Below are 288,358 nucleotides of genomic sequence, written 5' to 3' on the forward strand. Positions count from 1 at the left end.
TAAACTAATTGTTCTGTATTCTTCACATTTATCTGCCCCTGCTTTCTTTGGTATCATAACTATAACACTTTTTTTGAAGTCTGATGGAAATTCCCCATTTTCATAAATATTACACACCAGTTTGTATAATCTATCAATCGCTTCCTCACCTGCACTGCGCAGTAATTCTACAGGTATTCCGTCTATTCCAGGAGCCTTTCTGCCATTTAAATCTTTTAATGCTCTCTTAAATTCAGATCTCAGTATTGTTTCTCCCATTTCATCCTCCTCAACTTCCTCTTCTTCCTCTATAACACCATTTTCTAATTCATTTCCTCCGTATAACTCTTCAATATATTCCACCCATCTATCGACTTTACCTTTTGTATTATATATTGGTGTACCATCTTTGTTTAACACATTATTAGATTTTAATTTATGTACCCCAAAGTTTTCCTTAACTTTCCTGTATGCTCCGTCTATTTTACCAATGTTCATTTCTCTTTCCACTTCTGAACACTTTTCTTTAATCCACTCTTCTTTCACCAGTTTGCACTTCCTGTTTATAGCATTTCTTAATTGCCGATAGTTCCTTTTACTTTCTTCATCACTAGCATTCTTATATTTTCTACGTTCATCCATCAGCTGCAATATATCGTCTGAAACCCAAGGTTTTCTACCGGTTCTCTTTATTCCGCCTAAGTTTGCTTCTGCTGATTTAAGAATTTCCTTTTTAACATTCTCCCATTCTTCTTCTACATTTTCTACCTTATCTTTTTTACTCAGACCTCTTGCGATGTCCTCCTCAAAAATCTTCTTTACCTCCTCTTCCTCAAGCTTCTCTAAATTCCACCGATTCATCTGACACCTTTTCTTCAGGTTTTTAAACCCCAATCTACATTTCATTATCACCAAATTATGGTCGCTATCAATGTCTGCTCCAGGGTAAGTTTTGCAGTCCACGAGTTGATTTCTAAATCTTTGCTTAACCATGATATAATCTATCTGATACCTTGCAGTATCGTCTGGCTTTTTCCAAGTGTATATTCTTCTATTATGATTTTTAAATTGGGTGTTGGCAATTACTAAATTATACTTCGTGCAAAACTCTATAAGTCGGTCCCCTCTTTCATTCCTTTTGCCCAGCCCGTATTCACCCACTATATTTCCTTCCTTGCCTTTTCCAATGCTTGCATTCCAATCTCCAACTATTATTAAATTTTCATCTCCTTTTACGTGTTTAATTGCTTCATCAATCTCTTCGTATACACACTCTACCTCATCATCATCATGGGCGCTTGTAGGCATATAAACGTTAACAATCGTTGTCGGTTTAGGTTTTGATTTTATCCTTATTACAATGATTCTATCGCTATGCGTTTTGAAATACTCCACTCTCCTCCCTATCTTCTTGTTCATCACGAAACCTACTCCTGCCTGCCCATTATTTGACGCTGAGTTAATTACTCTAAAATCACCTGACCAAAAGTCGCCTTCCTCTTCCCACCGAACCTCACTAATTCCTACTATATCCACATTCACCCTATCCATTTCCCTTTTTAAATTTTCTAGCCTACCAACCTTTTTTAAGCTTCTAACATTCCACGCTCCGACTCGTAGAATGTTATTTTTTAATTTTCTGGTGACCCCTTCCTTAGTAGTCCCCACCCGGAGATCCGAACGGGGGACTATTTTACCTCCGGAATATTTTACCAAGGAAGGCGCCTCCATTATTGTTATGTGAAAATGCAGAGCCACATTTTCTTGGAAAAAAAAAAGCAGCTGTAGTTTTCCATTGCTTTCAGCTGCGCAGTACTCAGAGGACTGAGTGATGTTGATACGGCCGTTTAAGTCGTCCTGACTCACGCCCCTAACAACTACTGAAAGAGCTGCTGCCCTCTTTCAGGAATCATTCCTTAGTCTGGCTCTCAACAGATACCTCTCCGATATGGTTGCACCTTCGGTCCAGCTACTCTGTATCCCTGAGCACTCAAGCCCCCTCACCAACGGCAAGGTCTCATGATTCATAGAGGAGGCAAAGAAGGAGGCAAGAAAAATTATGCATATAAATAAGAGAAAAAACTTACTAACTCTACCACTGGTATGGTATTGTACATTATGTGTCACCTTATGGAAACACTATAGAAATTGTTACATTTTATGGTATACTTGATATTTGAGCATAAAATAAGTAATTATATATATAACAACAATATAACTGAATAATATATAAAAATTTGTCCAATAATCATTATGTAACATATCAAATTCTTTTAATAATTTTTTTGGTGAAATAAAATGGCAGTAATCTATAGAACATGAAAGTCGTGGACGATTATAACCATAGAGAGCTTCCATAACACCTTCTAAACCATGTTTCAAAAAACTTATATGAAATATCCAATGAAACCATGGTGCTGCATCACTTAAATGCAAAAAGAACCCAGAAAAAATTACCCATGGTGCAATAAACAGCGCTCCAAATACCATGCCATGCTGGAAAATTAAAAACAACATTAGGAAAAAATCTATACCTTTAAAAACAAACAAAAAACTGATGATTTATTTAGCTAAACAATAACTTAAATTTTGTCTGATTACTTCAAAAGCTTCCAAATTCTTTCCTTATACTTTATGGAATTCTAAAGAAGTCTAAAAGTACAACATAACACAGGATCATCTCAAAATTAAGTCATAGCACTAATTTTATACCGAATATGAATACAATTTGATATAAAATTATTTACTATAATTACATCTACCTAATGACTTACATAAGATGACAAGATACAACCAACAATGTAGCTGATTACTTCCTGGATAACTTTTTTATTATCAGAAACAAATAGCTTTCTCATCTGCAAAGATAATCTAATGTAATTATTTTAATATATTGTAACAAGACCAGTATAATGGACCTGAGTAACAGACTCCTGCCAATTAAGAAGAAAGTAGTAGCAAATGTAATAATGGGAGGAATCCAGAAAGGGGCTAAATGAAGTCTTTTTAGTAAAGCAAACAGGTCCGTTTAACAATAGTCTTTTGTAATACTGCCCACTGACACACAATAAACAGATGTTCTTCCATGAGAAGAGTTATCGGACTCAGGTTAGGAACGTATGGGAATAAAATGGCTCGGTTGATCATCTCACACTTCGAGTTGGGTCCAGTCCGGCAGATAAAGAGGATAGGGGTATAAATACTCTGGGGAAGCCCAGTTACAGATCAATTCTGCAAATCAGTCTAAGCGAAACGTTATGATGTGATCTACATGAGGTGAGTTCTCCGAGATGTCAGTCAGCAAGAGTACTCCGTGAGGAGGTCAGTAAAGGAGCAAATTTCAATTTTTGGTTTGAAACAATTATGGTGACATTAGAAGTAATTCCAGTATATGAAAACAAGAAATGGTTCTTTAAGTTATTGTAAGACTATAATTGAAAGAGATAATGTACTAAATTTCATTCATAAACTGTTAGGGTCGTTTTATTTGTGAACAGCAAAGAACTTTACACAGTGAATTTACAGTGAAAGAACTTTATGCTTGTCTTATGTATTGTACTACTGCTGTTAATACAAGACTAATGGTTAAAAGTGTTAAGACTAGCAATCATGCTAATGTGTTTTGTCAATGCGTCTGAATACTGCTTTTCCATTCTCTTATATACCTATGAATAATTCCTGACGATTAGTTTAAATTCTGTTTTGTATGTAATCTCTGTTTATTATTATTATCATGGCTGAGATGACCATGATTATTTGTTATTGATATTTAATATTATTATTGTTTACTGTTGCCATTATTGTCATTATTCTAATTATTATTGTGGTTGTGATTACTATACTTTTTTATTATTTGTTTTATTATTATCGTTTACTATTATTATTACACCATTGTCACTATTACTATTATTATTAATGGTTTGTGTTGTTTTTGCATGTACATTTTACATGATAGTTTAAAATAATTATTAGAAATTATCTATTGTGTGAACCAATACTAACAGAATAACAAATATTAGATAACGATTAATTTGTTTTAGTAAATAATAAAGAATTATAAATTTAAATTAAGAAAAGACTCACCTCTATTCTCATTGAAGCACCAACAAAGAGACCAATCCCTTGTGAAACTAATGACGCTAAAATATACATTAAAGTAAATAAAATAAATCTTTGCATATCTCTAGGTTGTGATGTAATCATGTAAACCAATGAACAATAAGTAGTTGTGCAAATTATCTGTAAATAACACCAATAAAATAAATAAATCAGTGATTTCACCACTTTAACTTTTATGGAATTTATATACATGTAAAATTAAGGCCATAAGCACTACTCAATTGCAATGTAATTTCAAATATTATATCAGAATGATCAGTATTTTCATAGTAAAATCAGATAATAATATCACACTATTTCAAGTACAATTCTTTAGTTACAAAGTACAATATTTTAAATATTGATGAATGCTGCAATTCAAGGACTTATTTGCTGATAACAAAGTTAGTAGACAACCCTTACTTTTTCCAAAGTATTGCACAAATAAAAGAGCTGAGCAAATCAATTTTTTTTCATTAAAATCAATCGGTTTTAATGAAATTTGCAGAAAAGAAATAACCTTATTTTAACTTATCAAAAACTTATGCAAAGGGTTAATTAATCTCATTTTTTTATTAATCTTCTGTCACTATCCGTCTTTTCTAGATGTCCATACCATCTTATACTGACTTAATCTCTTTTTTCACTATGGCTTTCCTAGCCCAATTCTTGCCTTATTTCTGCATTTCTGATTCTATCTGAAGTGCAGATCTGTATTTTTGATAAAAAAACTTCTTGTTTTTTCTCTTAACTATACTCAACAACTTGATTTTAGATATATCTTATGTTAACAAATAACGTGACTTCACTGACAGCAGACATATGGAAACTTTTACAACCTCAGGATTAATTCTAAGAAGAGTTCAGCATTTTTTCACTAATGATTTTATACAACTCATCATCTCATTACTGGAAGATTCCTCATTAATGGGTTACTGATATTTGGTTTACCATATGCTGGTAACCTGTAATGCTGTAATACACCAGCAAATTTATTTATTTAATGTGGTTGTAGCTGGTGACATTTTACAAAGGACGATCAGAGAGTAAGTTACACCCCCTCTATGAAACAAACACATATTTATAACACAATTTTTTTTTATTGAACAAAAGCTACGTATTTTTACCTATTTTTTGACAAAATTACCAAGTTTTTCTAAATACTATTGACAACTTGTGACAACTTTTTTAATTCCAATCTCATATAAAAATTTCGTCCAATTTCCTTCAACCATTGGACTGCTTCCTTCATTTCATCATCATTAGCGAAACGGTCCCCTGCCAGGTCTTGCTTGAGAGGACCAAACAGATAGTAGTCACAGGGTGCTAAGTCAGGGCTGTAAGGCGAATGACACCACACTTCCCACTTGAATTTTTGCAGTAACTCCTTTATCACATGAGCTGAATGAGGAGTTACTTCATGTCATGAAGAAAAATGACACCATCACTCAATCTTCCAGGTCTGTAGCCATTAAAGATGGCTTTACGCAATTTTTTTAAAGTTACAGTATAAGATTAGGCATTGGTTGTTATTCTTTGGGACATAAATTCACTCTAAACAACTCCCTCAAAATCAAAAAGACTGTCAGCATAACCTTTCGAAGATGTGGAGATGTTTTCACTTTTTTTAGCTGTGGCGAAGTTTTATATCACTATTCATGTTATGCTCGTTTAGTCTCAGGAGTGTAATGAAGCACCCAGCTCTAATCCCCTGTGGTTATTTGTTACAAAACTGTGGACCAGTCCTGTTATAACACTGAAGAAAAGAAAGAGCAGATGCAAAACGTTGATGTTTGTGGCTGTCTTGTCAACAGATGTGGCACCCATCATGTATACATCTTACAGTAACCAAGCTGATCGTCAATAATAGCAACAAACACATTACCATAACTGATGCTAAGTTCACTTGCAATCTCTCTAATTTTGCGCTGATTACTAGAGATAATTTCATTCACGCGTTCTGCGTTACCCATCTGTTTGCAGTTGAAGGACGCCCAGAATGCAGTTCATCACTCACATTTCTTCTTTCGTTACTGAACATTTGGCGCCATTTTGTGATCATGGGGCATGACATTACATTCTTATTGTATACCTTAACAATTTGACGATGAATTTCACAACTGCAATTTTTCCCCCACAAAAATCAGACTACTGAGCACACATCTATGCTGGATGAAACCTCTAGAGGACTTGCCATATTGACAATGACACTACACATGTAATGAATGTTGTACAATATTGCTGCTGGGGGAGCATGAAGACAACACAATCAGTGCTGCCACCACAAGACATAAAATATTCCTTTCAGTTACTAGTATCACTAGTAAGATAATACCAGAAAGAAAAAAAAGAAGCCATTAAAAAAAAGATAAATAATGACAATGGAAATATGAATTATTAATCATTATAAAGTAAGAAATATGAATTAGTGTAATCGCATTGGAAAAAAACTACATTTAACAAAAAAGATTACCTGAAAGATAATATCTGCCATGACAACTGAAAAGTAATATGACTTTAGGGAATACCAACAATTAAAATATTCCCTTATAACAATCGTAAGCTCAGAAGGAACTGAAACAAAGAAAAACATGTGTAACTTACATAGAACAATAAATATTTAATATATTACATCTGCCAATCTCTGTGGTGGAGTGGTAGCACCTCTGTAGACACTTCATCTGAAGGTCTCGAATTCAAATCCCAGTCAGACATGGCATTTTTCATATGTTATAAATTTCCATCATATTCCCACATAAAAGCTTCTTTGTAAGCTTCTGTGGTGAATTAACTAATTCATTATCACAATGGTAATATTACACAAAAATAGATTAATTTTTTTTAACTGCTTGTTAAAAAGAAAGCATTTCTTAAATTAAAATGAAAAAATGTTTACATTAATTAAAAACAAGATACTTGTATAATCATTATTTATTTTTAAAGATTAAAGGACAGTTTTATTTCTCGCCAATTTTAGTCAAGCATAGAATCTTGTTCAGATAAAACTACAGCTCAATCAGAACTGACTATTCAGTCAGTTTTGAGACAATGCCATAAGAGAAGTTCCATGATAAATAGAACAATAAATTGATTTATAAAACAATTTTAATAAATTAAAATTGTTTTAATTGTGTCTTGGCTGTTTTTGATAAAATCAATGTTTTTCTTAGATTTTCACTTAAAATACTTTTAATATATTTTCTTAAATTTTTACTATAAAGGTAAGTTAAGTACTTTTGAAAATGTTTAGAAAAGAAATCATACATCAGAATTTTTTCATATTCGCATTAACTTTTTTTTATGTATTTTCCTAATTAATAATAATAAAAAATTGTAAAACAAAGTAAAATATAATAATACATATACTTACAAGCCATAATCATAGCAGAAAATGAAGTAAACATAAGAAACATAAGACAAAAGAAAATAAAACTGAAGTTATCAAATACAAATGCAGCATCACTTCCAATACCATGGTATAATAACCCAATTAGAAATCCAATTACTATATGAAATATTAGATGAGCTCGTATTAAAGTCTGCAATAAAATCATAAGAAACATTAAAATCCACTAAGAATAAATTTAATTTAACTAAGTTATACACAGAACCAGTTTAAGACTACTACATATTTGGATAATGTTCACCTTGAAATTACACAACACAACTGTGACATTAATAAACTCCTGGATCACAGTAAGCACTTGTTAAAATTACATTGACTCCAAAGATTATTGATATTATCCTGGTTACCACTGGATTTAGAAGTTTAACTTAAACTTCTTATACTTGCAACACAAGTTTAAGTTTAACTTAAATTTATACTCTCACTTTTTATAAACTTTGAATTATGACCGTACATTTTCAAAAATCATAACTACATTATTGAGTTTGTACTATGAAAAAATGCAAAAACATAAGTAAATGCGAATGCAGCAAAATTTTCTCTATACAAGATACTTTTCTTAACAAAAGATTTCCTTATAATGAAAGAACTAGCTAGTCGCTTCATAACTATATCAATCAATGTATTTTAGGCTCTTTTGAACAAATGAAAAAGCCAAATTTTCCTGTAATGGACAAAAAATATATATCCACAACTACTTTTGAATCAATGGAGTGGTGTTTCTCAAGTGTTAATGACAAAAGCATTTGAACTCTGAATAAAAAAATTAGATCGTAACTGCTGGTTTATTCCTTTCTATTAATTTTATAAATGAGTTCCTTTACTTGCTACAAAACAAGGGGAAGTTGAAACTCAGAAGCACATTACACCTCCCATTTCTTCACACATGCCATAAATGTTGAATTACTTAATTTAATGACATTGTCATTGAAAGCCTTCTTGCCTATGATTAAAAGGAGGTATAAAAGAAGAAATGTTCAGAAACTGAACCACCAACCTCCAAACCTTTACGTGCTATTAGTTAAATGGAATTTTTTAACATGTTTAATAACTTCACAGATAATCTACAACTGAAAATTCTCACCAGTGAAGTAATTTTTCATCATTGTATTGTGACAAGTGAACTAAGTCTCTGTGATATACAGTAGTGGGCAGTACACCAGAGTACAATCTGACTTTCACTGTTACTTTTATCGTTATCATTACTATTGTACTACGATTCAGATACTGTTTTTACTGTATTTTTGCATTGTAAAAATAGAACAGTAAATTCAGCATTTACAGCACATATACTTTACATTATCTTATTGAGATTATGACTAATAATGTGAAATTTTTCTACTATAGAAAATTTGTTAATTATTTATGCATTCAAAAAGGAAAATAAACAAGTTGATGTATGATGATTTTTAATTTGTTTTCTTCCATGGTAGAAACAGTGTGGTGCAGTAGAACAAATTACTGAAAGTGCGCCACAACACAATGGAAACTATAATTAAAAAAGAAAATTAATACCAGTTTACGATCATCTAAATGAGGCGGTTTTTCAGTAGTTTCAGAAGTAATTAAATTCACACTTTCTGGTTAATAGCTCGCTTCTAAAAACAAAAATAAAATTTTACACTACAAAATCATATAGAAACTTTTAAAGATTCAGACTGCTGCACAGATTTGAACATCACAACCTCACACTCGGCAAAATTAATGGTAAAACAAATGATGTTGATGTTAATGTCACCTGTGCATTACCTAGAAAAATATGTGTGAGATATAAGGAAGTAGACATTTTTATGCTGATGAAACATAAACTTTTTGCAGACTTTTCTAAGAAAACTATGGTATTGCTTTTGGTCGCATGTTGTTTAAGGGGGGGGGGGGGTGAAAACGGATTTTCTTTATATTTTGAGCTACGAGAATTACAAAAATGCAATTCACTTAAATTGTGGGTTTTCTTTTATATTTATTTATAGGCCTTTGTATAAAATTTTCAAAAATCTCCAAAACTAAATCTATTTTTACTGAAATTTAGGTATGTTGCAGTAGTTTATCTGAAGTGAAAATTGATGATTGGTTGGCTTCAGATATTAAAATTTAAAGGTGAAAAGGAGTACAAGTGGAAAACTGTTAAAGCATAACATTGCTGTTCTATTTAGTGATAATATGATGGGAACTGAGAAATAGTAATTATTAGCAATAGGAAAATATGGGGAGCTTAAATATTAGGTCATTACCTGTGAAATACTAACTATAAATCTACTTGGATGACAGCCCCAATTTTAAAGAAGAAATTCAAGAATGGGATAGTGAATATAAAAAATTAAAAAAAAACAAAAGTCTTTTTATTGTTGGGTAATTCTGCAGCATTTCTAGGCACCCAAGGATTCATACAAATTAAAATTGTCTTTTTACCTGCCAACACTACAAGTATATGGTAAATGATGAACCAAAGTGTTACCAAATGTCTTAAAGGCTATTACAGAAGAAAAATGTTGCAAGTGTCTGAGAAGCAAGGGAAGATGATAAAATAACATTTAACCTGAATCAAACGATATACATTCTTCAAAAGCCCTGGAACTGTTTGCAGTTATAACAATAAAACACTCGTTTCGAAATGCCGATTTTATTAACATAAAACAGTTTCTGAAGAAAATGATAATGTGATATTATATATTGCTCAGGATTAAACAACTTAATATGCCACAATATCTTTAATACATTTATGTGATATTGATGATGAATATCCAAAATCTGAAGACAAGATGGTAACAAGCTGAATTTAGTGATGTTAATATCACTAAAAAACATTCTTATCTATGATAAAAATGACAGAAAGAAGATGAAACTTTCCTGAAATTGAACCACCAAATTCCCAATTAAGCATTATATGCAATTATGCTTGATTTGATGTATTTTAGATGCTAAGTTATAAAACTTCACATGTAATTATAAAAAATTGTGATATTAGTTTAAAACATAACAGCTGGTCATCATATGTTATAAAATTATGTCAATATCTTGTCAATTTGGTGGTTTCAACTGTCAATGACAGGCTATCAACGAATTGACAGGACATTTACGTTGACATAATTTTATAGGTGATTTTCTATAAATATCCTGATAACTTTACTGTTTTTTTTACTTGTATTTTTATTTACCTAATTTTATTTATTTTTATTTTGACTAGCCTTTCAGGAGTAACAACAGAATTTAAATTAAAAAAAAAAAATTACAGTTCAATGCTAAAAACAAAACATAGTGCACTGTAACTACCTTTAACTAAATTAATCATGTCAAATACATTAGTAAGAGAGCTTATATATGTATTATTAAAAGTTAACATACATTTTTTGGTTATAGAGAAGGCCAAGGAATAAAAAAATTAACAGAATTTATTTTATTTTGTATGAGAAATTTACAAATGAAGGGAAATAGAAAGAATTGAGGTTTCATGTCAGAGAAATTTAATTTTTATACAATTCGTGGTATTTTATTTGGATACAAAACAAAACAATATGACATCTTATTTTAAATCTTTAAGGGAAGTAATCATCCAATTATTGGTAGTTATTGATATTAAAGCGTGGTGGTGCACTATCATCCATATAATTTATTAAGAAGTTCTCTAGGAAATATCAACTTCTTCACATAACACAATTCTTTTTGCATTGCCCACTGGATTTTCTTAAATATATTACAAAACCTGAAATCTGTACATCCAACTCCAGCATTCTTGTGCTTCCTAAATCATGAATTCTAGGAGAAAAGTTTCCATTTTAACTACACTTTTCATGCAGATTAAAAACCTTAGATTAAAAAACACACTATGTATTACAAGCAGCACACTTTAGTAAGATTGTAGTCAGCTATTTCAATTTGAGAATAAATCTCCATTTTCAAAAATTTGAGCACAGTGATAGACCATTCTCCTTACATAAGTATTACTACCTTTTCAAAGCATCGTGGTAATACAATGGGGGTAGAAAAAACCCAATAATTAACAGGGTATTCCATTTTAATTCAAAAACTTTTTATTGCATCACTATTTTTGATTTTGATGATATTTGGTATATGATAACTACCCACCTTGTAGTGGCCAAAAAATATTTTTTTATGTTTATAACAATTTTTTTCCTTGAATAATAACTACTTTCTAACTTGCCAACACATAAAAACAGACATTTTTATCACTTTTTCCACGAGCTGTAGCATTCTTAATTTACATCATAGAGGTCAAAAAGGGCTTTTGGGAAAGATTAAAATAGAACTTCATCTTAGTGTACTCAAAATTCATTTTGTTACATAACCAAATCTTGTAATTTTTACTGAATTTATGTTTACAAATTTTTTTTTCAAATTTTGGGCCCAAAATAAATAGTGATGGCTATCACTAAAAAAAAATGGCTGCCAACTTGTAAGATTTTGAAAATGTCTCATTTTTAGGCCCCAAAATCCACATGTGGACAGGTGACAAAAATCTGAAATGTTTACAGAAATAAGTACTTTTTATGTACTTTAAAACCATATAAAATTTATTTTGTTAACTCAAAGAGGTTGACAAATAATGAAGCCATCAAAACCACTAAAAACACTGTTCCTTCTAACCATGAACAATGTATCCAAAAAAATTAACAGCTTGTATTTTTTCAGGTAATAATGTAGACCTACTATACAAGATATTGTGATATGTCTATAATGAGATAGGTTATATTCTGGATAGTTTGTTACTTAAAGTATGACTTTAAGTAACATAACTCAAGTTAAACACGAAAGTGAATAGACATGCATGGACATGAATCTTTGCATAACCCTGAATGTAAACATTTTAGAAGGCTCAGTTACTGTTTTCATTTTAATGTATTTGTTGTATTTTTGCTAGTGTTAATACTGTGGTTAGGTAATGTAGAATTGTTTATAAAGTGATTTTATTAGCAGTGAACTTCTCTTTTATGTGATATCTTTTATTTATAATTTTATTAATTAGAGAAATTTTTATTTTAGCTGTAGACAAACTGGGATAAGACAAAGTGAGGTGCAGTAGGTAGTTTTATAATTCATGCTAACTGTATTGTTATTGTAAGAAATCTTGCATTTTATAAAAATGGATTATTGAATGTTCAATTGGCATTCACACTGAAACAGTATGTCACAAATTGACCTACAATAGAACTTCAGTATTGTATGATATTTTAGAGTTTACTGAACAGCAAATAACATTGATATCTTTTAAGGAGTGGATGTACTGAAACAAAAAAGTATCTGTACTTTTCATAAAACCAAATATTTAAATATTTTCATATTAATGGGAAAAGTTGCTCTGACTCATTTAGCTGTCACACTAAACCGGTTAAGAAATCTCTTTGACACTTCCAACAAGCAATCCAAATTTAACATTAATTCCAGGCAGAGTACTGAGTACAAAATACAAAAACCACAAGATGATACAGAAACCAAACTGGAATGTCAAGATATATTTGAGCCTCAATGTGTTATAGTCGAGTCAGTGAATAAAGCTTGTTCAGCACTTGGCATTTCTCCAATTAAGGTTAAAATATTATTGAGCAGTGCAATGGAACAGATTTAAAAAAATAAAGTTAAAAAAATAGCCAAGTAGATTACCAGTAAATTAAATCATTCCTCTGATTTAAATATTTTTACAGAAGAAACCAGTTTAGTACCACAAAAACATGCAGATTTAGGTAGAGAATATGAAGGATTAATCATTAAAATAAAGGATAAAATGAAAACAGTTACGTCAACCCTGGGAAAAATTAATATTTTAAGTTTATTACCAAGTAGCTGGAGCATTCAAAAAATTCACATTGAGTTTAGTGTTAGTCAGTATTTAACCTGTCAATCCAAACAATTAGTTAAAAAAAGTTGAATTTTGCCACAAATCGGCAAAAAGAAACCCAGTCACGCAACTGATGAAAATGTTATTAAATGATTTTTACTAGAATGATGAGCACAGCCGAATAATGACAGGCAAGAAGGATTGTGTCTCTGTAAGACAAGCTGATGGGAAGAAAATTAATATTCAAAAAAGGCTTATCTTATGTAACTTAAAGAACTGTACATAGCCTCTAATGAAAAACATAATTTAAAAACTGGTTTTTCAAAATTTGCTGATTTAAGATGTAAATTTTGTGTTCTGACTGGTGGGTGAGGTACTCACTCTGTGTGTGTGTGTGTGTGCCACCCACTAAAATGTAAAACTCATGTTATCTGCTCTAAAAATGAAATTTGATTATAAAATTCTCCTTTTAACCATGGTATGTGATATAGAAAATGAAACGTGCATGTTGTCACAGTATGAAAATTGTCCAGGCACTAATGAAGTGCTCAGATTGCTGCCAGAGAGCTGGAATGATTTTGATTTTGAAATTATCTTCAAACAGTGGGTTTCTGTTGACCGTTGTGAACGAGTACTTAAACTTACTGAAAATTTAAATAATCTAAACGGCATCATTTTTTTTACAAAGAAACAAGCTAATTTCCTCAACATTAAAAAGGAAAACTTGTTGGAGGGTAAATGTATTGTAACTAGAGACTTCTCTCAAAATTTTCCTTTTGTGATACAGAATGAAGTCCAGTTATATTACTGGTTAAAAACTAATGCCATAGTACATCCATTTCTCATACATTTTGAAAAAAAGAAGGAAAATTACAAAGCCAAAGCTACTGTGTGATCAGTGAGTACTTGAAGCAAGCACAATACTACATCGTTCTTCTCCTTCCAAAAGCAAGTTGTAAATAAAGTAAAAATACTGTTACAAGTTAAACAATTTTTTTATTTTTCTGATGACTCCTCAGACCAGTATAAAAAAAAAAAATCATAAATTTGCGCTATCAAGATTTTGAAATCACAGCTGAATGGAATTTTTTTGCCTTATACCATGAAAAAGGACCGTATGATGGTATTGGTAGAACTGTAAAAAGGACTGTGACTATTGGTGTAATAGTCACCTATTGGTGTATAGGTGTAACAATTTCAAATCAACAATCAAATTGTTACACCTTCTGAAATGTACAATTATTGCAGACAATATTAGAGATACAACATATATTTTCTGCTCTAATAAAGATGACTGAAGAATACCTCAGTTCTCGTTATCAGGTAATCACAACAATCCCAGAAACAAGAACCTTTCAGTTATGTTCCAGCAAGTCAGAAACATTTACGTTAGTACACAAGGACATTAGTGTATCTGATTGCTTTATAGGTTTACCAAAGTCAAAATGTAAAAATTATGTATGCTGTGTAAACAATGACAAGTGGTGGTTAGGCGAAGTCATTGAAGTCAAAATACATGAAAATGAAGAGGAATGTCGAATACAGACTCTTTCCATCCGCAGGGTCCTGGTACTTCATTCAAGAAATTACTGAGGGATAATGGGTTCAACTGAAAAATATTTTAAAGGTTCTCAGGTCTTCAGAGCTTTTTCTATCAACTAGGAAGAGGACACAACATTACACCAAAGATGAATGAAGATTTATCAGTTCTACTCAATACAAAAATGGCAGGAGCACTAAGTTATATTATAAAGTTTCTTATCAAAAATTGCAAGATTTATTCATAGCTTCCATCAGCAGGAGTAAAATAAGATAAAAGTGAATTGAACAACTTGTTAATGTGTTTGAATTGTTTATCATTTTGTAGTTATTTATCATTCAGTAATTGACTCTTTATTAATTATCAATATATTCATTCTAATGAGTTTAATTGTAATTTTTGTATTTTGAAAAAAATACACATCAGTATTTTTGGATACATTGTTTACGGTTATAAAGAACGGTGTTGATGGCTTTATTATTCGTCAAGCTCTTTGAGTAACAAAATAAATTTTATAATGATTTAAAGTACATAAAAAGTAGTTACTGCTGTAAAAATTTCAGATTTTTGCCACCTGTCTCACATATGGTTTTTTTTAGACCCCAAAAATGAGACATTTTCAAAATCTTACGATTTGGTTGCCATTTTTTAATGAAGGACACTCAATAATAGTCCAATTATTTTTTATAAGTACTACTAGTACCAAAGAATTAAAAGGAAAAAACAGGCTTATTACCCTAAGCCCTTCATTATTTATTTTGGGCCCAAAATTTGAAAAAATACAGTATGTAAATGTAACTTCAGTAAACATTATAAGATTTAGTTATGTAATAAAATGAATTTTGAGTACACTAAGATGTACTTTCATCTTTACTCTTTCCAAAAGGCCTTTTTGACCCTCTTTAAGATGTAAAATAAGCATCTTACAGCTCATGGAAGAAGTGACAAAATGGCTGTTTTTACCTATTGGCAAGTTAGAAAGCCTACTAATCAAGAAATTTTTTTTTTTATAGTTATCATATTTATAATATTTTTTTGTAGTTATCATATACCAAATATCATCAAAATCAAAAATAGTGATGCACTGATCATTTGTTGAATTAAAATAGAATAACAAAGAGAGCCTATTATTATACTAAAGAAAAGTTTAATAACAAAACAATAAAAAACAAAATATACCTTTTCTCTGTATAGTCGAATTGCATTTCTATGAAGTAAAATAAAAGATTGTTTAAATATATTTGTACAACACTGTTTACGATGAATAACACCAAAAGATTTTATACCATTCATAGAATCATTTATCTCGAACTCTTCTTTATAAACAGAAGCTGAACATGTACCTAAATTCTGACCTAAAAATAACAATAAAACATGTTAAAAATTAATAAAACCATAACATGCAAATCTATAAAAAATATATATTATGTTAAATTTTTTGAAATGAGTATTAGACATACATAACAAACTGATAATAAATTTTTAGGTCTGTTCTTCCATTAATAAAACTATTCTTAAAGATTTTATTTTCCGTGTTATAACAACTGAAGTGTTTTAATTACTGGAAAATTTGGATAATGTAAATTGTAATATTATTTTACCCTTTAACATGAACTCAAAATCCATGAATATTCAAATCTCTGTAATATTTGAACCATTTCCTGGACAAAACTTATAAATTAAACACTGTTTATAAGAATATAACTTAGGAAGATATAAAAAATTACTACATACATTCTTTTTAGCTGATTTTTTAGAAATCATTAGAAATAAAAACAGCTACCTATTACTGATAGCTTGCCTACTAATGTAGTGTATCTAAAAATAATTATTGCCAAGATTGACAGTACAGATATTAAAAGCTACTTATGGCAAAACAATCAGTGGCACGATACTTTGATACAAGACAATGAAGTACTAAGAATAAAACAGAATTTAGTAATATTCTTTAAGGTGTCTGCATCTGTTGGGCTCATTTCTCCTATATCTATCATCAGGAATTTGTAAATTAACCTTTTATCTCATTAATATCATTGCTCACATATCATTTATTTTAATTACATCAATTCAATATTATTTTTTTGGTTTGCCAAACTGAATTTATAAAAGACGTAGTTAAATAAAACAACAAAAATGAGTTTTGCTGATAATCAAGTTGTTTGATTAAGTTGATTATTATTTTAGTAACAATAATCACCAAATATGACAATTTGTTGCCATTTATTGAAAATTTAAGATTAATAAAATTTTATAAAACATCCCTGGTTATACAGATTAATACATATTAAAAAAAAAAAAGAAAGAAATCTATCAACCAATATGTCCAATGTTTGGGATAGAGCTATCACGAACCATCCCAGTTTATAACTACTTTAACTTTTTTTTGATTGGATTTTTTCTCTAATCTACAAGGTTTGATAAAAAAAATACAAGGAATTTTTTAATTTCCCAGACTAAGTCTACCCACCGGGTTGGTCTAGTGGTGAATACGTCTTCCCAAATCAGCTGATTTGGAAGTCAAGAATTCCAGCGTTTAAGTCCTAGTAAAGTCATTTATTTTTACACGGATTTGAATACTAGATCGTGGATATGTGTTCTTTGGTGGTTGGGTTTCAATTAGCCACACATATCAGGAATGGTTGAACTGAGGCTGTACAAGACTATACTTCATTTACACTCACACATATCATCTTCATTCACCCTCTGAAGTATTATCTGAAAGGTAACTATGGAGGCTAATCAGGAAAAAGAAAGACTGTTTGTCCAATTGTGACAATTTTTTTGTTGTTGTTGTATTGGTACACTTGTCCCTAATGTATGTTCACATTGGTAGCTATATTGGATGCTTAATCTATTATTGGCTGTTGAAAAGGTTCACATATTTTGGTATGATTGGTGATTTTTAACTAGTGGGAAAAATAGAACAAAGTATTTGCATTAAATTTTGCTTTAAGAAAGGAATAAACTGCAATACTGTAGAAATGAAAATGTTGAATGTTGCTTTTGGCATTTCTTCCATGAATAAAACATGCATTTACAAGTGGTACAAACACTTCCAAGAGCGCCATGGAAATGTTGAAGACGATGAGCACCTTGGATGTCCCAGCACATCAACATCTGATGACAATGCAGAAAAAGTGAAGAAAATGATTATGGATAATCAGCAAATCACTATCACAGTCAATAAGGATTAGTAGCTGGAAGTTCTATACTGTTTGCATGAAGCAATCCAAAGAAAATGCCCGGATTTGTGGCAAAACAATTTATGGCAATTGCACCATGATAATGCACCTGTTCGCACTTCACTGCTTGTTTGTGAATTTTTAGCCAAAAACAACACTGTTATGATGCCTCAGCCTCTGTTTTCATATGACTTCATCCTATTCTCCAAGCTGAAAAGAACCATGAAAGATGATGTACATTGAAGAGATAAAGGTTTGCCAACATTGAACAGAATCACCAAAGGAGCTAAACGCCATACCAGAAACTCCATTTCCAGAGGATCTTCAAAGATTGGAAAAAGTGCAGCCCAAATGTATTATATCTGAAAAGGAGTACTTTGAAGGCGATAAAATCAATATTGAGAATAAATAAAAATTGTAAAAACTAAAATTTTGCATATATTTTTATCAAACTTCATATCTACAAACTTCAAAATTTATTTTATTTTGCTTTTAATTTTTGATTAGTATCTATCTACCCTATTCAGGCATAAGAGGAATTTATTTTTTTTTTTTTCAATAATTCAAACAACAATTAAATATTCTTCCATTTTAAACAAAGTCATTCACATTGAATAGTTCTGTTGATGAATCGTATTTTCCCTGGTAAATCCAAAATCTTATTTTAAATATAAAAAGTAAAATTATTCATTGGGTATTGAATTCCCTAATAATATTTTAGAAGTAATAAATGCTATTGTTATCCTTCTTTCTTATAAATTTAATTAATCTTTCAGCATTGGTGTAGTCCCTAGTTGTCTTAAGTCGTTTAAGTTGCCTTAAACATTTCCTAAAACCTTACTGAACAAACTTTCAGCATGGCTTTAGGAAACAATTGCCTACAGACACAGCAATTTTCTAGTTTTGGAAAATATTTTATACTCCTTAGATAACAAAAAGATTCCATTTTCAACCCTTCTCTGTAAACTCAGTAAAGAAATTGATTTTATTCTACATTTTTTATTGGAGAAACAACTCAGTAACCATGGTACCCAGAAGAACTGCTTACAATTGATTAATCATATCTTACAAACTGTAAACACGTAGTTGACATTTCCATCTTTTGATAAGAATACAAGTAAAATTTAGGTCCTTGCTTCAGACCCACCGGGTTGGTCTAGTGGTGAACGCGTCTTCCCAAATCAGCTGATTTGGAAGTCGAGAGTTCCAGCGTTCAAGTCCTAGTAAAGCCAGTTATTTTTACACGGATTTGAATACTAGATCGTGGATACCGGTGTTCTTTGGTGGTTGGGTTTCAATTAACCACATATCTCAGGAATGGTCAAACTGAGAATGTACAAGACTATATTTCATTTACACTCATACATATCATCCTCTGAAGAATTATCTAAACGGTAGTTACCGGAGGCTAAACAGTAAAGAAAGAAAGAAAGGTCCTTGCTTCAAGATTTAGAATGCAGAATGCCTGAGGGAAATGATCTTAGTTTTTACTCTTTATTAGTTTTTATTGTTTATACTTGCCCCAAAATCTTGAGGTATTTATTTTTGCAGATGGCAACTGTATCTATGCCTGAAGATAATTATTAAAAAGAAATTGAAAATTCTTTGACAGCAAATCAAAAAATTATTCACCAGATAGAATGTAATCATCAAATTTTAAACATGGACAAAACTGTTACAGTGTGTTTCATTACCTCATTACAGTGTGTATTCAATATTCTCACCTCAATTATAATGTTATCTCTTAAGGCTCTTTCAAATCTTTCAAATGCAACACATCGCATTTGTGTCCAGGATTTATTTCTTCTCGTTAAAGATCTAATAATGTTCCAAATTTTTGAACATATAGTGAATGAAACAAACAAATATTACACCCAAACCTCTGAACAAACTGATCTTGCTCATTCAAATTTACAATGATGGAAACCAACCAACTCAGATGTTTACATTTTTGAGTTTGACCATGCTTATACCAGGAAATTAGAAAAATTCTATAGAGTACTGATCAACAGACAGGCTATTACATTCCCCAATATTTTCCAAAACAATGCCTAGAGACAGTTATTTGAAAAATCATAGTGTGCTTCATTTTGCTAATAATAAAGATCAACCCCCCACCAAACTTTCGTCTTTTCAAGATTCAAGAATTATGAGATAAATTGAAAAAAATTCCTCGAATGTGTTTTATCCTTTTCCAAACACAGTAATTGACGGTCATCAGTTCAAGAAAAACTTAAATTTTGTTTATATTTATAATAATTGTGTTTTAAAATTTGTTTACACAAAAAAGTTTTAAATTTTACATGAATTAAAATAATATTCATTCCTAGTCATTGTGATGTGATAAATCACACAGATAATTACTAAATAATGATAAGTAACTTTAATAAAATAACCTAGTCTGAGCATGAACTAGGATCTACCATATGTTGGTCTAAAAAAGTTAAAAAATAAATAATATACCAAACCAGACAACAAAACTGTTTTGATATAACTCTTTTAGAATATTTCACTTTCAATAAATATCCTTCCATAGCCATTTTTAATTAACTGCCAAAATATTTGAAAAATCCTCCCACCAATTTAATTAAAATATTACAATTAAAAGTTTTTCTTTTATGGAAAGAATATTACTCGGTCAATAAATTTCTATATAATAATTAAAATAATCCAGATTTTTCTGCGTCCTGTTCAGCATATACATAAATATATGCTTAAAACAATCTTCAATAGTGCCTATTGAATTGTGAATTATTTTGTAATCATTTTTTTATATTTAATTTACTTAACATTATTCTATGAGTTTATATTTAAATAATTAATATGGACTTTAATCACATCTATTTTTTATCTTATTAATCTTTTTATTTTTATAATTTATCTTAAAATTACATGATCTATATAAAGTTTTAGGTACCAATCAGAGTAAAAGTTTTATTTTATATATTACTTACATATTGAAAAAAATTGGGCTGAAAATTTATTTTCAGTCTGTGTGGACATTCTACTGGACAGATCACACTGATATTTTTTTATTAAGCTCAGAATGACCCACAGGTATGTCATCAAGCATCAATGGACCCCAAACTTGAGAAATCACCAAAAAATTCTCATTTATTCCTTAATTGAGGCACTTTCCAAGATTATTAATCACAGAAAAATCACTTCGAAGATGCGTCAATGCTTGACAACATATCTGCGGGCCGTTCTGAGCAGAATAAAAAAAAATCAGCCCAATCCTTCTAATTGAGCGTGTGGACGGATTGGAGATAGATTTGAGCATGCATTTATCTGAGGTAGGAAATGAAAGAAAAAAGCAACATGTCTCATCCCCAGGTGAGAAATAGGTTTTTAGCCGATTTTTAAAATATCTAACATTAGTTTGTAATATTTGCTGCTAAGCAGTAAGGGACTACTAGTACATACATAATTTATTCCACTTCTATAAACTTTTCTTGTGCTGATTTTACTTGCATACTGTTCAATTCAGTATACACCAGAGATCTTTTTCTTCTTCTTTATAAAATGTTAGACCCTGTATTACATAACACTGTTGGGCTTAGTGGATAAGCACTGATATACCCTTTTTTTAGTTTGCTTGTGTTTTCATAAAATTTATACTGAATCCCATAATATTCAGAGAAAGTATCAAAAAAGTATAACTAAAGCGGTTAGTTGTAATTATTCATGTGTAGCTTAAGATATCAATATAAGTATATTGTGTTTATCAACCAGTATTAATGCTTTGTCAAGGAAATGGAACTCTCTTTTTTCTATTTTAGCCTCTGGAACCACTGTAAAGTATTACTTCAGAGGATGAGTGAGGATGATATGTATGAATGTAAACAAAGTGTAGTCTTGTGCAGTCTCAGATCCACCATTCCTGAGATGTGTGGTTAATTGATACCCAACCACCAAAGAACACCAGTATCCACAATTTAGTATTCAAATAAAAATAACTGCCTTTACTAGGATTTGAACCTTAGAACTCTAGACTTCGAAATCAGCTTATTTGCAATGACAAGTTTAACCACTAGACCAACCCAGTGCGTTATGGGAATGGAACTGGCCTATACATTGTAATTATTGACTTAATGAACCTCTCTAGTGCTATGTTTTATGTATCAGCTGAAATTCTGAGGTCAAATCAGTCTTTAGGTCAACATTATAAATAAAAAACTGAAATATAAAATAGTTTATAATAAATATTCAATTTGATGCTTAATAATTGATAATTCATGCAACGAATGATTACTGTTGTAGCTGAGAAGTCAGATAAATTGAAACAGAAATGATAATTTTTTCGGTCTACCTCAAAAGATTTAAAAATTAAAATAGATCATCACTTTTACAACTTTTTGAAAATTACTACCTTAATTTAAGAAAACAATTGCCTAATCTGCTACCTAAAACCAGCTAATAAATTAATAATAAGAACAATAAAATGACTAGATGTCTTACTAGAGATCCGTTTCTGTCTCCAATCACGACCAAGTACCATTACCAGATGCTCTAACAAGTTCATTATGACATTCCTGTCTTTCTAAAAGCGATATTTCAAGAACTATAAAAACAAAAAGATGCAACATAATATAATGCCTAAAACAACATCGTATACCAAATATATAATAGATACTTAACCATAACTTGATAGTTTCAGTTTACTTAAATATCTTACTTAAAAAATTACAATTTAACTTGAAAACCATAGTTTAAATTTTGTTCTGTCTATAAAAATACTTTATATATCCATTATAATGATAACACATATACATGCAATCAAGGTGAAACTCTAAATTATAATTGAATAAATCCATGAGTAAATACTAGTTATTCATAAATGCTTTGTGTGCCTTAATTTTTTTGTTTTTATTATTCTTAATAGAAAATAGGACATACCTTCTCGTATCTTAAGTTTTTAATTTATTTTCAACGGCTTAGAGCTTTTCAATCAATCTACAGTATAGGAAAAGCAAGCTTGAGAATTTGCATTGAAATTATGAGGTGTGTTTTTAAGTAAGGGCCATTTTCAATTTGCCATCATTAGATGCGGTGGAAAGTGATGGCACAAGTGTATTATGTTTATTTACATCAACGACCATCTGTTTACAATAGGTTAACATTATTTATGTAAGTTGTGTGTATAGCCTGGATGAAATGAGTGTTACGATAAATAATCCCGTAAGCTGTGAAATGTGATCAGTAATTCATTATCTGTTGGCTAAAAACAAATCTGCTACTGATATTTATAGAGAAATTATCAATGTTTATGGATCCAGTGTTATGTGTGAAGGTAAAATTCACCAATGGCGTCATTTGTTTCATGGAGGAAGAACAAATATTCACGACGTAGAACATAGTGGTCACCTGACTGTCATCCCAGATGAATTGACTGAAAATGCGAATGCAAAAACTTATGAAAACAAAAGGCTTACTGTTTCTCAATTATTGATTGAATTTCCGTTTGTTGTGTGATCCATAATTTACAACATTTAACTGAAAAACTGGGTTACAGAAATTTGTGTTCCAGATGGGTACCAAAGATTTTGACAGAAACACAAAGAGGAAAACTTCTTACTACAGCTCAAACGTTTTTGACATGCTACGAAAATGAAGGTGATGATATATGGAAGCATGTTGTGACTGGTGATGACAATCAATGCAATGGCAGCATTCATCGTTCTTGAAGTCCAAAAAGTCAAGATCGCCTTACAGTCAAAGATCTTGCATGAGTGATTATTACCTTTTCCTCAATTTAAAATAATGGCCTTGCATCACAGAAGTTTGAAAATGGTGAGGAAATGCAAAACAGATTAATTACTTGATTTAAATCACAGACATGAGAATTCTTCAGTAATGAAATAATGAAGCTGGTAAGCCGATATTAAAAATGTATTGCAGTCAATGGCGAATAAGTAGAAAAGAGTATATATATATATATATATATATATATATATATATATGTATGTAAGTTTATTTTATTATAAAGTTTTTTCTATTTCCCTTATTCAATTTTTATATTAAAATGACCCTTAGTTTAAAAATCATGCCTCGTACATACCATATGAAAGAATAGTGACAAAAAAAATTCAGTGCATCATACAAACACACACATAGATATTTTTTTAACTCTTCACAGTTTTTAATATCTTATGTATTATAAATATCAACATTATTGAATTAATCAAATTCAGTAAAAAATACAAATACAGTTCACAATGACTATCATTATAATAATAAAATATACAAAAATAAACACTAATTTTCAGAACTTTCTTGGTATCACTAATATGCACACTGTATGTGCATGTAGTTTGCAGTGAACCTTTATATTTTTTAAAAATCTTTTTATATTTTTGTTAATGTTGAAATGACATCAGTGGAATGATGTCACTGATACACCTGAAGATGGAACATATTTCTGCAATTTATCACTATAACATGTCTATTAAAATGCCTATATAATATATTATTGTGTATATAATATACACAATATAACAATGTCTATTAATGCAAAAGTAATAATCCCTTTTAAAAAACAAAAAAAAAAAAAATTAATAATTACTTCTGTATCTGATCATGTTTTGAATTTATATGTTGAACTCTACAAGTACAATACTTTAGAATTTATAAATTAAATCTGAGGATGTAAAAATCAGTATAGCCAACATAACAGCTTGAATTTCCTCTTAATAATGTACCAATTTAAATAAACTGTCTATAAAATAATTAATAATCATAATTGCGTGTTCGAATTTAAACAAAATATTTTTTGAAATCATTATTTCAGTTAACTATCTCGTATACTATTAAATGATTTTTTATTATTATTTGTTCTTTTCTGATTAATAAAAATGAGATATTCTAGTAAATTAAATTAATTTTCAATTTACATGTGCTCATATATGTTTAGGGAAATATATATATAATGATAAGCAATTGATTTTATTAATATTTACACTTGTAATGTCTAATGTCTTTATATTTTATGTTCTCTGTTTATATTATACGTATTCATTTATTGTTTCTTATTTTAGATATATCTTATATTTCTTTTATTTGGTTTTCAGACAGCAACAAAATATAACTATTACATTGGTAACATTGAAAATAGATGTTATGTAAACCATGAAAATAGATGTTAAGTCATAGATGTCGAGGTGATCAGCAGTGGTAACTGAAGCAGGCTCTCTCTTTTTCTGTTTAGCCTCCGGAACCACCGTAAGGTATTACTTCAGAGGATGAATGAGGATGACTGAGGCAGGCTGGCTTCCAATTCAACAGGTTGGCTCAGATAGTTCAAAAACTGTTTGGGTCAAGAGCTTCCAGAACTGATACAAATAACAGCTAGGCCAGCCTATACATCTAAACAAGATTGGCTCTGAAAAGAACAGTTCTGGCTTACCAGCAGGTGGATGGAGTTAGGATCTTTTCAAGGATTTTAACTTATCAGGATGTCTCTGTTAATAGTTCTTCTTTGTCCTGGACTTGGAAGCATGCTCTTTATATAGCTGCCATGCTACAAGGAGTGGTTCAAAACTAAAGGCCAATTGGTAAAAAATTGAGAACAGTTGAAAAAATAAAAAATTTATTTATGATTTCAAATACTTTTTCAAATAATTATTTGTCTATATAATCATCATTTTGTTCCAAATGCTTGTGAAAATATGAAGTAAGCTTCTTCAAACCCACAACATAAAATTCCACTCTCACTTTTGTATTCACACATTCAATAAGATCGTTAGTCCGGACCCTAGGCCTGCTACTTCTTTGTTTATCATGAACGTTTGAACAGCCTTCCTTAAACTCATCATTGTCTAACTTTTACTTCACTCATTGGGGTAGATCCATATGTTTCACACAATTGACAGTGAATTTCAGCATTTTGTCCTCTTGGGTTTAGAAATCTAATTACAAATTGAACTTCACAACTGGCAGGATTTGTTATTACCGCACTCACTTTAAGTTCACTGTCTCAAAAAGGCAAAAAACAATGAACTGATGGCAATGTGGTAGTTACATGCCCAACAGACAACTTAAAGCTACTACACATGCGCAAACCATTTAGTGTTGACAATCACTATTTATAACTCAATGGCCCTTACTTTTGAACTCTGCCTTGTATAGAGAAGGGAGGCTCCAAAATTGGCTGAGCTGGTACGTAGTATAAGTCAGAATAATGGTGCATCATTCTACCTGGTAGCCATGGCCAATTCCTGCATATCATTGGTAAAAATAAAAAGTCTCTCTTCACCAGACTGGTGGCGCAGTAAATTAATTTTGACCGTTTTGACAGTTTTATCTCAGCTATTCTGTGCTCTTTCTCATTATGTAAATTAGAATAATATAACTAACTATTATGGTAGCTATAACAATTTACAAACTCAGACTTGTGTTTTAATGTTTCAATCCATGATCAGGAATTTCAATCCATGATCATGTACAGAAGTGATCAGTTACATTTTTTGTTTTTTTTTATTTACAAAAAAAAATAATAATAATGATTACTGCATTTATAAAGCATAAATTAAAAATAAAATTGATGACTGAAGATCTGGCAACCAGATCTTTTTATATCTACTCTACCCATTTCTTACATCTAATTCAAAACTTTTAACTGAACAAGCAATTTCCCATGCAAGATTAGCCAAGCAAGCAATCTACTATGCACATCTGACTTCCACTATTTCTGATTATTACCAAAGCTGAAAATGTTCCCAATAGAACTGCAATTTAACAGCAAAATGCCATTCTAAAATAAGACTTTCAGAAAAATTATGGACAGATGAAAAAGCTAGCCTAAATGAATGGAATCACAACTTTGAAGGAAATAAGAACAAGAACCAAAATTAGAAGTACACTGTAATGTTGGATGCTTTTTAAATAAATCTCATACTTAGCAGGTAATTAATACATGCTACGGATATAAGAATCTGAAAATACAAACTAACCCACCAATGTACTTCAAAAGAATTCAACAAATATTTTAAAATTGGTAAAAAGAAATGTAATCTGTAAGAAAATATTTTTAAAAGCTTTAACAGCGCTGATCGATCTTAGAGTAATAATATAATACTAATTCATACAAGAGATACATTTTAAAAAAAAATTATATGAGAGGCTAATAACAGATAAAACTAACTGATGCTACAAGATACAACTCTATTATTTTATGGAAAGTATCATTATTTCTAGACAATGCTGTAATGAAAGTAAATCTACATTAACCAAAATTTCTGAAAACATTAATTGGCTTTTCATCTAGGTGCCTTGAGATGTATTATTTTTATGAACCAACAGCAAGGGATTTCTATTTATGTTATTTTTTTTACGGCTGTGCTATCATCTGAATGCCTGATGCTTGAATCTTATTTCAAACTCCAAAAAACTCTGGCAGAAATCATTAAAATGTAAACTAGGCTTTTGATGATAAACCTTTATACCATGCAAGAACATTTGAGCAGTCTAATTGCGGAAAAACAAATGTCCTATTCAACTTGCTGTTTTCGCCGGACGGTTTACGATTCAGAAATATTTACGTGTTTTCTAACTCGCTGTACCAACCGAAATATAAGTTTCTAGAACAAGTCATGATTGGTGTCCCGGAGATCGGCTTTTTTGCATACTCAGAAAACGATCATGAGATGGCACCCGACGAAGCGGAACCGAACTCGATAATGATTTTCGACGATGTAGCTTGCGAAAAGCAACATAATATTCGCAAGTACTTTGCGATTGGACGACACAACAACATCGACAGCTTTTATTTGACTCAGACAAATTCCAGTGCCGGGAAGCACCTTGTACGGGACAACGCAAATCTCCTTCTTATATTCAAACAAGACGATCTCAACTTACGTCACATATATCAAGATCATGTAAATACCGATATGAAATTCGATCGGTTTAAAAGTCTGTGTGGTGTTGCATGGAGAAAACCTCATGGATTTTTGGTTGTGGATAAGGAGAGCGATATCGACGGTGGACGATATAGAGTAGGCTTCGACGTTTTTGTAAAAGAGATCAGTTGATAGTCGGTAACAATGGCAACCATACACACCTACGAGGACGGAACATCGTACGCTAACGCCATACGTTTTAGGCAAAAAACGCAAAACAACTTGTGTTCCAAATATTTTAGCGACCGTCAGAAGTTTTGCGGTAACTACGTCTGTCATAAAGTGAACTACTGTGAAAATAAAGACCAATGATGCTGGCGACATGTAAAAAGAATGAATCGTGACTATCCGTTGGTCGTTCTGTTGATGTTTACTAGCGAAGGTAAGATTTTCAATAAGCGTATATGGTTTACATTTTTAGAAGAATGTGACAAGTACGAGATGCCAATCGAACTGGTGATTACGATAAAAACATGTTCAACACCACAATTCGACACGGATGGAACTTCATTTCAAGATTTAGACCCTCTCTGCTCGTGTACAAAAAGCCTTTATTGGAACTTCGAAACCGTCATGCATCTATGGACTACACAAACGTTTACATGCACATGTTGGAATACGGTAGTCGTCTAGAAGGAGCGAGATGCTGTATAGTGATCACGGAACAAACTATTCCGATCAGGTCGCCAAAAACGTTGTACCGCTTAGCGTTATCATACGGTAGAAAATGTTTTGTGGACACGGCTTACGGAGTGCAATTTACCGACGACGTACCAGAAACATTACCGATAAGACGAGGAGGATTACCGTTCGACATCGTGAACAACAGGGCGCAGGCGCTCTTTTCTGGCGAGTTTCTAAACGAAGCGCTACCTACGTTGCAATTATACGCCGATTCGTTCGGATTGAGGTACAACGAACGACGCTAACTGTAGAAATCCAAAACGAAGATCTGCTGCGAAAATGGTGCGAATATGCAGGCGCGAAACCGGACGGATTTTGGTTGTTGATTAGCTATCTGTTGTATTTACATTCGGAAGGTGACCGTCATCCGATCAGACGACTTTCCAAACGGTACTTGACAAAGGTCCCACAACGCGATCACTCAACGGTTGTGGATATCCCGCTGTGGGTTGGAAATGTAAAAAGGGCTGTTGTCTTTAAAGACACAAGCAGAAAACTGAATTTCCGTCTATCGATCAGGGTGTGACGCAATGTTACCGCGAATTGTGCAATACCAATCACCGTCCGGTGAGAATGAATGCTTCGTTAATCGATGTTATACTTTTCCTACGCAGAACCAAAAAACATGCAGTGTTCTTTAGATCGGTGGAACTAGGATGGTGATGTGTCGACTGTTTTCCGATCATTCGTAACCACGATGTCGAACAAGAATGAGATCGATATGCCATCGTCGTCTGCGAAGTTGGTAATGGGAATCGATAGAATACGAGATTCGATTAAACGAAAACATCGCGCTATTACGCAAGGAATAACGGAATCGGAACAAGTTATTGAAAAGCAATTTAAGCCTATTGTCGAACCGCTCCGAGAACTTAATCAATCGTTTAAACAAAAGTAAGATATTAAAAAAGAACAAGAAGAGAATGCAAAGGGAGTGGGTGAAAAGGAGGAGGTGGTGGAAGAGACACCGACGGTTATGAGAAGACTCTTTAAACACCGACACCGAAAACGATGGGTTTTCGTGCAAAACATTTCTTGGATCTTGCCGTAACGGATAAAGATAAAAAAATAGACAACGTCTTCGGAGTTAAAAACATTGACGATCAATGGATGATCGGAACAAAACTACTCCAGTTCAAAGGAAATAAAATAGTTATCGACAACAAGACGTATAGCGGCTCCAAAGGTTTATATCAATTGATTATTTTGAATGAACCTGTAGATTATACAACCAAAGATTTAAATAATTATAAGAAAATATTAGAAACTACTGAGGTGCATAAAAGTCAAAATACTGGTCGCATAATTTCCAGTCGATCGTTAAAGTACAAGAATATTATCAAAAGACTGTTTCCTCGTACGCATCTTTCGTCGGAAAGCGGTCATGACGACGAAAGTCCAATAACCGGATCGGGTCTGTTGATGAGAGCGAAGAAAACGGTTAGACTGGATTACGTTTACTGGGACGATCCGAATGAACTGTGCGATAGACTGCGACTTTTATTGGCTTCGAAGCGTGCGGGTCATACCGGTCATAATAACGAAATATTTTCGATCATAGAAGAACTGCAAGAAGGCGGATACATAAAGGAGGGTAGTACAGGGAACTTTTTATTTTAAACAGTCTGAAGATGAGTATCGACAAGTTCGGACGTTCTCGCGTTGGGAGTGCAACTGCCCAACCACCACCAACTCGGATTGTCGAAACGTTTGAAAAAACCGCCGATGGAGATTTCGATATCAAAAAAAGACGTTTGTGCAACGTCGGATCGCCTGTTGAAGATGATGATGGTACAACAATCGGTCACGTTAAGAAAATGTTCGTAATGCAAAGCGAATTGAATAATAAATACTTACCGACGGTTTCACTGATGGACAACAACGCACTCTCCTTTTCAAAGAGGCGATTGGGCGATATCGCACAATCGCCGATCCAATCAAAAAAACAGACGTCGTAACTGTCGACTATTGGCGGAAAACCTTTTCAGTAAAAATGAGACAATTAACGCGAGAGGGTGCGTTATCGCAAATGCTGGTGCACAAATTAATAGCACGGATCTCACAACAAAGTCATACGTAGACAAAGTGACAAATGGGATTTTAACGAGTAAAAACGGTATTGTGGATATCCAAAAAAGTGTTATAACAAACGCCAGGCCACCTCAACAGTTGACCGACCTCGCGACCAAAGGATATGTCGATATAATGAGGGATGAATTGAAGGAAGAGTTGGTGGAAGAGTACGCAATGCATAGCGATCTAAATCATGTATTCTTAGCGAAGATTTTTGAAGATGATGACAGCGCAGTCAATTATCAAAATAAGCGAATATGTAGAGTCGGTGATCCTGTCGAAAAGACGGACGTCGTTACTGTCAACTTTTTACGAAAAAAACTTTTCGATGAAAAGCAAATAGTCGACGCTAGAGAATCTGCTATCACTAAAGCTGGCATGCCTAAAAATAGCACCGATCTCGCTACAAAGTCCTACGTGAACGATATGGAATTACATATACAAAAATTACTTAGTACGACTAAGGGTTATATCGATGACACACTATTTAAGTTTTACAAATTTCTATTAAACATTAACGACGACGCTAACAGAAACTTAAATCCAAAATCGCTTATGCGTATATTAACCGCTGACAATCATCACCAAAGCGATTCTGCAAACACAGATCTTAATAATAAAGATACAAAGGAGAACGAGGATGTGTCAAAAAATATGGTGCGACCTCCGATCGCTGATAAGTCAATGAAGAATGAGGATGTGAATAAAAATATGATACGTCCCCCGGTGTCGGAGGACGAGGATGTGACAAAAAATGTGGTGCCTCCTCCGATCACTGATAAGAGATTGAAGAATGAGGATGTGAATAAAAATATGGTACGATTGCCGAACACGGATCCAATGTAAGATGGTGGAATGTCGTAAACAAGTTCATTGTCTATCCGACATGGCAAGAATGAGAAGGTCAAAATGTTCTCCCGTTCGAAAGGGTAAGGTGAGAAGATCTAAACGAATAGCCAGTCTTAAACGAGGCGGTGGACTGTTAACAACTCTAACAGCAGGAGCTGCAGGAGCGTTAGGATTTTATATCGGCGATAAAGCATTAAAAGGTGTCAAAAAGGTGGTGGGTACGGTCGTAAACAAAGGGATCGATTTATTACCGATAGAGTTACATATTCCGGGATATCAGTACTGCGGACCGGGAACGAATTTAAAAAAGCGATTAAAGAGAGGCGATCCCGGTGTAAACAAGTTGGACGCTGCTTGTAAAGAACACGATATTGCATACGCAACGTACAGCGATAACGAAAGAAGAGCGGCAGCAGATCGTAAATTAGACGATAGCGCTAGGGAAAGAGTTAAAGCTAAGGACTCGAGTATCGCGGAAAAGGCTACGGCATTGGCGGTTACAAACGCGATGAAATTAAAAGCAAAGTTCGGCGGTGGAAGAGTACGAAGACGAAGAAGACGATCAAAAAGGAATAATATAAAACGCCTTGTCGAAATGATGAAACGAAAAGCGGGCGCTGCAGGGCAGGGATTATAGCTTAAACCCTACCCTTTGACCGAATCGGGGATGTGCGGTAAAAAAAAACGTCGTCGTCGTCGTCTCCAATAAAGGGAATACCAGTGCGACCGCTATCGAACATAGAACTAATGTGGTACGCGAGAACACTAAATATAGCCGATTTTCGAGGGGTCTTCATGTTGGATGCATTACCCAAACAACCGAAGACTAACGAAACTGCGATAGTTAATCTTGACCGCAGTACCGGTCATGGAACACACTGGGTATGTTATAGAAAACGTGGACGGACGGTGGACTATTTCGATAGTTTTGGTAATCTGCGTCCACCTAACGAATTGATGCGTTATTTTCCACTCGATTCGATTATAAATTTCAATTATAACGCCAGACAGTATATAAACACGGTTATCTGCGGTCATTTATGTCTTGAATTTCTCAGTCGTGATTCGTCAGCCTACAGGTAAACATGTTCTGCATAAGTGGAAATACGTCGTTCTTACTCGCTACATTCTTTCCGCCATTGGATTTGTCTGATGGCGATTGGGAAATGGCGTTGATAAACTTAACCACATACAACTCGATTCCAAATGTCGAATAGGGAATCAACAACACATTTACTGTTGTACCAAAGAAACCTCAAAAACCGATTAAGCTGACACTAGCGACCGGATCGTACGAAGTGGATGATATCGCTAAACGCTTGAGCGATGAACTCAAAGACAAAACCAAAATAGATTTACTTATGCGTCCGAATAATAATACGTTAAAATGCGAACTTAAATACAGTGCCGCGATCGATTTGACATCAACGGATAGTTTGGCACCGCTGTTGGGGTTCGAGAAAACTAATCTGACGGCGAATATATGGCACGATTCATCGAAGCCAGTCGCCATTAACAACGTGAACACCGTACGGGTCGAATGCAACCTTATACGAGGCTCCTATACGAACGGATCAGAGGGACACGTGTTGCACGAATTCACGCTAAGCGGACCGCCTGTTTTCAAAATAATCGACTCGCCGAAGAATATAATCTATCTACCGGTGAATACGAAGAGCTTAGACAAGATCGCCATAAAGTTTACCGATCAAGACGGAAACCGATAAACTTTCGCTGTGAAACCGTTACGGTGAGATTGCATTTACAAAAGAAAACAAAGTAAAAGGAAAGCCAATAGATGGGGTTAATATACAATAGCGCTGGTACTAGTAGCGAAACGACGCGCAAACCGATCAGTCTAGTGCAAACACCAAATCGTTAACATCGCGTAACGTGTTGTTTCTTCGAAAACTTGGTTTTACAGTTTTGGTGAACCGTAATGACAGCGATAGGAGCGAATATGTTGGACGTCGGTGAAAGTGTTTCGTTCGAAAACACGATCACACAGTACGAATATCATACCCATCTACCGTACGCTTCGTCGACTTACAACAACAACGATGAAATCCGGATTCCGATACACCAACAAGATGTGTACACATTACCGCATAAAAGCTATTTGATGGTTGAAGGTGCGTTAACTACTAAAACAGGCGATAAAAAGGCAACGGAATCGTGGTTAACAAACAACGCGATACCGTTTCTCTTCGAGGAGATACGATACGAGATAAACGGCAAGGAAATGTGTCGCGTACAAAAGTTAGGAATAACGACAACTATAAAGAATATTCTTTCGTTGCGTAAAAGCGAAGAAAATATTTTGGAAAATTTCGGGTGGAAGTTCAAAGCGTCGGATAAATTCGATTTGGATGAAACCACTGGAAAATTTTGCTTCTACGTACCGCTGCGTATGCTGATGGGTTTTGCCGAAGACTACAAACACATAATATTGAACGTCAAACAAGAATTGGTTTTGCTTAGATCTTCCAGCGACGTGAACGCATTAGTGTCTTCCAAAGAGGCGCCTGATTCCAAGTTGAAAGTGACTAAGATAGCGTGGAAAATTCCGTATGTTCACGTTGCCGATACGATGCGATTGCAATTGTTGAAGGTAGTAGAACGATATAGACCGTTAGCGATTGCTTTTCGTACATGGCAGATCCACGAATATCCGGCTCTACCACAAACAAACATACATTCATGGACGGTAAAAACATGTGCGCAAACGGAGAAACCGAGATACGTGATATTCGGTTTACAGACGGCCAGAAAGGATAAAGCTACAAAATCATTGACGCTCCTCGATATGTGCGAATTGGTAAACGTTCGTCTGTATTTGAATTCGCAGTACTATCCGTACGACAATCTACAGGGAGATGTGAATATGATGTATGAAATGTTCGCCAGCTTTCGGTCCGGTTATTATAACAAACCAGAGGACGAATGTCCCGCTTACAGTTTGGCGGATTTCAAGCCCAGTGTACGTTAATAGTTATCGACTGTTCCCGTCAAAACGAATCGCTTAAAACAGGAACAGTAGATGTACGTATCGATTTCGATACCAAAAACAATATACCGACCAACACGACTGCCTACTGTCTCATTATACATGATAGCATCGTCACATACACTCCGCTCACTGGAATAGTGAAAAAACTTATGTAATGCGGGAGGTATTTGAGATCGATCAATTAGGTGGTGGACGGGAAGAGGAACGTAAAAAGCAAATATTGTCAACGTGGCGACAGTTTACGAAATGGCTGATAACATTTAGTGTATTTAAAACGGGTATTGCAGTTGGAATAATCGTAACACTGTAACTGGGTGACTTTTCGCATGAATCTTGTATAACGATGAAACCGATACGGTGTAGAGTGACTTTTTCTGCACAATCGCCGGTTAACATACCGTTAGTATGGTGTAATTCATCGTCTGTGGAGGTGTTGTCCATTTTTTACAACGCTACAGTATCACCATCATATTCAAAAAAACATGTCTGCTGGCGTAGTTAGCAACATCACTACATCGTCACCTTCAGAAAAAGCAATAGTGTTACCAAAGGTAAACATCGACAAAACCGCATTGAAGAGGAAAACCATAGTGAATGTAAAATCATCATTACCTTCAGCGAAGACAACATTGTTACCAAAGGTAAACGCTACCAATATCTCATTACCTAACATAACGTTACATGCACATGATGATGCTGACTATGATGGTCCTCTGAACGAGGAAGAAGAAGAAGAGGTGGAGGGGGTAACCCCCACCACTTCTACTTTGAAAGTATAAAAAGGCTTAATCCGACTGCGTACACAAATCAGTAGTTGTTGAGCATCCGTCATGGAAGGAAGTGGTGTTTATTCGCCAGACGACGTTCAATCGTTTCTATTCATGAAAGATTCTTTGCATAACATCGATCACCATCCTGAAGTTACGAAACCAACTGAGAAGGAGGTTAAATCGAAACCAACGAAGATCCGCAAAAGGAGAAATCCGCGTAAAAAATCTTATGATAAACCTTCTTCAGTTGAACAGACGATCACAAAGACCAAGACTAATAAAAAGCAGAAGAAAAAGGACAAAAAGAAGGCGGATAAGGGGGAGGAGAACGAAGGGATATCCCCCACCAACATTGTGATTTCATAGACATCGTCGGTGGTTACATATCGCCATCCTCATACACGGATGAGCGATCGTCATGGAAGGAGTTATCCAGTATCACTGCTTTCTCGGCAAACGAGGTGAGTTTATAGTTAAAGAACTTGCTGTTGTCGGTGATGGAAACTATATGATTCTTCACTTTCGATCACCGTACCCAAAGTCCGAGATGACATCTAAATACAAACGGATGGCCGGATTGTTGGAGAGGAATTTTCAAAAAACCGATTGGAATTACGGCGAAGTCGAATACAACGACGATATCATGAAGGCGTTATGTTCGCAGTATGCCACAATACACACCAAAGGGCTGGAGAAAGTGGAATTTTTGCGACGGTTTCATAACGATGTTCGTCAGATACCGGACGGCGCACCGAAACCGAATTCAAATTATATCGTAAATTGTCCGTACCACACGCACAAGGAGAGTGGAAAATGTGCGTTACAAACCGGTTGTTTCTACATGGAGTGGTTCAAGATGTGTAAAAAGCCGTTGGATCTGATGAGGGAAGCCGATCGATTGCGATCGTTTGCGAACACAAAAGAACACAAAACAAAGAAGAATTGGCAAAAAACGGTTATTACTATTCCTTCAACGAATTGTGTGTAAAATGTTGTTGGTGTAACGAAAGGATGGATGTGCATCACCACTCAACTCGTTGTCAAAACTGCATCAAGGAAAACGTACCGCTTTCGTTTGAACATGTTGTTCCACGTCGAGTACCGCTGTAGAGCTCAGTCTGCTGCAAGATGTTGATGAATCAACATCTTTGGTTAGAGATCTCAATTATAGTTATTGCCTTCCATCTTGGTTTTATGCCAGGAATATTATTTATGCTTGCACTGAATCACTTGCAAACATTTACAAAAAAAAATAAATAAATAAAAATATAAAAAAAGATTCGAGTGTTTTACAGTAGGCCTATTGGGGAGAGATTTCACTCATGTAAAAAAAAAATCTCAACGCGCCACGGTTGCTACCTCGTGGGTGGTGTGAAAACGTAACCGTTTTTTTGAAATTTAAAATAGCAAGCGGGAAATAACAGGAAGTACAGTCCATAACAGTCGCACTGATAAGATATATATATTTGTCGCTCTACTCACTACAACATTCATTTCACAACACAGCTGCACATCAGACGAACATGGGTGAGAGAACATCGACATCATTCGAACTTGCTAAAGCAAGAGTGGTTACCAGTATTAGAAACTTGGTGCATAGTATCTCCAGTGTGAAGTGTGCAGATGTACCCTTTTTAGAATCGCTTAGTGAGGCATTAGGAAATGTGAAATGTGCAGTAGAACGAGGTGTTATACGGGATGAATATTTGACCAGTACACTGCGATGTAAAATATGTCTGATTGCACGTGTAGGAGCAACGATACTACCGTGTGGTCACACATTCTGCATAGATTGTGTTCGTTATTTAATACAACACAACCTTCCATGTGGGATGTGTAGACAAGCGGTGACTGGCAACATAAAAATTTATTTCAACTAGTCACCTCTCCGTCTTTCCCAAACTGTCCTTTTCAGGACAACAACACATTACACAAACAACACAAAATTACACGCGTAGACAAAACAAAAAACACTTTAAACCCCCATACAATAAATTGTAACTAATTATTGTTTTTTTAATTTAAAAAAACGATATTTATTTACATTTATTGAATGTAGTGGTTCCACGGCCCATGACACGACATGATATTTGGTTTATCCACTATCAATTGTGTTACAAATGGTGAGGAGAGTGTTTTATAGTAAACCTATTGCATTTTTTTCTCCTTAAAAGTCCTTCCGATGTGTAATTCCATCCGCAGTTTAGCGATGGACGTTGACATAGCCGCATTGGTGTGGACGATTAGATTTTTTTCGAATCACCGCGTAAGAACGTTGCGTCATCTTATGAAACTTACAATTGCTGCGTTTCCTCACGCAACAAGTATTACCGCAGACATACACCGTTTCAATACGGTTAGAGTGGTTTTCAATTACGACGCCACTTACGCTGAACTTCACGACGGTTTACAAGAATATTTAGACAGTTTAAAAATAAACTGTCTAAATAATGTCTACACAAGCTTGTGTAGACATTATATTCACTATAGTGACGACCCGATATAGTAGCGATGAAAACGTTTAGCGATTCGGTTAACGAATTGAGGTTTATTGCATCGCATATTTGCAAATATTGTTTTATGATGCTTGCCACCCACTCTGTTCACTACGATGATAATGATGAAACACATGCTTTCGATTGTAAGAAATTCGACTACTGCGGATGTGGTCTACCAGAATACTTATGTTCGTGCGAATTGATTATTGAAAACGTGAAAAGAATGCACGCTATGGTAAGTGTAAATAAATACGAAGTGTTATGGGAAAGTCCGTTCGCCTGTACAGTTATCGATCGTAACGAACTCTATCGGTTGTTTTGCAAAATTGTCGTGGAAAGAGGGTGTAGAAGGTAAATCATACTTGCAATTGCCATTCGGGTGTGAGCACTGTGAATGTTAAGATGGACACCGTAGCATTTATTAACATTTTCAACGATGAATATTGTTTTCTAAAGAAGATACCGTTCAGGAGGATGACCGATCTTGATATCGGTGTGAGCTACGTACTGTTGGAAATGAGAAAAATATTTACTCAATACGGCGAACTCCGTATTTGCGTAATATTGTTCGACAGCGAATCGGATGAACCGGACAGCTTTCAAACCTTATAACCAAAGACGTATACAAACAGATTTACCGACGATGAATTGAACGTTGTAAAAAATCATTCGATGAAATTAACTTATTATGGAAAGAAAAAACTCGCCAACGGTGACGTTGACGAGTTCAACGAGGATATAAAAATAAGTTTGTAAAATTTTGCACGAGTGTTTGTAGGCCTATTGGGGAGAGATATCACTCGCATAAAAAAAAATCTCAACGCGCTGCAGTTGCTACCTCTTGGGTGGTGTGAAAACGCAACTCGAACAAATGTATTTTTTGTGGTGGTGGTAAAGGTTTTTAAGAGACTTACAAAATTTCTCTCATCCGCTCACAACGCGAATGTACCTTTACCCGAGAGGCTTTAAATCAATTAAATTCTTAAATGTACATAATTATAATTTTGTGTTACAGTCTTTTTTACTTTATTCTTTTTTTTCTTTATAGGTCTTCGGTATTGATTATTATTATTGTTTGTTAAAGTTTGTAAATACTGATAAATCTCACCAATATTTGGATCGATATTTTCTTTATTATCGCCCTCTACGTCGTACACTATAAATTGCTAGTCGGTAGCAAGATCCATTGTGAATAGCGTTCAGGGGACCGTCTCTCAGTGAACGTGATAAAAATAATTTTTAATTGATACGACTGAACGCAAGTTGTAGATAAGCAATTTCAAACTTGTTCGTATGCGGTTAATTGGAAAAAAAATAATTGGCTCAACCGGATTCGGATAGTAGATAAGAAATTAAAATAAATACGATTCGTGGAATTATTTATCGTGTCGATAAGAATAAAAAATAATTGGCTTGTGGTTTGGAAAGAAAAACTTACTTATCGCGTTGATAAATTCGCTCGACCGGATGTGGGTAGTAGATAAGAAATTAAAAATAGATACAATTCGTGGAATTATTTATCGTGACGATAAGAATAAAAAATACTTGATCTCTTCGATAAGAAAAAAATAATTGGCTCGACCGGATGTGGATAGTAGATAAGAAATTAAAATAAATACAATTCGTGGAATTATTTATCGCTTTGATAAAAAATTAAAATTAATATTATTCGTCGATTCTTGGAATACCGAATGCGAATGTTGATAAGCAGATGTGTGGGTATAAATAGCCATTCGTAACCGTCCTAGTCTCATTCTAAGCTAACTTTTGAAGAAATAACAACACTATAATGACTGACGGTAGAAACGATTTTATTCACCAATTGAATAAGCGTCTGGTTGCAACCAACGTAGAGACGAAGAGCGTTGGTGATCTAACAATTGGGAAAAAAAAAAAAAAAAAAAAAAAAAAAAAAAAAAAAAAAAAAAAAAAAGTCGTTTTTTTTTTTTTTACGAGGTTGTATGGTTGAGAAAAGTTGCAACGCGGTATGGAAAAAGTATCGTGTGTCGTTTACGCGATGGTGAGGAAACGACGTTCAATGTGTACTTGCCGAAAAGGTTTGCGGAAACACTAAAAGAGGACGAATTTGACACGATACTAGAAATGAAACTTAAACTCATCTTCAAAGGACGCATCGGAAAAGCCTTCGATGTGGTATTCGAATAATACCAGGTAGCTATTCAAACTGTCCTTTTCAGGACAACAACACATTAAACAAACAACACAAAATTACACATACATACACAAAACAAAAAAACACTTTAAACCCCCATCAATAAATTTGTAACTAATTATTGTTTTTTTTAAACAAAAAAAAAACGATATTTTTTTACATTTATTGAATGTAGTGGTTCCAAGGCCCGCGACATGATGTGGTAATATATTTATTTACTATCTTCTAATCTTCTAAACTCATCTTCAAAGGACGCATCGGAAAAGCCTTCGATGTGGTATTCGAATAATACCAGGTAGCTATTCAAACTGTCCTTTTCAGGACAACAACACATTAAACAAACAACACAAAATTACACATACATACACAAAACAAAAAAACACTTTAAACCCCCATCAATAAATTTGTAACTAATTATTGTTTTTTTTAAACAAAAAAAAAACGATATTTTTTTACATTTATTGAATGTAGTGGTTCCAAGGCCCGCGACATGATGTGGTAATATATTTATTTACTATCAGATTATGTTGCAAATGGTGAGGAGAGTTTTTAAACAAAAACTATCTTAGTTCTTTGTTTTGTTTTTAAAACTTCTCGCAAGGGGCGTCTTAGTCGTCTGCTAACGACAATAAATTTATTCGTGCTTCTGCATTTGGTGTGAACGGTTGAACATCGGGAAAATGAATATTTTATTGTGTGTACAGATTTTATGTTACATTATAACTACTGTAGAGTGTCACCATTCGTTATTCTACGAAACGTATATGCAAACGTTAGCTTTTCAGTGTAAAATACCGCAACAAAAATCCGTACCGGTAATGAGTCTTTCGAAAGATTTAAATTCTCAAAGATTTACTTTCAGACCGGATTATGTCGTTCTACATCGTTGTGATATAGGTTCGGGTTGTTGTATCAGAGTCCTGAATTCGTAATTCCTGAATTAACCAGATGTTAATGGTATCGAAGACGTGATGTTAGAAATTAACATCACAGAACAGTTTATTAATAACACTTTGAAAATGTATCAGAAAAATTGGATCTTCAAATCATACAAAATGCACTTGTCAGGATATCAACATACCTATCAGAAGAATTTTTCGGAAATGTTGAGGGGGGGGGTTTGTGACACACTGATTCGTTGATAGCAGGGTGTGGTAGTTGTGGTGGTGGGGAGGAGCTTATAAATAACGTGTAACTGAGTGAAGCAGTTTATTCGTTGAGAAACGTTCGAGGTGTAAACATGAATCAGTTTAGTGAAGAAGATGTACGCGTGCGCGTCGGTGACCAACAACTGACGACTATGTGTTTTAAATTAAAACACAGTTACGTATATATTGTCGATATATCTGAACATGATTTTGATAAAAACGGTGATAACTTGACCGTAAGAGTGGTTTTCAATGATGATGATTTCGGATATGGACGAAAATATTATTGCGAATTTGAATGCGGTGAACAAGCTATCGCACTTATTCACAGCAAAGAAGTACTGCTTTCTGAATTCTACGGTGACGACGGTAACGTAAAGGCGTTCAAATTAAATCGTTCGTCGAATATGAAGTTGAATGCGTCCGTGTTAAAAAATCTCAATACGTCGCATCGAAAAAATAACGTACTCGCTGTAAACGTGTTTGCTGCAAACGAAAAAAGAAGAGTAACAGCTAATGTAGCGACGGACGGAGGACTTTTCTTCAGAGGTCGCGATGAGGTAGATTGTTCTAACAACCAGGGTGATGATGATACCCAACCACTGTTGGTGGCATACGTCACAAATGAAAATTCTGAATTCGATTACGTTAAAACCAATCGATATATGAAAGGACGTCACATCGCCTCTCTTTATTTTATTTTATACAAGAATATGAAACGCAAAGAAGAGGATAAAGAAAACCGTCAACAATCGTCTGTACGAATTTTTTAATTTCTACGACGTTTAAATAAGTCTTTTTAAGGACTACAACACATTACACAATCAACACAAAATTACACACATACACAAAACAAAAAACACTTTAAACCCCCGTACAATAAATTGTAACTAACTATTGTTTTTTTTTTAAAAACGATATTTATTTACGTTTACTGTATTCAATGGTTCCAAGGCCCGTGATATGATATGATATTGGATTTATCCACTATAAATTGTGTTACAAATGGTGAGGAGAGTGTTTAACAAATCTTTAGATATTTTCAAAATAGAAGGAAGTGGTGCGATAGACGTATGCTTGCAAGTTTGTAATGTTTGTACGTTTATGTATGCGAAACATTATTTCTTTACTTCTTTACAAGAGCGTGATGTTATAAACGACAAACGCAGATGATGAGTAGTGATAAACTTGCACAAGAAGGCAGGTTTCGCATACATAAATTAGAGAGTTGTCTTGGGATTTTTTTGTTTCACATAGATGTGCTTTCTTGTGCAAGTTTATCATTACTCATCATCTGCATTTGTCGTTCATAACATCCCGGTCTTGTAAAGAAGTATCATGAAGACGTTTCTTAAGATATATAGTCGAGTGTTTTGTAGGCCTACTAGGGAGAGATATCACTCTAAAAAAAAATCTCAATGCGCCGCGGTTGCTACCTCTTGGGTGGTGTGGAAATGAGACCATTTTTTTATACACAGAATACAAGTCTTTCTTTATTTTTATTCGGAGTAATTTTTATAGTATCCAACTTAATTTTTAGCTTATATTTTAAATCATTTGTACGAGTGTTTTGTAGGCCTATCGGGGAGAGATTTCACTGTAAAAAAAAATCTCAACGCACCACGGTTGCTACCTCTTGGGTGGTGTGGAAATGCAACAACACTCTAAACCCCCATACAGTAATGTAAAACTATTTTTTAGAAATAAAATTTAGTCGATCGGCATTACTGGATGAAGGTTCCAAGGGCTGCGCTGTAATCCGACGTCAGATTCACCATCTGACGTCGGATATCGGTGAGGAGAGTGTTCAACACATAAATGCATTTCATAACTTTTTTTTATTTTACAGATCCAGACACAACCGGATTTAACCGGTTACAACTCAAGACACTTTTGTATTAGTGACTCGATAATTATCAAAAAATTTCTTTATCGCATCCGCGCTTATTAGAAACGACGATCCAGTTCGCACGTACGCACTAACGGCTAGTGCGCATGCGCCAATTCGAATTCCAACGCTGCGATTGGTCAATCGGACAACTTTAGACCACGTCGGTCCCACATTTCTTCAGTCGAGCGCCGCTTCTCGCACGGTAAACACCTTGCTTCACTCCGCTGACGCACGCACGCAAACACACGCGCAGCAGACACCGCCGCCACCGCCTCCCGGTGCATGATCTATGACGAGAACCTCTCTCCTTCGCGGTAACGCCTCCCGACGCCATTGCCTGGTCGACCAGGGTCATCCTCGAGGTACGTCTAAATTTTTTTTTTTATTCACTTGTGTGTATATATATATGTATGTGTGTGTGTGTGTGTGCGCGCGCGCGCGCGCGCGTGTGTGTGTACAGACTGATGTGACGTTTAAATTCACAGCTTATGTAGAACATTTTTCACTCATTAAATCAGGGAGTCACCGCAGCCGATTGGTTTAAGGCGTCAGTCGGTCGCGTTCCGTCATGACCGGCTTCGAATCCTCTAGCCGACCGAATTTTTTTTCACTTTAAATATTATTTATTTATGTAATTCAAACCAACCGCCACACAACAATGCTACCAACCTTTGAAATATTACTTCAATATATAACAATGCCAACACAAAATAAATCAAGTTGGCAACACTGACGGGCTACGGTCGCCAATGACGTCACAATCCAAGATGGCCGACCACCGCCATCTTGAATTAGTGACGTCAGAAGTGACGTCATTTCCTGGCGACGTACCCCTATTTCCGTACTACTATCGGGGTTTGTCCAATGATGGTATGGGGGACCCTCAAGGGTGGAATGAGGGTGCAAGGCGATGGGTAAGCGCAATGCATGCCTGTAGCCAAGTAGGTTAGGTCCGGGATGGGCAGCTTCCCCGCCGAGTGGGTTTTTGGGCGTACTGAACAGGTGGTCAGATTGCTCTTATGACGCTGAGAGGACCCCGATGGGTTACGTCTTACGGGAATGTTTATAGGGGGAAGTCAACTGCCACGGCATCCTGGGGCCACTGATATGCCGCTTAACGGCGGTTCTGGTCGGCCCGAAGGTGCTTAAATAAATAAAGACAGGTAGAAGGAGATAATGGTATTGTAAAGACATATTTTCCATTTATGTTCTTTGTAATATTTTCTCAATTTTTAAGATCGGGGCCCTTTACACCCCATAAGTGTCGTTTGTTTATTGTTGTGAATTAATGTTTTGTGTACTTTGTGCTTTTAAATAAAAAAGGGCCCTTTACACCCTTACATATGACGACCCTGACGGTGATACTAACTTCTTTTTAAGAATGAGGAGGACAATGACCTTAGCAGTCGATGCCCGTAAAACAAACAAAAAAAAATTTTAATAATAATAATCAATCAATATATAAACAATCGTACAAAAAAAAATTGAAAGTTCTAAGTAATAAAAAATTCTTAATATTTTACAAAAAAAAATTGTACAATAATAATTGAACATCTAATTTAGTGTAATTATGTTGCTAGTACAACAGTCAAACACGCTGACATACAGTTCCTAGTATAACATTCAATGACAGCTAAATATCAAATATATTTGTATAGCTATTGTCTATATTAGGTTATTTATATATCTATATTAAACGGTTGGTCCTAACGCTGTGAAAAAATTTTCGTCCCCCGCAATAGCCCACATCCCATCTGATCTGATGTGATCACACACCATCAATCGATTAGCAACCGAGGTGCCCGTGGGGCGCTTATTTCGTGAGGAATTTCTCCACAACTGTTCGTCCGATATCACGATTCAAACGGCTTATGTGTTAGTAGATTGAAAGCTAACTTTTGAACGCATCAAGTACATTATTTTTTTACCGGATCTTGGTTAACCGGAAATTTGGTTATATTCTGGTATATCTCCGCAACCGTTCGTCCGATTTTCATGATTCAAACGGCGTATGTTTTAATAGGTTGAGGGCTAAGTGTTGTATTCATAAAGTTCACTCGATGAACTGAATCTCAGTTATCCGGAAATTTAATTGAATCTCGATAACCGGTCGTGCGATTTAACGGATTCAAATGACATTGTAATCCGTACAAGTTATTTTATATTGTTAAACGCATCAGGTACACTATTGATCAACCGGAACACGGTTACTCGGAAATTAAATTTTAATTTAATCATTTAGTTTTTTGTGCCTTTGGCAGTTTCCCTGCGGTTCTGTGGCGAGTTTGGACTTCGAACCTTTGTTAGTTGCACCGAACACCATGATCTAGAACAAGGTTAGTTTTCTTGCACCTTTGTTAGTTACATATCGACTTTTTAGTTGCTTTTTGTATATTATATCCCCTCCTCAGATTCAAAGATCAAACTTGCCGCAGAACCGTCCAAGCCCAAAAATGAATATGATTTTGTTATTACATTATATTGTTTTTTTTTTTGAACTTGTACAGCTGCACTGAACAGGCATAAAAGGTCAAGTTTACAACAGAACCGTCCATTATATACTACATTCAAACTACATAGATGTAATCTGATGATACTGAAAAAGAAATGAAAAGGTCATATCGAATTCCATAAACGTACTCATCAACAAATGAAATGTTTGCATTATCAAAAAATAGCCGATAAAAAGACAAGAATACCTTGTTTTCTGAGTGTTTTATAAACGATAGTTTTAATATTTATTGGTTTATCCGTGCATCATAATCCGTTCTATTATACAAAATACAATTATGCCAGTTATAGTTATTTATTAATAAGTCTATAAGAGGTATGTTTGGGTGATGTAAACTGTATTTTATGGACCAAGCCTTGATTGAAAGACCGCCTGGTGTGGGAATATAGGATGGGAGAGGAGTTAATGCATGAATTCGAGAGTGTTTGGGGATAGTGCGAGGCGTAGAGTTTCTGGATGCATCGTATAACATTTACTAACAGCCGAACCGCCCCGTTATCGACTGATGTGGAACGGCAGGGGGTGGCAGTCGGCTGATTATCAGTAATGGAATGCAGTAATGGCTGGTTCACGATACCTTATATATATATATATAAAACTCTCGTGAACGTCACACGCAACTACGACTGAGGAAAAACAAGGACTTAAGAGAAGAAAAAAGATAAGATATAGTGCAAAAGCGAGCAAATTTCCGCTTCCAGCGTGACTGCTGCAGCTTTAACAGCGTTTAAACCATTTAAATTGAAAACGATTATCCTTAAAACTACACTATGCTAATTTTTTTCTTATAAAAATTATAATGTACATTAAAATTGCATAAATAACAGAAATGTATCAAAAATGTTCACAACAAATTTTTCTTGACAGAAAATCTAAGCATGGTATGTGCTACAGATTCTCGTTCCGCCAACAATAGCTACTGCAGCTGCAGCTGCAGCTTCATCATATAAATTCTGTACTTCGCAAGTCATTGTATATTTTTACAGATTTTTTATCTATTTTATACTTAATTTTTTTTTTTTATCTTCACACATGTTTAATGTATTTATTTTTAAAATCCTAGTTTCAATAACATCTCGATGTTTAAACAATCTTTTGGCTTTTAGGAAATGACGTTTACCGATTATAGTTTCAAATATTTTGAAATACTATTTGTATTGACAAATACTTAGTCTATTCTTTTTAAATAAAAAAAAATTCTGTAATTTCTGATGTTTCTATATATTTGCCATCTTAATATTTTATTGCTCATTGTTTTCTTTAGTTTCATATTATTATCTTTGTTGTACTAATATTTATTCCAAATGTGAAATTTCTGGCTTAGCCATTTGATAGAAAGAAACAGTTTAAGTAATAAGATAAAAATTTATGTTTGGGGGCAATCTTTTATGCGGATGTAAGAAAAGGACACTTAGAAAAAGGGAAAAGAAAAACTGGAGTCATTTCAAATGCGGACATAGGAATATCGGAGAAAACTCAATAGGTAGATTAAGTGAAAAATGAAGAAGTGAACAAGAATAGAAGCTTTGTAAACTGTTAACGTGTTTTTTGGATACATGGTCCGAATGAACCAATCAAGACTAAACAAACAGGTTTTTTATAAACTCTGTAATCGTAAAGGTCAAGTTAGCTATGTTAAACAGATGAAAGAAGAGTTCAAAATGTTCAATATTACAGAAATGGCTGTTTAGATCGAAAAGAATATAGGAGATCAAGACTAAACAAACAGGTTTTTTATAAACTCTGTAATCGTAAAGGTCAAGTTAGCTATGTTAAACAGATGAAAGAAGAGTTCAAAATGTTCAATATTACAGAAATGGCTGTTTAGATCGAAAAGAATATAGGAGAAAATGTTTAAATTAAAGGTTTATGTAGGTGAAAAGAGAAAGCCAACAGGGAAGAACAGACTGAAGAAAGAAGAGCTAAACAGTCCGAAAGAACGAAGAACTTCTGGAAGAAAAAGAAAGAAACTACATGAAATGATATTTGCGTGGTCTTAAAAGGCCAATTCACGGAGAAAAAATTTTTTTTTAATAATATTAAGTATAAATTTGAATTTTTTTCCTCCTCTATGAATCATGAGACCTTGCCGTTGGTGAGGGGGCTTGAGTGCTCAGGGATACAGAGTAGCTGGACCGAAGGTGCAACCATATCGGAGAGGTATCTGTTGAGAGCCAGACTAAGGAATGATTCCTGAAAGAGGGCAGCAGCTCTTTCAGTAGTTGTTAGGGGCGTGAGTCACAATGACTTAAACGGCCGTATCAACATCACTCAGTCCTCTGAGTACTGCGCAGCTGAAAGCAATGGAAAACTACAGCTGCTTTTTTTCCAAGAAAATGTGGCTCTGCATTTTCACATAGCAATAATGGAGGCGCCTTCCTTGGTAAAATATTCCGGAGGTAAAATAGTCTCCCGTTCGGATCTCCGGGTGGGGACTACTAAGGAAGGGGTCACCAGAAAATTAAAAAATAACATTCTACGAGTCGGAGCATGGAATGTTAGAAGCTTAAAAAAGGTTGGTAGACTAGAAAATTTAAAAAGGGAAATGGGTAGGACAAATGTGGATATAGTAGGAATTAGTGAGGTTCGGTGGGAAGAGGAAGGCGACTTTTGGTCAGGTGATTTTAGAGTAATTAACTCAGCGTCAAATAATGGGCAGGCAGGAGTAGGTTTCATGATGAACAAGAAGATAGGGAGGAGAGTGGAGTATTTCAAAACGCATAGCGATAGAATCATTGTAATAAGGATAAAATCAAAACCTAAACCGACAACGATTGTTAACGTCTATATGCCTACAAGCGCCCACGATGATGATGAGGTAGAGTGTGTATACGAAGAGATTGATGAAGCAATTAAACACGTAAAAGGAGATGAAAATTTAATAATAGTTGGAGATTGGAATGCAAGCATTGGAAAAGGCAAGGAAGGAAATATAGTGGGTGAATACGGGCTGGGCAAAAGGAATGAAAGAGGGGACCGACTTATAGAGTTTTGCACGAAGTATAATTTAGTAATTGCCAACACCCAATTTAAAAATCATAATAGAAGAATATACACTTGGAAAAAGCCAGGCGATACTGCAAGGTATCAGGTAGATTATATCATGGTTAAGCAAAGACTTAGAAATCAACTCGTTGACTGCAAAACTTACCCTGGAGCAGACATTGATAGCGACCATAATTTGGTGATAATGAAATGTAGATTGGGGTTTAAAAACCTGAAGAAAGGGTGTCAGGTGAATCGGTGGAATTTAGAGAAGCTTGAGGAAGAGGAGGTAAAGAAGATTTTTGAGGAGGACATCGCAAGAGGTCTGAGTAAAAAAGATAAGGTAGAAAATGTAGAAGAAGAATGGGAGAATGTTAAAAAGGAAATTCTTAAATCAGCAGAAGCAAACTTAGGTGGAATAAAGAGAACTGGTAGAAAACCTTGGGTTTCAGACGATATATTGCAGCTGATGGATGAACGTAGAAAATATAAGAATGCTAGTGATGAAGAAAGTAAAAGGAACTATCGGCAATTAAGAAATGCTATAAACAGGAAGTGCAAACTGGTGAAAGAAGAGTGGATTAAAAAAAAGTGTTCAGAAGTGGAAAGAGAAATGAACATTGGTAAAATAGACGGAGCATACAGGAAAGTTAACGAAAATTTTGGGGTACATAAATTAAAATCTAATAATGTGTTAAACAAAGATGGTACACCAATATATAATACGAAAGGTAAAGTGGATAGATGGGTGGAATATATTGAAGAGTTATACGGGGGAAATGAATTAGAAAATGGTGTTATAGAGGAAGAAGAGGAAGGAGGAGGATGAAATGGGAGAAACAATACTGAGATCTGAATTTAGGAGAGCATTAAAAGATTTAAATGGCAGAAAGGCTCCTGGAATAGACGGAATACCTGTAGAATTATTGCGCAGTGCAGGTGAGGAAGCGATTGATAGATTATACAAACTGCTGTGTAACATTTATGAAAAAGGGGAATTTCCGTCAGACTTCAAAAAAAGTGTTATAGTTATGATACCAAAGAAAGCAGGGGCAGATAAATGTGAAGAATACAGAGCAATTAGTTTAACTAGTCATGCATCAAAAATCTTAACTAGAATTTTATACAGAAGAATTGAGAGGAGAGTGGAAGAAGTGTTAGGAGAAGACCAATTTGGTTTCAGGAAAAGTATAGGGACAAGGGAAGCAATTTTAGGCCTCAGATTAATAGTAGAAGGAAGATTAAAGAAAAACAAACCAACATACTTGGCGTTTATAGACCTAGAAAAGGCTTTCGATAATGTAGACTGGAATAAAATGTTCAGCATTTTAAAAAAATTAGGGTTCAAATACAGAGATAGAAGAACAATTGCTAACATGTACAGGAACCAAACAGCAACAATAACAATTGAAGAACATAAGAAAGAAGCCCTAATAAGAAAGGGAGTCCGACAAGGATGTTCCCTATCTCCGTTACTTTTTAATCTTTACATGGAACTAGCAGTTAATGATGTTAAAGAACAATTTAGATTCGGAGTAACAGTACAAGGTGAAAAGATAAAGATGCTACGATTTGCTGATGATATAGTAATTCTAGCCGAGAGTAAAAAGGATTTAGAAGAAACAATGAACGGCATAGATGAAGTCCTACGCAAGAACTATCGCATGAAAATAAACAAGAACAAAACAAAAGTAATGAAATGTAGTAGAAATAACAAAGATGGACCACTGAATGTGAAAATAGGACGAGAAAAGATTATGGAGGTAGAAGAATTTTGTTATTTGGGAAGTAAAATTACTAAAGATGGACGAAGCAGGAGCGATATAAAATGCCGAATAGCACAAGCTAAACGAGCCTTCAGTAAGAAATATAATTTGTTTACATCAAAAATTAATTTAAATGTCAGGAAAAGATTTTTGAAAGTGTATGTTTGGAGTGTCGCTTTATATGGAAGTGAAACTTGGACAATCGGAGTATCTGAGAAGAAAAGATTAGAAGCTTTTGAAATGTGGTGCTATAGGAGAATGTTAAAAATCAGATAGGTGGATAAAGTGACAAATGAAGAGGTATTGCGGCAAATAGATGAAGAAAGAAGCATTTGGAAAAATATAGTTAAAAGAAGAGACAGACTTATAGGCCACATACTAAGGCATCCTGGAATAGTCGCTTTAATATTGGAAGGACAGGTAGAAGGGAAAAATTGTGTAGGCAGGCCATGTTTGGAGTATGTAAAACAAATTGTTGGGGATGTAGGATGTAGAGGGTATACTGAAATGAAACGACTAGCACTAGATAGGGAATCTTGGAGAGCTCCATCAAACCAGTTAAATGACAAAATAAAAAAATAAAAAAAAAAAATTGAGTTTAAAATAAAAAATCTGAATTTTACTGTAAAAATCTATTTTAACTCGTTTTGACAGAAAATTCTAAAGATTATAAAATTTGAATGATAAAAATAAATTCAATATTTATTGAAATATTTAAGTTGAAGATTTGGAAAATTATAATAAAAATTAAATAAATTCTTTACTGTAATTAATAACATTCTGGACTGGAAAAACCTGGAATTTCTTAGGAAGGTTAAACGAACCATAATTTTTTTCTTTCTATCTTTTCCATTAAAAAATAAAATGAAAAAATAACAAAAAATTGGAAATTTTACTATATAATGGGCAAGTTTAAAGAGCTACTTTGAATTTTGAAAATCGATCCACGGGTTCAAGAATTATAAGTATTTAAAAATATTAATATACGTTTATGTGTTCTAAAATATAATTGAATAGACAGTTACACATTTAAATTGAGTTTTATATATTTTTCAAATAAAATCAGAATAGAAAAAAAATTATACAATATAAGTAAAAAATCTGATTGGGATACCACATGACTTCATTGTACGCCTATTAAATTACATATACACATTTTTAAAAGTACATAAAATTTTATTTCACTAATAACTTGAAATTTTTTTTATTCTTTTTATTTTTATTGTTATTATTGAATTTGTTATTATTGTAAACATTTTTACAATCAGAGGTTAATAATTATTAATAAATCAATATATTTAAACTAAAAAAAAAAAAGGTAAAAAAAAGGAAATGAAATCGGATTCAAAACCGATGTGCTTTCCCCTTGTAAGATCCAAATATTTAATTAATTAAAATTATGTTTGGCTATAACTCTGGAACCAATGAAAATAAGTACCACTTACGACATATCGTTGAAAAACTCTCAATGAGAGCTTATTACTGCGGTTAAGAAAAAGTCTAAAATCCACATTTTTAGGGATTTTGGGCTTTTTTGGACACTTTTGGTCTAGGTGATTGCAATCAAAAAGGGAGGTGCACAATTAGATGTTATAACAGTTCTAAATCCAAAATTTCAACATTCTACGGCTAATCGTTTTTGAGTTATACGAGATACATACGTATGTACGTACAGACGTCACGCTGAAACTAGTCAAAATGGATCCAGGGATGGTCAAAATGGATATTTCCGTTGATATCTGAAAACCGAAATTTTTCGCTATTACAATACTTCGTACAAGGAAGTAAAAATTAATGAAGGAAGTGTAGCTGAAATGAGAGCTGCAGTGTTACTAATAACATTTTTATCTTTATTTAATTTCTAACTAAATTTCTTTTCGAGCATTAATCAATGTCATTAACATCTTTATTTTCTCTATTTGCATTAATATTTCTCTTAAAGATTACCATTCAATTTCTGCAGTTTCTGCACACAAATTTAAAAATAACGGAGATAATATACGCTATAATTACTGTGCATAGGTACGAATTGGAACATGGAAATTTTGCGATCAGGCTGTAAACACAGCCGGAATGAGTGGGTCACTAGTCTAGATCTGTTTTAAAGCGGAACCGACAGGATTGTTATATAGTCTTTTTTGGGGATAGGTCGGTAACAAATGAAATATAATAAAGTAACTAATTATTTTATTAGAAAACTTGTTGTACGACAGTTTGAAAATTATTTCGGAATTTCGTTTCCGCAGTATACTAAATCGTTTTAATATTTTAATTCGACTAGAAATATGTGTACGAATATGTCAAACGGTATTAGAAAAAATAGTTTTTAATTTAATTTTTTCAATGACTAATAAGAAAGTATAATGTAGCTTTGCTAGGTAAAATTTCGACATTACAACAAATAAATTTTTAATATTTTTATTTTATTCAAGGTCAAAATATAATTTTCTATACGTAATTATCGAATTTAATAACCTGCTTATTTTATTTTGCGAGTTTCTCTTTTTTTCGTTACGGATATCTGTTAGTTCATATTTAGTAGGTGAGAAAAAGAAGGGCCACCAGTTGAAAAACATAAAACAAAGTTAACGATAATTATTTTTTATTACTGCGTTCTGGTTCGTGAATCGTTGGTAATCTTTTTATAAACTTATCGCTGAAATTATTTGTTTCACAAAATTTCCTAACTAATACTAAACCGTATTGAGCTGCACGTACGGAAATGATTGGATTCTCAGTCATCGCGTCATCTTCATTTTCGCTTTCAATTTCTCTGATTTGTCTGTGTTTACTTCATAAATTATTTGTTCATCTGCTGAACTTTAGATTATTAATATAGAGTCGTCAGCATGCACATAGTCATCCATATTACATCCGTTAAATACATTCTTGGAATCAGTGGTCCGAATCCGCTCGGAGAGTGTTAATTCGTCTTCTGGCTCGAATTTTCTTTAATTGCAACTGTAGAAAGACCGGATTTTTAAAAATTATTTTGAAATTGATAAAAAATTCATTATCCCATCCTCTATTGATTAATCTGATGGCGTACAAAACATGTGGATTAAATTTTTTTTTCCTTTTAAACAGTCAAGTAAATATAATACCAGTAAAAGTCTGAAGTGAACTTTAAAAGAGTGGATAATGCCTTAATCGATCGATTGTAACTTTGTAGAAGTATTTAGGAAAACATACAGTTTTAGGTAGATTTCAAAAGAAAGTTACCTATTGTAATGGGTACCATGATTGGACTTCCGGAATTTCGACATATCTTCGCGTTTCACATCCCCCAGATCCCAAAACCAACGTTAGTTCAACGTTTATATATACATTTATATATTTCACTTTCATGTAAACTCGATAATTGCCATAATTCTACGCCAATCACTTTCAAATTGATACATAAAATATAATGACCCAAAATCTCAGTCGTGTTCGTCAATGGGAAAAAATCGGACCGTGGAGGTGGAAATAGGGGCTTCCTCAAAAAAAAAAAAATCTCTATAACTTTCTTATTAAGTAAAATATCGAATTAGTTTAAAGTTTCTACTATTCTTTGGATAAGGGTCTAAAAGTAAAGTCTTTTGATACCACCAACGATTGGCCCAGGGGGTGGAAAAAGTGGGGTTTCAAAGCCAAAAAAATCTTACCTCTCTTAATAGGTATAGTATCGAATCGGTTTAAAGTGTTTGTTAGTCCTCTAAACATTATCTAAAAATTTTGACTGAAACAATTTTTGATATGACCAACTCTTACGGCAAGGGATGACCAAAATATTGCTGGAATTGTAAGATGGAATTTGTCATATGCTAAACACGTGAAACTTTTTTCACATGCAACCATTGTCGTATTGAGTAAATTTGAAGTTTTTCTTAATTTTAAGGTGAAAATCTTTTTTATCCTATACTTAGCACCGGTGAAATCTATCTCCGCCTTCCGGTTTGCCGAAAGGGATTTTTTATATTATTGAGGTTTTTCAGTACTGGGTATGCTCGACAGTGATCAATTAGCAGCAGAATTTTTCACTTTTTTTTCTTAATTCACAGTCTCAGTTACGTATTTCAGCTTCAAAAATTGTAGAAGTTATCTACGCATTTGCACTGACTAAGCACTAAACAGGAAGTTTTTTGAAGTTCTTAAAAGAACGCGTATTTCTTGGTTTTCCAATGACCAACAGTTTTCTTTTTTCAGTTCCAGTCATATCCGAACACAAAATAACAGTAAGCCTTACTTTTGAATGCATTCCGCTGACAAACTTTTCTCCTTTAAATCTAAATGTTTTGTCCGGAACTAATTTATAAAATAAGGCCATTTCATCAATATTTAATGTCTTCCCATTCATAACCTGATTTTATTGATGGCCATTCTTCACCCACCCGGTTGCTAACGGTAAAATTATCTGCGCTACCTTCTTCACCAGTAATTTTTGCAAAAACAATTTGATGTCTGCTTTTAAATCGGTTTGACCAACCATCACTATAAATAAACCATTTATATCCTAGCTAGTTAGCAAATTTTTTTGCCTGAATTTTTAAAATGGGTCAATTTATGGTAACGTTTTCATTCCTCTTCACTTTGAACCACCCTTAACTTATCACGGTTCTTCCAAATAGTTGAGGCAGTAGAAGTAGAAGACTCATGAGTTTTACACACGTCAGAATTAGATCGCCCATTTTCTAATTTCTCAATAGTTTTTAATTTGTCGCAAACGGAAATAATTTTTCTTTTAACGTTCGAAATTACTTCTGTACGTAAAAATGTATGAAAAACCATCACAACATACGCACAGAAAATACACTAACTTCAGCCCGAGTTAAACAGACAATGTAATGTATAAAGTAGCAACAAAGCCGTTTAAAAATCAACTACCTGAAATCGACTGAAAAATTACTCACCCTTTCCATCACCATACTTGCTGTATAAACTTCATAATAATGGATAAATGAAATTTCCCAGAATCCATAAATAGCCAGTAAAAAGCTGTACGTGGCTTACTACTGCATCTGGCTGTTTCTTATTATTACCCAATACACATATTGTAAAGAGGTCATTGCCTCCCTAGTCTAATTGAACTACATCGTTGTAACATTCAATATTCCAAAGATACAGCACTAATAATGTCAACATTTAATTTCTGTTCCTATATTTTAAAATAATTCACGTGTTTAATTACTCAGGGAACAAATTTATTATTTGAAAGAAAATAATTTACTTGTTTAACTGACTTCTGACTTCGTTATTAGCTCGTAAAAAACAACTTTACTATACTTTAATAATATAGTAAACCAATCAATTTTGTTAAATTTTTACTCGTTACAACCGTATTCTTGTAACAAATCCCTAGTTATAAGTAACTTCCATTGTATTATATTTTCAATATTTTGGGGTTATGAAGCTTCTTTGATTATAATATTATCTTGCAAAAATATTCCAACTTCTGTATCTCATACTTCGTTTTCTCTTTTTCTCTCTCTCTCTCTTTCTTTCTCCCCTCTCGATGTCTTTCTCCGGTTTACCAATTTACTTTTAAAAAAAAATTTAATTCTTATAATTAATGATAACCAAGATTAAAGGTTTTTTAAAATAAAAAAGGAAATGAATAAAAGGGATACCTTCAAAATTTCATTTCGCATAAATGGAATTAATAATATTTATTATTTTTAGAAATGTATAATTATGAAAAAAAGTTTTTTAAAAATGTAATAATTCATTTATGAATAATTCAAAAGAAAGTGAAAAATTACTAAAAGAAAATGTGACGTTTTAGCGGGGAAAAATTGGAATTACGTAAAACAGGAAACTTACATAAGTAACGACATAGTATATAGCCACCTCTCTCAAGAAATTTTAGAGTAAGGAAACATTATATCTTTTTCTAAAACATGATGTGCGAATTTCCAACATAAACTTGACAAACTTTAAATATCCATCAACGAGATTCTCTTTTTTTTACTAGTGGGTTAATAAAAAAAAAAAAAAAATCCAAATGAATAAGATATGCAAGGAAAGAGAAAGACATTGAGAGGGGAGAAAGAAAGAGAGAGAGAGAGAGAGAGAAAGAGAAAACGAAGTATGAGATACAGAAGTTGGAATATTTTTGCTAGAGTACTTTTCTCCTACCGCTCTTCACTTTACCAGCGGCCTAATCAGATTCAAAAAGGAAATGAACAAACTTTCGCCCCATTCTTAGTTAACTTTTTATTGTTATTTAACTGCACCGCAGTCCTTCGTTTTAAAATGAAAGTTTTCTTGTGAAAATGGAGACCGAGTAGGAACATACTTATATAATGTCTCGACTATCTAAGAATATTATTAACAAGAACGGTGATTCAAACAATAATGAATGCAAAATAGATTTAAGTATACAACAGTATTACAACTCTATTCATAAAAATAAACACACAAAATAATAATAATAATAATAATAATAATAATAATAATAATAATAATAATAATAATAATAATAATAATAATAATAACCAATACAATACAATACTAACCGATAAAATAAGAAACCGGTGGAATAATGATTGGAGAAAATTTAATACCAAACTAAACGAAGTTAAAATTTCTTCATATAAATGGAAGAGCGATGTGAAACTGGCTCGCCGAGAACAAGTGGCGGTGACCAAATTTAGAATCGGTCACACGCAAATAACAAATTCATATTTGTTAACCGGCAAAGAAAAACCATTGTACGGTGTTTGTGATAAAGCACTTACAGTCAAGCATCTAATGGAAGAGTGTACCATATTTGAGGACCTCAGAAAGTGGATCGGTCTAAGAAATAGTATTGTAGTTGATTGGGAAAATGGAAATGAAGAACAAATAATTGCTTATCTACACGCCATTGGACTACTAACAAGTCTATAAATGAATTCAAGCTGTGTTGAAGAATCTCTAAGTGAGTAATCTAATTCTATGTATAAAAGGGGAGTCTTGAAGCGTGGGACCTATAGGGCCGGGAGATAGCCTTCTTGCCTAGGACGCCCGGGCTCGCCTATATGCAAGAGCGGGGGAGTCGGGACGTATCCGAAGATGACATGGGGGACCCTCGAGGGTGGACTACATCCCTACATAAATTTAAGGGCCCTTTACAACCCTTACATATGACAAACCTGATGGTGATTGAAATCGTTTTTAAAGAATGTGACAAGAGCTAATGACCGACCATGCCCATATATATATAAAAAATTGATAATAAATAAATAAAAAATAATAATAATAAATCAAATAAAATATATTTTTGATTAAATCTAATGATAGATCTGTTAAACGTCCGAATAAGTCTGAATAAAGTCCGTAATAATACTGCTTTAAAGAAAAGTGGTGACATGACAACTTACGTAGCTACAGGTATTAATAAAATTGCTAAATAGAAAGATTTAAAATATTATCATATAACAATTCTAAAATTAAGTAAACAAAATTGATAAGAAATAATCGAATAGCAGCCGATCGATTGTGTTTCCTTTAATACAAAATACCATACACATCCATGACCAACGTGCACCCGTGTAAAACAACCACAATTCAAATCCGGTTTGGAAAATTGAAAAAAAGTAAAAAAAATCATATATTGTTAATTTTCCATTTCATTAACAAAATCATCAGGTACATTTTCGGTCAACCAGATTAAGACTATTGAAGTTGACTGCTTTTATATAAGCAGTCAACTTTGGCAGACTTTTGTCAAAGTCCTGGTTTGGATTTCATCACACAAGGATTTTCTTAAGAATGATAGGGGAAAACCAGTATGATAGAAGATAAAACTCGACGTGATCAATCAGGTTGGTCGGTTCATCAGATCGAAAAGGCGTTTAACTGTAATCTGACCACGTACTAATACAAGAACGATAACGAAGCGAAGACATCTGGCTTACATTCGATTAGGAGAGAAATCGGATCGTCGCTGACGGAATCGTTAGATTGTAATGGAGCCATAAAGTATAATATCTAATCGATTTTTCCTACGAAAAGCCACTAGTCAACTGTGTAGGGACGTTCGCTTTAAAACCTAAAGCTTCGAGATAATCAACGTGAACGATATCGAACGCTTCATAGAAGCGCGTTTGAGTCATTGCTTCGAGAAGCAATGACATCAACTTCGAAGGCAAGCAGAGCGTCTGGATGCTTCTGAGCAACGACGGTGTCTTGGTTTGCATAAACCGTTATCAATCTCTCAAAGTATCGATAAAAAATTCCAGCTTAGAAATTCGCTCCTCAAATTTGTTCCAGGAAAACACGCCATTATCAATGTGAATAATTACGACGATTATTGTTTCATATGGGTGATTCTATGCAAACACATGCAAGGTCCGTATCGAAAACGTATAAATGGGAGAAACAATGCCCTGGTAAACAAATATACTTTCGCTTCCCTAAGTTTTCCGGCGCCACTGAGCGACGTCTACAAATTCAAAAAGATTAACGATGACGTTTCGGTGAACTTTCTTCGATAGACGATAACGAGAAAATCGTCTCTATCAAGGTGTGTACTGCTGAAAAACATGATTATTTCGATCTCCTGCAGCTGATTCGATCCCAGTTAACAAAAATGCAATAAAAATGTGTAAGAGATGCTTCACCTATCATGGAAACTATATTGACTGGATGAGAAAGATGGTGGATCATCTGGAAAGGTGCAGCAGTAACCCTGCCGCAAAAGTCGTTCTTTCCGAACTTCAGGAAGTCGGCGCTCAACCCGTATTGGAATTCAAAAATTACTATCATATATTTCCAGTTACTGTAGTCTGTTACGCAGACTTCGAGTGTATTTTAAAACCGATCTCGACATGCTGCCTCAACCCTAAAAGTTCATGCTCAGTTTCCATGGAGCAGCACATCCGTATAAGCTATTGTGTCTATGTCATAGTCCATCCTTCCACGCCAGAGGCCGTCCAAAATATGATCCCCACGTGCCCTATAGTTTAAAAAGAAAAAGAAACACTCCGATCGTTCGTAGATCTCCTCAACATCGCCGCCCGAATCGGTGAAATCTTCAAACAGGAAACAATGATAAAATTCACCGACAAAGACAGTTGCGCATTTGAATCAGTCAGGAAGTGTCAGATAACAACGTGAGATTCACCCCGAAGGTCGACCGGTCAGAAACCATCACAGGAAGGTACCAGCCGGCGCTATGCTTCAAGTGCAATCTGAAAAGGGTTAATAGGACTTTCATCCCAGTTTTCATTCACAACAGTTCCAGCTAAGATTCTCATTTTATCGTTGGAGAACTGAGCTGTGACGAGAAAAGAATCACCACTGCGATCTCTAACTCTACAAAACATACATCTCCTTGTATTTGTAACTTGTAAAAATTACAATGTCGTTTGAATTTTTTAAAACTCACGCTCGGTTATTGAGATACAACTAAATCTCCGAATAACAGTGATCCAATTAATCGAGAGTGTACCTGATGCTGCAACAGTTAGCCCTCAACCTATTAACCCATACCACGTTTGAACTGTGAAAATCGGATGAACGATTGCGTGAATATTATAGGAGCCTCCAATTGAACTCCCTTCCAAACAAGCTTCCGCTGGAACACTCAATCCGGTTTAAAACAATGTACTATAATAAGCCATGTAAAGGTTCATACTCGATGAATATCATGATCATTCGATCATACTTGCGCCATCTCTGTGTCAGACAGAGAACTCTCCAAACGATCCTGATACTGCAACACATATGAGGCTCAGCTGATAAATTTTGCACTTATAAAGCGTGCATGGGAATGAAAAGAGATACTGAGATGAAATAAAAAGGGGATAAAAGTACAATACCTTAGCTACAAAATTCAGTATTTATTTTTCAGTATAATCTCCATTTACACTGATACAGTTTCCCAACGTGTGACAAGTTTTTGCATTCCGTCACTGAAAACTTCTGGCGGTCTTTTTCGGATCTAAGTGGCCACAGCTTCCTTCACCTCATCGTCGGTGGTGTAATGATTACCTTTAAGATCCCTCTTTAGATGAGGGAGGAAGTGGAAGTCACATGGAGCCAAATCCGGCAAGTATGGCGGATGCGGTATAGGTTCAAACTTCAGCTTGCAGAGAGCTGTCAGATTTTGCGTGGTACCACCGTGCGCAGATTTTGCTGTAACCCAGTTGCACAACAATATGGCCAACTTATTCATTAAATATGCCTAACTGAATAGCGATGCGTTGCTGGGCGATTCGGCGTTCACTTTGAAGCAAATCGTCCACCTCCTTTCGATGTTTCTGTCAGTCACAGAAACTGGTCGTCCGCTGTGAGAGCGCGTTAGAGTGCAAAACATCAGCGTTATCAACTTCGTATTATTTCACTTAGAATATTAAGATTTTTCAAACGCCTCAAATAAAAAGCGGGTATTAAATAAAGAAATGTTTTATTCTGATTGGAATTATATAAATCACATTAGGAAATATATGCTACTCCATGGATAAAAAAGAACTGCCAGAGCATTTGTGTAGTTGGATCAAGAAAAACCGTGGTAAAATCTTGATCGAAGCAGCAATGCAAAATACATAATTTATACAAACATTTAAAGGTATTTTATTAAAGATACTTCATTTTAAAAATAACAAAGTAAATAATAATTCAGAAGGCGTTAATGAAAATTACTTAATCACATACTTAGAAATTGCAGGGTTCTTAAATTTTTTAATTAGTTCGTTTAAAAATTCATAAATAAAACACTAAGCTTGTCATTGTTGTTAAATATTTATTATGCTTACATAAACTCCCGTCTAAGAATAATTTAATCTCTTAAGGTTCCCTCAAAAAGTCAGAATAAGTTTTCCAAATACAAAAATGGGCTTTTGGTCAATATTTATTGGCGTTACAATTTTTAATTATTTAAAAAATTAAAAATATTGAAATTAAATTAAAAATATTACTTATTCTTGAATTTAAAATGTTATGTATTAATAAATAGTCTGTTATTTTCAAAGAAAATAAAAATATTAAAGTTTATCAACCACACAAAAGAACTGTTTATCGAATAACTCAACACGTAAAATTCAGCTTACGAGAAATTACATTATACCTTTCCATTGATATTTTAATAAATTAACAAACCATTGAAACATTTGCTACCAACCTGCTTAAAATACAATTAAAATATTTTGCTCTACAGAAATAATACTCCCTATGGATGAATTTTAACATAATACCATTTAAAAATAAACACAAAATCCTGAATTTTCTGCATTGCTTTTAATAAATATTTCTCAAATAACTTTCATTAATGTCATCTGATTTTTCATTTATTTGGTTATTTTTTTATATTTATTATAGACTTTAATCACTACCACATAAATTTTTTATTCTATAATTAATTGTATATTTTGTGATGGTGCTTTGAAAAATGTACCACGAAGTTTTTGATCCATCCAAATAGATGGTGGAGTTTTTTTTAACCGTGGAGTATCGTGTCCACCAATGTGTGGTGTAATTTATAGAATGATTATGTTTTACCAGAATAAAAGATTTATTATTTATTTCTATATTTGTAATGTTATTTTTTCTAAGATATCTTAATATTCATATTTAAACATGAGCTCAAATAATTTTTGTTAACGTCTTCTGAATTATTTCATATTTTTTTTTATTATTAGTATCTCCATGTATTTAATATATTAATATTATTTCATTTTTTATATTTTAAATAATTATAGTCTTTATCATATTAATTTTTTATTTTATAATTAATTGTGAATTTTGTGATGCTACTCGGATCGAATTTTTACCAAGATTTCTCACGGATCCATCTAGAAAAATTCTGAGATAGTCGTTTGATTATTACTCATTCCTGATGTAATCTGTACAATTTCATTATTATTATTATTTGCATCTATCTGAATTAAAAGATTTCTTTATTTACTTGTTCAGATGTTAAATTGTATTATGTTTGCATAATAATAATATTTTGTTAATCACAATAAACAATCTTAGTACATTCTAAACCAAAAAATATTTTACTATGTTGGATATACCAGTGCAGTTTAGAGATTAGGTTGACCAAGAATGCAATCAACAAACGCCCACCAAGAGAAATTATTTGCCAATAATTTCCATACTGCATTTACAAATCGGCTATGTATTTGTATTACCATTACAGCGTGAAACCCGTTAATCATAGGATAATGGAAACGTCTCCGTTAAAGCATAACGTTATATGTTCTTTAAAGTATAACCAAATTTTACTACATTATAGCTCCCAAATGAGTGTTGATTTATCTATTTATACCGTCTATAACTAGTAAATGTAAACGTAATCGTAATAATATTTTTGTATATGCCTATCATTGTTTTGTTTAGGTCACTCTATAAATAATATATATATATATATAAATTAAAATTTTCCAAGCCATATCCAGTATAAAACATTTACAGAAAAATATCTACATAATTAATTATACATAATAAATTACGTGATAAATAATTAAAAATAATTGATCAAATAATGAAATTACTTAATAGTAATACCACGATTTGTTATCGTGTAAAATAAATTAATTATAAAGTTCAACGACAACAAATAATTTGTATGTATAAAAATAATATTCTGCAATATTTACAAAAAAATATAATATTTTTACAAAATGAAACATATAAGCAGAGAGTTACTCCTAAATTTGATGTTAAGTCGATTATGTACGCGTTTCTCATTCAAGATGTTATTAATGTTACTGTAAACTACGGTACTGCAATAACCTCTCTTCAATATAAATGTATAAAATCGATAATACACTTTATGTCAGTAACATCAAATACATTTCAGTTTTATGGAAAAATCCATAGGCTATATTTTTAGATTATGTACACATCTAGTCCTAATACTGCTATAAGAAATGTAATTTTAGTTTTATATATGTACTAGATTTATTACATAAATTTAGTAGGAAGTAAAAGATGAGTTGAAATCTAAAAGGCACTATACCGTACTAAATATTTTTTTGCAATTTTATAGAGTAATTATAGCTTAAGGGAATATATATTAAGCTACGAGGCGGAAGGACAAAATAGCGTACGAACGATTATAATAAAAAAAAAAATCTAAGCGATCACCCATATAAAATTTATTTTTGTTTTCTATTATTATTCTTTTTTTTAATTTTAACATTACTATTATTTTGGTTCTCTTGAATAAAACCTGCATGTAATAAAAAAATGTTAAAATAATTTAAAATCGTTGATAAATATTTCGTTCACCGGATATTTACCTAGAATTAAAGACATGTTATAACTAATATAATAACTGGCCAACTATAATTAGTTTCTTTACCATTAAATAATAAATACAAATTAAAAAAATAAAAATAAAACTATTAAAAAAGTATTAAAATCTGAGATATAATAATTTTTGGATTCTTCTGTTAATTTCAATGCTTTGAAGTCGGCGTTAAATTAAAAATGTCGATTTCAAAAAGTTAAAATTTACTGAAGAACTGAAAAAAAAATATTATTTTTGAATTGTGTTATATTATAAGGCGTCGCTTATAAGACAGAATATCACCTGAATATTAGTGAATTTGGTATGCAAAAGTGTATTTCAGTGAAAAAGGCAAAGAGAAATCATTTCATTCTTCAATTTTTTCAATTAAGCCAGGTGTTAGGTAAATTAAGCTTAATATGCTAATTTAATCTTAAATTTGATATTAGATTAATTAAAATATTAAATTGAGCTATTCATCAAATTAGACAAAAGTTAGTAATTATTTTTTTTGAAATCGATTCGCCTTTTTCAACAGTGATTGGTTTCTCATACAAAACCCCTTCCAAACAATTTTACGTTTTAAGTCATTAACAATTTTTTTATGAGTAAATTATTACTACAAAGAGTTCTATTCTAGAGTAGATAATTTTCTAGTGATTGATGAAATAATACAAATCTAAGAATCAAAGATCTAAATCTGAACAGTTTCAATAAAAAAATTTTTTTTCTATCGATTGAAATCAAAACGTCCAATTGTATGACTGATCTGTGTAACAATCACTCACTTTTTACGATATGACCCGATTCTTACCGATAAACCTTAAAGTTTAATACTTCCCAAGTGATGAAGTTAAACATTATTTTTATAATAAATAAGACAAAAATAATTTTTTTTTTACCTTTTAAAACTTTGTACCTAAGAACTCTGTTTTAAAGTTTTATCATAAAACTAACTGAAAAAATTTCAAATTAATTAGTATTTTAGTATTTAAAATACATATATTATGGAATGTTAGCAAAACGTTAAATTTTTAAAACACAATTAAAATTTGTTCTTTGTACCCGTAACAGATGTTGAAATTATTTCCGACCTTTTAACGTTTTATTTAGAAATAAATAATTTCAGTACTATAATTTTTAAATTGTAATGAATTAAAAACAAATCCGTTCGGCACGCCGGAAGGCTCAGGTAGATTTCACCGGTGCTAAACAGGGGATAAAAAAGATTTCCACCTTAAAGTTAAGAAAATCTTTAAATTTACTCAATACGACAATGGTTGCATGGGAAAAAAGGTTTCACATGTTTAGCATACGACAAGCCCCATCTTCTTACAATTCCAGAAATATTTTGGTCATTCCTTGCCGTAAGGGTTGGTCATATCAAAAATTGTTTCGACAAAAGATTTAGGTTTAGAGGATTAGCTTTAGAGGATTAACGAACACTTCAACCCGATTCGATGCTGTGCCTATTAAGGGAGGTCTGATTTTTTTTGTCTTCGAAACCTCATTTTTTCAACCCCCTGGGTCAATGGTTGGTGATATCAAAAAACTTTACTTAATTACGTTATAGGCTCTTATCCAAAGAATAGTAGGAACTTTAACCGAATTCGATATTTTACTTAATAAGAAAGTTATAGCAATATTTTGTTTTTTTTGAAAAAGCCCCCCATTTCCACCCTCATGGTCTAATTTTTCCAATTAACGAACTTGACGGATATTTTGGGTCGTTATATTTTATACATCAATTTGAAAGTGATTGGTGCAAAATTACGGTAGTTATCGTGTCCACAAGAAAGTGAAATATATATATAAATAAATGTATATATAAACTTTTGAACTCACGGTGGTTTTGGGGGTCGGCAGATGTGAAACTCGAAGATATGTCGAAATTTTCCGGAAGTCGAATCACGGTACCCATTGCAATACGTAGTGTTCTTATGAAATCTACCTAATATTATTTCGAATGGATGATTTATTTTATCAAATACTTGACTTTTATAATGCATTTTCTCAAATTAATAAGGAAACTTAAAAATAAAAATAAAAAGGGTGTAAAAACAAAATAAAGGGTCTAAATAAAAAAATAAAAACAAATTAATAAGGGTGTTTTTTATTGATTAAAGAACACATTTCAAAAATCTATTAAAAAAATAAAAAGTTCATGTTCTACGCTTAGTTAAAATTAGTATTTGGAATAGTTAATAACACTCCGATAATTAAACAAATTAAATTAACAGCGAGGAGAGAAGACAATACTAAGTAAACACAATAAATAATATTTTTTTAACGTTTTTTACATTCGTCTCTGATTGTAAAGCTTGCGGTTGTCAGTTACATAATTTAATCCATTAATTTGAAATAAACTAGTTACTTATTTTAAAATTTAAAACACGTTTTTTTGCCAAAGACATTACTCACAAAACGGTACAATTTTTTTTTTAAATTTTATAACAAATTCTGTTTAATATGTTTAACAACAGCTATTTTAATAGTTTAGAATTAGATTAAACAATAAATTTATTGTTTAGAAGACCACCACCAAAATGTGTGATTCTGTTTTTCATTACAAATCAAAGAAGGCATTAATTATTTTTATTGGTATTGCCGATTATATTTGTTCTTTTATAAGCCATCAAAAAATAGTAAATTTTTTATGAAGTCCATCAATACGAATTATACATGAAGAATCCATAAATATCTTTTCACTTCCTTATACAGATAAATTTATGGCAACTAAATTTAAAACCTTTGATTTAATTGAATCAAAATAGAGAGAGAAAATGGAGGAGGTTTATTTATTTTTTTTTTTACCGACGACTATACTTAATCGTTGATTTAGATCTAAACTGGAAACCTCATGTAATTAAATTAAGGAAACAGTTGCTTTAGTATGCCAATAAATTTCATAAATTGAGATAATATTTTAACTAATAAGTACTACATAAAATCTATAATGCTTTTATTCAATCATGAATCCGATTCGGAATAGTTTATCGGGCAAATACACATTAAAACTCGTACTTCTGGTTGCATAGAACTATCGCAGAGAAAGGTAATAAAAATCCTGGATTATAAAAGATTACATCCTATGGAATGTTTAAAATTTATTTATTATTCGTACCTATAAAAAAACTACATTTAATATAACTGTTATTCTTTAACAGTTATAATGAAAATAATGTAAGTAATTTATAAATATACGAGAATACAAGAATATCTCGTAATACAAGAAATATGAGTGCAGGTTTACTGGATATATTTGCAACAGATAGGGAGTTATTAAGAAATTTATAAGATTAAAAAGAAAAAAAATTAAAGAGATAACTGCTTAAAGAATTTATATTAGAGGTATAAGGAGATGAGTATCTGGAATTCATTATATCGATAGATTATTCGTTAATTAAAATGAAGACAGGTTAAATACAGTATACAGAACAAACGAGTATTAAAGTACGGAAACGGCTTTATAATTCAAAACTAAAGGATATTAAGAGTGCGGATCTACATAGTTACAAAATACTACTTTATGGTGTGTTTGAAATTCTTGTCCGCCATCTTGGATCCGTGAATCAAACTTTTTTTTGAAAGTAGGAAGGTGGGAATATGATACATGACTTTAATGTAAAATATTACGATAAAAAACGGTGGTAAAGACATTTTATCGATAATTGCCTTCGTTTTCGAGTTAAAAGCAATCAAATTTGCAAAAACAAAAAAATCACTACACTAATAAAACGAATTAAAACGCCCCGTAGTAACTTTTTTTATCACGTATTATCTTCAGAACAGTTTTGAAAAAAAGCATGTATGTAATTGACAAATCTGCACATATCACCAAACATGAAACAAATTATAAGTGGATTAACGTTAACGAACAGCAAAGCTGTAGAAGGGAAGCATTTTTGACATTTCTTGTACAATTATATGTTTTTAAAATGTATTATATTAAGTAATTTAGGATTGAAAACATTAAAAAATTTTTAAATTAAATATTGTAATTATTAAAGTAAATAATATCAGTTGACTAGCTATTTTATTTATTATTTATTAGTTATTTTCTATTTATTTTTGCATTTTATGGATATCGACTTCTAAGGTCAATAACACTCGTCACATTCTTTAAAAAAATAATTAAATCACCATCAGGATCGTCAAATGACCCTTACATTTTAATAAAACAAAAAAATAAACGTAACATGATGCATTTAAACAAAATGAACTCATCTAACAGTTACAGGGTGTAAAGAGCACTGAAATTTACATAAAACACAAAAATAAAACTAAAATATTAAATACACAAAAAATGTTATTCAATTTGATCCGATTTCAAATAGGATTGTATACATCAAAATCACTCATTTTTATGGGTGGAGGAAGCTGGATAATTAAACGCGTTATGTCATCCTCCTTCCAATAAAAATTCGGTAACAATAGGCTGCAAATGAAGATAATGGCGATTGATCTCGCCGATAAATATTGTATCTTCTTAAACTGAAATTTAAATCTTGGAGAAAATTGTTTCAGACATAACAAACATAACATAACATACATCATATACCAGACGTTGGAGTTCAATGATGTTTGACAAATAATATGTTCCATTGTTTAGGTTTAGTACACCGGTGGGAATGTCACACGTGACATTCGCATCGGTGGAAACTTGACTGAGGCCAAGACTGCAAAATATTTTGAGGCTTGTTGAAGACGGCCTCCGGTAAAGCCCCTAAGGGCTGGGTACGAAGGGAGTGGTGTAAGGACTGGATCCATCACGTGGTGGGTGTTTTTCCCTTCGGGGTCAAGATGAATTGAAAAAACGACTATTGAAAATACTACTCGTTTATAGTAGAAGGTTAATTTCTGGGTTTGCCTTTTTGCCATCCCTTTTTTCTCTTCTTTTCCATCCTCCAAATTACTTCCGTATTCTGGAAGTATGTCTTCGTCCACGTAGATCGCAGCCTCCGAGTCGGAAACCAAGGAACCGGCAGATGAGAACGGGGATGGGTCGGTGTTCGGTTTGGGCGCCAACTCAGAGCGGGGAGCAAGAAAGACACCCTCGACAATGGTCACACCAGCTGTAGTCTCGGAAAGGGGACCGCCTAATACCCTTGCGTGGTATTAGGCGGTCTCTGTAATTTAGGTGGTGAGATCACCAGAGAAGAACACGGCTTCAAAGACTCACAAGGGGTTCCTAAGCCTTCTTAGCTAGTTCATTTGCCAGACTATGTAACTGTACCTTAACTTCAATTCGTCTTCCTTTTTTTTCTGTTCTAATACGGTTTTTCTTCAACTTAAAAAATTTACTGTTGCCAGTAACTTGGATGGTATCGCAGCTTCCATTTGAGAGAGATTTCATTTTATTGTCAATTATTCTCTTTATCATAGTAGCCAAAGTTAGAGCAAAGTTACTGAGGAGCTGATCTGCATCTAAACATGCGCTGCCTGAACATATATTGGTGCTGCCCTTGGTTTGCGGCTGTTTATAATTTATTTGGCTTAGTAACTGATATTATGTACGGTTTTCACTTCTTAAATAGCTATTTCATTTTTGTAAACAGGACGGTTTCTTGATCGGCATGAATGCTGTCCTTTGCCATTAACACAAATGGAAGGGTCCTTACATTGTCCCCTTTCGTAGTCTCTTCACCCCACACACAGGTACTTGAGTTCTCTCGCATCGAACCGAGGTGTGACCAAATCGCTGGTATATGAAGCACTGTATAGTTTGCGGCACGAAAGTTCACACATTCAGATGGTGTATATCAGCGCGCAGTTTCTCCTACAGACATGAGAAGCAGAAAGTTGAACTCTGCCATTCCTTCTCATGGTCAACCTTCTGTACTCTATTTCTCTTCGCGTGAGCTACTCCTCGACAATTTATGTATATATATTGAACTTTTGTACAGTTGTTAGCGCCCTGGACGTGGAGCGTAGATGATATGTTCGGACGTGAAGATTATCTCTCTCAGGGCATTATTTATATCCCCTAGGGACGTCGCTCTGGCTATTCTAATTCGGTGATAAGAGCGCCCGGGTGGTTGCGCAAGGGCTGTGTACATACCGTGTGGATTAGGTCTGCCCTCTGCGTGGCTAGAGGCGGAGATTTTTTAGCGGGTGAGAGCTGCGCACTTGCCGTCAGAGTGGGCCTGGCGGCGACTGGCAGAGCTTTTTCCTTCTCCTACAGAAAAAAGGGCATTATTTATATTGTTATTTTTTTTAAGTTTACGGGCATCGGCTACTGTGGTTATTAGCCACTTTCCACATCAAAAAACAAAAATATCTTTCCTTCCATGACAAAAGCACTAGTGACATAATCAGAAGACTAAATGGTCTGTTGTCAAAACAGACCATCTAAAAATAAACTTGTCAAAGATATTTAAACCTCAAAGAAATACGAGATGACAAGAGAATAAAGGGCCCTTATCACTAAAAAATACTTTACCATTTTTAACGAAATATTTTCAAAACTTGCAAAAAACTTAACTGTCAAATAAAAAATTAAAATACACACTCATTAAAAATTATTAAACACAAGGTGACAAAATTCTAAAGGGCCTTGTCACTTAAGACACAGTCTAATAAAAACTCCTTTGAAAAAAGTAATCAAAACAACTTCAATTTCATAGAAAAACTAAAAAGTACATTCTTTCATTAGAATTCATCAATAAACACTAAAAGTAGGACAGAAGGAGAAGCTTTTACTTATATTCTATCGCCTATGTCATCCTTTCTTTCTTCATTTATCCATCTTTCTAAAGGCCTCAATGGCGAATCCCAAGGTATCTGAGGCTTCGGAGATGGAATCTTCAAAACCTCCGCAATAAATTACGGAGGATATCTTGCTGCTGGCATCAGATTATACCGGCTCTGATGGTGTAGTCAGTAGTGCACCAGTGAAAACTCGATGCACTCCCCGCTAAAATGTGTAGGGCAGCTTTAGTATTCGTCCTCTCACCTAAAGGTCTCCGTGTCTTCGGAGGTTCCATTGTCGGTCGTTAAATCTTTACTCCTCAACGACCTCTTCTTCTGTGCAGTTTAGAAGCTCCTCCTGTACACTACTCCCTTTGAGGTGCCATGCGGTACAATCTCAATGTCGATGAGTCCTATTATTTTCGTAGCTTTCAATAGCGGTGATGTAGGACGATGACGGTCTTCACAAACAAACCCATAGCGTTCTTTTTTATCTCTTTTACAGGTCTTACTGTGGCTTCCGTGATCCCAAGAGCAATCATGAAAGGACTAATTTTGGGTTTTTACGTAGATCCTAAGCTTCGGAAGATCTAGATGGCCAGATTTGGATGTTCATGTTTCAATAACCTATAGTTTCAACAGTCAATGTCACAAGATGCGGGCGGAGAGAAGGTTGGGCGTGTCCCGGATCAGCTGAGTTCTCCCAGTCAGCTGCCTCCCACAGATACAACCCGAGCCGGGGAATCAGGTACTGCCTGACCCACTATACCGACATCCCAGGGCTTGCACATAGTAGTAAGAGCTCCGACACCCTTACCTACCAACGTCAATCCCGATGTTATAGCAGGGACGTGGGGTTGGGGTTTATCCGGGGCATTATTAATTATTATCATTATAAATATTATTATCGTGTTAGTGTTATTTATTATTTTATTATTGTGAAGATTATTATTATCACTATTATTATTACTTTAATAGTGTTTGGGTCATTAATTCTAACTTTAACTGTTTTAAGTTTTTATTGCATATAATTCTGAAGGTAAAAAGTTACTACGGGGCGTTTTGCCTCGTTTTATAACTACCACATTTTTCTCTTTTTGTAAATTCGATTATTTGTAACAGAAAACAAAGGCATTTATCCAGAAAGTTTTTCACCATCGTTTCCTCCGTAAAACTTTATAATAAAATCATGTCAATCTCCTTCATTTATTCATAGTAATATGTTCATCTTTCTGTTAAAGAAAAATTTGATTAAATGGGACGAGTTCAAGGTGGCGGATAAAAATTTCAAACATACCATAAAGTAGTAATTTTGTAACTATGTAGATCCATCCTTGTTTCTACCTCCGAGTATCCTTCAGTTTTGAAAATATGAAGCCGTTTCCATACTTTAAGATCACTCTGTAATTATCTGTCCAAGTATGATTACGTCAGTACCAGCTAAAGACACATAAATACAAACTAAAATTCAAATTTAATAATAGTAGATTTTGTTATTGTTCTTTCTAATTTTTTATTTTATTAGTACTATTTATAATTAACAAATTAGTGTTTTTAATTTTTTTTCTTAACCTTGGAGCATAAATATTTGCTAAAGATAATTTAGGAAAAAAATTATATTACATAAATTTACATATATTTTAATTATTTGGAATAAATTTATTATTATTATTATTACTACTTATTGTAAAGTACGGTGTAGAAAAATGTCAACTGCAGCTTGTTGGAAAAATAAAAATTAACCACTGAGATGATTAACCCTTGCAAATTAAAAAAAAAAAATCAAAACTAACGCCACTCTTAAATTTAACATCGTATTAATAAATCGATAATGTGAAAAACTTATGTTACAGTATGTATTATATATATATACATTTTACATTCCTAAATATAATAAAACATAAAATTAGTATTACCAGAAATATTTAAAACTAATTATAAAAGTGGGAAAGAAATCTTATCCCTTTATTTAGAATTCGATTAAATTCGTATTAAGTTCGGAAACATTCGGTAAGGGTAGTTTGGGTAGAGGGGATTGAACTGAGAGTTCCACTGTGGCATTGAATCCCGCTCCGCAGTTATAAGCACGCGTTCAGGTATTTTACGTCTCTGTCAAAATCGCGATATTTTAAATATTAAGTATTTAATAATTTAAAATTATAATAAATATATATATTGTTAGATAATGATATATTATAATTAGATAAATGCGTAGATTTAAGTGGAAGTGAATTAATTATGTGATTATTAATTAATTTTGTTCTTCACGAAAAAAGCATTAAAGTAAAACTTTTCTAAGAGTTTTTTCTGGTAAGTAAAAGTTTTAAATTAAAATTTATTTTTTGGTATATCTAAACATTTTTTTTCTACATTCAATTTAATCGTGTTATTTTATTCTTTAATCAATAAATCTATAAATAAATATTATTATTACAATGAAACTTTTTAGAAGGATACAACATATAAACAAAGTTAATTTGTTTTTATTTTTTTAATTATTATTCTCTTTCTAATTGTATCATTCAATTTTATTTTAAGATTTTTTTAAAACTAAAAACAATTGATTGTTAAAATTTTTGCAAGTATAATTAATTCATAAATTTACTCAGAAATAATCTACAATATGTTGTATTTACAATCATAAAACTTAGTTTTTTATTTTTATTTAAATATAAAATTAAATCAGATAATTGAACAAATGTAATATAAATAAATAAAAAAATTATGAGCTTAATCACTATCCAGGAAGATTAAATTAGTGACAGATGAAACGAAATTTATCATAATATTTAACAGTTTACATAACTTCAATTTAAAATTCAGTTAATTTTTCTCACTCCTAAGAAACTTTTATGTATTTATTATAATTTTTTTTTTATAAAATAACAGTTTTTTTACACTACTAACGGTTTTAATTCTAATTTTAATTTAAATTATTTTTTGTATATCAAATAAAAAAAAAAAAAATTCCATATACACTAAAAGATAAGTAAAATGTTACAGACGTGCAGTTTGTTTTTTACATTTATCGTAAATTTTTTTTTTTAATTAGCATTGTACATTGCAAGTTATATATTTTATTATTGAAAATAATTGATATTCCTCAAAATAAAAGAATTAAGAAACAGAAGAAAAAATATTAAAATAAAGCATTTAAGGACAAGTGTAAAGATGCTACAAAAAAAAGTATATATATATATATATATATATATATATATATATATAAAGCATTTCCTTAATGCTGTGGATCAATAACAAAATTACGATATTCTTTAATTTATTTGATACTAATGTGTTTGCATGTTAACCAGATAACCTGATAATATTACATTAAACTATAAATTGTAAAAAATGTATGAAAATATTACTGCATCGTAATTGTAAATAGTAAATATCAAACAATAGCGTTCTGAAACAATAATACAAAATGTAAAAAAAAAAACCTACAGCGATAATATTTAATGCTTTTATTTTTCTTTTGATATTAAAATGCCTATAACAGGTGCTGTTAAATCTGGCTGTTGATCTTATCAAGTTGTTGTCTGAAATACTCTTATTAAAATAGTACCATTAATTTATCTTCCTCATAAAAAAAAATAATTATGAAGAAAACTGTATTATTTAAATACATTCAAAAGCAACCATTTCTTTAGAGTCCTGCACAACGACATAAAACCGGTTATGATGTCGATTTAGATGAAGTATCACAGAAGTAAACAAAAAAAAAAAAAAAAAACTTACCATAATAATTAATTAAACCATCAAATTTGTTAATTTAAAAATAAATAATTGAGACCATCATATAAGATTAAATTTTTAAATTTAAGTAAAAAAAATCTGGAAAAATAAATAAATTTACTTTTTACGTATGATAACTTACTTTAGTATAATTTTTAATTTATAGATGAAAAAAAAATTTTTTTTCTAAAACAATAGCCACAGTTATATCAATTTAGAATTACACACAATAAAAATATGGATATAAAGCTTTTTAAAACGTCCGGGATCACCGTTAGGTATTGCTTCAGATAATAAGATGAATGATTTGTACCGTGTGTGAAAAATGCCATGCTTGATCGGGATTCTAACCCGGGACCTCCGGATAAAAAACCGAGACGCTACCACTCGCGCCACGGAGGCCGGCATGGATATAAAGTTAGAACAAATAAAACTTACTGTAATAAATTTTATAAAATACAAACAAATAGTATAATAAAATTAAAATGTAGTCATTTGGTAGAGAAACTGATTGAGTTGGTTTTTTAAAAATAAAATAATAAAAATTTTAACTCCAGAAACTGGATGAAAACAGATAAGTTTGTCTTAAAAACAGAAATAGAATTTATCGAATACAAACAACGTACAAAATATACAAGTACGAAATCGATACAATGGAAATCAAATCTGAATGTAGATTGAAAAACATTTGGTGAAAATCAACAACGTGATAAGAATAATAGATCGGCTTATTATTTTAAATCTATAAAATATATGATGCATAATAGGTGTACAAAATCACAATTACATTATTCTTTTTCATCAGTGACTGTTTTAATGCATTTCTCCAATCCTTTCTATTCTGAACTAAATTCTTACCGTCCGCTTACTTCCTACTTTTTACGTATTTAAATATCTGTAAATAAATTTTAATATATATTTTTATTTAATATTTTTATTCACATCCTCTATAGAAAAAGATTAAATGGCTCTGAATGTGCAGCGTACCTATTACGAAATTCTCTTTCTTTCATTTTTAGTCTTTAAAGTTTTTCACTTTGTACTTTATTAAGCCCTCTTAATAATTTTGTTCATTCTTCCGAAATAACAAATATTGAAATAATTCTTTTTGTATTATACATAAGGCGCAATTTAATTTCAAAAATGTATTCTGCGTACCATAGGCTACAACAAAAATTACTTTGTCTTATCTGTCCTTTTTAATTAGTTATTATTCTACACTTATTTTTATTAATATTATTCATTATTTAAGGCTGAAATATCAGTAAAAATATAAATTCTAACTAAAAAAATAAAAATAAATAATTGATTAAACATAAACCAGTTAAACTCTACAATTTTATTCTTTGGGTCCAAAAAATAGATCGTTATCAGGTTTAGTAAAGATTTAAACATCCCCGTATTTGTTTTTTCCCCAATTAATATGAGGAGAAATCAGAAGAATACTATATCGCTGCAATTTTTTTAACTTTTCCGTCGCAATCGATTAAAAACCCTTATAAAAATTTTCGTCGTACGAATTTTGGGAAAGAAAATTTTTTTGATACCGAGAACAACAAATAAGTTTCACAAAATTCGTGTTCTATTCCCTCCTCTCTCAAGAACCTTAATCTCTGAACTCACTTTAATATATCTACGAGTATAACTAAACCATTCTTTATCGATAAAATCTGAAGTGGACACCACATGTCTTTCTTGAACGCCTATTAAATTACATATACACATTTTTTTAAAATGAAAAGTACATAAAATTTTATTTCATCAATAATTTCTGATATTTTTTCATATATATATAAATATATATATTTTTTATCGTTATTGTTGAAGTACTATTTATGTAAAACTTTTTTTTTCAATCAGAGGTTAATAATTATTAATAAATCTATTAATTTACTTAATCAATAGATTTATCAGAACTTTAAAGTACTTTACGTAATGATCAGTACTTTCAGTATATTTACTTAAATTAAATAAAAGTGAAAAAAAATAAAGGAGATGAAGTCGATGTGCCTTCCCTTTGTAAGATCCAAATATTTTTAATTAAAATTTTATTTGGGTAAAACTCTTTTTTTTCATCTGCTCCCCTGGATCGGATCGGCATTCAAGCAATACTCAACCCAGGGGGGCGGATATTTTATTCACATCATTCGCTTGCCTCAAATCACTGAGGCGGGGTAACCGGGCCCAGATATGCCGTTCCCGGGTCCTTCCACAGTAACAGGGACTCGGTATTGCCTCTTGCCTGCCTCAAGCGACCAGGAGAGAAACCAATGCCGTTCCCAGATCCCTCCTAGTAGCCGGAACTCGGTCTTTCTCTTCCTTTCTTATACTTGCTGTTCACTGCTCCAGTCACGAAACTCTATTTCGAAGAATTTCCGTGGCCAAACCGTCTGTAGCATTCCATTCCACCATCCCTTGTTTCAAGTAGCTTACAGTGTTTGTTTTGTAGCATACAGTGTGTTATCCATCCAAGGCCTGCTCTCTCTTTACGTCTGATCCATCTGTCACATTCATAAAATGTATGGTAAGGTGTATCTACCAGGCCACAATTTATACAGTTGGGAATCTCTCGCTTCCCAAATCGGTGCAAATATTAACCAAATTCTCCATGGCCGGAGAGAAGTTTTGCAACGTAATAACTCACATCACCATGACCTCTCCCCAGCCACGGCTCTAATCGCGGTATCATTCTTTGTGTCCATTTCCAGTTTGTGACTCATCTCAACCCCCCTGCCACTCTTGCCATAGGAAGGTTTTAGCTTTCTCTCTTATAATGCCTCGTATATTCTTTTCCTATACTGGGCTATAAGATGAATGGGAGGCACTCCTGCCAACACACTCGCTGCTGCTGCCGACACTGTTCTATACTGTCATTATCTTTAATATGGTTCCCTTTTGCAGTGAGGTCAGTCGCTTCACATTCCATTTCTTCTCTAATGCACTGCACCATATCGGTATAGCATATAACTCATAGTACAACAGTATCGGCTATAACTCTGGAACCACCTAAAATAAATACCACTTATGATATATCGTTGAAAATCTCTAAATGAGGGCTTATAACTGCAGTTAAGAAAAAATTAAAAATCCAATCAGTTTTGGATTTTGGGCTTTTTTGGATTCTTTTGGTTCAGTCGATTGCAATAAAAATGGGAGGTGTACTAGTAGCTGTTACAGCAGTCCTAAATATAAATTTCCAGCATCCTACGGCTAATAGTTTTTGATTTACGCGAGATTCATACGTACGTATCAGTTCATACATCATTGTACACACATCAGTTCGAATCAAAGCTCATCTTTTTTTTTTTTAACTTTTTTCATTATTTAAATTTATTGATTTATTAATAATTATTGACCTCTGATTGTAAAAAAAAAATTACTATCAATAATAATTCAATAATAACAATAAAGAAAAATATGAAAAAATATCAGAGGTTATTAATGAAATAAACTTTTATGTACTTTTAAAAATGTATATATGTACGAGTAATTTAACAGAATACAAGGAAATCATGTGGTGTCCACATCAGATTTTTGTTATAAAGAGTCATAAATAATGTATAAAATATTTTTTTTATTTTAATCAAAATGAAATAAAATATATTAACTTCTACGATATCACATCATATTTTATTAAACATGGCCATTAATATGTGGGATAATATTATCATAAAAATATTATTAACAATGAATAACGTTTTTTTTACGTATAAAGTAAAATAAAAAAAAAACCAACCTCTGTGGCTGAATAGGTAGCATCTGGGCATTTCTTGCGGCTCTTGGGTTCGAATCCCGGTTAGGCATGGCATCTTTTCATACGCTACCAATTTCCATCGCTATGCGCTAATCACATATCACCGTATCAGCTAATGACCTTAGCTGTTGATGCCCACTCTTTCATTAAAAAAAAACTCGTGATCATCTGGCTTACGAGTTTCTAGCTGGTTATGCTATCATCAAACGTAAATACGTATAAAATTAACGATAAATGTGTAATTGGAAGTTTATATCCATTATTGTACAAAACAGGCGTAAACCTTTACTATCAAATAATTATAATATTTATAATTAATACTATAATTAGTATAGATTATTAATTACAAAATATCTACCAGTTTTAATATGCAAGTTTTAAATTACATAATTTTTAATTTTAATGTTTATAATAAAATACAAAATTGAAACATATAATTAATTCTCATGGCTCATTGGTCGCGATTTGTCAAAGTTGTTATGAACTGTGATTGGCCAAAGTTTAGCGCTTCCGATCAATCAGAATCATTCACTCTTTTGATTGGGTTATAAAACAAAGAATTATGATCAGCTGGAATTTAATGCATTCTTATCGGTCAATTCCTTTCGTGCTATGACTGATGAAAATAAGAATTTTTCTGATTGGTCGAACGTATTAATATTAGTAATTGTTTAAGAAGATGTGACATTCCGATAGGTTGGAAATGAGAATAACCTGAATTTGTTGAACGAATCACGATTAGATTACTCGAATTTGGAAGAGTTGCGCGTTTGAACTCTTAAAATAACTTATAGAAAATTTGTGATACGTTAGAATAAATGTGTATTGCCATTGATTATTGTACTTATCCGTTTCTGTTTTGAAAAAAAACTCATATATCAATAGTAGTTCATTATCAGAAAATTTGATTTTTGTCAAAAAACTTACACGAAATAAGTCTAAAACGATTGATAAAAAATGATAAAAATCTATAAAAAGGCAATGCGATCATACTAGGTATGATGTAATTTATGTAATTAGAGGCAATGAATTTTATGTAATTACTTTTACATAAACTTTATGTAATTTTACAATAACTTTTATGTAATTAGAGGCAATGAATTTATAAAGAAATACCTATGATTTATTTTAATGAAAGTTTGTTAAAAAGTAAAAAAAATTAAATGATCCGTGTAAAAAGCAGTAAATTTTACTTATATATAAAATAATGGTTTCACAACACCTGGCACAGACTAGCGTTCAAGAAATTGGGGAGTATAATGAAAAGATAAAATACCAACAACTAGAGCCACTTTTAGTACACCGGTTCCTAAGTAATCACCTAAGTTAAATAACATTGTGTGCAGTTTTGCTGTAAGTAATAAAATATGTTATTTTCAAACTAATCAGAGCAGACAATGTCAATATTTAATGTAATAAATAAATAACATATTTTGAACATAGTGAATCACAATATTTGCGCGAATCGGAAGCTCATTTTTTTAAAAGATTTTATGTTTCTTCTATCAAGAAAGAAACGCCTTTGAAAATAAAACGCTTTATTTTTTATAAAGTCTTTTTATTTCTAAATAAAAAGGATTTCTTTTAAAAGTTTTTACTTTTTTCCATCATTAATTAAGAATAGGAAGCCTACATATGTATGTAGGAACATGATAAATGAAATTTTTTTAGGGTTTGGAAAATGCTGAAGTATCAATGGAATAGAATTTTCTATCAACTGGAATTTTTTTAACGAATATCAGGTTACCTTATTATATACTGTAATTTGTAATTTACATTCTAATTAAACATTAAAATTTGTAACTTCTGAAATTCAACAGCACGTAGCTTTTAAATGTACAAATTTTATTGTCTAATACAAGTTCGACATTAGATGATGTTCTGCATGACATTTTTTATCATAAAAATTTGTTTAAAACTTAATAAATTATTTTAATTCATGAGTAAGACTATTTGTTAGTTATTCCCTTAAGTTCATTTTAAAGTTTGAAGACGTATTTCATTTTTTAGTATTTTATTTTTTATTAACACTTACTAAATTAGTGAGGATTTATAAAATGAAGTACTGTTATTCGTCACGCAAAGCGATAATTTATCCTTGAAAATAAAGTAAGGAGTGCTACAACAACCGCTTTCCTATATTTCACAAACCTTTAAAAATTTCAACAAATCAAATTACTCGAGATTGGTAATATAATAATAATAAATAAAGATAATAGTAAGAAAGATAATAATAATAATAATAAAGGTAATAATTTCAGATAATAATAAAGGGTAAAAATAGAATAAAGGAGATTTACTATTGAATGAAATTACCAAAATACTAAAAAAAAATTGAAGTTAACAAGGGAAAAAGAAGAAAACAATACAATAAATTTTTTAGATTTGAAAATAAGAAGAAAGTCAGAAAAACTAAAATTTGGCTGTAGAAACTCCACGTACACAGATTACGATTACAAATGCAAAATTTAATCGCTCATGAGAACATAAATTAGCTGCGTTCAGTCATGTATTCAATAGAGATATCAGTTTACGGTTAATTAAAGTGGAATACAAAAAAAAAAACTAGATATTATTTTTCAAACAGCAACGAATAATGATTATGAAAAAGGAATAATAAGGAAACTGTTTTGAAAAATAAAAAACAAAAAAGGAACGATGAAATAGCCAAAAGAAGAAAAATGAAAATAGGTAAAATTTACGTTCACAAGAAAAGAAATATATAAAATAAAGGATTTTTTTAAAGAAATATAAATATTGAATTTAACACAAATAATACATCAGGAATAAATTTAGAAGTAGTATAGACGAAAAAGACAATTACAAAAAATATGAAGTATACAAAATAAAATGTTGTTATAATGCAACGTTTGTAGGACAAACAGAATTTAAAGAACATGTAAGATAAATACGATAAATAGGATTCAAATTATTTGCATAATTTGATAAAAAAAGGACATACTCCCAATGAAATGATAAAAATCCATAAAAATATTACTTTATGCAGAAAAAGTAAAACGTTTAAATATTCTACAAAACATGGAAATATTCATGCTAAAATTAAAAAGACAGTTAATAATAATTAATGAACAAATAAACACGCAATCCGATGTAATATCTAAAAATTTTAAATTTAGAAAGAGTGAAGAATCAGAGGGATTAGTTTCAAGAAATTGTATAACCGTTAGAGAAGAGAGGAAAGGATAAAGCAGAAGAGGCCATGACAGTAGGGATAGGAAGTTGGAGGAGCTTAACATCGTTATTTATTCGACGATCCCAACTTAGGATGACTCAATGCTAAAAGTAGTTTTGAGAATAGAGGTACTCCGAAACGTGTCAACTACGAAATATTAGTGACAATGCTAGGAAGTAAAATAAATAACACTCATATCAGTTTAGGAATATATCTATTATAAAATTATCCTCATAATTATTATTTGTTATTAATTTTATTAATAAAAGAAACGTTTTCAAAAAGAGAGAAACCAAGTTAGACAAAGAATGAAAGAGTACTTGCTGAAAAGAAAAGAAAAGCAAAGTTCTTTTTTATTTTAATGCGAACCAGATGGTCGAAATGGGGGAAAATTATAAATTGTAATTATAATTTTGTGGGGGTTTTATTTTTATAAAAGATATAATTGTGGGCTTTAGTAGCTTATTAAAAAACTTAAAATTTAAAAATGAAATCTAAAGATATTTTTCAAATATACCAATCGACTGAATAACATACTTATTTATTTCTATGTTACAATCCGGAATAAGTAAACGTTGGCAAATTAAATTTAATTGAATATTTTGAATAAAATAAGCATATTTCTTAATCACTCACAGATTCATTACAATATATTTTTCTTACCGAAAGTTTAATACACTAAAAGAGTACAACAAAATTTCATATTAAACACGTTATGTAAAATAAATGACGTTACAATAAATACATGAATGATACGAGTAGTTTTAACAATTTTTTTTAATTTTTTAATTCTATATTATTCAATAAAAAATTAAAAAAAGATCTCTAATGAAAAAATAAAGAAGGATTAATATATAAATAAATGAAATATAATTAATTATATTAAATAAAATAAAATAATTTATTAATTACTATTAATATAATTAAAATTAATTATAATTTATTTATTATTAAATAAATAAATTATCAAAAAAATTACAATGAAATTGTAAACCGTACGGTAAGAGTCTCGCAGATATCATTTCTTCCGCTCAAAAAACAAAAAATTCTGCAATATAAAGAAATCTGTCTTTAAAAAAACGACACTGATATCAAAAAAGGTGACGGCGTTGGACATTCATGGTTAATTTAAAATCGACTCGGAAATCATTCAGGAATGTAAAAAAAAAAAAAAAAAAACCGGTTGGTATTTCATTATGGAATATTTTAATCTTTGTAATTTAATTTTAAAATTGATCAAATCTTTTTATTACGAAAAAACGTAAAAAATTTGCTAATTATTTCTTTCACATTTAACTATCATCATTGCTTTTAATAATGGTTATAAAATCATATGGTTTCAATAAACACTTATTGTCATCTTTTATTAAACCGGTTTACCCCACAAGCACGAATTATTTTTGAATGTGTACAAACACTATTATAAAAAATTTTGTGACTGAATTTTTATACCTTTTAACGTACTTAAAAAATATACATAAATGGTACATATTTTTACTTCCTTGCACAAAGTAAAGAAGTATTGTGATCGTGAAAAATTCGGTTTTCAGATTTCAACAGAAATATCCATTTTGACCCTTCCTGAATTCATTTTAACTAATTTCGGTGTGACGTCTGTACGTACGTATGTACCTTGCATAAATCAAAAACGATTAGTCGTATGTTGAAATTTTGGATTTAGGACTGTTGTAACATTTAGTTGGGCACCTCCCCTTTTGATTGCAATCGACTGGATCAAAAGTGTCCAAAAAAACCCAAAATAAAAAAAATTGGATTTTGGACTTTTTCTTAACTGCAATAATAAACCCTCATTGACAGCTTTCAATGGTATATCATAAGTGGTACTTATTTTCATTGGTTCCAGAGTTATACTAAATAAATGTTTAATTAATGAAATATTTGAATCTTACAAGGGGATGGCACATCGGTTCAAATCCGACTTCATTTCCTGTTTTTTATTTAAATATATTTATTTATTAATAATTATTAACCTCCAATTCTAAAAATTAACCTCCGTTTTACGATAAAAAATAATTCAATAATAACAATAAAAAAAAAATTCAGAAGTTATTAATGAAATAAAATTGTATATATTTCCATTAAAAAAAAAAAAAAAAAATGTATATATGTAATTTAATAGGTATACAAGGAAGTCAGTCATATGGTGTTCATATCAGATTTTTTTCCCTTTATTTTAGCATCAGTCAAAATAATTTCACGAAATTAATGAAACATTATTGCAATCCTTTTATCAACATTAGTATGACAACATCAGTATCGCGGAGTTGTAGCAGCTGTCTTTCATTCGGAATATCCTGATTTCGAATTTCGGTTGGGGTTTAATATTTTTCATGTAGGGTACATAATTTTCATTTCATATTTCCATTTCCATGTATAAGATTCCAGCTGAATGAAGTGAATTAATTCTATTCAAAAACAATATATATATATATATATATAAATTGAGTGTGTATGTGAGTTGGGTGCACATACACACATAACATTCTTTAAACATATATTGCAGTGTGAATATTACATTTCTGCTGACAGTTTTATTATTTACATATTTTTTCATTATTATTATGCAATATTAATATTTTTCAATTGAAAAATACTTCGTTTGTACTATTTATATTAAAGAATATCTTGTATTTGTTCATGCTCTTGTATTTCATGTTCTCTTAACATACACGAACCGTGACTGTATATATATATATATATATATATATATATATATATACAAACAGTACCCTCACTTTTTTTTATTTTTGTGGTCTCTGAGTCATGAAACGTCGAGAGATGAAAAAACTCATACCTAATTTTTTGAATGATTACCATACTTTCCTTCTAGCAATACAGGTCAAAAGTTATGACGCTCGGAAAGTAAAATGAAAATAACTTTTAGTTATGAGTTAAAATAAATAAAATTTTAAACATTTTTTTTGGAAAATTAGCCAAAATGTTCTTTCTGGTTTTACAAAATAAAATTCTTCTGATTATAAAATATGTCACTAATGAGGTTTTCAGACAAAAGTAATTAAAAATTTATAGTATCTTATGATGTGCTTATGCAAATAAGTATAAGTTTATAGTTAAAATAAAAATTTTTTAAAATTAATGAAAAATTTTTTAGAGTAGGAATAAAGTGGAATTTTTATGTTTGATAAAAATAATAACAATAATAAAAAAAGCCTTTGAAAAATCAAAAACAAAATGGTAAAAAAAGATAGCTACGAAATAATAATAATATAGCTTATATTAAGGACTAAAGTTGAAAATAAAGATAAAATCACGAGATATACAGAAATAAAAAGACGATTTATTTATTTATTTTTTATTTTTTAAGGAAATAAACCGAAAATCAAGTAATTTAAATGCATTAAATCTTTTAGGTTCAATATTATATCTTCAATTATAAAATCATTTTATAATTCGTAACACCATGAACCGACAAAAAATAAAAAGCTTTATTTAATACATTATGCCACGCCATTAGTTTATACAGATCGCTTTACTTACGCGTATAAGCAGTATCACGAATCTAACAAATTTATAAATGAAGAAAAAGAAGAATTTCATTTAAAATTCAAATTATATCTTACAATAGTATATATAATATATATAATATATATATATATATATATATATATATATATATATATATATACGAACCATTACGCTGATAATCAAATTTAAGATTTTATTGCTGATTATTTTCCGGTTTATTAAATACAGTGCTGAAAACATATTGTAGTTTAAAGAAATCGATTTTAATAAAAGTTCTAATTAAATTGGGAAAATTTTAGTAATTATTATTAAATACGATTATGCGATTTCATCCCAATATTAGTACAGTTATTGTTCGTATAGAATTTAATTTAACACGCTTATTTTAATATTATCATACTTACTTTAAATTTTTTATATAATTTCTTTTTTGTCTTCAGTCATTTGACTGGTTTGATGCAGCTCTCCAAACAATTTATTTTACATATTCCAAACGTTACCCGCCACACAATTTTTCCCATTTACCTTTCCCTCCAATATCAAAGCGACTATGCCAGGATGCCTAATATATGGCTTATAAGTCTGTCTTCTTTTATCCATATTTTTCCAAATGCTTCTTTCTTCATCAATTTGCCGCATTATCTCCTCATTTATCACTTTATCTATCCATCTGATTTTTAACATTCTCCTACAGCACCACATTTCAAAAGTTTCTAATCTTTTCTTCTCAGGTACTCCGATCGTCCAAGTTTCACTTCCATATAAAGCTACGCTCCAAACATGTTTAAATTAATTTTTGATGTAAAATTATAGAAAATTAGATGTTAATTGTAGAAAATTATATTTGTGTCTGAAAGCTCGTTTCGCCTGTGCTATTCGGCATTATATATCGCTTCTGCTTCGTTCGTCTTTAGTAATTCTACTTCCCAAATAATAAAATTCTTCTACCTCCATAATCTTTACTCTTCCTATTTTTGTGTTCAGTGGTCCATCTACATTATTTCTACTAAATTTCATTACTTTCGTTTTGTTCTTGTTTATTTTCATGCGGTAGTTCTTGCGTAGGACTTCATCCATGACAATCATTGTTCCTTCTAAATCTTTTTTATTCTTGGCTAGAATAAAGTGTTTAAATGTTAGTAGCGATTTTTGTAATGTGCATTTTTCGGGAGGAACGATACAAAGTAAAATTTTACGTGAAACTGGGGAAAACATTAATAGAAACATTTTAACTTTTGCGTCCGGGTCGTACGCAATGTTACAAATTGTTATCACAATTTAAAAATGGTCGTACTTTCAGAAGAGGTTATCATCGCGACTGGATCATGCCATGATATTTTGACTGTAAAATTGAACGTGAATCGGGTTGCAGCAAAGTTCTTCGTTTGATGAACAGCAGAAAAAAACATCGAGTGGATGTAACTTCTTGAACAAGCCAATGTCCATGAAACATTCATGCAAAGGATCATAACGGAGACGAAAGCTGGATTTATGGACCTCCATGCTCCAAGATAGCTCGTCAGTCTTGATACAATGTCAAAGTGATGGTTTCTGTTTTTTCAATTTTAATGGAATTGTGCATTTTGAATTCTTGCCTCAAGGTGAAGCAGCAGATCGTGCGTACTATCAAGACGTTTTACAATGGTTACGTGAAAAAATTCGCAAGAAGAGATCAGAGTTGTGGCGAGAAAGCTCACGGTTCCTTCACCACGACAATACTGCCGCACACTACCTTTGTCAATTCATCAGTTTTGTGTCATAAGTTTTGATGACTGTTCCTAAGCCTCCATACTCACCAGACCTGGCTCCTTGCGATTTTTTCTTTTTCCGAAATTAAAATCAGTGATGAAAGCACGCCGTTTTGAGACTATTGATGACATTATAGCAAATTCGTCACGGACCTTAAAGATCATTTCAAATGAAACTATCCTTCGCGAAGTAGAAACACCAATCTGTAAAATGAATAATAAAAATTTAAAAAAAATATGTTCGGTAATTTTCTGAAGAGTCGTCGTATTGTTTCGAGGTAGAAAAATTTCTTATTTCTATTTTTACCTGTCAAAAATACATTTAAAGGTTGGCATACTTTATCGCATACCATATATCTTTTTTAATCCTTTATAATATTTAATGATAATGATATGGTAATATCAGTAATAGAAAATATTAATTAAGAATAAACTATTGAATAATAGTCTGTGAATATTGAGTGGCAACTAATTGAATAAGCAGCAAATTAGAAGCTCTGACGTCAAAGATATCGGTGTCTACAATGTATATGACAGCTGTAATGTCTCTTCTGTTAATCCAGTATGTTATATACTTACTACATACAACTTCAATTTCCTTAGAAATTAAGTTACAATTAATTAAATAAATATAATACCAGTTCTTATTCAGAAAAAAAATTTGTAAGTTTATGATTAAGTATGTTTATAAAAAATAAAGTTTAACTTCCGTAATTTTAAATATCAGTAGGATTTTTTTAATTTTTTTTATCGATCGGACCTCCTAAGGATCATTTATACATAGTCTCGACTTCTTTCTTTTTTTCTCTTAACTTTTCTCTTTCTTCTTCAGTCTATCCACTACATTTCCTTTCCAGTTTCTCTGGAAATTTAGATTCATCCACTAGTTTTTTAAAAAAATCTTTGCAAAAATTATTTCTTTAGATTAAAAATTTTTAATTTTTTTAAAATTTCTTTGAACCACTTTACTTCGGTTTTTCTTTTTTTTCGAAAAAGATAAATATCTGTTTTGTTAATCTCGTTTTATCCATTCTATTAGCAGATTGACTGTTACATCTAAAACAAGAATACTTGTGATTACAGTGCTACAAAAAAACTTTTTCCCCAATTGTTTTTCTTTTCAATCCATACAATTTTTATAAGAAATTTCATTCTGTCTTAAATTTTATGCAATCTTAATAAAAAATAATAATTGAGACATAAATTGGACTAAGTTTTTTTTTTTTTAAAAAAAAGGATAAATTCAACGAATGAGACATAAATAGGGGAGGGGCTATAATTACAATCACTGTTTTGTTAAAATTTTCAATTGTAATAATTGTTGTAAATGAAAATTTTTCAATTATTAAATAAGGAAATAACTTGTTTCAGTCATCTGAAATAATGGATTCCAAGAATGTAGGTTTGTGTGGTTGATAACGCATCTGGATTAACTTTACATTCAATTTTTTTAAATTACTCAATTTTTTATTTTATCGACCACTTTGTGTTGATAACATAGCTCAAAATAATATGAAAAAAAAATTTAACGAAAATAGTTTTAAAAAATATTTAAAATAATTTACGAGTTTTTTATCTGAATTTATTACCATCTAATAATGAATTTAAAAAAATAGTCCAGGCGTATATGCATTGCACATTCCTGACATTGGGACTTGTTTGCCAAGCTAAATAACAGAATTATTCTACGATTTAAATTTATTTTGTGAAAACCTTTTGTTATTTTATAACAATAATATACATTTTTTGGGTAATAGCTTATTAATTTTTAAATGAGACAGTGAACAAAGAAGCTAAGTATTCTGTTAAGAGTCGTTGCAATTTGCTCTATTATAGTATGCGTTTATGACGTGAAAAATGAGTCAAATAAATATTCTTAGCAGTTAGAAATCAGTATTACTCAGAGATATCAAACAAGTGTCACAGCTTAGCTACAAATAAAGTTAAGACCCATAATTGGGTCCATAGCAGTCAATTTGTTAAGCTACCATAAAATTTGTGGCTCATTCCTTGGTCTATTTTTTCAAGGTTTTGGTAAATTTGATTATCTTCTAGTTTTGGACCGTGAATCTTTCTTAGACGTGTTTTTTCAACTCTTAGATTTTTCCTGAGAAATTCTGTAGACCCTCCGCATTACACAAAGCATTCGGAAAACTATGGTTTAATAGTCTTAATTTCGCGTTTTTGGGAAAGAATGTTTTTTGTTAATATTTCTTGTACGATGATAAGCCACTTCTGTTTTTTGTACTGTGGGTTTTATTCCTTCTTTTTCTAAAACATTCGGGGTTATTACACATAATATTTACATTTTTGAACTTGTTTGTTTGATTCTTTTGAAATTTTCATTGTTTGGATTCTACTTTTATTGTTGGAAAACCAAAAACGTTTACATTTAAAGATTTTGACTTTTTTACGTTTTCGTTACTTAAGTATTTGGATTTTCCTATTCCATTTTCCAATTAGTATTTTCAGAGCGCAGTTGGACAACAATATCGATGAGATATTATCACTTATCTCATTCCAGTTATTATTTCAAACGTTTTGAAAATTCAGCCTAAAAATTTAACTCAGATAAACAAAAGTTTAACAAAACTTATTAATAATGTTATGGGAGATATCTGTAATGATTTGCAGAAAAATGCTACACTGTTAGTAGCTGATCTAATGCTTTTTAGCTTCAACTCCAGACATTATATATTCGCTACTAGTTTCATCATAATTAAAACTAAAATCTCGGTTTCCTATATAACAAAATGTTTTGTCAAATTCTCATTCATTTTCCAACCTAAAATAGAATTAAGTATCTTCCATCTAATCACATTTTTCGTGGCAAAAATTACCAGGATTACACGATTTAGTAACCACAATTAGAAAAAAAAATACCAGATAAAGAAATTAATTTAGCTTGATTAAAAATATTTTAATCAATATTTTAATATTGATATTAATATTTTAAAATGTAAAAACTACTTCGAAAAACGTTAAGTATAAGAAAATGTTACAAAGGAATTATGATAAAGAGACCATCGAGAAAAATATGAATTTTCTTGAATAATCAAGTAGATTTCGCTTGTAACTAAATTAAACAGTACTGTTTTGCTCTGAAGCGTCTTAATAGAATGCTAAGCGTGTCACTATTATTAAAAATATATATTAAATATAATAATAATAGTGATGATATTATGTACAATATCATCACTTGAGGTTTCCTTAAAAAATTCAGAACAAATTTTTAAGATAGAAAAATAGACTGTTAGACCTTTGTTTAGCTCCTAAAGTTTTAATTAAGTAAACCGATATTTATAAAACTAAAAAAAAAATTGATTTATGTTTTAGTTTATATTTATGAATGTTCTATTTTTATTAAAAAATCTGATGTGGACACTACATAACTTCCTTGTACGCCTATTAAATTACATATACACATTTTTTGTTGTATTTTATTTGAAAGTGAGATACGATCCTCCAATTCTTTAATAAAGTGGACAGTTACACAATTACATTGTGGTAGACACCACATAATCACATTTATTTGTGGGGCCCGTATCAGAATTTTCATCAATTAACATATTAATGTTGTTTCACGTAGCTGACGTAGTTATGTGGTGTAACTGAGAACGTGTCGGACTCGTAACCATGCACACGTCGGTTCGAATCTGAATTCATATATATATATATATATTTCTTGCGTGTGCATGAAAGTGAACTCCTCCTAAACGGCTGGACTGATTTTGATGAAATTTTGTGTGTGTGTTCAAGGGGATTCGAGAATGATTTAGATTCACAATTTGGTCCACTGGAAAATGTTTTTTTAATTAATTTTTTATTTTTAAGTAGTTGTTAATTTTGGAATGTTTTACATTGGATCCGGCAGACTGCACTACCATCTCAGTATCGAATATTCAATAATTTTCTATTTTAATTTTAGTTTGTCCCGACAGTTGGTGCTGCGATCAAATTGAGAAAATTATTTCGTAATTTTGTGTTATAAAAAATCGCGAGAAAACAGTTTTTTAATAAATAAGAGGCTAATAAATCAGATGGAAATGTAAACAAAGGAAAACCAATCAGATCAATGCAAGATGGCCGCTGTCAAACACAACGACCAATCACAAAGAGCCCGTATGGCCGTTGCCAATGTAAACAAAATCACAACTGATAAAGTAACAAGTAAGCAGCACTGCGATCGCGTTTAGAATTGTGCGCGTATTGAGAAATATTAAATTATTATTTATTGAAATAACGTTTTAAAGTGTAATTAAAAAATATACATTGTGCAAATTTGTAAGGTACAGTATTGAAGTGAAAATGTTTTTTTAATTTATTTATGTGTTGTTGATCTTGGGATGGTTAAGGTTCACAATTGGGTCTGGTAGGCAGAGCTGCGATCGCGTTTTAGAAGTTTTTTTTTTAATTTTTGGTTTATCAGTCAAACCCGGTAGTTGGTGCTGCGATCGGATTCTAGGAATTTTTTTAATTTTGTTGCTTTTTCGCATATCAGTTACTTGCTTGCGTCTTACATTAAAATTCGTATTTTTAACGGACTACTGTGTTTAGAGAATAGTTTAAATTAAATCCAATAGGTAGTTCTGTCTGACAATTGGATTTATTTACATTCTGAAATTTATAAAGTTAAAGGTGAAATTTTATAAGGTTCCGTAATGTTTTGTAAGTTTCTTAATGTTCAGTATTAATTGTAATGATTTTGCAGCCACAACACTTTTCGTTAAAAAATTATTTTCACCGAATACTGTGATTAGAGAGTGGTGTGAATTAAATCCGATAGGTAGTGCTGTTGTTTTGCCATTTGGATTTATTTACATTCTGACCTTTATAAAGTGAAAGGTTAAATTTTTTTTAAATTGCTAATGTTCAGTTTTTTAAGGTTTTATGAAACTTTCAATTGTTGTCATTTAATCTGTATGTATACTCAGATCCAGCAATAGCGAAGCATTGCCGAGTTTGCTAGAATTGCGCGCTTATTGAGAATATTATATTATTATTTATTGAAATAACGTTTTAAAGTTTAATTAAAAAATGTACATTGTGCAAATTTGTAAGGTGCAGTATTGAAGTGAGTATTTTACATGATTTTTCATGAATTTTAATGATGTATACACGTGCATTCAATAACAATCAACTTAACCTACAAATTTAAATTCTCAGTTCTCATTTGATTCTATGCAACTTATGAAGTACTGAACGGCTCTTTGAAAATAAAAATTTAAGTTTGTAAAATAAATTATAATATTTATAAAATTAAAATATATGTTACTTATAATATAGTTTAAAGTACATTTAAAAAATTGAATTTATAATGTTTTAGCTGATTAATTTTATAAAAAGTTTTCTAAAATTATTTTTAATTTACAATTATCTAAAATTTGGTAAAATAGATGTTAAAATAAAGAATGATAAAAATGATAAAAATTTCTACTAAAATTTTAACTACGTTGCTTTTTTACAGTACTTTAATTTTTTTTTATTAATTGATTAATTAAGCTGTTACATGGTTATTAAACATCAAAATTATTAAATAATAAAAAAATATGTAGGAGGTACTTTTTTAGAATGATAAGTGAAAATTAGTAGTAATGTGGATGAAAATTTATTAATTACAATAATTATTAATTTTACGACGTTTCGATTTTTTAATTCAATTTTCATCGGACATTTCAATATTTAGTGAAAATAAATATTAACCATACTACACATAATTAATCAATAAACCCATTACAATAATACAACAATCACAAACTGATAATATCATACTAATAGTCATTTTAATGAAATTTAGAACACATTCCTGCTAATTTTAACTTAATTAAGTTACTTATATTTATGTGTGTTCATTTATTACAGAATAATGCCGCGCCAGGACAACGTCTGTCGGGTCCGCTAGTATATACATATATTTTAACTTAAATATATTGATTTATTAATAATTATTAATCTCTGTAGAAATTTTTAAATTAAAATGAAAAGTACATAATATTTTATTTCACTAATAACTTCTGATTTTTTCATATTTCTTTTTTATTAATATTATTGAATTATTATTCATTGTAAAAGGTTTTTTCTAAAAGTAAGATTACGTTTTATTGTAAAAATATTTATTATTCATAAATCAATAAAAATGAGTTAAAAAAAATATATGTATATGAAGTCGGACTCGAACCGATGTGCTTTCCGCTTGTAAAATCCAAATACTTCATTAATTAAAATATAATTTGGCTATAACTTTAGAAACAATGAAAATAAATACCACTTAAGATAAAGCGTTGAAAAGCTCGAAATGAGGGCTTATTACTGCAGTTAAGAAAAAGTTCAAAATTCAAATTTTTTTGAATTTTGGTCTTTATTGGTTCAGTCTATTGCAATCAAAGGGGAGGTGCACAATCAAAGGGAGATGTTACAACAGTCCTAAAACCAAAATGTTAACATTCTACGACTAATCTTTTTTGAGTTATGCGAGATACATACGTACGAACGCACAGACGTTACGCTGAAACTAGTCAAAATGGATATTACCGTTGAAATCTGAAAACAGATATTTTTCGCGATCACAATACTTTACTTCGTACAAGGAAGTAAAAAGGTTAGTCTCTTATCCTTAAAAAATAGAAATATCTGCTGCTTCTACGAAACCAGACAACACAACTGATTTCGTGTACTAAACACAGTTCTTCGGTTTACGAGAAAGAGCATTAAAATAACGTAAATCTGTTTAAAATACAATTAAATGATTTTATTTTATAAAAACAATATTATTTTAAAAATACGTTTTTATGCAATACCATTTAAACATTTTTGTTAACTATGAATTTTTTGTATTGGGTTAAATAAACAACATTTCTTAAATAATTTTCATTAACGCTTTCTGAATTGTAGATTATTTTTTATATTTATTATCTTCATGTATTTACCTTTATATTATTTCATTACCTTTATATTTGTTTATGTTTTAAATAATTATATAACTTTTAATTACATCTGCATATTCTGAAAAGCAATCTTAAAAAATAAATTAAAAAAACAATATTTTGAGTAAATGTTGGTGTTGATATTTTAAAAGTTAATTTATCGTAATGGTTATTTGCATAAATAACTTGTCCGATTTGTTGCATTGTTATTCAATATGACTAAAAGAAAAAAAAAATGGTTTACTATAATATAACATGGATACCGTGACGCTCCTTGTCCGATGGAGTCCAAAATTAGGCTAATGCTGGGATATATATACATATATATATAAAAATTAAATATAATTTCTTAATGTTTTCAAATTAAAATTTAATTTTTACTTCCTTTACTTCGTAAAAGGAAGTATTTAAATAGATTTTAATCAACTTAGATTAAATTTTAATTTAATTCAGTTTAATCTAGTTTTATTTAATTTTGTTATTTTTACTTAGTAAATTTAGTAATTTTCAAAATCCAAAATTTACCTCACTGCCACTTTGGGTGCAGATATCGAACCAACCTTTTATTCATACAGTCTTTCTTATCTTAAAGAAACCTTTAAAATGATGTAGGTTAAGGTAATGGTAAGTCTATTACCATTTAAAATATTTCAGTTACAACTTCTTGGCCACCCAAGAAGGTGTTGAAATTTTATCTCTCTTCAAAAGGTAAAGTCGTTGACCAACACCTTACGCTGAACGTTATCTGGAAAGGTTTTAAAGATGTTGAGGGGTTTCCATTCTTTTGACTCACTTTGTATAATCAAATAATTGTACAAGATTTAACGTTTTTGGTTAACCCCTGTTCGAGATATGAGGATAAAACTATTTAGAAATGATCTTGAATATCCCGTTATCCCTAAGTTGAATCGAATTAAAATATTAGGATTTTAAGTAACTAAATAAGTAATAACAAATAATTAAACAATTTTTTAACCACCTTACCAGCAAAAAAGAACTATTTTCTCAAGATCTTTCGGTTTTTCAATTAATCATCAGGAGATGTAAAAAAATATTGTAATATGTCAAAAATTAAAACGATAATACAGGTATGACCGTTTTAATGTTAAAAGTATATTGCTGATAGACATTCAAACAGTCATGACTGAATTATCATTTTAATTTTTGACTTATAATATTATTTTAATCTGCTGATAATGGTTTCAAAAAACCGAAAGATCTTGAGAAAATACTTCTTTTTTGCTGGTAAGATGGTTAAATTTTTTTTATTATTATTAAAATATATCAGCGGAAACCATGTTTAAGAAATTTATTCTTACACAAAACTAATTAAGTATTTTCATAAATTTTTACGACCATAATAAAAACAAAATAAAACTAAAAATTACAAAAACTCCCACTTTTTTAATTTTGTCCAAAATATTAGAAATATTTTGAGTCAATTGTGAAGAATTTATGTTGAGCCAGTTCGAAGATATTAATCAAAATACAGGTCAACCCAACAAAACTTGTATACATCTTCCGGAAAATTCTATAATTTTTGTTTTTTTTTTGTTTTTTGGACTAAGTTGGTCTGGAACCTCAGTATTTTCAAAAACCCTGATATCCAAAATTCTGGCCGGTTGTTATACTTTCCCTTTATAGCTAGACCTTTGTAACAGTAATTGAGCGGTAGTCAGAAAAGTAAAGAGAGAAAATAATTCATTCGTTTTTACCCGGTATCGTACAAATCTAAAGCTAAATTTATTTATGTACTCAATTACTTATTTATTAAATAACTGCGTTATTAATAACTTCATGACATAACTAGTATTATTACATTAAAATTAGTTGCATTACTATTATTTTTGAAATACATTACGCGAAATCAATTTTACTCCTTCACGATTACAATGTTACATTAACACTAAAACTAATTATAGAATTACTAACGGTATAGTTTTGAGAATTATTGTTAACGATAATTTTCGAACGGTATGTACTGTATTATTATCTGTACGCTCTGTTACATTATGGTATTTAATATAGATGTTATAATTAAACATCCTTAAAGCATATCGATCGCATTTATACATAGTACAATGTATGCACTTCAACTCGGTCATTTATCGAAGATTTAATTAGTTAACTCGCTTTATAAAACATTTTATAATAATTTAATTAATTAATTATGGAATGAAATTATATTATTGACATTATATGTAAAATTCTAAAAATAAGTAACATTTGATAATACTGAAAAATAAGAGTTTAACACACACACAAGTACGGTACATGTTTTAACTACATATTTATATAACAAGTTATATAATATAGTTAAAAAACAAGCGATTTATTAAAATAAAGATTTATTGAGAGAGTAAAATAAAAACATTATAACGCAATTTAACTTTTTTATTAATTAAAATGTAAAAAAAAAAATACTGTCCTCTATCGTTTGTCGATTATTTTATAGAAATTGTAAGCAAGGGCGTATTTTAATTCTTTTTTCTAATTTATGAACAGAATTTTTTTGTAATACACTAAAAATTTTCATAAATTTTTAATTTTCTACAATTTGTAAAAGCTTTATTAAAACAATTATTACATCGATTTTCATTTTTAAATGTCTTACTTGTTCATATTGGGAATTTATGTTAAATAATATTCTAGTCTTTAATTAGATAAAAATAATTTATCTTTTCGTTTTATGAAAAAATAAAACACCTAAGTTTGTGTATTTACTTATAAAAAGTTTTTATTCATTTACGAGCAATAAATCCTGAAATTTATTCCGCATATCAATAATTGATTTAAAATTTTCTATTTTATTTTTTTATCAGTTAAATTACTTTACATTTCCATCTGATTTCATCTATCATCTATCATGTTTACGACCTGAAAATTAGTTTTTACGTAAATTCTTCTGAACGTTTTGGAATAGATCTGACGAACAAGTAAAGTAATTATACTATTTATGTTTTAAAAACGTAATGAAATGTACAAATTATATTTTAACGTGTTTATTTAAAAGAATAATAACAAAATTAGAAATATCTACCTAACGAACATTTTATAATAAAAAATATAAATAATCGCCAAAAAGGATTAACTTAAAATGAAAGTAATAATATCAATATAATTATAAAATAAAAGTAAAACATAATTGTCTAATCAATACTAACTGAAATTCAAATAATTTATGAAATAAATCTATTATAGATCTATTCTCTTTCAAAAATGATGAAAGTTCACGCAAATTTAAAATTCCACCACAAAAAAAAAGCCGGTTAAATGTAACTACGAACGAACTACACAGTAACAAAATAAAAACGTTTCTGATGCGCTAATATTCGATACCGAGTCAATAGTAACATGCAGATTCAAAATAAAATTTTAGAACAAAATATATAAAATTTTCAAATCGATTCAAAATCAATTACCCCATTCAATATTTTACGACTCTCTATTCCAACTATTCCGAATGTAAATCTAAAATAATCAATTTCACTAGCTTCTACTTCATATTTTATTAATTTTTAATTAAATCTTTCTGAGACGTGAATCAAAATGTTCGTCAAACTCATATTCAGAAGTTTAAATTTTTAAAATTTGACAGCTGTAACTCTTTATTACTACAATTTCTCCGTTATTTTCTATATATATTTAAAAATAAGAGAAAATCAGTGTATTTTTAAAAAAATATTAGCGACTTATCCTTTGTACTATTTACTTTTCTAAAAAAATATTGAGATCAAAGGATTATCAGCATGTTAAACCTCATTTATAACAAGCTTTTCTTATCTTTACCTTTATTTTTTGGGTTTCATTTCGTGTTTAAATGAAATTACTTTGTATTTGTAGATTGCTAATACTGAAAATACCTTTTAAATATCAATATGAAAAGAAGTGTGAACTAATAAGGTCATGGTATATCAGAATGTACATTCTGTAAAAATGATTTTTCTTCAACCATTCTTGTCATATTCACAAAAGATGGAGATGGTATCTGTGGAATCGAGTGTGTTGTTTACATTATCAAATCTGAACAATTTGCTTTGTTTTCTTTTATTATTGTTACGTTATAATTTCTGGAGAATTCCGTAAATATTTTCCATAATTCGTCTATTTATTGGTTTAAGTCTTTCAGGCAGTAATAAACTATTACAATTTATAATAATAATAAATAAGTTTCAGTTTTAGCTAATAATACTGTGAACAGAATTTTTTTGACTCTTTTTCAAATGTCGAGATAATACAGAGTTGACCGAAAAACTTTGAACTTCTTTAAAAACATTTTCACAAACACAATCTCTAAAATTTAATTTATAGGAGAAATAAGCGAACCTTTCCTAGTCAAAAAAGGGTTTAGACAAAATGATGGACTATCACCAATTCTATTCAACTTGGTTTTGAGCAAAATAATGAAAACCTTTTTGATAGATGAATGATACAGGTGCAAAGGTCGGATCCAAAAACTGAAACTGAAAGATTAGGTATCTTAGGTAAGATACCTAATCTTTGCTGGCTAGAAGGAAGATACCTCCTTTTGCTGAATCGAAGGAAGATACAGTAGCAAAAACAGAAGAATTAATAGGAATAGTCCAAAAAGGAGGTCTACAGGAATTCTTTACCAAGACGGATATCATGCCGGATATCAAATCATTCACACAAAAGAAAACAGGAACTAAAAACGAATAGTAAATGTCACCAATCACTTTAAGTAACTAGAAGAGATTATGAGCAGAACAGGAACAGATAAAGTGTCGATTGAGAATGAATTATTAAAACTGGATAAGCTTAAATTGGTCATCAAAAACAACTATAATACGAATCTTTCAAATATCGCGAAATTAAAACATTATACAACTGTGGGAAGATTAGTAATACGAGTATTATATGGCTCTGAAACATTACTTCGAAAAATTGCTCAAGATCGAAAAAGATTACTAAGGAAAATCCATAGTCCAAAGGTAACAGATGGAGGATAAAGATTGAAATCTAACAAGGAGATCTACCAAAACCAGGAAGACCTAGAAACAGCGATTAGGAAAAGAAGGTTAAATTTCTTGGAGCGTGTGATAAGGATGGATCCAGATAGATTAAATAAACAAATCCTTGATAAGCTATGGAACATGAAAAGCAAACCAAATTATCTGAAACAGATGGAAGAGGATCCCAAAAGGACAGGCTTGAAAAAAAGCAAAACACTGTTGCGATAGAGGTAACTTTAAAAGAATAATTTACAATATAAAAATTCTTAATGCAGAAAAAATAAGGACAGGAGTAAAATCGACAGACATGGAAAAACGAAGTCATGCCAAAAAAATGATAAATGCGTGGAAACAGAGAAAATACGCTTGAAAGAAGTGATGTTTATATAGCCTAAGTTGGCTTGTTCGTTTGAAGAAAAAGAATATCAAAAGAATATTAGAGCCAGTAGAAAGGTTACAACATCCTGTTGGAAAACATATTTACCACAACAAAATTAATTGGATAATATCTAGGTAAATTTTAGCATTCATGCGGTTTGTAACGTGAGGAGGGTGTCTGATATTCATCATTTTGAAATCGCATACCATACGTTTAATTTTTTTAGGTGTTTGATAAAAAGTTATTTAAAAATCCTTAAACTCTGTTCTACGTAAATAATATATATATATATATAATGTGTGTGTGTGAAGTTCTAATTGCTTTAAACACTATTTTTTATATAATTTACAAGCGAAGATAATAAAAAAGTGAAAAAGGACGTACTTAACACACGTAATTATTCATAACATACAATTGATAATTAAAATTCATACAATTTTTTAAAATGATCATTCAGTGGCGTTTAACTTATGAACGCAGACTAAATTCCCTTTTACTCATTCCAACTATGTTCTTTTTACCTATAAAATACACAATAAAACAGACGTAATAAAACTGGAATTAAGTATTTATTATTAAAGCAGCTACTTATTTCTAAGTTTTCTTCCCTTCCCAAAGAGATTATGAACTGTTTTATAATTATGAAGATATATATTTCAATAACAGAAGCTGGTCTCTGAGTTATAACTATATTCAAATAAGTAATGCGTTGTACGATGTGGAGGGAGCATAATACTGTTTTTTGAAACGGATTCAACAGAAATCACACATGCAATTGAGTCAGACCACAAAATCAAATAATGAATCTAGAGAAGTTCGTAGATTTAATGGAAGGTTGATAGACGAAGAAGAAAACCTATAAAAATTATTATTTTTTTTAATTATCTTTTTTAAAACTATTAAATTTACAGTCTTAAAACGTGAATTTATATATTTGAAAATAATTATTTGCCTTAAACTTCGATAGTACGTTACTACTACCTAGTTGAATGAATAAAGTGGTTGAGAACGAATGAATAAGTGAATAAATTATAAGTTCTAAATAAACTTACTAACTTAACTGAACCTTTATCAATTATTGTAAAGACTTGAAAGCAGAAGATCTAACAGTATACGCTCTGTCACTCTCTCTTTCCTTCCTCTCTCGCACACATATTCATTCTCTCGCTTTTCAACTTTGCATTGAATTTATTACCATAATAAATGCATCTGCTCATTGTATTTTATTTATTTAACCTAAGACATTATTATTAATGTTACCTTTCTTCATAAATTTTGTGCTTTATTATATTTTGTTGTAAAATATAAGTTTCTTCTTCAGCTGTTACCTAAAATTAAATTATTTCACTTAATATAATATACTACATATAGATTTTTACTTGGAGGTTTCTCTTTTAATGATATAGAGAATGTTGGAATATTACATTAATAATTGTAAAACGCCCTTACAATAATTGATGTTGCAGTCGATTTACGTACTGAATACATTAGTGTATCGATCTTTATTAAATAGGATGGCTTAAGAGATTATATTCAATTTTTATAAGAAGACTATATCTACATTTAATTACATTTATTTTTACTTTACGCGTATTTTTCTTCTTTGTTCTTTTTTTAGTATAAAAAAGATATTATTTATTAAAATAAAGTACCATACCATAGATTTCTACCATACAGGCTTCAGACATCGATGATTTAGAGGTCTTCTGGCCATCCCCTGATAAAGAATAACAGTAAAGTTATTCCATAATTATATAAAGTAAAAAGAGGTTTTTTCTGTTTATTTTTCTTTCTCATTTATCCTTTTTATTTTTAGAAAATATTTTTGGGATTACGTTTTAAACTAGTTTATCAATAGGTTGTTTATTAAATAAAAATATATTTTTAAAATTGTTTTTATCTAACGTATATATGAAAATAAACAATATCTATATTCATTTAAAATATAAATATAAAACAATACCAATTTGGGTAATGAATATTCAAGATCCGGTTAAAATTAGTATTCGATATACTAATTAAATGGACTGGTATTCATCGCACCACTAACTACGTTATGTCGATGTACTTCAACCAGAAAGAGCGTAAAATCATCGATAAAAATAAAAAATAAAACTCGCAGCAAAATATTTTTTTAAAATTCACATAACTTTTGATGAGAAAAAATTTTACGGTAATTTACTTTAATACGAGCATAATAAAACTGGAGATTTTTTTACCTTGTTTACAACAGCTTTAAAGATCATTTTTCATGTATGAAAATACAAGGTAACACACAATCAGGGAAAACGCATGTGCAAATAACGATGCGGGCCTCCCTAGATTTTCATTGTTAACATTCCATCTAGAATACAATCACGGTTGTTTTTAATGTAATATGAAAAAAGTACTACAAAATTTACAGTCATTTTACAATTTCTTTTTTTTATATAATTTGAAAGTTACCCTTCATTTATGTATATGGATAATGTATGCTAATTTAGAAAGGTCATGAATTCAAGTGATCTGAGTTCAGATCACGAATAGTGATGAATGAAACAAATTAGTTTAAATAGAAAAAAAAAACGTTAACGTATACTGACATCTGCTGAATACATAATTTAATGAGTCGAATGAAGTGCAACATCGCACAAACCAGCTATAATTTTCTTTCATTTATTTCAATAAAGTAATATTTAATTCTACGTTAGCGTGAACGTGTAACTATCTCGTGAATATAACTATATACAGCCTTCTCTCTTTATATATATATATATATAAAGACACTGATATATTAATTATGTAGTAAATTATACGATTCACTCACACACACTCTCAGAGGGAAAGAGAGGAAGAGAGAGAGATAACGGAAGTGTATCAGTTATTCATTTTTGGATTCTATACATCAAAATCGAACAAATACAGTTCCATGAAAACATGGTAATTTTCTCTTCATTTGTCTTTTTTCTGCCATTTAGTGTTTTTTTTTTTTTTTTTTAATATGTAAAGAAATGTCTATAAATCAAAAGTGATTGAGGAGTAATTATAGTATTTGGTACACATTTTTGAATTAACTTTTTCTAATAAATAAAAGATACGGCGTAAACACGTTTACAAATTTCGAAATTTTATAGCTCGGCATTTTATGTTTATAAATCATTCATTAAATTTAAGCTCATTTCATAAAGACTAATTCAACAAAATAAATCAAGAGTTATACTAAAAAATTTACTCCAAATTGCCGTATAAAAGGCAATTAGACTTTTATACAGATTTGAATACTAGATCGTGGATACCGGTGTTCCTTGGTGGTTGGGTTTCAATTATCCACTCATCTCAGGAATGGTCGACTTGAGACAGTAGAAGACTACACTTCGTTTACATTCATACATTTCACCTTTATTCATCCTTTGAAGAAATACCTTACGGTGATTCTGGAGGCTAAACAGAAAAAAGAAAGAAATTGCCGTTCTACAAGAGTCACCTGGTAGCTTTTTGTTAGCTATTTAATTTTATCAAACAAAGATTAAAAAGAAAATAGAGCCGGTTATCTTTTCTATTAAAATCTTAATATATTTATTTTATTTTCAATATTTTTGTTTTAATTTTACTATGTTAAAACAACATTAATGAATTTGTTCCTAAACAATTTCATGTTTATAATCATCAATTTTTATAGCATATTGTAGAGTTCTGTAATACAGTATTAAAGGTTATAAAACCTTGCTACAGATGATTTCAACCTCTGTAGTAATACCTTACAGTGGCTCCCTAAAACAGATAAAGAAACCTTGTTAACAGAAATAGAAAGAAAAAGGAAAGATGATGTCAACCATTTTTTTAAGTCTGTTTACCTCATACTTTAAAGCAGAATACCATTAATGTCAAATTTATTATAAAAAGAATTTATTAATGTCAAACTAAAATTGTTCGAAATTTTATTAAAATTAGATTATTTTACGAAAATATTTCTTTCGTTGTATTACTTACAGTGGTTTTCATTATTATTATTTCTTTTTAAATCCCAAGTTTTTTTTAGTCTTATGTTGTATGTCGTAATTATGAAAACTAAATCTAATATAAACTAGTATGTAAACACTAATGTTGCAATTGAAGAAAAAAATTGTTAACTATTACTGCTGCCTTCGGCAGCGAATAAAAGTTTTAATTTAATCATTACATTACAAAAACTTCATGAGAGTACACAACATTTTATATTATGTTAGTATAATTTTCATCAACTGTTTAAAATAAAAGAAACATGGTTTTCAATTCAACTAGAATTTATTTTTAAAAAACCGGTATTTACTTACAACAAATATACCACTTTCAATGATTTTTTTTTTTGTAATGGAAGTTATTCTAATGTAAAGTTTTGTAGTTATTCAGAAAATTTGATTGCTTTTTTATTAATATTACTGTAATTAGATTGTTATAGTGATTACACAGCTTGAAATAACGCCAACATCAAACTATTTTCATCCGAAATATCAAGAAACTTAGTAGAAAAACTTGATTTAATAACACACATATGTTAACATAGTTTATTGTAAATGCTTTTTTCCTGAACATTGTCTTCTTTTGTTGTTTTTTTTTTTTTTTGTTAGGGGGCAAAAAACGCCTGTGCGTTATCATCGCCCGGAATTTTCTTTGATAAAAAGGTAAAATAACTCTAAAATAATAAAACTTTTAAGGTTTAAAATTAATATAAATCATATAATAAAAATTTATTAAAACAAAACTCAAAAAGGTGAAATAAAACTCAAAACTAATATCGCAGACGGAGTCTTTAAAATATAAAAGTTATAATAGAAAAAAGAAACTATATAAAACTTACCTAATTCCGACAGGTTGTGCAAAAGGCTCCCTTCTCGGACAATAAAATTAAAGACATAGAACCAAAAAAATCAAAATCGAAAGTAAAGGAAATAAATTATCAAAAATTCTTCTAGCATAAAAATATATGTTGTACTCGTACCAATATTTTAAATAAAATTATAAGTTCAATTTAAAGACAATATGGGGAACTGGTAATTAAAAAAAGATTAAATAAGCTAATTGTTTAAAAAATAAAACGAAATTGAAAACCATACGGTTTCTCATGGAAAAGAAAATTATAAATATTTTCTGGCAGTGAGTATATATCTTAAATTCATATAGGGACGAATAATGTAAGGTTAACAATCTGAACTATTTCAAAAACTGAATCAGAAAGATAAGTATAGGCAACTGCCAGAAGTTAACAAAGTAAGGTAACACTTAAATAACTTTCAATAGTTAAATAAAAAAATTAATTTCAGCTAATTCACTACTTTGAAAAAAATCGATTTTTCGGTAGGGAGACCGCTCTACTCTAAGCACCTCCTAGAGAACCCCCAGGGAGGGGAAATAGAAACATTTAAATGGAAAGAGTAGGGTTATGATAAGTCATTTAAAGAGCATTTAAAAATAATTTTGACGTAAAACTTCAGGCAACAACAATCCTACCAAAACTGTGGACATTTAGTATTCGTCTCAAATAGTTTCATGTGGCCTTCAATACAGAAATAGTGATCTCATTCTAAAAAAACAGATCAGTTTGAGTTAGGAGCAGTTGTTAAATTTCATTTTATTAATATTATACTGCTGTGCAGTAATTTAAGAAATATTGTCTACCACTTTTGAAACTAATTGTGAAAAACATTAAACGGTTGCCATTTTGGTTACAGATGAAGAAGCTTCTAGTATTTTTATATTAGATTTTTTCAATATTCTTTAAAATAGTTTGTTACAATCCTACTCTTTCCATATACAATTTTTTTGTTATCTCAATGGGGCGGCTTAGGAGTATAATGATCTCTTATCGAAAATAAATCCCTTCGAGATATTAGCATTTAATAAATTATATTTTTCGATGTTCAACTGTAAAAAAAAAAAAAAATTTAACGGTTGTCATACTTGTTTAACACCCGGTATACATTTTTTTAAATAATAATAATTTAAAAAAAAAAAAAAAAATAATAATAATAATAGTAATAATATTTTTTAATTATAATTATTATATTATAACTAAATAAAAATATAATAATTATTATTATTATTATTTATTGAATATGAATGACTTTAAAACAACTCTTATGCGGAGTTAAATCGTTATAAATTTTCCCAGAATGTATTTCTATTTAAAGCCAAGCTTATTGTTTTAAATATTATGAAGATTAAATTTAAAAAATATTCTAATACGTTTTACATAAGATTATTAAACATAAAATTTAAATTAAATTAACAATAATATAATTTAGAATTAAATTAGCCAATATTTTACATCATTGTCTCTGAAATCGAATCAAACTAGCTTCATCAAACCATTAGTTATCCAGTTATACGTTAATTTGTATAATTAAAGAAAAACATTGATTAAAAATTCAATTTTAAATCGTGCATGCATCGAATTATCATTTTTATAATAAAGATTAAAATCCAATACCATACACTAAATTACTTATGGTTTAATTAGTGATTATACCGTTCTATTGTTCTCACACAAACACACATATAGATATCACGTGAAACGTAGTTGAAATAACTTAACTGGTTTAAGGAAACCATTGTTAACAAGGTAATAGTTACTCTCTTAGGTTGAAGGTCAGACTACAAATCAGTGTAGAAGGTAAAGGCTGTGAAGCTAATTCAGCAAAATAAATTCTACCCTGTCTCGCACAATGGACCTAAACTAATTTCAAGGATTGTGCTTGGTAAACATATATAAAGTCCCATAAAATTAAATCCTGAAATAAATGATATTGTTGTTTTATTACGGACTGAAAAAGACATCAAGGTTATATAGATAAAATATTGTAAGGTAAAAAGAAAGAAAATTGCATAGTTTATTAATAACAAAACAAAAACTGGTTAAGAGAGAAAAAAACATAATTACTGTATTTAATATTTTTTCATTATTTTAACAGTATTAAGCTAGGCCATAGTTTTTATTTTTAATCTTTCTAAACAAAACCCTAAAATTTTGGTTAGTAAAGAGACTAGTTAAATGTTTAGTAAAAAAAATCTGATGTGGACGCTACATGACTTCCTTTTACGGCTATTAAATTACAAATTCACATTTTTTTAAAATGAAAAGTACATAAAATTTTATTTCATTAATAACTTCTGATATTTTTTCATTTTTTTATTGTTATTATCGAATTATTATTTATCGTAGAATTTTTTTTTACAATCAGAGATTTATAATTATTAATAAATCAATATATTTAAATTAAAAGTCGAATTCTCGCCGAAGTGACTTTGTAAGATCCAAATATTTCATTAATTAAAATTTTATTTGTCTATAACTCTGAAACCAATGAAAATAAGTATCACTTGTGATATATCGTTGAAAAGCTCTCAAAAGCGGTCTTATTACTGCAGTTAAAAAAAATCCAAAATCCAAACCTTTTTTATTTTGGGTTTTTTTTTTTGGACACTTTTGGTCAGTCGATTGCAATCAAAGGCACCTCCCCTTTGACACAACTAGTTGTTACAATAGTCCTAAATCCAAAATTTCAACATTCTACGGCTAATCATTTTAGAGTTATGCGTGATATATATGTGTACAGATATCACGTCGAAACTAGTCAAAATGGATTCAGGGACGGTCAAAATGTATATTTCCATTGAAATCTGAAAACTGAGATTTTTCGCGATTACAATACTTTCTTTACTTCATTTTTACAAGGAAGTAAAAATGGATCAATCTGAAAAAAATAATTATAAGAAAATAATAATAATACAATTGATGAAAAAGTAACCCCTTTTTATAAAATTGATAATTTATCTCAGTAAGTATTAAGGTATAAAATTAAGGGTAAATGTCATCGAGGAGGTCCAATGAAGGTATGGGAAAACATTATTCAAAATATAGATTAATTTAAAAAACTATTTTCACAAATTAAATGCTGTAATTCATTATTACACTGGAATTTTCGTGTAATTAAACTTAAACGATAAATACATTTCCTTTTATCCAGTTACATGAAAGCTTTCATGTGCTTTTCTCGTACCAGAAGAGTTCAGATTTCTTTTAAATTTTAATAAGAAATCAGGAGAATGTCGATTAAACAATTCTGGCAAGTATTTTGGTCAAACTTTATAAATAAATAAATCTTTCATTCTGATCAATGTATAAAAATACATTAAACAGAGTACAGGTAAACAGTAATCGTCTAGGAGTGAATAAACTTTTTTTTATTTGTTTTTTCAAACAAATAAAAAAAATTAACTGCCTCAGCATCTTTCTAGATGGATCATTGGAATTGTAGTAAACTTTGATTTGAGCAGCAAAAATGAATGTGATTAATGTCCTTATAAATTATTTTAAATATAAACACATGAAATAATACCAAGGTAAATATGTGAACATACTAAAAAATGCTAATAAATAAGATGAAAATTCAGAACGCATTATTTAAAGTAAGTTGGTGGAAAGACCTTTAATTGTTCCACAATTAATTAAAAATTGCAACAGAAGCATTCATTCTTTAGTTATACAGAAATAGAGGTGCTTTCTTTTAAATAAAGGTTAGATATTCATTATTATAAATATATAAATAATTAACATTTAATTTTTTCAATATCGGTTAACATGATTAACACGTATGATCATCAATCGGCTGTCGATCTGACAGCTGATTTTATTGGATTTTGAAATGCGCTCTAACTTTTTGAGGGAGGGGTCAACAGGAGATGATATACTTCAAACGGGAATATATGCAAATATAATAAATATTTAATAATAATGACAAGGCTAGATTTCATTAAGTTGCTTTAATAATAATTCTTTTTTTTAAATTTCTAACTGCTTAATTTCTATCAATAGATGGCTGATGCTTAGCTAAAATGAACAATAAACAAACATATTTGTTTCATTCGAAAACAAGTTTTATAGATCGGAAATTACATCTCAATGATAACCTATCTGAAAAAGTGTATTAAATATAATAATTCTTGAATCGTTTTTACATAATTTTTATAAAACCTACAGTACTGGGATGAATTTATAGAAGAAAAGCTAGATACAGAAAACAGAGGAGCAGTAAATATTTTACGGGAATAGTATTCGATTATTTCACCCTACCATCGAATTTCGTACGTAATTGGAATATTCACATACTAACACAAATTCAATCATACTTCTAAGTTATAAAAGTATCATGTATTATTTACTCTAGTAAGATAATTCACATCTATTATTTACTTAAGACAACAATATTATCTTTCAGAGAACGTAAAGAAACGACATGCGATGAAACATGCGACACGAACATAAACTAATCTGTAATAAAAAAAGAAAGTTTATGGATTAAAAAAGAAATATAAAGGGTAATTTTCTGACATAAATACTGCGAAATTCTCTTTAAGCTTCGCAAACAGAATTATTAAAATAAAGGAATTAATTTACGATCTAAATGCCGCAACCTGTTTTACTATTTATTTAATATTAGTTTTACTACAAAACGAAATAAAACACGCTTAAACAAATAATTGTTATTTTGTATTCTACAGTCTGAAGTATGTGACCTAATTTCCTCTACAAATAAAAGTATAAATAACAACAGGACGGTGAACATAAAGTATAAAAAGTTGCTGTTATTAACATCCTAACATTTATAAAAACAAAATTAAACTCTGCCCGTTTAGAAGCATTACACTCAATTAAAATTTTATATCCAGTACGTTTGAAAAAAAAAAAAGTTCACTTTCAACAACTATTTTTAGTCTTGTACGCCTCTCTGACATACAGACAGATTCATTTTAAATAATGCGGAGGTAGTGAAAAGAGAGAGAGAGAGAGATAGAGAATAACAGAATGAGGAGATGAATATCAGATGATTTTTTTGTAAAATTTGTTGTCGTAAGAATATGTATAATTACTTTAGTTCCGACGTTCAACTGCTTTAGGCTACGCGGGATTCGGTTTTATCCACAAAACATTTCGAAGTTTCAAATTTTAGTAATACAGGAATTTTATTTCCAGGAAGCGAATTTATCATCATTTTAATCATTACTCTTTGTCTGTTTAACTTAAAGAAAAAGAATTACCTCAATAGATATCGAATATTATGACAATTCATAATTTTTTGCAAAATATAATGTTGTATATTTTTCAATCCCATCAATTTGTCGGGACCATACGTAACCTCATCCTTTGTTTATGAAAAGCGATGGTGTACATGTTAATGTATTACACGCAACGCCTCCAAGCAATTATTTTCTCGTTTATTCAGCCTTGGAGCCGGACCTGATTTAATATCACTCTGGATTTCGTCCACCATCATCATACGGATGATCTTGACCAACATTGTGAATACCTCATGCCACGCCCATTTGGTCTGCTACACAGTCAGAATGATCTAATCTAGGGAAAGAACGTCGAATTTATATGCTGCAGGAACCGATTACAAACGAATACCTTCGTGTGCGATCGAGAAATATCCTTCTCTGCAGTATTAGCATTCCACAAAGGATCAAAGCGCGACAAGTATGACTTTAAAAACATTCGTAATCGGTAAAGAACTGAGTCAAATCGTATCCCAGTTTCTCGTGTTTGCGATCCAGTCTTTCTGGGGTCAGGGATCAATCGATAGATCCATCTGCCCTTCCACGACTGATCCCATCTTCAGATCAATTAAAACTCGATAATAAACAGTCTTTAATAAATTATGAAGTATGTAATCTTTACAATGCTGTAAATACGATTTTTACAGTGTTGTAAAAATATGACAAAAAATGTACAGTTGTTAAAAATTTATCAGAATAATGAAATATTACGAAAATACAACTCCACTGAAACAACAGCCAATTAGTAAAATAATAATATTAAGTACTTACAAATCGGGTACATACTGCCGTCGAAAGGTACAACTGGAGGTATATCGGTTCCCAGTTACTGACCGGTTATAGTTGCCTTAAAACAGTGATCTCTACGCAAAGTGATACTTGGGGGTACGCCAAATAATTTGATTTTTTACCACACGCATGTGCGGGTACAGCATACACCCAAGCACACACTCACCCGCATACGCGCGCGCACACACGCACAAATATTATATAACACACACATATATATTATAACACACACATATTATATTATATGGGATACAACTTATAATTATTTTCGTCTGAGGGGTACGCGATCAAAAACGTTTAGAGGTCGCTGCTTTAAAGCATATTTTTGTGCACGGGCATTGAGACTCTGTGCGGAGTGTGAATAATGTGGAAAGGAGGATACCGCAGAACACATTGTTTTTGAATGCTTTTGGTCCTTGCAGCACAGGAAAGTATGCCGGAGAAAATTTAGCATAATGTCATGGGAATTATTCTGAAGACCGAATGAGCGTAGCACGTGGTATCGAAGATGTTGGTCAGAATTATCTCCACAAAGATGTCGGAGGAAGTACACGGGTGAATTTTTCCTTCGGGATGTATTCATATTAAAACCAAGTCCGGCCGCAAGGAGAAGTATTCGGCGAAAATAAGGTAAAACTGAAGGTGAGGTGTAGCTACTGAACGGATGCATTTAAGAGAAAATATACGAAAATAAAAATATTTTACAGTAACGTATTGTAATCGAAAGTGTTATAAAAAAAATCGGGAATTTATATTTTCTTAAAAATGCAGATGGTTGTCATACTAGAGAATTGCCAGAGATTTCAAACATTCCAATAGGGAATTATTAATGCACTCAAAAACCGAAGGTAAGTTCCCCGATTTAAAGTTTTTCGTAGCTTTAGTAGTTTTCCCTTCTGCCCCAGGCCGGATCCACAGTTAAGTATAACACAGCCCGGGGGAGTGTCCAATACTCTAACTTTACTAGTTTAAAAAAAACTCAATAGTTACATACTTAAGAGATTTCGTATTAGACTAAGAACTTTTGTATTTTTCATATTAACCGATGTATTTTAGATAAAATTTTCACGTAGGTCGATGCAAATTATATCTTAAGATGTTGTTAACATTGTTTGCAACCTGGATAATATTTCATTTATCAGTTTTAATGTAAAATGTTTTCAATTGTTTTCTTATTTGAAGCAGAGATTGTGTTCTTAAAAAATTCTAATTCGAACTATATAAGATAAAAAAAAAATGTTCATAGAACACTCTTTAATATTAGTACCGAAACGTAGTATTTTCACTCTCGGCGTAAACATCTTTTATCTCTGTTCGATTTCATTTCTTTAAAAATTACCATTTTTCTTTCAAATCCATTCATTTACTGCCAGAAAAAGAAGGAAAATTAATGAAAAGTTTCAATTTAAAAATTCATAAAAATAACAGAATAAAATTAGAATATTGCATAAAATAAGTAGGACAATAAAATATTTAATCAGTAAATTTTATTTATTCTAATGAAACTGTTCATAGTTTAATAACAAAATTAATTATTTATTTTTTTGTACGCCAGGGATAATGTAATTAATGTCAAAAGTTAATATCAGAAAATGAATTCTACGATTTTCTTGAAGGTAAATGTTACTGGATGTGGTGGTAAACCGCAAAATGTGTTTCTAAGCGAGAGACATCTAGAAGTTGTTTATAAACCATTAAGAACGAATTAACTACATCTAGCTAGTATAAATTATCCACCCATTACACTAACATACGCATAAACACCAAATCTATACAATTACACGTCACGACTAATTATATGTTATAAATTTAATTTGATATACGAAATTACATTTAAGGAAAAAAATTAAACAAAAAAACACTCTTTTATATTAAAAAATATGATTTTTAACTAATTACGCAGATATTTTACATAATTATTTATGACTGAAATTATTAAATCAATTATTAAATTGATTTCAATTGATTAAATCTATTAATTAATTCAATTGAAATCAGATCAAAAATCTAACTAGTTAATCTCACATAGCTAACCCACGCCAATCTATTTGGCTCTCCTCAGCAGAACTGTGAGGCATGCTTTGTAAAATGGTCCGTAAATCAAAGATTACCCAATGTTCGAGTCTGTTCGACAACAATTTACCTGGTTTCAGATGTGAAGTGCTTACTAAACCAGAAGGAATGCATAAAAAGACTGTTACGGTTTCTCTCTGATATTGTGATAAAGAACTTAATTTAGCGGTTTTGGTTAAGTGAGATTCCTTACGGAATGCTATATGCCAAGTGTAAATAAACTAGTGGTGATGTTTCAATATTTATTACCCATTTATTATTCTTGTTCTAATTTGTATTTACTGTTTCTTTTGTTTGGTGTTCATTGTTTATCATTTATGATCATGTAGTTATATTTAAGTCGCTAATGACTACAATCGTTGATGCGACTATAAATAAAGGATGGGAAAAAATCTAACTACACAGTATTTTTTTTTCAGGTTTCTGCAAAACTGTATTGATTCTATATAACTTATCAATTCTGGTTATATGTAAATTTAACCCCAATACAAATACAAATGTAAATCCAATATTTTCGGCCTATTTAGGCGTCACTCTAGAATATTAACTTGTTTAATAAAACTGGTAGGTTCACTTCGGTCTGATTTGGAAGTCGAGAGTTCCAGCGTTCAAATCCTAGTAAAGGCAGTTACTTTTATACGGATTTCAATACTAAATCGTCGATGTCGATGTTCTTTGGTGGTTGGGTTTCAATTAACCACAAATCTCAGGAATGGTCGAACTGAGACTGTACAAGACTACACTCATACATATCATTCTCATTCATTCTCTGAAGTAATATCTGAACGGTAATTCCCGGAGGCTAAACAGGAAAAAGAAAGGTTAATTCCAGTCTTTAAGTATTTTAGTATTTTTAAAAAATATACACTTAGGGTGAGTTTTATTTGGACAAAAAGGTTTTTTTCTTCATTTTCTGTTTTGAATTTTATTATTTAAAAAAATTACGTTATTATTTTCTATGACTTTTTTCTTAAATAAAATTTGAATGTTAAAACATATTTTTTCATTTTCTTTTTCTTTACGACAGAGGCGTACATTTTTTAATAAACGCTGTTGTCATAACATTGTAAAGCAAGGCCTGCCACATGATATTTTTAATCATTAGTTCGTCGTGTGGTAGTAAATTACATCAAAAAAATAATTAAAGAATTTAGAATATGCCTTAAAGATTATCACTGGAATAAAAACAAAAAACTGGAATAAAAGTTTTAATTTAAGTTATTAAGTGGTTTTAGATTATTAAGACTTTTTGTTTAAAAATTTGGAAGTGGATATCATAAAAAAAGGAATAAATTTTTATATATATCATAAATTTTATTTTTATTAGTACATAATAGTACATTACATAAATCACCTTAGAAATGGGTAAACGTAGTATTCTAGCCGATGTTCGTGACATAAAGGTAGCGTCTCGGCCTTCCATCCGGAGGTCCCGGGTTCAAATCCCGGTTAGGCATGGCATTTTCACATGCTAAAAAATTACTATTTCACCTCATCCTCTGAAGCAATACCTAACGGTGGTTCCGGAGGGTAAAAAAAATATATGTACTCTTCCACGGATATAAAAAAAGAAACTACCCTAGCATTTATCTGATTGGATCAAGGAAAAAATAGTTAAAATGTGATTACTGAAACTTCGCAAAATATACAATTAATTATAAGAAAAAAAAATAGGTTTTGTTAATATCCATATTAATAAATTAAAATATAACATGAAATGATACCGGATGATTCAAAAAGGACTTCAAAACTTTAAAAGAATATAAAACTTTATTTAGATAATTTACAGATTCGGTTGATGTAACATTTTATAGCAAAACACGAGCAATTTTGATTCGAAGTAATACATTAGTACCGAATTCGGCCACCAGCGCTGTCATCAATGTTGTTATAAATGATTTGTAGTGTATGTGAAAGTACCATGCCTGACCCGGATTCGAACCCGGGACTTCCGAATGAAAAGCCGAGACGCTACCACTCGCGCCACGGAGACCGGCCACCAGCGCTGTTACCAATGTTGTTAAAAATGGACACATTTAGTGGTGTGGAACATGCTCGCTGTGTGTTTTGGTTTCAAGATTTACAGTCAGAAACTCCAGTTCAACGTAATTTTCGTAGTGAGTACGGTAAGGAGCCTGCTAACAGGCGTATAATTTACTCTTGGGACTAAACCTTCGTTGAGATAGGTTGTTCTGTTATACATATAAAATCACCAGGACGCTCAACATATCCCTGAGACTGGTATGGAACAACTCAGAGAAAGGTTTGCACTAGTCCGAAGAAATCAACTCGACGTGCGTCTCGTGAGACTGGTATTCCACAAACCACTGTTTGGCGAGTATACGTAAACGATTGCACTTGAAACTATGCAAAATAACCAGGGTTCAACACATATTATATATGATGACAAAGTTTCTCAGCAGCAGTTTTGGATGATTTTTTTTGGGCGAAAAGCGCTTTTGCGTTATCATCGCCTGGGACAGAATAATAATAAGAGGCTTCGTCTCAGATAATAAAATATTATTAAAAAGGGTTAAAACTATGATGAAAACTAAGATAATAATAGGAATAAAATTAAAATAGTAAAAGAAACGTAACAATTAGGACAATACATGAAATATGAATAACAAAATAATATTAACATTTTGACTAATTAGATATTATTAAGTATATTAATTCTTTTTAAAATTAACCATACCCGGTTTAGTACATTCTTGCCATTTCCTATGCCTCTCGGCAATTTAAATTTGCGATATCAGGCCGTATAGCATGCGCAGTCCACATGGATGTGGTGCACAGTGAAGCGGCAGTCTTATCTGACGCATAATGTTGCGCTCTCCGCTGATATCAGGTGTTTATGAGTAGCTTTTGTATATCCTAATCGCAATCTATACAGGACCACTTTCTCTCGGCGAATTTTCCTGCATGAAAAGTTCCATGGAACACCGTGTCTTTTATGTGTCGGAGTTTATTATTCGCTGTAGCAGTCAAGTCATCTTGCCGCTTTCTTCAAAGTGTATGTTTAATATGGAAATGAGTTTTGGGTGGAAATAATAAAACTGCAGACAACGATACTTTTTTAGATAATGTAATTTTTAGTGATGAGTCAACGTTTCACATAACTGCTGAATATGAGGTAGTGAAAACCCTCAAAAAATTTTGCAGCACATTCGGAACAGCCCTAAGGCCAATGTTTTTTGAACCATAAGCAAACAAAGATTGTTCTTCTTCCAGGAGGCAACCGTAAATACTATCATTTATCTGGACACACATAAAAACCTTTCAATTCTTTAGTTAGACAATGATGACCAAGATGGCTGCCATTACTATCAGCAAGACGGATCACCACCTCATTACCACCTAGAAGTCCGAGATTTTCTTGATATTCGATTTCCAGGTCGGTGGATCGGTCATGAAGGTCCAACCGCATGGCCACCTCGCTCCCCCAGATTTGACCCCGCTAGAATTTTTCTTGAAGGGTTTCATTGAAGATCGGGTTTATGTACCATCCTTGCCTATTCAACTTGTTAAACTAAGACTTCCAATTAACGCCGCAGCTTCAGTGGTAACGCCTGACTTGTTGGCTGCAGTCTGGAATGAAATCGACTTAGGTGGGATGTATCTCGCATTACAAATGGAAGCCATATCGAACCGAAGTGAAGGTTGGGTGAAAAATGTTATGTTTTTTTCTGTAAAATGAGACCTCAACAAAATCTGAAAGTTATCTCAATAAATTTTTATATTCTTTTCAAATTGTGAAGGTCTTTATGAATTACCCGTTATTAAAGTAAATACATTAAGGTACTAAATATAAAAATCTCTTCAAAATAATCCACAATTAAGAAAGAGTAATGAATCAGTTATTTCGATCACATATTGAGGTACATGTTGAACTGTGGCACAGAAAATTCTGGTTTTTTAAAACAAATTTAATTACTATTATTTAAATATTCATAAAGAAAGAAAGGAAGTCAAGTTTTTTTCTTTAAAAGAAAACGTTTTAATTGTATTTTAAATGTGAGAATTTTTCTTTCCTGTTGTCATAGCTCTCTAGAACTGTGCTGAAAGAAGGAAAGTATAGTAATCAGTTAAAATATGGGGTATGGGGTCTTTTTCATATCTCGACGTTTTATGACCCGGGGACTCCAGAAAACAAAAAAAAAATCAAGTGGGATTCGTACGTACATAAATATGTACCGTGTGTTTGTGTGTTTGAAAAAATAATAACTTTTGAGTGAATAAACCGAGTTTGATAAAAATTTGCACGGATACTTGTGTATCTGAAGCAATTTGTTGGTAAAAGTTTGAGGTAGATATCTCTAGGAGGGTGAGGTAAATAGATTTTTTTGGGGTCAATATTCTCAAAATTTTGCAAACATAACTTCACTTTATATTAAGCTCAGTACAAGCGTACATGCTTATTTTACCATTATTTAAAAAAACCAGTTGCCCCCCGTTCTTTCCCTTAATCAAAAATCAAAAAGTTTTCGAACCGATGTGCCTGCCCCTAACATTCAAATATTTTAATTATTAAAATTTTATTTTACTATAACTCTGGAACCAATGAAAATAAGTACCATTTATGATATGACTGAAAAGCTCTCAATGAGAGCTTATTACGGCAGTTAAGCAAAAGTCCAATTTTTTTTTTAATTTTTGCCTTTTTTGGACACTTTTGGTTCAGTCGATTGCAATAAAAAGGGAAGGTGCACAACTAGATGTTATGGCAGTCCTAAATTCAAAATTTCAACATTTTACGGTTAATCGTTTTTGAGTTAAGCAAGATATATACGTATGTACGTACAGCCATCACGCCGAAACTAGTCAAAATGGATACAGGGATGGTTAAAATGGATATTTCCGTTGAAATCTGGAAACCGAAATTTTTCGCTATCACAGTTTTTACTTCGTACAAGGAAGTAAAAAGTGACAAAAACAAATATAATAAAATTCAATACGCTTCTTTCACAAACTTCTACTAAAGGAGTTTCCCTGTTGCTATTAATAAAAAAAAATAATTACTATAATTTATACAAGATCAGAATTTAAGGAGAATTTTCTTCACACAATCAATAAATTAAATAACAATATCCAGTATGCAGATTAGATCGAATACTAATCCACAAAACTTTTTTAATTAGTCTAGGGGATTGATTCCTGGAAAGGATTTTGAATTTTTCATCAGAAAAATACCAAAAAAGGCTAGAAAAACTAATATTTTAATTTAGATTAATATCAATAAAAATTACATTTTTGTTATTAATCATTTTTAAAGTAAATTTAACTAAAGAAATTTATGTTCGATTTTACAATTATAAAATTTATGTGTTTTCCATACGGATTACGTCTTCATATTCGTACGTTTATTTATCCTTAGAAAATTTTGAAGTATGCTATGTTAATATAACTTTGTAGGTGGTTGGATTGGTGGTAACGATAAAAAACAAAAGATAAGAGATACATTTTAAACTACTCTTGTCAAATACTGTACGTTTTATTTTATTTATAACATTGTATTTTCTATCTCTTAACCGCTTCCCATACCTCAAACACTTAACCAAATTCCATTAAACTGTTCACAATAACATTCATGGAAGTGCTGAGAGAATGTAAACATTAACATTAAACGGCAATTTACATGTAAAATGAGTGTCAGTTGTGTTACCCTCTCATCTTTATAACTCCAGAACAATATTATAGTAAACATTATAAAAATAAGTTCAAAAAATAGCAAGATTTCGTCAAACTTCTTTATTAACTTTAAAATATTATAAATAAAAATTATTAAAAGAAAATTACAAACAAAATTTACAAGCTATACTAAATTTTAACCGTACACGACTCAGGTGAGTAGATAAAATGCAAATACCGCGAAATAATTGAACGATATGTTAACAAAATGAATACAAATAATATAGCTGATATTTTTTTCTTTATATTAACGTTTTTGAAAAGTATTTAACAAAGTGTAATAATACTCGTGTACTAAAAGAAAACCTAATAGAAATTTGATTAGCAATAATTGAGTCTTATCAAACGAATTATAAGTAGAAAAATTAGTGTCTGTGAAAGAAACTATACAGTTGGAAATTATAGTATGTGAGTTAAAGGATCAATAATATTATTGTATGATTTAGTCAGAATTTGTTTTCTCATTAAGTTATAAAGTAATTAAAATCTTTACAATTAAATGAATGAAAACTATACAGACTATAATTATATATATACAATATAATATAATATATATATTATATTTTTTGAAGCGAAATGTTTTACGGAGGCTTCGGGGTGGGGAGTCAACTGAGAAAAAATGAGCGTCACAAAAAAGCGTCACACGCTATCTGATAACATAGTTCATTCAAGAATCATATTCAAAGAATAATACGGTTACTCTTTTGTGAACGGTTTTTGATCACCCTCATATTTAATTATTTCAATCACACAGTGGGTTTAACCGTTGACAGATTTAACAGATTGCGTTTCACTGTTAGTTTATATTTCTTATTAATAAAAAAATGTATCATTTGTGCATATTGCGAATATTATTTTGCATCACTCATATAATATTGCGTAAGAAGCTTCGCTTCTGTATTGTGTCTACACACTGATGCACTCGTTTTAATTTGTTTCTATATCAATCTGTATTTTACGAACGGATTGAGATATTTTAATACAATTTAGTTTAAATGTACTAAACAACATCAACATATTCTTCGAGATAAATAAATTTTAAATTATAAAATGCCAAGCCTTTTATTTTTAACAAAATGACACCTCTTTGTTCAAATCGGATGATAAACAACTGAATTACTGCTGAAATTATTAAAGAGAATTGCAAAAAAATATTCAGTCTGACAATTTTATGCCTGTTTTTTTTTTTTTTTTACTTCGTTCACAAATTGAATTATCTATTATTAATATTAGAAAAAGACTTTTTATTAACCAATCTGAAGAAACAAAGACGTCTCAATAAAGCCTTTATTTACAATAGCCTTAGCCTTAGCCTTATTTTGCTCAGCCTTATATTTACAATAAAAGGCTAAACATTTTATCTAATAAAACATAACTCTATAAAACTAATATTTACAATGCTATTAATGATTACAGAGTTTAAATTTCTGCCATTTTGAATCTTTCTAAGGTGAAATACATTTATTTTATAGAAAGGTGTTTTTGGGTACAGGTACACCAGATTTCATTAAAATATTTCATTAAAACTTACTGCTCGTAGGACTTCAATACTTACTAGATATATTCAATTATACTTTGTTGAACAATATATTTCTCTTGAAATGGGGAAAAACAATTTTTATACCAGTATTAAAACCAGGTAAGAATCTCTCTCTAAAAGTCAGCCATAGGCCGACAGCTTTAAATACATGCAAACTTATGAAAAAAATAGTTAAAAAAAATTCAAGTAGTACTTTTGAAAGTAATAATATTCTGTCACCAGATCAGCATGGATTCAGACAGTGGCACTCTGTATTGAATCCACCATAAGTAACCCTTTTAACAACAGTCAACGCCTGGTTCTTATCCCACTATACCTTAAGAAGGCTTTTAAAAAGTTGCCGAGAGACCGTATAATAAAGCTGCTAGCAAAATACAAGATGCATGGAAGTATGTTAAATTGTATTGTGAATTTTTTAAACTAGAAAAATCCGATTAAGAATTAATGGCATATTCACGGAATTGTTTGAAATCAAAAACGGCGTTCCGCAGGGAGGTATCATAAGTGTTATTGCATTTCTACTAGCAATAAACGACATTATAAAACTATTTTCAGCATCTCTCAAGATCACGTTATACGCCGCTGACGGTACGTTAATGCTAGCAGAAAGAAATATTAAAACAACATAAACAATTCTTCAAAATGCTTTCAATGAACTTCAAATTTTCTGGAAAAGACAGGTTTCAAAATATCTACAACTAAAATATCAGTTACAATTTTTAAGGCACAGAAGAGAAATGAGAAGGAAAATATAGAACTATACTTAGATAATAAGAAACTAACAGTTACGGATAAAGTAAAAATCCTAAGTCTAACGCAAGATAGCAAATTATCACGGAAAGATCATCTGAATACTTAAAAATCAGTTGTCTTAAAAGATTCAATATCTTTAAAACATTAAATTCGAAGAAGTGGGAACAGTGAAAGAAGTTATAATTAAAACATACCGTGTCCTTCTACAATCTAAACTAAATTATGTCTCAATAATTTATAACTCATTGAAACCTACGTTTCTGCAAATATTAGAACCAATACATAATAGTGCAGCAAGGCTGGCGACTGGAGTGTTCCGAACTAGCCTAGTCCAAAGTATATTAAGCAAATCTTATACCGCTTGAGTACCGTTGAAAAATATTAACATTAAATTATGCCATACTAACATCTCAATTCCTCCCCCCGAGGAAGAACACCCGCTTTGTGGCATGTCCGGTTACCACAGCACCTCCTCCGTTCCTAGCCATTATTGACTTAATCGTAGGTCCTCTTCTTGCCCTCAAACTGATCACATTCCACAGTCATCAGTCGGCCTCGATGAGATCGAATGCCTCGAAAGACATTCAAATCAGTAAATTCCGTCCTAGTCAAGATTTGCCTTCTTAAAAGACATCGGACACTTAGCTGAATTACATAGCCCTCAGGAACTGCTACAACTAACTGCCTACTCACGGAAGATCTATGCCATACCAACAATAGCAACGCCTCCTAACATAGTTAATTATATCATAAAATTAATACAATACTCATTTCAATACAAGATACGAAGAAATCGCCTAAACCATTCGAAGAGAAAGCAACAAAATACTCAATGATTTTAACATTACCAGTTTCAACACAATGAAACGAGAATTTGCTAAAACACCTCCTTGGCTTCAGTCAACAGAAATACTGAAATACAATGCAACCATTTCTAAACAAGACTATGGATTACACAATCGTATACAAAGACTTCTAGTTGACAATTACGCAGATTATCAACATGTATGCATAGATGCGTTGAAATAAAAAAAAAGCTACAGGCTGCGCTGTAATTACGCCAGAAATGAATCTTTTATTCAAACTCCCAGATGCTGTTCCTATCTTCGACAGCGAAGGTTTTGCCATTCTGCAAGCATTAAAACACATCGACGAAGCTGATGTAGAAATAATGATAATCTTCACAGATTCCTTTATTGCAATAACAGCAACAGAAAATCCGAAAAAATAAACGAAACGTATAACCTAATCAAAGCCAAAAGACCTTCTATAGATATCAAATAGCTGGATATCATCCCACTTGGGCATTAAACCGAATAAAGAAGCAGACAAGTTGGGTAAACAAGCTGCTGACTCTACAAACCCTCTGTACAATTGAACATTTTGCCGACGCTTAATGAAGCTCAAAAACTAACAAAAAAGAAAGTAATCAATAGCTGGAACGAAAAATGGCAACAAATCAAACATCAAAAACTTCATCAAATATGAAAAAATACTTGTGAAGAAAATCCTGAATTCTCATTTCCTCCAAAAAAAGTCATCATAACTCGATTTAGAGTAGGAAACGCTAACTTCAGCCTTGTACATTTATCAATAAAACACATTATTACCGACTGTCTGCACTACCAAATAGAAGAATGAAACACAAGATATAATGAATGAAACTCAAGTGCTTAAATAATGCGAAAAATTATGAGAAAACTCTTAATTATCTGAAGGACCTGAAGTTTTTAAATATATATAATACACACATACATCCACATGTGAATTATAAGTCATAATTCAATGTTAAACCCCTGAATTATACCTACTGCTACAAGCAGCATTCTGCAATTTAAAATTATATACATGTGATCCATTAACTGTTGCTTATGACCAATGAGAGTAATGGGACTATTAAATAAATTTAAAAAAAAAATTGGTCCTAAAAAGAACAATGTTACAAATTATGTACATATTTTATTTCTGATACTGATACTTTAAATACTGATTTAATTTTTTTTTTTAATAGATTGTTTCATCTTCTACAAAAAAAAACTTACAATAAATAAATATTTTTTTTTAAGCCCTTTGGTATTTTGGGATTCTACGTTTGAGAATTCGACTGTCAAAATACAATGTTTGTTTCTCACATATTTCATAATAAAAATAATTTATTTATTTTTTTAAATTAAACGTATTATAATTAATTAAAATAGAATATAATGTTTAGTTTTTTATAGTTGCTCTATTTTAAATACTTTTCATATTTTGAAGATAAATATATTATCATCATAATTTCAAAAATTAAAAATCCATTTATGTCAACATAAAGTTTATTGATAATTGAAACATAATTATTTAAAGGACATAATGTTTAATATAGCGACATGGTTTTGTAATCTGATATGTATGGATATTTTTTTTTATTCTACATCTAATATCATTTACCAGTAAAATTCATAATGAAAATGTATTCATTATTATTCAACTATAGCTTAAATTTATGCATGTGCGATCTTTGCTAAAAAGAATAATAATTTTTATTGAAAAATAAACAACAGCACCTGTATTAAATCCATTATATACATCAGTGATTACACCGGACAATAGAACTTTTTTGTGTAACTCGACCACAATACTTCGGCTTAGAGGAAAGGGCCTTATACGCTTCCGTTGCTATTTTTAATAAATTATTGAACCATTTAAAAAAAAATTACATCCAATTTATTTAAAATACAATTTTAAATTGTAAAGATCTTCTTTTACAGAAAAAAAATTACTTTGTCCATCAATATTTAAATAACAGTAATTAATTTTATTTTTAAAATTCCATAAATTTCTGCATTCAGTTCAATGTGTAGATAAATATGTGCAAATAAATATTCATTAATGAATTCCGAGTTGTGAATTATTTTATATATTTTTTACATTCAGTATCTTAATTTATTTATCTTAATATTATTTTATGAATTTATATTTTAAACAATTAAAATGGAATTTAATCATATCTATTTTTTTATTGAATAGTTAATTGTGTATTTTGTGATGTTGCTTTGTTCAAGGTTTTAGCACGGTTTTCCTTGACCCATTCCAGGCGAATGAGGGGAAGTCCTTTTTTACATCTATGGAATAGCATATCTCTCCATTCCTGACGTGATCTATGTACTTTTTTATATGTATCGTTAGAATAGAGATTTATTTATTTATATATTTACAGTTTTAGTATTATACAGACTTATCACGTGGACAACAGAGTTCTTTCTTATTTTAGAAAACTTTTTAAGGCGTGAAACACGTTGGTTTTATTTTTGTAATTTTTGTAACTACATTTAACGTTTTATTAACAAGTGAATTTTAACTGCGTTTGTTAAATGTAATAATATTCTATTGTTAAAACAATATTTTTTGAGCAAAAAAAATTTAATTTCAGTTTTATACTTGTTACAATTAATTAGATATACGAGTAAGTATTCACTTAATGAAGATTAAAACATGAGGATCAAAAAAATTTATTTAGTATTCAAAGTATTTAGTTTTAAGATAATACATTCAACAGAAGATGAATAACTTGTTATCCACTAAGATAAAAAATTAATGGCTGAATCAGACCATATCCTGTTTACCTTAACTTTCCTATCCCTTTCGCAGACTTTCCAGATCTCTTTATTTATTGTTATGTCCTTTGGTAGTACACTAAGGTATCCGATATTTTTTCAAGGTGGTACCTTGATCTTTACTGGTTCTTTATAAATGAATGAAAATAAAATTTGACACTGACAAAATTGCAAGATTTATTATTTAATTTAAAATAATACAAATTTATAAAAAAATCTTTTATGGGTAATTTTCGTAGAGTCTGTATACCTATATATATATATTTTTTTTAACTGAATTTGATTAATTTTTGTTTTTTTAAGTTGATGTTGCACAGTTCTTTCCCACTAATGCTTTTAAACTGCAACTACAACTGAAAAAAAAATAATTTTTTTTCATCAATTTTGCAAAGATGCAGATGATAAAATTTTAAACAAAAATAATATATATTCTAGATAAAAATGCATATTATAATTTGATCATATTAATATCAGCAGTTTTTTTTAATAAATTAAATTTTCATATATTAAAAGATATATCAGCAGGAACTATAATGAATAAGTAGCACCCTTGTGGCATGCTGCTGAGATTGATTACTTCCATTAAGAAGTCAGCAATAGAATGACAATTATGTACATAAAATCATTAAAACATTTGCAGCTAAGTATAACTTTATCAACTTTTTATCTAAACATCTCGTTCCGTTTATTTTTCTACTTTACCTAAATATTCACATTATTTTTTTAAAAATATTATCGATCCATTTTACTTGTGGTTTCCCACGAGTCTAATTCCTTTCACTCCATAATCATCATCTGTCTACTACAGTCAGCATTTAATCCGCATTATTAATTCAATGCAATGATATTAGAAAAAAAATCGTTATTAAAAAGTAAGTAGGTATTACAATAATTTGAATTAATCAGAAATTAAATCAAATAATATTTATTACTTACATTGGAACAGAATAGTCAGGTTTTGGATAACCACAGATCTTTTACCTCACATCTGATTGAAGAAAAATCATATGGACATTTCTCTTATTAGAATTAATAGTATGTAATTTAATCTTTTTTTTATTATTCCTAATGTGTACGTTGTAATCTGTTTAACTAGTGAATAATAAGCAACCCCCTGGCCAAATGAGATAAGGATAATATGTATGACATGTAAATGTGCTGTAGTCTTGTACAGATTCAGGCCTACCATTCCTGAGACGTGTGGTTAATTGAACCCCAACCACCAAATTACATCGTTATTCAATGTCTAGTTCTGAAGTTCGTATAATAGTAACTAACTTTTACCAGGATTTGAACCTCAGAATTTTTGATTTCGAAAACTAGCTGTTAAGTGATTTACGACGACGATTTTACCGCTAGATCAGCTTCAATTTCATATATAACATGTATTCATAAAAAACAGAAGAATAAAATTAGAAATAGATCAATTTTTCTCGTAAAATGTGATTTAACAGAAGAAAAATTAGGACGTTAATGATTTCTTTTCAAAAATACTAAAAAGGTTAAATCACTGAAAATTAAGAATAGTAATGCGTTGATATTGATTATAATGGGCGCAACAATGAAAATTATTTCGAATTTTTTTATTGAAAAACCAAAATTTAAAAAATTCGCAGAAATGCAGAGTTTTTTTTAAATTGATACTTTTATCTTAATCAGAAATTTCAAATTATAATTGTTTCAATTTCAAATAATTTGTAATAAGATTATTGGAAACTTAAAAAAAATTAAACTTATTTAAAAAAAAAAACACAAAAAACAACAGCTACTTATAAAGAAATTCTAACTTTTTTTTAACTTGATTACGCCAGAAGAAGGTAATGTATTTTTTTTTGGGCTTGATATTTTTATGTCTATCTGACAACATCTATTTTAATTAAAGGTGATACCTAACAACTAATTTGAGATAACCAAGTGACATCGAGAATTTTCATAAAAATAAAATTATGAACGTCAGGCGCTCAAATGTTTTTCAAAAAATACAAAAAAAAAACTACAAAAATATATTTGATTACATATAAGAAATTACTTTTTAAAAAAGCTTTTATTTAACTAATATTGTTAACATTAATAAAAAAGGAAACAAATTAGAAAAACCCTCTAAAAAGTAAAAAATAAGAATTAAATCAAACTGAGAATTTCAAACTTATTTATTTATTTTTTTTTCATAAATTTTATTTTTTTTTCAAACAATTTATTTTTTTTCATAAAAAAAATAAATAAATGTAATAACTAACTATTAAATTTTAAAATTAAAAGTAATGAAAATATTTAGTTAAATAAAAGTGTGGCGCAGTTTTTATAATTTATTTAAAACAACATATTTATTTTTACAACAATTAATCTTCATTTTCATTTTCAATAACGACGCGAGACGGAAAGGTCTGATGGAACCTCTCCAGTTGAGACTGACTAGCTACAAGTAACAATCTGGGAAAATGCACCCACTCGCTTTATTTGTACGTATTCTTACATAGTTGAAGTTCATCTTCGAATTCTGCTTGTAATCTAAGCCAAATTGAACGCACTCTTTCCGCTAAAAATTTCATTTTAATTAATTATGAATTTTATTTAATGAATTCATAATTACGATTACAATTATAATAATGATAATAATTAATAATTTTTCATATTACCGTCAAAATGTAATAACTTTGTGCAAGATTTCTAAATTTAATTTTTATTTTTAATCATATTAACCCTTAAAGGTCATCTCGATGCAAATTTGAACCATCAAAGAATTAAAACTTGAGTTATTTTATTACAGATAAGTATACATATACTAAATGACCTTATTAAACAAAAAATATACTTTAAAATACAGCAAATGTCTATAAATACTTATTCGAAAAGATTGTTACAAAAACTGCGCCACGCTTTTATTTAACTGAGTATTTTCATTACTTTTAATTTAAAAATTTAATAATTATTACATTTATTTACTTTTTATTTATTAGATATTTATAAAATTTATTTTTTACTTTTCAGTGCATTTTTATATTTGTTAATATATTATATGTTTTTTGTTTAAAATTCTCAATTTGATTTAATTCTTATTTTTTAATTTTTACAGGGTTTTTCTAATTTGTTTCCTTTTTTTTAATGTTAATATTAATATTAGTTAAACAAAAGCTTTTTTTAAAAATAATTTTTATATGTAATCAAATATATTTTTGTAGTTTTATTTGTTTTTTTTGTATTTTTTTTTAAGACTAAAAAAAAGTAAAAATATTTATTTTTACACATCGAAGTTTCATACGTATACCAAATTTCAATCTTTTTCATACGATAGTTCATGAGAAATGAAAATTTTCAACTAAATGCATGAATTTAGCGTACGGGTAGCGCGTGGGGACGTGGGGGTGGGTAATATCAAATTCCGACACTGTAGTGCTGTATTGTCATCGAAGTTTCATACGTGTACCAAATTTCATTGATTTTCATACGATAGATCAAAAGATACAGCTGTTGCAAGATTTGATTATTCCTAAAGCGAGTTAAATAAAAGCTTTTAAAAACTAAATATATATACATAAAAATATTTCAAAAAATAATGCAACACATACATGCGCGCGTTAAGAATCATTTCTCATTTTCTTCTTATTAATTATAAGTACATAAACTGTCTCATTCTTCTTATTCATTTGTAAAAATAAATAAGTTTGTTTGTGTTCAGCTAGCCTATTTTACCAACCAGCCTCTATTGCGTCAGTGGTAGCGCCTCGGCCTTTCATCCGGAGGTCCCGGTTTCGAATCCCAGTCAAGAATGGCATTTTCACACGCTACTTTGTCATACATCTCATCCTCTGAAGCAATACCTAGCGGTGGTCTTGGAGGTTAAAAGAAAAAAAACAAACAAAGCCTATTTTACCAGCCGATAATTTATATTTATAATTTTTCTAATAATTAATGTATTGTTTCAGTCTAGTTTTATTTTTAATTTTGTCATCATACATTCTCATCAACTCATATCTTCATTAAAAATGTAATATTCATAATATAATATAAAATTAAAAATAATATTAAAGATGAAATGATTATTATGACATATTGAAAATTATATTTATCCATGAACTGAACAACGACATCTATTTATTAGAAATATGAACCAGCGAATTTAAGATATAGAATAATTACACCCAACTGAGGTATTACACCAAGGAGGTTATTTGTTCGAATATTTTGATTCTCCGGGCCGGATATGAAGGTTCTATAATTCATGTTCTTCAAATTTCAGTACTTTAATTCATGGTTAAAAGGAGAAAGGAATTTAATGGAGTTACAGATATTATGCAATTGGAAAAATGTTCACCACAATTTATACTAATCTAATATTTTATTTACATATAATTTATATTATTACTGATTTAAATTATTTATTTAGGTTATTAGTATTGTTATGGACAAAGAACAATTGCTAAAACAGAGAAGGTCAGTTAAGTCCTCTATCACTAGAATTGGAACATTCACTGACAAATATGATGTTTCATAAGGTGATAGTCACACTTTACAAATTAAATTAAGGAATCTTCTTGATTTGCAAGGCAAGTATGACGTCATTAAATCACAGCTTGTAATGGAATTCGATGATGTTTTTTCATTAGATCGTGTACAAGTCAAGAAGACTTATGTAAATAGTGTAAACTGCAACATTTGATAAATTTTAATAATAATCAAAAATCAATCAAGAAGTTAGTTAGACACAACAATTAAATTCAATTACATTAATTACAATGGTACATTAATGTACCATTATTTAGAGGTAATATTTTAGATAGGAAACCTTATTTCAATATATTCAACGATTTGGTACATACTAGAAACGATTTAACCAATCTTCAAAAGTTACATTATTTACATTTTTCTTTGAAGGATGAAGCTTTGGATATTAAGATTCTACCAATAACAAATGAAAATTATATAATTGCATTAGAATTATTAAAAGAGACGATTTGATAACAAATAAATAATTGAATTTTATAATGCCGATCGCATTTTAAAGGTTAGATTCTATAAAAAGAGAATCCTTAGGTACTTTATTAAAATTTATCAATGAGATAGCCTCATATGTGAATTTTTTTGAAACAATACAAATTTTTGATAGCACACATGAATTTGTCATCCAATTCTTAACATCAAAATTGAACTACGACACCTCCAGATTATGGAAGAAGAATCTATTAAAACCAAAGGTTTCCGACCTTTCAGGATTTTATAGAATTCCTTAATTCAAGACAACTTCTCGAGAACATAAATATTTCAAACACAAGTGAACATAGGAAACAATGTTAAGGGACAGCGTTACAATTCAGTCAAAACTCTAACAAATGTTTTACCTTAATTGCTAATAAACAATACTAGGGAAATAATGTTATTTGTTATTCAGAATTTAACTCTAAGCAATGTCTGTTTTGTAATTTAAAACATTTACAATATTTTAAAGGGATTTTAAATTTGTCCATCGATGAAGAAATAGCCTTTTTGGAGCATAATAATTGTTTTTCTTTTCATAAACATCATTCTACCGATAAATGTTACACAAATAATGTATGTAATATTTGTTCTGAAAAACAGAATACTCTCGTTCATATGGATAATTAATGATTCTAAATTAGAAGACAATAAGTCTGAAAATACACTTATGTTCATTTAAACTTCAGTCAAACAAAAATATTATTTTTTCAACTGCTTTATGTAACACCAATGATACATTTGGTAATATTCATCTATGTAGAATCTTATTAGATTCTGGTAGCCAGGCGAATTTTCACAAGTATAAATTTGCACGAAAATTAGGACTTAAATTTATTAAAACCTATCTTCCTATTTTAGGCAAAGATAACACACTATCTTACTCTCAATATAATTACGTTGTACTTTCGATATACATAATGTACATTCGAAGTGCAATGTGCTGTTTTATCAGATATAGTTGACAGCCTTCCATCATACATATTTGATATTTCCTATCTCAATCTACCTCAATTTATTTCTAGCAGATCCTAATTTCAACGTAACAAATAGTATTGACATCCTGATTGAAGCTCAATTCTATCTGAATCTTATCTTGCCTGGGAAATTCATTCGAAATTTTAGATATCCTATTGTTCAGGAAACCAAATTAGAACATATAATCAGTGGTTGCCTTCCTACTGACGTTAAGGGTAATAATACTACTGCATCCTTTTTTACTAGTAACAATTATACAAGTCTCTCAACTATACTCGAGAATTTTTGGAAAATTGAAGAAATTAACACTGATGTCTCGGTTAGTGGGATCTCTACATGTAAAAAAATTTCCGTTGCAACACTACTTGAGATATATAAGGCAGATTTGTCGTATCACTACCACGCAAATCTAATAACATTCAGTTAGGCGATTCTTTCGTTAATGCTAAGAATAGATTCTTAATCTATGGAAAGAAATCTAATCAATTCCAACCTTAAAAAAGACTACTCCGCTTTCATTCAGGAATATTTAGAATTATGTCACATGTCCTCAATAAACTCTTATGATTTGTTAATTTGTAACAAATCAAGCGTGTGCTATTTAATCCACCATCCAGTATTTAAGCCTTTGAGTGGAAAACTAAAATTAGCTGTTTTTGACGGTTCAGCTAAAACTACTAATGTCGTATCCCTCAATGATACTCTGTTAATTGGACCTGTAATTCAACAAGATTTATTTTCCATCATGCTTAAATTCAGAATTACGCCATTACTTCTGACATAACTAAAATGTATATACAAGTATTAGTTAAACTTATCGATTCCTATTTACTATGTACTCTTTGACGTGATTCTCCAGGAGATAAAACACTTTGCATTACGAACTGTAACTTATGGAACCGCTTGTGCATCATACTTAAGATGTTTAGTTCAGATAGCAAATGAAAATGAAAATGTTTTTTCACTAGCATGTAAGGCCATTCGAAATGTTTTTTATGTTGATGACCTCAGTACAAGTTCAGATAACTTTAAAAGGTTATTCAACTGAAATTGTGGTTTCCCATTCCATAAATGGTTCTCAAATAATCGGATCATTCTTCTGATCACAGTTGTTCTATTCCGTCAAACCAAGAACATAATATAACGTACTTTAGAAATTCTATGCAATAAACACTACAGACACACTACTTTTTCAAATTACTCTTTCTAATGATAGTAAAACACACTAAAAGAAAAGTTTTTTTGTTATAGTTCTAATCCTTTGGGACCCATCGGTCCTATTGTATTTTCCCATAAATATTTCATGCAATTATTGCGGCAACTTAAAATTAATTAGGAAGGAATATTACCCGACACAGTATTAACACGATGACTCAATTTGTAAAATCATTTAATTGTATAAACATTTAATTGAGCGAGTTAAAAAGAAGTCGATCCATTAATCCTATCAATGGTAGTAAGGTTAATTCATTTCAAATACATGGATTTTCCGACGCATCCATAAAGGGCTATGGCTGTTTCATCTATATACACGAACTCCATTCGCTAACGATACAATCTCATCTAATCTGCTTTGTTCTAAATCAAAATTAGGTATTTTAAATCAAATTACATTACCAAGACTTGAACTTTGTGGTTGCTTACTACTTAATCGTTAATTATTGAAGATAATCAGTGCTTTCAAACGTACATTTTGATGAAATACGCTTATTTTCAGATTCTAAAATAGCATTATACTGGATTCATGGACAACCATCTTCTTGGAAAATATTTGCCAATAATAGAATTTCTGAGAAGCGAAATACTTCAAATGGAAATTTGCATTACGTCAAATCTTCTGAAAATTCAGCTGATTTATTGTCGAGGTTATTACTCCAAATAAATTACTTAACATGACACTTTAGTAGCATGTTCCTTATTGGCTTTTACAATCTTAATGCCACTGCCCAAATAATCACAATATTAATTTTAACAACTGCAACGTGAATCCTGAATGTTTAATAGAAAAACACACAACATCATTTGGATCTACTGTTGTATTCGATTACATAGAAAAATTTCATCTCTACATACTCATTGGTTCCCTAACTGCAAAGGAACTAAAGCATACTCTTTAACTTTTTTATACAACAATCACAATATATGCATGCGCTTCGGTAATGAAATTAACAATCTTAAATATAACCAAGTTATTTCTAATCAAAGCAAACTGATATCATTTCATCAATTTCTAAATAATTTATATTTACTTCGTGTAGAAGATAGATTACTACACTCTGTATTATATTACCACATTAAACATCCTATTATTTTACACCTAAAGGCAAATATTACAAAACTGATTATTAATAACGAGCATTTGCGTGTTTTGGATTCTGGTGTTAAATTAACTAATCATTCCTTACGTCAAGAATATTGGATACTAAACAGTAAGAGAATCATTACGTCGATCATTTGTAAACGTTTGACATGCTTCCGATTTAATGCAAAAACAGTTTGGTCAGCTACCACCTTCCAGAGTAATTCCCTCTCGACCATTCTCTGCTTGCACAGTAGACTACGGCGGTCCAATTACGATTCGTCATGGCAGGCAGAGGTTTGAAACCTTGATTAAATTTTATATCGCGCTTTTTATGTTTCACTATCAAAGCTATTCACTTAGAATTAGTTTCTAATCTGACTTCACAGTTGTTAATCACAGCCTTTAAAAATCTATATCAAAAAAAATCCTTCATAATTTATATTAACTTTAATTTAGAAAAATTGAAGTCAGACATTCAAGCATTCTCATCTATACAAGGTATAACCTGGTCACTTATTCCCACACTTTGGTGGCTTATGGGAGACTGCAATCAAGGGCGTCAAATATTACATGCGCTGCGTAATCCTATTTTGTGAAATAGGATTAGCGTAGTTCTTAATTTTGTGAAATTATATAGGGTTTTAACGCACATTGAAGCCTGTCTCACTTCCCATCCTATTTCCGCTATTTCTAGAGTCCACAAATATCCAGAACCTCTATCACCAAGTCACTTCCTCATTGGATGTCCACTCACTTCTGTGCCTGAACCCAATTACCAAAAAATTGAAATTACCCGCTTAGGCCGCTACAACTACTCCAAAACTTTAAGCAATCTATTTGGACACGATGGTCTAAGGACTATTTACATTGTCTTCAGCAACGCAATAAATGGCGTTTTCCTTCCTGTGACTGAAAATAAGTTTTCCTTCCCGTTAAATTCACAATGGCATGAGCTATATACCGGCTGTTGGATACATCTTCCTAGTAGAACCACAAACAACACATTAGAAGAAATCCTAGATCAAAATGATTGTAGGTACAAGTAATCTGTCATTGGTGTGAGTAATGTACCACCAATGGATTCATCTTCCCATTCGATATATGAACAACACTCAATGAAATATTCAGACCATTGATTTTGATCAATTTATATGTATATTCAGTTCGTTAAAGATATCAATGATCTTTATATAACTACTATTCATTACATAATTATAATATTGTTATTAATAATGAATGTAATACAGTTTCAAACTAATTATGTAATACTTATTTATTTAAGCAATATGCATAATTAAACTTGTTATTACTTGTTAAGATACAACATTATAGGTTATATTATTTACTTATTATCCGGAATTGTAATATTGTTATTATACGATCATTTAAAAACTTTATGTGGTTACAAGTCAATGATTATTAATAACTATTTTCATGTTATTTTTGTAATATTTTCATTTTCAATATTATAAAAAAAGGAAAAAAAAATTTTTTTTTGACAGGCAGTTAAGACAAATATTTCCTCCTCTTTTTTCTTATTAATTATAAATACATAAACAGTCTTGTTCCTCTTAGTTTCTCCTTAGTCAGGAATAGTTTTTTAAACCTGGCTCTCAATCAATTACAGGCGCTAAACAAAATAATGTATCATTTCCTACTTGCCCATTTGGTACAAACATGTTTAGATCATTAAAATGAAGAAATTGTCTAATTTTTTCAAAAAAATTCACTAGCATTACTTCTTTAATGACTTCATTATCTAAACATATAGAGACTAGTACTTTTGGACATTTGGTATACGTAACACTAACAACATAACACACATTCCTAAGTATTTTATTTCATTCCTAGAAATTCTGAATAGCTTACTTGCATCTTTGCTGATACTAAATTTTAGTATTCCCTTACAAATACGATCTACTATATAGTTGTTGGGTAAAAAAAATGAAAAAAAAAATGTCTGGAGTTTCAAACCTGAGATGTAGAAGGTAATTTTGGCCATCTGATTGTGACAACTGATATGTAGGTAGAGGATAACAAATCTCTGGACTAATTTCAACTAGTCCGAGCTCCTTAGAGTTAGTTACTAATGGTTACTGTACAATCTACAATCACAATTTCCTGTTCATTCTCCAACTGAGGAGTAAAATTAGTCATTAGCTCATCTAATTCAGCTAATTCTGCTACTGTAGGCTCATTGCTCCTACTCAAACTATCAGTATCAGATACTAACTCGTCTTCACTGTCTGAAGGAGTGATTTTTTTTTCAACAAAAGAATATCATTATCTTTAAGTGAATGTTGAGCTTCATACACTCTTATTTATTTTTTCTTGAAATTTTATCTTTTTTCATTTTTAAAAATATAATTTACATTCAAATCAGAACAAAAATAATGTACAACCTCAATTCAGCACAGTTTGGAGTTAATGCATACTGCAGCAGATGTGCAACAAGGTGAAATTTATAAATTACTACAGCAGAATAATATAAGGAGTTCTAATTGCACTACTGATTAAAAAAAGCACAATCAACAATTCAGAATTAATTACTGCAGAATATGACAAATAAATTAATACAACGGCTTAAAAATCACTAACCACAAACCACAACAAAACTATAATACAATCATATGTAAAATGAGTGAACAATAACACTGGCTCTACAAATGGGAGTTTAATGTATTAAAACAACAAATATGGGCATATATGCTGCAGTATGCAAGCAAAGTAATGTAAATAAACCAAAATACAATAATCAATGTCAAAATATTGTTGCATATGATATAATGTATTTTTTCTAGTCTAGTTTCACTTTTAATTGTGTCATCATACATTCTCATCAACTCATTTCATCAACAATGTTCATATATTATATTCATATAATATAAAACTAAAAATAAATATTCAGATGTAATGATCATTACGACAAATTGAAAATTATATTTATCCTTGAACTGAACAATGACTTTATTTATTAGAAATATGAACCAGCGAATTTAAGATATAGAATAAATACACCCAACTAGTTATGAAAATAGTTAACAATATTTTATACATTTACTCCACAATATTCTCCATTTTAGTAAGAGTCATTTCCATTACTTTCACTTGAATTTATAATGGAAATAACTCTTAAATATTAAGGCAATAACCGGAAATATTGTAAACATCCTGCCACAAGTTACAAGTTTCTGCTAAAGCTGCAATTCCCATTTCGGTAAATAAGAATCCCATGTTAGGCTCACTAGGAAAATGAAAAGTGAAGTTATTATTTATTGCCTTTTTACTGGACCAAACATAATGATGCACATTGGTATGTCATGTATCTAATCACTAGGGAATATGTATTAACAGAAATAATGTGAATAAATTTAAACGAGTTTAATAAATAAGTTCCAGGTTTGATTCCCACTTAGGCATGACATTTTAAGCATTTATTGTTGTATGTATATATAAATAAATTGAATCATGAAAAATAAGATAATAGTAACAAATTTATATTGAAAAAAGTCAAAGGAAAGGAAATAATATTAAAAAATTAAAAGTAATACATATTAAACATATAAAATATGTACATTTATCCTGGCACTAAAGCTCGGTGTGGACTGGCCTCCTCCACGATTAGCCTCCAATCTACCCCACTGCCTCTACACACTACCTACCTCCATTCTCCCCCTTCTACACTACCTCTCTCCATCTACTCACCTCCATCGCTGTCAAATCCTGATCTCGTTTGTTTCTGATGTGGCCATTTTCGTTATCCATAAATCCTATCCTAATCGTAGGTTCAATAGGTAGTAAATATACAGGTATTAAAAGTAACAGTTTGAATTCTGAATTTACAAAAAAAAAATGTTTAATTTTCATTAAAGGTAATCCATTTTTCGTTAATATCACGTAAATACTTGACAATTTATAAAAGACCTTTCCATTTTTACACGACTGCCCAAAAAGGAGTACAATATGTATGTAGGAGTACATACTCCTACACAAAATTACAAACCTACATACATATGTAGGTTTGTTTCACTGTATCAGCTCAATGGCTGAACCGATTTAGATGTATGACCCAGCGATGAAATGCTTACGTTACCGGAAATGTCATAGTATACATATATATATATTTTTTTAAAAATAAATTTAAAAAAAATTGAATAAAATATTTAAAAAAAAATTATACTATATAGAAAATTGTCACCCTGATGCTATTTTATTATCCTATATTAGTAATTATCCTATATTAAAGAGCAATGTTTGTGAATACTTGACAATGTATTCACAAACATTGCCTCCAGCACCAACAACCATTTCAGTAAGATTTATGGAAGAGCGCAATCATGTGCGCCAAATATCATAAGCGATGCATAATAGGACAAAAAATCCTTAATTTTGAGGAATTACATTCGGTTTTAACCCAAATTGAAGCCTGCCTCAATTCCCGTACTATTTTCGCTATTTCTACAGTCCACAGAGATCCAAAATCTATATCACCGAGACACTTTCTCATTGGATGTCCACTCACTTCTGTGCTTGAACCCTGTTATCAAAATACGTAATGTAACAACACTATAACGAAATGTAACAACGCTATCTAATTATTTTAAAAGCAAGACTGCCATTGCAGTCCTTGCATTCAGGAAGTCCCTGTGGAGAGCAATAAAAAAATATGAAATAAAATGATGTTTTAAAAAGCATTGAAAAAGAAACATATTTCATAACAACTTTGAGCTGTGAATACTAATTTAAATGGCATTCATTTAAGTTTAAGTTACAACCAGTATGAAATATAATCTATAGTATATCTAAATTGCAATTTTTTCACCCGCAAGCCTAACGCGCCCTGAATACGCTCATTTGAAAATAAAATACGAATTTCAAAAACATGCCCAAAAGTTTACGATTTCAACCGCTAGGTGGCGAACTACATATCTTTTTTAATTATTTTTTTTGGCATTTATGTTTTTAAATTTTTAACAAATTTAAAATTTGTTAAAATTTAAAAATCTTATTTATTTTTTTGTAAAGCCGTCTTTACAGCCGTTTCCAGATGTAATAATAAATAATATGGTTTTTCTATTTTATTTCATAATAAAATTAACGTATATCCCAGTACGTTGATGTAGAATTTTAAAATATGACATATGTGAACACTTGAGATAAAAGTGCCACTGGTTAGAACCGATTTCTATGAGATTATTGATATTCACTACTCTTACATCCGTGTAATCAATAGTGTTTTTTATATAGCAGAACGCATTTCGGTGGTCTTGGTATGCCGATGAGCCAAAGTATGTTTGATTCAGTGATGAAGTATGTTTGATTCACTTCCTTAGTAAGCCTGACATGTAATGCTTGTTATCTTGAAAATAGTTATGTCTATTTCAGGAGGGACTAAAAAATAATTTTATGATAGATATGTTTAAATAGTAATTAATTAATTAAATACTGATTATTTATGTTGGATTTCTTCGTATTTGATTTTTATTTTGTTATTTTACTGGTAAATTTAATGCTTATAAAAAACTACTTAACCTATAGTGCTAAGTTTAGTTTTGCATTTTATTTTAATAGTTTATCATTTTTTAAATTGTTTTCTTCCTTTGTTTTTGTAGGAATCCATTTAAATAACCACAGCTTTTAATATTGATATTATATTTTAATATATTTAATATTAAAAATTTTATAAAAAATAGTAGTAAATATTGTTAAACAACAGAAAACCGCAAGAGATGATTTAATTAAAATAGACAAATCAATATTCGTTACTAAAATTTGATTTTAATTTTTAAATAACCGATATAACATTTTTTTATTAAAGAAGGAAAAAAACTAGCTATTTAATGTAATTACATTTAAAACGATTTATTATGCATATTGAATTAAAATAAAAAGAATTATGTAAATTAATACTTTAAAAGTTAAAAAAGTATATACATAATTTTTACTTATTTTTAATAAAGTAAACTGTACTTAGTCTATGATATCGAGTAAGAAACTTAACACTTAGCCATATTTTTATGGTCCATTGTCTTAAGAATTAACGACGTATTTTATGTTAAGTGAAAAAGTTTATAATGATAATTGAACGATTGATAAAGCAGTTAGGTTTCCAGTGCTCAAAAGGAGAACGTCGTAGAAAACAGAATACAGGTCGTGCATAAATACCCGGTAATGCGCTTAGACTGAACTTTGTTACAAGAACACCAACGAAGCTCTACTACTGTGGCACATAATTTGCTGAGCCTTTTAACAGAAATTAAAAATTTATGTCCTAAACGAAAGTAAGTACGGCGGTTATAACTAGCCGCATCATCGGCTATAACGTAATGTAACAACGCTATCTACTTATTTTAAAAGCAAGAATCATTACTAACAGAAAACTTGAAACGCTTATACGATGACCTACCCTAACCTCGTATGAAATAATAATGTATAAATAAAAAATGTAATATCCTAATACAAAATTAAAAAAAAATTATGTACTTCATTTTAAGCCTGACGGAAATAAATATCCTAACTACACCCATTAAACTATCCAATTCTACGAGAATTATAAATTTAACCAACAAAATTTATCTTATTTCAGACTCTCTCGCAAATTTCCATCAACCACCTCACTCGCACGTGTGCGCTCATGCTTACGAAAGATGTCATGCAAATCTAAATTAGCTTCAAATATATTACGTTACACACACACACACAAAGAAACATACACATACACACACACACACACATATATATATATATATAAACACACACGCTCATATATGTATATTCAATGTCAATAAAGTACGGAAACGCTTAACTTTTCAACCGTTAAATATGAAAAAATGAAATTTTAGGAAATGCTTCGACCTCAAAACGATATAACTTTTAGTATGACGCCATTGCAGTCCTTGCATTCAGGAAGCTTCTGTGGAGAGCAATCAAAAAATATGAAATAAAATTATGAGATCATTTTAAAGAGCAATGAAAAACAAAAATATTTGATGTCAAAAACTTCGAACTGTGAATATTAATTAAAATGGCAGCCATTTAAGTTACAATCAGTATCAAAAATAGTTACAGTATCTCTTAAAAATCTGCTCATCAGTAAAATAGAAAAAAATAGCAGATTTCATATATCAAAATGATGCATATTTTTTAATAAGAGACCAGTAAATGGAGTTTACTGTAAGGTGTCATTTTTGAAACTACCTACAAAAAAATATTGAATGGCCGCCATTTTGGTTAAGATTGTAGTAATCCGAAATATTTATGTAAAAATATTTCGTTTTTAATTAGCTTTAAAAAAGTGTAATAACTTTTCCTTTTTCATTTATAAATCTTTAGTTACCCTCTCATAGGGCTTTGGGGGTATAATGTTCTCATACCAAAAAATAAAATACATTTGGTAAGAAAATTTGCTCAATTATTAATTTTTAGCGGATTTCTAACGAATTAGGAACTCGCTACTGGATTCGGTCATGCTTGTTTACATATGTATGTATAAGATTTTTTTGTTCGCTCTACTGAACGCAAATCACAACCGAACTTGACGAACATATGGGATGATATAAATCTATTGGGAATAAAACCTATTCATTTCTAAGCGAATCGGTTCACAGAAACCGGAGTTAGAGCCCTAAAACAGGATTTTTGGGTACATTTTAAGGTTTTTCTCGTTCTACTGAGTGCAATTTTTAACTGATTTTGATGAAACTTAGTAGGATAATGTAAACCTAATAGAAATAAAACCCTACATATTTTCAAGCGAATCGATTAAATGAATTAAAGTTAAAAGGCAAAAAACTCTTTTTTGGGGTACGTTTTCAAGGTTAACTAAAACCGGAAATCTACACTGTGACGCACTTGCTGCTACAGATTTTATTTTCTTTTAGATTTTCAAGATTAATCAAAATAAGGAAAAAACAAGTAGATAGATCGGTGATTATCAGTATGGTTTTAGAAGAGGTCGGGGTACGGTGGACCAAATCTTCATGGTAAGGCAAACAGTGGAAAGATGTGGGGAATTTGACACTGACCTACATCTGCTCTTTATTGACTACAAAGGGACCTTTGATAGTGTATAAAGTAGCAAAGTAATGGAAACAACTAAATGATTTAGTATACCATTAAAACTAGTTAAATTGTTCATGATTATCCTTGATGATACATATTAGAGAGTGAAAATGTGTGTTTTTTTTTTGGAAGGCGTTTTGGGGTAAGGTCTGGAGTAAGAAAAGGGGATGCATTGTCACCTCCCTTGTTAAATGTGGCACTTCAACAATCGATTGGGGGTATTGTGGGTGATGGGATCATCATAAACAGACTGGATGTATGTGCGTATACGAACGAGTAGTCATTATGGCAAGGACGATATCAGCGTTGAAAGAAGCATTCGGTTTGGTAGAGGAGAGTTTAGAGGTGTTGCACTTAAGATATGAAGATATCACCATCAGCAAGCAGAAGACACGTAAGAAGAGATATGGAAAGAGGAAATTATATCTTCAAGCATGCTGAGAGCGTTGTGTATTTAGCTGTTCTGATGGGCAGTAGTTGAAAAGTCTCGGATGAGATTAACAGAAGGATAATGGCGGGGAAAAAACTTTTTATGTCAACATAAAGTTATTTAAGTCACGCTTCTTATCAAGAGCAACTAAGATGAAACTATATAAAACTTTGGTTAGTCTGTGGTATCTTATAGTTCTGAAATGTGGGTGTAATCGGTGAATGACATTCCAGACTGAGAATATTTGAAAGGGAGATAATGAGGAGAATATCAGGACGGGTCTGTGAGAATGGAGGTTGAAGAGCGAGAAACAATATTGAAATTAATGGATTACTAGAAAATGAAAATATTGGTAAGGAAGAATTTGATTAAATCGGAAAGAATTAGATGGGTGGGTCATTTGGCGAGAATGATAGAAAAGAGGATAGCAAGGAAGATATGAATGGAAACGATTTACAATAGAAGAAAAGGAAGACCACGGAATAGATGGATGGATGATGTGAAGGGTGACTTGAGAACGTTTGGCGTTTTCATTTGTAGAAAACAGGCAGAGTTTTGAGACGGTTGGCGAGGCTATGTTTGGGAGGCCAGGGGGCACATCGGCCTGTAGTGCCTCGGCTGTAGGAGTAAGTACATCTTCCGGATTTAATTTTTTTTTTTTTTATTTAAGAAGGTCTTGTCTGAAACGTTGACATTTGAAAAAACCCCGATACGAAAAGTCTGGCTGATCACTTTACTGCTTTATAGGGGTGCTGGTGAAGCTTCACTGTAACTAGGTATAGCTTAGAAAGTGATATTATTTTTGGTCTCATTTTAATGTTGCAAATTTATTTTATTATTATTATTGTGTTTAAATTTATTTATAAACTTATTAAAATCCTTTATATTAAAACTGTTTTAAATAGTACATAATTTTATTAAATTCTTCATTTAACTCAATATTATTTATCTATATAGTTTAGTGTTCGCTAATCACACAATAATAAGCTGCTAGTTTTTAGTGGTATAGGTATGTTAATTCAGGATAAGTACCCAGACGTCGATATCTACCCTTTTTGTCATTATCTAAAAAGACAAATATATAATTAGTTTTCTCTTATTAAAGAGAGTAAAATAGTTTTATTAAAACTATCTGTTTTGTCAATATTACATAGTGATGCAAATTACTTTGTTTATTTATATTTCTAAAGTGTTATCGTCATGTCCAATCCAAAATGTTGTTTTATAGGTATTTATAATATTGAAAACGATTATTTCTTCCACGTATTGTAAAAATACTTCGGATTTGCAATACAATATTAAAAAAGACCTAATACTGTGCACGTTATTAGAATGAAATATAAGTTAATTTACAGTCGCGTGTGATGAAAATAAAAGTTTGCTTGCAGAAGGCAGACGCTGTACAGGGCATTTTTATTTTCTCATAACATTAGGCTCATTCAGAAACCGAGTATTCTGCAGTACAAAAACAAACATTTACTTAAACGAACATACTTGTATTATTATTAGATTATTATTACACTCCCTCCATCAAGTGAGTCATAAAATGAATGAACAATTTATACGAATAAAAAGGATATCAAAATATTTCATTTGAGTTATATTTATAAGCACTTGTTTTAATGGATATTAGTATTCAATACTACTACTCAGGGTTTAGGAAGTCCTGAAAAAATTTACGGTAATATTTATTGTATGTTTTTTAAGGACAGAATAAAACGCTTGTTAGTCATGCTAGTGAAATCGTTAATGTTTACGATTTTATGATGAAAGAAGCTATAAACTCAGGAAAATGATATATTAGTACGCATTGAAATATGTGAAGAAAGAGCCGCTGCAGCTTTTGGAATTTCAAGATCACAAGTTCAAAAATTCCAAAAGAAAACAAGAATTTTCTTAAATAAAAATCGCAGTCGTGCTCATTCAGCACACTAAAAGAAGAATAAACAACATTCAAAACCAGTTAGCGGATAAAACAGTTTTGATAAAAACGCTGTAAGAAGAACAGTTAACGAGTTTCACGCAGAACAGAATCAACTGACTACATAAAATAAATTATGTGAACAATTTCAGAAAAGTATTCAATTTAAAGATTCTAGAACTACACAGGCTGCTACTCTGAAAGAGTTAGGGTTTAAATGGTGTAAAACTGATAATAATAGTAATCTTTTGATTGAGAAAGAAGACATTGGGTGGAAGAGGATAGAATGTTTTAAAAAAATGACCGATTGCAAAAAAAAATTCTTCTATTAGTACGAATCTTCTATTTTAACGTCCCATTCCACTACAAAATCGTGGTCAGATGACAGTGGTGCAGGAGTAAGTAACGATTAATAAAGGTGATCGGTTAACCATAATCCACGCTAAAGGAGGAATGGGGTTCATTCCAAATGCGATGTTAACATGGAAAACGAGTTCAAAGAGCGGTGAATATCATGAAAGCTTCATCAAAAACAATTTCATAAAGTGGGTATTTGAAAAATTAATCCCTGTTCTTTCCCCCCAGTCAGTGGTTTTTATCGATAATGCGCATACCACAGTTCACTTCTAGAGAAGCCTCCGAATTCAAATGGTAGAAAAATTGTCATGATTAATTGGTTAGAAAATAAAAATATTCCGTTTAATAAATGTTAAAATTATAATTGCATGACGTAATTAAATCACATAGTAATTCAAAAATAGAGTACCATTTTGATGAACTATTAGAAAACATGGGGATCAAGTTCTGCGATTTCCACCTTAACATCACGATTTAAATTCGATCAATATGGTATGGTCGGCTCTGAAAATATGTGTTGGCAGTAATAAAACAACATTTTTAATACCAGGTATTAAAAAATTAGCCGAGGAAAAGTTAATGAAATAAGTAAGGTAGGCTAAAAATATATTACGAACATGTAAAAAAAGCTGAAATTGAGTATAAGAAGATGGAACCGCTAATCAACAAAATGACGGGTAAATTTATCATTCATCTTGACAGTGGTATTGAAAGTCACTACTCCGATGAAGACAGAGAAGATGGCGAACTTGGGACAGAAACTGGACACATAATGCAAATTCTAAGTAAGTATTAATAATAATGATAGTATAATCAACAATGAAAACAATCGTACAAAAGTAGAATTGAAATTTTTATATAATAAACATTCTAAATATTGTACAAAAAGATTTGTATAATAATTATCCATCTAATTTGGTGTAATTACGGATACAATATACATTCAAGTACTAGTTAAGATTGCTTTTGTTTAAATTACACATAAATTAAAATTCTTGCTGTTAATAGTATTCTTGCTGTAAATAATCGCTACGCAAGTTATCCCAAGAATCTGGTGTTAAATACACATCATGACGTAAAATTCTTCATGAATTAAAATTGAAACTGTGCAACAACTGTTGCACAGTATTGTAATACTGTGCAACTGTGTTGCACAGTTGTAACTGTGGAACAACTGAAGGAAACAGACAAACTGAAACGAGTTGATTATTGCAAATGGCTTCTCGAAAGCATTGTTGGTGGACAGATAGACGCGATACCCTATTTCATGTTAGACGAGGCATGGTTTCATTTATCCGGCCATGTTAATTCGCAGAACACCAGGTATTGGATGGCGAGGAATCCTCACGAGATATTCGAGCGTCCACTTCACGATGAAAAAATTGGTGTTTGGTGTGCAGTTTCCGGTAATCGTATAGTGGGACCAATATTTTTTGATCTGACTGTTAATATACAAGTTACCCTCTCAATTTTCGAAGAACTCTATGCACAATTAACTGATAATGAAAAATAACACAGCTTCTTCCAGCAAGACAGAGAAAGGTGTCACACATCAAACGTTTCACTGAATCGCGTTCATGCAACTTTCACAAATGAACCAGCTGTCAGCAGAGGACGGTGGGTTCCACATTTCCCAGAGTTATCTACTTGCGATTTTTTCCTTTGGGGCTACTTAAAGAAGAGAGTTCATGCATCTAATCCCCAGGTTAACTGAATGTGACCTTTCAAAGAGAAGTCAACACAATTGACAACAACGTTTTGCGTCAGACGACTCTCAATATGATCAGTCACAAAATCATCACGAAAGAATCAGCACAAAAGTGCATCGATTCCCATGGTGGTCATTTTGAACAGCCTTTGTAACAATAAAGTAAATAAATCCATCATTTAAATTACGTTTCATATTTTTATTATTTAATTTATCTGTATCATTCATAAAATTTCATTTTTTCGGTTTTATGTTGCTCATCCTTTCATTGTACGCATTACTTATATTATTTTCTGCTTAATTTAGTGTTTCTTATAATGATTTTTTTTGTACCTATGCTTAATATAATAGAAAAAATGATTTTTAACTGTTTTTTTTTTTTTTTTTTTTTTTTTTTTTTAATTTTATTTTCCCTGCTCTGCAGCGAAGTTGTATTATATACCTAAACAGTATATTACATAAATATTCTTTGGTGGTTCGGTTCAATTAACCACAAATCTCAAGAATGATCGACCTAAGACTGTACAAGACTACACTTCATTCATACATATGATCCACTGAAGTAATACCTTACGGTGGTTCCGGAGACTTAAACAGATGAGAGAGAGTATATTATATAAAGGAAAGTATGCAAATTCTATCAAATTTTATATATTCCAGTTTTGGGAGATTATGAAATCCACTAAAAAAAAAGAAAACAAAAAACAATTTGTAAGCGGTAAGGCCAAAAACTACTTTTTACGTTTTTTTCGTTTGTGGATTCATAATAACAATAACAATAATTATTATTTATTTTTATTATTCATTACATTATTAATATCTTATTATTCATTACTTTCTTGGACAATTTCATTTTAGGGGATAAGTCCACTTTTCTTTTATTTATTTCTTTTTTTTATCGTTTTGCTTATTCAAACTGGCTTAATCCAATTTTATAATATTTATATGACGACTTCTGGACACAGGCCATTGGTGACTTTTAATTTTTATTACAATCTATCCTCAGATGAGGAGAAACGGTTTCCGTATGTTTCATACCTCAACATTTTTCCGGTTTAGTGGAAAAATTCAATTTTGTCAGGTTTTTTTTTATTAACCAAATAAATAAAATAAAATGTGTTAACGTTAGTTATATGAAAAATTTTAATTATTCAAAATTATTTAGTTTCCTTATCTAAAAAAAATTCTAATAAGAGCAGAATAGTTTATTTTTGTTCAATCTTTGAAATAGTAAACAGATATAACTATAATTTTATTGTTTTATATGACTTTAATAATTTTATTTCATAACAATAAAACGTAGTGGTGAAGCTGAAATTTTGGTGAAAGTACCCAACGTAGACTACAAATAATAAACAGAAGTAAATTTAAAATAATAATAATAATAACATTTTTAATAATTTTTTTAACACCACCAGGTTGATCTAGTGGTTAACTTGTCATCGTAAATCAACTGATCTCAAAGTCGAAGTTCTGAGGATCAAATTTAATAAAGGAAGTTACTTTTATTGGGATTTGTGAACTAGATCGTGGATATCGATGTTCTTTGGGGGCTGAGTTTCAAATAACCGTACGTCTCAGGAGTATTAAACCTGTGTTTGTTCAAGACTACAAATTTACCGGTTCAGTTTCATTACACTGATAAGTCGCTAATGACTTTTATTGTTGATATGACTATAAATAAAAGTATTTAAAAAAAGCTGAATAAAATAATTTTATATTCTTCTGCTAGGATGCATTTGTTAAAGGCTGTTGCATATTTTGTAAAAAAAAAAATCAGACTGTTTTAATTTAATAAAAAAGAAAATTTAACACAAAATTAAGCTCAATACTTTGTAACTTATTAAGTTATTTAAATGTTAAGAACAGTTATTTGTATTTCAAATATAAAAAAAAAATTAATATTAAGATCTTTTTTCACGTATATTTATATATAAGCTCGTGCGCGTGTGGGTGTGAAAATACGTTTTCAAGCATTGTAATGTTTAATTATTTTGAAAAGTGAAAATTATCATATTTAAATTAAAGTATGGAGATACGAGTGAGTATATCTACATTCTTTCCAAATTTCAGATCATTATAGTAACTATTTTGAAGCAAATACGTCTAAAAAACCTGACAAAATGTTGTTAAACAATCCATGGATTTGCATAAAATAACCTTTCTTCCAATGATTTATAGATTACGACGAAAATTATTGTTTGTAATTTACCCCATCCGCTTATTTTAAGCTATATAACCAGCGTAAATAAACGCAATCCTCCCCTTTTTTGTCATATCATTCGTCAATGTAATTTACTGGTTACTTTGTTGAATTCATTTTAAATGATTAAATTTAAAATAGTTCTAAACACTGCTGATAAATGTTAGATAAAAAATACAAATGATATGCTGTATTTAAACTCGTTTTCTAACCATTTTTATGGATGGATAAAAACCATAATTTTTTTTTAAGAAATTAAATTTTAAAAATGTTTGACCGATTTGTTTCATTGCGACATATAGACAGTGTATTCAGTCTGTATATCTCCAGTATTTTTACTATTTGTTAGTTAAAAACAGAGTTTAGTTCTTTGAATACTCGTATGTTTATTTTATAATATTTAGCCATCAAAATTAAATTAATCTCAAAAAAAAAATAGCAGTTATTTATGCAATATAATTTAAAATACAATTCTGAAAAAAGATCAGAACGTTTATGAGAAAACAGTCAGATCAAAACAGATAGAATATCAGAAATTATAAAAAGATTCGAAAAGATTTTTTTATTTTTAAGTCGAGACCTTCCTTTTGAAAATGTTCCCATCTCATCTACATTAAATGAAGTTGAACTTTCAATCTTAAAATTCAGATTACTTCATAAATCCGGCCAAAGTTGGGATATATACGAATTGTTAATTATTTTTGCTAAATTGCAACTTATTTGATAAATGAGTTTCTGAGATACGAGACAAAAACTGTTTACAAAAAATGTTCAATATCCACCATCTCTAAATACGCTCGACTTAAAACTTGAGAATTTTAAATAACTTAATTACTTTCATCATTCTCAAGCTCAATTATTTACTACAACTAAAGAAATATTAAAAATGTTAAATGGCCAAAAATATCCCTCCTCCTTTTTACTTACAATACGAAGTATTGTGATACGAAAAATGTTGGTTTTCAGATTTCAACGGAAATATCCATTTTGACTAGAGTTTTGGTGTGACATCTGTACGTACGTATGTATGTATGTATGTACGTATGTACGTTTGCATAACTCAAAAACGATTAGCCGTAGGATGTTGAAATTTTGGATTTAGGACTGTTGTAAAATATAGTTGTGCATCTTCCCTTTTGATTGCAATCGACTAGACTAAAAGTGTCCAAAAAAGCCCGAAATCCAAAAAAAAATAATATTTTGGCCTTTTTCTTAATTGCATAATAAGCCCTCATTGACAGCTTCTCAACTATATATCATAAGTGGAACTTATTTTCACTGGTTACACAGTTATTGCCAAATAAAATCTTAATTAATGAAATATTTGGATCTTACAAGGGAAAAGGCACATCGATCCGAATCCGACTTCATCTTCTTTTTTCTTTTTTTTTAAATTTAAATACATAATCTATTAATAATTATTAATCTCTGATGGCATCAAAATTACAATAATTAATAATTCAATAATAACAATATCTAAAAAAAAAAATAAAAAAATATCAGAAGTTATTGATGAAATAAAATTTTATGTACTTTTCATTAAAAAAAAAATGTGTATATGTAATTTAATAGGCGTTCAAGGAAGCCGTGTAGCGTCCACATCAGATTTTTAATCTTCTCTAAAAGATACCATTAATGCCACATAGATAGAAATTTTTTATAATCATTTCTGTAAGATTTTCATTTAGTCCGAAGATACTAACCAAAATTCAGGCTAAAAAACGTACGTATGTACTCCTACAACAATCCACCGAAAATTTTAATAATTATTTTTTACCTTTTACTAGGGGATCAGCAAATCTCGACATCTGCTAAAACTACGATACCCAAGTTTTGGCCTACCGCTATAATTTTTCTTTATATTTATTCTGCTGCAGCTGCAATTCCAATTTTTACAGCTGAGAAAATAAAAATTATGAAAAATTACCTATTAGATAGGAAAAAAAATTTCACATTCAGAATTAATCAATGTAAGAAATAAATTTATTTAAAATTAAAGCTAACGAAAGGTTTTTTCAATTTTTAAAAAAAAGTAAGCTTATGAGAAGGAAAACTATTAACAATACATTTAAATCATTTTTCATCTTGTTTTTAAATCTCTAATTAAAAGTTTATTTAAATTACAGAATACGCTTTTTTTTGGAAACTATTTTCATTAAAACATTAATAACGAGCTAATACAGGGGACAGATGCGATCTATTATTAAAAGGAACGACCGAAAGAATCTTAAAAGGAAAATAATTCGGGTTAATGAATATAATATAATCTATTTTATTCATCGAACACGAATTACTAAATATTTTCACCGACTTTAAACATAGTCAACTTGTAACGCGTTTGTGCACAGCACATTAAGAGTAAGGAAATGTTTAGAAATTTATGAGGGTTTCAGCAAACTCGTTACACAATAATATGTTAAAAAGATTTATATCATTACGCAAAACTATACCGGATTGATATAGATGTGTTAACTTTATCCATAAACAAGGAACAGAAAAGCGAGCTAGTGTTGTACATACACGCAGTTTACAAGCGAAGCAGTTAAGGTAACTTAAGTTTCAAACTAATTTACTAGACCTCTAGACGTTATTACGATTCCATTAATTATAACTGACAAGTTCACCCATCACAAGCCTTGTCGGCCGTTTTACAGATGCTTCGTTCTGACACACCTACCACCTCGACCTCCGTTACTTATATTGTAAAATAATCGATATTTACCTGTAATACTTTACCTTTACTTGAATTTTAAATTAATTTATACTTACTTGTAATACTAAGCCTTTTCCCAAAATGTATAATTGTTATAAAATTAATTGATTTTATTTCTACAGAAAACTATTTTACAGGATTATCATAAATATAATATAAACTACTTCAATATAAATATTAATGGAAAGTTTTAAAACAATACCGATTGGAGAAACCCATATTTTCTCCCTAATACTTCTTTCGATTTCCGATAATTAAATTAAAATAATAGATGAACAAACTTTCCTCTGTTTAGCGAATAAATGTAATTCTAATCGTACCTGCATACTCCTCACACACACGTATATACACAAGCACGCAAAAAGGGGAGAGAGATCACACGAACGCACGCACACACAAGTGAGATAAAACACCTGAGGCAATACAGGTTAATAATAAAATATCAGTTCTTGTTGAATTTTCAATGCTTATACTTAACATCTTCCATTTCATCTATTAGAAAGTATCTTTTTAATTACTGTAATCTGAAAGTTTGAAATCTCAGTTTAACTTGCCATAGAAAATTAAGTACTTCTCAAAATTTATGAAAATCCGTTATTAGAATCATAGATTTTTAACTATTATTAGTCGAAAAAATATAGTCAATTTACAACGAAAAATAATAATTTTTCTTAAATTATGTTTTAGAAAAATCATTTAAAATAAAAGTTTTTTAAAGTTTCAAATTTTAAAAAACAAACAACAAACACTAATATAATAACTCTTCTTAATTAGTATCTATTTCAAAAGGTCAAAAATTGAAATAGAACCGAAAAAATAATGTTATAATTATTTTATTTTGCATTTTTTAGTTATAATTTTATTTGAGATTTCAGCAAGCCTAGAAAAAATGCTGCTACTATGAAACCCCAATCATAAGATATGATAAATTGAAAAAATTACGTTTTAATGATAAGAATAGAAAGAAATATGAAAAAATATATTACCGAGAACGAGTTAAAAAAATTAGGAATATAAGAATATGATTTTCTTGGCCATAATAATTTGAATGAGAAATGATAAAACTAAACGTGAAAATTTACTTGTTTGAAAATTTTACAAGGCTTGAATATTTACTGTGGAATGTTGGACAAATTTATTTCAAATTAAAACTTAGAATATACCGTCAACTCTTTATCACGATTGCTTTGAATATAAAAAACTATAACAACTGCAATATGATATGTGATTTTTAATATAACTTTACAAGGTGGTATTTATTTATAAAGATGTATATGTTACGGTAAACCCCCGAATACCGGTATATCTTAAGTTTTACCGGTAAATTCTAACATTTACCAAGTCACTTGGTAAACATCCGAAAAAATCTTGAAAACACATACGATATTTTGATTGGTTGATTCCTGAAATAATCTCGCCGGGTAGAGAATGATAAGTGTAAACTGCGATATGCTACAATGAATGTCAATTACCATTGGTTTATTTTTATCGGCTTTTCATTGGAAGGATTGAAAACCAATATCTGTCATATTTAATTTTTTTTACGTACGTTAGGTGATTGTTATGAATGGCGTAACGTTAATAAAGTTTCATCAAATTGCACTATTATTAAAAGCCAGTGAATATTCGTATCGTAATGTTTTACGAATTCTTACGTTAGTATCCACCAATTTAATATAAAAATATTTACTACATACGCATGTAATTTTACGATTACCTGTTGAAATATAGTTGAATTACCTTGATCTATACTAATATACTTCAACATACTAATAAAAAAATAATACTAATTATCCCTATATTAATACAAATATCTCCGTTAATTTAATTATCACCGTAATTAAATGTAATATAATATGGAAAATTACAAATATAATATAATAATTTCCGTCAATATATAAAAATACAAAAACCAGTTAACATATTTAATTTTATAAATATCGGTTTACACGATTCATAATACAGAGTGCGAGATAATGACCTGATACTAATTTTTATATTTTAAAAGCTCAGTATGACTTTTTGAGACAGCCCCCAAAATATGACATTATTTTTAGACGGAAATATACCAAGATATAATAAATGTTTAATAATGAAGACAAGCTTAGCTTATTATTAAGGCGCTTCAAAGCGAAATATATAGTTTAATTTTATTACAAACGAAATAAATTTAATCGTCCCATGAGAACTTGTCATATGATAAATCAACCAAACATTTCACTTTATGGGCAAACATAAATACTATTGTTATAATTAATAGGAATTAAATAGGTTTTGATATTTAAAAACTACTTTTTTCGGTTACTGAATAAAAATTATATAAAAGTAATATCCTCACATATGTACCACAAGCAATCCCAAAAAAAATTGATACTCTTAATTAATCAATAAGTAAAATCGTTTAATATATTTTATTTTTAAATGAACATAATGAATAATAGGATACATTATATATACTATGTTAAGTATACAAGTTAAAGTTACGGTACCTAAATCAAAATTTCAGCCCTATACTTAAGAATAATGTACTACTATAATCGCATTAAATAACGGTGAATTCTAGATAAATTGTTATGATAATAACTAGTATCATCACAAATTATACCGTAATAGGATTACAACTAAATTGATTTATCTGAATCAAAGTTAAAATATTTATTTTCACTGTAATTCGACAAAAATTTTTAATTTTTTTTTCAGATGTAAATGTTTATCTTACAAAAATACTTTTTGAAGAAGTACAAAACTGGTCGAAAAAATATCAATAGTAAATGAACTGTATTATAATTAATTGTAATTTATTTTGAAAATAAATCGTTCGATAATTTTTTCAAATATAAAGAAATCTAATTAATAATAACTGACTACAATATAAAATCTAAATGAATATTTAAAGGAATAAGTAAGAAATCTGTTGTGTTCAAAGAACACAACAGATTTAATGAAAAGTCTAGGATCGTAACACAATATTTTAAATTGTATTGTAAAACTAAAATGGCTGTCATTTAAAATTCTTTCACAGCTAGTTTCAAAAAAAAACCTACTGGACCTCAATTAAGTGATAAGTAAATCGTTTTCAGGTAAAAAAAAAATCGCTAAATTTTACTCTTTTTGTGTTTAAATATTTAACTGTTATTTAAGAAGTATCGTACACCACTTTTGAAACTAGGCGTGAAAAAAATTTAATGGCTATAAACTTTGTAGAAGTTTTCGTTGCCCGTTTTATTTTCATTATACTCTTTAAAATGATGCGTCACAACACTTAATATTTTTATTTCAATTTTTTTAGTTGGGCCCCTAACTCTTTGTGGTGTGTGATATTATCCTTAAAATTAAATCCTTTTGAGTAAGAAGCAATTTTACGTTTATAGTTTTTTACTGTTGTGGAATTTTTTAAGCAGTACCCACTTTTGAAACTATTAGGGAAAAAATAAATTTTTTTAAAAGTTTTCGTAGTTAGGTGATTTTTTTACATCAAAATTAGTATATTCAGTGTTCATTAAAATTGATGATTCAAAACCCTAATCTTTCTATTTAATTTTTTTATTTATTTGATTCCCCTGGGTACTTGGGGTATGATGGTAGGATGGTTTCATGCAGAAAAATTCATTTTCCAACAGTTAGGATCGTTTGCTAAAATTCATTTTTTATATTTAAAGATTGAAAATTTATTTACAGGATTGCTATAGTTTTTGAAGAGCCGGTATAAATTCTTTTATTAATTCATTTATTTAAGACAAGCTTTTCGTTATTTTTGTTTTCATATCAGCAGTAATCTTAAACGATTAGGTAGGTATATTTTAAATTAAACTGTCAAATTTTAAATAAAGTTAAAAATAAAATAGAACTTTTTAATAAAAAAAATTACAGAATATAACAAAAACTTCAATTATGCTTTAAAATCTTTTTCTACAATCGGGAACAAATTAAATTTAGTAAGTTGTTTGTATTTTATTTGATACCGGGTTAAATACAAGTAGTTTTAAGAACAGAAAGTTATTAATTCTTTTACCTTTTAGTGTGTTTTATGTAGTCTGTTTTATTAATTTTACCATTACGTTTTTTAAACGTTTTTAAAGGTTTTTAGTTTTTAGTTTTCTCTTCTACACCAATTTTCAACTATTTAGCTAAAGAGTTTTCAGGGATTTAATTTTAATTACATATATACGTAAATTAACTACGTACAAAACTACTAAATTAAATGACTGTGTCTCTAAACTGATATTAATGTAATTCTTGTTAATATTTTCAAATCTGTTTATAATAAATTACATATTTTCCTAACTTTGTAATTATATTTGACTGAACTCAATAATATAAATAACGGTCGCTGGAAGAGCGGTGCTTCGGTTGTTGGGATATCGGGTACCGGGATATCGGGTACCGGGTGAAGCTGTGTAGTGGTCCTGACAGACCGGCCAATGTTTTAACTGTGGGGAGGTTGGCCATGTCAAGATGAATTGCCTGAAGGAAGCACGCTGCAGTTCCTGGAAAACCAATGGCCACGCTTTGGGAGGGCCGAAGTTGCTGAAATTTACACCGGAAGTGAGATGTAGTCGCTGTGGGGCGTAGAATTATGGTGGCTGCGACGCGGGATAGCCTCGTCTAGGAGGGGGGAACGCTCCGGCGTCTCATCACCGATGAATGGACGGGGACTCCTAGCGGAGCCATGGGGGAAAATCAAACCGTAGTCCCTGTGAGGATCCATTCGCGGGTTCCCCATTAGTGGTATGGCGGGGGGGGGGGGTATGTAAGACAGTAGTCCCGGTTGGGGATCCCTCTGGGGGTTCCTCACTAGAGGAAGGCGTAAATACCGGAATCCCGGTGGGGATCCTTCGGGGTTTCCTCATTTGAGGGATGGCGAATAATCAAAAGACCGGGCCCTTGCTACCTCTCCCGGAGCTGTAGTTATGCTTAATTGCAGGTCCAGCTCTGGGGGGCGGGGTAAACAAAGAGTAAAAAAAAAATATAATAATATAAATAAATATTTTTGAAATCTAGTTTTTATCCGTTTAATTCGATAAACAACTTCATGATCTTTATATACTATTTCTTTTCTTTCTTTTTTTTTTGTAAATAAGACCTGTCAATCGTTAAAAATACTTCACGATTGTTGGTAAAACAAATACTTGTACAAGTAAACAAGCGATAGTTAGTATATTGGACGTGATTACCATCCTTTTGATCTCATAAAAAGTAAATTAAATATTTATTATAAAAGTACAGAGGGATGAAGAAGTAAACTATGTTATTTTTTATGATAAAAGTTATGAAATGGTTTATATATTATTAGACCTATATCATAAACGGCCACTAAAATTTTGGTTAAAGTAAAAAATATTTTACTTTAACCAACGGTTAATGGATCATGCTATTTATACTGTTCTTAAAATAAATTTTTATCCTACCCATATACTATTTTAAGGCGAGATGGTTAGCACGACTGGTGAGTTTAAGTGGCACAGATTGTTTTTAAGCTACCTCTTCACTTTCTACTTAGATTATTAAACGATACTGTGTAGCTTCCATTCAAAAGTTGTTCTATTTATTTTATAAAACAGGGAGAAAAATTTTGTAAAATTATGTTTGGTGATTGCTTGTATCTGATGATAATAATTGTTTCAAAATCGAAATGTGTAGCTATTTAATTTTTTTTTTGTATACGGTTTCCGACTATTTCTAAGTATGAACTTATTTCAATAATCATTTAGCATAGCTGTTTCTTTTCAAATGATTTTTGCTAATATTCTAATTACTATTTCCTACACTATGATATAAATGTGTGTATATATCTATATATATATACATCGAGTGGCTGAAAAGAAACTTATACTTTCCTGTAACTTTTTATAACTGAGATGTAAATTATATTTTATAACTGACCTTGAGAATTACATTAGGGTAAAATGGGATTACATGAAGTCTAACTTAGTCGGGAAAATTTTACCACCAGATTGCAAGGAATTTTGTTGGTCTCTTAAATGAAGCTAATTTTTTATTTATTTTTGAGCAGTTAAAAAACGCTTCGTGAACATGTATTTTATGAAAGTCGGTAAATGGCTTTACCAACCTTCATAAAGTACGTGTAGATGATTGACAGGTATCACGCTGAAAATAAGAAAAATATATAAAGAAAAATTTATTTATAATTTTTTCTTGATTTGCTTTTATGTTAATTTATTTATCTATATATATATATATATAGATATATATATGGGAATCATATATATCACATATATATATGTACGTATACAGAGAGAGAGAGAAAGAGACACAGACAGACAGAGAGAGAAGACAATTTAAAGCACATCGCTTATCAAGGATTTATATCCATGCACAACCTAAGCCTATGAGGGAAAAGTTTATTTTTTAAACAGTACTAGTAATTTAAATATTTTAACAAAGGGAAAAAATAATCATAAGAATTCTCTTCTTTTTTTTTTGAATACTAAATTTGAAGATGTCCATTTTGTGGGAACTTTATATCTGTAACCTGTACGTAGAATTTATAGCCTTAAAAACCATGAAGTAATTATCGTTACTAAAATAATTTAAAATTATTGGTTACATTACACAGTGATCGATAACATTATAGTTTCACACACTTCAGTTTTTAGTTCCAGCAGGATATTTAAATCACACATACAAAATAATTGTTTGTTGCTGAGCAATGATGGAGTGGAAATGTATTTAACCATTCATTTTCTGTATAACCAATTGAAATTTGATGAACTCCAGAACACCAGTATCGATTTCTATGAAATAAATATCAAATAGTTTGTCAATTTCGCGCGAGTAACAGATTATATAGTGGTTATTATACAAGCTGAAGAGTAATCAAATAGAATAATATATATACCGGGTGGGGAAAAAAAATTTACATCTTCTCTAACGTTTTTTTACAATTGAGATAACTGGATGCGATTTGCAGTATTCTTCATTGTACCAAGGAATTACTTCAATGAATGTACTTTCTAGTCCGCGTGTAGTGAGGGGGGGGTCACTCAAAAATTTCAAATGAGACCAATGATTATTCGATAACATAATTTTTAAAGAGCTCGATGTACCCAGAATATGATATTATTAAAACTAAATTCTGATGCCCAGTCCTAAATGGCGGCCAACAATGTGTTTGTTGTAAAAATTACTTTCTTAAATATTTCTTATAAAATTTTAATATTAAAAAATCTGATGTGGATACCACATATTTCCTTGTACGCATATTAAATCACATATATTTTTTATTACATTTTTTCATATTTTATTTTTTTGTTATTGAATTATTATTTATCGTAATTTTTTTATAATCGGAGATTAATAATTATTAATAAATCAATACATTTAAATTGGAAAATAATAAAAGGAAATAAAGTTGGATTCGAACCAATGTGCCTTCCCCTTGCAAGATTCAAATATTTTATTAATTAAAATTTTATTGGAACCAATGAAAATAAGTACCACTTATCGTTGTATAGCTCGCAATGAGGGCTTATTACTGCAGTTAAGAAAAGTTCAAGATCCAAATTCTTTGGATTTTGGACACATTTGTTCCAGTCGATTGCAATCAAAAAGGGAGGAGCACAACTAGATGTTATAACACTCCCAAATCCAAAATTTCAACATTCTACGGCTAATCGTTTTTGAGTTATGCGAGATAAATTTGTTCGTAAGTACAGATGTCACGCCGAAACTAGTCAAAATAGATTCAAGGATGGTCAAAATGAATATCTCCATTGAAATCTGAAAACCGAAATTTTTCGCGATTACAGTACTTCTTTGTACCGTACAAACAAGTAAAAATGAATGAGAAAATTAACTATTATTTAACTATTTAATTATTTTTAAATTTAAAACTAAATTTAATTAGAAGTGAAAATTTTCAATAATTAATTTTTGACATCTTTAATTATTATAATGATATTTTTGGTCGCCAAATCGGTTTAAATAGTCATCAGAATTTATTAAAAAATTTGAGCCAACCCCTCCCCCTCCCACGCATCAACGAATACTACGAATACGGTCATGTAGGCCGAATATTCTAAATTGGGATTTACTAAGTTAACCTCTCTTATCTGAGATTTCCAAAGAGAGAATCGAGGTACCTTAAATAACAAAAAAACTAAAGAGGAGCATAGGACAATCTAGGAGCTATCTGAAACAAACACATTGTTGACCATTTTGAATAAGCAATCAGAATTTAGTTTCAATTGTATCATTTTTCTCTTATCATCCAGCTGTATCATCCAGCTCTTAAACTGATATATCAAATGACAATTGGACTTATTGTTTTCTTTGTTACAGCATTTAAATCACTAGTAGTGTTTCAAAAAATAAACTTTGCTCTTATAAACTTAGCTTGTGCATGGATGTAAATCCTTGATAAGCGAAATGCTTTAAATATCTTCTCTCTCTCTAAATATATGTAAATAAAAAACAGATATAGAAAAAAATTATAAATAAATTTTTCTTTATAATACTAAAACTATTTTTTTTTATTGTTTTCAGTGAAATATCTATGAATCGTTAACACGTACTTTATGAAGGTTGGTAAAGCCATTTTCTTACCTTCATGAAATACATGTACAAAAACCCTTTTTTGAACTATACAAAAATTAAAAAAAAAAAAAATAGATTCATTTAAGATAACAACAAAAATCCTGGAAAGGCGGTTATACAATTTTCCTGACGATGTGAGGATTCCATCTAATCCCATTTTTCCCACAGTAATTAGTAAGGTTTTCAAAATAGTAATGATATGAAGAAAATAATGATAAAGATGATCAACTAAAAAGAAAAAAAGGAAAAAATCCATGTGTTTTCACAAAAAATGATAACTCAACCTTAAAAGGTAAAATTAAATTATTCCCTCTTTGTCAAATAAAAGAAAGGAACAAAATAAATTAACCGCCTACGAATAATTTAATCATTTTTACTTTTCCATCTACGTTGTTATACTGCACACCTTACTAAATTATAAAGAATACGCCAATCGGGAAAAAATTTGCAACATGGAGTTTTTGTAAATGTTGACGTTTCATAACCCTATTTAACCAAAAATTAAACAATTTTGGTATTAAAAAATTTCGTAAATTTATGTACATACTAAGTGCATACATCGTTTTATTCGTACATACATATTTACGTATGTCTTAAGAATTTAATTTTGCTCATAGTTGAGTGAGAGAGCAGAGAGATACGAAATCTCAAAATCTTATTCAAAGGTGCGGAAATTTAAAAATGTGGGGGAGAAAACCCTTTTTAATTTTCTGTTGTTTTGGACTCAAAGTCAAATTCTTGTACTAATTAGATCAGTGGTTTCCAAACTTTTCCGAGTCGCAACGCCCTTTTTCAATAAAAAGTTTTCCATTGCGCTCTACTCTTAAGTAAAAGTATTACTAGTCGTAAGTAAAAAATAAATAAAATTCGTGTATCTTCATTATTTTTTTTACTTTATTAACATTAAATTAATTATAATATTGTTGGTTCAATTAATTATGAAGCTTTTACAATATTTCGCGGCGCGTCTGTGAAGAGGCCGCGGCTCCCCGGGGCGCTGCGGGGCACAGTTTGGGAATTACTGAATTAGATAATTCCATTACATTAATATGTCAATTTGGTTATTATGTATTTGGGCAATTTCATTCCTTTGTGGGGAAAAGTAAGCCTAATATTTTTTTTTTTTCAGTTGTCGTTTTGTAGGGTGTCTTCAGATTGGATTAATTAATTAATTATTATAAAATGTTTTATAATAACTTCTGATTTAATAATATCCCATTTGAGCAACAGATATAATTTTTCAATACGGTCGAGACAAAAAGCATCAGTCATGAATTGACTCAATAACCAGAAATTGAATGTTTTAGATTGGAAAAATAAATTAGAATGTTTGGAACTTAACCCCATAGTAATAATCCTATAAAAGTAACTGCTTTTGCGGAGCCACTTTTTTCTTTTTTTTTATTCTCCCTCCCCTGAGCCGGACCCACAATTACGTATAACTCTACCCAGGGTAGTGTCCAATACTCTAACGAGTCTCCCCGTCTACCGGTTTTACATCCGAAATGACAGGTCAGTCCGACGGTCAGATCTTCTATTTATGCCTGCCTCAAGCCTCTGATGCAGGGTGCCAGGTCCAGCTATGCTAAACCTAGCCCGTACTTCAGAAGCCGAGTCTCGGCTTCTGAAGTAGACCAAGCCTACTTCTGAGTCTTCTAGTCTTTATTCTGCCTTGCCTCGTGGAATATGACTCTGTAAGCAAACTCTGTAATATGACTCTGTAAGAAAATCGGAAAGTAATGGAATTCTATAAGTAGAAATGTGTAATAATAAAATTAGTCCAATGTATTCAGAAACGAATCCACGGAGTTTTTAAAGATAAGAATTTATTAATAATTTTCCTCTTATGTAATAATAATCTATCGAGATTATAATAATTTCCCAACCCCTCGGTAGCCCTGATTATAATAATTTTCCAATGAAACCAGAATATTATAAAACTCTTTGTTTTTTATTTTTCATTTAACATGGAGAAAATAGTGTTAAAAAATTAATAATTTTGTAATAACCTATTACTTGAATGCAGAAAGTACAATTGTTTCGATAAATGGATTCAGAGGAAAATATTTATACCCCGCAATATATATATATATATATATATTTATTAACCTAAAAAAAACGAACACTGTAATAACTGATAGAATATTATTAACATTGCCCAAGAACAACTTTGAAAAAAAAATTCTATTCTTCGCTACGATAAATTCTAAAACGTTTGAAAACGTTTTACACAGTTTATGATTTTAATGTTTTTTTTTTTATATGTAATAAAAGAAGTTATTTTGCTGAGATTGACAAAGAAAAAAAATTACAAACGAACAGACTTACGAAAAAATCTTTTATAAATTTATTTTTATTAACAGAGGAAAAAAATTGTAGTAATAAAAATTTACTTTTGAGAAATTTGTGAAAGCGTTTTTAGGTTTATGTGAATCTATTTCAATCAAATTTTACAAAACGTTTGAATATGTACATTAAAATGAATTTACATAAAACGTAACAAGGTTTGATATTGTATGACTGCTCGGGAACTAACGAACCGATTCAAAGTAAATTTAGTACTATACTGTTACACTGTACATACTACTTACTAAAGATAACCTGCTTTTCAAAGCCGATAGCATAAATCTTTTGCCATACTGCTTGGGCAGAGTTGCGTCTGTAAAAAAAATAAATAAAATTTCTCGATAATTTTAAATGAACTATTTATAGACAAAAATAAAAGATAAATAACAAATCTTTGTTTTAAAACGCAACCCAATTTAAAGAAAATTAATATGCTATATTTAATGAGATTAGTTGCTATTACAATTGTTCACGTAAAACAATATTCAAATCAAACTTTCTTTTTATAACAATTGTTGAAAGTGTCCACCATTTTTATCATTGCAAGCCTTTACTTTCATTTTCATATTCCGTGCAACTTTTCGAAGTGAATCTCTACCAATTTCTCATAATTCTTGAGTTATGTTGGCTCTCAGTTCTTCAACTGTGTGTGAATTATTTTTGAATACACAAACTTTTAGGTTGTGTTTTTATCGCCAAAGAAAAAATCTGTAGGAGAAAGATCAGGTGACCTAGCTGGCGATAAGTCTGTCGATATTACTCTTTCGTCAAAGAAATTTCTCAAAAGGTCCGTTGTTGCTTTTGCCGCGAGTCATTTGGCCCCATCTTGTTGAAACCACGAATCTCTCTTATTTAATTCTAAATTTTCAATAAATTGCGTTATGATTTCTTGGTAGAGGTCTACATTAAGAGTGTTTTCAAAGTACATATGACCAATTATTCTTCGCCTGGAAATTGCACACCACATACAAATTTTCTATGAATGCAAAGATCGTGAATTAATGATGTGAGGATTGTTAGAGCTTCTTTAGCGATCATTCCCTCTATTAACGTAACCATTGAAATGAAATTAGGCCTTATCTGTAAATAATACGTTATCCAACAGTTTAATGCTCTCCCGATTAAACTGATTAAACCATTGACAAGAGTGGAGCTTCAGCAGAGTAATCAACTGTGTGTAATTCATATGATTCATGAATTCGATATGAATTTAAGTTAAGTAGCCGGATAGCTTAAAAGGCTCTATACAGAAATATTTCTTTTTTTGAGCAATGAACTAAATCCAAACGATAACTGATGAAATAAAAAAAAATAAAAAAACAGACTTATTAACCACCACCCCTGAATGAAATTTTAAAAACATATAACCAAACTAACATACTAATGTTAAGGAATTTTCTAATTAGTACAAGAACGTCGTATCTTTGATCCACAAACGACAAAAAAGCAAAAAGCGTTTTTTTCTCCCTCTCTTTACGAAACTTTTATCATCAGAAAAAATATTAAGAGGCATTACATTACATGAAAAAACTTACCTACTCTGCGAGTATAATTTTGAGTTACAGGATTTATAATGAGTGAATTTCCCTCCTTCCTTGAGCGATTATGATTAAAAAACTAAATGGTACCAATTCTTCATATATAGAAACCGTTGAGCCAAATTTTGTTAAAATCGGTCATCCAGCCCGGAGAACATAATAAACAGAAAATATACCCCCACATATATACGTAATTACATACATCCTACGAAGTATGTCAGTGCTAAAATTGTTTTTTTTTTCTTTTTTTTTTTTTGTAAGAGGAAACTATGAAACGTTAAGATCGTTAAAAACCTCAACGTGAGTTGACCCAATTAGCGTTCTTTCCCTATTATGTATATTAAATTCTTTTACAGTATTTAACCGGAAAAATAAAAATAAATTTAACTTAGACGCTAGTTCATAGTAAAATTGATCGTCATAATTTATAAAAAATCTAATATAAAAAAGGTTTTAGCGTAAAATTTTTATTAACTGAATTTAAAATCACTCTTTATGCCATAAAATATTCATTCGAATGGAATAAAACTAACATTTCATTCGAATATGATAAAAAAATTAGTATACAAAATCCAAATCGTCAAAAAACATTTTATAAAATATAATTATTTACTAATAACTGAAATCCTGTTACTTATCCCTTTATTATATAAGGAGCAAACGTTTGTTTGTATGTTAGCAAAAATGTCAATAACCGCTAAAATAATCGCCACCAAAGTTTAACTGTAGATTCATTATGTAATCCTGAGAATCCATAGGTTACATAAAAGTGAAAAACTATTTATTAAAACGTGTAAATAATAAATAATCCGTTACGGAGCGGCACTTCTCATTCGAGCTTCTAAATTCTCAGGCTCCTTTCTTATGGTGAGCCACTCCCAAGATATCTTTCAATAAAGAAATTTTCAGTTGATATACGTGATATATAAATTTCGTCTGTTTATTTTTTATTGCATCGCGCGAGAACCAACCGACCGATACTATCAAATTTGAACGACATATTCCGTGTTATCCTCGGGTAAAGTTTTAAACCATAGACCGAGCCCCTAGTTGCCTTGAAAATTAAGATATAAAAAGGAGTCCAGGTGGCTGAGCCCTCTAGGTAAACGGAGAGGGCGATCGAAACGAGCTCTGTGGTTGTCCAGGTGCCAGTCCCCCTAAGAATACGGGAATGGCGAGCGAAGAGAGCTATACGGCCGGCCCTGGGGTAGGCCCCGTGGCCCCGAGGTTCGCCTGGGCTGACTTAGGACTCGAGGGTCCATGTACTGGCTAGACGGGCCGGCTTGTTAAACGTATTTGGCTTACCTTTGAACTGGATTTACATGGGAATGAAAATTTTTTGTTGAAAATGTTATGATCTTTTAGGAATTGCAATGTATAGGTATATATATTATTATTATTCAATATAACATTAATAATATAATTATAATCAATATAACATATAACATAAATTATTATATTATAGGTATATATCTATATTATAGGAATATATATCGCTACTAAATTTGTATCCATGTTTCTTGGCATAACTGAGAAGGTTTTGGGATATATTTCATCTCGTAAAATGTCTAAAATATATATGTATATTTATTTATAATGACGTAGTGGATATTTGCCGGTAGAAGCACAAACTTTAATGAATAGAATTAATTGTGTACTGTCAGTGTCTATCACTGTGTGAGCTGGGTTTGAACTGATTGATTATGAACATTTAAAAATCAATTTCTAGAATTTTTGAGTCTCATTCAGAGTTTCAAGGGTTAAAATTGATTTCTGAATCCCTGTTATTTTTTTTTAATTTCTCACTAACAAATGAAGAAATAAGTCAGGTTTTTGGTTAGTGTAATCTTCACGTCAATAAAGCAATTTTTATGTTTTTGATATTCAAACTTGAAAGGTGATGAAGAAAGGTAAAAATATTTTTGAACAACAATTGAACATGATTGTCAATTTTCCCAATCCCGACTATAGTAAACAAGATATTCAGTAGATTTGGGCTTGAAAATACTTTCAGATAAAGTTTTAAAAACCGTTATTGGGTTTTTTATTCTGATTTTTTTTTAAGGGGTGTGTAGGTATTCGGTGCTGTGGCTCAACCAATACAGCCACTGTCACTGTTGCTGTATGTGTGACTGGCTGCACTACGGGAAACGCAAGTAACCATATAGCGCGAGTGAAGCTGCGATGGGACGCTAGTATAGACATATATACATAGCCTACGGCACTTCCGGTAACGAAAGAATTCCAACTCGGGGTCATACATCTAAATCGGTTCAGACGTTGAGCTGCTAAGGTAGAACAAACACACATAACCCTAAGTATATTACACTCCTTTTTGAGCAGTCGTGTAAAAATTAAATAAATCCAAATGCGGTATGGTGCTCTAGCTTAATATTTCATAAAGAATATAGGTAATAAAGAGTAATTAAAAAACACATGAAATATGTTTTGTGATTTCATCAAAATGTTTAAAACTTTTTTCTTTCACGGGGTAAAGGCTGAAAAAATTCTAAAATTAATAATTCTAAATTAAAAACATAATAATTATAACAAAATAAGGGTTGAAACAATAAAACGTTTTAAAATTTTGTAGAAGTGAATTAACTCTTACTCATATATTTGGAACAAGGGTGAACAATTGCTCATATGACAATAACTACTGGATCATTTAGAGAAAAATTATGAAATAAAATTTAACATTAACTCACTGGAATAGTAAACAAATTATAAATAATTTTTTAAACGTCAGACTTTAGTAAACTTTTTTAAATTTTACCTTTTTTTTAAGAAAACTTATTAACATAATATAGAGATCATGTTTCTAATAAATAAAAAAAAAACAAATGCCAGTAAATTACAGTTACACATTACAGAATTTTATAATCCAAATTTTACTAATCTTAGACTAAGAGCACCGCATAAAGTTTATATATACATAATACGAAAAATCTGGGAGGATCATTTTATACTTTGAAACCTTCGGTTATATAGTAATACTATTCCTGTTTTTATTATACATGTGCATAAAACAGGATGTCTCACAACGAAACTGAGAGAATTTCAGGAAAGTGAAATTAATGAAGAAAGTTCACATGAACAGAGATCCTTAAAAATTTGATTTTCGAGTTTTATAGATAGCGATAAATTTCGGCTTGATCTCCTCCAAGGATAAAATGAAGCCATACTGAAATTCGTGTAACATAAACAGAGAAATAAATTTGATGGTTTTTGTACAGGTTATGACCTTAAAAATAAAATGAAATGGATTCCAGAACTATATCTCAACTCATTTTTGAGAAAATTATTTTAAAACGCTCAAAATTTGGTGTCGAAAAATACGATTTTTTAGGTTTGACGTATAATAGCGTCGTTAAATTGCCAGTTAACTGAATAAAATTTTATAAAAAAATTTGCTGAGAATTTAATTCTTAGAATATCTATGTAAATGTCAACTAAACATGAAGTTTAAAGAATAGAACTATTATTAATAGTTACGTATGGTATTTGCGAAATTTAATTTTTCTATGTTTTACCGTTGAACGTAATTTATGAATTCTCATAGTTATTATATATATATATATATATATATATATATATATATATATATATATATATATATATACATATATACACACACACACACACACACACACACACACACACACAGAGTGTTTCTAAAATGGTGGGCTGGCTATACTTTATTGGATTCTTCTATAAAATTAAACAAAAAAATATCCTTAGGAAAAATGGCGATTTCTTCTTCATTCTCCCACTGCCCGCCATTTTGTTATTTTATATAATAATGTTTATCTCAGGTTGGGATAGAGGAATAACATTAATATTTAGTAAGCGTCTTTGTAATAAAGTTTTAAAATTAGCAAAAAATCAGGACTTAAATACCTTCGCAAATTATAAATGGCGGACATGTTTAATTTTCTATCTATTATATATATCCATAAATATAAGATTTATCAAAATGTATATTTTGCTAAAATATTAAGCCTTTTATTTTGAACAAAATTACATTTTTTTTTTAAATCGGTTAGCAAATAGCCGTGTTATGGTAGAAAATTGATGTAATTTTTGCATGTCCTCCACTTTACGTTCAATTCGATTAAATATTAATTGTTTATATTTATTGTTAATTCTAGTATTGTAAATTAGTATCAAATTAAGAAATAATATTCTCACAGTAAGATTTAATATTAAATAATAATGAAACAATTGATATATAATTTTTCACATTTGAGTCATTTTACACAGCGACTACTAACTGCTGATCATATTAACAATCTAAAAATGAAGCTACTTTCAACAGGAATGGAGTTCAAACCTATCATAACCAGCGTAACTGAAGCGACGAGAATCCTCATGGTATCTTCCAAAGTAGCCATCAACAACGATTTTCCCTGAACATATGGGCAGGTATTTTTAACGACTATCTTTTGGGTCCTGTCATTATAGCATATCATTTAAATTGAGCAACTTATCTTGCTTATTTGACCGAAAATCTTCCATATTTTTGGAATACCTACCTCTACAATTAAGAGAAAATATATGGTTTCACCACGATGGAACTCCAGCACATTTCAGTCAGTTGGTATGCGATTTCCTGCGTGAAACTTTCCATGAAAAATGGATAGGCCGTAGAGGCCATTGCCTTGGCCAACCCGATCACCTGACTTAAACCCTCTTGACTTCTACCTGTGGGGCATTTGAAACATATTGTTTATTTAACTTCAATACTCAACATTGAGGATCTTCAACAAAGGTTCCAAAACGGATTTAAGAAGTCAGGAGTACTCCCGGAATTCTTGAAAGGTTAAGACAATCTCTCAGAAAAGATTGGAGACTTTTGTAATTTCCAATACTAGACACTTTGAATATCTCTTACAACTTTTAACAATTGTTAACTGTTTATTTAAAAAAAGTATAGCTAATGATCTACAACAATTAACTTAAGATTATCACAGGTAGTTGTTTTATTTTTTTAATTATTAGGTCTATTACGGTGATAAAATGATTACTTAATTTGATACTAATTTACAACACTAGAATTAACAGTAAATAAAAACAATTAATATTTAATCGAATCGAACGTAAAGTGGTGGACATGAAAACAGACACAAAATTACAACATCAATTTTCTGCCATAACTCGAATATTTGGTAACTGATTTTTAAAAAAAACATGTCATTTTGTTCAAAATAAAAGGTTTAATATTTTAGCAAAACATACATTTTGATAAAACTTATATTTATGTAGATATAACGGATTGAAAAATAAATATGGCTGCCATTTTGTAATTTGCGAAGGTATTTAAGTTGTGATTTTTTAATAATTTTAAACCTTTATTACAAAGACGCTTACCAAATATTAATGTGATTCCTCTATCCAAACTTGAAATATATATTATTATATAAAAACAACAAATTGGCGGACAAGGAGAGAACGAAGGAGAGATTGCCATTTTTCCTAAGGAAATTTTTTGTTTAGTTTTACAATAAAATCTGAAAAAGTATAACCAGCCGAACATTTTAGAAACACTCTGTATAACACAGATGTCTCACGAAGAAACGGACAAACTTTCAGGACCGTGTTCTTCTGGTGAAAGTAATGAAAAATGTTTATACATAAACACAATTTTGGAAACGCTTTGTTTTCGAGTTACAGCTTGCAGAAGATTTCGCTCGGATTTCAGCTCTTCTAATAAAAAGAAGCGCTACTGTAATTTTGTAGTAAAACTGATGATTTCTTATATAATTTGAGTTATAAAATAGGGTAAAATAGATCCCAGAACTGTAAACCTAGTAGTTTTTATGATATCCGACATAAAAAACAAAATCTGGTGTCGAAAAACAAGTTTTGTTAGGCTTATAGTGCAATAGCTTTATTAAGTGACTACAAAATACTTTGTAAAAAAATTTGTAGAGAATTTAATTTTAAGAAAATTAATGTAAATACGGCCAATAAAAAGTAAAGAAAAATTTTTAAAAATCGGTTTTTTATTGAAGCAAAACAGACGATAAATAGACAGAAAAAAGTAATCGAATCCTTTGGCTAGCCGTAACTCGAAAGCAATGCCTTTCATACCATATTTATATGAACGTTTTTCATTAATTTCACCAGTAGAACATATCCTGAAAGTTTCTCCGTGGGTTTATGTGTATTTATATGTACACATAAATAAGAATGTTTGCTACACGTGTACACATTTGTTTGTATATAGACTTACCAAGCCTTTCGCCTACGCGTGAAATGACTTGTAAACATATGTTATTTATGTACGTACAGTAATCAATACACAATATATGCATATTATACGATCCACTGATACTCAAATTAATATTAATAAATTAATATTTAATAACTTAGAATAACTCATTAATTTATTATAGGAACTTTTAGAATCAAAAAATATTTAGGTTTAAAATAAGGTGCGGCCATATTAGTTACGAATAATTTAAGGTATTAAAATCTATTAATAGTTAATGTTTGCTGTTTACGTAAATGGATAAATAGCGTGTACAGCCCTTATACAAGTTAACGTATACTGTAGTAATAATAGCTTTTTATACTAAATCGTACAAATATTAATTTTCGATGTATCATTAAGAAGATTTAAAAATTAATTTTTACTGAAAATACTGATCGTTAATATCCATGAATGTCGGTACGTGTGTTTATAAATACTAACATACATAAATACGTTTTAACAAATTCAATTACACACTCAAACTTAATTAAGTGTATGTAGGAATATACACTATTTAAATATATTTACTCAAGTACCTATTCTTCGCACGGGTAAATAATGAATTTCGAATCCTAACTTAACCCGTACAGAAAGAAGGCGATCACCGCAGGAAAAGATTTTATCCTTACTCCAACAACTATTTTCTTTTCTAGGCTAATAACCATAACGGTAAAAGTTTTTAACGTTTACCAAGGAAAAACATTTTCTTTGGAAAACGTCTTTTTTCTTGAAACGTTATAAATAGAACCTTTCACCGCAGAAATCTCTTCTGTACTAAGGAATAATAATCCAACTAATTTTTTTTCTACGAACAATTCCAGCAACCTAGCTATTTTTGGAATGAGAAAATAAATAATGACTGAACAATATGGGCTTTCGTATTCATATAGGGTGTTAATAAAGTATGAGATCTCTTAAATAATTTTTCAACAATTAAAAATAGAAAAATAAATTTATCAAAAAGCTTCTAACTCGAATCGATTTATTATTCGATATGATACAATTACATCCAAGCATACAAGGAGCTCCTATAGAGAACAATTCAAAAATATTATAGGAAAGGGTAAGGTTATTACATCATTTTAAATGACACTGAAAAACAAAAACACTTATTAAAAATATTGACCTAATTTTCACGGTCATTTAATTTTTTCACAATTAATTTAAAAACCGGTCTACACTCGCTCTTAAATAACTACTCAACAGTGAAACAAAGAAATAAAATTTAATATATGTTCATATATCTCAAAACTACACATTTTTCTGTATAAGAACACAATTTGGAGTGTACTGTAGGACACGTATGAAACTAGCTGTGAAAAATATTGTATCGTTGCCATTTTTGTAAGGATATTCTTGATTGATTTTTTCTTTAAATTAAAACTTTCGTTTTTTAATGAACTTTAAAAGTCACAACCCTATCCTTTCAATTAAAACATTTTCTGTGTTGCTTCACAATTTGTATATTTACAATCGGTTTCGGGTAAAGAACCACAAATAAATCGTATGACCAAAAACCACATGATGAGAATGAACACCCTAAAAAAAGTGTATATAAATAAAATTCATACATAAATATATAAGATCCATGCTGTGTTCGTACAGAATAAGGCCGCATAGGTAAAATAGTTACAAAATTAATGAAAAACAAAAAAAAAGTGTAAAAAAAATAGAGAAAGACAAACAAACAGTAGATTACAAGCTCATGGAGATAAATGGAAAGAGAATTGGCTCCTCATCAAGGCATAGAAAGATGCTCATTACATATCTTACATTGAACCAGCTTAAGAGCCACTCAGATTCCCCCAAGTCCAGTACATGCAGGCATTTCAGTCGATGGACATCCTTACTGTTGTCTAAGAGATTAACTGTTAGAAAGTTCACATGATGATCTAACCGTTGTATGTAATTTAAATTGAACCGTTTAAACTTTACACGATCATAAGGCAATTCTTAGAAAATTCACATGATTATATAATCGCTGCTTATAATTTGAATCGAACCGTTTGACCTCTTCGCTAAAATAGGGTAATTAAAATTTTTTGAGTGTTTGGGTTTCAGGAGTGTGCTAGTTTAATACCTGTTTTCAGGTATAAACGTAAATTTTAAAGTGTACGAGTACGAAAATAGGATGGTATAAATATATCGCACTCGTACACGAGTGCGGTATTTGTTGGTATGTTCACTTAATTGTATCTATTTTATACAAATATTCTTTTATTTTAGAATGGGAAACTTTAAATTACTTCTCCAAACGTTAAAGATAAAAAAAAATAAATTTAACAATGCTCCTACCTCAAAACTATATAATTTTTTTGGTTTTAGATTACTCACAGTCCCTAAGCATCCTCACCATTTTTTGAGTTATAGCTGTAGCATCTCATTTTTGGGAAACTTCCCTCTTTATTATTTTTTTAGTAATTATTTCTATTCTGATTATATTTCAATAATGTTGTGCTCTTCAATCAAAGAGTATAAAGATCAAAGTTCCCCTTCAATAAAAATTAGATCAAATCTTCATTTATTTCAATTAAACATTTTTAATATTTGTAACTACTGAACCCGTGGATCAAATTTTAAAATTCAAGTTAAACTTTTTTATAAGGTTGTAGTATATTGGAGAGAGAAAGAAAAAAGCTATAATTCTTTAATTGTTACATTCCAACGCTGTACATATGATTTCACCTGTTCAAAAAGTTATTAATTTTTCTGTTGATTAATTTGGCCTTTGATACTTTTCAACGTTCAATATCAACCCTTTTTCAAATTTTAACGTATGATTAAAAAATAATTGTTTAACTTAGATAAAAATATTATTAATATAGAATTTTAGTTACCTATCAACATTTAGGTCATTGATGAGGTTAGGGTAATGTCAGATCAGATGAAGTATAAAGGCAAATAAATACTAGAGCCCATTGGAGGTCTCTAGTAATCAGCCATAACGCCCTATAATTTAGATTTCTGAATAAAAATAAGTCTTAAATTTTATTCTTTATCTTGGTCCACTATCAACATATAACATAATCTAATAAGGAATCTTTTCCTACTTTTATTTCAATGTAAATCTGATTTACACGAGTTTATTTATAAGCGTTTCACTAGATTTCCAATTTCAAGTAGTTGTATCTAGCCATCATTTAAGTCAGAGATCATTTAATTGCATCTCGATGCTAGGAGGCCATAAAAAAGTATAGTCTTGCCTTAGCTATAAAGTAAGGAGGTGCGAGAGTTAATTCCAACCACAGTTCGGTAATAAATAACACCAGCAGACAGGATTTCTCCGGCCCAATCTACAAAATAACAATGTTCTGACAAAATATTTTTGAATAAAATTTTTTAAGAATATATCTTAATAAATGGGTATTATTTTTTTCAAAAAATAAAAGAATCGGATCCAAGCACAACATAATTTATCATTTTATTTTGTTATATATATATATATATATATATATATATATATATATATATATTATTTAAATCAAAATTTTTTTTATATTTTATTTTTTTATAATGTAAATAATTTTGTTTAAAACTATAATTACAAATTATCGAAATCCATAATTAATCAGCCCAGCTACGTAATAAAACTATACATCCTGACCACCGTAAGGGAAGACACCCATCTTGTGACGATCCCAGTCCAGCACACACTCCCTCCTTCATAGCCCTGATGAACGTTACCGGAGGTCCATCTGAACCTGTTTTAGACCATCTGAACCTGATAATACAACAGTCGTCAGTTTGGCTTCTATCAGAATGCCACCGATGCAAATGCCTCGGCAGGCACTTCCATCAGTGAACGAGGATCTACACAACCTACTATCGCCTTCGTATGGTTTCTTTCAACCACCTACTATAACTTAAAACTCTCAACTATCAAATTAATCGATTCGCGGGAGCGCAATCGGTTTTAATTCAGTTTTTAAACACCAGATATATATTAGTTTCATACCAACAAAACAAGTGTTGTTATCAACAACAACAACTTTGCCCTACAATTCAATTTATTCAAAGTACTCTTGATCTTCTTAAAAGTCAAGAAACAAATTCACAAATTTAATAAGCCTGTCATGAAAACATAACCTTTCTCTCTCTACTCTGGTCCGATTTCGGGAGAGAGGTCAATGCCTCTTCTACCTTCCCACATCGCAGCTCCACCACGGAGTTCTCCACACATCTATTCTCATCCTAACAGCGATTATTGCAGTTACCCGGGGCTTGAAATCAAAACGTCTATCTTGAAGCACTCAGACCTAGCCACCAGGGTTGCTTTCCTATCTATACATTTAAAACAGCATCAGATAGTTAAATTATACAGCTACACACTATACAAGGGAAAATATGCTAACCTGATGAAATTTTGTAACAAAGTTTTGCACATCTTGACGTTTCATGAGCACTAATAAAACGCAATTTTAGAATTGAAAAACCTAGAAGGATACACGTAAGTACATTCGTATTTGTATATATATTTGCCTAATTTTTTATTAACAGATTGAAGTGATTTGAATGAAATTTGACACGATGATTTCTTACATGGGGCATCGATGATAATAATTTTAATCACAACTGGTAATGGGGCGAGAAATTTGGATTTATGGGTCCAGCACCTTCAAAGTTTACTCAAAAGATACATAGTTTTTTAACATAATTTAAATTCACTTAGGTATCTAAGATATTTTATGATGGTGTTTGGACTTATTCAAACCCCCATAAAGGGTGGGAGCAAAAAATAACTTTTTACATTACACCTAATCAACAGGATTGTTCGAGTAGTATAGTAAACTAGACAAGTCTATTAATTTAAACCCCCGTTTTTAACTACTCTTCATTCATTTAATATGATTCTGTTTCATAATAAGGAAAATATAATAATTACCCGGATTCGCCGGGAAAGTTATGTAACTTTAACCAGCTTTTCTTTAAAAAAAAAAAAGGTAAAATCAATGAATTTTTATTCTATTTTTAGGTAGATTTCATGAGAAAGCTACCTATTGTAATGAGTACCATGATTCAACTCCCGGAAAATTTGACATATCTTCGCGTTTCATATCTCCCAAACCCTAAAACCACCGTTAGTTCAAAAGTTTATATATATGTATACACATTTCTTTTATAGTTTCAAAGGAGATGTTTTATAGGAAAATTTTCCCTTTGTGAGAGTTATAACTAAGAAAGTAAAAAAAAGAGCTGAAATTATTTTGTTCACAAAATTTGAAAAGTTTTGGAAAAAATGGAAATTTTTTTAAATACTGTAATTTGTTTAATTTTAATAGTTAAAAAAATATTAAAATTTCCATTTTATAAGATTTCTACTTCAGGTGCAGAAACACAAAAACATTTCTTCACATCTGTAATTAGAAATAAGAAGTGATATTAATATGATAAAACGTACGATTGAATTATAAATTTATAATATTTTCGTTTAAAATATATATGTACACCAAAATTAATATTAAAAATAATCTCTTTATAAGAGTTACTTTACAAAATGTTATTCTTTTTGTGTTTCTTTAAACGTAAGAGTATGTAATGTGTTTTATGAACTATCACGGCAGAATCATGTACTTTTTTCACGAGAAAAACGTGAGCCGGTCGCGTTTTGTATAGTTACGGTTATATAATACGATGGTGTATGCATGACATAGTGTGAAAGGGGACGGAAAACGTTAGATACTGAGAAGGCATATGGTCTTTTGTGAAAAGGGGTGAGGAGAGGACAACGGGATGAATCTCCGACCTTCTATTCTTTATCGTTCTCTCTCTTTCTTTCTCGAAGGTTTATCAGGAAATACAGTACTCCTCGTCACTTCCTATCCTGTCCTTCTGGCCGCCCCATTTCAGTTACTTTTACCAGTACCCTTTTTCTGTTACTTCTTCCAACACTTCTTGTCTGTCATAACAGAAAGAATCTTTTCTCAGTTATTAAAAAACCTGACAAATATCAACTTCATCATTTTTCAGTTCAATTTTAAAGAAAGTATATTATAAAAAAAAAAGAAGTGAAAGGTTTTTAATATACAATGTTTACTGTAATGAAAAAAGGGAATAAAGAAAAATATTAATATTAAAACTTACTGTATTAATAATGTGACATAATATTGGAAATATTTTCGTAGAATATCCCCCTCGAGAATAAACTAACGTTATCATAATTTGCACAATAATTTACATTGTAATAAATCGTACAAAATATTAGTTATTTTGAAAAAAAAGAAGCCAATATTATGATAAAGTATCGGAATAATATAGTGGCAAAAAAAAAAACTTTTCAAACTTTAAAAATGAAATATTTTCGTTCTGCGATAATGCGAATAACTACATATATTGGATGTATTTTAAAGCTAAGCCGATATTGATGTTATAAAATCCACTAAAACGCAAAGAAATAATAATAATAGATTCTTTTTATTTATTTTTTGAAGAGAAACAAACTAAACACACCCAAGTACACATTAATTTTACACTGGCTTCTAAAACATAAAATTAAAAAAAAACCTTTAGTAGCAATTTTTTTTAGAGAAATTTTAAAATTGGTCCTATTATCACATTTACAGCTTTCTTTATTAAAAAAAATTACCTATTTTAAATTATGGGTTGAATTAAAAAAAAAATAAAAACATCGATTGCAATTAAGTCGTAAATACAGTCGTGTTTACTAAAAAAACCACACATAAGGTGAGAAAATTTTGTTTTTATATAAATAACAATTAGCTATTTTAATAATATTAACAATTTTTATATAAAATTAAATGTATTTTACTTAGATCTTAATTTTATTCTATTACTAGCTTTGCTAGTCCGACTGTCTAGCCGGGGGGTCCGCCTTCTGGACCACTGACACGTTCGTTATCCTCATGGTTGTGAGAAACATTCGCATTTAAATGCTCGTACAACCTCCAAGCGCTGATCTTTTTCCTCTTTGGTTTCTTGTTCTTGTGAAACCCGGCTACGCTTAGCGGTACTTGATAATCATCCTAAATCCGATTTGTTTTTAGAGGACACAATGAAAAAAATTGAAAAATCTACATGATACGTAGAAAAAGAAGAAGAAAAATAAATAAAGGGGACATTATGTACAAAAAAGAAGAAGAACTGAAATAACGAAGAAGAAAGTGTCTATATACTTCCTTCTTCGTTATTTCGGGTTTCTTTACAAATACTTGAAAAAAAAAAAAAAAACAGAATAATAGTAACTATAATGTGAATATTAAACATTTTACAGTTATTAATTGAAGAAAAAAAATTAGTCATTTTATTAATTATAGTTCTTTTTCCATGGTAATAGAAGTACAACGAAGTAAAAGTATTAATTTTTATTTTTTTAATGAATATTTCTAATATCTTAACCCCCAGCGTAGCCAAGACCTCAATCTACAGCTTAAAACCTTACCTGTGATAACACAAATATAACCTGAAAATTTGAAAACAATCGTTCGGTTGGTTCTTGCGTGATGCTTTTGCAAACAAACAGACTGAAAACGTTTACTATTTATTTATAAAATTTCGATTTTAAAATTTTGTTGAACTTCACCGGGAAATTTTATGGTTTTTTTTTATTTTTAAAAATAATTTATGGTAATTTCATTTAAATTTGTTTTAAATAACCTATTGATACACGGACTATGTCGATATATACTTGTCTTATTTAGTAAACACTTTTAATTTTTTTTCATGTTTTTTATGATTATTTCTGGATTATATTTGCGTGAGTTTTGAAAAAAAAACTGTTTAAGAACTGGAAACTGTTCTGAAAGCTATTTATTTTCATTTATGTTAAAAATTTGTTTTTTTTTTAATTGTATAAAATAGAATTAACTCTTTTGTTAATAATGAGTACGTGAAATTTCATGTTATCTCTTTATTTTATTAAATACGTCCAAATCAATCAATTAATTATTGAGTATGTTTTACGAATTATTAAAATGTTTTATTGCTTTTTATTAAAAACCGTTTTAATAATATAGTGTGTGTGTGTGTGTATGTGTGTTCGAAAAAACGTTAATACAATTACGTTTATTTAGTACTCCACTTAACTAGTTTACGTTAATTTTATATTTTACGAATTAAACCAAAATTGTATAATTCTGTGCTGTTTTATTTAATTTAAATCATCACATGCCCAAGTAACGCGCATACGCGTGTTCCTTTGATATATTTATTCATATTTCATGAAAATCAGTGCAGGTGTTCTGTTTTTAGAGGATTGCAAACAAATAAAACATACCAACCAACCTCTCCTCAACGAAATAGTATACTTAAAGTACGAATAGACCAACGCTGGCTAGATAACTTATATGATAGGTGAATAAAGTATTCGGCAGAAAAAGATTAGATTTTTTTTATTAGGATATAAGGATAACAGTAAGAGTGAAATAAGTGGAGGAAGAAAGTAATGTTAAAGAAGATTCTAAGGGAATAATGCCAAAAAGAAATTTCCCAGAGGAAAATATCCCCTATAGTATAGACTGTTTGACCTATCTCTGTTTTATAATACTTACTACAACGGGGTAGGGAAACCCTGGATGTCAGTTCATCATTAAACCATCACCGGTAAAGGTCAAAAGTAAAAAATTAAAGAAAGAAAAAACACGATTAATATTGTTTAAACATAAATTATTACCGTTACAAGTTTATTAATTAGCATTACATATTTAAATCTCGAAAAAGACTTGATTATTTATTACACTTAATTTTCGTGAACAGCTTAGATTTGTTTGTTTACAAAAAAATGAATACCCAACAAGTAAACACAGTTTAAAAATTTTTACTAGACTATAAAAAACTGTAATGCACAAAAATGAGCAATCCGAAACAATTTATTTATGATCAATTTTCATTACATGACATCTTATTATTTTTTTTTATTTACAAAAAATTAAACTATATTTCTTATCATTTAAGTTAGTTGGTAAAATAAAACAATTTAAAAATAAAATTAAACATTAAAAAAATTACTCAAAAGATATCTTGAAAGTGTACCTAAAATGGTGGGCGGGCTAACATTTTCGGATAGTACACGTCAAACTGAACAAAAAATTTTCTGCAAAAAAATCACGATTTCCCCTTTGCCTTTTCCTTCTATCCGCCTATAAAATCAAATACCTGATTTAATACAGAAGGAGATAAAATCTGGCCAAAAATTATGCCATACAATTTCGTCATAATAATAATTTATAAAAACCACTTACCAACAACTTCTTTTATGTGTTTTAAAGTACTTTCGGATACCAAATCCCAAACACATTATCGACAATAAACATAATTATTATCCGGAAAATTTTATTGAAATTCTTGATTTTTTAAATAATATACTAGGTACTAATAGCTTAGAAAAATACTATATACTATATATATGTTAATAATAATAAATTAACGAATGAACAAACAAGATTTGACAGTGATATATTGTATAGGCAAGCTCTGAACTATAACTATAGAATGGGTTGACCACGCCGTTTGCATTCAATTTTACCATAACGGTGGAAACTTTTATTGTGACTGGACGCTAAGTAGACATAATTTTTTAAAACATGACGACCACTGCTGTACATTTTTACATTTTACATAACGAATTATATACGATGAATGAGTTTTAGTTTTTTTACTTTAAGAATAATAGTATACTTTAATAATAAAGTATTTTGACTTCCTGAAGATGGATTTGATATCCCAAAGTACTTGAAAACATATAAAAAAGTTGCTGGTGAGTGGTTTTTTTTATAAATTATTATTGTTGTACAGGATCATTCACGGGAACCGGATGTTTTTAAAGTAATCATAAAAAATTGAATATTTACTTTAAAAAAGGTTTATTGGTATTGAAACACTTGTTAAATCAAAGCATTTGTTACTTACTCATGAACAAAAAATTATGTCCGGCAAGTGATGTCCATTTTGGGCAATACATTGTTGTAGCCTTTCACGGTAACTGGCCTCAATTCTTTGCAGCATGTCTACATCAATCTGGGTGACGTGATGACGAATTGCGATCTTTAGGTCCTCCAATGTACGCGGATTATTGCCGTACACACGCGATTTCAGAAACCCCCACAGAAAAAAAATCACAACTACTCAAGTCGGGGGACCGAGGGGGCCAAGGAATGTCACCGAATCTGGAAAAGATCCGTCCCGGAAACAAGTTACGGAGAACAGCCATCGTTGCCCTCGCTGTGTGCGCTGTAGCTCAATCCTCCTGGAATAACACATTTTGAAAATCGATTCCCCGGTTTCGTAACTCGGGGATGAAAAACGTATTCAACATCGCAATGTAACGATCAGCTGTTACAGTTACGTCAGCGTCATTTTCTTAAAAATAATATACCGACCTTTCCTATTGCATACCAGACAGTCACCTTTGGGCTATGAAGTGGTCTCTCGTTAAGCTGATGTGGGTTTCTTTCTGCCCGATCCCGGCAATTCTGTTTTTTGATGAAGCCATTCAGATGAAAATGGGCTTCGTCACTCATTAACAATAACAAATTTTCATTTTCTTCAAAAACAGTAAGCATTTGTCGACAAAATTGTAATCGCTGCGTGAAATCTTGCTCGTTTAACTGCTGCACGACGACTATCTTGTAAGGATGGAAATGCAGGTCTGTATGCAGAATTCGTCTTACCGTACTTGTGCTCATTTGAAGCGCTGCTGAATGCCTCTGAATAGAGCGGCGTGGGCTTCTGTCAATGGCTTCCCTTACTCGTTCGATGTTCTCCGGAGTGCTAGCGGTTCGTCGGGGACCCGGTGGTTTTTTCTTCAATATTGAACCGCTTGTTCGAAGGTTGTTTACCCATCGTAATATTGTGTTACGAGAAGGGACACTTGCATTACGATGAATATTAAACTGACGGCGGAAATCTCGCTAAACAGCAGTTACGGATTCGTCATTTCGCACAAAACTGTCATACACGTACAGGCGTTGGTCTAGCGTCTACGGCTCCATCTCAACGACTAAAATGTAAATGCTATGAACAAAAGAAACGTCAGACACCAGCCAAGTGCCCCTCCCACCACGAACGCCCGAGTACAACCCACTTAAAAAACATCCGGTTCCCGTGAATGACTCTGTATAATCATACCAACGGGCCATGTCTGATAAAATTATTTTCGTCATAATTTGGCAACCAATTTTCAAAACTAGCATGTCATTTTGGTCACAATAAAATGCTTAAAATTTTTGCACATAAAACCATAATATGATAAAACAGAGGAATACTGAAATATAAAAGATTGAAAAATTGACATGGCCGCCATTAAGAAATTTGTGAACTTGTTTATACAGTAGGTTTTTTTTTTAATTCAAAAAGTAGATATGTGTACGAAATATTGCTGCGAATCCTCAATGATCTCTTAGATATACATCTCTCATTAACAAACACAAAATGGCGGACAAAAGGAAAACGAAGGGGAAATCAATATTTTTTCACATTTGTGAAACATTTCACTTCTTTTTGACTGTTCATTTTGACACATGGTATACGAAAACAAATAGCCAGCCCACCACTTTAGGTTTACTCTGTAAAATTTATACTATTATACTGTAGCATAACAATAACATAAAAAAGATATTCACAAAATTTATTTCTAGATTATATTTCAGTACGATTTATCTTTTTATAAAATATTATAATTTTATCTCCAGTTAAAATACATGAAGGTATATTTTTTACAGAATTCCTGAAAAAAAATCTTTTATTAAACTCAAAATACTTTTTATACTACTTCAACAATTAAAAAAAAAAAAAAATTAGTACATATATAGAATTATTCAACAATACATAAATGTACTGGTACTCAATAGAATAACCAAACGATGCTCTATATCACTAAAAAAAATCATATTTTATAGTTTTAACAATACAAATTTTAATTTTTGATTTCCTCAAGATTATAAGTTGTTCCCTGATAGAAACAATTTCGCGTTGTTACGCACAAAACAGACGGTTAAACAAAAACATATACTTGCTCCAAAATGAGTTTAATTGAATGATTAAAAAAATACCGTATCACGGATACAAAATTCAAGATAAGCATTATAAATTCAAGACTCCTAGGCAGCCAATCACGGCATTTATTTTCTGCTATATTAAATATACAAAGTGGTGCACGAAATGATCCAACATTTGGTTTTGTTAAAAAATACTTATTTCAATCGCAATACAGAAAAGTGAAACGGATTATTTCCGAGCAATTTCAAATCAATCGCAACACGGATTATTTCCGCGTGATTACACGAAAAGTTTCATGCAGTAAGTCTAAAACAACATTAGCTGTGTGCGGTCTGGCTCCATCCTGCATGAACCATTCGTTTTCTAATCGAAACCCTTTTGCAGGAAGCGGAGAAAAAAATTATTAGCAGCACATTTAGGTAACGTTCATTGTTCACTGTGCAAAAAAGAATGACCTTATTGCCCCATGACTTAGAAAGCGGCCCGTACCGTAATTGTGGGAGCATGATGCAGACCTTTTCATGAAGCACGTGTGGATTTTCAGAGCCCAAAAACGCACATTTTGTTTAAAACAATCGTTGTTTATTAATAACCTCATCTAGGTGAAATTATGCCTCATCTGAAAACCAAACATGTTCAACAAATATGTCATGGTACATCCGTTTAGAGAATGTCATTCTTTGATGTTTGTTGTCAACCGTTAATTTAGGCAAAACTGTTATTTTTTACGGATACAAATTCAAATCGATTTTAAAATTCGCTGCATAGATCGCCTAGAAATTCCAAATCATGCTGCTGCTTTTCTTGTTGATTTGCCCGTGCTCCTCAGCAACGCTGCTCTGACAGAAACATCGGCAGGCCTCTTGCACTTACTCTCAAATACTGAACAATCACTATTAAGTCTTTCGTAAAGTCTACGTATTGTTTTAAATGAGGGCGACCATCAAGTACGAAAAGGGGAACAAACCCGTTTTTGTGTAAGTGTACCACACTTTTGTTTCATTTAAAAACAATACAGTCTTTACGGGCTGTTCAACAATCAGTCTTCTTTTGTCAGCCATCTTGGAACAATACACAAACAGCGCACTAGGAAAGAGAAGAAACTAATATTCATGAACTACTGTCATTTCTACCAACACATAAAACACATTAACCAAAATAATTATTGCCAAAACAAATGTTGGATCATTTCTTGCGCCATCCTTTTTCTTTCTTTTTCCTGTTGAGCCTCCAGTAATTACCTTTCAGATAATACTTCAGAGGATGAATGAGGATGATATATATGTATGAGTATAAATAAAGTGTAGTCATGTACAGTATCAGTTCGATCATTCCTGATATTTGTAGTTAATGAAACCCAACCACCAAAGAACACCGGAATCCACGATCTAGTATTCAAATCCGTGTAAAAATAACTGACTTTACTAGGACTTGAACTCTGGAACTCTCGTCTTCCAAATCAGCTGATCTGGAAAGACGCGTTCACCACTAGACCAACCCGGTGGGTTTCATGCGCCATCCTGTATTTGTCCAACTGTAAAGATGAAACGAACATGGATTAACAGCTTAGAAGATTATTTGCAATTATATTTTAATGAAATTAATAAATTTATTATTCAACCTTTAAAATTTGTATATTTTTTTAAAGAAGAAAATTATTAAAATAGTAGGCTATATCATGAAAGACAGTGATTTAATTAAATTATTTCAATATTGTCATGCAATTTTTGTAACAATCACATGATTGTTACAAAAGGAAACATTTCCTGTTAACTTTAAATCAAATTAGTCATTTAAACAGAATATGCTTGCATTTATGGAAAAATTTAATTAATCTTTCACCAGTATCTTTAATGACCATCCAGTAAAAGTCTAGGAGTAAATTGATTCCAATAACTCTGCAGTAAGATTTAAGCCAGAACCTTGTCGTTGTATTCTAGTCACTTTTCGTTTACTTATATATTAAATTTTGTTCTACTAAATGATTTCCGTAAATTTAAGTTAAATAAATAAATTCAATCCTATATTGGCATTTAATTTATCAAAACTTGATAAATTGACCTTGAGATATCAGCGATTAAATAGAAAATATAATTTCATTATTTACATAGTTAGATGTTGACATAATTTTTAGCAGTTAGGGAGTACTATCTGTAGACAAAACATACATAGAGGTTTTAAATTCTTTATCAAGATCAGGAATACCAGCTGACACATTAAAATAAAAATTAGGCGTTCCAATTGTATTCGTTAAAAATCTAAAGCCACCATAGTTTCGTAATGGAACTAAATTAAAAATTTAAATATATACCATCGAAGCGACTATAACAGACTGCGGTAAAGGAAAAACTGTATTTATTCCTAGAATTCCAATCATATGAAATAAATTTCTATTTTAATTTAAAAGATTTCAGTTTCCAGTTAATACGTTTTGCAAATGACCATCAATAAGTCACAAAATTTACGTACAACTGATGCAGATTTACGAGCTGCTTGCGTTTCTTTCGGATAATTTTACGTGGCATGTTCTTGAATAAGCAAGAGCAGCGAGCTCTTTATTTGCATAATGTGATCAAATATTGATTTTATATATCGAGGACAGTGAATGATGAATCTATTACTTCGTATCTTGGATATTTATAAATCACAATAAGAAATATTTTACACGTAATATTAGTGATTTATAGACTCTAAAACTGCTTCGCGTATGAAACCGCAGGTACCTGCTAGTATAAACGTAAAATATTTAGTCTCTATAAATCGTCGGTCAAATACACAGTCTTACTGCAATGCATTTACGTAGCTGCCATTTTTATCATAAATATGCTTAAAAACTTATCATAACATTATTATTGTATTGTTCAGTTAAAATTGCATACATCTGAAAGAAAGCTGCCGTCCCATGCACCCCTTTTTAAATTTATAATATAGTTTCATATCACACCCATCACGCATCCTATCATTTTACTAAGATTTCAAATTATATTTGTCAAAGTTGTGAAGCATTAACGATTCCAGAAATATATAGTCAAAATACTCATCAGATCTCGGGATGAATTTCTTTTGCAAAACAAGTAGTGGGAATCTAAAAAATATATTAAACAAACTGGTCTTGACAGAGTGGTAATTGAGAGTTAGATGAACAACATCTTTATCTTATTTTCATCACCACTGACTTTTTTTTTATAAGGATCGAAATAAAATTCAATTTCTTTTTAGAATTTTATGAAACACCGTATATTTTTTATACTCATGATAATAAAAAGAAAACGGAAAACTACAAAAAATGTTGTTTGATACATTTTACCCCTCTTAAAAAACAATGTTGAATCTAACAGTGTAAAGAAATTTTTTCTATCTTTTTTAGTTTCCCAACAGTAGTTCTGTTGCTTCTACTTAGCAACTGTACCTGTAAACGGAAAAAATAGTTGGAAAAATTAGGTTCAAAATTTAAATTCGGGTTTTTAATGAACCTTTCACAACCCTAAAAAGTGTTAAAAAAACAAAAGTTTCCGAAAAATGTATGTACGTACATACTTGTGTTTAGCTATATTAGTATCTATCTATCTAATACATTAACATCTCCAGACTGGTTCAACATAAATTATTGGCAAATAGCTAGAATATTTGTATATATACGGCACTGACAGAATTAAACTTTGAACAAAACTAAAAAGGGGTAGAGAGAATTTTCACCATCTTCAATTTTATTTTTGTAGTAGAAAACTGAGCTTTAGTATGGATGAAAGATCTTATTTCATTTCTAGAATCCCAACGTTTTAAGTCAGGGTGTGACAGTTATTCAACATACTTTCTAAACGTTTTTTCCTTATATCTTAAAAATACGTTGACCAAAAATTTGTGATTTGGATTAAAATATTTGACTATATATATATATATATATATATATATATATATATAGTCTATATATATATATATATATATGAACGGCATAGATGAAGTCCTACGCAAAAACTATCGCATGAAAATAAACAAGAACAAAACAAAAGTAATGAAATGTAGTAGAAATAACAAAGATGGACCACTGAATGTGAAAATAGGAGGAGAAAAGATTATGGAGGTAGAAGAATTTTGTTATTTGGGAAGTAAAATTACTAAAGATGGACGAAGCAGGAGCGATATAAAATGCCGAATAGCACAAGCTAAACGAGCCTTCAGTAAGAAATATAATTTGTTTACATCAAAAATGAATTTAAATGTCAGGAAAAGATTTTTGAAAGTGTATGTTTGGAGTGTCGCTTTATATGGAAGTGAAACTTGGACAATCGGAGTATCTGAGAAGAAAAGATTAGAAGCTTTTGAAATGTGGTGCTATAGGAGAATGTTAAAAATCAGATGGGTGGATAAAGTGACAAATGAAGAGGTATTGCGGCAAATAGATGAAGAAAGTAGCATTTGGAAAAATATAGTTAAAAGAAGAGACAGACTTATAGGCCACATACTAAGGCATCCTGGAATAGTCGCTTTAATATTGGAAGGACAGGTAGAAGGGAAAAATTGTGTAGGCAGGCCACGTTTGGAGTATGTAAAACAAATTGTTGGGGATGTAGGATGTAGAGGGTATACTGAAATGAAACGACTAGCACTATATAGGGAATCTTGGAGAGCTGCATCAAACCAGTCAAATGACTGAAGACAAAAATATATATATATATATATATACAGAATTTTGTCGATTTTCGATCCCATTGGGCATCACGATACCCATATTTTTTTTTATCTCCTTCCCGGCAATGTCTTTACCGAGTATATCAGGAAGTGACAAAATTTAAACTTCAATAAAAATTTATACCTTAACAACGGATTGAGATATTTTAATGAAATTTTATGAATATATGTTCATCAAAATCTTCCAAAAAAATAAATAAATTTGAAAATTTTACTTTTGTAAATTAAAAAATGGCGTCCAATAAAAAATTTTAATCATTAAAATTTCCGTAAATATTAGTTTTATCGAATTATATTTTAAAAGATGAAGTGTTAAACTTTTTATTTTGAACAAAATATATTTGAACAAAATGTATATTTTTTATATATAATTTATATTTTCTGCTCTCTAATAACTTAATGGATATTGCCAGAACTTTTAGGAACACTTGTAGAAACCGATTTCTGAAATTATTTACTTAATTCGTGATCTCGCATAACTCAAAAAAGATTAGCCGTAGGATGTTGAAATTTTGGATTTAAGACTGTTGTAACATCTAGTTGAAGAGGAGGTCTTCTGATCCCAATAGACTGAACCGACTGATTGCAATCGACTGAAAAAACTGAAGATTTTTATGAAATAAAATATTATGTAATTTAATAGGTGTAAAAAGAAGTCATGTGTGGTCATCATCAGATTTTTAAATACCCAATGGTGAATTTGAAATAAATATCTTTGAAGAGTGAAGCCGGTTATGTAAGCTGTTCACAGTTTATTTTTCACGAGATCATACAAGGAAGTCATTCGCTAAGTTAACATGACGGTCAGTATAGTGGATTTGATTCTAAAGGAAGATTTAGAAAGTAAAAAACAATAAAGGAAGACAGAAATTAGAATATATGAAACAAATCACTGAGGATTAAAAAAAAGTAACTAGTTTACGTTACTCATAAAACGTAAATTAAGAGCGAGGTATAATTCACCAAATCAGCCACCTCAATAAGCGTAAAATTGGCCATAATTATATTTATCATAAATCTGATTAATTCCTGTAAAGATTACATAAATTACCGTAATAAAATTAAATATAATTTGAATTACTTCATAATTAATATTTATTTTTATAATTTTGTTAGAAAAACATGATTAATTTTGTTTAAAAAATACGCACTTAATGTTTTATATATGTATAAATACTTTTTTCAAGACTTATGCAAATTGAACATGCAATAGGGAGAAGATTAACGAACAGAAACTAATCTCCAAGTAATTGAATTTAAACCACACGGCTTAAGGAAGTGTTATATCCATACCAGGAATATCTGGTACAAGTGCGTGCTTTAATAAATGTTGTAACGTTGTCTTACCGAAACCGTTGAGACAGCAATATATCGGCCAATGAATGACAGAGATAGATAGGTTCAGATTATATAGGATAGAGGAAATGTTTCATCATGTGAAAGTCCTTCCACCGACATAGAGCAATAGTATGTTTCCTTGACTCGTCGACATCCCATTGATTTTAATATATAGAAGATAATTTTCAATGTACCATAGATTATTTATGGTTATTGTATATGAAATGAATACAAAATATATGTAAAATTGTTATGAAATTGTATATTGTACAAATATGAATAAAAAATATTATGCTCACCGGTAAAAACATTTAGCAATCAGAACATGTATTGTAAATATTTATTGTAACAAATATTATAATAAACAGTTTTTATATTTAGAATGCTGTTGACGGTAATACAAATTTTATTTACCGCAATTCACCTGTGTACGAATTTTTGTTAGTTAATACAAGTAGATAGTTCTATCACGTTTTAATCTTTTTAGAGGTACGGGTTTTAACTACATACTCTTTTGATATAAAAAGTAACAAGATTTTTTTGAAAAATTTTTATGTTCACTTGAAAACCTGGATCTTATTCTACAATTTTACATAACTTCCGTTTACATTAAGGATCTTGTCGTATCATGTGATCAGCTTATGGATTCCAGCTTTATAGAAACCTGCCGCCTGAGAAGATAACCATTACTGAACAGCTCAGTTTAGACATCTTCGTCATCGTGACGCTGACCGCCAAGTTGCTTCTTTAGATGGAGGAAAATTGGTAGTCACTGGGACCAAGTGATGACAACATGGTGGCTGATCAGTTTGTTCCCAGCCAAATGAAGTTATGAGAAATTGGGTACGATGAGCCACGTGTGTCTATATTGTCGTTAAGCAGCACGATTTCGGCACTGAGCATGCCACGCCTTCTGTTTTGGATTGCGCGACGCAGAAGATCTCACAATATATCTCGATATCTATAGTTTCATTCCAAGAAAAACAAGCAACAGTCTCTGATTTTTCCAAAACACTCTGCACAAGATTTTCCGGGCTGTAATTGTTTGCTTGAACTTCACTTTCTTGGGAGATGGTGAATATTTTCATTCCGTGGACTGTTGTTTTGATTTCTATGTAATGTGTGACACCCATCTATCGTTACCAGTAAAAATTCAGCTTTAAAACGGATCGCTTTCATTGCTGTATCTCATGAAAATGTTCAAAGCACTGGCTAAACGTTTGTTTATGTGCAATTGAAGTCAGCATTTTTTGACCCAGCGTGAGTACAATTTCCGATAATTTAAGCATTCCGACACAAATTCATAGACAGCACATCGTGAAATTAAAGGAAATTCATTACATAGTGGTGTAATAAATCGTAAACCCTCATGGACTTATCTTTTAATTCTCTTCCAGTTCATCATTATGACAGTCGGTCGCAATGCCATATTGCGTACGTTTGTACGCCCCACTTTAAGTTTCCTAACCCATTTACTTACCGTACCGTAGGACATAATGTTATCCCCATCTACCTAACTAATCTTTCAATGAATTTCGGCCGTTGTCGTACCGCTTGCATATAAGAAATGAATTACAGCTTGCGTTTCATAATTGGCGGTATTGTCTGTAGTCATAGGCATTTTAAAAACTCACAGGAAGCTGTAATTAAAAACTAACAACCACGTAATGGCGTCTGTACCAAGCCAGTTGATATAATTACTCAGTACACATGCGCAAAACGGCGACAGCCGCGCTGCAGCGGAAATATATTAAAACGGTACTTTCTTAAAAAAAACATAACTCGTGTTTCATTTTTATACAAATTGAAGCGAATTGATTGTTATCAGGATGACATTTTTGTCCAGGTATCACTTAAAAAAACCACAGAACCGAATTAATTAAAATTTCAAGGCATCATATATATATATATATATATATATATATATATATATATATATATATGGTACCAAGCGCCAAATAACTTGACCTTATAATTTGTCATGAAAAAAAAAAATCGAGTAAAACAATTTAATTATAGATTTTCAGCAAAGAATGAATAAAACATTATTTCAGTGTCGTTTTCCATTTTTTTTTTATTTTTTATTGGCGTTAAAATAGAATAAATGCGACTTTTCCTGTGTAATCAAAATAGTAAGATTTATACAACTATAAAAAAATAAACAACGACCTTAAACATTTTATATTGGCATATGTTGTTCATTTAATTGTTTTTTATCACTGTACTGAATACCTGGTCGATTAAACAATTTTTAAACTGAAGTTTTTTTTTGTTTTGAAACTCATTCCGGAATCTGACAAAAATTTATCAATAAATTTGGTGTCGTTGGAATCGTCAGTGGAACACAAATTCTACTATAATATTGTGAATTCAGCTATAATAATTTTTTAGCTTAAAAAACGGGTTTCTTTTTTAAGTGTACCTTTTTTCCTGTCTGATTATGAATAATAATAGATAATTACCTAATAATAGGTAGTAATAGATAATTGTCTAATTATAGATAATTTCTAATTTTGTTTGGCATTTCTGCATTTCCGCCTTTCACTTAACGGAAAACTGAAGTTTGGTAAGAAACAATGTTAAGAACAGTAGAGTTAAGAAGAAATATTAAAAAATATTAGTAAATACTCCGAATCATATCCAAGACTAAAAGAGGTGGAGGTTAACATTAACTCTGCTATGATAGAATCAATACTGTCCAATAATATAAAGTTCTTTGGACGTTAAATGATGTATTGGGCCTGATTTACACACGCACCAAACGGTGTCAGTTCCATTCTCTGGGCAATACTGGAACCGATGTTACAAGCGTGTTTTATATTATGTCAGACAATTCATATTACCACCGTCTAATATAAATTATTCTATAATAAATCTTCTATTTAGAAACACTAACAGAAAATTATTTTATAGCTGATACACAAATGATTGTTAATTGCTACGGCTGTTAAAATGATGACCCATAACGGTATAGGAGAAGATCCATTTTCTATTAATTAATTAATAGAATTTATAAGCCAAATAAACTCCATCTTTAATACTTGCAATACGTTGAATGAACATTGTGTTAAAGGGAAGCATTTGCAAAATTTTGTTTCATCGTCGATTAAATGTTTAATTAAACATATTTTCCTTAAGGTTTCAGGATGGACTCTCCATACATTCTTTCTTGCCTTCGATTTTCTTCTTCTGCATAAACCAAAAAGGAATAACAATTAAATAGTTTGAAAAAAAATTCATTGGGATCATAACGTCATTGAAAACCATACTGGTGATTTTTTTCCCCCGAAAGCCGTACGCTTACTTTCTAGTGTAATATAAATTGAGTTCATGGAAGGCCCTTTTGACGGAACGTACATCCTGGTGAATATTTACTGGATTTTTAATTAATTTCCAAGTCCCACGTGAATAATAATTACATTTCTTAAGTTTAAAAAAAAATTATTTTTAACTTTTTATTAATCTAAACTTTTAGCAGAAGTTATGAAGAAATAATCTGGTTCAAAACCAGAGTCTGCGGCACAATTTAATGACCTCTTAAAAGAAAATAAACAACCACATTTTATTAAAAAAATGTTAATCGTTGTAAATAGTTTAGTATTATTTTGCTTACTTTATTATTATTACTTTTAAAATTCTATTTTATTTATATTTATGTTGCTTTAACGCCTACTGTTACAAAAATTACATATAAAAATTTATGGCATTTTATCCAAATGAGAGAAATATTTTTACAACAATAATTCTCTCTTTTTCTGATTAGCCTCCGGAACCATCGTAAGGAATTACTTCAGAGAATGAATGAGGAAATGTAATTATAAATAACAATGAAAAATTAAAATCTCATAAAAAAAATGGAGAAAATTAAATAGTATGAAAGTGAATAAATTGTCTGTCACTAGACATTTCAAGTGAACTCTTTTATGTAGATTCTCTCCTATTATTTGATTCATTCGAGCAGGATAAATTAAATTATTCAAATAAAAATAATAACCAAGGGAACGTTCTTTCCCAATTTTAACTGCCAATTTTCAAATCATCAGTTTAATGAAAAACATTATGCTATCGGCTAATAAATTCGATAGTGTTATTATTACCAACCCGAGTTTGTTTTCATTTTGCTTCACTGACATGATGTATTTAAACAACAATTATTTTTAAATGATTTTTATCAGCCTGAATTGGGAAGAGTTTTCATATAAAATTTAGTGGGCTGTTACGTCTGAAATAATTCTTAATAATCCAACAAATCTTTTTTCTTAGTATGGATGATTTGTTTGGATGGAATATTCTATGACTAATTCACTATTAACGATATATGATTTCACTAAATACATAAAGAATGTACGTGTAATTATTCATACACATTCATACACATTCTTCATAAAAATTGATTTTTTTTAAATTTAAAATTTTGTAATTTTTGTAATTTTAATTTAAAATAAAATTGAAAAGATGTGAGGTTCGTTCTCTAAGATTCCTGGAAGTGTGAGGAGAGTAGGTGGTGATGCTAAATCAGAATTCCGGGTTCGAATCCCGGTCAAGCATGGTATTTTTCATACACAACAAAATTCCACTTATACACTCCCAGGTCCATGCTTCAAAACGTTTCTGTGGTAAACTAATTAATAAATTTATCAAGCAAAAAAAAAAAAATAATAACGGGAGGGAAGATAAAAAAAGAGAACCAAGTATTAATTCTGTTAATTTAATTTGTTTAAAAAAAATGAATTTTGATTATTTGTAATTATAATTTAAAAAAAAAAAAAATGATTTACTTTCTTAAAAACCAATACGATTTTGAGCAATTCTGATTTAATTAGAATATACATGGTGCATCACGAACTTTTCCCAGGATTTTAATAACCTATTCTACCCGTGAAAATAATGGAAAAAGTTCATAATAAATATATGTTCTAAAATGCTTCGTTTGCGAGTTACGGCTAGTGAAATGAGATGTAGTGGTACTGAAATTTTTAGAACGTAATTATGGGCCAGAATTAATGATTTCTTACGGTTTTTAACCTTAAAAATTGAATAAAATAGGTCATAAAACCGTATCTGCAGTAGGTTTTGAGAAATCTAAGGTGAAAACCAATAATAAATTGAGGTAAAAATCGTGTTTTGTTAACTTTTATTTTTTTTATTCAACTTATTTTACACCATTTTGTTCAAAATTAAATTTTCTAAAAATTAGTTTAAAATTTTTATGTGTTTATTACCCTTTTAACAAAGTTATTTTACGTCAAACATAAAAAAAAAAAAAAACAGTGTTTTATACCCCAATTTAATGGTTTTCACCCCATATTTTTCAATAACTACTGCATATACGGTTATTGGACCTACTTTATTTGATTTTTGAGTTCAACAACCATAAGACATCACTAATTTTGCTCTTTAATTAACGTCCTAAAAATTCCAATACAACCTCATTTCACTAGGGTAGCTGAAATCTGAGCAAAATCTTTCAGTAGCCGTAACTCGCAAAGGAAGCGTCTTAGACGTATGTTTATAAATAAACTATTTCCATTATTTGCATCAGCAGAATAGGTTATTTAAGTACCGCAAGAACTTTTTAGTTCTAGAGTTATAAAATTTATATAGAGTTTAATGGAATCTCTTTATATAGTTTAATAAAATTTCAAATATATATATATTTATTTATTTATTTTTACATATTTTTATTCGACTTTTAATGTCAAACATCATAAGAAATCACTAATTCTTCCCCTTAATTAACGTCCTAAAAATTTCAGTACGATCTCATTTCAACGGGGTAACTGAGATCCGAGCAAAATATTTCATTAACGAAGCACTTTAAGACGTATGTTTATATGTACTTTTTTCATTATTTTCATGAGTATAATAGGTTATGAAAGTCCCAGGAAAACGTCGTGATAAACTCTGTATAATTAAAGCAACTTTCTTTATCAAAAATTAGAAGAAAAATGTTTAAACTGATCATAGGAAAAAATGAAAAATATAAAATTAATCTACTCAAAATACTATATAAGTTACAGAAGAATAACAAAGATAAAATTACAGTTTTTAATGAGATACTGATTTTAAGTTCGGTTAAGTTAACTTTTAATAAGTATTAAAAGAACAAACCTACCGGGTTGGTCTAGTGGTGAACGCGTCTTCACAAATCAGCTGATTTTCGAAGTCGACAGTTCCAACGTTCAAATCCTAATAAAGGTAATTACTTTTTTACGAATTTGAATATTATACCGTGGATACCGGTGTTCTTTGGTGGTTGGGTTTTAATTAACCACATATTTCAGAAATGGCCGACCTGAGACTGTACAAGACTACACTACACTTACACTCATACATATCATCCTCTGAAGTAACACCTGATGGTGATTCCGCTAAACAACGGAAGCTAAACAGGAAAAAATGTATTAAAAGAACAAACAAGTGAACAGTGTAATAACAAAGTAATTCATTAACAAATTAAACGTTTAGTTTACGATTTTACACTAAATTTAATATTAATGACTTTAACATACAAATCGATTGGAGAACGTAGGGTGTTGTGTGCGCGCACGCGCGCGCGCGGATGTGCGTGACTTCTTTAGGTTTAATTTTACTGAAATAATGAAGGAATAAAGAAAAATGTTTATAATCAAGAAAAAACATATAGAAAATATGACCTACTTATAACTCCGAATTAACCACAAACTGCAACTATCATTTATGTTATTAGTAGTTTTACAAAACATGCGTCTGAGAATCTTAGGCAAGTCGAGCCATTGTTTATACAAATAAAATTAAACAATACAAATCGCATTAAAATTCTGTGGGAAACTGGCCGAAATAAAACGGATTTTTAACCGATGGCATACTGAACAATGTTAGTGCCATCACGCTATGCGCTTATTACCTTATAATTGACTAAAATTTTAGATTTAAGTATTAGATTATTTTCAAAACAGGTTAATCCCCCCCTTCTTTTTAAGAGAATATTTTTTTACTTGTTAAGGATAAAAATTGAAAAATAAAATTAATATGCAAAAACAAAAGCTCAAAAATTTACTACAATACTTGAAAATAAATACTTTTTGTTATAATTTTTTTTACTTCTTAAGGGAGAATCAATTCAATAAAAATTATTTACTCAATTTTTTTTTTTAATTTTAAAAGGATGATCCTTTCCCTTTAATTGAAATCCAATTTATTGTGATTTACTAGTCGGAGCTGTATAGATAAACATAAATATAACAGATCATAAAAATTAAAACAATTTTTGTGTAAAACAATTTTTTGGAGGGAATTTTGATTACAGTTGATAAGAATTATTGATTTTTTTTTTAAACTCGGCTATTTTTCTATAAGTGTATTAATGGTGGCTAAATTGTGTTAAGTGAATGTGGCTAAACTGCTACAACTGGCTAAGTGGCTGTTGTGTTAAGTGGCTATACGTGACTAATTTGTATTAAGTGAAGACATCAATTTGATTTTTGGTGTGTATAATTTTCATGTAAATATTTAAAAAACTAATTTCTAGATTTTTCAAAATTTTACAGTGAAAGGGGTGAAAAACAATAGTTGAAAATTCCCTCATTTCCGATTAAAAGAAACGAGATATTCACTAGATACAGATTTACAAATACTCTTCAAAAAAATATTTAAAACCGTCTTCGGGTTTTTTTAAATTTTGATTTTCTATGAAGTATGACGGTGGCACCTCAACCAAAATAACTACTGCCACTGTTATTTGACAACGATAGCGGATAATTAGCTATAACTGCTATTTTTTAGATGGAGGCCAATTTTTAAATCCGCACTCTTCAGATTTCATCAAGCTAGTATATATACGGTAAATTTTTGGTGATTATGCATAATTACCGGTGAATATGATTAATCGCCTCTAATGTAAGAGAATAACATACATTACTTGTATATTATAGTTAATTATTATAGTACAAGTTAATTAGACGAGGTTAGCGAGAGTAGGTTATATTTGTTTTGTTTTAACTTGTTTCCCTAACCCCCTGGGCTGGATTCGCCGTGAAGCATAGCACAGCCCAGGCGATTGTCCTGGGCCCCTAGGGGCCTCGGACTAGATGCCTTGCCTCCAAAAAGGGTCTCGATCTTTTAACATGGTTATTGTCAATCCCTCGATCTTTGAGAGCCCCAAAAAGGCAAGAGAACGACGACAGGAACCTTCCTTGTGCGCCAGGTACCGGATGCTGCCTCGTTAACCATGCGAACCAATTTACCAACCGCCTCAGGGGCTGACATTTCACGTCTAAAGCCGTATAATTTATATGACAGCCCACCTCTGTTTTCAATGTTTTGACGAAGTCTGGCGTCAAGAATCTTCTTGAACAATTGGCATTGGCCGTTGGTCAAGAAAATGGGCCGGTAAGCGGTCGGTGAAGCGTCCAGTCCCAGCTTCTTCAACAAGACTAGCCGGAATTTCTTCCTTTCTAGAGGACTGTAGTCATACTCTACTATGACGTTCAGCACCCTCAAGATTTTAATCGGCGCCTTGTTCACTAGTTATTTAACTATTCGCATAGGGTTTTCATCCGGTCCTGGACTAGGGATATCAAGCTCCGTCCAGCCGAAAGCAGGTTATGTTTGGTTAGATTATCATAATCTAACCAAACAATCTACACTTTGATCTTAGCTAAGAGGCCGAGAACCAAACAATCTGCCGGCCTCCGTGGCGCGAAGCATGCCTAACGGTGGACCCGGAGGTTAAACAAAAAAAAACCCTGAGGCGAAGGCACCTCTTGGACCTGAGTTCATGCTTAATTGGGAATCCGGCTTGGGGTGGCGGGGAGATTACACACGAAAAAAACCTACGCTCTCTTCGCTCACTAATCTCGACTAATTAACAGTAATATTTTGTTTATTTAAATTATAGATTCATTAATTACTGATTATAATCGAGTTATTTTAATATTTAAAATATGTTAATATGGAGAATATGTAAAATTACAGGTATATGTAATAAACCACCAGAAGGTCAAAGAATAGTGACACGACCGGCGGTTAAGTACCTAGGCGTCTGGATAGAAGCCCGGCTTCGTTTCGGCACACACGTAAAGGAGGCATGTGAAAAAGCTGAAAGAACCAGGAAGTTAGTTGCTGCCCTTCTCCCGAACTGCCATGGCCCGAAGCAGCCAAGGAGGAAACTACTTGTAAGCGTAGTTTATTCAACGCTACTCTATGGAGCAGAGGTATGGGGGGGAGTAACGAAGTACCAAAAGTACAAAGGCATGATGGAGTCCTTACACAGGCGGTGCTGCCTAAGAATCATCGCAGCATACAGGACCGTGTCGAAGGATGCGATAGAAGTACTTGCGGGAATCCTACCGATAGATTTGGTCATCGAAATACGGATAACATTACGTGAACTTGGGCTCTCTCCTCCGCAGACAGAAAAAGATGGACACGTACACTGACGGAGGAGATGGAGAACAAGTGGCAAGAACGATGGGACGGCAGCACAAAAGGCACATGGACGCATCGCCTAGTGAGAGATGTAAGGCGCTGGCGAGGGAGAGCTCATGGCTCGCTAGATTACTGCCTTACCCAGTTTATGGCGGGCCATGGGGGATACAGAGCATACCTTCATAAGTACGGCCTCGACGATGAACGGAACTGCCCGGTATGCGAGGAGGAAGAAACGCCATATCACGTGTTTTTCCACTGTCCGAGATACGAAGGACCTTGGACAGAATTACTTGACGTACTAGGCAGGGAAGCGATGTTCTAGCCTGAGGAGCTGATGGACATAATGATAGAAAAGAAAGAAAACTGGAAGGCGATCACTACGTATGTTAAAATCATGATGAGGGACCTCCAAGCATGGGAGGAGTCATGAAATAATAGTCGGCGTCGGAGAGTGCGGGGGCGGACAGGTTCGTGAGTGAGCGACTAGGGGATCCCTCGTACAAGTGGGGGTCGCCTTGACGTGAAGAGGCCGCGGACACTCCGATCCCGTATCTGTTGGCGCCCACAGATATTGTGTGACTTTCTTCTTTGTGAAGAAGAAAGTCACAAAGTGTGACTATGTAGTGTGCAGTATGTAGTTTTCATATCTGTTTCTGTATCTTGGTGTATGGTGATGTTTCTTCTTTGCTGTTGTTTTGCTGTAACTGATGTGTTTATGTTGATATTGCACTATGACGTATGAATGTATGAGTGGGCGTGTAACCCCCCTTCCAGAAGGAATGCTTTGTTAGCGGTCCCAGGAAGGGTGGTAGCCAGGGGTGGCGGTTTAGTCGGTAGTGCGCAGGTTTACATACGCATATTAATAACAACGTGCGACACCTGTTAGCGAGCCCGACACTGCTTAAGCGTCCGTAAATGGGATTCCCCACCTCTTTAACAAAAAAATAAAAGAAGGTATATGTAATAAATTGCTATAAATTTATTAAATTCTTCATTACTGGAGAAGATTATACATATTAACCGGTAATTATGCATAATCACCGGATTAATCAAATTTACCGTGACGTATACTACTCTGTATATTGGACATTTTTATTAAATTTTTTTTTATTTAAGGAAGATTACTATACGATAACTAGGTATATATTTGTTTGAAACTATAGGTATACCTTAAACTAAAAAGAGCTAAAATATTATTTAATTTTATAAAAATTATACAAATAACGGAAAATGTAACAAGGAAGAACTGAAAAACCGAAATGTTTTCATTTAATACGATACATAACGACTAAATTTTAAATTATTATTGTAATAACAGAAATTAATTACAGATATAAATTTATTTTACTTATTACAGTACTTATTTTATTATTTCTATATCGGCAGTCCAACTATCGCTTCGTTAACAACAATAATTAGGGAATATAATTTTATTCATATAATTTCTTTCCATATGTTTTTAATCTGCATTATTTCATTTATTCCTTAGTTTTATTATTCCTTTTCGTCCTTCCGTTATCATGGTTTTACGGATCAAACCCGAGAAAATCTAATGAGATAAAAAAAATAGTTGCGTAATGACATAAAGTAAACCATTGTGTTACGTCATATAATGAGTTATGCGACTCCGTTACATTCGAATCTCTTACCAAAGTTTTTTAATGAAACAATCATAACTCGAAAATGCTCGCACCGGTTTCAAGTATTTAAACAAAACTTTTAAATTCTTTATAAGTTCTATTTCTATATAATATATTCACAGATATATTCAAACGGAGTTAATATATTCAAGCTTCACGATTAAAAGAATTCTTTGATTTAAATTAATTTTTCATTTCTTTTAACAAAGATTCTTTGCGTCTAAAAATATTACAGCAATTTAAAAAATGTTTGAAAGTATTTAACAGAAAGCAGAAAACAAAAAATTTGATTAAAAGAGAAAATAAAATTCAAACACACAAACATCCAAGAGATTATACGAGAAATACCTCATGAAGCATGCTAGAGAAATCAATAAGGACAGAAAAATAATTCTACTATATTTTTCGACGTGAATACGTTTAATGAATTATCACAAAAATAGAGTATTCCCACGCACGAAATTTCGATGAAAGAAAATATTAGTAAGACTCGAGTCTTAAATTTACACACATTACAAAATGTATACCGTTTTAAATATGATATTTGCAAGATTTATGTAAAACCAGTTTCGTAGCTACTATTTAACTTCACCGAACACACGCGTTTTGCAAGTTATGATTGAATTTCATAATATATTCAGTTTCAAATAAGCTTTGTAAATGACTATTGTCCAACTGAAATAAATCACGTTAAACAGAAGGAAAAACTCATACATACTATAACAATGAGTAATTAATAATAATAAAATACGTTTTGTGAGATTTTTGTAGCGCAATTTTTTTTTAATATTTCATAGTGCCTTAATATATGCGAATTAAGTACAATCAGAAATCAGACTACAAGGCATAGGAGAGTAGATTACAACAAGACGAATCGTGAAAGGTTCCATCATATGAATGAACAATTTACAGCGTTTAGACAGCGAAAGAAACTACACGCCACCGAATAGCCGAATACATTTCACATAGTTTACGCTGATGACAGGTTTTTTTTTTGCAAAAAATATTTTTATGTTATCACTGCCCGGAAAACAAAAATATAAAATATAGAAAGAAAATATAAAATCTAATAAAACATCAAAAATTAAAATAAAATAAAAACTTAAACTAACATATTAAAAACAAAGATAAAGTAAATAACTTAAACTAAAATATTAAACACAAAAACATACAACTATTATTATTACAACTAACATACTAAAAAATTAATTATAATTACTATCACAGATAAAACACTTAAAAATAAATAATATTCTAAAAAAAGGAACAACTATTTAATATATATATAAAACAAAAATAAATTTAACGAACGCCGAGAGAAGTGTAAAAACCTCCTTCTCGGAAAACAGAAAGAATAAAAATTTTACGTGAAATTCAAAACAGTAAAAAGAAAAACAAATTTAATGTAAAGTACTAATATTTCTTAGAAATAAAAACAGCCGGTCCAAAACTTCTTTATTATTGCCCAGGATTTGACAAAAATTCCTGGACAATTTAAATTTACGACGCAAGGCCGCATAACATATGCAATTCCAAGATTGTGGTGACAGTCAAGCGGCAGTTGCATGGTACGCATAGTGGTGGATTTTCTACTGACATTAGGTACCCGTGAGTAGCTCTCGTATGTCCTATCTGCAATTGGCAGAGAACCTCTTCGTCTCGGCGAATTTTCCCGTGGGAGAAATCCCATGGGATTTCTCCCACGAAATCTCCGAAATGTCGAAGTTTGTTATCTACTGTGGCAATCCAGTCATCTACCTTGCCACCTTGCGCGAAATGTTGTTTTATACAGTCAATGAAATCGGATGTAGTAACCCGAGTAGTGAAAGAGGGTTGACTACATACGTCTTGAGCAGCGGAATCTGCACGTTCATTATCTGGAAACCCCAAGTGCCTAGGCATCCAGCAGAAACTCAATTGTGTGATGAGATGGCTCAAATCAGCTGTTGCGTTGGAGATTTCGATGACGATAGGATGTCTGGAATACTGATGACAGTTAGTAGTAATAACAGTAATCTGTCAGTAGTAATAACAAAACAAATTATGGAGAAATGTTAGATTTGTCTACATAAGTTTTTATAAGATGATAATCAATCAAGAATATGAATTTAATATTAAATGGTTACACAGAAATAGATACTTCAAAAATGCATTCTTGAAAATTTAATATGGCTAGGAATACGTTGATCATGATTATGGTTTCTCAAAGATGTAGAACCGATAACAAACTCCTCTACATTGGTTTTAGTAAAAGTAATTTTAAATCAACATATAAACATCTCTAAAGAATATTCAACCTCCAAAAGGGCGGTGAATAATAGAAAAATTTCTACAGTTATAAAAAGAATGAATTTTCTAAGAGAAATTACTTTTGTTTTGTTCATCAACGTCTACGCATCCTCCAAATATCGGTTGTAAAGACGGATTCACGTAAATATTTGCGGGTGTACCCATGATAACATTTTTTTGCGTTCATTTTTTATTTTGGTTGGCCTATTATTTAATAGATAGATATATATTTATCGGATGAATGTACTTTTAATATGTAACGAATAAATGAACAAATAGTTCTGTATCATATGAGGTCAAAATGTTTAAGTTTTCACTTTCTCACTCTCTCAATCTCTCTCTCTCTCTCTCTATATATATATATATATATATATATACACACACAACACACGGATATATTAGTATCCCCGTTGCGGCTTCGCCCGCGCTATATAGAGTTTGCGTTTTCCGTCAAGGTCAGGGAATATTTAGCCAGAGTTCGCTTCACTCGCCCTTCCCGTCTAGCCAGGAGGCTCTCTGGAGCCCCTATGTTTGTGAGAATAATAATGATAAAAACACAAACACACACACATAGAGTAAAAATGATTTAGAAGAAACAATTAACGGCATGGATGAAGTCCTACGCAAGCACTACCGCATGAAAATAAACAAGAACAAAACGAAAGTAATAAAATGTCGTAGAAATAATGAAGATGGAAATGGACCACTGAATGTGAAAAAAGGAAGAGAAAAGATTATGGAGGCAGAAGAATTTTGTTATTTGGGAAGTAGAATTACTAAAGATGGACGAAGCAGGAGCGATATAAAATGCCGAATAGCACAAACTAAACGAGCCTTCAGTAAGAAATATAATTTGTTTACATCAAAAATTAATTTAAATGTCAGGAAAAGATTTTTGAAAGTGTATGTTTGGAGTGTCGCTTTATATGGAAGTGAAACTTGGACAATCGGAGTATCTGAGAAGAAAAGATTAGAAGCTTTTGAAATGCGGTGCTATAGGAGAATGTTAAAAATAAGGTGGGTGGATAAAGTGACAAATTGAGAGGTGTTGTGGCAAATCGATGAAGAAAGAAGCATTTGGAAAAATATAGTTAAAAGAATAGACAGACTTATAGGCCACATATTAAGGCATCCTGGAATAGTCGCTTTAATATTAGAGGGTCAGGTAGAAGGAAAAAATTGTGTAGGCAGGCAACGTTTGGAATATGTAAAACAAATTATTAGGGATGTGAGATGTAGGGGGTATACTGAAATGAAACGACTAGCACTAGGTAGGAAATCTTGGAGAGCTGCATCAAACCAGTCAAATAACTGAAGACAAAAAACACACGTACAGAATTCTCTTGCATACTAAGAAATTAACTGATCTACTTATGCTAGATAAGAATATTTTGTCCCCATCCTTATTGAAATAGATCCCCTTACTCATCTTATCTTTAGATAATTATATATATATTTTTATATAGCCTGATTGCTATTTTCTGTGTTTTGAAACTTTTACAATGCACATAATTTTCTCAAAAATTACAAACATTAAATATTATTTTCCTTAAAACTAAATTTACAACATAAATATATGATTTAAAAAAAATTAAATTAACATACATGTTGCTTAATCTGGCTGTCTGTTTTATTGTTGACAGGGTTTGCATTTTTCTTGGCGTATATCATTTCTAGAGTGGGTCCTTCTATGTGTATTTTGTTCTGTATTTAATGTATATGTATATATATGTAATGTTTGTGTATGTGTGTATTGTTGTTGTGTAACCATGTAATGTTAAAATTTTTAAAATGAAATCGTAATAGCAATACATATGTTTCTATGTTTATTTTACAGGTACGATATGATGTTTTGATTATGGAATGACTCGTACTCCTCCACCGCTCAAATCATCTTTCATTTCTATCGTAAGTCACAACTTTTGCCAAAACTCATATTTACTTTAATTTTTTCATAAAAAAAATAAACGCTGGCAGGAATACTCCGTTTCATTCTGATCACGCGAATATTGTCTACGTTCACATTAAATAATTTCTGTAAATGATAATGGCTTCTTCATAAAATTATGGAAAAAAAAGATTTGAATTTATTTTATTAAACTGTATATATATATATTCGTAATATAAATTTCTACATTTAGCGTAAAAATGTACTTATTTGCCAATTTCTAAGATCATTAGAATGTGTTCTAAATATAAAGATTGGCCCAGGTACTGCATTAAAGAGAAAAAAAAACCAGTTTTCTCATATTAAAGGAACAAAAATAGTTACATAAGAAAAATAATTTTTTAGAATTATTTCGTTTAATAAACATTATTGAGAAAGGAAAGTATCTCCTTAGCAAAGCGAAAAGAACTGAATAAATATCAACCATTGCCAATAATTAAAAAAATATATATTTGCAATATAGTTTAAATCGAACATATGACGGAAATTACTTATGAATTGTATCCATTAAAATTACAATTCGTCTGAAAAAATACTTTTTTATACATAGATAAATAATAAATATTAATTATTAAATCAATAATTAATTATTAAATAATAATTATTTTTAATAATTAAATACCATATTTGTTAATTTAAAATATAAAAGAGAATGTCCTGATTGATTCACTGACTAACGGTACAACCAAAACTATTATAGGTAGAGACTTGAAATTTTCAGGATACCTTCTTATCTTTAAGTAGACATGCATTAAGAAATTATTTTGCGAAATTTTGATTTTACGGGGTTCAAATCAATAAAAAATTTAATTTCCTGTTAACAGCACTATCTGTTGGACGTAAAAGCAGCATATGCTATAGTAAATATTTTACGATTCCATTGCAATGTTTCCGATATGTGTGTCCGCTATTGAATAAAAAACTACTGGACCGATTTACGCGCGCGGAAGAAGGAGAAAGGAAAAAATCGGAAAAGGTAAAATGGAAGAGCTAAAAAGGGAAGAATGGGAAAGTAGAAAAAAGTAAAAGGGGAAAACGGGGAAAATGAAAAACGGGAAAAGGAAATGGAAAGAGAAAAGAGAAAAAATAAAAATGGAAAGAGGAAGGGGAAATGAAAATCGGGAAGAGGAAGGGGATTAAATAAATTTAATTAAAATTAAATAAAATAATAATAAATTAAATTTAAAATAAATAAATAATTTAATTAAAATGTAATTAAAAAATTAGAATATGTAAAGCAAATAATTGAAGATGTCAGATCCAAAAAAAATTGGTTGAAATTAAAAGCGCAGGTAAAGCATAAAAATGAATTAATTCATTACATCTGTCAAATAAGTAATATTAATACATCGTCTGCGCGCGCAGAGCGACAGAATGAGTTTGCAAGTGCTCAAGAAGAATGACGTTAAATTTTACAGCTGTATTTCTCTGTTTAAAATAATGATAAAAGTTCATAATGCACATATGTCCGGAAAAGGTTTTGTTTTAAAGAATTTTAATTTTTGTGTTAAAGAATTTAACCATGATTTCTGCTTATCAGCAAAATGACCCTATACCGAAATTCTTCGAAAACCAACTGGAATCGAAAACCGGGGTAGAAGGGAGAAAGGGAAATAGGGAAGAGGGTAAACAGTGAAGAAGGAGAAAATGGAAAAAAGAAAAAGTGGAAAACGGGGAAAAGTAAAAACAGGAAAAGGAAATGGAAAGGGAAAAGAGAAAAAAAGAGGAAGGGGAAAGGGAAACAACGGAAAGAGAAACGGGAGAAAACAGGAAGGGAGAGCGAAGCGAACCTTTGACCGTGACGGGAAGCGCAAGTAACCATAGAGCACGGGCGAAGCCGCGATGGGAATGCTATATTTGGGATATTAATAAATATTTTGTTTATCTTTATTGCACTTTATATTGAACTATTTTAATTCATTCACAAAATGGATTGGTCTAACAAATATTGTTCAATTTTCTTATCTTCCTTTTTTTGGTTTTCCTTTATTTAAATTTTTTGGCAACAATTCATTGTTTATCATATATTCCTTCAGTATTTTTCATAAACATTTTTATTTACCTTTTTATCAGGATTTAATGAAAATCTAAATATAATATTGTTGATTAAATATTGTTTATTTATAAAAAAGTAAGTTTACTATTAAAAAGGCATTGCGAGTGAAGCTACATCTATATTGTGTAAGAAGTCGCGACGGGATACACTAGTTTAAAATAAAATCTCTAAAATTATTTCACAAAATTGAGGGCTGATTTTTAATATTTTTTTCGTATGCTCTTATACACATATATTTATTTGGCTTATTTTAAATTAACGATGATATTAATTTATTTCATTCTGTTATTTATTTCTTATTTCTCTACATCTTTATTTTCTTCCCTACATTTCTCTTTGTTTTCTTCTAGCGAGTAGCTTCTGTTTCATTTTAATATAAATGGAGAGTAATATGCAGAACACGCCACCAATTTACAAGCTTCAGAGTGATGACGGTTATTACCCCACACAAAAACATTTACTTGGTTTATTATTTAAATTAATTTTATTAATCATGGCCCGTTGGTATTAATATATAAATTATTTATATAATAGTTTCTATTTACCAACAATCTTTAATAGTAATGTTGTACGCGCTTCATACTAATAAACATAACAATTGAGACCTTCATACCGACATGATGGATAACGTAAACTTTATTTTACCTTTCGACGATCAATTGATATACTTATATTTTTATAAAATTCAATTCAATATAATTAATTATATGTGAAGTTAATAACTGTAATGTATAACATATCATTGTTCCTGAGGATGGATTAATAATCCGAAAGCGCTCGAACATTATTATTAAAGATTGTCGGTAAGTGGACACTATTATATAAATAATTTACTTTGTGCTCGATTACTTCTGTTGTAATAAATAATTTAACTTGTAACCAGTAGTACAAATTAATAATTTTGAAATGAAATAAATTTTGTAAACTGTATAATACAAATATCAAATGATACAGTATTATTTATTAATCGATCAATATTTAACAATCGAAAATAAGATAATTAAATTGTTGTTTCATATTCAAATTCAACTTGAAACAGCTGCCGACGAATGATCATAAATGAATCTTTTGTAGCAACTGAAAAAGATTACTGCTTGAGAGGGACATGAATCCATAATCACCAGTAATAATAAGAACGCGTTAAAAAACTAAAACAAAACTTTAAAAATAGTGTAAATTTATTATAAATTTATAATTATAATCAAATATTAAAAAAAAAGGTGTATAACTAATTACAATAATAAACTGTATGTATAATTATTGTCATTTGAAAAACTGATACAGTTTTTTGCTTTCCCAGTTACATACGTAGTTACATTGCAAAAGAGAGCGTACGCTAATCTGTTTAAATTTTGGGTGTGAAGGTGTTTGCTGATGTTACGTTTCATAAACCCATTCAATAAAAAACAATTTTAGCAATGAAAAATTCCTTTATGTATGCCAGTTTTTTTTGCGTGATATTTCCAAACTGGATAGACCAATTCGATGAAATTTGCAGAATTTCTTTATATATTGATACAATTTTGGTCACAATCGATCACCGTAGCAGGGAGATCAAATTTTATCGGTCCGGATATCTCAAAAAATTCTATTCAAAGAAAAGTAATTTTTTCACATAATTTAATGACTTATGGTTAGCTAACTATTGTCTGATGGTGTTCGGTCTTATTTAAGTCCCATAAGGGTGTAAAAACAAACCCCTTTTTTCGTTTTTGCCGTTCAGATTCTTGTATTAATTAGGCGATTAGTGTTACTAGTATACCACAATGGTTATGTCTACGAAAAATTGCATTCAAAGATGGCCGATAATACGTAAAACTGTTTCTTTTATTTCATCAATTATCAGTTTGCTTGATGTCTTTAGACTTGAATAAACGAAATTTATGATTGTACGATTACTTCTGAATACAGGACATTAATGTATTTAATTTTTGTTAAAAAAGAAACTGGTCAAGTAAATAAGAAAATACCGTCACTGTGTCCCATATTTCACAATTTTAAAGTAAATTAACCCATTTTAAATAGTTCAATATTTTATAGGTTTTTACAGTTTTGGTTCTTTCCCGTGATACCCTAAATTAAAAGAGTGATAGTCAAAATACTTTTTTATTGTATCTTAAAAATATCCTTTATTAATAATTTTCTTCGTAGTAGTTGCGTTTCGAAGGCTATGCTACAAGCATAACCCTCGAAACTTGCAAAACTTTCCCAGCAGGCAGGCTTGCACAACTTTCCCAGCTAGTTTAACGAAGAGGATGCTTAATTAATTAACAATAATTCTTTTAGTTTTATCAAGTTTAAATTATTTAAAAAAAATGTAAATAAGTAAATATTTAAAAATTATAAATTATTAATAGTTTTAAAGAACTCGCTGCTAATCATTAATTAATACAGCGACTATATAAATAATTAAAAAAATAATTAGTTATAATAATGCCCACGTTGACTGTTCCGAGATTCTATCTGGTTGGAAATAAAATAATTTCGATTATGAAGAATAACTCAATTTTTTTCATGCAAACAATAAACTTTAATAATTTTTTCATTTTGTTCAATAATCTTTTGCCATCTTTTTGACAACTTCCTGATTTCACACTCGTAATACTTCTGCTCATTATTAGAAAAAAAATGAACCGAGTGCGACCTTAGGTCATTGTCATTAGTGAAAGTTGTACTATTCAAACAACTTTACAAACTTCGAAATGAATGATAATCTGAGTGTACATGATTAGGGCTATATGGAGCGTGAGACATCTTTTTCCAACCAAGCTCCAATAATTCTTCACAAGTTACCAAAGATGTGTGAGACCTTGTATTGACTTGGTGGAAACACGATTCTATTGTAATTTGCCAATTCTGGCCGTTTTTCTTTGATTGCTTTCTCCAGTCTCATTACTGACAACAAGCATCTGAATTGATGGGTTGATTCCTAAGAAGCAACTCAAAATACAATATCACCTTTGTAATCCCAACAAATTTACGGCATGATCTTTTTTTGATGCAATTTTCAGCTGTCGATTTAGCTTGTACTCGTTCAACACGCTTGGTTTATGATCGTTTTTGATTGATATTATACTATATAGATAGTTCATTCTTCATCACCGGTGATAATTCGTTTCAAAAACGGCCGACTTCATTAGTTTGAGATGCATGTCGCAAATATTGATTTGTTGGGTTAAGTGAATTTTTTTTCAATTCATGCGGAACCCAAATATCAAGCAAGCTCAAATATTCTTAACCAGTCTAAAACATTTAATGTGATTTTCAATCATTGTTTGATATATTTAACTTCTCTGCAATCTCTTATAAGACGATACTGATCAATTATGGCTTTGATTTGGTCTTCATCAACTTAAGTAGGTCGACCAAAACGTTGATCATATTTCTGAAAAAAAAAGCTCCAAAACAGAATTTTTTAAACCAAATAAAATTACTTTCTACAAGTCATAACTAAAAATGTGAGAGTGATAGAGGAAATTAGATTTGACTTTACGATTCAGTATGAATAGTAGATTTAAGTTTACATACTTGTGTTTCAGTTCCGAAATTTGTCTTTTAATCTTTATACCAATATAATGATTGGAATACTAAAGAGAAAATTAAACAATTGATAAATAAACGAAATTGTTACAATTAGTAACGTAGTATCACAATTTAATTATATCCAGGCTGTATGCAAATTGTGTCTTTCACGTTCAGTAATTTAATGGAACTTTTTTCAACTGACGATAAATGTAAATATACTACCGATTTTTAAATTTTAAATTACGAGTAAAACAGTTGTAAAATATGATTTTAATACAATTTTTTTTAAAGTTGAAACAGCAGAACTTCAGCGATAAAAGAACCGTTTAAAAAGTATAATTTTAAAATAAACGAAAATTATTTAAATAAATAGTTATTATTTAAAAAAAAAACTATAATTAATACATTTTTGTTGAAATAGGTAATTTGTTAAGATTCAATATGAATTCAGTATTTACTTAAATTGTATCATTCAAGTCTCTTGACAAAGGATTCATTTAGACAGCCGACATCAGAACTATCCGTAATATAGCTGTCAATTTTTTAAAAAGAAATTATAAAAGAATCATCAACGTCATCGATCACAGGTTCTTACAGCAGATGCTACTCTTCGACATTTTTTTAATGCAATCATATTTCTAATTCATTCTTAAGATTCCGTTTGAGAAAATCTCTTTTAATATATTTTAATCCAATCTCCAATCTTAAAGATTAAAAGAAAAAGTATAGTTACACATTTCTTGATGTAGACCCGTATTAATTTTATCCGATACGTACGCAATAAAATGTTCACACCTTTAACTGTATGAAAAACGAACGTTTCATTTTCTGATTTTACCGAATAAATTTATTAACAATATGACTTAGCTCACGTTAACAAGCTTACTCGTTAATGTTTTTCTCCTTTAACCTATCCTTGACGATTTTTTAGCTATACCACTGTACGACGTAGCAAAACTAAAAGTTTAACCAGACGAAGGGGGAGCTCTGGTTCTGTCTACGTTGTACTATAAAGGAATAATGTTACAGAAAACCGAAAAAAAAAACAAATGGAGTCTGTTTTATTTCATAAATACGATTATATTTCTGAACTCCATGGTAGAGTTCATCATCTGGAATGTACCAAAATCGAATCCCAATCAGGGTTGGGGCATTTTTCATACCCTAGAAAATCTTCTTTTCATATCCACTTTCAATCTTCAATTTTATTGGCATTAACTTAATCAACCACAAGAAAAATTATATATATATATATATATATATATATATATATATATATATATATATATATATATATACATATATATATAAGTATCAAACAGACTATCAAAATCATTATAGAGAAATAAAATAAATCTCTATTATTCACCTAAAAAAACATTTATACACTAAAATTAAATATTTTAATAAGTTGAATTTTTTATTAATAGACCTTAAGTTGTGTTAAATTGTTAAACCTAAACAGAACATTCATTTTATGATAATATTAGAACAGGTTATATGTAATACAGAGATTTTAAAACAAATATAGTGATAAAATTTTTATTTTGAAAAATATAAAATGTTTCAGAATTTCTTAAGAAGAATGAGAAAAAATCTCAGGACTACTAGTAAAAAGCAACAAATAGTTCGTTTATAAACATGGTTCCGTTTTCAAGTTGCTATAACTTACCAAAGATATTGCTCTATTTTCTGCTCAAGGAACAAATGAAGCTATACTGAAATTCTAGAAACCTGAAAATTAATTTTCTGATTTTATATGGTCAGTTACCTAAAAGAAATTGAAAAACCAGTTTCAGAATAGTGTTTTTAGCAATTTTTTAGAAATTAATTGTAAAATATAGAAAAAAATTGTTTATAAAATGAAATTGATAATGTCTGACGTACAATAACTTTGTTAAACTCCAAGTAACATAAATAAAATTTTACAATGAAATTTTTAAAAATAGTTTAGTTCTGTGAAAAATCTATGAAAGTTATCTTAAATAAGAATGAAGAGTTTAAAAAACTTAATTCTTATTAAAAACAAAGCTGAAATGTATCAGAAAAACTGTGTTATAATTTTAAACCGAAACAAGAATGATTTCAATAGAAATCATTTCAGAAATGATTTCGTTCTAGAAACATTCATTATTTAGAAAGTTTCGAAAAAGTAAGGGATTTCTTTATTTTATAAGTTGGTAGTAAAACAGCTGATCAACAATTAAAATTCTTATATTGAAATTGAATATGCTTTCAAATTTTATGAAACTACAGTGCTTGAGTATCCCTTTTTAAAATTGCCTTGTAAGTTTTTAAATAAAAACTAGAAAACATAGTGAATATAAAGAAACATTTCCTTATATTTTTCCAAATCTAAACGATTTCCTTCACTATTTCAATATATATGCACAACTGATTTATTTCCACCATGTTCGTATTCCGTTGGTCGCCAAGAACAACTACGATAAATCATAAAGAGCAGAAATAGTTCACGTAGTCCATGGATCATTATTAAACAGAGGTTGAAAATTAATGTTTTCTGTCGACCAATTAATTGGCCTCCTAAAAAGTAAATTGACTTAAGGGCTATGGAGTATTATTTTTAGGAGTAATATGAAATAGTAAGTATACGAAAAAAAAAACTAGAAAGGAAAAATTAGTGACAAGAATTTTTAACTCAATTGAAATTATACGGAATAATTTTTTTTTTTTGTCTTCAGTCATTTGACTGGTTTGATGCAGCTCTCCAAGATTCCCTATCTAGTGATAGTCGTTTCATTTCAGTATACCCTCTATACGGAATAATACTAATTCATTAAAAAAAGCAAACCAAGAAATTTTAGTTCGAGGGGAAAATATTATGTAAATAGTAAAGACGACATTTTGAACTATTACTGTAATGTAAGTTTGCAATACGCTTTTGTCTGCTTAGTTTTATTAATTTATTTTGTTCCTAGATATTTTCAATATCGAAATGATTCTTGTTTCGACTTAAAATTTTAATGTAGTTTGTCTGCTTTATCACATTTCGGTTTGCTTCGTCTTAAAAGTTAAATTCCTTAAACTCTTGTTCATTTTCAGTTAACATTACTTACACAGATATCCTCAAAATTAAATTCTTTATAAATTTTTTTTATAAAATTTTAATTGTTTACCGATAATTTAAGTTATTGTAGATCAAACCTATACGGTCCATTTATGACATCAATTTTTTGGGTTTAAAATAAATTTCTCAAAACTTAACAGAGATACAATTCTTGGATCTGTTTTATTAAACTTTTCAGGCCATAAAACCTTATGAAACCATTAAATTTACCAGTTTCAAAATTTCATTTTGGCTTATTTAACCATGAAGAGAGATGAAAGCGAATATTTTTGCAAGCTGTAACTCGAAAACAAAGCGTTTCCAATGAGTCGTTGTATGAATATTTTTTTTCATTTTTACTAGTAGAAAATTAAGAAAAATTCTTTTCGTCAATTCGTGAGGCACTGTGTGTATGTAATAAAATTAATACATCTTGGTCGAAAAAGCGACCAAGATGAGATAACAAGATCAAACCAATTTTTATCAATAATATACAACCAGAGGAAGCTATATTTAATTTTTAACAATCAGAACATATTAAAAAACAATAAAAAAGAAAATCCTTTCTTTGCGTGATTTTCAAGAAATTTTAAATTTTAACTCGCGATATCTCAACCAATTCTATAGATTTAGTTTTGAAATTTAAACGGAATTAACTTAAATCGATTTCTCGAGATATGAGACCACGCAGAGCAACTTATCATAACTAAAAGCAAAACAGTGAATATTTAAAAAACCTTTTGTCTAATCTGTGGAATTATTTTCAGATTAAAAACTTGTGTTATGAATTTTCGATTACGGAATTTTTGTTTGTATTAAATTATTGAGTAATACATGAAGACGTTTTATGGAAGTTTTCAAATCTCAAAATGCTATCATTACAAAGTTATGTTGATATTTATTTGATGCATAAAAGCACACCGACAGGCGGAGAACTTACTCGCTACAAAAACAGAAGCCGGCTGCTGTGCTTCAGGCGCGCCAGCAGAAGATTGATCACAAGTGCTCTTGAAGGACCTATAGGTATAACTAAGTTGGTAAGAAAGACACGACTTGCGTGGTTATGTTTTTACACTTTCATAGATCAAAAATATCTTTGAATTAAATTCGCGGGTCGAATTATCTCAAAATCAAATCTATCCATTTTTAATGCTAGATACACCGAGACGCATCAAATTTGAAGAATAACTGTAACATTTCCGTGTCAACATTTTTATTCATTTTTCAACTAATCATATTTTGAATAATAATATATATTTGTGCGTAATTTGCTATACAATTTTATTATAATATCTGTATGAGTATGTGCGTGTGTATGAGTGAGAGTGCAAATGGGTGCATGTGTACATAATATTTTTTATTCAAGGAATATCAATTTGTTATTGCCTATTTAAAGTTGAAAATATTTTTACTCAACTAATACAAATTTGTCTTTGTCTATTGAAATTATACATAATTGAACTTAATTGAATATAATTTGAACTTTGTCTATTGAAATTGTACATAAAGACAAGTCAATTATCTTAATTGGTTTTGCTTTTTTCTAATAGGCTGCAGTTTAAAAATCCATTAAAAGAAAATTTATCATTCCTTAATTAGTTTACGAACGATTACATGAATTGCGTTACGGAACTTGATTGAAAGCCTTCCTCAGTCATATCTTGCCTTATTGCAGCAAACTTACATTCGGTATAATGCGTATAAACCATTGATTAAAAAACTCATTCCAAGCAATTTGTGGTTGGAAACACGAAAACGAGAGTATTATACCAGTTTACTTTTAAGGACACAGCAACTTAGAATTTCTGGAAAAATATATTTGTAATTGCAAGGCAAAAGATACTTCATGTTCCACAGCCGAATCCTACCAGTGTTTTGCTGCTGAAGTTAAATGTTGTACATTGTGTAAATGCAATTCACATTGTTTTGCAGCATTCCTGAAGGAAACCGAAGATTCAACTGGGTTAATATAAAAAACAAGTATCTGTAAAATTTTAAAATGTTATCTATGTAAATTAATACTGAGAATGTTATATAATTACGTAACGTACATAAGAACATTGATTTGAATCAACAAATTTGTTATAGTTACTGATCAAAATAATTAAGTTTCCAATATCACAAACAACCAAATAAATAATTTTCTTAAAAAAATGAAAACTGATAATCAAGCATATTTGCTCGTGGGTGTGAATCATAGCAGCGGTCGTCACACGCCTGCCTTTATGGCAAGCACTCATCACACGCACACACACTAAAGGCTTGCCATAAAGGCAAGCACGTGCTTCCGCCTGCCCCGTGTTTTTCAAATATATATTATAATTTTTTAATAGTAGCATTTTGAAATTTGAAAACTTGCGTAATACTTCTTCAAGTATATAATGAAGTAAAATTCTGAAATCGAAAATTCATAACACAAGTTTCTAATCTTAAAAAAATCTATACATTCGATAAAATCTTTGCAAACAATAGAGAGCTCAGCGTAGTTCCACAAGTCGAGGAATTACTTGAAGTTTATTCTGTTAAAATTTTAAAGCGAAATCTTCAAAACTGACATTGCAAATTAAATTTAAAATTTCGTGAAAACCACGCAAACAAATTTTTTGCCTTTTTTTATTGTTTTTTAATATGTTCCATTGTTCAAAATGTATTCAAAATTAACTCTAGATTCCTCACACTGTATATTATCGATAAAAACTAGTTTTATCCATTTCTCATCTTGATCGGTTCGGTAGTAAAAGTGGAGATGAGCTGCAGGCCTACAATGAACGCAGCCTATTATTGACCTTAAAGTTCTGAATAATAGCTACAAAAAAAAAACTATTAATTATTAATATCATATATGACTTATTATGACTTATATTATGACTTATTTACTATAATTAATTAATACATTCATTAATTTTTGAAAAAAATTAAAATACCACTAAAAATTAGTTCTCATACACATGGTTATAGCAGAAATCCATAATTTTATATGTCAACGGTTGATGTTCACCGGTAGATAGCGAGGAGGTACTTTTTTAGAAAGACGGTCATATTTACTTGCCCAATCTATTCTTTTTCTTTTTAGCTCAAATTTATTCTACGATCAATTTATCGGTACAGCGTATTAATAATGTAAACAAATTGGAATCGGGTATCAAAATTATACTAATAATTTTGTATCAGGATTACTATACAAACTAGTCAAGATCAAAATTAAAATCCTTCTACGTGTTTTATATTACTAATTCTTAATATTCCGCTGTCGTCCATGCAAAATAAAATAAGTAAAAAAACTGTTTTAATAAATAAGTAAAGAGAATTTTTAAAAAATAATAATTTTCAATAAATTTAAATAATATTTATCAAATTATTACAAAACCTTATTGTAATACAATATTAATTAATCAACGATACTTATTATTAAAAACAAACCAAAAAATTAGGGTTTTACTATTAATGCAGTTGATAATAAATCCCTTTTACATGCGTTTGCTATCAATTAATTTATTAAAAACCAATATTCCCACGGTTTATTCTTTCCAATATGTAATATTATATATATATATATATATATATAGAGAGAGAGAGAGAGAGACAGAAAGAGAGTATTGCAGAATTTTGTCACATGAGGGGTTAGGGGCTCAGAATATATACACTCAATGTGATATGCATGTATGAATAATACGATATAAACCCGCCACAGAGTTAATGCCTTGTATGACAGAAAATATATTGTTGTGAACTTCACTTGTATATGCGTATAAACACAGAATTTATACACGTATATATATATGAAATATATGAATGAATGCAGAGTGTATTAATATTATTGGTATAGTAAAGCTATATGGAAGTGAGAGGGGAATTCCTTTCGTTATATGCCAGTAATTCACCGGACACGTCGTATCCATTGTCTGATATTTGTCCACGATTCCACAATATTTGATACCATGTATTGTAAATGCGTGTGTGTGTGTGTGTGTGTGTGTGTGTGAGAGAGAGAGAGAGAGTGAGTGGGTGAGAGAGTACGCGCTCGCATGCTCGCTCGCAAGTGCGTGTGTTTAAAAGTGAATTTATTTCCGCGAGATAAATACAGTATGAAGTGTATTATAGTTCTCCATTTTATAACAACAAACCAAACTGCCATCAGCATAACCACATTATAACAAGCTACGAGGTTTCGGTTTAAAAGATGACTTAATTTAAATACTTTCAAGTATATATTGATCCATTTAGTGAATTATAATAACGTAAAGAAATATTTATGAATTTTTTTGGCAATTATTTGTAATTTTAAAGTTGTTACAACCAGTCAAATTCGGATTGTTCAGCAATTTTATTACAAAAAACACCTATGTAAAATATCATTCTACCTTTGTATTTTGGAATAAATCTCATTATTACTTATACTTAAAAGGAAAGATTACAAGGACAAGCATTATTCTCTTTTAGAAAAAAATGTGTGCGTCAGTGTGCACGCGTATGTGTATGCATTAATAATGAGTAATATAGGTAAAGTATTCAGCTATCTAAGTGCCATATAAGTTGATGAGTGACTTTGCCGTGTTACTGTGTTCAAAAAAAAATCGTAGAAAAAATTAATAACACGATTAAAGCATCAATCGTTTTGCATAAAATAACACTTTAATTTATTTTTCCGTTATTTTGACTTTCCCATCTAGCGCTATAGCAGAGCTATAACTTTAGAAGAGAAAATATTGTATTTGGTCCAATTTGGGCATATGAGGTTTTCAACGGATCTTGACGTTTTGACACCTGAAGAACCCATAAAAACAGGATAAAAATTTTCCGGATGTTCGTATGTACGTGTGTATGTTCGGTGTTGCCCTGTAAATCACCTTATACCTCCATAACTACTCGACCGGTTTTGACCAAACTTGGTCAGATTATTTCTATGTATGGTACATTGATGTCATTAGATTTTCAACTTAAAAGGCCAAGGGGTGAGTCTGTAAAACATGGTCACCCTCAGTATCTCGAGATTTCACCTAATTAAGGTCTTAATGTTTCTTAAGCACATTTGTTTACAATTAAAAAATAATAATATTTAAAAAAATCTTGCAAAGTATTTAAAAAAACCCTCCACAAAAAAATAAATACTGTAAATAAACTAGTGGTTGAGAGGGTATACTGCGTCAACAGTACACCCTCTCACCACAAGGAGCGCTAGTGTAGCACTGACGTTCAGCCTGTAGTCGTCCGCTATGTTCTGACGTCACAGGTGAGCGGTAATGTAAAGAGTATTTTAAATGTAAAAATATTTAAGTATTTAGCGGGTGGCCGTTAATACCACCACACCTGCGCGAATGAAATATTGTATGAGCGCGTGATTTACGTAGTTAGAATCACTGAATTAAATAAACAAAAAAAATTTTATTAGAATAAAATAATAAATATTTTAAATTAAGTTTTGTGTGTGTATGTGTGTGTAAGCCGTGAATCAGAAAAAACCGCGTGACTGCAAAGTTCAACAACTAACTGTGTTGTCAGCTTTTTGTATTGGTGTAAAGATAGAAAATGACATGGTTTTACAAAAAATGTTGGGAAAATTAAAATTTATACAGCTTATAAAGAATAATGGACGGCAATAAAAATTTTACATGTAACACTTGTAAGACTAACTATTCTGTATCGTTCCTCCTAGTACAAGTTCCGTTAAACGATTTTTAATATGACCATGACCTTTTTATTTTATCTTTCCCATAAAAAAAGGACGGTGCGTGGGTTTTTTTATTTGATGTATGTGCTCACATTTTTATTTTAGCTGCTAATGACACAGAGCGGACTATGTGGTGCGCCGGGCAGTTGCGCATAGCGCACATACGATTTATTCGTTCGAACTATTTATACTTCTTTATACAAACGATTTATCTAAAATTATATTTGTGTTTTGGAGATAAAAAAAGAAAATATTGGTGTCATAGCTGTGTTAAAAATCACAATTCAAGAAAGAGTTAAAAATGTTCAGGATTTTGAAGCTTTTCGTTGTAATATTTTTTGTTGTCATTAGTACGCTAAATTCATGAATGTTATTTAGTTACAGTTGCCAAAAACATTTAACAAAATCTTGTGTAATTAAACATAAACCATGCTACATTTTCGCGGCTCCTTTTTTCTAGTATAAATAAAGGAATCCTTCTTGTGATCGGAATGTAAAAATTCATTATACTGATCACTTCAATATAAGATAAATTATAAATATAAGAACAAATTATAAGATAAAAAATTTAAGTAAGATACAATTTTATATAAGATATAAAATTTGTTTGTATTTAATTTACTTTTCCACAGGCTACAAATCATTCATCTCATCCTCTGAAGGAATACTTAACGGAAGACCCGGAAGTTAAAAAAACAAAAACAATTGAAATAATTTTAAACTAAATACATCAAATATAAAAATATACTACATAATAATTCACAAATCAAACACTGCTATTGAAAATTATGTTTGGCACATATTTACGTACACAGTGAACGTATGCAGAAATATCGTGTTTTTTTTAAAAATTATTATCATTTAAAAAAAGTCACCAACCAATATTGTTTCCATAAAAGAAAATATTTTAATTATTTTTTAAATAAACTAGTGGGAAGTTTTTCAAATGGTTCGGAAATTTATTAAAAAAGTCAACGGAAGAATATTAGGCTTTTCTCGTAAGCCGAAGTATAGCGTTTATACAAAGACGGTTCCGTTGTCTAGTTTGAAAAAGTCTTTTGTTAATTATTAAAAAGTTATTTGTAAAAAGTAATTTGATATCGTTATTTTTTTTTAGAATAAGACTTTTTTTTAAAAAAAAAAGATTGCACATTTATAAATATGTAAATAATGTATTTAATTTTCTAAATATAGGTATATTCAAATTTGTAGTCGCCAGATAATAATCTCACAGGCCATTTTTGTATCATAAAAATGTGTTTTGACTGTTTAAGGAAGCCGAACAAATCACATTATACTTTATACAAAATTATGAATGTACCTATAATAAACATTCAGAAATGATGACAAACGTTTGATTAAGGAACTTTTGAGAAAACATTACGGCTTAATTTTGTTACAAAATTGTTACAAATGAAATAAATTTTATTATCCCACGTGAACTTTTCATGGAATGTCATCTAATAAAAGACTGCGAAATTTCGCTTTGTGGGCAATAAAAATACTATAAGTATTTAATTGTTAAGTATATTCATTTGTAAAAAAAAAAAAATACAAAAGAAGCTCGTTCGGGATTTGAAAGGCAGTTTTGAGATAAATTTGGTGTCATTGGAATTGTCAGTGGAACATGAATTCGACTGTAACAATTTTAAATCACACAGTTTTAACTGAACGTACCTTCTGCAGCAGGATAAAACGTTAGTTCTGTAATCCTGTTAGATAATGCATTTTAAATAGTCCCATTCCTGAACAAGAGAACTGTCGTCCCAGGTGCGCCTTTTTAATTCATAAAATAGTTTCAAACCTTGGTTCTTTACTCATCTACATTATTTTGTATCAATTTTAAATTGTTAATATCGAATTTATATTTTACTAAAAATTGCTGCAAAAAAACATATCCTGGAATATGCTTTCTTATAAATAGATTTTTTCTAAATATTTTTTTAACACCGTATAGTCACCTGCCAAATTATACGGAACTTTTTATAACAGCAGAATAATATTAAAATTATCGTTTTATAAGACATTATACTTTTCATAGTTATTAATACGTCTCAAAAAACAGTATATGTTTGCTAAAAAAAAAAAACTACATTAAAAAACTGTAATCAAAGTTGTAATACTTGCCTGCCATTGATTATTTATTCTTATATAGTAGAAAAATAATTATACATGAAAAAATTAAATAAGATTTCTTTTTTTGTGGTGGGGGGTAATTAAGAAGAAATTTTATTGTGAAATTGTAGGTATGTTTAAATATACCAAATATGTTTTAAACATTCAAATAACCGGAATTTTTTATGCTCCCCCACCTAAAAAAAAACTTTCCCAGGGGATTTTTTTATTTTTCTACGTTTACTATGTTAAGTAGAAAAAACTAAAAAAAATCCACTAAAAAATGAACAACCAATAAAAAATTACTTAAGTTATTTTTTGAAGGTAGAGGAGTGACTTTTTATGGATTTTAATTGTAAAACTAATATTAGAAGTTTATTATTTAAAGTTTTAATAATATTAAAAGTTTAAATAAACCAAACAAATTTTGAAAAATTAAAAAAATTGATATTAAAAAATTTTGATCACCCACAATATTACCACTGAAGTATTTTCTTGGGTTGTTTGCACTACTACTATTCCTAGGTATACATTTAAATAGATCCAGTAAAAAAATGCAATAAATAAAAACACTGCTTTTTTCAATTTTTGGAGAAGGGGGAATTTTGGAGAAATTTGTAAAAAATGATAAGATAAGCATACAAGCATGTGATAAGCTTAATATAATATTGGGTTACATTTGCAAAGTTTTGAGAAAATCGACCCCCAAAAAACCCCTACCTCGTGGAATTGACCCTATATTTTACTAACATACTGCCCCATATACACTACTTTCTGTACACTATTTCATCAAAATCGATTTATCAAATCAAAAGTTATTACGCTTCAAACACATCAACACACATACGCACGTAAGAATTTTACTCCCCCTTTTTTTCTTTTGGAATTCCTAAGTCAATGCAAAAATCCCATCCTCATTTTTTAACTGATTACCATACTTTCTTTCTTGCACCATAGCTTTACAGCTATAATACTAGGAAAGTAAAAATCATTCATTTTAAAATGAAACAACGAGAAACCATCGATATAATTAAATCAAATCCGATATCTATTACTACTATTACAACTGTTGAAAAAGATGAGATTGAACAATTTAATAGATTGTTTAAATGTCATTTAAACTTTAAATGAATTATAACAATTTAATTTTTTAAATAATAAATAAAATAATCGGATCAGACGATTTTATTCATTTAAAGTTTAAATTATATTTAAACAAACTGTAAATTTAAGTATTTCTAATCTCTTTAAACAGTTATAATACTAACAGCAAATAATCAGTTTTATCATACGAAAAATGGAAGCGGACTAATTTTTCTGTGAATAAATCATTTTTTTTTTAATTCTTACCTGAAGTAGCTATCATTACAAAACCGCTCGTGAGAATTTATAAAAATAAATAAATCAATAAATATTTATTTAACAGCTATGTATACGTGTATACGAATATATAAGTCTAAAACTTATTCATAAAATCTAGAATATGGGAGAGATATTTTATCATTATATCTTATATATTTAAATATATAAAAATTAATGTTTGTTTATTTGTTCCGTATGCATTCCTACAACATTCATCCGACTACGATGAAACTTTGGTGACTTGTGTGCACGCTCGTGAAGGTTCTGAACTAGTTTGGACCCGCTAGGTGGTGCTGGAGTCAAGATATTTCGAAAAATTCTATTTATGGTCCAACGGGGCTCATATTCAGGATATGTGTTACACGGAAAGAAATATACAAACAGACTTTCTTCTTCTATATATATATAAAAGTCAATGTTCATATATGTGTCCACTATAGACTAAAACCTACTGGACCGATTAACGCGCAAGAAAAAGGGAGAAAGGGAAAATAAAAATAGGAGGACAAGGAAAAAATAAGAAAGGGGAAATAGGGAAACAGGGAAAAAATAAAAAAAGGAAACATTTTAAAAAGGAGGAAAGGAGAAGGGAAAAAGAGAAAATGGAGAAAGGAAGTAGTGAAAAGAGGAGATAGGGGAAGGGAGAAATAGGCGAAAGAGAATTGTAAAAAAGTAGAAAATGGAGAAAGGGGAAAATGAATAAAGTGAAAGGTTACATTTTGTGAATTCTGTAATGTTCAGTTTTTAATGTTTTATCAAACTTTCAATTGTGCTAATTTAATCTAGATATATATACATATCCGATTTGGCTCATATTCAAAATATATATTAGTTTCGTAAAAAGAAATACTTTTTTGCAAAAAATGAACCCCCTAGGTGACTTTGAGATATTTATCCAGATATTTATACCAGAAGGTGACGCGGTCGAGATATTTCGAAAAAAATATATCTATGGTCCGACTGGGCTCATATTCAGAATATATATCAGTTACATGAAAAGAAATATCTTTACGAAAAATGGAAAAAAGGAAATAGAAAGAAAGGAAGAGGGAAAAGGGAAGAAAAGAAGAAGGGAAAAGGAGATGATGCAGAAAAAGGGAAGATGGGAAGAAGGGAAGAAGGGAAGAAGGGAAAAAGGGGAAAAGGGAAAAAGGGAAAGGTTAAAGTTTGTGAAGTTCCGTAATGTTCAGTTTTTTAATGTTTTATCAAACATTCATTTGGATTTATGTAATCTATGTATATATATATACATATATATAGATACATAGATTATATATATATATATATATATATATATATATATATATATATATACTATATATACTAAAATACAGCAATGGCGAAGAAATGCCGGGTCGGCTTGTTAATGTATAAAGGTTTATTAAAGAAGAGAATTTTGAAATATCATTCAAAACGTATACAATACTTTCATTATTTTTAAAAAATATCATTTTCATTTAAAATAAATTTAGAAAAATAAGCATAAATAATACATTGAAATTCCTATCTATACGTATAGTATGGGCATGTATATTGAAAGAAAGAAAAGTGTGATAGAGAAGGAGAATTATTGTGAATCACCGGCAGTTTTTTCTCCCACCACCCATCCACTGCTGCTACATATTATACTATAAACTCATATATTCGCTCTATATATTCCGCTTTATGCCTTTTTCTCTTTCATATATATTATTAATAAATTTAGTAGATGTTTTTAATTTATAATTACATTAATAAATATATAATTATTAATTATATATATTAATAATAATAATAAAATTTAACGAATTAACTATAAGTAAATTATTAGAAATTGTAAATGTAAAAAAATTATCTTTATTTTTTGAATATCCCGAATGGCGTATAAAATATATGCTTTATCTACCGCGTTGCGTGTACTATTCCTATATATATTTATAGAACTATAATTTATTGCATTCTTTTTAGAATGTACTAATGTATTGTACTGCATGTAATTTTAGAATGTACAATATACATGGTGCTGGTCTTTGACTAGTTCTCTTAAAATGCAAGAGATGGCGTTAATTGATGTGAGATTATTTGAATACAATTAAAAATTATTAATGAGGTATTTATTTACTTAATTAAAATAAATAATTACTGCTAAAAATAAATATTATATCGATTCAAACTAATTTTTAATTGTTAAAAATTATTTCATCTCTAAATTAGCTAAAACCAACAATTTAAAAAAAAAACCTATATTAAACTACTTTAAAGTATGCGGTCACACATTAGCGCCATCTGTAGTATACATCTAGCGTCTTGTGACGATTTTTGATTACGAGTCAGCTCTTTTTTCCCTATGCAAAAGACTATCCCAAAATCTCCGCACGACGCGCCTAAAGAAGTTTTCACTTAAAAAATGTATTTTTATTCGAGCCATAATAAATCTTTATAATAATGGAAGAGCGTTCAATAAAAAATTATAATTATAAATAAATATATAATAGCGTAAAATATAATAGTAATTATATTTTACAAAAAAAGTGAATTTATGTATTAATATAAATAAATTGTTCACTTTTGAAATCCATTTATCGTCAGAATAATAATGATATTAATAAAATACACAATACAATCGACTCTCGACAACACGAATCTTCTTAACTCAAAATCCTTGACAACGCGATTTTTATTCGTTTCAACCGAGAAAACCTGCCTTACAGGAAAAAATCATTCTGGGAAATTATACCTATAAGTCAAACTGACGAAATGATTATTTCTGTAACTCGAAAAACCATATCTAAATCGAAAGCTTACACAGATTTACCTCTGTTATTCGAACAATTCCTGATATGAATGTTCAGTGAATACAGTAACCAGTCATCTAAAACAAGACCTTAATTTGAAGAATTTATCCGAGTAGATGAGGAATGTAGCAGTCACGGGGACATTGATAGTTACATTGTACATCGTTAAAAAATGATGAAAATGAACTTCAGATGGTGAAGTAGTTTTGGAAGAAAATATAAATTTGTCAGTTAAAAAAGCTAAAGGGGTTTTAACATTTTACACATTTCTTAAAAAAAAACTAATGAAGTTCCAGACATTGTATTTTCTGCTGTTGTTTCTATTAACATGACAAACTCACACGTTCCCAGTAATCAAAAGAGAAGTAAAATTACAGACGTTTTTACATTATTATTTCAATTTACCTAAACATATTCTTAGACAATAAGTTAATTTTCACACAGTAATACTTATTTATAAATATTTAAAGCTCTTTTATAATCGTTTAATGTACGATACATTCAGCGTATTTCTGAAGCACTGGGCTACGCCTCGCTAGGGGGCGTGATAATACTAAATGGGAGACGCGAGCATATCGAAAAGAAAATATTACTAAAAAAAAATTACTAATTTACTGAAAGGAACCAAAAATAAAATACATTCTGACATAATAAATAATAAAAGACATATTTACACTGACAAACACATTTACAAATAGGATTGTATCAATACTACAAAATATATTTAATAATTAAATTATCAATACTAAATTAAAGAAATTTTTAACGGTTATTAGTGACGCCCTTGAGCCTGTTTTGCAGAGCAAAGTTTTTTGAAGGAAGGTTTAATATTAGAAACAGACACTCTGAAAGATTTTACCTCTATATCTCGAAGTTTGCTCATTTACATGTCTGTATATGTAATAATTTACAACCTCTATAAACCGAAGAAGTCTGAAAATTAAACTCTATAACTCGAAATAATTTCTTGTTCACTTGGGACTAGAAACAGCAATTTATGCCGGAGAATTAGAACGAAACGGGGAAGAAATAAATTTATTATATATGCGTATCCATGAAAGACAACGTAAGTTTTTTTTATTATTTATTTTTAATAACTGAAAAATAGAAACACATAACTGAAAAATATATATATTTTTTAATTAGTACCTAGCAACTGTATTACTTTAATGACATTGAATAAATAATGATTAGATTTTGCGTATGTACAATGTAATAATTTAAAAATATAAACATACGTAAAGAAGTGATAGCAAATTTATACAGTTGAAACGATTACATTCTAGTATTAAGTAAAGATTATTGAAAATATTTTGCTATTGAAAAACTATACAGCGTTACAGATTCCCAATAATATTTAATGCATTATTAAAAAAAAAATTAATAACAAATTAATACCGCCAGACTCAGATGCGGATGAAGCTAAATAAAATTGACATATAAATTTATTGGTTAATAAAAAGATGCAGTGATTGGATTATTGTGTTTTAATGAAATTAGTGAGTTGATTTGTATACCCTGTGTTGATGTGTAATACACACATCAGCACAGGGTATACAAAACAGCCTGGGTGATAGATTGTAGAATTGGATGCTCGATAGTCCAATACATGTGTTATAAATAAAGTTCATCAAATAGAGTGCCTGCAGATTAAGCCCATTTAGTTCTCGATAATAACGGTAATATAGTAGTATATATTATTGGAAAAATATCAAATTATTTCGGAGAATTAAAACGTAATAAATAAGCAAAATTTTATTTTATATTTATGAAAGACAGTGTAAGTTTTTTTAATTAAAAAATGTTTAATAGCTGAAAAATAGAAATACCTAAGTACAAAAAATTTTTTATCGTTATTTCGTTTCTAAAAATCAACTGAACTTAAAAACTAACTTCGTGAACTTGAAACCGAAATAAAATATTAGTGAAAGCAAATCAGATATAAATAAATTTAAATAATTAATCAAAATAAAAGAATAAAAACATATAATACGATAAAAACTAAATAATTTTTTTAAGACTATTTTAATTAAAGTAACCAATTTCGAAGGAAAGATATTTGTGTTTATAAAGAAAAATTCCAAATCAGTATCAAGGTTATTAAAATATCTCATTATGGATTTTTACAGGAAATTAATAGGTATGGAACCATAGTACCAACTGGAAATAAAAGAAAACAGTAATCGTCAAATTCTATAAACAGGCACGTACATAAATAAATATATTTTTCTTAAATGCATAGAACAATCAACTAAATTAAGTAATTTAAAGAAGACAAGATCATACAAAAAAAGTCTTTCTTATAGACTGCAGTGAATAACTTCAAATTGCTTTCTTATTATCGAAATCAGAAAATTATAAGAACAATATTGTTAACAAATTTGACTATAATAATAACTTCAAAATCTATTTTGAATTGTTTCAAATTTTATAATTTGAAGAGATTTTATAGGATTAATAAATAGAAGAAGCATACTAAAGTTTGTTTCTGAAAAATACGTAATGCTTCTTGAAAGATAATATGCTTTGAAATTATTTTTACCTTAAAATGAAAACCAAAGATTTATATGAATCTTTTTACTCTTAAACTGACTTAAATGACTAATATCTAATAATGACTAATTATTATGACTAATTACTAATAATTTTCCTCACACCGCTTACAATATCGATTTTTTGTTGTAGAAAAACAGAATAATTTCTCAAACATGGTACCGCTGATATATTAAATAAATAAATAAACAATTAATATAATCCACCTTACCAGCACGTTGATGCGTCCTCGTTTAGATCTTTTGCCCTTGAAAGCCATCATCAGGAGTTAAAATTAATACATTAATTTAAAAAAAAAAATAGTTAAAATTTAAGAACAGTCATGACTTTATTGCATTAATTTTAACTCCTGATGATGGCTTCCAAGTAGGCCGAAAGATCTAAAGGAGAACGTATCAACGTGCTGGTAAGGTGAATTATATTAATTATTAATTTATTTAAAAAACAGAATAATCTAAACAAAATATAAATCTGACAATTTTTTACATCATCGCTCAAAGTAGAGGGAGTTATTGAAAAACATGTGCTAATATTATTAGAAAAAAATAATGGGCCCAATTTTGAGCTCCGGGGAACATCCAAACAATTTAAGAATTCAAAAGAATCCTACCCAAGAATTTCAAAATATTGTTTCCTATTCATAAACAAATAACTCAAAAATCATAATATATCGTTTCTGATCCTATCAAAAGCTTTAAAAAAATCTATATAACTTGTGTCTACCCGACCTCCATTATCTGATACATATTCATTGATATACGTCAAATTAATAACTGCAAAACCGATAATGAAAGTTATAATTACTACGGTGTGAATTTAAATAGCTGCATTACTTTCATTTTAATATTAAATGTACTTTAAAAGTTAAAAATGAGAATATATTTTAAATTTTAATATTTAATTTTGTACACTCTTCTATTAATCTTCATCTCAAAGACAAGTACCACAACTTTGTAGAAAAGAAGTCACGTAGAACGAAGGATAGCTGAAATGTAAATCATACTGGAACGTAACGGGTGAACAAAATGTCCCTTAAAGCGACAGGTGCTACCATGTTGTAGTTTCATTCCCTCTACTATTAACATTCCGAATCTCGTTGACTCAAGCCCTCTCATATTCATTTATTCGTCGTTATTATGAAGTCGAGTATACCTGTTAAATCAACACTTATAAAAGAACTTGAAGAGGTAAATTTTTAACAGTAAAAAAGTAAACACTAGTGAAATTCATCGTCGTCTAAAAGTCGTTTACAATAACGAAACTGTTATATCGAGGAAGATGTAGATAATAAGATAATAGATGCACGAAATAAGTTTCGTGCATCAGAAGCTTATAAAGCGAATATTGAGGATGAACTTGGCATTGGTAGACCGATTTCTGTGACTGATAATAAGCACCAAAAGGAGGTGAATGAACTGATTCAAAATGACAGTCGCATCACACAGCAATGCATCGCCATCCAGACAGGTGGATAAAAACAACGAGTAGGACACGTTATTGCACACTGAATTACCGTAAAATCTGTTCGCGGAGGTTGCCGTACAAACTCAAAGGAAAGAACAAACAACGGAAGGAATGTGAACAGGTTCTGAAATACCCTTACGGCAAAGTAGAGGGGACTTTCTTTTCAATATTGTGATGAGACAAAACTTGAATGCATCATTACCGACCCGCAAGAAAAACGGTAGAGCATGTATTATCGGCACTAGAATTTACTACAATCAAAGAATTCGAAACAAACCTCTACAGAAAAAAAATTTTCTTAACAGTATTGTGGGATTCCAAGTATGTGTGGATCCTTACCTGGATCCTGGGTCGATTGTAAATTCAATGCGATATATGGAGACGAGAAGTTAAAAGACCTTAGAAAACTTATGTTTCGTATTCGAATATCTAGGGAAGCCGATAATTCTGCAACACCTCATTCCAATCCTCATTCACACACATTGCACGAAACGGCTGAAATTTTTTCTTCGGAAAACAGAAATCTGAATCTTAATTCCAATTCCAATTAAATCTGTTTGCAGGGCACTAGATGTAGCAACCTTTAAATTTTATTTTTTACAGTTAAAGAGATATTAACAGTATGCATTTCACCACAAATGATGAACTGAAGGACCGCAGTGACATCGTGGATCAAGAAAAGCCTACCATCATCCTCCATTGACGAATTGAAAAAAATGGTTTAATGAGAAATGTATAGCTATATAAGGTTTAAATAATCTTGCTATAAATATAAGATTTGAGCAAATTTAAAGCATTTCTATTCCGCATCTTTTTCATTTGAAATATTTTTAGGTACATTTCATAAAAAAGCTACCTATTGTAATGGGTACCATGATTCGACTTCGGAAAATTTCAACATATTCTACATTCCCTAGATTCCAAAACGATCGTCAGTTCAAAAGTTTATATATATATATATTTTTTTTTCACTTTTTTGTAGACACGATAACTGCCGTAATTTTGCGCCAGTCACTTTCAAATTGATATGTAAAATATAACGACCCAAAATCTAGGTTGAGTCAAAAAAAAACAAAATATTGCTATAACTTTCTTATTAAGTAAAATATCGAATTCGTTTAAAGTTCCTACTATTCTTTGGGTAAGGGCCTAATTTTCCTTTTCTTTTATTGTGTTTTTCACATGTCTTTCTTCCTTAATCCTTTTCATTTCTTCCTCATTTCTCACTTCATCCGTTCATCTTATTTTCCTATCCTTCTCCATTTCCACATATCAAAATGTGCAATCTAGACCCTCTCTCTTTTCTTTATCGTCCAAACTTCACTTCTACACAAGAGACTTCTAACATATCATTTGACTAATATCTTCCTTAACTCTAAGTCCAAATTTTTACTACGGATTAATTTCCTGTTCTTACTGAAGGCTTCCTTTGTCATTGCTATATCCTTCCTTTTATTTTCATTGCGTTCTTTCAGTCTTCGGTACCATATTCCCCAAATATCTGCAATTTTTTATTTTTTTTATTCTTCTTTTTACTTTTCCTTATCACTAAATTCTCTTTGTTGTTTACTTCCATTGCACTAATTTTCCTATATTTATTTTAATTCTATAATCTTTCATTCCTTTCTTTCTTCAGGCTATTAACAAGCGTTGAATCGCATGTGTTCTTACAACTGTAGAATAGAATCACAACAAAGCAAAATTTATTATTTTATTTTTTGTCCTCCTATACCTATTCCTTCTTTTCTTTCTTCTAATATATTCCTTATCATATATTCAATGTTTGTCAATTTTGAAGAGTGGCGGTGGTAGGCAGTACCCAAATTAGTTATATTTTTACTTACTTTCATTGATATTGCTTGTTTAATATGTAATTCTTTAATTAACTTTCTGTCTTTCAATTCTATGTCTTTTCATTTTCTATCTTTTTTAATAGGATACAATTGTCAGTAATTTATTTCGGCATTATTTTCACCTACATCTATATACCATATGATAAATAAGAGAATAACAGAATGGAATAGAGAAGCGCATTACGATAATCAACCTAAAACGTAAGAGATAACTCAAATTTATAAAGTCTGTTATACGACTAAAAAATGATTGTAAATTAGCGATGGAATTGATTTTATAAAAAAAAAACCCTAATGAAAACTAACTTATGTTTTAAAAGAAATTAATAAAGTTTAACAATCTGACTCGTTTTCAATTGATTATTCAAATAACAATTATTTTTAGGCAAATATTAAGCAAATGATAAAATCAATATGGTAAGATGAAGTTTACTCCCTCTAGGGTTCCAAGGAAACATGGGAGAAGAAATTTATAGTAATTTAACACGAATGGAGCTGTTTCACTGTTCAGTGTAATCTATCTACGCATCGTTTTCATTCTGTTCCATTTCTACAAAGTTAACACACCACACACACACACACACCCGAGCGCGAACTAACTCACACACAATTTCTTCTCTTTTTGCTTTCTCTCAATATAAAAGCTATCACACTCCTTTGAGGAGCTATTATATAACACAAAACTTTGTTTCTTCAGATATTCCCATTACAAGTAAAACTGACGTGAATAATTTTCGTTACAACAAACAGATTATAAAACAATTTTCAATGCTTCATTATAAAATCTATATTACTTATTAATTAATCATTTAATATACTGTGTGTCCGTGTACAAACAGAAGTATATTTTAAAGAAAATATTCGAGTAAATAAACTTAGTAATATCACAATTTCTTAGCAAAGTTGACCAAATAAACACAGCACTTAACAAATATTAATTTTAAAAATTCAATCATGTATTTAAATGAAAAGAAGAAATTATAATAATTTATGGTGGCAGGGAATATCGTGCTTGCGTGTTACACCGAAGGTCCTGGATTCAATTCCTAATAGCTAGGAACTAGAAAATATATAACTAATCAAATCTATGAAATCATTAATGAGAGTTGATACGTCTTAAAAAAATATATATTTACTGAAAAGTTATATATAATACATAGATAGAATTTTGTGTTGATGTGTCATCAATACTTAAGTTTTATACATAAGATGTAGAAAAGATGACAACCATTTCTATGCTTAAACAACAGAATTACCCTCAAGTTACTCAGTTTTAAAAGAAAGATTATTACAATGGATATACTTTTCCAAAGGGACAAAAGAATGTAGCAAAATAAATCATCTGAAAAGGGATATTAAATTTTCATTAAACATTGAGAATAATGTAGATAATAAGACACAAAATTAATTTGTAAGGAACGGCAAGCAAAAAAGAAACAATAAAGGAGCTGTAAAAGAAATAAACGCTAGAGGGATGAGCATAAAATCTTTAATTTTAGAATTCTCTAATTTGAATCGTGTAAAATTGGTCTTGAACTGTGACGGATTACGGACTAGTCGGGGGGCCTTCAGCCCCCCCCCCCGATTTGCATCTAATCTTTAGATGTGATTGTTTATTTCATGCTGTAATTCCTCAGTGGTTAATTTATCTTCATTAGTGTTGCGAATTCGGAAATTTTTAACTATATTTTAAATTCAGACCACTATACAGACTGAATAAATAAGACGCCTTATTTATAAACGACTGACTTATTGAGAGTTATTAATAATAATCAGGAGCCCCTATCTCTTGATTTTTTCTTCCTCGACTTAGTCGGACAACTGAGTCCTAATTGAGATGTCCGAAACTATAGAGACAATGAATTAAATCATGTGATCAATAATTAAATCGTGGTGGTGGTGGTGGGGATGGAGAAAGCTTCCTGTGGACCAATCTGAGGGATTCTTGTTTCCTATTCGAGTGCTGCACCATAAGCCAAATGGCTGAAACCGAATTAATATAATCTGATAGAACCGCTAAATAATGAATGAATAATAAAGATCATGTCTAAAATAGGAACAGAAAATAACAACTGAATGCATATTAATGAACCAAAATTCATAAGCCATGAATAAAGAACCAAAGAGCCATAGATACAGAATGTTCATGAACTACACTGTTGTCTCAGTTTTGCATGGCTTGTTTGGAACGGCAGAAAGAATTTTTTTTTCCCGAGAACTGAAATACAATTACAAAATTAAGACTTTTGATACTGGTAAAAAATAACTTAATCGATATACTTTGATTCATTCATAACGTTTGTCAGATAATCGTTTTACTATTTCAATTCAGAACATTATTTCCTTTTGTTGAGTGGTAGCGTCTTAGCCTTTCATATCCGGTTATCCTGGGTTCGAATCCCATTCAAACATTACATATATTTCATACGCTACAAAATTGTATTTCGGAGATTAAAAAAAAAATATATATATAGAGGATTCGTAAAATAATCGTAGGTTTTTAGAATATCTAAGGCGTTGTTATTTTAATTAAATAGAACCTCTACGTGGCCAGATTTCTTATTTAAGAAGTGAAAGTACAAATGTAACAGTCTACTAGTAGCAGGATGATTAACATCAATTAATCAGAAGCCGCTAATAGATTATAACCATGATACATAAACGAAAGACTAATGACATTAAAATTTAACCGATGCAGCTAGATTTAGATTTTTTGGTGATCATCCACCTGGAAATACAAATATGTAACTACTGCAATATCCCAATACAATTATTTTGTATTTCAGTAAAGATGACGTTAGTATATCTAAAATATGGAATGATTTAAGTGGCGGTTGGCAAGGCAATAAACTTGAATAGGGGAAATCAAAAGTACAATCGGTCAAAAATTTGACTGACTAACTTGCTAATGATGTCGTAAATAGGAACAAAGATTTGACGATAAATTACCGGAGAATGGCTCACTGGACATCTACAAACTGAGCTTGCTTTGTTGAAGATGGTCAGTAACAGTTTTCTTTTTGGACTAATATGATAAGCCTGAATTTTGGATAAATTTCAAAAATCCTTCAGATGTAATCATGAAAAAGGAGGAATTTGTTTTGAAAGTAAGTACAGTGCGTTCGTAAAGTACCTTAACACTGTCATTCACTAGTACATCAATAAGTTACATCGACTTATAGTAGTTGTTGGAAATAGTCCCTATGTGTATCTAGACATAAGCATATGTCTAGATACTCTAGATGTGTCTAGAATAAGAATAAACGCTGCTAAGCGTTTATTCTTATTCTCGAAGACTTAAAAATTGCTCATGTGGAATTTTCTTGGTGAAATCAGAAATAGCAGTTTGAAGTTCCTGGAAGCTGCGGGGGTTTCCACGATAACAATACTTTTTGTATAACCTCAGAAGTAAAAATCAATTCGTGTGTTTAATTTCAGAGAACGAAGTAGCCTGAGAAATTTATTTCTTCCTCGTAATCTCTCCAATGAACCGGTAAAAGAAAAAATGAATTTACTGTTACTGCAAAGAATATTGGGCGGACTATTCTTCCCCTGGATGTTCACACCCCAATTATCTGGTAATGTAGAGGAATTTCATGTTCGGCATGTGGGTTATTGGCAAACCGTAAACGTGAGATATGTGCGTGCACATACCCTAATAAATGGAACCGTGTCTCATTCGTATAGAAACATAATCCAAAACATGGTCAAAATTATCCGCTAGAATCTGTTGAAACCATATATAGTATTAAATTCGCTTTACATACTCTGTGGCCAATAACTTTTGAGCCGCTTTCATTTTATAAGGGACTAGCGTACCCCGTCGCGACTTCGCTCACAATATAGATTTAGCTTCACTCGCAATGCTATTTTAATAGTAAACTTACTTTTTTATAAATAAAAAGCATTTAATCAACAATATTATATTAAGATTTTCATTAAATCCTGATAAAATGGTGAATAAAAATTTTTATGAAAAATACTGAAGGAATACATGATAAACAATGAATTGTTGCCCAAAACTTAAATAAAGGAAAACCAAAAAAGAAGATAAAAAATTGAACAATATTTATTAGACCAATCCATTTTATGAATAAATTAAAATAGTTCAACATAAAAGTCCAATAAGGATAAACAAAAAATTTATTATAATCACAAATCTAGCATTCCAATCGCGGCTTCGCCCGTGCTCTATGGTTACTTGCCGTCACGATCAGAGGGTCATCGTTCACTTCACTCTCCCATCTCGTTTCCCTTTCTTCCCCCGTTTCTCTTTCCGTAGTTCCTGTTCATGTTTCCCCATTTCCCTTTCCCCTTCCTCTTTTCCATTTTCATTTCCTTTTCCCATTTTTACTTTTCCCCGTTATCCATTTTTTTTCTTTTTTCCATTTTCCCCTTCTTCCCTTTTTCGATTTTTCCCTATTTCCCTTTTCCGATCTTTCCCTTTCTCCCTTCTTCACCGGTTCTCGATTCCAGTTGGTTTTCGATGAATTTCGGTATAGGTTCATTTTGCCGCTAAGCAGAAATCATGGTAAAATTCTTTGTTATTCCTAATTTAAAAACAAAGCCTTTTCCGGACACATGTTTATTATGAACTTTTTTCATTATTTTAAACAGAGAAATACAGCTGTAAAATTTTAACGGGACTCTTCTGGAGCACTCACACACTCATTCTGTCGCTCTGAGCGCGCACAAGATGTATTGATATTACTTATTTGAGATATGTAATGAATTGCTTCATTTCCATGCTTTACCTACGCTTTTAATCTCAAACAATTTTTTTGCATCTGACATCTTCAATTATTTGCTTTAAATATTCTAATTTTTATTTCCATTTTAATTAAATTATTTATTTATTTTAAATTTAATTAATTTATTTTTTTTAATCCGTTTCCTCTTCACCATTTCCCTTTCACCCTTCCTCTTTTATTTTTTCTCTTTTCCCTTTCCATTTCCTTTTCACCCTTCCCATTTCCCCTTTTCCAACTTTCCCCTTCTTCCCTTTATACCCTCTTCCATTTTACCTTTTCCGATTTTTCCCTTTCTCACTTCTTCTCCGCGCGTAAATCGGTCCAGTAGTTTTTTAGTCTATAGCGGACACACATATCGGAAACATTGCAATGGAATCGTGAAATATTTAGTGTAGCATATGTTGCTTTTACGTCCAACAGATAGTGCTGTTAACACGAAATTTAATTTTTTATCGATTTGAACCCCTTAAAATCAAAATTTCGCAAAATCCTTTCTTAGTGCATGCCTACTTAAAGATACGAAGATACCCTGAAATTTCATGTCTCTACCTATAATAGTTTAGGTTTTACGTTGATTATGAGTCAGTGAATCAGTCAGGACATTCTCTTTTATAAAAGAGGTGAGACTAAGCTTCTTACGAACTACTTTGTATGCAGTTACGACACCGATATTTTTCTACCGGGCCAGTTTCGTATGACTTGTTGGGACTACATAGCAGCATTGGAGTATTTGCAATTTTTCTTCATAGAGAATTGATGATCTATCACTTCCTTCATGGCCGTTTACCGGTTCCATCTCCCTAAATTTCTCGATTAGCGCTCTTACATTGTATCGATTAGAAGCTGGTGTACCTAGAAATTTAAAGGAAAACTGTTCTTTCACATCTGTGTGTATTCATTGTACTCAAGGAAGAAGTAATCAACGAGAAATACTCACTTTTCTAAAATTAATAGTATTTAGAAGGCATTCCGAAAAATACGGTTCAATTGTTGAAAGGCGACGAACGCGCAATGAACAACAAACAAGACACACCTTCATGTGTGAAAATCACCAACCTGACCGCCTCGCGAAAGCAAGCTGCACTCAACAGGATTACTAATCTTTGCTGTAAACATAACTCGCAACGCACGGAATACAAACCCTCAACATGCAGTCGGTGCATACTTACTTTCCGAACGTTTTGTGTAACATCTGGAGGAAAAATTGCGATTTCTCCTTTAACTAGCTCTAAATCCCTAACGGATGATATAGGATAATAATAGATGTTTCGACTGATACTTCTAATATGCTGAATATATATATATATATATATATATATATATATATATATTAAAATATTGAGCACATATACTAAATAAGAAATTCTATAAAACATATTTTAGGAACTTCCATCAAACCGAGCTTAAGAAGGTGAAACAGATAATTAATTTTTTTTACTTTCAGTTTATCAAAAAAAATTTAATGAAAGGATCATGCGATGGTCAAAACTTTGAGAGAGGGAGAGAGAGTATGTTAAAGAGAGAGAGAGCTTAAGTATGTAAATACGAGTAACAGCCATGTACTCGTTAGAAAAACGGCATTTAAACTATAAAGTAATATAAGTCTTATCTCAGTAAAAATTAACCGTAATGAAAATTTTAATTGACAACCTAATTAGTATTGCTAACAAACTGTTAATTAAAATAATAGTTTGAGGTAAGGGATAATAAAAATTTAATTGAAAAGTATCATTTACAGCATATATAACAATGTGTACGTCTGAACTCGCAAAATGTTATTTCTAAACAGGTCAACGTTTAAAAAATTAATTTTATTAAAAAAATCATATATATATATATATATATATATATATATATATATACATACATTCGACTATTTCGTTTTCTTTTTTAGTATAAAAATGTAGACTAGTGGTATCCAAAGCAGATTAAAACTACTTCGTTAATTTAATTAATAAACAGTATTAATTTATTTAGTTTTCTAAATTGTACAATATAAAATAACTACATATTATTTCGTGTAACTCTACAATAAAATTTAATTATTAATTACTATTATTATCCGTATATATATATATGTATTACATAATCAATAACCAACACAAACATTGTCATTTCCTCCCCTTTCTTTTATAATATAAGTACATTATTTACGGAAACCTAGGTTGTTCTTTCATCTCATAAATATATAAATAATAAAAAGAGTATTATATCCAACAATTAATTTTAATTGAAAACAAAGAATTTAAATTAGTTTTTTTTTTTTTTTTAATAAATAGGTCAAAAATATACAGCATATATATATATATATACTCGTATACTGTATATAAAACACGTATTCATTATTATAATGAGTACAGAACTGCTTAAATATGGTAGAACGATTTAAATTCTGAGCACTAAACAAAATAATTTAGTTAAAAAAAAAACTTTCTTGTAAGAAATCTCATAATATTTTTGTAAGTCAGGTTTGCAAATAAAATAAGTAAATTAAATAAAACAGAGCGTTAATAACGTATGGCAACCATTAAATAATGTCTTAAGCGTTACATATAAAAAATGAAATTTAGCAGATGCCGTCACTTTGAAACGACCTATTTTTCGAAAAGAGACCATCTCAACACAAGCATTCAAAATCCCCATGAAGGAACAACTCAAATATTTTAGATAAAAAGATTATACGATTATGGTACATATTTTAAACGATATTGAACAATAAACATTTTGAAATATTTAGACATCGGACTAAGAAAATCATAACCAAAATAGTGTCCATTCAATATTTTTCACACCCAGTTTTAAAAGTAGTCAACAGTACAACTTAAATAAGTTCATAACAACCAAACATTAAAAAAAGATTTAGCAAATAATTTTACCTCGAAACAATCTATTTTTTAGTACGAGACTATTTCACTCCAAGTACCCATGAAAACAACTCAAACAGTTGTAAATGTGAAAAATAGGGTAGTGGCACGACATTTCTAAAGATTATTGAAAGACAAAAAAGATTAACGTAAAAACTTCGGGCTACAAGTTTAACAAATATGATGATCATCATTCCACATTTTTCACAGCTAGTTTCAACGGTTGCGTACAGTATTATCTCTTGAATAACTATTCAACATAGAAGATTTAAAAAATGTTATGTTATATGTTTTTTGCATATTTCAGTAGAACATCAAAAAAATGAAAAAAAGAAATATGTGATTTGATTTTCACAAATTTATTTTAAAAACCATGACAGCTGTTTCGGTATACAGTACCTTCCTCAGATTTTACAAACAGAATAATAAAGCTAAAAGATAAAGGTAAATACAATAAGCAAAAGAGATAAAATACATAAAGTCGTTTGTGTCAGTAATATATAAAAATACCAGTAAACACTATCCGAGTAAATTACTGTTACATATGCTCTTTCCTATTTTTTCTCTTGTCATTATGCATTTCATCTGTTTTGGTTTTTATTTACCTTTAGTATTCTGTTCTTAACACTTGGGGAAGGTACTGCATACCGAAACAGCTGTCGTGGTTTCACTCTCCATAAAAAATGATGGTGTGTAGGTTTCATTGTTAGTAGTATGTGCTCACATTTTTGTTTTAGCTGCTATTGGCGCAGAGAGGCCCAATGGTGGTGCACCAGGCGGCGGCACACAGCGACTCTCTCCCGCTAGAAGCAGTCTGTTGTCAATTAATTTACAGATTATTTAATTTAATCTCTACGCGTAAATTATTTATATTTACATTTTATATTTGTATTTTTATTTATTTATTACCACTTTATATAAAAAAATATTACGGGCACTGAAAATTTGTTATATCAAACTGGTATTCAAGTTATAAATAAGAGTAACCAAACATCATGTTATAATATCAAATTTCTATCTTCATCGATTGTTCAAATTTTATTTTTCCAAAAATTACCTATAAAAAGAAAAAAGAAACCTTTTTTCCTATTTCTATGCCAATAAAAAAAAACAAATAACCGAAAAACTACACACAAATGTTGTTTTATAAATTTATACAGAAAAGACTGATTTTAGTGTTACCAATAACCGGGAATTGAATCAATATTTAGTGACTCATGCCTAACAGATGCCTGGTTGTTACGGACTCCCTATACAGAAAAGACTAGTGGAATAACTAAATTTTTCTACATTATTTTCTTGACGATACCATCAATACGGAAAATTACCCTCCAAAGTTATTTAGCTCTTAATAAATTGTTATTAAAAAAAAATAAATTTAAAACGAAAACAAACTAAATAATCTATAGACAAGTAATATAGTATGTAACAACCGACCTCCATGACGCTAGTGGTAGCATCTCAGCCTTTCATCCGGAAGTCCCGGATTCGAATCCCGGTCAGGCATGTCATTTTTCACACGCTACTTGTCATTCAACTCATCGTCTGAAGTAATACCTAACGGTAGTTCCGGCGGTTAAAAAAAAAAAAATTAAAAAAAGTGTTACAGTTAACGACGCTTCTTTACTTTTAGCTAACGAAATACTCTCTTATTAATTCAATGTGATAAATATTGGAACAAAGTTGATAATGAAATTATTAAAAGAAAATGAATAAATAATTAAAATATGATACAAAAAAGAAAACAAAATAGCAAGTTATTAAGAAACAAAGAATAAAGTACTATTCTGGGAATTCGTGTTCCACAAACTTAATAATTATATAAGCTGTCACAATTAATCAATTGGATTGCAATTGTTTGAAAACTGACGAATGCTAGCAAGTAATTCTAATATGGTTACGCTATATGATATAAAAATAATTCTTTCCTATTACTTTTATTTTTTTAATTAAATAACGATACGTAATAAATATAAATTTACTAAATATAAATATAATTTAATGTTATAAATTTATTTAATAAACATTTAAAATAAATTAATAAACTAAAAAAAAAAAACAAAAAAAAACGGTAAAAACGGTAGTTGCATAATTTTCTCCCTAATCACACTCTACACTACCGCCACCCTTTTCTGGAGGTTTGAGTAAAACCAAACACCTTCAAAAAGTACCTTAACTAGAGATTGACTGTAGCATTTATTTTAACAATAAATTTTAATAATTTTCCAATATCTACTAATGATAATAACTATTCTTTCTTTGTATTTATTTTTATATTAGTTGTAAGGAAAACTGAAAAAGTATCAATGTTTTCTTGAAAGAATATATTGTAATAGAACCTACGTTTTCCAGTTAATAAGCTAGTTAAATAATTCCCTACGGCAGCGTTTATTAAACTTTTCCTAAAAAAATAATATTTCACAAATGGTGAAATTTTAACGGAACACCGCAGTCATTCTGTAAGACAGGTAGAAATAATTATAAATAATAAATAAAATAACTGAATAAATCTAAGTGTTAAGAAAATAACGAATATTTATTTTTGAATAGTAATTACCTAAAACACACATAAATATCATAAAATAAATTAACAGTGATTATCATAAATAAAAATGCAAAAGTCTGTGGATCTGTCTGTTGTTTGAAACAGCCATCATGCGAAAATTAACCGACCGATACATTGAAATTTTCAGAATGCATCGTGTTAACCCACGGAAAGTTTTAAGCAATAGATCGAGGCCTTAGCCCCCTTTGGGGGTTAAGATATTAAAGATATTCATTAAAAAAAAAAAAATTATTCGTTTTACTTTATTATAGTTATTTCTGTTACCATGGCAACAGATATATAATGAAGTAAAATGAGTAGTTATTTTTTCTTTAATGAATTTTTGTAAAGTATTTAATATTCTAACAACCATGAGGGTAATGAACCTACCGGGAGTCCGTCTGGCTAGAGTCGGGCGAGCGAAGGAGCCCTAACCGACTAGTGTATATATAATATATATATATATATATATAGTTAAATTATTTACAAAAAAAAGTAGAAATAAAATACAGTACAAGATGTTTTTTAACTTCTTGTTTCATAAGAAAACTAAGCTTCTGATAAAAAAAATGAGTATTAATATACTATTTATTTTACCCTAATCATTTCTGTAGTGACATGATATAAATTAATATTATTTTTGATATCTTCTTAGAAAATATTAAACAATACTTAATGGAACCCTAAAATAAACCTAAATGTTTTTTTTTTTTTATTGAATAAACCGGAATGAATTTTACTACACTATGCTTCTACTACGCAGATATCAAAATCTTATAAGAATGATACTTTTCCGAAACGATGTATCTAAGTATGAAAACTACGGACTTTTTTTTGAGATAATATTACTTGCAGATCACGCTAACAGTACAAAGAGATTAATTACAACGTATTCCTGGAGTTTGAAGCGTAACAAAAACAAATAAATATTATCTTTGTCGTGTCCTCAGTTTCAGGTAATGGTCTGAAATAATAGTTTTAGGTACTAAGTATTACAAAGGACAAAGGAACAAGATAATATAATTAAAAAGATAAAATTTTACAAAGAGCTTAATACGTCAATATATGTCTAAAATAATCTATCTACTTATCTGTTTAATAAGTAATTTAAAAATAAAACCTTTTTTTAAAAAAAAAATAATTAAAAAGATAATACATGGCGATTAAAAAAAATCTAATTAAAGGCGATGTCATTATTACAATATTTATTTTAGATCAAAGTAAAAAAAAAGATTAACAAAACGGAAAAATCACATACTTTATAAAACCGGGAGCTAGTTACAGTCAGTAAAAATCATCAATAATCAGTTTTTTTAGTAAGTCAAAGCTTGTAATGCCGAAGAGTTGTTCGATTTCATTTTTTCTCTTACTTAAAGATGCAGCACATGAAAAATAACGAAACAAGTAATTTTGTGTAAATTCTGTTTTTGCGTCAAGATTGATGTTTACGGAAATAAAAGATGTAAGAAAATTAAAGGAAACGTTCAACTTGAATTATGAGGTAGAGAAGTGAAGGAAGGACTGTTGCTGAGGGAGGTAAAAGAAAGAGAGAAAAAGTCGGTTAGTATTCACCATTAGGATCTGAAGGAAGAGAGGTAAGGTTTGTCTAAAGGGGAAGGAAATTTTTGCGTCTGCACTGAAAGCTGTCGGTTACGAAGTCTCATTAACTCGAGTTAAGAAACAACACATCGTAATGGCTCCGGTCTGCCACCGCTCTCACTTGATTTAAACAGGGCACGGAAAAAAAATACACACAAACCTACTACTGTTTGTCGGATCGTGGGGTACTTTCAAACAGTACCCCCTTTTGTTAAATTATTACCCTTTTAATGAGACCCGTTTTAACGCCGGTCGACAATGACTCAATAATTTACTGCCCCTCTTCTAGCATTCACTACCAATTTTACACATCGAATTGAACTATAGTTTATTTTTTTATACTTAGTAGGCGGATATTATACCATGGTGTTACATTACAAAAGAATTTCCTCAGACAAATCGTCCTCTCATGTATAGCATTTTTAACAATGATGAGCACTAAAAATTTAAATTAAAGACCATTTTTTTTAAACTGAATATTACGGGGCAATTAATGCAAATGCAAATAAAATTTAATGCAAAATTTAATGCAAATTTAAACTTCTTGATTTTTGGGGGGGTTTATAATCTAGTAGATATGAATGAAATAATTTATAATAAAATGGTGAATGTATAACAGTAATCGAACCTAAGATCTTTATAATTCATACTTTTTTTGTTTCCGATTTAAACACCCCTAAGGCGACCAGTCCGGCAATTAAGCATCACTGAGTCACCTCAGGGTGACGTGCCCTCCTTGTTTAGCCTCCTGTAGAGGAGTCCCACCGGGATCTCCCTACCATCATCAGGTCACGCTGACTTCCTCTTCTGGATAGCCAGCCCAGCTCTCAGCTGGAGAGCTACCCTTCCCGTTCCTAACCAATGAAGCACCAGGTGTGCGTTTTGCACATCATTTGAACCCTAAAAAATAATAGCCATTTGATATTTTTCATAATTAGTTACCAAAGTGGGGCCTACAGTACACTTCAAGTAGTGATTTCATTAAAAAAAACAGATTTTTTAGAAAGGAGGATTAGCTAAATTTTTTTGTTAGTGTTTTACTGTTGAGCAATTATTATTTAAGAGCTATTTTATAGATCATCTTCGAAAAAAGGTGTGAAAAACATTAAATAGTCGCCATTAAAGTTAGAGTTGACATACTCAAAGTCTTTTATGTATCTTTAGTTTCAATAAGTTTTAAAATGGTTTGTTACAATTCTACCCTTTCCATTTAAGTTTTTAATTTTCTTCAGTGAAGATCCCCTGGGGATATGAATATCTCATACCGAGAAATAAATCGTTTTCGAGGTAGGATCATCAACTAAGTTTCATTTTTTTATATTTAACTGTTGAAAGGTTATTTATAGGTTCGTAAACCTTCTTAAAACTCTGTGTACAATATAAGGAAAACGTTGTATAACATAACTGAATTCCTAACATCACACGATTTTAATTCTATTAACGTTACACAGCCAATTTCATCAGACTCGACCACTTTAAGAACGTTATACTTACTTCTTAGTTTTAGCATACATACGCAGACAAAACATAAACTAATCATTTATTTATGAAAAAATGAATACCAGGTGTTTATTTGGAATCAACACTTCTGTCGCGGGAAATTATATTCTTCACTTATAAATTATTATTATGCTAATCTAACACTACTTAAGACATTTATCCGTTTTCAAAACTACCGAAAAACTATGTATTTACGCTTTAAAACAGATGAGTAAAAATTAATTTTACTTAAAAGGAGTCAAAAAATTATTTCTCCAAATAAGGGAAGTTGAACCCACTATTCAATAAAACAAAAAAATACGGAATTTTTCTAAAAACAAAACAAAAAATTAAGATTTCAATTTTTATTATTTTTAATCAATGAAATTTTTCCATTACTTATTTTATTGCTAGTATTCAATCAAGAGACTACGTGAACAAAAGGAAATCGGAGTCCCTGTTCACGAATGAAAAAAATATGATATTTAAAAAGTTATAAACTGTACAATCCTTATTTATTAAGATAAAGTTCATACTAAGTAAGTAAATGCCTATAATCCATTTTTCGTTCAAAGGGGAGTTAGTTTTCAACAAATACTGCAACTTAAGACATTAGATTTTAACCAAACTTAAGCCTAGGTTAACTCTTATAATGTATGCAAAAAAAAAAAACTGAAAATCTGTGGGTTTTAAATAGATTAATAACATTAATAACGCATTTTCTGAGCTTATATGAAAATCTATTTTTTTAATTTATTATTATTACTATTATTACATGCTTTAATTAACATGCAATGGTTGAAACATGGTCTCAAATCTTGCAACTTTAGTTAAATTCATTTCTCAGCATCATATTATGGTGAAATTTTACACGGCGATGGAAGTCGGGTGAGAATACAATACTTCATTGTTAATTTCATATAATTATAAATATATTATTGTGTCTATGTATAATGCAGGGGGAATACCTTGAGGAAGGGAGCTGAATTGATAAGATGTAGCTATCGATCCGATTGATTTTGACTTTTGATTCAAGTATTACTAGATCAAGTGGCTGTTGAAGAGGATTTTAATTAAACTAGTGCAAATTTACCTTCTAACATTTATGTACGCTAATCATATGATTTAGTTATTAATAACTGGTAACATTTATAACAATGAAAACTAATTATCCAGTTTATAATACAGAATAAAACTGCATACAAATATTTTTTTGTTTGCTAAATAATTAAAACAACTGGAAGTAAAAACTTGCTTATCTGTTTAAATACTTATGCAATTAAATTAAAAAAAATAGTGGTAAATTTAAACTTCTTTATGAAGAGATTTTATAACTTAAGTGAATTTAATTTGTTCAAATATGATATCAAACAAATCAGTTTTGTGCAGAAATTAAAAACTGGAATATTATAATTCCTCATAAATTATTTTAAAAGAAGTATCGAAAGAAGCCGAATCTCTACAAGCCCACAGTAGAAAAAGAAACAAACAAAATTCTATAACTATGAAGAGACAACGGCTCAGCGTAAGAGGCGCTTGTGGAAAGCGGTTCAAAAAAACCAAATGAAAATAAAGAAGCCAAACGGGCAAGGTATATGTATATTTAATGTAAAATTTGATAAAAATGTTATTTACTTACCACTAAAAAGTAAAAAATAATTTATCTTTTTAATATTTAAAAACATACTTTTTTTAAAAAAATTCAAAAACAAAACAATAAAGCAAATCGATATATATAAAAATCAATGTTTGTTTGTCTGTCTGTTCCAACTTAACTCGACATCTACCGGACAGATTTGTCTAAAATTTCGCACACCTACACTTTGAAGCCCTGCGGTGAACACAGGCTAATTTTTTTTGGACCTCCGACATAACTGTTGCGAGTTATCGGTGTTAAAGTTACTTTTTTCCATTTTGACAATATTGGATTCTTTTGTTCGCATGCTTTAAAATTGAATTTCATGTGATTTTAGTTTTTTTTTCAATTCGATGCTTATAGAAGGAGCTCGAACAGCACATTCGGCATTAAAGTTGCCGTGAAATTTGCATACTATTGAATCGCCCACATTTAACATTAAGAAAAATTCCGGAATGGTCAAAGTACTACAATCTTTCAAAATTATCATACGGGATGAATGCACCATGTCTCACAAAAAGGTTTTGGAGGCACTTGATCGAACACTCAAAGACATCAGAGGCAATAACAAACATTTCGGTGGTGCTCTTATACTTTTGTCTGGTGATTTCCGTGAAACGTTGCCAGTCATACAGCGATCAACAGCCGCTGACGAACTCAATGCATGTTTAAAATCATCGCATTTGTGGCAACATGTTACAAAGTTAACATTAACAACAAATATGCGAGTTAAGTTACGGAACGACCCATTAGCTGAATGTTTTGCACAACAGCTGTTAGACATCGGAGACGGAAAAATGATATTTAATTGCTTTTTTATTAATGATTTTCTTAATTGTAATCCTTAAGTATTATTATGGAATCCAAGGTATTCTTGATTATGTTTTTTGTTATTTTTATAAAACTCCATGAAAAATATCCGTGTAGCATTGAAAAATTTAGAATTCGTATTCTCTAATCCATCCATTTTTCAAATTAAGTTATTTAAATTAAATGTAAAACTATAAAAGCTTTTAAATTGAGTCCCAAAGTTTTCAGTTACAAAATTTAGGTTGAAAACTTATTACAAAGGATAGCTGAGTAAAAATGAACCCTAACTAAGAAAAGTATTGTATATATTTAAAAGCGATTAATGTAAAAAAGTTGAAGTTATTTTTCCAGACTGTATGCAAACATTAGATGGTGGGAGGTTGTGGGGTGGTTTCCCCCTCACTTAAAATAAAATAAAAAATCACGTTGTTTTTCCAAATTATCTACCGAAAATGTTTTCACAGTTGTTATATGGGAGTTATTTTTTGAGGGGATTTGGGGTCGCAGCCCCCATGTCAGTAAATTAAAAAAAACTGGATTTTCTGTTATCAGATAACGTATCTAAATTACATGAAATTTTTTCTAAAAAACATTAAACTCTTAACTTGGAATAAAGTTGATAACGTCAAAAACTTTCCAGCTGATAAAAGAACTTTGGAAACCTGGAAAACCAAAGCGCCGAGCAAAGCGAGGCCTGGCTGGGAGGTCCGGCGAAGCCGGGCCGAGCCGCTAGTTAGCAATAAAATATTGTGAAGATAGAAAAAATCCGCAGAATAGAGGTTCTCATAAATGAAAAGAGGAGTAAGTGCTGGACAGAAGAACGAAAACACACAGCATAGTGAAAGAATAAAGAATTGTTGAAGAGAAAGAGGGGAAAATCAGAATAGAAGAAATTTAAATATTTACGTGGTCTTCTGCAGGGCCGTTCGGAAAAAAACAAAACAATTCGTACTAAAAAGTAAAAAAATAATTATGTTTTTCAGAAAATTATTTAAAAAAAAATTTCTATTTATACATAACTAAAAAGAAAAGCGTGAGGCGCTTAATTATAAAGTTATAATTAAGTGCTTGTATAATTCTTTTTAGTTATGTATAAATAGAATTTTTTATAAAGTGGTTGTATATGATAGCGCGCTCAACGCTTTTATTTTATTCATGCATAAATAAGAAATCTTTTTAAAAGTAATTTTCTTTTACCGGTCAAAACATAATTATTTTTTAGTAGGGACTGTTTTGTTTTGTTATTTACGTTTTTTTTTTGTGAGGAAAGCATGTTTTAAAAAAAAATTCAAAAATTATTTTTTCTATCTTTTTTTTAGCTAAGATTAAAAAAAAAATAAATATAATACAGGAAGTGTAGGTTTACAAAGGCTATACAAGACATTTAGAGATATAGGGAAGGCGAGATTGATTAGATAAGGGGAAGGGATTATAATATCAGTTTTTAAACACATTATAGGAAAACTGTAGGATTTATGGAATATTCAAATATCAGAATCTGAACCTGTTTGAAAGATTAACTGAGAACAGAATAAGGGAAAAGTGCAAAGTAGTTTTGAAAAACAAAATGTACTTTCGAGAAGGAAGATATAATCACCGATACAATTTTTTTAAAAAAGTAGAAAGGTTTAGGAAGAGTAAATAGTGGAAGGATTGAATCATGCTATTTTTAGGTAAATGAAAAGAGCTACAATAGTAGGTATACTATTGGTGGTAACCAAGAATAGTAGCGAAGAGACATTCAGAAAGAATAATGAAGGAGATAGATTTATTTGTTTTGGTGAAACCAATGTGTAAACGAGTAAAAAAAAAAATATATATATATATAAATATATAGAGTGAGAGATAGAAATAGAGAGTTGTATGTGTGTGTGTGTGTATGCGCGCGCGCACGTGTGTGTGTGTATGTATGTGTGTGTGTGTGTGTGATAGTAATATAAATAAATCAAACGGTTCTTTTTAATAATAAAATTAGTTTGAAGTAGAGACGTGTGTATAATTTACACACTCGTAATTTATAATAGCTGTGGATGGTATGCGTAAATGAGTGAAGCAAAAAAATTGGGATTAGAAAAAAGGCAACCGCGTAAACGGTGGATGAGTTCAGCCGTGAAGGAAGTCGGTAGAATAGGAGACCATGAAAGTGGTTTGAAAAATGAAAATGTCTTTCTTCAGAGGAAAATATGACCCTGATCAACAGTGGCGACTCGCGTATAGACACTGTGGAACTGCAGCACCCCCTATTTCCAGTTGATATTATCGATAACATGAAATATAATGAATCCTTTTTTATTTAATTCTTTCTTTATACTTGTAAAGTATATAATCCTTAAGCTTAATGTCAGTAGCTATCCCCTAGTTTATGAAAAAGACACAAAAAGTTTTGTATGGAGCTTTGCGCTTCACAGTTTCAGCGGAGTGGTGTTTAGCTATTGAGCGCATGCGCACTAGGAAGCTGCACAAAGGCTGTAAGGGAGAGAGAGCACTGTTGCTCCCGCAGTGCCCATCCTGGCGTGCTGGTGGAATATAGTTTTTTTTTACTCCGCCTGTATTGTGATTAAAAATAGTGTACCATATTCTTGAATTTGATTAAGTGTAAAGTTAGATTACAAAAAAATTTATCGTTGGCCTTGAGAAGGCCCAGAATAAAATTTTTGGTGTAGCACCACTACTAATTTTAACTACGATTCGCCACTGCCGATCCAGGATATCCTATAGAAAGGTTAAACTTAAGAATAAAATTAATAAAGTGAAATAAAATTTACCCATAAAAATTTTATTTGGCGAACTTAATTTTAGTAAATTTAAGATGTATAAGAGAAAAAAAATTGTACGGTTAGATAACCCTAAAATAATATGTGATAACCGATGAAAAGAATCTTTTTTTTTAAATCTATACTTCTTTCAGTAAATGAAATCGTCGAGATAAACCGGTCAAGCAAACTTCAGCAGTGTTTTTTAACTAGTGAATTGTGTTCAGTCGTTCCTAGAGGCTATCACGTCTGTCAAACTTATCGCCACATTTGTAAGAGTGTGACGTATGTTTTTTTCCGTTGATATACGAGGCACATTATATCTAAAAGGATTTTCAAAAGTTTAACTAACCCGTAAATAATCTATTTGCATAAAACTTTAATACCGAATCAATTTTATTGACTAATACTTGCTCATTAATAACAATTAAATTAAGTATTAGTAAATAATTAAACAGTGCAATAAAATTACTATGAATAATAATTATAATCTTAAATAAAATAAATACGTTTTAAATACATTTAATCTAAAATTCAGACATAGAATGGTAAGTACCATTTATTCAGTCATTTATCTCACTAACGCGTAGAAAATTGAAATTTGCAGGTATGTTCAACATAGGTACTGCGCACCAATACAATATTAAAAAATACACACACACAACATACATATATATATATATATATATATATATATATATATATATATAACTTATAAAGGATAAAATCAAAATTAAAACAGCTCATAATATTAATTTTTTCAGCTTCTTTAACAGTCAGAAATAAGAAACGCCTGTTTTTCATTGTTTTGCTTATTATTAAACTGGCAGAAGAATTTTTTATTTTTTATAAAAAAATGCTTAGTAATTAATACGTATTGATTTAATAAACATAAGTATATTGATTTACATGAATACTGAATATCTCCTTAATTAATCACAGATAATTTTTAGAAAAAAATAGATACCAGTTATTTTCTACTATTTCTAACTGAGGAAATTTATTTTGGCACTGGAGTAAACTTTCTACAATAATTAATCATGAATTACTGATTCCGTTTTGTACTTGAATTTTCATTTACAATTCAGATTTATTGAATAATTAAATTTGTTAAAAACATTACAAAAAAAGCGATTAATATTCGATAAAAAAATTGATCCATTTTAATATTAAAGGAGTCAGTCTGAGTGAACGTATCACAAAAGTTCGTCCATTTTCTTAAGAAAAAGAAATTTAAATGTAAAGGATTGAATAAAACAGTGCTAAAAAGATTCATATAACTTGGAAAAAAAAGAAGCCAGAAAAAAGTAGATTATAGTAAATTTAAATGCTAATTGAAACTACCAGGTTCGTCAATGTTTAGACGGTAATAATCGAGAATGGAAACTTTCCTGGTATAAGCGATCTACCTCAGGAGAGAAAACCCTGCGCGCGTGCGCGCACGCATGTTTTTTGTATGAGTATAGAGGGATTCAAGGAAAGGAAAATAATTTTGAAACTGGTTCTAGAGCTTGAAATAAGGAAAAATGTTAATGACCGAAAACGTTTTGTTATCGAGTTAAGACTGGTGAAAATCAGGCCCGGATTTCAGTTCCCCCGGTGAAATAAGGTCATACTGAAATTTTTAAGGCGTTATATAAGGGCTAACTTGATGGTTTTTATGTTTCTTGACCTGAAAAATCGATTAAAATAAGTCCCAGAACTGTATTTTCCGTAATTTTCATGATATTTAACGTAAAACAAAAAAATTCGTATTTTTAGGTTTGAAGTTCAATAACATTGTTAAACAAATAATAAACGCGTAAATTTTATTATCAAAACTTGTAGAGAATTTAATTATGAGAAAATTAATGTGATAATTGATCTAATAAAACAGAAAGAAATAATTTTTTATTATTAATAACAAAACAAGACTAAATAGAAAAAATATTATGAATTTGTAAAAATTAAAAGTTGCTGTTTTTAATACAAGAAATTTAGACCTTTGAAAAATTATAATACTTTTAATTTACTTTAAAAAAGTACTCACTGTGGTGTATACTGTATTAACTGACAGTACATTTTTGAAAATTCCACCATAAGAATTAAAATCCGGACAAAGTTTTTTGGTAGTCGTAACTCGATAACAAAACGTTTTAGGACATATGTTTCTATGAAAGTTTTTCATTATGTCAAGCTCTTAAATCAGTTCCCAAATTACTTCCCGTATTCTTGTAACTTTATTTATCAAAGTCATAATGAGTTTTTAAGGTACAAAAATGGGCTATCAAATCATTATCTGGCGCTAATTAGTATGAATCGTGTACACTGATTTTCAGAAAATTAAATATGTTAATTTATATTTTTGTTTATATAAATGTCCACCGTCACTAATTAAAAAGCATAATAATAATAATAATAATATCATTCGTCTTTTCTTAATGTCAATTTCGATGTCTGAATACTTTTCTGTTGTTTTGACTGACTGTAGTCTGCAACCATCTTGGGTATATTTTGCTCCTAGGATTTTCCGAATGATCTTCCTTTCTACTTTTTTAATTTCTTCAAGTTCATGTTTTCTGTTAAGTGTCTAAGTTTCACTGGCGTAAAGGACTGCTGGTTTTATAAATGTGTTGTAATGCCAGTTTGGTCAACTCAGTAAACTACCAGAAAATCGATTGACAAAAAGGGTAATAGAATATGTAACCTCACTCAAGAACTCAACACCTTGGACGGAAAAAGTTCGAAAGGACCTAAAAAACGCCAACATACGTCCAACAGACATTTTACAAAGAGATACCTTCAGATACTAAGTAAACAAATGGGAAGTTACATCAGAGCAAGCAAAACAAAAACGTATAGACTAAAGTGGTCAGAAAAGCGTAAACAAGCTTTCTCGGAAAGAATGAAAACTTATTGGAGCAATAAGAAGAACCGAACTCAACACCTTGGATGGAAAAAGTTCGAAAGGACCTAAAAAACGCCAACATACGTCCAACAGACATTTTACAAAGAGATACCTTCAGATACTAAGTAAACAAATGGGAAGTTACATCAGAGCAAGCAAAACAAAAACGTGTAGACTAAAGTGGTCAGAAAAGCGTAAACAAGCTTTCTCGGAAAGAATGAAAACTTATTGGAGCAACAAGAAGAACCGAAAGGAAAGTTGAGTTATTTGCTTAACGTCTTCCATTTAGTGGGAGAATTCGAAAACAATAATAATATCCACCAGAACTGTATCAACAGAATTATTTTCGTATAACTCAGCACAATTCTTTGGCTTACGAAAAAAGGCCTTTGTTTCCGTTACCATTTTAAATAAATTAAAAATTGTAAATGAGGAATCTTTTCACAAATTTATTTAGAATACGAGGTTTGATTAAAAAGTATCCGACCTTGGCTCATAAAAACAAAAAAAAGTTAACCTATTTATTTAGTCCAATGACTTGTCCGCATCAAAATAGGTCTCTTCTGATGTAACGCCCAGTGATTTTCCATTGTTGGAAGCGTTTGCAAAAATGCTTCCAACAATGGACAACAAAAGAGATTCAAGGTCTCTTGCATCGAACAGAATCTCTTAGCAGACGAAGAAGAGTTATTTACTATTCTTTATTGACAGTATACCCTTAGGAGCAAACTCGTCTTTGCCTTTGTCTCAGGGTCTTATCCATAAATCCATGTTTCACCTTCGGTTATTACTCGTAATTTTTTTCATGAAATTTGGATTACTATTAGCACATCCTTGGTCAAGTCTGTAGTCGTTTTTCCTTATGCTCACGAGGGAGAAATTTTAAAACAAATTATTCTGTTACGCACCGCAACCCGACATCTTCAGTTAAAATCGATTGCACTGAGCCAAACGAAATTCCTACATCATGTTCAAGCTCTATAATTGTTATTAAACGATCATCCATTATCATCTGTCGAACCGTTTGAGTTTTTCGAAACTTTTTGCTGATGGAATGTCTGACAGAGCGTTTGTTACTTTCGACAGATGTTCGGCCATCTTGGAAACGGTGATAACATTCTTTAATTTGTGTAACACCCATACTTTGATCATCAAAAGCTGTTTTAATTTTCCTATTGTCTACACTTGCTTGTCATTAAGTTTTTGACAAAATTTAATACCGATTCTCTGCTCAACCAATTCAGTCTTTTTAAACAGCAAAGAAAACACGATAAGGACTAATCACACGTTTTAATTTCACGGTTACTAAACAGTGACTGGCTGTAATGACAAAATAATAATGGATCAAACACAACTAATACGAGTCAAATGCACATCTCACGATGGCGCCCTCCCACGCGACAACTGATTATCGAAATATCAGATGCTTTTTAACATATCTCATACAATAAAAATACTTTTTTTATGGAAATTAGATTACCCTGTTGATTAATTTTTAAATAATTCTAGTTTAAAAAAATACAAAAAAAAGAATTTTCTGCAGCCCTTTCATTGTGTACGTAAATGTGCTCAAAATAATTTTTAGTTGCGGGTTTGAACATGGAACGATTTTGTAGTATTTCTTTTTAATTGTAAAAACTTTAACATTACTTCGTATTTTTGTATTTCCATAATTAATATGTACAACCACATCTACTTTTTATCTTATAATTTGTTATTATAGTTGCAATTTATCTCAAAATTACGCGATCTGCGTAATGTGTTAGTACCGTTCAGAAGAAAAAAAAAAAGTATAATAGATATTATTATTATTATTATTATATTATTATAATATATACAAATAAAATAAAATTATAGTTCTTTTATTTTATACAAAAAATTTCGTAATATATCGGTTTTGAATTTTCTGTCGATATAATGGTATCGATTATTCATCAATTACGTTTTGCCCAGTCGTCAAATTACCCACTTTTATGGAGATTAAAACAAGTACTTTTAATACTTCTTTCATAAAAATTGGTGCAGCAATTCTTTGGTATATTGGTACAAACGTATTTATACAATATTATCAAGTTCATTAACCCCTTTAACAGACATATATAAATAAACAAATAAAAAATAATAATATAGAATTTTGCATTATTTAAGTAAGCATTTGCCTAACAAGAAAATATAGTATATATTAAAATGTGTACACTCTTCACTTAAGCTTTCAGTGAGTGAAAAAATATTGTATAATAAAGCAGACATTATATATATATATATATATATATATATATATATATATATATATATATATATATATATAGAATAACGTTACAGGAACGATATGACAATATAAAACTGAAATTTAGTAAAAAAGTTAGTTGAAGACTTTTGTCAAGGAAAGCAAAATTCTTCGGCAGCTTTTTTGTAAGAGTCATAAACAAGAATAAGGGAAAAGGGTATGTAAATATGGAGAAGCATTAAGTAGAAAAGTAATCTTTCCATGCAAGGTAAATAATTTATTCCTGAATGGGGAAAGTTTGAGAACTTTTTAAGATGCAGAAAACAGGAAGGGGGTCTTTTTAGGAGTTTAAAGCGTGGAAGATCGAACAATCAAGTTTAGCTGTCATGTTATATACTCACATCTCATATTGTATTTTATAAAAACAGAGAAAATTGCTTCATCAAAAAAAAAAAAAAATATCGCAAAACAGTTTAAGAGTAAATGGATAATAAAATGTTAAACGAAATAAAAACGTTTCACAGTAATGTAAATATAACATTATAAAAGAAAATAACATGCACAATAAAACGTTTGCCTGACTTTAAAGTTATTATCGGAACGGAAAATAAAGATAAATTAGAGTATCATGACTAAGCAGTAGTTAAATCGTAAGATTTTATTAAGCATCAGAAAATTAGTTAAAAATATATTTACTACACAATTAGCATTTTTGTTTATTGATAAATATGAACCTAAATAACTCGAAGAGAATATAAGTCTAGGTTGTGCTGATTTTATTCCCAAATCAATTTTCTAATAATTTATGCAGTTTCACTATTAATGAAACTCATTTCCCAAAAAAATCTGATGTGGACACTAAATGACTTACTTGTACGCCTATAAAATTACATAAACACTTTTTTTTTTTAAATGATAAGTAGATAAAATTTTATTTCATTAATAACCTCTGATATTTTTTTTAATTTATTGTTATTATTGAATGATTATTTCTCGTAAATCATTTTTACAATCTAATTTTTGTAATGTTTTTTTACTAAAATTGTAAATTATTTTTTATTATCATTAATAATTATTAATATCAATATATCCAATATATTTAAATTAAAAAAAAGAATAGTTAAAAAAAGGATATGAAATCTGATTCGAACCAATGTGCCTTCCAAATATTTCATTATTTGATGTAACATTCAAATATTTAATTAATTAACATTTTATTTGGCTATAACTCTAGAACCAATGAAAATAAGTACCGCTTGTGATACATCGTTGAAAAGCTCTCAATGAGGGCTTATTACTGCAGTTAAGAAAAAGTCCAAATCCAATTTTTTTTGGATTTTGGGCTTTTTTGGACACTTTTGGTTCAGTTGATTGCAATCAAAAGAGGAAAAGCATAATTGGATACTACAGTAATCCTAAATCCAAAATTTCAACATCCCGCAGCTAATGGTTTTTGAGATATGCGAGATATATACGTACAGACATCACGCCGAAACTAGTCACAGTGAATTCAGGGATGGTCAAAATGGATATTTCCGTTGAAATCCGAAAACCGAAATTTTTTCCCATCACAATACTTCCCTTACTTCGTACAAGGACGTAAAAATTAAAAAAAAAACATCAGTTACCCTTTTTTGATTACTAACACAATTTTATTATGAAACGCGCCAAAATTGAAAATAAAGAATATGTGTTTTATTAAGTAATTTTTTTCTCATAATCATTTCCAAATTTGAACTTATTTCGAGTAACGTGTTTTCAATTATAAATTTTATAAAGTAGTAACTACATCAATCACCTACTGCTGTTTAAAAAACAAAAATAAAAAACAAAACTTGGTTAGTATTATATCAGGAATTAACTGATATTTTTAATGGAGAAATATCTCGTGCCAGTGCGATCGATGTTCAGTAAGGGCGTAGACATACACTGATGTTTTGTCCTTGTCCTTAAATAGCATTTATCTCGTTTTTATAATTACGTTTAATGTATCTTGTTGCAATGCCATCTGATTGTGAACGTAAAAGAAGGTATATTGAAACTTTAAGAGATAAAAAAAATTGCAAAATACTTGTCTTATCATTACTGTATCATCTTTGGACGATAAGAACCAGATAAGAAGTATAGTTTTATATTTTATTCACCGAAATAACGAAAGACAAGGAAGAGTTTTATAAATTTACTGAGATTTCAACCGATATTTTTCGCGAACTAATCATGATTACAGAAGTAGGTTCTTTTTCAGCTTCACCAATTAGTTGATCCACGTCAATTTTTGTTCTAACAAAAAAATGCATTCTAATTAGTTAAAAATTATAATTAACGAAAAATAATAAAGGCATAAAAAATATAACATCTCCGCGGCGATTTGGTAGCTACTCGGTTTTTATCCGGGGGTTCCGGGTTCGAACCCGGTTAGGCATTTTTCATACGCTACAAAATCCCCCCTCTATACTTTCTCGAATTTTGAGCGATATGTATTCTATTTCTCGACTGGATTTTTTGTTTAGTGCGATTTCAACAGTACATAACTTCGTTGATAGATTTACGAAAAAAATTGTTATCAAGAATACTTTATAAAAAATTTCCATCTGGAATTTAAGAATTTTTGAAAATATTCCAATAGTTGATCTCAATATGGCGGCAATTAAAAAATTGCTATTTCGGAGGATTTTTTTGTTTGAGCTTAACTATCTATTTTAACATACGATTACGGTATATAAGTATGCAGCTGTTAGGTGGATTTCCCTCAATCGGTATATTACACAGCTTCTTTCTGGTCATGATGCTTTTCGAGATGGTTGAACAGATTTGATTTGATTAACTCTGAATGTTTCCGGAGTGTAAGGCCACTGATGATGAATACCATGTCTTTTGTGTAAGCCCCAGGTACAAAGCGGAACGTACCAAAGTAGCTAGAGATCTTGCTAGGATCAATTCTAGTTTTAATCAGCAAGTTAATCGGAAAACCGAAAAGAATTGGAACATAATTGCGGGATTCCTTAGATTCTTAGCCCTGCAGAGGATAGCTAAGGAGGTGTGATGCTGTTAGATATGATGAAGCTGCGGTGTGAGAGGTGTAGGCACTGAACTCGCTCCCAAAAGCAGACTAAGCAGAGAGAGATAGGGTATGTTTTCATTAGAAGCTTACTAAATTTGTGAATCTGTTTCTTGATTTTTAAGTAAATCAAAAGGATTTTGAGTAAACTGAATTGTAGGACAAAATTGTCGATGCGATCAACACTTGTTTTGTTGGTATGAAAATAGTATTTTTGGTGTTAAAACTCAATCAAGTAATGATCTGAACGCATGTCTAAAATTGAAGTTAGATATATGAAGATATTTTTGTGTGAAACCTTTCGTATTAGAGCATGGCGCGGGGATCGCGCTTCCGCGAATCGGTTAATTTGATAGTTGAGGATCGTAAGTTGTGGTAGGTGGTCGTGTTTGGAAGAACCATACGAAGGCAACAATAGGTTGTGTAAATACACGATGGAAATGTCTGCCGAGGCATTTACATCGGTCACATCTTGATATAGGTGAAACTGTGATGTGTTATAAAGTAAAGAGAGTCTAAAGACGACCTTCAGTAAATTTCATCCGGGCTAGGAACGGAGGTCCAGTGTGATGACCGGTATCGTCACAAAGTAGGTATCGTCTCCCTATGGGGTCTGGTACATAAATAAATCTTAAAATCTCATTTTAAGAATCGGGATGTAAAAATAGTTCTAATGAAAAAAAAAATCTATCTAAAGCCGCAGGAATCTCCCCGATTGTTAGAAGAGGAATTGATATTCCCGCGCCAGTTTTGAGTCATGTGACGAATGTCCGATGTCATCCATTTCACACCAAGGGAGACCGAAATAATTCGGCTATAATATTCATTTACAAAATGATTAGATTTTAATGTCAACATAAAATTGTTTGTCTAAACATAGTTGTGTCTTGTTTAAAGCACTTCATACATTTTTTAATTATTCGTTTATTTAAATTACTTTGTATTAAGAATAAAATACAGTATACATTTGAAGACTGTATTAAGCATTAAAAATGTATATTAAACTCTGTTCATCAATTTAATTATTATTTACATTTTCAAATTATATTTTATTTCGGTTATAAAATCTCTGAATTTAAGAAAGTTAAATTTACATGGCGTTAAAAGCGACTAAACAGAAAAATGGATGAACATGTAATTGTTAAGCAGTTAGGCCAACTCCCAGTCTGTTACGGGATGAACTCCTTTTCTTTAATTATTTTTTTTATAATCTGTTACTGCAAGGGGAAATCTATTTTGTTCTTCGAAGTAGGTAAAACGTTTACCATGATATGGATTTTGTTTTGAACCGCATAAAAATCCTGAATTGTTTTTCTATCAAATCTGTAAAACGTGATAATTAGAAAGCTACGTAATGAACGTCTACGTACATTATAGGTGGCCGTCTTTTCTTTCCCTGGAGTATTTATGCGTCGGTCTGGACAAATCTCTAAACACTTTTTATTGTCTGTGCGGGTCCTATTAACTATCGATACAAAAACATCGAATAATGTACTGCCCTTTCTGTAGCCCTTTTAACGGGATGTAGAAGTGCTTTTTTTCTCGATCCTTCATCACACATTTTAATAATTGATACAATAATTACACACTCTTCAGGATGAATTGCTTAATTAATTTTTGAAAAGACATTTTAATTTAAAATAAAAATAAAAATTAACTAAAGTTTAAAACTAATAATACGAATACTGTTTGGAACAAATTAACAAGTTACGAATATTTTTAACAAGTATTAATGTTTTTAACCATTTTCGTCTAAAATTAATAACGTATGGTGCATTAACGCAAGAACAATCATATCACGCGTTTTAAATAACAACTAACTAATAAATAACTTACTGATGTATTATTGATGACTAATGTTTTGAGGTAGTGAAAAACAATAAATAAATTACCAACCATACGACTAGTTGTGTACTTTCTTTCATGAGCCTAGTAATATTCGCAAGGCGACAGAACTAGCGTAAGTATTCAAAACTCGCTTCAAATAAGCGTGAAATACCGTTCTAAGTACTTCTTTGAACAGTTGTATTGTTTTTAGATCAATGTAGTTGATTTTAATGTAGTTAATTCAATGTAGTTGTATTAAGAGAGACTCAAAATTAACAGAAGTTTGGAACAGTTAAAACGCATAATGCAAAAAAAAATACTTCCATGGTGTCTTTAAATATGGCAGCCATTTAAAAAAAAAAAAAAACGCTATTTCGATTCTCGGCAAGAGAGAATTTTTTTTGTAAAATTAATAAACGTTGAAACATCACTACTATAATAAAAATGAAAAATGATTCTTTTCGTGCGTAATTTTGCACAATCCTACACATTTTCTTTAAAAAAAATTTTAACCTAAAAATTACCGCAAAAAAATAACAAAACACATTTTTTTCATAAAATTATACCTTAAGATACTACTGTTTAAAAAATTAACTTATTTTCTTTTGTTATGACTGTAATAACTGTCATACTGATATATTATCGTTATACTACGTTTTCCTCTCTACAACAGTAGCTATGTTTTTTAAACACGGCACAGTTGGTATATAATGTTATTTATATATAAATAAATGAAATTCAACCTTACCAACAATTTGTCCGCAGTCTCCTTTCTAGTACTTTTGGTCATTCGACCATCCTCAAGAAAAGCTGATCTTCAGTTTATATAATTTAAATCATATAAAAAGTAAAAATGTAAAAAGTAAAAATCATCTAAATCATGTAAAAAGTAAATTTAGAATCACAACTGGTCGTCATAGTATAAAATCAGTCATGTCTGTTATGTAAGAAGGTCGCAGTTGTTATGAATATCAGTGGTTGGTGGGAAACAGTATAGGCATCCTGATAATTATTAAAATTATTTGTTTAAAATATCGTCCTCGAATCTGGCCAGTCCATTGATTGATTTATTGTTATAATAGTGTATATTGAATTTTTCGAGGATACTGGCTTTATAAAAGTCGTTAGAAATATCTAATATTTTAATAAAATTATCGGGTTAGTAGTTGAGTTTATTTTGTAATATGTGTCTAGCATAATTTGATTTATCCAAGTGGCCATTCATTATATTGTTAATGTGCTCTTTGGCTCTAATAGAAAAAGAACAGTTGGTCATATCTATATAATCTATTTAGATTATATAGATATGACTGCCATTTGGCAGTCTTCACATTTCAGACAATAGACTCCTTGTTTATCTAAGATATTTATATTTTTGGAGTTTGCTATTTTAGTATAATCGTTATGGTTTATAAAATTTATTATTTTATTATTGGTGGTGTAAGTTGTCTTTAGATTATAGGTTTTATATATTTTATCAAAATATTTATAAAATGGATTAAATACTATTTTTATGTAAGATTTTTCTAAGTCATTATGTGATAATTTTATGTTGTCTTTTATATATATTTTATTTTTAATTTTAAACTATAATTCATTGGTCAGTTCATTGTAACCATTTAATACTGCTATCTTCTTTATAACATTTATTTTGGAATTTAGTTTTAAACTGTGTCTGAGATATTTAATAGCTCTATAGATTAGAGAAGTATTAAATTAAAGTAGATTAAAGAAGTATTAAATCAAATGACCGAAAGTACTAGAAAGGAAGCTGCAGATGAATTGTTGGTAAGATTGTATTTCATTTATTTATATATAAACAGTAGATATAATAGATATTTTAAAATTTATCTATTTAAAACGAAAAATCATGTTATATCCGTCGTAATAGTTCACAATTATCTAATAAGTATATAAGGTAACAGTACAAGGCATAAATTAATTAATAAATTTCATTAAATAAGGAAAATATTCTTTCCGTTCATTATGTTATTTAAAATAAAAATCTAAGTACATAATAACTAACGTCTATTCGATTCTTTGGAATTTTATTTAATCCTTTCTATCGATATAACCTGAATAAAATTTATTTGATTTTTCTCGCTCAAAACCTTCATAGCGTTTTAACTAAACGCTCAGAGAGCGTTTAATTAATTGTAGAACAATTGATGAAGTTAAAACAGAAAATGTTTAAGAAGCTACTAACTCAGTAAAAACGTTCAATGTCCTTTCTCATTGTTATTATTATTTCCACAATGAAAATTTATAATTTGGATTAATATAAATTATGGATTTTTAATTTATCTAATTTTAGTACTTAAATAAGATATGAGATAAAAGATGAAAGAATTTCAGTATGAACATATGATAAAGTGATAGTGTTCAAAAACTTGAAAACGGGTTGAATGTTTTTAGTTAATATTTTATGAATCCACCGCCACCGTCGCCTTGTGTGTACCTAATATATAGATGGAAAGGGGGAAAGGAAGTGCAGATACGGAGGAAAATCGGGAAGGGAGAGACCTTCTGACATTCTCTTTTGAAGAGAGAAACCTGCTCTGAATTCCTCTATTCCCACAAAGTTAGCCGAGTTCTCTTTGTCTCGGTCTATTGAAAACGCATACCAGCCATCAATAGAAGCTTTACCCTCCCCTCTTCCATAACTCTTTCTGAAACTAACTCCTAGTGCTTAGCAAAAACTCCTATTAATTTAAACTGGAAAGTAAGAGAGTGTATATAAGTCAGCAAGTTTTCAGCCTAATTATGTAACCCTACCGTATTCAATAGGTAAAGTGTACGGAATATTATCAGGGGCTATGATATATCATCATCGCTTTCTTGCTATTTTGCATAAACGTTGACAGTAAATGCTTCTGAATAAACTGCGTATATTAACGTTTAAGCACAATTCTTCAAAAATAGATTTTCTTAATTTCTCGTATTACTAAAAAAAACAAACGATGAATCCGATCGAATTCAAAGGATAAAGTGTAAGAATGAATTTTCAAACAGTGAATTGTTCTAAAATGAGAGAATTCAAAGGTCATAAGGCGGTATTTCACTCGTTAAACTGCAATGAAGATTAAAATGAAAATGTTAAAAAAACTAACATAAAGAGAGAGAAAAAACATCACGCACGGTCGCTACCGACAAACACCACTACTGCTGACACGCTCAAATATCATGCATGTCTACTAAAATGACGGACACATTTTAAAGTAGCACGGAACTTACTTAGTTAAACCCGAATAACTCGATAATACTTTGGTAGCACCTCTAATTAGTTTTTGTTGAAGCCCTTATCCTAACAAGGAAGCAAGTGTCATAATAATAATAATAAATATATATATATAAAAGAATAAATGTAAAAATCGGCCTTTGACTTAACAAATACAACAAACTAAATTCTGCCTTTAAAATTCCTAGTAAAACGTAATCGACTAATTAAAGTTCGGCTTTATGTGAGCCAATAGAGGAAAATTTCGGCAACATTCACTCTACATTATTTCTGGTGGCAGATATAAGAGTGAACGTTATATTACCAAAAAACGCCTGATTATTTTTTTCTAGGAATGTGACATTTCTTTTTAATTCAAATATATTTTCATGAGCTTTGCAATTTTTGTCATAAAGCGACTACTTGTAACAATAAGTAGAGTTCAACGTTCTAACTCTTGACAGTTTGCCTTTCAATTGATATCCAAAATTAGATTGTTATTACTTAGAAATGTAAGTCGATAGTACTAACACAGAAAAAAATTTTCGTCGAATAAATGAGATACTAACAATTTTTTACATTTATTCTTTTCATTTTTTATACCAGGAGATCTATGAAATAAAAAAAAACATTATTGATTCAACAATAAACATGTGAAATTAAGACAAAAAAACACGGTGTCAGTTAAGTATTTAATGACAAAGCTGATTGTCTGATGAGTTTTCAACTTTGACTGGTCGATTTGGTCGCTCCTAGGATTGCCTAAAAGCATTTTAGCCAAAGGCCGAAAGAGTTAGCCTGTTTTCAGCTTTGACTACGAAGCTTAATCAATCTGCAGGTTTGACTAGTCAAACCTAGGAATGACTGTAAATCGGCCTTTGACTGTAACATATATATATTTTTACATTATCACATAAAAGTCTAATAATGAATATTTTTAAAACTACTGGAGAATATGAATGTGAAAATATGTCAGACAAAAAAAAAATAAACAGAAAAAACGGAAGTATTTGTAAATAAAAAATTATTGACACCAGATCACCAGATATACTATTCTGGAGAATTTAAAAATTTTAGGATAGTTTTAAAGAAAATGTACCGCTTAGTGTTCCACCATATGTCTTATTTCAATTATAATTATAACAAAATTAAATATGAAAAGACGCGACATTTTTCAAACCATAAATTCAAAACAGAATTTCACTTTTTTAAATTTAAATTCAATTGTAAAATGTAGATGTAGTTTAGAGTACAACAAACATAAAATTCTCAAAAAATAATTAGACATGATCAAACTTAGGTCAAAAACAACGTTTATTATTAACTTGTAACAAAAATGTTATGACAAAAGTAAGTAGTATTCAAACTAATTTCAGTCCACCTTGCTGGTCTACTGGTTAACTAGCTGTTTAAGAGCTGATTTTCGAAGTCGAAGATTCTCGAAGTTAAAATCCTAGCAGAAGTTAGTTGCTTTTATACAGATTTGAATTCTAGTCAGTGTATACCGGTGTACTTTGGTAGTTGGGGTTCAACTAACCACATGTTTTAGGAATGGTCAGTCAGTGTCTGTACAAGTTTACACCTCATTTAGATGTTATACATATCATCCTCATCTCATAGGGGGAGGGAGGTTGCTTATTGTTCACTAGTTGATCAGATTGCAACATATAAATTAGGAAAAAAAAATTAATTTCGAAGCATACAGTTAGTGTTGCCAAACTAATTTTTCAAAGGTCTAATTTATTGTTTTAAAAACAGATGCTTTTAATTTTTAAAAAAATTTGAATTTTTTTTTTCATGGCTTCATACAATTACGGGAAATATAATTATGGGACCTATTTTATTCGATTTTTTAGGATAAATAAAGAGGCCATCAAGTTTATCCCTTATATAACCCTAAAAATTTCAGTATTTCCTCATTTCACCGGGGGAACTGAAATTTTGGCGAAATTTTTCACAAGCCGTAACTCGATAAAGCATTTTCGTTTACGTTTACGTTTGTATGAACTTTTTCCTGATTTAAAACTCTAGAATCAGTTTCCCACTTATTTTCTCCCTTTCCTCCTGAATCATTATACACAAACACACACGCTCTCGCCCACACACACACACTCACACACACACACACATATATATATATATATATATATATATATATATATATATATATACTAAAATTTACTAATCCAAAAATAAATTTTATGATTAAATGTGCAAGGATCATTTTCAATTTCTTGAAAAAGTTATTATCTTACTAACTATATTTGTTTGCTTTAGAGTATTTTAAATAGATTTACAGCATAATAAAAAAGTATTTTAAAACATATTTTTTTACAAAACAGAAGAAAAATTGTATTACCTACAGATTATAAAAGGAAAGTTAAAAAAAAAAACAGTACAAAAAAAAATATTTTTTAGAATTTTTCGGACGGCCTGACAGGAAATTCAACTTAGTGCGTAAAAGAAACAAACAGTGTGCTTATCTGTGTGATATAGAGGTTAATTTAAGTTACATAACTAGCGTAGAAAATCGATGAATTATGACCATACAGCTCTGTCTAAACATGTCTGCCTCACGTATTACCAGTAATCATAGTAAATGAATATTGCATCTGTTTTACATATGCATATACTAAATAGATGATTAAAATACAAACTAATAATAATGCGCTAGTATCACAGTATTATTAGTATTATCCAAATACTTAGCATGTTCCATTAAAAAGTTATAAAATTTCAAATAGCCAAAAATTAAAAAAAAAGTATATATATATATATATATATATATATATAAAGAACATGTGATTCATGATTCATAATCAACGCCCAGCAAAAACTAATAAAAATAAGTTGAAGAAAATTTGTATACGTGTTCTTATGGTGTTCTTAAGTGGCACACTAGGAAAGGATTTTTTTTGAAATTCTGAGTTAAAAGGGTTAAAATAAATTTATCATTTTTTTTTTTGAAACCCGGTTATTTTTTTTCAATTTTTCAGTAACAAATGAAGATATCAATTTGATTTTTAGTTTTAGTAATCTTCATGTGAAAAATATCTAAAAAAATTTCTAGATTTTTCGTAATTCGACCTTGAAAGGGGTGAAGAAAGATAAAAATATTTTGATCAATGATTGAAAATTTTCCCTATTTCCGACTACACTAAACGAGTTATTCAGTAGATTTCAATTTGAAAATACTCTTCAGATAAACACCCAAAAACTATTTTCGGATCTTTTTGAATTTCGATTTAAAGGGTGCGACGATGTACGGCGCGGCGGCTCTACCAAACACCATTGTTACTGTATGTGCGACGCGACTGGCTGCACTTGTCTCCATTTACTTGATTAAAAAACATAAAACAAAAAAAATTGACCGCGACGGGAAATGCAAATAACCATGTAGCACAGGCGAAGCCTCGACGGGGATGCTAGTATATATATATATATATCTATTGAGTATTGAGTATTTTCTATATACTTCAGTGTGTGTGTGTGTGTGTGTGTGTATGTAAGCGTGTCCATAAAAGAATCATCAGATTTTAAAATTTCATAACTATTAAGCTTTTAATCAGTTCTGATCGAGCAAATTACTGTTAGAAAGAGGGAACTCTTTAGTTTCACGCGGTTGCCGTTAGATAGCAGCAGATCTCCGTTCACTTCAGTGTTAGAGAAAATTGTGACTAACAAAAATTATTTTGTGCACTAAGCTTCGCGCAGTGTGAGTCCGTAGTTGCTGTTCAACATGATTTCCGTAGTGAATACAGTGCTGAATCTCCTACATCTCAGAACATTAGACGATAGTATAAGGCAATTTAAAGACACGGGTTGTTAGTGTAAGGGGAAATCAAGGGGCGACCCCTGTGACAAACGAAGATGTGGAACGCATCCATCAGAATTTCTCACGTAGCCTCAGAAAATCAACTTGCCGTGTCGCTAGAGAACTAAAAATTCACAGAATGTCTATTACACAGCATGTTTTGTATCGACGTTTGCTTATGAAACCGTACAGGATTCAGTTACTGCAAGCTCTATATGAAGATGACAAACAACTACGTGAGGAGTTTTGTGAATTTGTCCTTAACAAAATGGCAGAACATGATAATTTTGTAACACGCTTAGTGTTTAGTAACGAGAATACTTTCATTCAAACGGTAAAGTAAACGGCTCGATATTAGAATATAGGGTACGGAGAAGCACATAAATTAGTACAGCATGAGAGAGAATTTCCCAAATTTAATTTTTTTTGTGCAATTTGTTGGGAAAAAGATGGAAGATTCCTTTTTTCTTAGAAAACACAGTAACGGGAACAACGATTTGCTTGAAAACTGGCTTTTTCCTCAGTTAGAAGCCGTATTCGGAAGTTTTCATTTTTCAGCAGGACAGACCACTACCTCACTGAAGTACATACGTTCGAAAATTTCAGAATGATAGGATTCCCCAACAATGGATTTGAAAAATTGGATCTAAAAATTCAACTTCATCACTGGCATCCAAGATCGTCAGACCTTCCTGTGTGCGATTTTATACTTGTGGGATTTTGTAAAAGATTCCGTCTATGTGCCTCCCCTTCCAGCTACAGTGATCGAACTGTGGAACTGCGTAACAGCAGCCGTGGCAGCAGTGAATAGAGAAACGCTTGCTAGGGTAAGGGGGGCATATTGAGCACCCATGATTTGGTACGAAAAAAAAACAATGAATGGACAAACCCTTAATATAAATTTTATTTCAAGTTTTTATACTCAATATTTTTCAAAATGTAAACAATTCAAATCGGATGATTTTCTCTGAGCCACGCTTATATATACAGAGTGTTTCTAAAATGATGAGTTGGCAATATTTTTTCGGATTCTACTTGTAAAACTGAACAAAAAATATCGTTAGGAAAAATGGTAATTTCTCCTTCGGTCTCCCCCCTCCGGCATTTTGTTATTCTCATATAAAAATTTATATCTCAAGTTCTGATAGAGGAACGAGATTAATATTTTGTAATCGTCTTTGTAGTAAAGTTTTAAAATTAGCAAAAAATCAGGACTTAAATACCTTCGCAAATTACAAAATGGCGGTCATGTTCATTTTTCAATAAGTTATATCTCCATAAATATAAGTTTAATCAAAAGGTATGTTATTTGCTGAAGTATTAAGAATTTATTTTGAAAAAAATTACATTTTATTTTTTAATATCGGTTAAAAAATAAAAAAATAGCCTAGTTATAGTAGAAAATTGATGTTATAATTTTGTGTCAATTCATGTTCTTCACTTTACGTTCAATTCGATTAAATATTAATTGTTTTTATTTATTTTTAATAAGGAGGATTATTAATTTGAATGTATTTTTTTTTCATAAAAAATTGTTAAATTATAAACTCTTTGCACTTGTCAGGAAATTAAAAAAAAAATTCTAGCTTCTTAGCCTTATTTATTTATATATTATACCTAAATTCTTTATTAATTAGGTACATATAAAATCAATTACATGTGTTTATAGATCTACCCGATATATTTTTAATAAAACAGAATAAAACCAAGTTAATTAGAATTTTTAAGAAAATGAGTCCCTTTACAAGATAAACAAATGAATAAATTCATACATTAGAAATATATTTCGTAAGAATATACGTTATCATTTAAGGACAAATTACGCGTACTTTTACTTATGTGTCTTCATACATCGAAAAATAATATTAAAAAAAATTACGAAGCACTAGTAAGGTGACATCGATTATTAAATCTATTGAGAAATACATAAAAAAAATTCACGAAGCTCAATATTTTGTTTTTTACAAATTGTATAAAATATCTGCTATATAAAGATCACGACATTTTATACGATATTGCTTATTCAACTGTTCCTATTAAATCGGAACAATATTTTCAAAGTAATAAATAGTTTTAGAACACAAATTCTAAAAATAGTCTTTCATAAAACAAATATTTAAACCGTTAACAAAAAAAAAATAAAATTCAAGGGATGTTTAAAAAAAAATCAAAACCTAAACTTAGGACCAACCTAAGTTTATATAATCTATGAACAAGCATAAAATAAAAATGAACGTTTAAAAAATATAATATCAACGATAAATAAAGTAGATAAATAAATTCCTGAAATACAACAAAAGTATTTCTTCTAGTGGTGTCGTCCTCCGTTTCCTACACACAGTCTATTGAACATCATTACTCGTCGATAAATATAATATTTATTGCTGCACGTATAAAAATTGTATTAACGAAATTTATACTTCTAAAGTTCATGTTAATTTTTTTCTGTTTAAGTTAAAGGTAGTCGCCAGTAAAAGGTTGGTGCAATTACGATTATTACGTTGGGCGTCGCCAGTAAAAGGTTGGTGCAATTACGAATATTACGTTGGGCAAGCACGTTCGTACTGGTCTGATTACATCATCGAACTGCGGGTATTGTATTTGGATTGTTCTATATTTATTTTTAAAATTACATCAATACGTTGTAGTTATTCCAGCGGAGTTATACTGTTATAGTAATCAAAATTCAATATTATTGTTAATCTTCCTGAGAAAGTGTTTGAATTGATTGTTTCAAGAGATAAAATGAATTGTATTCGTTTGTTTTAACTTTTAGTATTTTACTAGAATACAAACTGTGTAATCAGGGACACGACATGTCGTTCAATATTTCGAATAACTGAAAACGGTGGTGGTGTAAGAAAATGCAGTGCCCAGCCGAAATAAAACTGCAGCACGATACATCGTGGCAGAAATATAAAATAAACCTTCATAAAGTTTTACTATTTATTTATTCATGGAGATATGAAATGACGATTGACGCCTTCTGTGATCGTGAATTAAATATCAACCTCAACACAGTTGTGGAATGAAAAAATTACTGACGGGAAGTGTGCGCCGTGAAGCTTTTAGAATCAAATCGTGTAAGCTAGCAAATCGTGTAAGGTCTAACAGCAAAGATCGTCGAATCTCTATCCGTAAGGAGGAAGAACATCATCGACGAGTCCCTCTTGAAGGGTCAGTGTTTGAAGGGCTATACCGTGAAACGGAGGAATTTTTTATGTTCGCAGTAGATAATAGTTTGGCAGATATGTTGTTGACGAATATAGTAGATCACATTGCAAGAGTTTAATAATTATTTCTGATCAGTGGGCGGTACACAATCGTAAACTTAATCTGAACAGGAATTATGTGCGTAATACTGTAGACTATTCACAGAATTTCATTAATCCACTTACGGGCGCATACTCAAAAAATAATACAACTATGGTGGATAGGAGGGGGCGACTATAAATCAGGTTTACCAAGAGAATTTATGGACTGCTTCTTTTGCGAATACTTATAGCGGAAAGAAAATGAAAATTGCTCATCGCAATATGTCCCTAGCAATTCTGGAAGAAATTACCGCTTTTTGGCCTTCACAATAAATACTTGTATTCACATGTAAGTATTCCAGATTTCAAATATTTTTATCTCATTTTCAGTTTTCATTACTTTGTATTTAAACATTTTAATTTGTAAATTTTTTTTACCATTGAAAACGAAATATTTATGGAGATTTTTTGCATATTTTTTATTAATTTTTACTTCCTTGAACGAAGTAAAAAAGTATTGTGATCGCGAAAAATTTCCGTTTTCAGATTTCGACGCAAATATCCATTCTGACCATCCATGAATACATTTTGATTAATTTCGGCGTGACGTCTGTAGGTACGTACGTACGTGCATATGTACTTCGCGTAACTTAAAAACAATTAGTCGTAGAATATTAAAAATTTGGATTTAGGACTATTGTAACATCTAGTTGTTCACTTCCACTTTTGACTGCAATCGATTGAAACAAAAAAGCCCAAAAATTTGGATTTTGGACTTTTTCTTAACTGCAGTAATAAGCCCTCATTGAGAGATTTACAACAATTCATAAGTGGTACTTATTTTCATTGGTTCCAGAGTTATAGCTAAATAAAATTTAAAATAACGAAATATTTGGATTTGACAAGAGAAAGCAAATCGGTTCGAATCAGACGTAATCTCCTTTTCTTTTTTTTAAATTTAAAAACATTGATTTATTAATAATTATTAATCTCCGACTGTAAAAAAAATGTACAATAAATAAAGTTCAATAATAACAATAAAGGAAAAATATGAAAAAAAATCAGAATTTATTAGTGAAATAACATTTTGTATTCTTTTAAAAACGTGTATATGTAATTTAATAAGCGAACAAAGAAGTCATGTGGTGTCCACATCATATTTTTTTTACAAATGTTTAGAGCTTATTTAATTTTTCTTCATCATCACATCTTTTTCATAAAAAAGAATGATGCGTGGGTTTGTTTGATATATGTGCTCAAATTTTTATTTTAGCTGCTACTGGCGCTGAGCGGACCATGGTGGTACGCCGGACGACTGCGTGCAATGCATGAACGAACATTCTTTCGAACGATTTATACTTCTTGATACGAACGATCTATCTAAAATTATATTTGTGTTTTGGAAATAATAAAGGAAAACATTGAGGTTAGAGCTGCGTTAAAAAATCAGAACTCTAGAAACAGCTGAAAATGTTTAGGATTTTGAAGTTTCGTTGTAAGTTTTTGTTATTAGTAAGCTAAATTCATGAACGTTATTTAGTTACAATTGGCAAAAACCATTTAACAAAATCATGTGTAATGAAAGATAAATCAAGTAACATTTCCCTAGTCCTAAATAATGAAGGTGAAACTCTTGCTGTAAGACTAGGTTAACAAAAAGAGTCCGGTTTGAGGGTCAGGTTATATACCATTAAATGCCGTACTTTTTCAGTTATAATTTTTACAGCTACATTACTTGCACAGTGAACTGAGAATTTATATTGGTCTCTAAAGATTATTTTTACTCTTAATTTCCTCTTTCCTCACTAAATCATTCCCGAATAATAACGCATTAAAATAGTTTTTATTACTTAATCTAATATCTTAATGACATTACATATCCAGATCTTAAAAATACAGTCAATATAAATATTAAATAAAATAGATGACAAATTACACGCTAACATGCAACGGAGATTTAAAAACGTTTTTTCCCGGTATATAAAATGGTTATGCTGTATAATTGTAAGTAAAAAGATAATAATATGAAATTAATTGTATTACAAATTTTCAATATTTCATATTTATAATCTTATATTTAGAAAATTAAGGTCACTGTTTGAAGTATTATGCACATCAACATGTCATCCCACCTCCATGAATCATATTGTATTAAAAATTAAGTTGCATTAGTGACCCATATTCAGAAGTTACCGTACAGAATTTTACAAAGATCTTTTAATCTAGTCTAACATATCAAGTAAAAAGATAACTAACGACAAAAAATATAAGCTTATTATTTATCAACGTTGAATGAAATCGATCAAATACATAATCTAAGTGACAAACTAATGCAATAGAATCATCTAATTAGTATAAGAATGTGACTTTGAGTTTAGAAACGATAAAAAAGAAAAAGGTTTTCTACCCCCACCTCTTCATAGCGGTTTGGAAGACCGAAACCAGAAGGTTCCTTAGTTACCAAAGAGTAATTAAATTATGTGAAAAAATGTACCCCATCTTTGAGTAAAATTTTTAGATACGGGATCTATAACGTCCATATTTCGTTGCTCCCTGGACCGATTATGACCAAAATTAAATTGGAACAGTGCCCCATATAGAGAATTATAGTGTAAAATTTCATCCAAATCGATTTATCTACTCTGGAAATATATATAAAAACCCAGAATAGATTATATATGGAAATATCCACAAAAACCTTGAATATATTATATGCAAAATTAATCGATTATATGAAAATTTAATCGAATAGCATGATTTCCCTTATATAGTATACTGTAGCTGTACATAATAACTGCATGCCCGGGGAAGTAAAAATTTAAACGTAAAAATCGCTACTCAAAATTAAAACATTTGTTACTACATATTAAAAAAAAAAGTTTAGATCTTTTTATCCTTCACATCATAACTGAAGCAAAAGTTCGAGTAATAACACCTTGAATTGTCATGATGCTAACTATTTATGCTGCGAGTCCGTAGCAACACCAATTGGAGAGCCGATCGGGTATGTTTGTTCCATTTTTATTATTCCTTAGTTCGTTCCCGTTTAGATTACGGTCGTGTCACCTACTCGTTAACGCGCTACACCGCGCTTAAAATGCTGGATGCAGTACATCGTGCATTCATTCGTCTTCCTACAGGTGCCTTTAGATCAAGCCATGTCGCAAGCCTACTTGTTGACTGCGGTGAGTCACTTGGGATAGACGAGACCAGCTTCTTCCATCTTACTCTGCTCGGCTTAAAAAAATACCGAAACAACCGATTTTTAACGCAGTTCTTGCGAATTCTCATTTACCAAGGTATCAGGACCATCCACGTTATGCAGCACCTGTGGTGTTCATATCCGGCGTTTACTGTGCACCTTTTAAATTTAGGCACACCTTTTATTTTCCCAACTTCTCTGTTCATATCCTCCATGGAGAACTGAACCCCATAAATTTTAATTTTGACCTTACCAAATACAATATAATATCAACAACTCCTTTTGTCCTTCAGAAAATGTTTTACCAATCTCTCTTCAAGATAAACCCAGACACAGTAGAATACATAGATGGATCAAAATAGAATGATATAGTTGGATGCGCATTTGTTGTTAATGACAGAACCTATGTGTTTGGTCAACCTAATAACAAGTTTCTTACTGCTGAACTGTACCCTACCAATAATGCTTTGAATATCATTAACCCTAAGTACTGTGACATCCTTATTTGTAGCGACCCTTGTAGTGCACTTCAAGCTTTAGAATATTTGTATTCTAAACATCCTATCGTCACCGAAATGTACAATGCAATCACCGAATCGAACTATCGCAATACACAAATGAGTTTTGCTGGATCCCTAGCCCCGTGGGAATTCCGGGTAATAAACTTGCAGACTCCGCTGCTAAAGACGCATGTAGTCAACCGCTCTTCACCCCTCGTGTTACACTTCCTTCGTTATTATTTGTGTATAACACACACTTATAAGAGTCACTGAACTGCTACAGTTGGTAATAAACTTTAACACATCAAAGATACTGTATTGCCATGGGACTCTTCGTGCAGAAAAATTCGCAAAATGTGGTCCTCGAATGACGCGAATGCCGCTTGACTGTGAGCCACATCTTTGTGGATTGCATATGTTATGCGACCTTACGTCGTAAATCTAAATAATCGAAGAACATCCGTCACGACCTAGGCAATCATAAGCATGTACTAGATGGGGTATTGTTACTTATAAGATGTATCAATATTCTCCGTACGATTTAATGTTATCCAAATATAGATTTTGATTTTATCCTGATATTCATGTTGTATATTCTATTTTGATGGTTACGTTTCTTTTATTAAGTTATAATCTTGTAATTTTAGTTGTAATCTCGTTATTATCATACTTTTTCATCTTAGTTTTAATCTTATTTTATTAATATTTTTGTTAACCGACAACAGGCATTTTTCTGTTATACTTCTTCGATGATAATGATCTAGGCGATGATAACGCGAAAACTGTTTTTCACCCAAAAAAAAAAATTACGTCAGCAAGTGAAGAAGAAGACAACGTTTTTGAGGGATTTTTGTGTTCCTAGCCTATCTCGACCAGAAGTAAAGTCGATTGTTCGAAGAGAACTATAACTTATTTTTTTGAAAGTGATTTACCAGTACAAAATATATTATCTTATCATTTAAGGGATTAAAGATTTATTACGGTAAATATAAACTATCATTTTTAAGTTATAAAGTTTAAAATAATAAGTCTTATGGGAATAAATGAGAACAGTGATGGATAATATTCTTCAAAACTAAATCGCTAAATGAAAAAGAAAGTGTAAAAATAAGGTGGATTAGGCGGGTAACATGGATATGGGATAGTTACAGAATTCATAAAGTTGTATTTTTTATTAGTTGACAAATTTCAGTGAATTGGGTAAAATAACAGGTAAAGATGAAGGAGGCAATTGCAGGGCTCGCAGTTTTGTTATCTTACAATACGGTAGATAGAAGGCAAATGGATAAGAGCATAAGAAGGGCCCAACAGTTTAATCCCAGGAGCTCGGCTTGTTTGTGGAACAAAGGAAAATAATATAATTTGCCAAAAAGTGGAGCAAAGAGGTGATGAGCAGGAAAGGGAATAAAAGAGAAAGCACTTCTTGTACACCGTTTTGCGACACTTACAAACTTTCCCTCCTTTTTGATAAAACTACGTTCCAAGTTTCTGCGCAAGATAACAGAATTAAATTACTTTTCAGCAATCGTTGTACAATTTAAACTTGCCATATAACCCTTCCGCTTGCAATAAAACCTAAACATTACTTTATTTCGTACAAATATTAAAGTTAGCTATTTAATATTAAATCTTTTTTTAAGTTAATTTAATACCAGTGGACTATCATAGTAATTGCTTAATTAAATTAACTTGCAGCCAAACTTACAACGTATAAGTGTACTAATATTAACCCCGTTATTTTTTAATTAAATTTCTATTTTATAAAAGATCTTAACAAGCAACAGAAATTTATTAATTTATAGTTTTTAATAGGAAACAAATAATTAAACAGCTAGAGAATTAAATACAAATACTGAAACATTTTTTAAGTATAAATGTAACAAAATTAATAAAAATAAATTTATTTAATTATTCTTTTAATAAACTATACGTGTTAAACCTAATAACTATTATATTTTATCAATTACCAGTCCGTGTACTCCAAAATTAATCGCTAGCAATAAAAACATATTTAAAATCAAGCCCCTTATGAACAAACACCCAAAATATTCCAGCGCTTTCGGCTAGTATCATCATTAAGATATTACAAAATTAAATGTTTTATAATCCGTCTTCCTTAAAATTTTAAGACGATTGACTAAAACGATAAAAGTGTTTTCAATCATTTTTAATAACTTCTGATAATGGTGGAAAAGCTGAAAGCGTTTAAATTTTTTATGTTCGTTAAGAGTTTAATTTTTACGATTATTTGTTTTATTCGATTACAGTTACCGATGTTGAGATAAAAATCTTTTCTGCTTTTACAAGACGCCTGCCACTCGATTTTTAAACATTTGAAACCTTTTCAAATTTTGTATTTAATTAATTTATTTATATATATATATATATATTATGTTAGTTTATTATTTATAATTATTACAATCTTAAAATTTTCTTCCTTGCTGTAATTTTATTTATATTCTTTACATGAGACTGATAATAATATATTACAAGTTTATCTAAAAATATTTTCCATAACGGAAAGTTTCTTTTATTTATAAAAGAATAATTTTGTAGATAAGCGTGTCGTATGTTTTATCTTATCTAAGTAAGTTGAATCGACTATTAACCATTTATTCCGTGTTAGTAGTCTCATCGACCTATACAGTATTTCACTTCAAAATCGCTTTCATTCTAGTTTGCTCCAGAAATACGAGATCAAGAGAGTTCAGTACGGTTTCTACAAGATAAGGGATTCTACATAGGGGTTGTATTTGTTACTTAGGTCATGACAAGGTAATATCTTTAAGGATGTCAAGTGTCTAAGGATGGCAGTGTAACTTACATACTTGTAGGTTCGAAATTAAACTTAGGAAAAAGGCATATTTTGGGAGAAATCCAAATTAACGTTCGATACACTAATTCTTTCCGTTTATGTTTAATTTGAAGTTTTCAACAATATTTCCTTAAATGCTTTTCTTAATTTGTAATTACGTACTCCAATGCAATTGACTGAGAGAATATTTTAAACGATATTTTTATCAATTCATTAATTAGAACTTAATTATCAACGGACCCTCGGTATAACTGTTTAAATAGAAGGGACTTGCTTTCCCGAAAGAAAATATAACATCGCAACATTTTTTTTTTTTGAGACATATTATACATCGTAAAAAAATGTTAAAAAACAGTAATATTTTCTCTATGCTGTGCTGGAAAGAACTGCTGAAACATTATAGAAAGTTATAAAGTAAATAATTTTTCCAGGAAAAATAAAAATATCAGACTTGTGGGAATCGTATAAAGGTATTAATAACTTGCTTAACATGCACTTCAGGCATCTTACCGTGAATCAGCTCGAGAAATTTTCAGTGCCTCAATCAGGTATTTACATCAGATGTACGGAATTCACGTAGCTTCAGTAAAGCTCAGATATTGAAAAACGTGTGAGTTTATTCCTGAATTACTCAATCTGTACTTTTGCGAATTGGTATGAAGATGAAGAATTAAGATACGAATCTATTTTCAAAATATATGGATGACAGAAAGCGAATTATATTAGTCTCGAGAACAATGAGTTCTAATTAGTTTGTACGAATTAGATTATATTATTTGAGGCTTTTAGTTAGATTAAATTTATCTGCACAAACATTTTCATCAAAAACCTGGAATACACATACATAATAACAAAAGCATTTCCTCTAAATCTGATAAGTCATTTCCTAATACAATTTACTACTGTAACTAAAGTAATAGTGAAAATCGAATGGTGAGTGTTTAAAAAAAAAAAAAAGACTAAAGTTTTTCATAGTTTGAAAATTCTAAGCGTTACTAGGATCCGAATTCAGAAAATTCTGGTAATTAATAAAAAAAAAAAAATCATGAGATATTTGAGTGAATTTTTACGTTCCAAAAATTGGAAGTAGGCCTGTTGAATTTTTTTGCTTCTAAAAACATTAAAACAATTTAATTTGCGCTTCTTTTCTCATCATTGTAAAATTAACAAATAAATAACTTCTTTTTTTTACAATTAGTTCCAACACAGAACCGAGAAGTAAATAGAATTATTATAAGCTGTTGATCAGGGATTTCCAATGAATACCCTCAATAAAACACATACGAAAGATAATAGTTCATTTGTATAAATTCATGTACATGTACAGATTCACTTACAAAAGTCTGTACAACCCAAACAAGAAAAATCAAATAATATTACAAAAAAAAAAAAAATGAAAAGAAAGATAAAATATTAATATAATTAGCTTATGAAAGGAATTTAGGCTCTCATCACGGCATAGAGAAGGTGCTCATCACTTAAGGGATGTTGTCCCCAGCCCAATAGTCACTCAAACTTCCCCTAGTCTAGCACGTTGCCGGCCTCCATAACGAGAGGGGCAGCGTCTCGGCCTTTCATCCGGAGGTCTCGGGTTCGAATCCCGGTCAGGAATGGAATTTTCACACACGCTACAAATCATTCATCTCATCTTCTGAAGCAATATCTAAAGATGATCCCGGAGGTTTAAACAAAAAATAAAAAAAAAGTCTAGCAAGTTAAGGAGTTTTGAGTTGCCGGACATCCTCAAATAAATTTATATATAATACTATGTAGCTATTTTTCTGATAATTGAAAAACTTTGGAGACGCTAATGGTTACTTTGGAATTGTTTCAGTCTTACTTTTCTTGTAATAAATTTATTGATATTTGAAGATCACTACATTACATCTGTAATATATTTTTTTTTTTAATTTTTAAATATATAGAATAATTTTTGAAGGAAGATTTGTTTTGAGTGTGATTATTTTTTATTTCAGTATATTTAGTCCCTCCTCTATGAATCATGAGACCTTGCTGTAGGCGAGGGGGCTTGAGTGCTCAGGGATACAGAGTAGCTGGACCGAAGGTGCAACCATATCGGAGAGGTATCAGTTGGCTCTCAACTAAGGAACTAAGGACTAAGGAATGATTCCTGAAAGAGGGCATCAGCTCTTTCAGTAGTTGTTAGGGGCGTGAGTCACAATGACTTAAACGGACATATCAACATCACTCAGTCCTCTGAGTACTGCGCAGCTGAAAGCAATGGAAAACTACAGCTGTTTTTTTTTCCAAGAAAATGTGGCTCTGCATTTTCACATAATAATAATGGAGGTGCCTTCCTTGGTAAAATATTCCGAACGGTCCCCCGTACGGATCTCTACGGGGACTACTAAGGAAGGGGTCACCAGAAAAGTAAAAAAAAACATTCTACGAGTCGGAGCGTGGAATGTTAGAAGCTTAAAAAAGGTTGGTAGGGAAGAAAATTTAAAAAGGGAAATGGATAGGGTAAAGGTGGATATTAGTGAGGTTCGGTGGGAAGAGGAAGGCGACTTTTGGACAGGGGACTTTAAAGTAATTAACTCAGCGTCAAATAATGGGCAGGCAGGAGTAGGTTTCGTGATGAACAAGAAGATAGGGAGGAGAGTGGAGTATTTCAAGACTCATAGCGATAGAGTCATTGTAATAAGGATAAAATCAAAACCTAAACCGACAACGATTGTTAACGTCTATCTGCCTACAAGCTCCCATGATGATGATGAGGTAGAGTGTGTATACGAAGCGATTGATGAAGCAATTAAACACGTAAAAGGAGATGAAAATTTAATAATAGTTGGAGATTGGAATGCAAGCATTGGAAAAGGCAAGGAAGGAAATATAGTGGGTGAATACGGGCTGGGCAAAAGGAATGAAAGAGAGAACCGACTTCTAGAGTTTTGCACGAAGTTTAATTTAGTAATTGCCAGCACCCAATTTAAAAATCATAATAGAAGAATATACACTTGGAAAAAGCCAGGCGATACTGCAAGGTATCAGATAGATTATATCATGGATAAGCAAAGATTTAGAAATCAACTCGTTGACTGCAAAACTTACCCTGGAGGAGACATTGATAGCGACCATAATTTGGTGATAATGAAATGTAGATTGGGGTTTAAAAACCTGAAGAAAAGGTGTCAGATGAATCGGTGGAATTTAGAGAAGCTTGAGGATGAGGAGGTAAAGAAGATTTTTGAGGAGGACATCGCAAGAGGTCTGAGTAAAAAAAATAAGGTAGAAAATGTAGAAGACGAATAGGAAAATGTTAAAAAGGAAATTCTTAAATGAGCAGAAGCAAACTTAGGCGGAATAAAGAGAACTGGTAGAAAACCTTGGGTTTCAGACGATATATTGCAGTTGATGGATGAACGTAGAAAATATAAGAATGCTAGTGATGAAGAAAGTAAAAGGAACTATCGGCAATTAAGAAATGCTATAAACAGGAAGTGCAAACTGGCGAAAGAAGAGTGGATTAAAGAAAAGTGTTCAGAAGTGGAAAGAGAAATGAACATTGGTAAAATAGACGGAGCATACAGGAAAGTTAAGGAAAATTTTGGGGTACATAAATTAAAATCTAATAATGTGTTAAACAAAGATGGTACACCAATATATAATACGAAAGGTAAAGTCGATAGATGGGTAGAATATATTGAAGAGTTATAAGGAGGAAATGAATTAGAAAATGGTGTTATAGAGGAAGAAGAGGAAGTTGAGGAGGATGAAATGGGAGAAACAATACTGAGATCTGAATTTAAGAGAGCATTAAAAGATTTAAATGGCAGAAAGGCTCCTGGAATAGACGGAATACCTGTAGAATTACTGCGCAGTGCAGGTGAGGAAGCGATTGATAGATTATACAAACTGGTGTGTAATATTTATGAAAAAGGGGAATTTCCGTCAGACTTCAAAAAAAGTGTTATAGTAATGATACCAAAGAAAGCAGGGGCAGATAAATGTGAAGAATACAGAACAATTAGTTTAACTAGTCATGCATCAAAAATCGTAACTAGAATTTTATACAGAAGAATTGAGAGGAGAGTGGAGGAAGTGTTAGGAGAAGACCAATTTGGTTTCAGGAAAAGTATAGGGACAAGAGAAGCAATTTTAGGCCTCAGATTAATAGTAGAAGGAAGATTAAAGAAAACAAACCAACATACTTGGCGTTTATAGACCAAGAAACGGCATTCGATAACGTAGACTGGAATAAAATGTTCAGCATTTAAAAAAAATTAGGGTTCAAATACAGAGATAGAAGAACAATTGCTAACATGTACAGGAACCAAACAGCAACAGTAACAATTGAAGAACATAAGAAAGAAGCCGAAATAAGAAAGGGAGTCCGACAAGGGTGTTCCCTGTCTCCGTTACTTTTTTATCTTTACATGGAACTAGCAGTTAATGATGTTAAAGAACAATTTAGATTCGGAGTAACAGTACATGGTGAAAAGATAAAGATGCTACGTTTTGCTGATGATATAGTAATTCTAGCCGAGAGTAAAAAGGATTTTGAAGAAACAATGAACGGCATAGATGAAGTCCTACGCAAGAACTATCGCATGAAAATAAACAAGAACAAAACAAAAGTAATGAAATGTAGTAGAAATAACAAAGATGGACCGCTGAATGTGAAAATAGGAGGAGAAAAGATTATGGAGGTAGAAGAATTTTGTTATTTGGGAAGTAAAATTACTAAAGATGGACGAAGCAGGAGCGATATAAAATGCCGAATAGCACAAGCTAAACGAGCCTTCAGTAAGAAATATAATTTGTTTACATCAAAAATTAATTTAAATGTCAGGAAAAGATTTTTGAAAGTGTATGTTTGGAGTGTCGCTTTATATGGAAGTGAAACTTGGACAATCGGAGTATCTGAGAAGAAAAGGTTAGAAGCTTTTGAAATGTGGTGCTATAGGAGAATGTTAAAAATCAGACGGGTGGATAAAGCGACAAATGAAGAGGTATTGCGGCAAATAGATGAAGAAAGAAGCATTTGGAAAAATATAGTTAAAAGAAGAGACAGACTTATAGGCCACATACTAAGGCATCCTGGAATAGTCGCTTTAATAATGGAAGGACAGGTAGAAGGGAAAACTTGTGTAGGCAGGCCACGTTTGGAATATGTAAAACAAATTGTTAGGGATGTAGGATGTAGACGGTATACTGAAATGAAACGACTAGCACTAGATAGGGAATCTTGGAGAGCTGCATCAAACCAGTCAAATGTCTGAAGACAAAAAAAAAACATTTAGTCGTATATTATTATTGCATTCTTTATTTTAAATGTATATGTTTAGTCGTGTGCATATATATACACACACACACACACTGAAAGAAGGTAAGCCAATTAATATAGCAAAACGTAAACAGATAAAGAAAGCAAAATTTTTGGCTTAAAACAAGAAGATTTGTAGAATACACCGGGAAATAATAGAAGTGAGAAATTTTATTCTAATTTATACAAGGACAAAAATCAGTTCAAAATTATAGTTCCCTGTAAAAGATAAAGCACCAGACGTTTTAATAAAAGAAGAAACACGGGCTATAAAGTCAATGAATTATGGAAAGCTTCAAGAACAGATAATATTACTACCGAGATGCTGAAGGCTGATGGCAAAACGTTGTACTCAGCACACGGAAAATTATACTCATTGTGCCTCAAAAATCAAAAGATTCTGAATGCATGGAAATCTACTGAAGCGATTCTTTTTCATAACAAAGGTACTCAGAAAACCTGAAGAATTATCGCCCAGTAAGCCTCCCCTCAGTTATCTACGAGGTTTTCACCATATAACAGAAAAAAGAATGCTAACAACACTGAATTAATCACAATAAAAGGAGCAGGTAGACCTCAGAAGCGGTTTTAGCACAATGGATTACATCTAGATTGTTCAGCAAGTCACATAGAGAGACATAAGAGGTATACCATGCCCCCTACGTATGGCTTTTAGTGAATACAAAAAGGCATTTGATTCGGCAACAACACAGCAACATATGCGATTATAACTGCACTTCAGGTGCAGTTATAATCGTTTTGAGATCGTTTGTAATAAAAAATAGATCGTTTCGAGAGATAAAATTCTACTAATTTCATTTTTCTATTTTTAGCGTTTAAAAACTTAGTTAACGGTTCTATACTTTATTACAACTTTTTTTTTTGTTTGTTTGTTCTCCTGCTCCCCAGGGCTGGCTCAACAATCAAGTATTACTCAGCCCAGGAGAGTGTCCTTGCGACTCTAATGAGCCTCCTCACCTACCGGCAGTACCTCCAGCATGGCAGATCGGCTCACCGGTTCCGGATCTTTTGCTTTTTCTCATCATCCCTCTGTCTCTAACCGCCAAAGCCAAGGAACCGGGTCTGACTATACTGTTCCCGGGCCCTGCCTCAGCAGCCGAGTCTCGGTCGTTGTGTTTTTTTTTTCACTTAAAGCAACTCCTCCCACTTCTTGTAATCCGCTTCCTTTGCTCATATAATCTCAGCTAACGTCATATAATCTCTCTAACGTCAGCCATTCCTCTTTTCCTCTCAACGTATACTTGTAGTTTCCGGGGTAATCTCTTGTACGTAACAGATATTAATTAAGTATACCGTTGTGGCAATCTATAGAGAGGAAGCATTTTGAACATTTCTTGTAGAATGGTTTAAATGTTTATCTATAAGTTTATGTGATCTGGTATGAAACTAGCTGCGGATATAACCGGGCACTGTTGGCTGTTCGATGTCTGAACAACTCTGAGTCTGCGGGTACTCGATGCCCCCTAACTCCGTTCTAGAATTGACAGGAATTACAGAAGATTATAAAACGTTTAAATAAAAATCCTGAAAGTTAAAAATCTGAAATTATTGTGTGTTCAAAAAATCCAATTTTCAATTTACAATAGTGCAAAAATTAATTTTAATGATATTTTTAAAATAATCCATTAATATTAGAATAGAGGACAGAGATGCGTAGAGTCTTGTTTTAACTTTACCACTTTATTTACGTTTTTCGGAGAAAATATTAAACGTGCGGACTAATTTTCTCGTAACAAAAGGAAATTTCGAAATTACCATTATTTTTTTTTTAAATAAAAATAAAATAAAAGGATTCGTTTTCAATTCAAAAAGTATCATTGTAAAACTAAGTCTGAATAATTTAACAGTAACTAATTTTCTAATTGTTTACATCAGAATAGTAAGACAATTGAGATATGACCTACCTAATAAACGAATAATACAAGTATAAAATCAATCTATGCATCATTAATCTGCTTTCATTTTCCATTCACTCAACTCGGTAACGTAATATAGTGTGTGATATTATTAACAAAGTCGATGAATTCCCCGTGTGACATGCCATGACCCTTTCACCGTGCTCCAATTCACACTATATTGCTGACTGAATTTTCCTTTATGCGTACGTATCCAGGTTTATATATAGTAATCAATAGTCTACTATAATTACATTCAATGCATTTTACTCGATAAAAAAAAAACAAAAAAAACTATAAAATACTAAGGTGCATCGATCTTTTTGAAAATATAGAAAGATAAGTACAGAAAAATATTAAATAAATTTTAATTAATCTGAAACAAAAGTAATAATAAAATTATATGATTTCTTACTTGCAGATTCTATAATTCGGAAATTAAAATATTGGCTTCACAAATATTAAATAATATTTCAAGACGTCATTTTTTTAATTCCTTGTACGAAGTAAAAGAAGTATGACGATTGCGAAAAATTTCGTTTTTCATATTTCAACGGAAATATCCATTTTGACCATCTCTGAATACATTTTGACTAGTTTCGGCGTTACGCATCTACGTACGAAAGTATGTATCTCGCATAACTAAAAAAAAATTAGTCGTAGAATGTTGAAATTTTTGGATTTAGAATTGTTGTAGTATCTAATTGTCCGCCTCGCTTTTTGATTGCAATCGACTGGACCAAAAGTGTCCAAAAACCCCCAAAATCCCTAAAACTTTTCTTAACTGCTGTAATAAATCTTCATTGAGAGTTTTTCAACGATATATCATAAGTGATTCTTATTTTAATAATTTCCAGAGTTAGAGCCAAATAAATTCTTAATTAATGAAATATTTGGATCTTCCAAAGGGATTCAGTTCGAATCAGACTTCATCTAAATTTTTTTTTTTTTTTTTTTAATTTAAACATATTGAGTTTTACAATCATTAACCTATGATTGTAAAAAAAGGATTACGATAAATAATAATTCAATAATAACAATAAAAAATGAAAAAATATCAGAAGTTTTTTAATGTAATTAAATTTTATGTACTTTTCATTTAAAAAAAAAAAATGTGTATATGTTTAATTTAATAGGCATACAAGGAAGTCGTGTGGGGTCCGCATCAGATTTTTCAAATTGATGCATCTAATTAAAGTAATTCTGTAATATTTTTCAATCATTGATTTTAATTATTGTCCTTTACATATAATTTAAAAAAAATTAGAAAGGTGTTTTAAAATTTCACAGAATACAAAAAATATCGTGGCTACTTCTACTTTTTATTCCAATATAACTCACAATGCAATGAGTGTCCGAGTCAATGGCATCCTAAAGTAAAGGCCTACGTTTAGAAAACCAGACGCGTAATCTCTTAAACGTAGACTCAATCGACAGTAGATATCTCCAAAATTTGTTCTGTTTACTCTCAATGTAAGCGGAGTACGCAGGTAAGCCAACTCACATTGCAACTGAATTCAGTTGAGATGTGGACTCCACAACTGAAAGTTTACTGCGTGCATTGGTTGGCGATGTTTCAATCAGTACGAATAGACTTGGTTATAGAAGGATCAATAATATTCCATTACGTTCGTACACGCCGTTGAACACCGTAACTGATTGAAACCTCGCTAACCAAAGCACGTACTGAACTTTCTGCGGTGGGGTCCAGATCTCGACTGAACACTACTGACTGCAACTGGATTGTAAGACGGCTTGCCTGGGCATGCGTATTCCGCTAATCTTGAAAGTAAATAGAACAAATATTGGAGATATATTATAACCTGTCGATTGAGCCTAAGTTTAAGAGATTAAGACGACTGGTTTTCTAAATATAGGCCAATACATTTGGTTACCTTTAGCCTGGACACTCTGTATTTCGACAACGTACCTGTTTCATTCGAAGGACTAACACATTTAAAGTTATTTAAAGTGTAAAGTTTTAAGCATAAAATGATCCTTAAAATTTTATGTATCACAGTGTATAAATCAGTCTACATATTATATTGCTGGATTAAAATCAATTTTTTTTTAATTTTCACAGTTTTGGTTGATAAATGTATAATAGGAATACGAATAGTGTTAATTGCCAATTCAGAAAAATTATTTATTCATTAAATTTTCTAAATAAATTTAAAGTGTTAAACTTTTCTTATATAAAGAAGATCGGGTAACGATTTTTTTATTAGATAAAGAAATTACTATTTTATTATATATTTTTTTTCATTTAAAAAGATAATACATATTTATTTTATTAAAATAAAAACTTTCATGATAAAATTTTTTATTCGGTGGTATAACAGAAGATGTAATCTACAGACTAAAACTTATTGTCAGAATTTTCATATAATCACAGGTTAGTAATTATTAAATCAATATATTAAAATAAAAAAATAAAATAAAAAAATACAAAAGGAGATGAAGCCTGATTCGAACCGATGTGCCTTCGCTTTAAAATTCAGATATTTCAATAATTAAAATTTTAATTTTAACTTCGATTGCAATCAAAAAGATAGGTGCACAACTAGATGTTACAACAGTACTGAATCCAAAATTTCAATATCCTACGGCTAATCGTTTTTGAGTTATAAGAGATACATACGCACATACATACATTCATTCATACATACATACAGACGTCACGTCGAAACTAGTCAAAATGGATATTTCCGTTGAAATATAAAATCCAAAATATTTCGCGATCACAATATTTCCTTTACTTCGTACAAGGAAGTAATTTTTTAAATCCAGAATTATATTTTTTTAAATAAATTAATAATAACTAGAAAAGTAAAAAATAATTAAATGTAAAAAACTAAAAAATAAATATGATAAAATTAATGTATGTGTACAAGTATAGCGAATTGCATTTTCCCCCTTTAATTCAAATAAGCAGACAGCGAGAACAAGTTTAATCCCAACAACCGAACAGGTTATCGTCGTCTGAGAAATAAGATAACAAAAGATTCGTACTGCTTCGAGCGATGAAAATTTACGGAAATTATATGGAAAACCTACAACGCTAAAAGTAAAATTAAAGTAAAATTTTTAATTTTTTTTTGAAACTATGATTTTCACATAATCTTACATATCACTATAAAAGCTTGTTGTCAAATCCATTCTGAGAAATCGTCCTAAAATTATTTTTTACCTTTTAATGCGTTTAATTTAAGAGTGGTGTTTTATTTTTTATTTTATTTTACATATGTTTTTTACTTTCTACTTTTTAGTGCATTTAATATAAGTGGTTTTTAAATTATTTTTTATATATTTTATATTTTCTACTATTTAGTCTTCATAAGTTTATACTTTACAACTGCACTAGCGCACAGGTTTGAGCGAAAAATCGGATTGGTACGTTTTACGGTGTGTGAGTGCAATCAAAATATAGGGCTAAACGATTTAATTTCCGGATAACCAAGATACGGTCGATCAAGAGTGTACCCAATGTATTAACAGTTAGCTCTAAACCTTTTGATATCTACACGATTTGAATCATTAAAATCTGACGAGCGGTTGCTGAGTTATTACGGTGGCACCCCATCGCATCCCCTCCCCAATTTCCGAACGGCGCCCCGAGGGGACTTGAAAATATTATCATCCGACGGGTACCACTGGGAACGGATAGAGCATCGTCGAGGGAAGTCGAACAAATTTTTCTGAGCGCTAAGACCGACCGTTTTTGAGATATTTGCGATTTTCGTCCGAAAATTCGGAGCCAATACTTCGTACAAGGAAGTAAAATTCATAACATTGTTTGGCCGGTCTATTTTGCCTACGCTCAGACTGCTCTGCAGTACGGAAAAAGAGCTAAGGGGGCTTGCTCTGAATACATATTTTAATCAAATTTTTGACATTCAATCAGTTAAGGTAAACTTTTTCTTTATGAATTCAAAATATTAACGGGGGAAAACATTCTCAGCTCCCAATTCTTAATTTATTATTTTAAATATATTATAGGACTTTTAAATATTAAATAATTAATTATACAGTATTTAAATTATAATTGGTATAAAAATCGAAACTTTTAGTAAAAAAATTTGGGTTCGATACGATTCCTTTTATTAAATGATATTTTTACCTTAAAAATTATGCTGTATTAAAAAGATACTTGAGAAAAAAATCGATTTTCTTATTAAAAATTGAAGGGTTGTGGTCGACCTCATTGATCAAATGACGATTTTATAACAAACATATTCTGTATTTAGAGTGCAGCCAGTGGGTGAAATGGAACCTAAAGCTTTTTACTGAGCACTTCGGTTTTTCTTTTATAAATTGTATGCTAAATACAGTATTCAATTATATAACCCTTTGCCGGATTTTTTTAATATCGTTAAGAATCTGAAGTTTACTTAATTTTTATGTTACATTTTTTCTTTTTGATAATATTAATGAACATAAAATAATAAATAAATAAAATTTATTATTATGCAATTGTAAGAATTTATAATTCTACCTTGTTAAGAAGAAAATTATATTAGGGTGTTCGGGTTAAATGTATCCAAAAATAATGACCTAAATTTAGAAAATCAGTTCCTCGTAATCTCTTAAACGTAGGCTCAATCGACAGAAAATCTCTAAGATTTATTCTGTATAATTTCAAAGTGCGCGGAATACGCATGCGCAGGCAAGCCGACTTATATAATGCAATAGTCAATAATAGTCGAGATATGGACCCCAACAAAAGAAAGTTCAGTGCATTCTTTGATGAGCGGAGTTTCAATTAGTTATGCGAGTTCAACGGCATATAGGAACTGAATGGAATAACGATCCTCTTGTATCCAAATCTATTCGTCAGTTTAAGAGAGACTGGAAGCTTTCCTTAAAAATTAGAAATCAACTGAAAGTTTCAGTTGAAACTTTCCACCGTCTCGTCCGTCACTGGCGGACGAGACGGTGGATCGTGTACGCAATGAGTTCATCCACAGTCCTGGAAAATCAATTAGGTGAGCTATTTGCAAACTGCTAATTCCTCGTTCCACTGATTACGACGTTGTTCATAAGCGGCTCCGTTTGTGAGCGTACAAGATACAACTCTTTCATCACATTACACTAAATGATTGCCGCCTACGATATCAGTTTGTTACAGAAGTAATGCACCGTGTCGAAAACATTCCTAATTAATTATATTGATACGTTGTTATTTAATGATGTTGCCCTTAAAAACGAACTCATGGCATACCATTCCCCCAGATCCTGTATAAACTTGTTAGTGGATCTTTCCTTAGTCGTGGTGTCCCATTCCAGCTGCCATGCTTCCATCGCAAGGCTCTGCGCCTCTTCCGCAGGCGGGATATTGGCAACTGAACGAAATTTAGATCCGGTGCATTGTGATCACCGTTCCGTTCCGGTACTGGCCCGGCCCGAAACCGCATACTAAATACCTTGGCCTCCCGGCCTCTTCGCAACCTCCACATGGCTGGCCGAACTTTCACCACTAAATCGATTGGGAAAGACTTTCCCAATATGACGGTAGCCTCACAGGAGGTCGTTTTAAAAACACCAGTGCATATAATTAAGGCTCTGCGCTGAACACTCCTTAATTTTTGAAGAAGTTTTCTACTCATATATAACCTATACGCACAAACGGGTGCCGCGTAAGAGATTATGCTTTCGAAGACACCTCGGTACACCATGTACATTTTACGGCCAGACAACCCATAGTCCTTCCGAGTAATCCTCGTAAGTTTGTCATCACTGAGACGGCGTTCGCCGCTACTTGCCTAAAGTGGTTGCTAAACTGGAACATTTCATCAAACAATACACCTAGGTACTTATGAACTCTGACTCGGCTGATTACACAGCCTTTATAATTAATGTGGGGGTTTCGACTGTACGATAATTTGTCTGCACTCTTGAGAAGCATAAACTTCGTCTCGGGCACAAAAATCTTTAAATTTTGAATGTCCATCCAGCTCTCCACGGTAAACTAGGCCGCTTGCACTCGATCTGCCAGCTGCGGTCGAACTAAAAGGAACGAACTAAAGGAGACAGTCATCGGCGAAAGCCTGGGCCGTGACCCCTTCTGGGAATGTCAATCCCAGAAACTCGTCAAATACCAGATTCCACAGCAAGGGACGGAAGCCTGCGGGCTTCCCCTGGTAACGGATTTTTCCACAGCTAGGTGCGCATCTTTAAACAGAGTTGTACGATGAGACAAATAGTCACGTACTACGGCCTGCAGAGCTATGGGAACATTGCGGCGTTCCAACTCATAGAGGACAGAACTCCAACACAAGGAAAAAAATGCTAATGTTGGCATCTATAGCCTGGATGTAGGTATGTAGCCTGGATATCTGTGATATATTTTGTAATTTTTAAATCGTATATTATGGAATTAAAAGAAGCTGACGTACAAAACAAGTAGTTAAGTAAATTCCTGTATTTATAGTTAATTATAATTTTTTTTTGCATTAATTTAATGCAAATAGGAAATAAATTTCATTTGATTTTAATTTAGTAGGATTATAATCGTAATAAAATTAGTTAGGAACCCGGAATAGTAAATAGATTAGTAAGTAAAGATTAGTACGGGGTATGTTGATAAAATATACACTATACAAAATTTAAGGGAAAAGAATATATTCATTGATTTTCAAGTTATAAGCAACATTTTTCAATCCTTTTCAAAGTTTGAGCATTCTCTGTGACGTGATCGATCTGAATCGACTAATAACATAGTTGATACCTCGTTCTGACCGTCGAATAAAATAACTTTATTTTTTTGTCGCAGTCGGTGGTAACCGTATATAATAGCTCAACCACCAGTAATCAATCGATCATTCTTAAGTAGATGGCATCTATACTTTATGATGATATTTCTTATACAAAACCTTTAGAAAGTGTTCGCATTTATGTTGTGGCAACGATGATCAACTAGGCCTATAACTTTTATCGGATTATCATAATTCCAAGTACAGCATTGAAAATATATTTAATATTTTGTTAAAATTTAAATCTCGTTTTCAAGGATATAATTTCAGAATTTTTGTTTAAAATCCTAAACAGTTGTTAAATTTATAGTTATATAAATCAAAAAAACTATCGAATTTTAAGAAAGCTCGAGTTTTTAATTTACTTGTATAGGACAGATATATTTTCCATCTATTATAAGTGCTTATATTTAAAATTTTACTTTAGGAAAATATCAGCAAAATCCTTTTAACAGTCATATTATTCCTCATCCGAGGAAGTCTGTTCGGTACATAGAAAAACAGTACTAGGTTCTGTACACCAGAGTTTAAATAATTTAGAATAGGTACGATGGTAAAAACTCACCGGGTTGGTCTAGTGGTGAACGCGTCTTCCCAAATCAGCTGATTTGGAAGTCGAGAGTTCCAGCGTTCAAGTCATAGTAAAGGCAGTTACTTTTATACGGATTTCAATACTAGATCGTAGTTATCGGTGTTCTTTGGTGGTTGGGTTTCAATTAACCACACATCTCATGAATGGTCGAACTGAGACTGTATAAGACTGGTCATTTACACTCATACATATCATGCTCATTCATTCTCTGAATTAATAATTGAACGGTAATCAGGAAAATGAAAAAAGGTACGATGTTAAAAGTACCTTTAATGTACTAACGAAGATTTTTTTAAATATATCTTTGCACTCGTAAAAATGTCACAAATGTAAAATTTTGTTTAATTTTTTATCAGCAGTCATAATTTTCTTCTTATAAATATATATTTATAACAGAAAAAATAATTACAAAACAAGTTAATGATGTTAGTTATAATAATTACTAGCCGGTCTAGACCTAGGTCCCCAGGGCCCAGCCGAACCTCACAGCCAACCCCGGGGCTAGGAGGCCTGCACCACCACGGTCGCAGCGCTCGCTTCGCTCGCTATTCAGTCTAGCCAGACCCAGAATCCCCACAGTGTTCATTACCTTCATAGTCGTGAGACTAATATGATTAACAATTAAAGAATTCAGGTTTATAGAAACCTGAAAAAGAACCAGATATGAAAAGACGGGACAGTAGTGACTATGGTACTTAAAGTACACATACATTTAACAACGAAACATTCATAACTTGTTAATTTCGTTTTCGCTTTCGCATATGCAAAAAAAAAACTATAATTGACGTATGATTAAAACATAAGAAATCTAATAATTTTATAACTCTAAATGCTAATTTAGTTCGGATTACTGTGACTACTGTATTGCATGTATATTATAACATTAAATTATTATGCTAGGCAGGTTAATAAACGTATATCCTATTGGCTACATATAGACTACTGATCATGAATACTTGATAGGATTTTGGGAAAGAAAATTTCTTATCGCATGATATTAAAAGAAATCTTTAAATTCAATAAACTTTATAGTATCTATACGAAATATTAATCGACATTATATTTTATTATTGAAAAATTCCTTTTTGGCACTCCGGAAGGTGGAGGTAGATTTTACCGATGCTAAGTAGGGGATAAAAAAGATTTCCACCTTAAAGTTAAGAAAATCTTCACGACGATATTTGCATGTAAAAATAAATTCACATATTAAACGTATGACAAGCCTCATCTTGCAATTACAGCAACATTGTGATCATCCTTGTCATAAGGGTTCGTCATATCAAAAAATGTTTCACACAAAAGTTTTAGGTAATTGTTTAGAGGGCTAACGACCAGTTATAACTGATTCGATACTATGCTATTGAGAGATATATGATTTTTTTTTGTTTTCGAAACCTCATTTTTCAACCCCATGGGCCAATGGTTGGTGATATCAAAAAACTTTACAAATAAAAGTTTTAGGCCTTTATTCGAAGAATAATAGGAACATTAAAAGAATTCGATATTTGACTTAATAAGAAAGTTATAGCTATATTTTGTTTTTTTCGAAAAAGCCCCCCCCCCCCTATTTCCATCCCATGGTCCGATTTTGCCCATTAAAGAACTCGACCGAGATTTTCGGTCTTATATTTTACATATCAATTTTAAAGTGACTGACGC

At 30.5% G+C, this 288,358-nt stretch overlaps 1 protein-coding gene across 1 annotated transcript; it reads right to left on the reverse strand.

The window, feature by feature from the left end:
• Nucleotides 1-2,060: 2,060 nt before the first annotated feature.
• On the reverse strand, nt 2,061-150,285 carry LOC142326890 (ATP-binding cassette sub-family G member 1-like). Its single transcript, XM_075369622.1, has 9 exons — nt 150,235-150,285; nt 135,526-135,661; nt 133,212-133,370; nt 22,495-22,560; nt 15,994-16,169; nt 7,448-7,616; nt 6,551-6,651; nt 4,063-4,218; nt 2,061-2,475 (listed from the first exon to the last, which is right to left on the reverse strand). The coding sequence occupies exons 1-9, from the start codon at nt 150,283-150,285 to the stop codon at nt 2,131-2,133; spliced, it is 1,359 nt and encodes a 452-aa protein (XP_075225737.1). The 3' UTR covers nt 2,061-2,130.
• Nucleotides 150,286-288,358: the final 138,073 nt, after the last annotated feature.

Source organism: Lycorma delicatula, chromosome 6 (genome assembly GCF_047948215.1).
Source record: "Lycorma delicatula isolate Av1 chromosome 6, ASM4794821v1, whole genome shotgun sequence".
Classification (NCBI taxonomy): domain Eukaryota; kingdom Metazoa; phylum Arthropoda; class Insecta; order Hemiptera; family Fulgoridae; genus Lycorma; species Lycorma delicatula.

Bases quoted from the DNA above. Each gene is read 5' to 3' on its own strand.
- LOC142326890 (XM_075369622.1), bottom strand. From the start codon at position 150,285: ATGTTGAAGTATATTAGTATAGATCAAGGTAATTCAACTATATTTCAA. The intron at 22,561-133,211 runs GTAACTAACTCT...TTGTTTTTATAG, and splicing joins AGATTGTACAGTAACCATTA to TTCTTGAAATATCGCTTTTA. The intron at 16,170-22,494 runs GTACTTGGTCGT...TGTTATTTTTAG, and splicing joins TGTTAGAGCATCTGGTAATG to GTCAGAATTTAGGTACATGT.